The sequence below is a fragment of the Gymnodraco acuticeps genome, unplaced genomic scaffold (assembly GCF_902827175.1).
Source record: "Gymnodraco acuticeps unplaced genomic scaffold, fGymAcu1.1, whole genome shotgun sequence".
In the NCBI taxonomy this organism is placed as follows: Eukaryota; Metazoa; Chordata; class Actinopteri; order Perciformes; family Bathydraconidae; genus Gymnodraco; species Gymnodraco acuticeps.
The window spans coordinates 825,101-1,076,253 of NW_022990559.1; the positions used below are offsets into that span (position 1 = coordinate 825,101).

At 40.0% G+C, this 251,153-nt stretch overlaps 3 protein-coding genes across 9 annotated transcripts; 2 read left to right on the plus strand and 1 right to left on the minus strand.

Annotated features, from left to right (window-relative positions):
- Window positions 1-36,276: 36,276 nt before the first annotated feature.
- On the minus strand, window positions 36,277-81,662 carry pdgfc (platelet derived growth factor c). Of its 2 annotated transcripts, none has more exons than XM_034227635.1 (6): window positions 80,930-81,662; window positions 51,859-52,051; window positions 47,214-47,394; window positions 39,019-39,226; window positions 37,944-38,161; window positions 36,277-37,337 (listed from the first exon to the last, which is right to left on the minus strand). In XM_034227635.1, the coding sequence occupies exons 1-6, from the start codon at window positions 81,105-81,107 to the stop codon at window positions 37,224-37,226; spliced, it is 1,092 nt and encodes a 363-aa protein (XP_034083526.1). In that variant the 5' UTR covers window positions 81,108-81,662; the 3' UTR covers window positions 36,277-37,223. The 2 variants fall into 2 exon arrangements, with proteins under 2 accessions (XP_034083526.1, XP_034083524.1); XM_034227633.1 differs by having other exon boundaries at window positions 37,944-38,164.
- Window positions 81,663-91,249: 9,587 nt separating this feature from the next.
- glrbb (glycine receptor, beta b) lies at window positions 91,250-122,988 on the plus strand. The gene is made up of 11 exons (XM_034227594.1): window positions 91,250-91,378; window positions 91,462-91,582; window positions 94,559-94,697; window positions 97,182-97,288; window positions 99,045-99,112; window positions 105,018-105,244; window positions 107,661-107,743; window positions 108,213-108,353; window positions 110,386-110,538; window positions 113,810-114,102; window positions 121,513-122,988. The coding sequence occupies exons 3-11, from the start codon at window positions 94,576-94,578 to the stop codon at window positions 121,807-121,809; spliced, it is 1,491 nt and encodes a 496-aa protein (XP_034083485.1). The 5' UTR covers window positions 91,250-91,378; window positions 91,462-91,582; window positions 94,559-94,575; the 3' UTR covers window positions 121,810-122,988.
- A 12,763-nt stretch (window positions 122,989-135,751) lies between these two features.
- Window positions 135,752-189,428, plus strand: gria2b (glutamate receptor, ionotropic, AMPA 2b). Of its 6 annotated transcripts, none has more exons than XM_034227606.1 (16): window positions 135,752-136,124; window positions 136,258-136,398; window positions 162,067-162,306; window positions 173,804-174,000; window positions 176,048-176,101; window positions 176,212-176,370; window positions 177,913-178,080; window positions 179,331-179,435; window positions 179,610-179,717; window positions 180,175-180,381; window positions 180,468-180,835; window positions 182,359-182,557; window positions 182,894-183,141; window positions 184,414-184,528; window positions 186,618-186,866; window positions 187,401-189,428. In XM_034227606.1, exons 1-15 carry the CDS (start codon window positions 136,040-136,042, stop codon window positions 186,861-186,863), a joined length of 2,640 nt encoding a protein of 879 aa, XP_034083497.1. In that variant the 5' UTR covers window positions 135,752-136,039; the 3' UTR covers window positions 186,864-186,866; window positions 187,401-189,428. The 6 variants fall into 6 exon arrangements, 4 of the variants coding, with proteins under 4 accessions (XP_034083497.1, XP_034083495.1, XP_034083498.1 ...); XM_034227604.1 differs by having other exon boundaries at window positions 186,618-186,752; XM_034227607.1 differs by lacking the exon at window positions 184,414-184,528 and adding an exon at window positions 185,019-185,133.
- Window positions 189,429-251,153: the final 61,725 nt, after the last annotated feature.

Here is a 251,153-nt window from a genome sequence, read left to right on the forward strand (position 1 = left end):
CATGAGGGCAGTAGTGTATCATTCTTGGGCCTGCAGAATACCAATGCCATCTGTGTGATGTAACCTGAAATGAATAATAAACACAGACAGACAGACAGACAGATAGATAGATGTGAGGAAGTACTGGACCAAAAGTGTGACCTTTTATTTAACACTGCTATGTTCAAGTTCCTGAAAATGGCCTTAGTGCGTGCCCCTAACTCTATCCATTATAACATTATTCCAAGTTGAATTTACCTGCCAGATGACAGCTCATGGCCTTGTCTATATGTTTGTTTAAGGTGTTCCATCTGGCTTAAAAAAATGCAAGGGAATTACAATTTGCATTATTGTCAAAAGATGTTCTGCATGGCTTGCTTTCATAATTGCAGCAACTTGTTTGCTCTGCAGTTTCACCATCCAGAAGGCCTTCTGTTGGCCCAGATAAAAATAGATGTTCTTCAGCCAAGTTAACAGCCATGCCCTCCTTCAAAACAGGCAGCACTCAGCAATATTGTGTATTAACATCTGAAGCTGCTTTCTCACATTGGCTCAAAGGGAAGAGGCACACTTGAAGATGGGTCTCACCCAAGGAATAATAATGTCATTCAATCCAAGTTGCAAAAAAATGCCCTGTTACATTCCTCCCTCCTGCCTCAGGACCAAGAGTGTCCCAGGATAAAAGCAGAAATGTCCGCCTGAATCTCTAATGAGTTATGTTCCCTCCACAGAATGAGAAATATTCAAGATTAAAAAGTGCGAATCATTCCATGTTGTTCGATCCAATTGACTGAAATGATAATGGACAACTCTTTGAATGCATATTTTCCATTTTCATGTCACCTTTCATTAGCACTCAGTGAAGTCCCCCATAGTTGCATTGAAGGACAGATCAAAAGGGGGTCAAAGGGTAAAATACATTTGAGTTCATTTTAACCTTTGACCACCAAGTTCATTTGAAGATTACATTGCAATGCTGAAAAAGAAAAAGCACTCAGAAATGCATTTACGATGAAGAAGTACTTAAGTAAAAATATAGCAGTGTAAAAATACTCTGTTACAAGAAAAAAGTACCAAAAGTAAAAGTACTTATTGCGAGTAATGTCCCATTTTAGAATCTTTTATATTCAATTACTGGATTATAATTATTGATGCATTCATGTGTTTATCACAGCTGGTAAAAGTGTAGGTACTTTTGATTAGCCATTAATCCTAATCTGTAAAGTAACTAGTAACTGACTTGTCAAATAAATGTAGTGGAGAAAAAAGTACACTATTGGCTTCTAAATTGTAGTGGAGTATACAGCATAAAATAAAAGTACCCCAAAATCTTACTACCTGAGTAAATGTACGTCAATACATTACTCCACTGCTATCTAGAAATGTTTCTTTTAATTTTGGGATATTGGCTCCTTTTGAAGTTGTGTCAGCAGATGATGATCATACTGCATTGCCGGCTTAAATCTATTGAATGCACCATATTGTAAAATAGTGATTCTACCTAATTCAAAATCACATTTTCAACATGTTTTCTGAGCGTTAACGGTGCTTGATAGCTAATTTGCACTGATATTTTCACCTTACCGTTTATTGAGTATATCACTCTCCCCTGGCATTTACAGTGTGTTGCTGTTTTCCCTGCTTTGCTTTGTGCAGCATTTTGTGTTGTGAAACTTAAATTGCTGATGTGCCCCCGCAACAACCTCTGTGAAGAAAACTCCTTTTTCATTTTGTTTTGCTGCGAGATCAAGACAGTGACATATGCTTTGACTAAGTACAAGAAAGGGCATACTGCAGGCTCTTAAACATCTTAAAAGGGATTTTCTCTCAGTGAAACCTCTCAGACTAAACTCAACAACACCACAGACTCAATGGAGCGAGCAACACAGGCTTTGCAGTTTGTCAGCTGAACTATAAAAAGTGCAGATTCCAGGATCTAGATAATCATCCAGGCGTGGCCAGCAAACTGATGAGCTCTGGGGGGGAAAGTGTCAAGGTGTGCCAAGATAAATGCACCGTGCAGGTGTGTCAGGAGGAAGCCAAAGTGGATCCTCTGTTACAGTGTGTGCAGGAAGCAGGACCCAAATTCAGATTAAAGTGTCAAAAATATCTCCTTTATTTCAAGGCTATACTAGAAACAAAGACATAACAGAACACTCACCGAAGACCAGGTCATAACACAAGACGAACCGACCAAGACAGACAGAAAAACCAGAACTTAAATACACACAAGACTAATTATACAAACAAGACACAGGTGAGGAGGGAGGAGAAAACACAGGGACACCAGGTGAACACAATCGGGTAATAAGACACACCAGGGAAACTAACGACAGGGAACCACAGACAGATCTAAAGACAAAACACAACGAAACAAACGCAGACAGAAAACCAAAAACAGATCTAGACAAGACAAAACACAACACAGACAGAAACAGGCAAGACAGGAGGTGAAGACCTTTCAAAATAAAACATGAAACAAAAGACAGAAAAAGACAAGACAAAATACAATAAAGACAGATCTTGACATCCTCAGAGTGTTGATATGGACAACTTTACCGGCTGCATGTACAAACAGGGGTGTGTTTGTGGGTGTGGGTGCATTTGTTGGTGTTTCTGTGCATGAGTGCTGACTGCTGAGTGCAGCATTGTACAAACACCTGGAATCATGCTCTTCTGCAACAACTCATTTCAGTTATTTGGCTCAGACTGGGGTTATGAATCACCCAGATACTACTCTAACCTTAATGTACATCAATAATCACAACAGCTTCTGACACCCTGTTGTTTAGTGTGATTGGAAAATGTTACCCTCAATGATTATTGTATATTATTCCTAATGTTGAACCGATATTGGAATTAATCTTACCTGTGGGAAATAGGTATATTCAACCATTTCAGGGACAACAATGAAGCTTATGGTAATAACTATGTCAGGTGTGTATGTAAGTAGAACCTTGAATGTCCAATGACAACATATGTTCACCACAATGTTGGATGTTGTTGCAAAACAAATGTTTATTTTCATTACAGAAATGTATTTGCTCTTTTCGAGTTACATTGCTTTGTTTACCATTGGATGAAATGTATTGTTTTTGGCCATGTTATGCTTTTGATTTGACTTGAAAAAAGGTTAAATGCATCACTTTCTGTAATTGTAAGTACTAATTTACTTTAATGGTTCACGTCCCGATCGGACCAAAATATATGGAGTGTGGACTGGTACTGGAGAGGAGCCAGTCCACCTCCTGGGCCACTGCCGAAGTGCCCTTGAGCAAGGCACCTAACCCCCAACTGCTCACTGGCTGCGGCTAGACTGGCTGCCTCCGCTCTGACCTCTCAACTGCATGTGTGCATATAACCGTGTGTGTATTTGTATATGTGCATGTTGGAAAAAGTGTGTACTGTGTGTACTGTATTACCTGTATAAAAACGCATGTGTGTACGACAGAGTGGAAACTGAATTTCCCCCTCGGGGGATTAATAAAGGTCCTTCTTCTTCTTCTTCTTCTTCTTCTTCTTCTTCTTCTTCTTCTTCTTCTTCTTCTTCTTCTTCTTCTTCTTCTTCTTCTTCTTCTTCTTCTTCTTCTTCTTCTTCTTCTTCTTCTTCTTCTTCTTCTTCTTCTTCTTCTTCTTCTTCTTCTTCTTCTTCTTCTTCTTCTTCTTCTTCTTCTTCTTCTTAATAAGCTTCCCATCTGTGCTCATACTAGAGATGGAAGTAGCTAGTTACACAAAAACACATCTGGCAATCACTCAGTGTGCCCTGGGCAAAAACTCTGTTACTGCTGGTCATTGAGCTCTGAAGTTTAAGAATGATCTGCCAAAAGGAAAATATGCGATAAAGTAGATGTACCTGATGGAAGCTCAGTCACTTGCTTCTGAAAGGCTCGGTCAAAATTGTGATTTTCGACGACAATGTTTACTATTATTTTCTTCCTTTATACCGGATTCTTACAGACTGTTTTCGCTCTCGACTTTCTTCTTCTTTTTTATTTGTGTTATTATTATTTATGTTTTACTTATGATTGTATCTGACTTATTCAGTTATTTTACTATTTGGGGCCAACCATACCTGTGGGTGGGGGGGTTAAAATAAATAAATAGAACCTGTAAACAAGGACTCTCTACGAACCCTGAAGTCAATATGGAGCAATACATCACTTTATTTTTCCTTTGTAATGATCCCCATTGTCTTCATTTGCTATTTGTAACATCTGTACTGTTTTGTATTGATTATTGCTGTTCTTACTTCTTGTCATTTGCTGGATTATGACTTGTTTGCAATACAAATATTTGTAAAAAAAAAAAAAATTGTGATTTTCTGGTAACATCTAACTCTAACTTAATTAACATCTAAGAATATTGGTGTTTCTTTATTCTGAAAAAAATGTGGTGTTTGCAGTGTGTGCAGATTTTACGTGTGTCTTTGTGCATGATGTGGACAAAGACTAGAATATACATAGGGGCGTGTACCTTCTCACGAACATGTATGATTATATAATTCATGTATGTATGTTTATTCATGGGTTGTTTGTACATGTTTATGGGACAGATTTTGAAATACACATACTGGAAATGTGTCTTTGTAGGTCGCTGCTTGATGAACACTTCAATGTGTTTAAAGTGAAAAACTATTTCATTTATTAAACAATAATCTAGAGCCTATTTAACTGCTCGAGCATCAAATGAATTAGCTCGTTATTGACTTGCAGAGCATATTTAACACTTTAAGGAATGTTAACTACGTCATTTTTTATATATTTTTTTCCTTTATTCTGTAGAAATCATTTTCAATTGGGTTTTGTAAGTGAGTGCATATATTTTAAAAGGTAATTATTAATTTGAAAGAACAGCTTTTCTGGTTTATAATACGTTAAACTTATGGCTGTGGCTGCGAGGGAGTGCGTTCGTCTTGCAACCAGAAGGTCGTGGGTTCAACGCCAGCCCGTGCACTCAACATGTCAATGTATCCTTGTGCAAGATACTTATCCCTGAGATGCTCCTGATGGCCAATGATGTATGAATCTGTGTGAACGTTAGCTTCCCAGAGCAAGTGTTACTACTCTGCCTCAATGGGTGTATGAATGGGAGTATGTAAAGTGTTTTGAGGAGTCGTAAAGACCTGATAAAGCGCTATAAGTAAAGTCCATTTCTGATTGACCATTTAAACTAAACTGGCTACAGTATGAAGGTACGGGGAATGTCACAATCATTTTAATAGTGTAGAAAAATAGGCCCATACTCTTCAGACAGACCAGTGTTTATGTTTTTCTGTTGGAAAGTTGTGTGTATGACTGTCTGTAAAGCACACATGACAGTTGTTTCTGTGCTGGAGAGAAGCTTAACTGCAGATGGAGATGCGTTGCTATGCAACTGGGATTTCAAAAGTACTTGCAGCACCAGGGTCACATTTCAACGTCTGTCTCCACCAGCTTGGCAGGAACTGATGACTGCTAACAATGCTATTTTTAAAGCATCTCATTTGAAACCCTCTAAATGTGAATATTCTATAGCATATATAATGTGGTAAGTTTGTGCATTATTCAGGAAAGGTACGGTAACTTCTCTCCTCCCTTGTTCATATCTAGCTCTCCTTCATCTATATTATTAAAGGGATAAGATGTAGAGGCTCATTCATATTGCCATAATGCTACCAGTAATGTTTGGAAGTTAAGGTTAATCAAATGTTGATCCTGTCAGTAGCACAGGATGTTAAAATAAACACATATATGAAAGAATGTGGTGCATAGAAAAGCTAAACAAATCTTCTAACAACTTTCTGTTTCCGAAAGGCATATTATTGACTTACACTGTTATCTTTAAAAATGTTTCCGTCCTTAACAACCCCGTCTGCTACAAAGTACAGCCCATTTTCCCCATCGTCCCCCACACCCCAGCTCCTATATCCATAATCTACACGGTGTATTAAATGCACATCATATAATGTGTTCATTGTGTCGTCTTGCCTGAAGGACTTGTATTATTGTTCCATCTGTATTTTCAATGGTCAACGGTTGTGAATAGTAGCACACATTGAGTAAGGAAAAATCAGCAAGTGACTTTTTACTCCATCACTCCATCCGAAACACACGCACAGCCCCCCCAATACTTCCATAAGAAAGCCCCCCTTGTTTGGCTTTCTCAGATGGAAACATCCTGAAGAAAGCTTTTCATCTATGGCAAGTTCTGAAAAACTTTAAAATGTCTTGTTAAGATGGACATTTTCTTTTCCAGTGAGCTGCTTCCTCAGACTCCCAAAGTCCAGTTCACCACAACAAACCACATCCCAGCACTCAACTCACACACACGGCACCTTTCAGACGTGGAGGGCTGGAGGCTCACCGGGAGACGGAGAGGTCAGTGGAGCAGGGCGGGCGGGGCAGCCTGTGAAGTTGTGTGCTCAGTCCACCATGGAATGACCTGAAAAACTGGAAAACCTTACCCTGTTTCTTTTAATGGGAAGCCAGTCACTGCAACCGAATAAGACACACATCACTGAAACACTTGAAAAGCCTAAAACAACAGCCACCTTGCAGCTCTGTCAATAACATGACAGAAAAGTAAAATTAGTGGCTTTTTGATACAATGGTGATTTATCTTCCAGATCAAAATGGCTGCAGGAAAAAGCCACAGCTGAGTTACATTGTTCCCCTTTAGGTGGCAGTGTTCCCCTCTTCATCACTGCTGCTCTGTTCTGGAAGGAATTAGACAAAACCATTAATTTCCTCCCCCGCAGCTCACACCAGGCTGCACTTGTCACTGGGAGAACTGGTGCAACATCCTGCATCACAATAACAGCACCAGTATACATCCAGACATCCAGCTCATGCAAACACATGCTGTCTTGGGAAAAATGTATTGTCAGTTTACATCATTATTGTAATCTCTATTAACCCCAGTGTGTAGCATACTGTTAGACTAATTTGATAATGGTGTATTTAATAAAATGTATATATTGGCACTTGAGGTAATGGACATGAAGCAATAGCTCAGTGAGGAAATCTCAGTATAATGTGTCATACCAGATCAAGGTTCAAAGCCATAGTTACCCTGCTGAAGGGTCCTCAACAAAAGCTTTTTAACACCAGGCTGAGAAGCAGTGTTGTTTTGCCACTTTCACCACTTGAAGTCGGCAAAAATAAATGGGGGTTATTTAATCACCATTTAAGAAAGACAGCCAGATGTCCTGTTCTGTGTTTGACCCAGAGCTCTGACTTGTGAAGAGGCAAAAATAAAAATAAAATATTAAAAAAGCAGTCAACTTGTAAAGTTTTTGATGTATGGAACGACAACATAATGGTTTACATCCAGAACTGCACAAACAGATGACTGCATTCTTGTGATTTTTGATTATAATGACTTTGTCCTTTGCCTGTATGGATATGGTGAGAATTGTAAGATAATAATCTAAAAGTAGGGTCTGTTAAGCTATTTTTAGAGCTTTTAACCTCATTTTACAATCTACATTCAACAAGTGGAGTTAGCTCAGTCGACATTGTGCGGCCCAGGGCCGAATTCAGCATATACACTGGGGGGGGACATCCCCACTCAAAATGTCCCCCCCCCCCCCCAATATATAGCCTAACTGATATAAAAACAATTAAATAAAATGGCTATTCTATTTAGCTCAATGTACTTCCTGGTCAGTTCGGCAACACAGAAACCACAACAATGGAGCGGTTCATCGATTTTACTTTGAGCTTGGCCTTAAATATAAAGATATAACATCAGTGCTTGGCAATAGGCACGGATTTCACATAAGTGAAAGACACCTCAAGAGAACACTCAGAGCAAGGGGACATGCATGTCGCAAAGCATACTCTGAGCTGAGTTATTGACAGAATCGAATTTCGCGGATCAATAACTCATGAACATAACGTTGTAAAAATACAAACAACATGACTTTACAATCATAGCAAGGTAGACAAGGAGCTACAGAGTCGTTTTTATCAGAACAGTTCGATACGCCCCGTCATCCGAGCTAAACTTCAAGAATTGGTCACAATCTGCAGCTGGAGGAGGGAGAGGAGTGCTTAGGGACAGTCTACTAACTGCAACGAGATCTCGCAAAGGTTTTGCGATATCTCACTTTTTTTTTTTTTTTTAAATAATTGTTTGTATTCTCCATGTCCCCAAGGGGGCTCCGTACTTTTTAATTTTGTATACTTGAAAATCTTTATTTTCTGTTATTGTGAACTTCACCAAAATGATATATTCTTTTCATATGTAAATTGGTTCGGCCTTTGTTTGTTTATGCATACCTTTATTTCGTACCCGGGGGGTCCAGCTTCAGTTAGCGTTGATGCTCCAAGCAGGTCAGACATGTTTTAATTTGCCCTCCATCAGTTCTGGTATCTTTTTCTAGTTAGCCCTAACCTAATCTATATTATTTTATTTCGTAATGGTAATGTTAATGAACCCTCCGGTTTAGCTTCTTTATGTAAATAACTTGTAGTTCTGATGTTAAAACCGAACTTTTCAGGAATAGTAGCTACAGTAGGGGAGTGATTTGTAAAATATGCATAAAAAAGAAAAAGTAAATCTGTTAACAGTTCTGTTTCATATGGGTGTTGAGAGATGTATCCATAGATCTCTTAATTTTGCTCTCAAAGTGCACCAGATTGATGCTTTTAACTTCAACAATTAAAAATCTTGCCAGGGGAGCATGTCCCTGGACCGCCCCCGAGGAGGTTAGGTCCACCACCTGCCCCGTCAGATTGTCCCACCCACATTGAGGATGCTTCCTACGCCCATGTCTGAGACACAGTTTCGTGAATATTGTTGGTTTTTGCCCCCACAGGCGGAGGCATGGGGTTTAACAGGTTTTAAAGTATCCCATGTGTTATATTTTCCTTTAGAATGACAGGAAATTCAAATTTTCATTGAATTTATGGTCCCCCCCAATGTAGACTCCATGGTTACGGCCTTGGTGTGGCCTATGTAAAAATGTAATGTGTCCTTTAAGTAATAACAAGTGGCTTTGTATGGGAGCACCATGACACAGGCAAATACTATATAGTATATATTTACTTATAGACAGGGGCAGAACACCAAAACCTTAAGCCATGACGATATCAGCTTCTTCTTATTTTTCATAATACGGAAGAAGATTCTTCAACATACAATCTCTGATCATCTTTAGATCTGTTTTAAACACAACATATGCAACTAAAACAGGGTTGAACATGAGATCTTAAACAAAATAAGCCTCGTTGTAAAAGTCAAGGTGTGAAATGAACAGATTTCCTGAAAAACATTTAGACTTTTAGCCATTGTTAAGGTTCGTTGCCTAACCATGCAAGCTCTTGAAGTGATCACAAAAGCCTTGAATTGTATTCTGAATTTGATGAAGTGCTATTTCTTTACTGCTCACAATGTTCATTCAATAATTTGCCCGTGGTGTTCCCTATTGTAACACTTTTCCCCCACAGTTCCAAAGGTCAAAAATGAACTACCATGTTCAAATACTACTGTTCAACAAGAAAAGTGGTCCCATTTCCATCTTTCAATTTGTCTACTGACCTTTTGGGGCAATAAGTGAAAGAAAGGTGATGTCTTTATTTTTTAGCACTGTACTGCCAAGTGAAATCCTTGTGTATTTGTCACACTTGGCAATTACAATCTTTGTAATTACCAAGACTTTAAATGGTGAATGTAGCCAAGGATTAGATTGCCCTTGATTAACTTAACTTTTTTCAATCAGCAGAAATGTTTGAAATGGTAACCTATTGAAAATTGTCAAAAGGGAAACGAGGAGATGTATAATTTCTTGCGAGCAGAAACTCTGAACATGCCTCCCTCTTGATTTGAGGGAAAATGCCATTCGTAATTACATCTGGTCTCACAGATAATTGTGCAGCACCCTCTGTTTATTAATTCCAAACAAATCAGCCCCCTGCCAAATGACACTGAATGATTAACTGAACATTTCCTATCAGGCTGTGCAGATAATCTGGGGTTCAATATTACAGGCATGACATTTATAAATAATCTCTGGAAGTATAAAATATAAAAAATTGATGAACAAAGCCATGGGGGCAACAGCTAGCATGTTATAAAATCAACAAAAACCCTTTATCCTGTGATCACACATGTCAAAATCTATATTGTAAATACATATTGCATATTTAGAAAGTCATTCATAACAGCAGCCTTAAGTCAAGTGTGATTTTCCTAAATATATCACATTATCAAGTCATAAGTCAGTCAAACAACTATCCTGTAAGGGCCCCTTTTTTGCTTTTTGGGGGTTTCCTTTTCCTGTACTGTGTTATATAGGTTTTTGTGCGTGTAAATGGTCTGCAAAGGCAAGTATCCCAGAGGGAGTTTCTCTCGCACATTCTACCCCCCTGCCTGAAACGCCACCATTGGACTCTTCCATATCCTAGTGACATCAATATGTAACACTGATGCTTCTATTGGCTAGTGCTCCAACATATTGTACGTGATAGGCTAAGGGGCGGGATATCTCTCAGTGGTTGACCAATCACAAAAGAAGCGGCCAGCTGACCAATCAGAGCAGACTGGACTCTGGTTTCAGACAGAGGGTGAGAAACAGGAAGTATGAGAAAACTAAAGAGCTTTTTCAACATTAAAGCATCGAAACATGTTACAGAGTAGAGGCACAAAATACAAATAGGAGCTGAAATGAGCACAATATGTCCCCTTAAATATATTTTAGCACACATGCAAGGTTACACTGTAGCAGAAAACAATACCTACAATACAAAAGGCTTATTGCAATAAACAGGCTACATGTTTTGTAGTTGGATCGCTATATCTCTCAGATAAATCCTAGTAACTTGACATGACGCTCTCTTGGTTATAATTAATCAAAAATCATACCATCAAAAGCTTCCTGAGATTTCTCAACTATTTCATAAAAAGCACCGTACACTTCGTTTCAAGACACGAACCATCCTTCTTCACATTTGATCGAACCAGTTCTTAAAGAGACTTTGCACTTGATATCGATTTGATGATGATCATATGTGCATAATTTGGTGTTTTTTTTCACAGTTATGAATGTTGCACCGTCCTCTGAATCATCATTTCACAGAGGTTGTAGTGCCCACGTACTCTTTGAAATATTGCTTTTGAAGCAGACACTACAAAAGGAATGTTCCAGGGAATTGAGCGCATATTTCCAGGCACTTTCTCTCAACTCCAGCCCCACTTCACTTTGGCTGACATTTTCAATTAGCAGATGTTTCAATCCTAAACCCTTGATAATTCACAATTCATTACAACACTGCTGCTGTTGTTGTTGTTTAATTTCTAGATTGTTTTCAGGCTCAAGGTGATGTGTTAAGCCTCATGTTCATGTCCTTCTGAGATTTGAATTCACACAGTGGACTTCAGCTGTCATTCAAAACCACATGAGTCACCAGCTGAGAAACGTCCCACACAAAGATATCCTTTTACATTTTCGTGTCATCCCTTGTGTCGGTTTATCAGCAGGATGCAGGATGAGTCAGTGCAGCAGGTGCCTTGGCAAGCCAACTGAAGGCTTGAAACCTGGAGCTCAAAACACTCCCATATGGAGGAAGGGAAAAATCTTAAATATGCATTATTCTGACAAAGTGGAAATGATGAGGGCTCTTTGCCACTGAATTAAGAAAAATATGAAAGCCAGCTTTAAAGCTATAAAATGTATTATACATATTTGCTTTATAAAGCCCCTTTATTAAACAATAACTCAATACTCAGATTGTGATTGTCCTACAGAAAATAATTTATACAGTCATCTGTTTGTCAGTTTTTCTAGATCACCTTTAAAGGGATCTGATACATGTATTCGCCTGTCTGCATTCTTTCCATTTTTCTTTTTTATTCAGATTATTTTCTGCATTGAGTATTTTAAGATATCAAATTAATTGTGATATACAGTATGGTAAGAAATGCAATCCTCTTCATGTATGTTAAGGGTTATCGACGAAAACTTTGATATACATGAATAAAACATCGTAAAAAAACAAGAAAAAGCATCAAGAAGTAATGGTTTTCCTTCAACACTCCTTACACAAACTCCTTCCGCCTAGTTTGGGAATGATAGTCATTTAGTCATGCATATTATTTTAATCCTGTATCTTGTTAAAAAAAGTATATATTATTACAGGCTGACAACGACAAGATAATATCATGAGCTTTCAGTGCAAAAAATCTACTCAGCATTAACCATTTAAATTCCATATGTGTCATTGTCTGTCTGATATACACCAGCACATACACACACGGTCATTCATTTTCCCGACGTTTCCATTTCTACAGCTTTTCCTTTCATCTGATGCCTTTGTTTTTGGGGGAGCTGCCATGTTCTCTGCCAACTCAGACTGCATTTGAGGTCTATTATTTATCGCTGACTGTCACTGGGCCCAGAAGGGAAGGGAAGAAGAGGGAAAACATGTATTTTCTATTATTCTTTGAAACACCTCCTCACACTACACAATAAGAAGCCGGTGCTCTCAGTGACAGTGTGAGTTTGAATTGGTCTGCTTCAGTGAACATCTTAGCTTTGGAGGTATAACATCCCTCTCAGTTGTTTGTTTTAACAATAAATATTAAGTTTTAATTGTGAACTTTGCTTGTCATCTTCAACATGTGTTAGATATATAACTGTTCTCTGTCAAAGAAGTGTATGAAATGGTCAATTTAAAGTGAATATGACAATCACTCTGGGATGAATACAGATAATAACAGATAACTGCCATCATTGTATGGAGGTTTAGGTGATTATTTGCTCATTGTCAAGTTGTATGGAACATACTTTACTTTATTGATTTAGCTGTTTTCAGACAAATAATTCTAAAAAGCCACTCTACTTTACCTGCAAAGCACCATAGACTGTAGACAGACATTAGAGACTAAATGGTGAAAAGTGGAGCATTTAGCAGCTAAAGAGCTCGATGTTATCCTTTAGAATTTCAAAAAAATGAAAAAGACATAATGTTGCCTACTGGATGGTCAAATAAGAACATTTTTTAAATCAATATTACTAAATCAAGATGAGGCTGCACTCATGTTGTCAAATATGGTTATTTAAATACATTTCTTTTTTTGAAGGAGCATTTTTTTGGGGGGGGGGGTCGTTTGCATTTTATTGACAGTATTATTCAAAAGAAAAGGCCAATGCATCCCCAACAGATTGCTTTTGATCAGTTCTTTGAATTCAATCATGAATTGTTGATTTAGCTCCTCATAATTCTGCATGTTAATTAGGTATACAACTTGGATTTACCGTGAAAAATAATAAAAATTGACTTCAAGTTATGTATAGTTTGGACAAGATGTCCTATGGCGCATTTACACTACAGCGCGGAGCGCGGTTTAAGCGTGCCGTGCCGTGCCCAGCCCGTTTTTGGTTGCGTTTCCACTAGGCGTAGTTCCGGCTAGCGGGTACTTTTTCACTGTTTTCTGGCTCTCCAGAATCGAGGTTCTTTCCGGGCCAACAACCGGGCTGAGTATGCAAAACTAGTGAGAGAATCACTGGCAACTACTACAACATGAACATATTTTACCGTGATTTAATTGTAATACACGTTTCAAAATGATGCCGAAGTAACAACATACTGATACGGGTTAGTAAAAACCATGAATTAATGCTTTGACAAGTCTGCAGACAGACAGCAGGCGAAAAACCCTTTTAACATGCGTGTTTTCTGAATGGAGATCGGCTAAGCTAACGCAGTATATGCTCCGACCGTCCACACTCACAACAACGGCCTACAGACATAAATAAACCAGTGACTGTATTCTCCATGACACAGACAGTCTGTGGTTTGTACTTGTTTAACTTTTGTCTAGTTTCTGAACAGATATGAGGAGCTGTGAGCTCTGAGTGCTAACAGCTAACGGCTGATGTTGGTTTTGTGTTTCACATTGAAGATGACATCAAGGCTCCGCCTACACTGCGTTACTATAGTTACTACCCCAGTTCCTAAACTGTTATGGAAACGTAGCATAAAGTGAGCCTGGCCTACCAAGGCCTAACTATACCGTACTAAGCCGTGCGAGGCCCTGCAGTGGAAATGCGCCATAGTGTCCTCTCAGATGTTTAACCACCACCCTGATCACCACACCCAAGACTTTTTTTCCTTTGGCACTGAATATAAACAAACTATAAACATACTGTAACATAATTTCAATGTTGCTGTAGTTCTTCAAAACAAAAACAACAGACTAAATAAGAACGAGCTATGCTTGAGATGAAGAAAAAAGTGTAATTTAGTTCCACAAATGGCCAGTTTTTAGTGCATGCTACAACCCACATGCTTTCAGACATAATTATTCTCCAAAGTCTGCAGTAATAATCACTTGGGTTAAGAGAGTAAACAAGTCCTGTGGCGTGCTGACAAAGACAAATGACACACTCCTTCTCCGACCCTTTACCATACCTTTTCCCTCCGTGCATCCAGCTGGGTCTAAAGCAGGGACGGAACAGATTTCATGTTCCGGCTTTAAAAAATTCTGTTTTCCGAGATAGAGAAGGAGAAGCTGAGGGAAGATGTGGAGAAAAAGAGATGCTCTAATTCTCTAATTGGCCAACTGTGGTGTTCCCTGTGTGGAAATGGTCTTGTAACGGCTCTATAATGGGCTCTTTCTCACACAGGTGCTTTCCCAGCGCCACGCCAGCCCCCAGCACAGATGGAGGAACTTCATCTTAGTCTCTCCCACAGTCATTTGCCTTTTCAAAAGAATCTCCATAATTGCAACAATGAACTATGCTGCCAGTCGTTTTGCATGGTTACACTTCTCTACTTCAATTCTCAAATAATATATTAAAATACTTAACATATCTCAAAGTTTTCATTTTTCCATAATACATTTTATATATTGACAGTCACTTGACAGTTTGTGTAGTGATTTCAAAGTAAAGATACATGTTTTCTTGGTAATGAAGTTTGTGCTTGGAAGGCTACATGCTTTTGGACCTTTAAGGGTAAGCGTTTGATTATTTCTAATTAACATGTTAATACCATTAAAAAATAAACAGAGTGAGCCATGTCTGATTTAATTTGACCTACTTGTGTGCTAGCTATTGTTCACCAAGGAGCATATCATTTGTGGATATTTTGATAGTAAAATCATGATCAGACAACATTACCTAATAGCAAACTTGGCTTGTTGGAAAGTCATTTTTAACATATTTTCTAAAATATTATACTTGCCAGTTTTGTTGCTGAACATTTTGAAAATGTTGACATATTATTACATATCGTTGGTTGGTCACCAAAACTGATACAAATCCCACTTTTGGATGTTAAAACAAGTAAACACACTCAACATTGCTGATACACAAAGGGTATACTTTAATAAAAAGCTCTATATTTATCATTTTATCATCTGGTTTAGTCATTTAGAAACACAGTTAATGAGTGACAATCTAGATGTAAGGCACAAGTGTGACCAGACAGCAGATCTTTAACAAGGCCTTAAATCTCTCTAAGCATTTTAATGGGCAGATTTTCCAGGTCTCAACACTCACCACAGGCACAATATAACACATCAGAGACAAGTGCAGAAAAATAACCCCATATAGTAAACTGAATTTAAACCACAGTCTCATTAACTCTTAGCAACGGGCTCATATCAAACGGAATAGTACAATGATGAATTTAAAATAAATTGTAAGTCAGAGACAGGGAGCTAATTATTTTGGGGTCCTCTATCATTGTAACAACTTCAAAATAAAGTTTTGTTAGACTGATTACGGAGAAACAGTCGTTTAAGGCAGACATATACGCACTGTATGCACCTCTTTCAATCAGTCATTCAAAATATATTTCATTTCCGATGAAGAAACAATTCAAGTTCTGAAATTTAGAAACAAAAATGTGTGATTATCTTAAGACATTTAGTCTTTAGTGTTACGAAGTACATTGTATACTTTGCATTAGGTTGATATCCCAGTGAACCTCTATGAATATGTATTCAGGGTTAGGGTTAGGGTTACAGTACAACACATAATTGCTTTGTGGGATTACATGAGTGTGTGATCTCAAATCTCACCAGGAAAGGACATTTGATTATATTGCTTTCCTCCAGTTTCTCTCCTTTCCTTTATATTGTACATGCATGTAGTGAAGTTATATAATAATTTGTGCCACCATGGGCAAATGTATGTGCACTCTTTCCTTCTTTGCAGCTCCTAAATGTACGTGTTGTTCGTTCTGACTAAATTACACACATCTTACATCTGAGTGCTTTAGTAATTATGACTTTAGTGCATATTGTGTATGAGAAACAGCTGATCTTCCTCTTACTTTGTTTGTGTTAAGAAAATATCTCAAAAATATCTATAAATCAGTTTATTTGCTGTTGAACCTATAGGAATGGTATCACACAAGGGGTTAAATGTGTGTATCTGTGTGTGTGTGTCTTCCTTAATTGCCTTTTTAAAGTTCAGACTGACATCATGTTGGTCTAAGTGTCTGACTTGTGTTTGGAAATCTTCCTCACGCTTTAGCTCTGAAGTCTTACAGGGGCTGGAAGTGTGGTTGCCTGGCAACAGGTTGTATAGTCTGAGAGCAGAGCTGCAGTCTAAAAAATAAAATCCACGCTTTTAAAATTACCAGGCGAGTTTCCTCTCTGCCAAAATGGCATTTAAGTCCTCCTGTTGCTTTATTACATGTGACTTGTGCTGTTTCTTTTCAATTCCTTTCCCCATACTTTCACATCATACTAACAATGTAATGTTAAAGAGCTATTACATAATCTTCCTTTGATTGGTGATCTGACATACAGTATTTCGGCAGATGCTATTGGCACCCAGGTAACTATAGTGAACAGTGCTATTGGCATCTGGGTAAAACAATTGTTAACAACTCCCTCCTGGCTGGTCTACCTGCATGTGCCATCCGACCTCTGCAGCTCATCCAGAATGCAGCGGCTCGTCTGGTCTTCAACCTTCCTAAATTCTCCCACACCACTCCGCTCCTCCGCTCCCTTCACTGGCTTCCGGTAACTGCTAGAATCCACTTCAAGACACTGGTACTTGCTTACCATGCTGCAAATGGATCTGGCCCTTCCTACATCCAGGACATGGTTAAACCGTACACCCCAGCGCGTGCACTACGCTCTGCATCAGCCAAACGACTCGCTGCGCCCTCGCTGCGAGGGGGACCCAAGTTCCCATCGGCGAAAACACGTGGGTTTGCTGTCCTGGCTCCAAGATGGTGGAATGAGCTCCCCATTGACATCAGGACGGCAGATAGCTTGCACATCTTCCGGCGCAAACTGAAAACTCATCTCTTTCGACTCCACTTCGAGCGTTAGAACTATTAACGAAGCACTTTTATACTAATAAAGGACTGGCTTACCTAAAGCCAGTTGAGTAGCACTTGAAATGTTTGGCTCTATGAAACCTGATGTACTTATATGATTCTGTTTTCTTCAAGGTTGTGTCTTCCTGGTCGAATGTACTTATTGTAAGTCGCTTTGGATAAAAGCGTCAGCTAAATGCAATGTAATGTAATGTTAACACTGCTATTTGCACAAATAGACACTCTGACATATTTCACTATAAGTCTTAAGACAGCTAAATGGGCATGTATTATCTTGTTGACTTGTCTCAAGTAATTTATGTATGTAACAAAATAATTATAAGAATGTCCGGAAAAGGTTCATGGTGGCCACTCACAATGAATGCCATAGGCCTTTTTCCCCCATAGACAGAATACAAACATGGGCAATTGTTCCTATATATTAATCATGTCTAGCTAAATTATATTTCCACATTTCCATCATAACCACCTGCTTCTCACTGAGACAAAAACATCAGAAATAAGAGCTGATTGTGTCTGAAATTACCACTTTCTTACATATTTCATAGTCAGCTGTTAATGCAACATGTTCAGGCTTTTACTGTGATTGATGTGCTGTACTGCCTAGATATTTTTAACAATGCATTTTTGTTCCCTGTAATAGCATCTCGTTCAGTGCTTTCTCTGTTGTTGTTTGTGTCTCCTGCTTGTTGCTCTGAATTCAGATTTAAATAAGTAACACTATCCCCTATTTGCAAATGTCCACTTTCTTCACAAAATCTGTAATTTATTATGAGTGTTTGTGTAGGAGAGAAAGATATGGAATACTTTCCTATCCACTGCTGTCGGCTATGTGAACCATTTACTAAAAAACCTTGCAATGTTTAATGGCATTATTTATGACCCCTTTTTTCAACCACAATTCCCGCAGGCATCTCTTTTCTGTGTTGCCTGAGGGAGAGATTTGCATAGAGTAACTCTACTTATAGAGGCAGTTTCTCCTGTGTGCCGGCCAGGATGCTTATTTCCATAGCAACGCTATCTCAAAGAAAGCTGGAGAGGGGCCTCTTCACCGACAAGCAGCATCCCTGTGTGTTACTATAGATACCTGATCAAAGACATCACACATGTTTAAGTCTTATAGTCATTTAATCATAATTTTTGGAAAAGGATAAGATAGTTGCAGACACATTGTGTGCAGATTCAATGGTTAACCGTTCCTGCTTTTATTTTGAAATATGACATAATGGTGTAATCATCCCACAAGTATGTACTATGATGGCAGTTGCTATGCATGAGAAACAAGTGTTTGTAATGCTCACTGGAAGAAATTATTTCCCCAGCCTGTCATTGCTTTAAATATGTCAACAAGCTGCAGTATTTTGTCTACTGAATTTTGAATGGAGTGAGCTAAACAGACACAGAATCTTTGTGCTCATTTTCTCACGATTAACAAGCCTTTCATGTTTTTTTCCCCTCTCAAACCAACACAGATGTGGACACAGAGTGGTCAGAGCTCCAGTGGTCAGGGGTGGGGCCGGCAGCATGGAGGAGTTTGTTTTAATATATCCACTTGGTAAATCCTCGGGGGAAATGTCATGGATTCTGCTGCAGATGTTTCACTGTGTTTGCATGCACGGAATTGGGGTTGGGCCCTTTGATCTAAATGAAAACGCACCGCAGAGGCTTGCAGCACAGGCGAGTTGAAGCTCTAGGAGCAAATCACAAACCGTTCCCACCGCCGGATTTTCCCAGGTTACCCTGCAGAGTCTACCTTCTGTGATCAGAGACATGGGAATACCACGGCCCGTCGCCTTGATCCATCTCTCTCTTGGCACAGCCGTCGTTTGGCATCTCCTGTGGAAACACTCTGAGAGGGTGCCAGCAGTGGCAGACCACCAGTTCCTGCATGCTTCCTCCCACAGAGTTCATTTTTATATCAACTCTGCTCTCTCATCAGCCTGTTGTTTTACCACACACAGGATTTCCTTTTCTATGCAGATCTGTTCAACTATAAACTAAACAACAGTAGATTTACTTCAGGAAAAAGGTGGAGCATTCTCCTGATGTTTGCTATAACAAATCATTTTCTAAAAATCTATAACCACAACTACATCAACACAGATGACTCACAGTCTCTCTTGAAATTGATCTAGGATTAATGAATTGCTAACAATGATGTGTTGCCAAATACAAAACAGAGAGAGTGGGCATTAAGTGCAAACATTATCTTCCCTCTGTCTGTTTAGCATTTACAGTATAAGCAGTATACACATATTTCACAAATGCTTAACACACTATGACGACATCTGTATGTGTTATATCTGTCAACTATTAAAGCTTCTCCTTTTAAGACAAATGAAAAAAACGTCCCTGTTTGTTTTGTCATTGAAAATGTCAATACAACATGATAAACCCTTTATTAAACGGTGCTAGTACATACTCGACAGGGGGACTTAAAGTCAAGTGTTATTGTTTTTCTTTGGCTCTACTCAGAATTGCATGACATACCGAAGTGATGCATTCAAAGGACTGGTCTCTCAGCAGGAGACTGTGACTGTCTGGTATGCCCTTTGGTTTATTTGACTCACACACAGTTCTAATAATAATAATTAATAATAATAATTCCTTACATTTATTATAGCGCTTTTTCAATGACTCAAAGCGCTTTACATATACACACATTACACATATATTATACATGCAATGGTCAGATACTGTGGACAATACCCACAGGAGCAAGTTCAGGTGAAGTGTCTTGCCCAAGGACACAGTTCTGTTTCCACTGGGATAGTCACAAAGAGACTTTTAATGGGTTATCTTAGAAAAACATTACCTGAAACATACTACATTTCCCCTGAAGGCTGAACAATGGTCCCACAATCAAAACATGGAAACATCCTAATCTCAGAAATTGTCAGACAGACAAAGACACATAGTAAGATGAACAAATGCACCACCGTCAACTTAGATAGCAAGGTCCTAGAAAGACATGATACAACATTCGTACCTGATGTTGATGATGATTGTATGGAAGAAACATCTCAGCTCAAACGCAGTAATACAATTTCAATGTAACGTGTATTATGAATATGTCACACACCACTAAACCAACAAATCGTAAATTGCAGGGGATTTAGTATTGATCCTTGAGGGACCCTATATTCCTCATCTCAGGGATTTGAAGTCATCCACAACTTGACCCTGTCCATAAAGTAAAAGTGTCAAAACAGTACACTTAAAACCCATGGAAAGAACTTCCTCTACCAATATGGTGTTATTGGGAGAACCAAAATTGTTGGACAGATTTGCAAACAGTGGAGCACAATGTCGCCCTTAAACCAATATGTTATTGAATAAGGATGTGGTAGTCCCTATTATTTGAATTGCTCCATATGCAGTATTTCTCTACAGCACCGTTCTGAGGGTTGGGAGGGTAGTTATTCTACTTCAGATTTTATGACTACATTATGACATTTAAAATGATTTTCCATCCCCAAACCATATTACTTGACACTGGTTTAGACAGTAGATGATTATACATTAGATTAAAGTACACCACCATGTAAATGAATCCCTGATGGCTTGTATACAAATGTCAAAATGGCATGTTTTTCACGTGAGCCATTTTTTTTAATGGGGGGATTTGGATTCACAACTGAAATGTATAGAACCTATTGAACAAAAATCTCTATTTCCTTGTTTTTTACTCCCTCCGTTCCTAATTTTTCACGTAAAAATTGATCGAATGGTTCCATGTTACACATAACACATTATGTTACACATGTTACACATTCCGTCCTTTTTAAGCACTTTTATAATGGTAAGTAACAGGGTCGGCGTCATGGGGAGTCATTCGCGGGCCATGCCCCCCCAAATGAGTCACTGTTCCCCCCCAACGCAGGGTGGGCAAGCCTTGCCACTTTGCCGTTTTCTTTTGTTTAATCATATAAGTGAAAACGTTTCCACTAAAGGTTTTTTGTGTGAAATACACTGAACAAAAATATAAATGCAACACTTTTGTTTTTGCTCCCATTTTTCATGAGATGAACTCAAAGATCTAAAACATTTTCTATTTACACAAAATAACCATTTCTCTCAAATATTGTTCACAAATCTGAAAAAATCTGTGATCGTGAGCACTTCTCCTTTGCCGAGATAATCCATCCCACCTCACAGGTGTGGCATATCAAGATGCTGATTAGACAGCATGATTATTGCACAGGTGTGCCTTATGCTGGCCACAATAAAAGGCTACTCTGAAACGTGCAGTTTTTGAGAGAAATACCTCACTGAGAGAAATAGTTATTTTGTGTATATAGAAAATGTTTTAGATCTTTGAGTTCATCTCATGAAATATGGGAGCAAAAACAAAAGTGTTGCATTTATATTTTCGTTCAGTGTACATCAGAAATAAAGAATACAAATATAAAACACAGCCTGAGGTGTGCTCACTGCTGCTCTCTGATTGGTGTGTTGCTTGACCAATGACCCCCGACCTTTGATTTGTTATCATTACGTGGCTGTGTGTTTAGATGAAAGCCCAGTGGCGATCTGTTAAACTGATTATACAGTAAAGCCATCGAAAATAATATGATATACAGTACAGTACAAGTAGCCTACTTCTGGGTCTCTGTGTTTCATTCAAGCTCGGCTCTGTGTGTGTGTGGCACGAGCGCATTTTGTGAGTGCGCGAGCGGTAACGTGGAATGTTGTTGTTAGCATCTGGTTAGCTAGCTATGCTCTCCTGTCAGACTGAGAGGATCTTATAACGTCAGCTCAGTGAGGTAAGGACTCTCTCAGTGTTTAGATAGTTAACTTTGGTGTAAGTTATCTCAGTGGGTCTCAAACGGTTTGGTCACCATTTATGTAAACAAGTATTTGCGAGGAACACCTTTATATGATCATTATAGTTATTAAAAAATAAGAGAATAATTGAAAAACGGGTATGAAATACTATAGGACAGTAACACACGAATACAGTTTAAAAGGGGAGTGATTAGTCAAATATCCATAAAGAAAAAGTAAATCTGTGTACAGTTCTGTTTCATATGGATGGTGAGAGATGTAGGCTATCCATAGATCTCTTCATGTTGCTCTCAAAGTGCACCAGATTGATGCATTTAACTTAAATTAAAAAAAGTCTTCCCGGGGGAGCATGCCCCCAGACCCTCCTAGAGGAGGTTAGGTCCACCCCCACCTAAAACATGTTCACATGGATAGGATACTAAATACATTTGCACACTTTTTATATGGTGGCCTATGTCCTTATATGTTTCTGTTTTGGTGATCGTGCCACAACCGTACATGTATGCACAAGTCATAGGTGCGCTATACAATAGCACTACACCCCTGCAATGTGTGTGAAAGACAATAGACTTTACAGCATGTTTTTTTAAATTGAAGTTGCGTTGGTGTTTGTGTGTTGGTTGTTGACGGCAGTGTGTGCCCCCCCCTTGGTAAATGATTTCCCCCCCATTCGATTTGTAGAGCCGACCCTTCTAAGTAGTAGGATCAGTGTAATGGCAATTGTAATGTTCCAATGTCCTATATCCTTTTGCCATTACTTCACAGGAGGGTTTAGAGTGATCCTGACGCAGACACAAACAGATGAATTTCCGGTCTTTTGCTGCAGTTTAGAATGATGTTTATTGCTTTACATACCAAGGTTTAAGTATACAGTGAGGGATTGGGGTATGAGCATCTGCCGGCTGGGCTGGTAGAATCGGTATGCTCTTCCTCCTGTGTCCTCGTCATTTCCTGTCACCTGTGACCTCTTTATACACCCGGTGCAGCTAAACCCCGCCACCAAGTGTTCAAAATAATATTGCACTATACATATAAATAAGGTAAACCAACAACACCCATAAAATGGCTCCTACAATCAGTAAACAAGACGGCTAATCATTTTGTGAGCAGTAAAAGCTTTAAAATGCTATGAGCAGGCTATTGCCTTTATCCCACCTCATCAGACTTCTTCCTAGATAATCCCCATAGATCCAGGCATCATACATTGACAAGGTAAAACATATTTGATTTGATTCTTTGCCTCCGGGCAACGTCACATTATACATTTCTGCAGGGAATTTTCCGATAGGGCTTACTGTTTCCTAAGAATGTGCTGCATGGAAATGCAGCGCTCACATCTTTAACACATTATCAACTGCATGACTTACACTAACCTTAAGTTATTTTCTCATTAAATACAGGCCTACCACGGATGCATTAAGTTGTAAATGAGGTAGCTGAGCCTGGGTCTTCTATAATGAAAATCCCATCACATTTGCCACAGTATTATTCAGTATAAACTATTACGAGAGTTTAGTGGTATGAGCTAGTAGCACCTCGTGCATCATGAAGGGTCATAAAAAACCCAAACACATGGGGAGGTGAGGCTTTTGTCAATTAGATGGAAGGTAAATAATTGTTCCGCGGTTTGAAATAATTACAAAGCAACTCACTCACTAGTGAAGTTGAAAGCAGAGTCAGGACCCCACAAGCTATTTAAGACACTGCGGGCTATGCCTGCTCAAGCTAAACTCTCCGCGAGCCAAGCACTAAGGAGCCAATAAAAACACCCTCATTTAGGCTGCAGTAACTTGGCACACGGTATTCTTCGAATGAAAACAACCTCTACGCCCCGTCAATTCCTTGTATTGCTTTGCATGTACAGTGTGCAAGTTGTTCAAAAATCATAGTTAGATGTAAATTGAAGTCAGTACTTGGTCTTTGAACAGTCGATATAAATTACAGAAGGGCAAGACTCTCTTTAAAAATGATTCGCCAATTCCAAGTGGTCAAGTACTGCTTTTACCACAGTTAATAATTTATTTAATATGCCACTGCAACATGGATAAACAGACTGAAGTTGCTAAAAAAAAAAATGTGCTATGCTTTTATTCATAGGGTTAGGTTTATGAAAATGTCGCAAATATGCTTGTTAAATGTTTCTATGGATTGCAGGTTAGCTGAGATCACAGGAAATGTTCTGCTTCTACAGAAACAAAAGCACTTCTGCTGTTGAACAGATTGCCGGTTGGTTTTTGTGGCAAATATTAACCTCAAGGTCTTCAGACTTGTTTAATAATTTAATAATTACAATGCAATTATTGAACAACTCTGTTTGTGAAAAGTTGACATTGAGATGCATGACTTTTGTCAGACATCACCGGTAGCACAAGTCCTATCATGCTACCATCGTATTTAAGCCAATACCTGAGGGAGTCTGAAGGCTTTGATGCCTTTTCAGACAAAGACAAGGTGGATCAGTTTTTTATAGGTTCTGAATGTAATGATTCTGTTACAGTTTTATATTAAAATGTTTGATCTTATCTGAGTCCGACTTCAAAGACAGTTTTATTAGGAAAACTACTGCAGTTGATACAGCATGAACACTATGCAATGCACACAATGCCAGATAGTCTCATGGGGAAAGATACATGGAAAAGAGAACTGGAAGTCCAAGAAAAACCTTTATATTGAAGGGTTGAGGATTTTTTTCATTCTGACATCAAAGGTTATTTTGATACAAAATGAATTACAATTCTTATTGCAAATCTACGGAGCCCTGGAGGGTTCATAGAAAAATAAATAAAACGTGGCCACGTTTTACTTTATCGTGCGCACACTTTAGTAACTCGTGCGCACGCTTTAGTAACTCGTGCGCACGAGTTACTAAAGCGTGCGCACGAGAAAGTAAAACGTGGCCACGTTTTATTTATTTTTCTCCCTATGAACCCTCCAGGGCTCCGTACAAATCTATTAACAGGTAGTGACACATGTTTTTATAGAAATATGGTGTGTAACCTGCAATACTGGATAACATCACTTTACTGAAATTATCCTCTTTGCTGGATAACAGCTGCACAACATGACAGACAAAAAAAATCAGACTTAATACTTACTTAATACTTACTGATAGTATCAGTAATTGCAAAATGAATTGCACTGAACCCATTTTTTATTTTTGAAAATGTTTCGAGACTTATGACAAAAAGAAATGATCTGCTAATATTTGCTTAGATGCCTACTCTGAGCAGCTTGATAAATACTATTGCACTCTAATATATTTCCTAAATGTCAGTTATAGCATGTTTTACTCTTCAGATTTCTGTAATCAATACAGATATGAATCTAATTTAACCTATTTGCTGTGCTGCCTTAATGTTAACAGCATGTTTAGAGATCTAGGGAGCGATTTGGCCCCGGAACAGGGGATATTTTTAACACCCAGTATCAGGGAGTGTTTCAGACATTACTCAGAACAAAAGCAGACGTCTCAGTTGCATTTGATGGAAACAAATGTTCACTTAAACAATAGCTGTGTCCAGGGACTGGATCTTGCAAAGTTTGCATTTCGAGACTGAGGATAGCATGACGACTCGATAAGGCCAGTCTTACTTAAAGGCTTGTTTCGCTTCAATTTGGAGAATAAAGCCAACTGCATTGACTCTTTTATACCAATTAAAATGTGCAACAGTAAAAGGTCAGTCTTAGACTTTATTCTTAAATCCTCTGTTAGGCACAAGTCAATATTATACAGGATATTAACGTTTGACCGGTTATATTTCCGCACCGCCTGCTTTAACGCAATGGAAAACTGATTGTAAACATACTGAAGTTATAATCATATTAAAATGGTGTGGTTAAGGTAAATCATACACAATTTATAATGAGAAATTATCTACAATTACTTTCATGGAAAAGTTGGTTTCTAGCAACAAATATTGAAAAACAAATGTTTTAATAAAAATCAACGTGATCATTCAGTTTCAGTTGAAATCAGAAAACAACTAATCACGTTTTTCGAATGTTTCAGTTTGAAGGTCAACTCTAAGTGCCTTTAAACTGATCTGACTTTGTTACCATAGATAATCTCCCACACACCTTCTGTAAGGTAACAGAAGGTAAACCAGTACAAAAAGAAAAACAATTTCAACACCAATTTAGATCGTGAAAGACTCAAACATTAATCAATTTGCCAATTAGAGGAACATGAAGTAAGAGTGTGAGTTATGTGTTTACCACACACACTCCTCACTGCCTTCAAATAATCACAGCTGAAGATATGTACCAAACTCATCTCCCCTGACAACTACTTAGAGGAACACAGCTGGTGATCAAAGTCAAGAGCAGCCCTCAGGAACAGACTAAGCATTTGTGGATCAAAATGCCACCCCAACATAAACTGAATTGGCAAAAAATGTAAGCAGGCGAAATAAAGAAATTGGTAGCAGTTCTGAGTTTAAAAATGTGGGGAAAAAAAGAAAAGAGGCTGAGGTACAGTAGTTTAAGGGATTGGCATGAGAGACAAAAACTTGGCAAAAACTTGTTATCTTTGGTCTCGGCTCAAAGTACATGCCCACTATGTTTTAGAAAACATGGTATGTTCAAAAATTGCTCTTTCTTCCTTAGATGGAGAACAGCCAGTCTGTTTACATGGTTATGTGATGGGAGAGTTTATTTTAGCCTCTCTCAGTACCTAATTTGAAACACTCGTCCACATTGTTAACATGGAGGGAAAACACAGAGAGGCCGAGTTATTCAGAGCTCTCTTTTGGTAGTGTGTCTCATTAAATCAAAACAGATATAAAGGCTGCCTGTAATTTCTAGTTTGTGCAACGTGCTCGCCTGATTCAAGTAAAGAATAACATTTGCTTAAGTGCTGATGCTATCAGCTCTGATGTTGGGTGTTCACCGGTACCTCGTATAATTATGAGCGATGCCGTGTTGAGATTTTCCAGAAGCTGAATCACTGGAAAGTCTGCAGGAAAGAAGACGCCACATGTCATCAGCCAACGCTGGTTTCCTAAATGTGTACACCTTTGCAACCGAAAGCGTTTACTGACCCCGTCCGTTGTGCTTTTTTTTTCTCCCAGTGACCACATCAGTCGATCTTAAGAACTGGCCCAGCGGTGCCCTGACATGAATGGGACATTTAGAGGACTGCTGACTGGGACCTGTGTTGTGCCTCACATGTGGTCTGTGACCCTCATTTCAAACAGTGTCGAAAAAAGAAAACAGGATCTGTAAACCGGTTGACTCGGCCCATTTGTGCGTGTGACTCAAAGTGAGGCAATGGGGCAAATCCAGGCGTGGAGGAAAGAAAATATGTCATTCATGGTCAGAGTCTCCTGTGCCCTCTGCGCTTGATCCATGATCTGATGCTCGGCTCTTGAAGTGCAAAGCAAACGTGAAACCATAATCTTACACACTTTCCTGTAGGCTATGTATATTTTCCTCCTACTGTGAAACTAACATTATACAGACAAAGAGGCCCTCAGTGAATTTCACAGATTTAACTAAAGATGTTAGCTTTCTTTCAAAATCACAATTTCACAAAGAGATACCGTGATTAGAAACAGTTCCTCCTTATTTAACTTTGTGAAATGTATGCCGAGGTTGTTACTTTAGGGCATTTTTTCACTTCTGAGAACTTTGTAGATAACAACGACAATTAGTTCCGCATCCATTTAAGAAACTAGCTTCTATAAAAACGTAGAATTTACATGGTATTGTGCATATTTTCTTCATTATTTCTCTCATGTTTTGAGAGGTCTTCCATGCAGTGCAGATTAAAATACTCGTACACATCTGTAAAGTAACACTACCTGAAAGAGTCTTGTACCTTGTCACCTTTTCACCAAGTGGCATTAGAAGCCATCCATCTCTGTCTAGCGTCTGACAGAGGGCCCTTATTGTGGCTAATACTCAGATGTAAAGCTAACATGGTGCGGGCACTTTCCCTCTGAGGAGCATGTCCCGACTAGCTGAGTAAAGGAAGGAGTCAGAGTGGCTACCTCAAGAAGACCTGACATTGTCAAAGTCAAAAGTCAAAGTCAAAGTCGGCTTTATTGTCAAAATTACTACATGTGTTATACATCCAGAAATCTCAAGATACCGTTTTCCGCAGTCCCACAGTGTGACATATAAAACAAAAATAAAAAGGGCCTAGATAAACGGGGTATACAATTTAAAATGTTAATTTAAAATGTTCAAAAGTACAGTTTCAGTGCAGTAGCAGCAGAGATGGTCAGAAAAGTGACTGGTGCTGGATGATGGAAGGTTGTGTGTGTGTGTGTGTGTGTGTGTGTGTGTGTGTGTGTGTGTGTGTGTGTGTGTGTGTGTGTGTGTGTGTGTGTGTGTGTGTGTGTGTGTGTGTGTGTGTGTGTGTGTGTGTGTGTGTGTGTGTGTGTGTGTGTGTGTGTGTGTGGGGGGGGGGGGGGGGTTAAAGTCCAGGACCATTTGGGGCAGGGGGGAAAGGTGGGAGGCAGGGTGGAGAGTTCAGGGGAGAGAGATGTCAGAGAGGGGGGAGAGAGGGAGGGAGGGGCAGAGGTTGTTCATCATAATATCATCATCTTGACATTAAAGTGTCACGTTTTTTTTTTCATTGTAACATGCAAACATTCAAACTGATTAGATTTGCTTCTATAACAAAGGGGTACATATTTAAAACTTTTACAATTTCTGGGTTAAAAAATAAAACTAGAATAAGACAACAGATGGACATGTTGCATTGAAGGCTTCCATACATTTGAATTGTGCAATTTTTCAATGAAAGTTGCAGCATGTAAAGTTGAGAGGCCATCCACTATCAAGTAAGATTAATATAATTCAGTTCTGTTCTCCTGTCAGCAGCTAGCACACCTTGTGACACATATCAACATTAAAACAAGGCAATGATGATGAAGCAAAATGTATGGTCACACTACAAAACATATCATTTAAAGAAAATACAAAACTGTTAATGTGTTTTTTAGAGGATAATAGGACACTAATGATCTATTTGTACACCCTGATGAGTCAGGGAGAGTGTGCTTGGATATCTGTCAGTGTCAGAGGACTGTTTGGATCCAGCTCCCACGGCAAGACCCCTGGGACATCATGTGACCTATACCCCCTCGGGTTTTATTGAGCACACATATGTCACCCATGTGACAACAACATATTAATCACCTATCAAGACACTGTCCATAATTAAAAGAGTAATTGGCAATTAACAGTTTATTTTGCATGCCCTCAATAACACCATTTATTTTAACATTTTACACAATTAATACAACAGTAGTGCTCACAGTTTGTGGCAATGTATAGGCTTTTCTAGAGAAGATGGTTGGACTCATTAGGAAAATAACAGGTCTTCAATCAATACAATCATTTATGCCATTATGCAAATCATTTGGGCCAGACACATCCTAAAAAAAGCCATAATGATGTCCTTCGCTAGACGTTTTCCTATTTTGCTGCAACATTAAAACATATGGTTGCTGTGGCTTGTGTAAAACTGAATTGCCTCGACCAAATTCTCTTGAATTCTCTGAGTGTTGAACCGGAGAATGTGTGTTCATTTTTATAAATCCTGGTTGACTGTTTTGGCTTGAAACTCAAGCATTTTTAGTGAAATACACAAACAAACAACAGCATTCCTTTCATGCCCTAGAATTTCTTATATTCTTGCACTTCAAAATATTACAATATGATGCCAAAAGGAGGCGAGTTGCCTTCCCTTTAGTTTAAATGTATCATTAGGGACCCACATAGTATTCCTCCAGACTTAGCAAAGCAAACTACCAATTAAATGGATGACACAGGAATCTTTGACTTTTGACCTCTCTCTCTGTTAAGGATGCATTTCCCTCATGGCCGTGGGCAGGATGGACGTCTGTGAGTAATAGCATCATCTGTGAGCGGCCTGTCAGAGCTCATCAGTCCCAGACCCTCGATATATCTACTGTACTACCACCATGTTCTGTGTGTGTGTGTGTACAGGAGATATGCTATCCAAGAATGTAGCTCTCACATGGCTGTCACTGGCCCAGATATGCTCAGGGGTAAAGTCACAGTGTGGTGACATTTGCTAAGCGATCTGAGAGGGAATTGATACACTTGAGGCGAGTGAGGTGACACATTTCCGATGCAATGCAATTTACACCTGATGACTTTTGAAAATGGTGCTATAGGATCCAAGGGATGACATTTATATTACTTCCGTTGAGTATATTACTCTTTTTTGCCTATGGTTTAGTTCTCTGAAATTGTTGTGTATACACTTACATGTTTGATTTATAGCAGGATGTTTAATGCATAGTGTATCATAAAGTTCAGAGTAAAAACCTTTCATCTTGGTGTGGCAACGTGGAGCGGTTAAATGCTAGACGTAATGAGGAGAAGAAGGCTGAACTGGGAGACATCTGTCAAATGATTCAACGTACAGTATATTTAACGTGGAGCATTTCTCTGCTGGGCTGCTTTGTAAAGGATTTCCTGACCCATGATTAACTACACTAAAGTCGAGGACCTTACATTCCCAGCAACAACAGCCAGTTCTCTAAAAACCGCTAATGCAGCACCCTATAATTATCAAAACATACCATGCACCATTCAGTTTGGTCTTTCCCTCTGTATACTGTGAATCAATTAGGGATGCTGGAGTTGTCATCTGGTAGAGTCAGTGCTGAAACACCCAGCACTGTTATAACAATCGATTCCCAGACTGCATGTTCAGATTTACAGGCAGTTGCAAGTAGCAGGAGATGGATTGTTGCAAATGTGAGAGCTCTGCAAAGGCTGCAGTGAATCTCCCAAGGTTTCCTCTTGTACTGTGGATACAACGTGTGACTTGGAGGGAAATTGAGTAGCGCTGTTACACATATATTTCTGGACCATTAGTACTTTTTACTGCAACATGATGAAGTTTCACACTGCATATGCCTTGTTTGCAGGGACATTTGGACCTTTTCAATGTTCAACTAGTTGCCTGTTTTTTTCTTCCTTTCTTCTGTCTTGGGAAATAACAGCTTATCTGTGCTTAATTTTTTTCACTTTTATTGTTGTTACATAGTACAGGTACTATGTAACAAAATGGTTTCTCTGCATTTGACCCATCCTAGTGTTAGTAGCAGTGGGCTGCCATTATGAACGGCGCCCGGGGATAATTGTGACTTGGCACATCCATACACAGGTACAGCTGACTAAGTGCTGGCAGCAAGGTGTGACCGATGGTTTTATTAGGAGCATGCTAACAGCACTTGGATGCCACATCAGGGGAAACACTCGAAGAAGAGATACAAAGCACAGAGGTCTCATGGAAAACAATGTGCCTATACAAAAACACTGCTTTGTCAATTTACGTTTTGGGGAAAACACATTTTATACCAGCTTTTTAAAGTATGGCTGATATGTTACATCAAACTGTGTGGAAGTCCACTTCCAGAGGAGCATAGTATATACTTGAGCCGATACATTAATTCCCCCAGAAGTCTTTTTTTTTTTTACCTCGTATGAAACCACATATCTAATTATAATCTGAGTTTAATTCAAGACTTCCATCCATCCATCTTCTCCCGCTTATCCGTGGTCGGGTCGCGGGGGTAGCAGTTCCAGCAGAGAGCCCCAAACGTTCCTTTCCCTGGCGACATCAACCAGCTCTGACTGGGGGATCCCAAGGTGCTCCCAGGCCAGCGAAGAGATATAATCCCTCCACCTGGTCCTAGGTCTACCCCTTGGTCTCTTCCCAGCTGGACGTGCCTGGAACACCTCCCTAGGGAGGCGCCCAGGTGGCATCCTTACTAGGTGCCCGAACCACCTCAACTGGCTCCTTTCGACGCGAAGGAGGAGCGGTTCAACTCCGAGTCCCTCCCGGATGACCGAACTTCTCACCTTATCCCTAAGGGAGACACCAGCCACCCTGCGGAGAAAACCCATCTCGGCCGCTTGTATCCGCGATCTCGTTCTTTCGGTCATGACCCATCCTTCATGACCATAGGTGAGGGTAGGAACGAAAATGGCCCGGTAGACAGAGAGCTTTGCCTTCTGGCTCAGCTCCCTTTTCGTCACAACGGTGCGGTAAAGCGACTGCAGTACCACTCCCGCTGCTCCGATTCTCCGGCCCATCTCACGCTCCACTGTTCCCTCACTCGAGAACAAGACCCTGAGATACTTGAACTCCTTCTCTTGGGGTAAGGACTCATTCCCTACTTGGAGTGGACAGTCCATCGGTTTCCTGCTGAGAACCATGGCCTCAGATTTGGAGGTGCTGATCTGATAATTCAAGACTTGAACTTTGTAATGTTAAAAAACATATTTATTTTAATCTATGATTGTTTTAGCAAACCTTACCAAGTGTTGTTGCCTAATCATTTTTTATTTTTATTATATTTTTTATTATATCATAACTTAATACTTTTTTTTAACATACATTAAGCTATGTGGCTCTTTCCTGCTGTAACGATGCACATTTCCCCTCTGTGGGACTAATAAAGTTATTCTGATTCTGATGTTGTTGTTGTGTTTTGTTTTTGTTTTAATTTACAATCTTAGCCATGTATTTAAAAACTGCAATCGTAATGGGGAGGAAAAGGTGTTTCCCTCGAAATGTAATTGAATGCTGGTTTTATGGGAATGTCATCTTGTGGGAGACAGGGATCATACAAATACAACAACACCTAATTGTCAGAGTCAAATCCAAAGTCAGCTTTCATTAAAGTTACATTAACATTGATATATTTAAAAATAATAGATATGAACTTATAAAAAGTGCTTTCTAGGATTTCTTGTGTTAATGGGAAATGACAAAGATAAGTGGAAACTGCAAGACCACAGTAATGGCTGCCAAAGTGCTGCTGGTTGAGATTTGAGAGAGGACCAGAAGGTTGTTAAGCTCTTGGGAACAGAAACTGTGACAGATGGAGTTTATTACCAATATTGTGCAAAACAAGCAGCAAGGAAGCAAGTGAGCAAACTTGAAAATATAGGGTTGTGGCATTCTCATATACATTTGCCAGTGTCCTATCAGAAATAAAAATGCAATACTAATAACATTACGGGAGGCAATTCAATCCCAGACTATGAAATAATTGTTTGTGTTACATTTCCCTTTTTGCGGCGGCAGTAGGTCAGTCTCACTTGGCCATGGAAAAGAAAGGTTGCGGTTCACGTCCTGATCGTGTGTATAAAGACAGTGGACAATTGAAAACTGTCCCCCCTAGGGGATCAATAAAGGTTTATCTTCTTCTTTTACTTTTAATTCTCTGAGATTATCATATTGCCAGGATCTTGGAAATTCGCCATCAGGGACATATTCATTTTCAACTTTAGTGCATGATTCATTTAAAATAATGTCGATGAGCAGGAGAGGATATAGCAGATAGAATAAAAAAAACAATGCAACCTCCACAATTTCCATTGACAGCAAAATGCCAGGGACAACTCTGACGTCTGTGAAGTACTGTGTTGAGTTTGCATTTCTTATTTTCTCAAATGATTTGAAAAGGTGTAGGAGGCTCTATCTCTGCAGCTATTCAAACGATCAGAGGAAAGGTCAAACCTGGAATATATTAGATGTTAGTTCTGTGATTTTATGAAACAAGTCTTTGTAGGAGGAGATGTTGGAGCTGAGTGTTGTGTGTTGATTGTGGAGATGAGTCATGTGTAGCGGAGGCAGAAAGAAACCACCAATGTGCCTCAATCTTTTGTTAGAGCAAGTAAAACCTTCTAAAGAAATAAAGGACATCAGCCTGATTCTGTGCTTGTTGCTATCTGTGTACCATTTTTGTGTTTGTATGCAATACCTTGTGAAATGTAAAGTGACAACGCTGGTTGGATTTCATGTTTCAAAAGTTGGCGTTTCTATATGCATTGCCCTTTTCTTTGTCTGATCAACCCACAAGTTGAGTAACACTTCTAAGTTGGGTGCAGGTTAAGAGTTTGGTTTTCCTAAGAGACAAAATGAATAAAAATCTAGTTTCTAACGTTAAGTAGAGACACTTTAATTGCACCGTGCTGCTGCGGTCTAGCATGACTGAGGCTACTTTGGTTTCACAGCGAAGGAGCAGTGGGTGAAGGGTGGAAGCGTCATGTGGTGGATTGTAGTTCCACACATCCCCACGCACGCATACACAAACACACTAGAAGAACCAGACCAATGGCCCACGCTGTGTGTCACATCTTGTGCCAGTGCAGTGAGGTTACCTCTGAAAAGAAACACTGCACTGACTTAGGAAGTCAGTCTGTTTAATATTATAAAAACCACACTGGGAACTGGGGGCCGGCAGGCTTATGTAGTAGCATCTGGCGTCACTGTAGATTCCTGCCAGAGCACACATTAGATCAGAATAATTGGCCAGGACAACAGCGGGAGATGGACAAATGAGAACCTCCTCCTGGGTGACCTGATGGCCGAGGGGATGCTTTAACAACGCTGCTCTGTGTCTGATAAGGAGCTTGTGAAATAAAGAAAACATGAATAATGCTTGAGGGTACGTTAATGTAATTTTAAAGTAATATAACAAAAAATTAAGTAACTCACATAGCTGTCAATGCATAATCTCCAATAACTAAAGATCACTCTGAAGGTTACTTTATTTGTTATTTAAATCCGAGTCAATTGATTCAAGAATGTGAACCTGTCCACACTACTTGGACATATCTTTTTCCCCTATGTTGATATTTTAGTAAAAATGTAGGCTCTTAAATGTCCCATTAAAACAGACGTGGATAATGAACTAAGTGCTATGTGCCAACCTACATCCTAAAGAACATCCTACATTTTGTTACATTTCTATGCAGATGATAGCATGCTAAAACTTTACAACAAAACCTACCCCTTTATTGTAGCTCCTCAATGTTTACATCATGATTAAACATGCTGTTGAAATAATGTCCCTTGACTTTGTTATAAAATGTTTTAGATTTTCATTGAAGAACTTGTAATCTGGATTTAGATGAATGCATGAATGCTATGAAGTCAAAATAACGTATTGTTAAAAAATCCTCTGTGTTGTCCTTCTCTTGCGTTACAGTAGGTCATACCCCCCTTCCCATACTATTTTCCGTCAAAATTGACCGGTGTGTTTTGCACAGTGATATCTCTGGAACCCTTTATCCAATTTTGATGGTTGACATCTCATTTGAACAGTCAATGCAAGTAGAATCAAGGGGTGACAGACAGAACGACAACAGGGGGGAATTTCATGTTATAATTTTGCAGTAAGTTCAAAGATAGTGCTTACTGTACAAAATGCTTGCCATGTAGGCTGTGTTTACTGGAGATGGAAATGCGTTAATTGGCGTTGTAGCTGAGATTCTTCCCGTTCCAATGATGTATGGGATGTATTGATTTGATACAAGCAAGTCAGTGTTTCATTGTGTACTTTCAACTAAAGTATATGGTCCGGACCCACCGGTGGGCCCATCAAGTTCAGCCTTCACTGCATTCACTGTGATGAATATAAAATAAGACACTGATACTGTTTTCCTCAATGAACATTTAGAGAGAAATACATATTCTCCCTCAGGGGCCTCTTCCTGGTCTGTTGACTGTTGGTCAGGCTCATAGTCTGGATCGCTGTTGTCTTCCATTTCTGAGACATCGTCCTCTATTTCTGGTTCATTCTCCTCTTCAAAACATTTGTACAGAGCCTCTAATCGGTCGCCTACTCATTGTGTCAATGAGTCAAATCAAATGTGAGCAAGGCACAAATATAACTGCATGAGAGACAGTAATGGAGGGGCATTTATTGCGAGAAAGTGAGAGATGTTTCTTTGTCGAGGGGCACAGAGCTCGCACCTGTGAGAACAGCGCGAGAAAGTGAGAGGAAAGAAAATCAGATTGATGATTCCAGGCATAATTCAAACACAATGAATTTAAACTAACAATGATGTTTCTACTTAGATGAATAATGGACTGGTAATGTTGGTTCTTGTGTCACATTTCTGCAATAGTTTTCGGCTTATTTGAATTATCATCTTTGCTTCAGGTCTTCCTTATCAGCCTTTTATCCACTACTTACCTATACTAGTAGCATTATGAAAACTCCATTAAGAATGATACAAATCTAGTTTATTTCAGTGACGTCCAGCATTGGTAATGTTGCGTTAGGACTACATGCAACCATTGTTTAAAAAAAAGAAAAGATTTATATAATTTCTCTGTTTCTGTTTCACGAATCTCAAGTAATATACCCAAAACTAAAAATGGAAGAATTTATTTTTGACTTTCAATACAATGAAATACACAAACAGTTATCGCAAAGGCAGAGATAAATAACTTTGGCATATAGAAATTGAAAACCATCCATAACACAATGGCAATGTAAGATGAGTAAGAATGAAAACGGGAGGCCTATACTACTTTACAGTGACATATGTAGCAAAAAAGAAAACATTTTGGACCTACATTTCCCTTTAATTAAACAAATAAATATTGAATATGAACAATCTCAAACATAGCAAGAGTTGCCTCACGTTCCTGAAGCAAGCAGATTTGAGATACATGAGAAGGGTCGAAATGTAACGACCAGCTGATTCTACATGTGCAACTATTATTTTTCTCTTTGAGAATCTTTGGCAGAAAAGGCACAACGGTCGAAAGGAAATGTAAGTGAATTATTTACACATTAAACAGTCTGATTAGCAAGACGCTTTAGCAACACTGTGGCTGCAGATTAAATCTGTGGTGATACAAGAGGGGAGCAAAAGAAAACTGCTCATGACGAAGGACCGTTCTTCGCCTCAATGATAATAATAGAGGAGCAGAGGGAGTAAGGCAGCTGGAGCCAGCTCGCTTATAGACATAAAAAAAGTACTCGAACAAAGAAGCTCCCATTTTCCATGACACTATCAGCCCACACTAGCTGAACCTTTAAAGAGACCTCAAGAAGAGGAAAAAGCACCTCAATGTTCATATCTCTGAAAAAGTGTTCAGAGCACAATGGTAATAGTCTAGATCTGCTCCAGTGAATTGTTGTGTCTCTAAAATGCACTCAGAGCACACTATTGGTATTCCACAGCAGTCAAATCCATTCAGCAGACTTATTAGATTCCAGTCTGTTCCGTTTTATCCAATTAGCGAAAGGACAATAGGATGAAGGGACAATCTTGTTAGCTCCCAGTGGAAGTGGATGAGATACAGAATGTTGCAACAGCTGCAGAGGTTCATTTCTAATGACCTGTGCGATTCTGGTGGCAGCTATTACACGAGTGAGGTCAGTCCCAGTCATCTTTACACACACAGGCACACTCCTCATGGTGCTCCAGGAGGACATCAGTCATGGACTTCTGCAGGCCTTTGACACCGCTTCGATGTTTCAACAGTAGAACCTGTCAAAGAGGAAGATGCTTTAGTAAGCGGCTGGACATCAAGCACTTGCACAAAACAATAATTGTCCAAAGAGTTATGACAATGCCAGTGACATCAATTCTGAAATCCCAAACCGTACGTGATATTTCAATTTCATTCATTTAGAAGCCTGAATTATGAAACTAGAGAGGGAGATGGCAAAGCTAACAGCTTTAATAGAGGGAGAATGTCAAATGTTGATGAATCATTGGTGCTACAGTTGACTGCCTGAACCAGCTTGCAGGCTTCGATATATTTCATGGACTCACCACATTTCAGCATGAATGTGCTCAACATTTTTTATTTTGATGAATTAATTACATTATGCTGTAAATTGTGTGCAATATTGGTTAAAGAATGAAAGTTGGAAAGGCCACACATGTTTTTTTATTATATAAAACCATACATAGGCCTATGTAAGCCAGCATACCCAGCCCTGTTCTTTGCTGTCCTCTTGTCATTGTATCATTTAACCTTTACACATGTTTGCTACTGAAATGGAATTCCTTGAACAGCTGAACTTGTAAATGTCTGAAAATGTATAAAAATGTTCTATGTCCCTCGTATTTCATAAAGTTAATATTCACCTCATGGTATTTCTTTGTGACCCTGGCAGGAACACACTGACAGTCGAAGCAGCGGTGAGAGCAGCAGGCACAGTTTCCACCACAGCGCTTCACCAGGAGGCAGCTCGGCCAGAAAATGGCATCTGTCCTCTTCAACTCCTCACGCAAGGAAACAGAGAAGTTTCGTGGGGTGCAGCTGTACAATCGCACTTCCTCCCTCAACAGATTAAGATCAGCTCCTCCTCAAAGACACAGAAAATACATGATCAAAATAATTTCCCTTTGAAATAATCTTTGCAACTTTCTTAAAGGTCACCTATTATGCAAAATCCACTTGTTCATGTCTCTTCTTCATCAACATGTGTCCCCTCTGTGGAAAGAGATTCTGAAAGTTTCAGGAAAAAACATTTGCTCACTTTTTGTCCCTGATCCATTTCTATAAAAACCTGTCTGAAAATGAGCTGATCAGATTTGTGGCCACTTTATGATGTCATAATGATTTGCTGGCTTGTGTAACCATTAGCCAATCACCAACCAAGGTAACCCCCACCCCCCACCACCTTATCACCTGAATCTCGTCCTAGAGCAGGGGTTCCCAAACTTTGCCATGCCAAGAACCCCCATATAGCATTATCGTCGGGCGGCAGCTCGATTCTGATTGGCTTGAAAAAAATATATATATATGAATAAGTAAAACATATTAAAAGGTTGGCATCAAAGGACACATAGATATGCAGTTATTAATTAAATAAAATAAAAATGTAACTTAAAACAACAAAAAAAATCCCCTTTCCCTCAAACTTTGCGTGACACCCCTGGTGCCTCCTGGCGGCCCCCCGGGGGGTCGGGGCCCCCACTTTGAAAAACACTGTCCTAGAGCACAGAGAATTAGCACTTTTGAAACAGGGCTGAAACAGAGGGGATTATGGGATGCTACAATTATCTGTTTGGTGTTTGGAGCCAAACAATTCAAAGACATGTTCTGTATATATCTGAGACCTATAATATATTGATGAAAAACAGTATAATAGGGGACCTTTAAATGTTTTGTCTCATGTAATGTCCATTGTGATGTATGAGTTTGAAAGTGTCCTACCTCTGGCCTTCTTATTGTGGAGGAAGGATTTCCCCAGCACATGCCACGTTGGTTTGTACAGCTCCTCCATATCCAGCTGCCATCGCTCCGGCTCCAGGAACTTCATGACCTCCTCCACGCTGTCCAGCCCTGCCACAGCCTCTGACAGCTCCTCAACCCCCTGCTGGGACGGGGGGATGACTGCGGGGACTTCGGGCTCTGATACACTCTGCAGGAAGGCAGATGAGATGGATAGAGACGGAAAATAAAGGTCATTCATTCAGCTAATACAGTAGGCGATTTATCCTTAAAGTTACACAGGATATAATGCTTCATCAACTTTTGATATATAGTTACTCTAAGAGAGAGACATATAATGCTTGTAGGAAAGACACAAACTGTAGCAAAGCCACGTTCTGCTTCAGGGTACTTACATAGCAGACCGGTTTGTATTACATACAAAAGCTTTAACAGGAAAATTACACAGAAGAAACAACTTTGTCAGCAGTGACAAGATGTCCTTATTTTGACAATGTGAAAAACAGTTGAGATATAAAAAGAAATTCTGCAATGGTTCATTTTAGGTCGTGGTAAAAATGTGTTTCGGCTCATTAAATGCTACAGTGGTTTGGACTTGAGTTGAACAGAAACCATGACCGTCCAGGCCATCTGGGATCCAATTTAAGCTCTGTGTGTTAGACCTGCTAATGTGTGGAAGGGTTGACTAAAGATTACAGACACACTGATGTTATGGAAAGCATCCACACATGCATTGACACTTTGGCAACTGAATCAGACATTTGAGAAAATATAAAACTACAACTTATTTATTGTTCAATTCTTGATGTAAACAACTGTCAACTGCCGGGAGACTGTGGGAAATATGAGTGTGTGCCTGCCTCAGTGAAAAAACATGTCGAGACAAAAAGGTCATCATGCATCTGAACTCCAATAAGGAATATATGATATCCAAAATAGTGTAATGCTTTGAGAGGGAAAATGTGATTTAATGGCATACAAAATTAAGTTGTCAAATGTTATCTCAACTGTCACCTTCTCTGCTTACTGTACTTTGCATTACATCATTTGTCCCTTTAGCTCCCTAAGCAGCAGTATTAGTTTTGGAATCCCAGCCCTCCAGGCTACAGCGTGCAGTCACAGAGAGAACGATACCTGGGGTGTCGGTCTTCCCACGAAAGAAGAGACACATCTGTTAAACCTTTCATCCGGCAATGCTGCGTTTGTCCAACGTGTCAGCTCGACGCTCGCTCTAATCTCATGTGACTGACAGGTAGAAGGCAACAATGTGACAGTTACAAAAATAAAAGAAACGTTCAGACATTGAAAACATCCGCTGCTGGCAGCTGCCTCTTTGAGCTTTTGGGGCATCAGACATGGTAGAAAAAAAGAAATGATACCAAGAATCTGAATCTTATATAATGCTATTTCATGTCACATATTGAAAGGTTATCCATCAAGTGGCTTACACTATTTTATTCCAAAGTGTTTTTCTTAATTAACCACCAGTAGAGCCAAGTATGCCTTTTACGGCCTGCCGAGACACAATTAGCATTGTTGGGATTTTTACATTGAATAAAAGGGGCAAGACATAACAACCAAGCTTTATTGACAGCAGAGGTCCATGCAATACAGACAAACTTAAGTCCCTTTGTCTTAGATTTTAAAATAAGATGCCAGTGGTTTGACATGGCTGCACCACAGGCTACAGAAATACAGCTGTGCCACATATTTCACTCACTCTAATGAGGCTGCCTTCATAACCACTGCACATATTTTGGTTTATTTGGCACCTTCTTAGGTAAACAGACCAAATGTGAAAATAAAACTCATGGAAAACGGACTGATCATATGTCCATCCATCCATATTCTCCCGCTTATCCGTGGTCGGGTCGCGGGGGTAGCAGTTCCAGCAGAGAGCCCCAAACGCTCCTCTCCCTGGCCACATCAACCAGCTCTGACTGGGGGATCCCAAGGCGCTCCCAGGCCAGCGAAGATATATAATCCCTCCACCTGGTCCTAGGTCTACCCCTCGGTCTCTTCCCAGCTGGACGTGCCTGGAACACCTCCCTAGGGAGGCGCCCAGGTGGTCATACAGTATGTAAAACCAGTAAATTAAAAAAAAGTTATTTCTCTGAGCAGAGTTTTTCCAGACAACAGAAAAAAGTTGTGATTCCTATTAGTCGAGTGTTGGCGGTGGCTTACAGCGCGGACTGGAAGCCATTAACAGCTTGTGAATGTTGATGGTGCAACACTCCCCCAATTAGCGGCACAGTGAAAGCTCAGCTCCAGATAAAGAAGCCAAGCTATTCTTCAGAGACACATCAGCATGGTGTTAATACATATATAAGAAGCAGATGAGAGCTCCTGTTTAAGACATTCACAAACAAAGTACTTAAATGGACCACCAACTTGACATGACATGTTTTACACATTAGGAATTGATGAGCACATATGGTATTGGCATAAGCTGAAACAAGTTGGTTTATACATTTAGATAGATGATTTGACACATTTAGATACATATTGAATGTATTCCAAGATGTAAGAGTTTGAGTTATATGGTGAAAACAATCAAAATAGCTTAAAAGCTCTAAATGTGATGCTGTTTTGCATTAATTAGGCAGTGATGACATGATGTTGAGATGACAGATGTATTTTGGAACCGGGTCGGTCCAGGTCCTGTTGCAGGTATTGTCTTACGGACAAGGTGTCCGACAACATGAATTATGAATCTATTAGTCTTCTTCATAAAAAATGGTGCACAATAATGTAACAGTGGCCAACACTGTGTCGGCTATTTTAAGTTCCTTTTGTTTCTAAGAGGTTGATGTTATGTATTTAGTGATGGTAATCCCTATCTCACATGGTAAGCACAAATGCCTGATTGCTGATGTTGACCCTTTATTTTCTAATTCTGCATAGAATGTATTTTAGAGCTCTATTTGTCTTTCTGTCTTGTCTGTGTTTTGTCTGTTGTAACTTCGTTCATGCTGCCCTTCTTGGCCAGGTCACTCTTGGAAAAGAGATTTTAATCTCAATGAGTCTTTTCACCTGTTAAATAAAGGATATATAGAAATAGCTCACATATGTGTTTTTATATCTTTGCTAATGTGATTTAAGAGTTCTTAACTGCATTTAGAAAATGACTTTCCTGTTAGCTGCAGTCTATGTCCAATTGTATAAATAATAGGCAGACATTATTGAATTTATAGTAACATACTGCAATTTAAGCAGATACAAAGGCTGGATTTTGCGCAGGCAGCTTTTCACAAGAGTACAATGTACAACCGTTTTGAAAAGAGGCAACACAGCTTCCAATAGTCAAAAGCCGAATGTTTTTTATTCCGCTTGATGACCTTGGACAGAAGGTGTGAAAGCCTTTAATGGACCTGTTATCGCTGCCAAACTCTCTGAACCCCTCAAGAAATAACCTTATTTTCCAGCTCTGATTACTTCATTTTCAGCTCTCTTTGTTCTGACACAGGACAACCACACGCTCCTATTTCTGGTAACTACAATGACGGGTTCAGCTAACTATGTTGAGATGAGACTTCTGAAATAGCATCTTGGGAGAGCTCTGGAAAACAATATATTCTCCTTCATATGAAGTTGCAAACCACTTCCTTGCACAAGAGTAAGCAACAAGGTCTGTTGTGCGTGAAGAAAGTGTTGTTTACTCTCGCTTGCACTACACTACAATTTAGGTTGGTGTAAAAACAGACCTCAATTTCATAATGCCAACATCAAGCCTCTTGCACGTCTTTGCCATATGCTTTATTGCTACTGTCCTTTTTACCTCAATTCAGGTCGGAGTCTGTAAAACTCACTTCATTCCATTCAAATAAACAAAGCTGGTGGAGCGATCTCCATGCGTAGGTAGCAGCGGGATTTCATTCTGAATTGGGACCTCACAGAGACAATGATGTATGTTTTGTTTGCTCCTTCAAACCAGCACTCAACACCCCTCGTGCTCACTTCAACAGACTCCTTCTCTTCTATGTTTTAACAACCTCTTTGCCTCGCTCTTTTATGCTTCTCTCAAAATCTCTTCCTGTGAATTACAGACCGGGTCTTATTCCCCTCCCCCCTTGCCGTCGATGGAAGTGGTGGGGAGGAATTATTGCTTGTTTAAATATAAACTAAAGTGCCGGCCCCTGCGTGGCACGGGGTTCCAGTAGCTGCCGGTCGACCACAGAGGAAACAGAGTGCTGCTGTTATAGCGTGCTGCTTCTCTGTCAGAGGAAAGTTCAAAGGGAAGGCAGACTGAACGTGCAGAGGCCAAAGCTTCCTCCCCCCCCTCCCCCCTCTCATAGTTTCTACACCTTGGATTAGAAAGACAAACCCGGTCTCTTATTCCAGTAGAACTTTCTTTCTATAGCAGAGTAATGAAATTTGACTTTCAAAATCCAAAACATCCATTGCAGTGTGGGATGTATCATTTTGTATTTTCACATGGTAGGGCTGGGTATCAATGCGTTTATTGGGACCTACCTATTATGTGTTGAGTTTGTATGGAAAACTAGCAAATACAGCTGGATTATTTGATTCAGCCCGAATCTTTAGTGACTTCCTTGTGTACTGTTTGTGGAGTCCTTTACTTCAAACTAGTTCAAATATCTGACATGTATACCTGCAAACTATTGTCAAGCACCCATACGTTACTCAATGTTCAAGTTCAAGGTTCAAGGCTTTTATTGGTCATAGCTACAGTGTAGTAATGACGATGAAAATCTTAGGTCACAAGCTACACAATGTTGTTTTTGATTGATGTTTGCAATTATATTGCCTATGTTTGGCTAATATACTTTATTTCTGTATGGAATCATTTTATCATTATTCTTGGAAGAGAGTCATCAGGGGTTCTTCCTAACATGTTTTAGGGGGATTGTCCTTACCTTAATTGATGAGCAGGGGCGGACTGGGACTAAAAATCAGCACGGGACTCTCGACCGGCCCACTTCGGTACCGCCGGCTGTGCTAGTGACTTATCCGACCGGCCCAATTAGGTACCGCTAGTATATCCCGCTAGTGAATTGTCGACGGGAGGGGGGGGCTGCTAGTGACCTATCCGACTGGCCCATTTCGTCCGAACAGCCCACTTCAGTACTGGCCATCGGGATTCGTTCCGAACATCCCGATGGCCAGTCCACCACTGTTGATGAGGCTGTTGTATGAGTTATAAAGCCCTTTAATTTGTGCCTTGACATTTTGGAATAGTATTTACTTGATTAACTTCAGGGTGCCAAAACTATGGTAATGTATTAGCACTATGATTGAGACATTTCAAACAATGCAAAACATAATAATTAAGGGGGAAAATGTGTATTAAAAAGACAATGCTGAGGAATGTTCCGGCTCAAGACTATGGAGCAGACTGCTGCTTAAATAAAAAGAAAACCAATGAATTGTTCTTTAAATAACACTTTACTCCACTTCAGGGAATTTGAAATCGAACAACTCCTTGTTATAGTGACTTATTGGATTAATCCTTCTCCATTAGATAAAGCAAAGCCTTGCTCATGTATCTTACATCACAGTCTACTGAGCCTGTTGGGGAAAATATATGGTCCAATTCCATGCAATTCAATCATAACATGAAGAATATCCTCAGTGGAGATGAATAGAAGAATAAGTAACAGCTTTGATACCCAGCATGACACTCAGCATGGTAGTTGTGTTGTGTTTTAAGGGTGAAGAAAGCAAGCAACAATAATGTGTATAAAGGATGAGAGAACTAAAAAGCTTTTGAAGCATAAAACAAAGTTACAGACAGAATACAAAGTGCCATCAGTGACCTCAGTTGCCTATTTGTGCTTGTCAGATTTCCCAGTGCTGCAGGCCATTAGGGATTAATGAGGAGTAGAGATGTTTACTTAAAGCAAGTGAACAGAACTAAGACATGACAGGTTAAAACACGGCAGTCGTCTCTTCAGTTTATCTCAAGGCTTTTGTCTGTGAAAGCATCAGGGACGGAGGGATTGTGTCTGTGTGTGTGGTCTGAAGAGCAGGACAGAAACAGCTTGACAGTGAAAAATAATGTGGAATAGGGAGAGGCTGGATCGAGACAAAGATGGCAAGAAATACACAGGCGAAGAAGTCTTTCAGAAAATGTTGTCATGCATTTTTCACAGTAGTTATGCAAGCCTTTGTTGGAGGCACAACTGATCTGTCTCACTGATTAAAATAAAAAGGAAGGAGCCGAATCACTTTCTTTCTGATAAGGTAATCTTGACCTCCTTACGCAAATAGTCGGAGTGTTTTGTAATCCAACCTATGTACTGTAGCTGTACGCAGAAATATGCGCGTGGACATCTTGTATGCAGCTTAAAATGACATAAAGTATGTATGGGATTGATGCAACTGTACAAGAACAAAAACTGAATAAAAGACGATAACCCGGAGAACATTAACTAGATGGCAGGCTGAAAAGTGAAACATGATTTATTTTGATTATCAGGCTAATGTCGAACTGAGGTCAAGTACGAGGGAAGGAACTAAAGGAAGATGCTAATAAGACCATCTTCCTTTAGTGCCAGTCACATTTTGTTCTCTTGTAGGCTACCATAGCTGCAATTGTGACTTGAGCTTCCCACTGGTCTTTGCCAAAGCTTTTGATACACTGGAAAGTTTCAGTTTATGCCAAACATTTAAAGGGGGAATGGAAACAAAGATTCACAAGGGATGAAACTAGCATTTATAATCTACAGTATGTTACAGGAGACAAGAGGACAGGACAGAGCAGAAAGAAGAACAGGTTGTTTTGTGACTAAAATATATATTTAAGTCCTACACAAAGAGTCAAATAACATGGGTATCTTTGTGAAGTAGGGTACTGTTAAAATGCATGAAAGGGGATATTACTTCTGAGTTCTCAGTACTGTATGTGATGATAAAACATGGGGAAAGTGAGACGGACGGACAGCGGCCTGCCAATTTCCGACAAAGAAAGCACTTCTATCTCTTAATTCCTACTTTCATTTCAGAGGATTGAATGAATCCCCCTGAGGGTCAGAGGACCTCTTTGTGAACGTGAAGCCGTTTTATTTTCTCCATCACAAGCAACACAAAAGGTACATAGCAGGTTGTCAGGGTATGTGGTGTTATATAGAACATTAATATACAGTATATAAAGTAATTTAACACCTTATATAAAAGACTGACCCCAGAAAATGAGAAAATTACAGAGATATCGAGACCATTTGAACCTTAAAGATTGTTTTTCACTGTGTTCTGTGTAACGTTGTGGGACTATACCAGGGTCCATTATACACAATTTGAATCCTTAAAGGACAACTCAGACATGATATTAGTGTCTTACTGTAACTGTGCATTTGCAGAGATTGTGGACATTTTCTTTCATCTGCGTTTAAAGGGACCCTATTATGCTCATTTTAAGGTTTGATATTTTGTGTAAGATGGTGCAGGTGCCAGATGGTCTGAAGTGCTCAAACATAATTTATCCTTCAACAATGATTTAAACCTCTTGTACACATAAGCAGAAATGGATGATTGAATGTTAAGTCACCAAGTTATGTAACAACAAGCTAATAATTTTTAATTGTGCTTGCATGGAGGAGCCTTGCTTACTGGCATGGGAACTCCCTGAAGTTGGCAAAGAAGCAGCTAAGCGCTCAACATCTTAAAGGTCCTCTATTATACTGTTTTTCATCAATATATTACAGGTCTCAGATATATACAAACATGTCTCTGAAGTGTTTGGCTCCAAACACCAAACAGATCATTGCAGCATCCCATAATCCCCTCTGTTTCAGCCCTGTTTCCAAAGTGCTAATTCTCTGTCTGTTACTTTAGATGAGAATAAGGAGCCCCTCCCCACGCCCCTCTGAGAGAGATTTGGTTAAAAATAACACAATGGTGCTCTAGGAGGAGATCTAGGTGATAAGGTGGGTGGGGGGGTTACCTTGGTTGGTGATTGGCTAAAGGTTACACAAGCCAAAACATCGTTATGACATCATAAAGTGGTCAAAATCTGATCAGCTCATTTTCAGACAGGTTTTTATATAAATGGATCAGGACAATAAGTGAGTGGATCTTTGTTCCTGAAACTTTCAGAATCTCTTTACACAGAGGGGACACATGTTGATGTATACAAGACATGAAAAAGGGGATTTAGCATAATAGGTGACCTTTAAAATAAAAATTCTTAAACTCCAGACTATTGACACTGTACGTACCACAGGCAGAGGGGAGTAGCGGATGGAGAATCCCGGCTCAGAGGGGAAGTACTCATCAGACATGAAGCGGATCCTGATCTGACTGCCTTTGGAAGTGAGACTAGCTGGAGCCGACTGTGACCCACACCAGCGACCCAGGATGCTCTTCTCGGTCAGGTCCTCTAACTCCACAAAGTCGTACCTGGTGAAGTGAGACACACAAGGTGCAGAAACTGATTAGTTGAGTCTCACCAGACCCTGTTTAAACCTGATATAGACATGCATCATTTGTGGTCTGATCACAGGAGGATTGCTCTAATTACGTCTGTGCACAACTGGCATAAGAATGTGTGGCAACATCTCACTTATATTGTGCTGGAAATGATGAAGAAAAATATTAATTGCTTAAGATGTTTGACACTAAATTACATATCTCTGTGGGCCAGGGTTAGCCAATTGCGTTAATTGGCATCTTAGCAAAGTGCTCAGAGTTAATGTAAGGTCCTTCTGGTTAGCAGTGGTGCATTGTGTATTTGAAAGGTAAGAACAGATTATTACCACACTCTCAAACTGTGTTTCAGCATGTTGCCATCATGTTGTTTTCAGCCCTGCCTTACCCCTCTGAAGGTGAAATTGTTAATATCAGTAAAGCTGCACAGGGAAATAAAGTTTAACCTCATTAAAGAGAAGAAATAAAACAATTTACAATTACAAGTTGCTAGAGAGTTGTTTCTTATTTACTGCCTACATTAAATGAATAGAAATTAGCTGGATATTGCCGGGTGTATTGAGGACAAATCTCAGGTTGGTTGATAGTGCAGAATAAGCAGCTGCTCTACTGTTGAACTGTTGGTGCTGATGCAGCCTTTTGACAGGCCTATTACACTGATGCTACATGTTGTCATTGAAATATCGTTTTTAATTAAACATTGAGCTCATTTTACTGTATGTTGACTGTGTTGGTCTGTCAATCTCTGTACTTTTACTAATATACAAATTATAAGTTGTTTATTTGCTTAATATTCAACATGAACCAATTCTGCAATAATGTACTTTTATCTCAGCCATTTTCTATTTCTATTTCCACTTACAACAACTCAACCTCAATAACCTGACATTACCATATTAAATCATGTGATGAGTTTATATATGTATCTGGATCACAAGCAACCTATTCAATACCTACATAAATAATGATAAATAAAAAAATTCAGTACTGTGAATTGCACTAAACTAAATGCTGATATAAAATAAATTGAGTGAAATATCATCAAAAGCAACATTTAGCTTGAAGTGCGGATCTAACTTTTCGACCCTGCATCAACATGACGGTCTCTCTCTTCACTGGCGGCCCTTCAAACCCATAATCCCAGTATATGGAGTGCAGAAGCATATGGCCTTGCTCCAGACTCCGTTGGCGTGCCAAGGCTAACATCGCCCGACCTCAGCACTTAAGACACGCAGTTCACAAGTTCAGTCTTTATTATGTATACCTGTGTGTGGCTGCACTGCATTCAATACAGCCTTGTTTCAGTGGCTCTTCACAGTCTGGGATTAATCACTTTGCCATTTGTGTCAACAGGCACGCTAGCCTCTCATTGAGTGCTGCCAATTCGGATATTTGGATTTCTAGGACATTGTTTACATTTTGCGCAGGCTTGACAGATTCAGTTCAGGCTGGTTTCGATAAAACAACATGAGGGACATGAGCGGGACTAAAAATGGATTTTCTGTGATGTTAAATAAACTGAAAGGCAGGAGGGTCAATACATTTACTGACTCTGCTGCGTTTGATTTGGAAAGTTATACTGTTGTTAGTAGTCTGTACAAATAAACATAAACCATATATTCAGTTTAAATGTACAAATGTTAGAAAACTGCATGAACTATAAAACATTCCTTTATACAAATGTAAACCAGACTGGCATGAAATGGTTTTGTAAAGCAAAATATCAGCTCAGCTTCTCTTTGCCTTCTAAATGCAGGTCAATGACGAGGGAAGCTTTCCTCTAAAATCAGCGCTGAGACAGATCCAGAGCTCTGACAGATGGCTCATCAATAATGCAGGACGCCCTGATCATTACACGTCGCCATGTGTTCAGAATCACCATGTCGAACAGTGGTTTCTCAGACTTACAAATGCACTGACACACATACCAAACTGTACGTCGTACAGTCACAGTGAACAGGATCAGAACAACAAAGGAGTCGTATACACTGCTGGCAGATAGGATTACCTTCCTTCACACTGCAAGCAAACTGAGTTTAATATTCACAAAGCTTTCCCCTACAGTTTCTCCTTTTGTATTTTATTAATAGACACAATATCTAGCTCTGACATGACGCATATTAGCAACACAAACACTGTTTTTTAGTCCTCTTCTTTTAGAGTAAAGACGGAGAGAATAAATGCCTTTCTGAGAACAGTCCTGTCTGTGAGCCGTCAAGCACGACTCTGCTGCCATGCCAACCGGCAAGACCAATCCCTCTCCAATATGCCTCTCCTCCAGTGGATTTGGTAAGAATGCTTTTCATCGTGCAACAGACAGACAGAATTGCAGATGAGCAACTCGACTACACAGCCTCGCTCTCATCTTAGCGAAGGCTTCTCGCTCCAGGCTTGCTAGTAAAGCCGAACACATCTCCTACTGTTTGTTTTATCTCCTGCCATCGCTTTAAATCACCGGACAAAAGATCAGGGTCTTGTTTTCATGCATTATATTGTGCACCAGGCTAAGAGCAGTGTATCAATAACTTTGAATGTTTTTCTCCGCAACACTGGGGAGATGATGTGAACATTTAAAAATGTTATCACACATGAAAGATATGCAGACTTGGCCAGAGGCTTTTCAATTTGAGTGTGTGTGTGTGTGTGACGGAGAATGTGTATGAGAGAAAAAGAAGGAAAGAGGGTGAGAGAAAAGACAAGTAAGGAGACATGTGAATGTGTGTCTGCCAACCCTGCCAAGAGTGTGTATCTTGGGATCTGATCAAAACCTGTTGGGCCTCAGTGTGGGGAGGGAGGGAGGGAAAAATGTCAAAGCAGGAGCAGGAGACGTGGCCATGACTTGCATGACCCTGGAAAAGGATGTTGTTATTGTCTATCGCCCCTCTCCCTCAGGACGCTGACTAGTGCGGTCTTGTAGAGTCAGAACAGCACACAAGGTGTCAATCAGCACCCACTGTGGAGCTTTCTCTCACGGGGTCTCAACATGAACACTAACCTCATCCGTCAATATACACAGAGCAGGGGGGCTCAAATTACCTGCGCTCACATACTGTTGTCATTACTTCCAGAAACAGGTGTCATATATCCTGGATGGCCCCACAATTAACATCAACAAACAAGTAAATCAAAGTAAAACCCAACTTCAACCAGAATTCAAAGTCAGAATCATAAACACCTCATGTATCATCAATGTTCTTTAATGCACACAAACTGTCATTGGAACAGAAGTATACTGATTCTTCCTGTGATTTTCAACAATCCAACATAAACCTGTGAACTGTCATTCCCCTTGTCATCCATTAGGGGGCTCTCCAGGAATGACTAGCGAGCGAGCACCCTCCCCCAGTTCTTCTCCACCTCGCAGTGATTGGACTCCTCCATGCTAACCAGTCAGATGTGATATATTGACAGAAGGCACTGAGCATAATGCTCTGAGGGTAAATCGATTCAAGGGGCTCGGGATCCCTGTTTAAATTGAATGGCAACAGAGGCAACCCCAGTAATTGAAAGTGGGCTCCTTAATAAAGCAGAGGATGTACAGTATGTGTGAGTTTGGGTTGGGTCACATGTCGTTTAAACAATCACTTAGCAACAAATATCAGCTACATTATGTTAAATACGGCAGATCTGAACCTCATAACGGTTTCCTCTGTGAAACAAATCACTGCTGCTGCTGGGTTTTTCAATATTCACGAGCTGCCACTGCAGACCAGAGGCAATTTCACAAATGGCCACACTCTGGACTCTAAATCGTTGAGAGTGGACGAGCAGAAAGACAGGACACGTCTTTGACTTGGCCCCACATGCATCTGCCATGCCAATCTGGGAAAGACCCCATTAGATGGGAGCTGGGTTAGCAGAGGACACTTTTAATGATAAACACTGTGATAGATAACTCGTGTGACAAAGAACTATTTAATTGAGAGAATATCAAAGTGATTATTTTAAATACATATAGGTTGGCACATTTGTTCAGTGAGAAAGACCCTGCTCACATATCATTGGCCTAGAAAGGTGGGATAAAGGATGCTAGCATCTTACACAATTATATGATTCATTTTAATAATATACCAAATTGTAATGATTGTATGTATTACTTGAATTTTACTTAACAGACTGTACGTGGTTTGTCTTGTTTGTCATGTTTTGCCTTGAAAACGAGATGATGCATCTCAAGGGGTATATCCCAATAAATACAATTTCTATATATATATATATATATATATATATACACACACACCACTTTTAAATAAGTTTACATTGTCGTATTCCTATTGATCAGAAAGTTAGTGAATAGAACACTGATAAGATGAACAACAGGTCACAGTCCTGAAATACAATATATATTCTTGCTTTATATTGTAAGGCAAGATATATATTTTCATATATTATCTTGTATTTAGACACAGTTACAAACATACTACTGCATGGTCTTACTTGCATATGCCATCTTCGGGGTCCTCCAGACCGAACCTCTGATCGAAGGTGAGCTGGATCCTCATGTTATTGGGCGCCACTAGTCTCCAGACCAGTTCAGTGTTCCTGGGGTAACGGTGAGGGAAGTCTGGGCTGTGGACCATCCCCTCTCCAGACACTGTGATGATCTTCTCCTGATGGGAATCTTGCACTCCTTTAACACAAATCAGATTGTGTGTTAAGATTTGCATATATTACAGCAGTTTTATTGGTTCAGATGTAATCAGTTAAAACCCCAATACATAATTTAACAAGGTCTTGGTTTGGATAAGAAACTAAGCTTATTATCTGAAACATAAACACGTTAAGCACCTCGCAAAGAGATATGATGCAGTATGATATCTCAAGGTGTCCAATATCAAAGGTGAGACTTCAGAGAAGTAACACTAGATTGACCGTACCTTAATGTTTTATACAAACTATGGCAGTCTTGCCCAACTTTGACATATCTGTCTCCTACTAAAACTTTTTTTTCATACCTACATGTTACAATAAACACATTAACATACACAAACACTTGCATAAAAAACAACCTTCAACAGCTCTACAGTATATCTGGTATGTAAAGCTTCAACACAAATCTACATACCATATAAAGGTCTTCAATGACATCCACTTAAACACAGACAGTGGCAGAACTTCAGTGTTAGTATTATTAGATCTCAGTGCTGCGTTTGACACTGTTGACCACAGCATATTACTAGACCGACTAGAAAACTGGGTGGGACTTTTTAGGCCCACAATACATTTCTGACCTCCTGCTAAATTATGAACCATCCAGATCTCTCAGGTCTTCAGGGACTGGTCAGCTTTCTGTCCCCAGAGTCAGAACTAAACATGGAGAAGCAGCGTTCAGTTATTATGCTCCAAATATCTGGAACAAACTCCCAGAAACCTGAAGGTCCACTGCAACTCTGACTACTTTTAAATCCAGGCTGAAGACTTTTCTTTTTGCCGCTGCTTTTAATTGAACTATTCACATCTTAAACTGCACTGTAACTTTTATCCATGTATTTTTTCTTTTAATGTTTATTTTATTATCTTTTCTTTTTAATTAATGTCTTTCGTTTTTTGTAAAGCACTTTGAATTGCCTTGTGTTGAAAGGTGCTATATACATAAACTTGCCTTGCCTTGCCTTGCCTTGCCTTGCCTTGCCTTGCCTTGCCTTGCCTTGCCTTGCCTTGCCTTGCCTTGCCTTGCCTTGCCTTGCCTTGCCTTGCCTTGCCTTGCCTTGCCTTGCCTTGCCTTGCCTTGCCTTGCCTTGCCTTGCCTTGCCTTGCCTTGCCTTGCCTTGCCTTGCCTTGCCTTGCCTTGCCTTGCCTTGCCTTGCCTTGCCGTAAATAATTTAAGGGAATTGCAGGTGATTTGTCGTGATTGATTATTTAATCTGGTATTGATTGCATGATTGAAATCAATGAGGAGGCAACAACCTGATACAAAGGAGCCAGGATCTGCAGCGGAGTCACACTCGGGACTAAACCCAAGATGTTAAGGGTTAGATACAATGTGACAGCAAAAATAGCCACAAAGCCCAACATACAAACGCATAAGTGAGTTTTCCAGAAGAAACCATGCTTAACTGAACTTCTCTACTATCATACAATGCTATATCTCTCCTTATTAATGTATATTTCCTGTACAAATTGAAAACATGAGTGCAATGCAGAGATCTTCAAAGGGAACGCTGCCTGATGGATTTCACCAAGCTCCTCTCATTAGGCCATTAAGGCCCATAGGGACCAGTGACTGCAGGATGTAATCACAGTGATGAAGCTATAAGGTCCCCCGGGGCCCCATCAGCAGAAACACTGATACTTCCACCTGAGCCTCAACACCCTGAAGCCGTGCTGTGTTTGTGAGATTAAACATTTAGTTTGTTGTGTTTTACACAATCAAAATCCATACCAAACAGCATCAATATATCATTTATGATCTCATGTCTCTTTCATGTGAATTGCAACACAGTCTTAAATACTATAAATATTCTAAAATGTAACAATCTTACTCAGTCTTTAACAAAGCTTTACGAGAGCACTTGAAGTAGGAGGAAACAGCTAATCTTTGTCATACAAATCAGTAAACATGTATGCATTTCTGCAAGGTATTCCTCACTTCATTTAATTAAATATATTAGGTAACTGTTAGGTAAGTGTTCTATGTAAGATTGCATTTTGGTGGGATGCACGTTTTGTTAATGCAGTCATTTTGACATGTACAGCTTCAACTCTCAAAATATTGTATTGCTGTAGCTACATTTGAGACGGCATATTCATTAGTTTGCCACAAACTTTGTAAAAAGAAATACAAACATAAATGAATTGAAATGCACTACAGAAGACAGTCGTTAAGGCGACAAAACCTTGCAATTATTTTTATAATAAAGTATTCCACATGTTGCATTAGTTATCGCTCTCGTAGACTCGCATAATTGCCACAACAGTATACTCAGCATGTTGTTTTCTGCTTCAGAGATTCCATTTATAAACTGATCCCATCACCATTCTGATATAAATGTGTACAATTTGAACGGTATTTATTTTTATACCACTGATGATCACTCAGTATTCATAAACTGATCCAATATGTCTCGCCGTCAGAAGAGGAACGAGCAGGAGTTGAATGCGCTCCGGAGAGGCAGTGTGACGCTGGGAGTTTGTTAGTGCATTAAACGGATGAGTAACCATTTCCCCAGTGCAACCTGTTGGACACATTTGGACCACATTTTGAGCTTGATTACTCTTTATTCTGCCATACATTTTATTTAAAGATGTGATTCATAACTAGAGGCTGATTCATTCAGAGGGTATTTGCTTGCAATAGAAACAAAAACACAGACAAGTTAAGTTTGTGCCATGTTCTCATGGTCACTGAGTTCCTCAAAAACGCTCCAGGGACAACAAGCCGGTCTGAAGGAGTGGTCACTGAGAGCAAGTGAACAACTGTGGTAGGGTACTGTCTGTATTCACCATATTTTAAAATCAGTTACATTAAGAATTGTAAGCTGCCCCCTGCTGCTACACCTACATGTTTTCCATGTACACATTAAGTGTGATGTATAGGTCATTCTTAAAACAATGGCCTTCATTCAGCTGTTATCTCTTAAATCTATATAACATGTCACCCTAATTTTTTATTAACAGATGTTTTATTATAAGCTTACTATAAGTAAAGGCTCCATCGACACTTTATAAGGGTAGGTGTTTTCATTTCTCCAAAATAAGAGATAAGAAATAGTACATTCATTGTAGATTTTTGCTTTATTGTTTTATATTTTCAAACACTATGTTTTTACTTGTAATGTTACAGGAACAGAGCCTTTTAGAGCTTTCCAGAGTGTTACATACATGGCTGGTTCAAAACAGAACATTGCTGCAGGATTTGGAAAGGCAATTAAAAAAAGATACAGCCCTCCAATTTCATTAAAAGCTGGATATAACTACAGCCCCAATACTTCAACATTCAATTACAAAGCTGGACAGGCCTGCTGTGTGCCTTGACGTTGGCTGAGCTGTTATAGGGATGGGCTTAGACAATTAATATCCACACTGAACAAAAATATAAACGCAACACTTTTGTTTTTGCTCCCATTTTTCATGAGATGCTCTCAAAGATCTAAAACATTTTCTATATACACAAAATAACCATTTCTCTCAAATATTGTTCACAAATCTGAAAAAATCTGTGATAGTGAGCATTTCTCCTTTGCCGAGATAATCCATCCCACCTCACAGGTGTGTGAGGGTTAGGGTTAGGGTTAGGGTTAGGGTAATGTTGTGAATCGAGTGGCCCATGGTGGTGGTGGGGTTATGGTATGGGCAGGCGTATGTTATGGACGACGAACACAGGCCACTCGATTCACAACATTACCCTAACCCTAACCCTACCACTCACACCAGATACTGACTGGTTTTCGGACCCTCCCAGACCCCCCCAATAAAGCAAAAACTGCACGTTTCAGAGTGGCCTTTTATTGTGGCCAGCCTAAGGCACACCTGTGCAATAATCATGCTGTCTAATCAGCATCTTGATATGCCACACCTGTGAGGTGGGATGGATTATCTCGGCAAAGGAGAAGTGCTCACTATCACAGATTTGTTCAGGTTTGTGAACAATATTTGAGATAAATAGTTATTTTGTGTATATAGAACATGTTTTAGATCTTTGAGTTCATCTCATGAAAAATGGGAGCAAAAACAAATGTGTTGCGTTTATATTTTTGTTCAGTGTACATAATAGTGGTAAAAATGTGCTTTTCAGAACGCAATAATACTTTTCATAACATAAAACCAAAATGTATGACATCAGTCACTTTTGTTTAGGATTCCCTTTTAATGATGTGTTTTCTTAATGACATAAAAGACTCAAACCCATTTCTGATCTCATAAAAAACACAATTTTTATCAAGATGTAACTTGATAGAGGCTTTCTGTCCTGGCTAAGCAGATGAAACAACAATGACACTTTTTTTTTTTTCTGAAAACAATTAAATCAGATTGCAGATATCCCTTTGAAGTTTTCATTTGGCTTTGGTGGTGTGCCAGGTGGGAACAGATTGAATGACAGTGTGCCAGATGCAAAGAAAAACAAAGCGCAGGCACGGCTCCTCAATGAACGGGCTCTTTCATAACTGTGAGAAGAGTTTGCCCTCAAGTACAAACTGCCTCGCCAAATATGGGCCACCTTCTTCAGGACAAAATATTTTGATAATACAAACACACTGTCAGCTTTTATATATCTAGACTGAATACAATGCCACCTTAAGCTATTTCTTCATGGGGTTGTATTCAACATGATCAAACTCTGATATCATTTCATTTTCGCCCCTGCAGTCATTAATATTTGATTTATTTGCATAAACTACTGAAAATATTGAGGATTATCACCTTTGGTGCAAGTAGCTGCAACACAGTAGGTGTGATTGACTGTTCTTATATCCAGGCTCAGGAGGAAACAAGCCGATAGCGTTCATGCTATTTAAGCTTGGTCCTCCATCACTATGATATGTTTTTAATTACTTCTCCATTAAAGCTCCAATATATAGACTCATAAAGTGCATAATGAATCATTTGAAATAAAGGTGATTTTTGTTATGCACAAGTCCAGATGTACTGTAGTGCTTGTTTGATAGTAGGTGTACATATGGTTTTAATACAACTGGCCAAAAAAACAAAACACAAATCTATTTGCACAATCATGTCAGCTTTTAAAGGCTTTTAACCCTCCTGTTGTCTTCGGGTCAAATCTGACCGATTTACTACTTTCATCAATCATAACTTTCTTGTTTTACATTCGATTGCATTAAGGCTTTATGATATCCTTCACAGTAGACATTTGAACATACAAAATGGCTGATCACCACTTTCATTGCATTTTTGATGATTTAGTCAACTTTGTAACACCCATGGTGTTCCAGGTCAAACATGACTGCCATAAAGAAAAGGAATTAGTAACCATCCGGATCAGATCAGAACACACACACACACACACACACACACACACACGATGTGTTCCCCCCCCATTATGTGCCCAATCCCTCCATGTGAAACACACACACACACACATCACTTCAGGGGACATTGACTCACATGCATTTCCTGGAGACTTATCCTAACCTTAACCATAACCAACACATGCCTAACCCTTACCCTAATCCTAAACCTAACCAAGTCTTCACCCTAAAATTAATGATTCCCCTTATGGGGACCTCCAATTTGTCCCCATAAGGGAGGCGAGTCCCCACACGTGACTGTGTAAACAGATTTAGGTCCCCACAAGTATAGTAATGCTAGGCCACACACACACAACCACACACACACACACACACACACACACACACACACACACCCACACACACACACACACACACACACACACACACCCCGCTCTTATGTACCCATCCCCCCACATGGATCACACCTGGCACACGCAATACATGTTCAGTGTCTATTCTTTGTATATGTACTGCAGTTTTTCATATGTACAGTTTGAAAGGGTGTTAAATTAAATTTGGTGATGAATAATGTTTTTTGTGTTAATGTAATAGCAGTTAAAATAGGAACGGTCAAATTTGAACGCAAACACCAAAGTAAGGGGGGAAAACGAAGACAATAGGAGGGTTAATACTTTTTCTGTTAAATGATGACTGGAATGCAAACTTGATTAAGACTGTAATTAAGAGGAGAATGTGAAAAGAAAATCTGAGCTTGCTGTTGAAGAGAAAGGGGGACAAGCAGGAAAAAAGTACCTGGACATTTAAAGCATTATGTCCTGAAAAGGTAACCTGGAGAACCGCATGGATGAAGGGCCTAATCCAGAAAGTCTGCAAATATCCTGCCTAATCCTTACACAGTCATCACAGGTAATAGCAGTAGGTGGGGGAACAATGTTTCTGCATTCCTCTTCGGTTCAGGTCTTTGTGCATGAAGCTCAAGAATGAAATATCCCTTCTTATTCTTCGCTTTCGATCTTTTGTCCGCTTGCATCAAAGCAGAAACTCCTTCAGAGAGTGCTCTCTCAGAGTACATCGGCTACAGTACAAACCAACAATTCATCCAGATCTACAAGGTCACAAACCAACCTCCTTTCTTTTTTCCTGAAGCCTTTATCTTTGTTATAAACAATACTGTCTTTTATCCGTCGCTCTGTTCAACCTTCCTCTTGATATCCTCCCTGTCTGATTTACCTTTTGAGCACTGTAAAATGTGGACTTGGGTGTAACATTGACTTGAAAATGACCTCACTTTCAGGGTTAACCAATGTCACCTAATGATCAGAGTAGCGGTCCCCCAGAGTGAATTACCTCAAACATGACTTTTCCTTGACCTACTTCTTTCCTCTGTGAGGAAAGTAGAACCGACTATTAAGGGAGGAAGTGACTCTGAATAAATAGGAGCCTATACAGTGCAGCCATTGTGCTTTGTTCACACGTTAGTGGGTGAACCCGTTCATGCTGTTAAACATTAACCTTTCCCCTGCCAGAACAAAACTGGAGCGCATATGCAGAGAACCGTGGAGACGTGAACACCGCTGCATTAGAGCACACCAGCACTGAGACTATATTAATACCACTGCTAGTGATGATAATATAAATACAAGAGGTCAACGTAGTAATAAACTAATGAATATACAGTAAGGCTGCACATTGATTGTACAGTATACTGTATATGTTTACTCCTGTGCTATGCTTTTATAACTTTCTGCTGCTCTATCACAATCATTTCACAATTTGGCATCAATATATCCACTTTCATATCCATATTTTAGTACAGTGGCTACAGTAAAGACACTTAACCAAACCCTTACCCCCTCACACACACTCAGAAAGGTACAAACACACACATATAGACACACGTGCAGGCATACCCAGAGGCATTAATACATGTTAGAAGCCTTCAAGCAACGATTAATTAATGAGAGCTGCCCCCTTTGTCCAGACTGCTGCATGTTTCTCATAAAAATGGAGAGGTAGGAATGAGAAACATTCATTCTGGCTTCTGTTAGGCTCACTAAATTCATCTTTCCTCACAGGATATCATTACAGTGTCTCACTACATCGGCCTCCTTAGCTTTGGAGTTTATGTGGTGGTCATACTGCATGATATATAACTATGCCTTTCTTCTTAAAAATCTTCTGGCAGTGGCTTACCACTATTCAGCCTTGAGAAAGCAATAAATATCTCTGCCTCCTTCAAATATGAGGTCAGACAAGATACGTTTAAAGAAGTACGGCCTTTATTTTCAGCTTCAATTGGTTCTGAAAAAAATGTAATTCTTAAAAAATGTGTTAAACTTCTCAGGGCCAAATCAAATTTGAATGGAATGCACTTCCATGGGGGTTATATATTCTCAGCAATATGGCAAAATGTTATTTTCACACATTATGGGCTAAAGATTGATCCAGTTCTACTCTGTGTTTTCCCAGCAGCATCAGGGATAACCGTTCACGACAGCTATTTCCTGTCAATTTATCGACAGCCGAGGTACTGTGACACTAAATCCAGGTTGTTTTTAATTACAGGACTGATACCTTCACATCAAAATGAATGTGAGGCCCTGAGCAATGGAGTTGAAGCAGATTTGGTGAGGTGATGAAACTGCACCTAACCTTTTTTTTTTTTTAAATGCTCGATGCAATCACTCCGACATCTGTTGCTTATTAGGACGGTGCAGTGGTTACTACAGGTGCAGTAAATTCCCTTCCCTGCTTAGGATATTTATTGCTTTTTGGTTTACAGTCGGCCGGGCAAAAAAGGGTCTGTAACACGCCATGGGAATCTTTCATACCATTAAGAAATAATTTGGCTGCGTGGGACCCTTCTGTAGAGATTTAATCTGCCAGGCACATGCTTTGTGAGTTGTGCGGAAGAGGAAGAAGGCGGGAAGTTTGACATCCAAATTCCCTGCACAGGTCGGTGAAACAAAGGCAGAAAGAGAGCAGAAAAACCTGAGGACTCTTGTCTCAGCCATCTTATTAGTGTCGATCACGGGTATGTTTAATATACCAGATAATACCAGAATGATATTACAATTCGCAAACATTTGCCCTTGCCTTTTGATCCAAACATCAGCTGTCTATAAATAAATACAGTTTGATTGACAGCAAGATTATTACTCAGTCTTTTGTATTCCCACATATGACTGGCCCAGTGATTAGATGCCATCTCAAGGCAAAATACCACGAGATCCCTGTGTCCACCTGAAACTGCAAATAATGAAAAATATAATTTGTCTCCACTAAGGAAATAAATAACGATGCTAATGATGCTAATGTATAATTAACAGTCAGGATTGGCTCGCTTGGAGTGAAGCATCACTGTTATCAGCCAAGTTACATTTTGAGTTTATCAGTTGTTGGGAGTAGATGTTCAGGGTCTATACTCAGTATTATTTTCTCTTCAGGTAATCTTTAATCAGAAACTTTATTTAATTTTTTTGCTGGTGTTCAAGGCATGCCAAATGTGTCTTGACATATCCAGCAGAGCTTTCAGACATGCAGTGACAAGGATTGAGTGTGCAAGTGTAGTTTGGCCCAAAACCTCTAGGGGGCTCCACCAATCCTAACTGTGTATCACCCACAACTGATCCAATGAACATATTGCAATATTGTTCAGCATTCAAGGTTTAGGGAATTAAACAAAGAACCCTTTCTTTGCTTCACCTCAAGAGAGAAAGGTAGGTTTGCGTGCCGGAGGAGATGACTCTTTGTCTGTGTGTTGAGACCAATGACAAGCATGTTAAGAGATAAGATCATGACAGAAATACTTGTGAAGATATTTTAAGACAAACAGTAGCTGCTCTTGGGCAAGCTGTTTCTTCTGTAAGTTTTTACACTGAAAAAACGAGGACAAATGTAAATCTTGCCTTTTCTGACCACAGTACAGCGCCATCTTCTGTCACTTTTGTAACCTCTTAAACATGAAGTCCTGTCCTCAACAGGTGGAGCAATATGACCCGTGAAAGCCCTTTAAGTGTGAGGGTCAAAGGTCACAAGACATGTAATCAGTCCCAGCACCGAGAACACTGAGCCTCTTGCTTTCACTGTGTGGTAATATAATAATGTGATACTTTATTGATCCCTGCAGTGAAATGCTCCATTTGCATGCCTCTCTACCTACAGGGAGGCCAGCCCAGAGACCCACCGGGGGGGGGGGGGGGGGGCAGCTGGTAGTGACCTGCATGCTCAGAAACACTTTAGCAGGGCAGATAATTTCCAGCAGGGGTGCTGCGCTAAGATCTGACTTAAGGGTGGTCTTTCTTTAAGGCTGAGGTCAACCTGAGCGAGTGGGCAGGAGCGAAATCAGTTGACACCTGCTGCAGAGGCAAAGCAACACATCTGCACGTCATATCGGATAACCTAACCTGATACTACCACAAGTATGCGTGTGTGTGTGTGTGTGTGTACTGTCATTTTCTCTCTACAGCTGTCACACAGAAAATCCATGGGTATACGTTTCCATTGGACATATTATTGAGGAATATTAAACATGGATCTCTAAGGTATGTTATTTCATAGAATATAAATCAACTGCAGGAATTACTATTCAAAAGTGTACAACACGTGAATCACTTTTATGTTAACTGCTATAAACAAATATATTGTAATGTATCTCATAAGTGTGATTGTGAGATAAAGTAATTGTCCACCTTCAGCAGGATACATCACATTTGGATGTGCTGGAATAATCTAGGTAAAAAAACATTTAACGAATCCCAACTCAACTAAAACATGTCTGATTTGTATTGTGTGACTCATATAACAGCCCTAAACCTGAAAAACTATTCAACACTCACCAACATCCGGTTAATTCATCCATTAAAAATAGCCGGTGTTGAGCAACATGAGAAGCCCTCGAGCCTCGACGGATTAAACTTCCATAACTGCTATGAAATGTATCCTCGATGCAATGTGCAAAGTTTTATCTGAGAAATGATTACAAATTGTGATAAGGTTTTTAAAGCCTCAGCTGCAGGCTCTTAATGGCACTGAATGCACAGTAGTGTGTGTTGTGTGGAAAGCAGACACACCAAAGCTGAAGTCTTTCAGCGCCTCAGGCTTTGGCCGTTCAGCAGAGAGTAAAACTCGTCTCCACACAACAGATTCTGCTCAGGTTACAATGGTCCCCCGCCCCTCAATGATTTCTTGGAGCCTCTAATTAGTGCCCACACTTGTGTTTGGCATCCAGCAAAAGGAAGATTGAGTGTCAGTCTTTTCACTACAGCAGTCTATTTGTGTGTTGACCCCGTAGTATTCTGCATCCAGACCTCAGAGGCTGGATTTAGACATAACATCAGCACCAAATCAGACATACAAATTCATAATAAACTCAGACAACCTTAGTGTTCTCCTTCTATTTTTACAAAATAAAGTACATCATGCTAATTTAATCTTTATTATTAAGGTACAATCCTCATTTGTTTTAGCAATTACCTCTTTTGTTATGAACAGTTGTTTAATTAAAGGAGCTGCATGTTATAAAGCATCCACATTTAATCAATTTTGAATAAAATAAAACAAATAAATACGTGCCAGGAAGCTCTTGCTATCACAGAAGAAGTGTGCAACTAATTAACATTTCAAGGACGAAAACATAACAATACCACTAACAATTATAGGAGATAATGTGGAAAATAAACTACAGTGATAACCAAGGAGAACATGAAAAGTGTTACACAAGGATCCAAAAGCAGTTGCTAGAGCTTTCAATGAGCCAGCACTAATCTTATATTCACATGAGTTTTTAATTTGTGTTCGACATGTATGGGTCCACACAAGTTACAACAGTATAGGCCTGTAAGCCTCTATATTCTCTCTTTATATTACAATCAAAGCCTGCCCCTATTACTGCAGGGTGCTCCATATCAAACTTAATTTCCCCATCAGATGTCAAACTCATAATCGTTTTCAAAGTTAATTATTGTCAAGTGAAAGGAATGATAAAAGTAAAAAGGCGGCAAAATGTGTTCTCTCAAACACTGCGATACGGGTCTATAACCTCCCCTTCTGGCAGGGAGCCAAGCGCTGACAGATGAACCACATATTTTTTAAACTTCTCCCCACAGCTGTGGACGGGAGCTCCAGGCTGCTTTGTAGTCACATCTGTGAGCTGGACAGCTGGATGTTTGGAGAAAATCACAGTTTGATCTGCGGCGAGCCAGATTGGAAGACAGTTTTGCCATTCCAGATCCAGACTCTGCGATTAAGACTGATCAAAAATGTGGCTTTTGCAAAGAATGCAGCTGAGAGGATTTATGGCTGATCACAACCTACTTCGTAGCATCCTGGCTCCAATACAGAAACACTCTGCAATGAGCTGTTTGGAAGAGAAGTCAATAGGGTTTCCACTAATGATTACATAAGTGATCTTGGACCACACATAACTGCACTTGAATCTCAGTAAAACCAACGTTGCATCTTGGATTATGGCCAAGTTCACACACTGAGTAAATCTGTCTTCACACATCTTCCTCCCCTTATCTAATTACTTTAATCTTGTCTTAAATCATGAAGTAAAATGGACCTCCCATTGCTCATATTAATTTGTTGGCTCTTAAACAATTCAGAGCATTGACGCCACAAAATAATATCCGTCTAATCGCAGCAGCTGTCTAGAATTCCCCCCCCAAAAGAGGAAAATCAAACAATTGATACAGAAAACATAACCTGTGAACAACCCTTTAAGAGGCTTGGAGCAAAGCAAGCAAATCTGGGTAAAGCCCTTAAAGGTCTGATGAGATTTTCAGCTGTGGCAAATTGAATGATTAATCCAAAGCTGTAGACAAAGAGACAAGGAAAAGAACATTTTAATTGTGACGGTTTAAGAATAAAACTCTGGCTCTGCTTCAAGATACAAATCGATTTCTTTAAGCGGGCTGCCCTGGATCTCTCATTCCGGCCATCCCAACAAGCCTTCCTAACCTTTTGGCCCAGCTGTCTGGAGAAGAGTGCAGAGCTCAGGGTAATGCAAGTATACTCCTTGCAACCTCTATTTACCAAGGGAGAGTTTGCTGTGCCTAACTGCTCTTTTCCTATAACATCCTGCTCTTACACACAGATACAGGCCTGTTGCTAGACACTACAGCCACACTTTCTTGCTTTGCTTAGCACTGTGACGGCTGTTGGTGAAAGAAGTAGTGAGGAGTGTTTTTAATTCAGTGCACAGGAGTCAAACTGACTAACCCTGCTGAAAAAACGTCCTTTGCTCATAATTCAGTCACCACTCTGTCTGCTGCTTTCCATCATCAATGCCAAAACCAAAAACATGCCCTCTAAACTCCCGGGAACAATGTCTGTGCATACATCCCAGAATAACAACTTGCCAAAGGGCTGACTTTGCTAAACCAAGCAAGTTTGTACCTGGATCCTCAGAGTTGACATGAGTAGCAATTTGAGGATTAGAAAATGGGAAAATTGATGTTTCTGAGGGGAGACGTCTGTAGGCGAGGGCAGTGACTTAGTGTCTGCAGGTTAATTCCCATAAGAGGGGAATACAATTATTGTATACTTGCAATGATGCTTATAGAGCAGCTCTCTATGGATCTATTCATCCAAGGGTTTCCAAAGGGTTGGTATTAAAAACAATATAGCAGCACTGTTTTAAGAAACACATTTGAGTGCATCCAAGTTTTAAAAGCAAAGTTACGAGCCTGAAACTTAGAATTGATGAATTGCCTCGTCTAAATCTCTGTCTGCCTCTTTATTCTTACAGATCTGTTCATCAAATGCACTTTTAACAACAAATAAAAGCAACAGCAGTTTTTTGGTTGGTTGCTTTGATTTTTGTTTAACAGGCAATTAAACTTGTTGCACCCTTTTAAGTAATTCTTGATAAAAGCCACATATGTGTGACATCTGTAACAGCTTCGAATTAGATACCTTCAGAGAATATCACACACTATAAAAGGGAAAATAGTTCATAATGTCAGTAGCATGAATGTCAAACTAAATTCCCGGTTCCAGAACTTTGAAGAGGACATATAGTTAACGCACATTTTTCTACTTTCATTACGTTTTACTGTGACATGTTTACATGCTTTCATTTTCAAAGAGGTCTTCATTTTCCTCATGCTGCAGCACCTCTTTTCACCCTCTGTCTGAAACCAGAGCTCAGTCTACGATGATTGGTTAGTTGGCCAGCTCTGTTGTGATTGGTCAACCGCTTAGAGACGTCCTGCCCTTTAGTCCACGTACGTACATGCACAACAAACTTTAGAACACAATATAGGAAAAGGCAAACCCCAACAAGCATATAAGGGCCCCTTTAAAGTGTGTTAATCTGCAATTGATGGGTATTTCCTCCAAATAAAAGACCAATCAGAGAGTAATAGCAGATTACATGTGGATTCAATAGGCACATTCACACCGCAGTACTTTTCCCACAAAGGTTCATCAGAACTTAGTTCATGAGAACTCTTTAGTTCTCATGAGTTCAGATCGCGTTCACACCGGAATACGTCCCTGGGGGAGGATTGGGCAAATGAAGCCGCTGACGTCACTTCTTCTTCTTCAGTTCTGGGTTTACTGGTAGGCCGCAAACAACTTCACAGCGTATACTGCCACCCAAAGTCCCCGGCCGGAAGTCGGTTGGGGACTGGCTTCAGTAGAAGCTGCTGGGACTCCAACAGGATGGACAGAACGCCGACACCTCCTCATCTCCACCGCTTCCATGTTTTCTTTTGTGTTGCCATAAGTTAGTCTCTCTGTGTTTGTGCACTGGGCTAATGCTAATGCTAATAATGCGAGAATAATAAAATGGCGGCTTCACAAAACGTTTTTGGAGTTTTACGGGGCGTGGTTTGCATTCCGCCCAGTAAATCAGAAATAAGAACCTTTTTCTCCCACGAAAGTCCCTGCTTTCGTGGGGTAAAGGGTTCTCATGAACTAATTTTAGTTCCGGATTTTTTTGGTGTGAACGCAACATTTCGGAACTATATCGGAACTAAAGTGGGAAAAGTACTGCGGTGTGAACGCGCCTAATGACCTTCTGTGCTTCACCTTAATTAAAAACCTTAAGCAGTTATTCAAATAAGTGATTATGATGTACTCACACCTAAGCCCAGTGTATGTTATGTTATCTAATCAATTACTCTCAACATGTGATTGAAACTCATCAAACCATTAGTCTCTTGTTCAAACAGGGGGCTTTAATTAAGTCTCTTGAGCACCTGAACTGCAAGTAACCCCTTCGACCACACCCACACATCACCATGAGTCATATTATCTACTGAAGACTGATGAGATGTCATCATACTTAGTGGGGTTCATTTTTACGTGCCTGTTTTGGAAATTGTTTTGAAAAATGACAATTAAATTGATATGCTAAGCACTTAGATCCCTGTCGGCCTTTTAATAGTCTACACAGGTCATTAAGCCGTTGACTGTCCACCGCTTGACAAAAGACCTCCAGCCCTCCTCTCTGACTGCTTATAAAAAAAGGCTTTCCATCATCTGTTTCCATTTGCCTCTAGGCATCACCCCGTTGTTTGGTGCAATTGTTATTAGAAAAACCTAAACAAAACATTGAAGAACACAAACAGCCAATTAAAGCCTTATGTTATCGCCGGAAACAATGAATATTCATGCAGCTGCACTTCAGGAAATAAAGCCATATAATTACCTCCGGAGATAAGTGGTTCGAAAACACATGCCTTCCTCTGCAGTGCTCGTACAATGCAGATGTAGACATCTGAGTAAATACTTTCCTACTTAAACTTTAAAATTCTTGAACTAAACATTTCTGAACTGTGGCTAAGCAACCAGGAATTAGCATGTATATGAGGAACTGCAGAGATAGCTTCCAATAAATCAAAAATGCAATACTAATGGACAGATTGTCGGGAGAATGATCAGGAAAAGTTGCTTTGTGTTGGACCACCAAGACTAAGTATTTACCATCATTCACATATATGAGTATTCTGGCCGAAAGAAGCTCTAATCAATATTTTGATATTAACATTTGATCAAACACTATGCATATTGTTAAGGTGTCACTTGTAGTAAAAAAAAACTCACAACTCAACCAAACAGCGACCAAACACCGTTAGCAACTTGATGCTGAATCTCACAGTTTTAGCAGTTTGTCACAAGTTGGTGGAGACAAAGCTGAGAATAGTTAAGTTAATATTGGATGCAAATTTGCTAGATAGTTAAAAACACAAATTCTAATAAATGACAGGTAAATATTGCTCTGTATCAACTGGATTATTATATCGATTAAAAGGCAGCTACACGTTCACCGCATCAACTTCAACAGTGGCTCCATTCCATTAAGTATCCTAGCGAGCGCTGTCAACCACAATAACAGAGCTCTGTTTCATCTACGTGTTTTGAAGGATGTTTTGCTTTCTTGTTCCGAGGTCTGTAACGTGATAGCTTGGCAAAATAACTTACGGTGTTGAAAGACGGCTTGTAGGTTACTCCAAAGTTGTCTAACGCTATGGATGTTGTACACATTAAGGAATCACCTGGCTTTGACAAGTCACAGCAGGGAAAGCACAGGTGAAATCCATTTCATTAATGATGGCAGTTGGTTTCAATCAATGACACCTGTGCTCTTCCTGCCATAAGCCATAATGTCTGCTGTGAAAATGTTCTCTTATTATTGCAATACACTTTATTAATAGCTAATTAGGACAGCTATTGTAACATGTTGCAATAACTGACCTGAGGGTATTGGGACATTTCATGGTTGTCAATGGTAGGTGTCTACATTTATAATGACAATGTTTCGATGATGTAAGACCACATTATTGTGAATTCAAGGTGAAGTATGGTGTCATTACTATGGTTTTGTTGACATCTGTATGAATTAAAAAAGACTTTGTAAGACTAGTGTGATGAATTTACTTTTTTAAACCATAATAGACATACTGGCAGCAATAGGGTTGGGGAAATATGCTTGATGTCCACAGCATACATGCCAACATGTCAATGATCTGCCTGAGAAAATCCATCAGCAGAAGCATCCAATGCTGCAAAGTATGGCAATACAAGCCAACTCAGTGACCCGCTTTAATTCTCATCTCAGCTAAGTCCTGTCAACAGGTGTGAAGGCAGACAAAGTGTTGAACAAACTTGGCTGTCAAGGCACAAACTGAAAGATAGATTTTGACAAACGGAGCTGGCATGAAAGACCGGCCTTGTCAATGAGTCTCATTAGTTATTAGTTGTGTAGCGTGGTTCCGGGGCCATTTTCATGTGCCGTCTGTAAAAGCCCTAATTAGAGGCAGCTGAACAGATGTAAGATATGGAGGGAAAAGGAAAAAGGAGGGGGGTAAAGGGGGCTTAACACCTTTTCTACTAACCGTTCGGTAACCTGTCTTCTACTCTTCAGGATTACTCATTCAGAACATGTCCTTTCAAGCTGTTATCCCACAATGCAGAGGAAGTGAATGGATAGAAAAATGTCTTGAAATGTACGTAGGGAGAAAGTAAAATATTTAACATTCTGGTCCGTTCATTTATAGCTCAGAAGTATAAATATTTGTTTAATCTGAGCAGTTATTGCATATTTGTACTGCACTTCTCATGGACCAATTGTTAAGCAAACATGAATGAACCAACACTTTTTTCCTATATTTTTTGTTTTACGTTTGGATGTTGGATGTTTATTTGTACTTAGGCGCACAAAATGGTTTGTGTGCACAACTGGAAAAAAAACTAGCAGTTGTTTAATGTGTACACTGATGCATTGGTAGGCTACAGCCCCAAATGTTTATTGTGCGATTTAGGCTTGACTGTGGCCGATAAATCAGAAAACAACTGTGGGCATAGCAACCGTGTGTGTAGCCCATTCAACAAATGAGAAAAAGCAATGAAAACATATAACAAATGTTGCTCATTACAGACTTGAGTGGCCACTTGCCCACTTTGTTATCACCTGGATGGAAACACAAACGTACCCTCCAGACCAAGACCAATATCTTTAAGTAATTTCAAGATAAACGGCCGTGAACTTACGCAACATCATTTTTGAAAATGTAAGACTTTTTTTTTTAACGAATGCCAGACACTTGTTTGTCTCTAGCTGAGTCATTATGTTGCGTCACCAACACAACTCAATCACTTCACTAGTTAGTTGAAAGTCTGATTTATAACATTGGGTAAGACTGCACTGTTTAGTTATCACAGTCACCACCAATATTGCTATGAGTTTCCCCTTTGCTTTTCCTGCCAAGACAAGTCAACATTTCTGCTTGGAGAAATTCCTATTAGCTAGCCAAACCCCTCTAGGATTAAGATGATTCATTAATTAATATTTCTTATGAACAGTTTTGTCAAACATGCATCCTTCCTTCCAGTATTCCCAGTACTATATATTCACGTTGGCTGATGTAATGCTTTGTAATTGGCTTCCATCGACCAAGTGCCATGTGTATAATATAAGTCCCAGTTCAAAGCTACATTTGTCATCCTTTAATTGCACAACCTAGTCTGTTTGATTCAAGATCCTATTTGAACTTGCCTGTGTTTTCATCACTTGACTGCATTTGTCATATGTTGTAATCCTCAACTCATACTGAGCCAAGCAACATCTGGGCATGAGGACCTTTGTTCTTTACACGTCAGCACCAACGTGAATCAGATTTCACCTAATCATCAGGTAGGATATATTGACAAGCATTTAGCAAGGCATCGTGTCCAGACGTATGCTGATTGTACGCACTGGCACATTGCATGGACTTGTAGAAATGGTATTGCGATTTTAATTCAATAGTCAACTAGATGTCCAAATGACAAGAAAAACACATGCGAGGAGTAACTTGGCATGTCTAACCGACTTACTGGAAGCGTCTATGTGTTTCAGCACTGGGCTGTTCAATGGATAAAGTTTATTCTTCCAGTAAATCAGTCAGTGTTGCCAAGTTATTTCTTACGTTGTACGGTGCAAGGACAGCATCTCCTCATGCTGCAACTAAATTACAGATGGCATATTGTATCATATTCGCCACACCAGTTTCCTCAATCAACACTTAGGAGTTGAAAGGAAAAGGAATTGCAAATTGTGAGGATATTATGTATACCCCTGGCTTTAAAAATGATTTGGAAAAAACATTAAATGGTATTGAGGTATGTTCTCTATTATCCTTCGTGTCAGCTGACCGGTTTAAGTAAGTGTTACGGTAGAGTGCAATTCCAGATAACCAGCAGTAGAAGCTAAAGCTGTAGCTCCAAGACAAAACATTTTTCAGTACCACAAACAATCCTGCCCAAATAACCGAGGAGCCGTCGGGAGTAAGAGGTCATTTCACTCTTATTTTATACAGATGGAGATTGCTGCAGTTCCTGTTCAATGTGCAGACATCGACACACAAACATGCACAAATCATTCCTGCCAGTCAAAACGACCTAATAGCTTGTGTGCATTTTCATTCATTTTGGGCCATAGAAATTGATACCCCCCCCATGGGGATCCGAGTGTAAGCACGGCTTGGCAGAGCGTATCCAGTCTGCACCGAAAACCTATTTGTGCTTTGGGAAAAGCCATACATTCTCAAAATAGTATGTGTGATTGGGTTACCGTCCCTGTATGCCAATGGCGTAGCGTCGTATATCACATCTCACCATGTGCTAGGTGACAGAATCCAGCGCTATGTCGATGATGTCGGGACAGGTGTGTGTTTTATTTCCCCTCTAAATGCATTGGAGCTGGGATATGAGTTTCTGGTTAGTTTCTCAGTCTCCTCGGATGGCGTATTGAGTAGATACAGTGGTGGTTTGATTTCCATGGGCATGCATGACTTATGAGTTATTATTGTAAGTAGTGAAGGTAATAGGATGTGAGCGCAATAATCATTTTCCAATATAAACATCGAAGGGATAATTATTTGAGCGATGATGCACAATAGGGGAACTACAGTACATGAGTAATACATGAAGAAAACATGTGTAAAGTTTTTACGTGTATGCTTAAATTAGCTCTATCAAACCAAACAAGCAAGATAAGTTGTTATTTGTTGACATCAGTCTTCTCTAAATAACTTTTTTTCTTCTCAGAGGGCACACTATATTAGTAACAAAGTACTGAGGTAAAAATACAAATACGATAAACCAGCTGTAGAGAATCAGGAACGTATTGGTTGAAGGTTTAAAAATGATTATACTGGAAAGATGAGTGTGCTGGTGAGCTTACAAGTTACTATTATTGATATTTACTAGCAGGGTTTCTATAACAACCTGTCATGTAACAAGTGTCAAATCACACATAAGGTGTGCAATTCCAAAACAGTATGTAATTACATAGTTTAAAACAATGTGTGATAATATATAACATTTCATCTGACAAGTCACTATCCGTGCCACATTGTAAATTCTGACAGTGTTAAAATGGGATTAAGCACAACACCTGAGCTGCAGTGCACTCCTAGTCAAGACCAGTAAACAAGATGGCGTTACAAATATATTTTGGCATTCATCGTCTTATTGATTAGGCTATTTACACTAAACTGAGCCCATTCCAAGAGCAATAAATACACCTAATGCATCCTGTGAGTATCAGCACAGACTTTTTATTTGTACAGTAGTGTTTTGAAGTCGTTAAAAAGCTGTAACCACAGTAACATCTTCATTTTATTCCACTTTAAGCTGCTCTAACTGCACATCATATCTGCAATGAGGTGTCTAGAGTGTATTCGAAACTGTGTGAGGCTTCTCAAGCATCAGTAAATCTCATTGCTGCTTTCTAAAATTAGCTAGGTGCTTGATAACCGTGAAATGTCTCTGCTGCATCGGATAATTCTAGTAGCTCAGTTCGACACATGAGACTCCCTTCAAATGATAAGAAGGGAGACAAAGTTAGGTTTGTTTCAATTGGTTGCATATATGACATTTGAGACAGTGCAGTGTATTTCTATCAAGCAATGTCTCGGTGTTTCCGGGGAGAAATGCAACAAAAACACATTATCTTGTTTAAAAAATGGTCCTCCTTTTTTATGGTTGCAGTAATAATTATGGATATATAATGTTTTCTTTGCATGATGTTTTGTCACAACGCAGTTTGTAAATGAATGTCTGAACCCATATAAGGGAATCTATTTATATCATAATTAAGCTGTTATATTACTGGAGGTGTCATCATAAATAATTGGTGTATTGCAAGTTACAACAGAGCTATTTTTCACAAATAGAACCAAACACAAACAGTGACTAATAATAAGGACTTAATGGTTGTGTGTTTATTACACTTCATTTAACACCTGATAAAAAACGTATTGGGAATGATTCATTAGGAAAGTGGCCAGTGTGAAAGTCATTAGCAACTGGTTCATTAACAAAGTGTCTAGCAGTCTTTCTTAATTAACTTATTTAGTGATTGATTTAGGAACTCCACCTCATTGTAAAGTATTCTCATCATATCAGAAAAGACACAGCTGTTGTATTCTTTAGCACTTGATCTGTGTCAAGCTCCCTGTCAATCAGCTGCAAGGTAACGGCTATGCAGCAAAGACAATTGTAGAGTGGAGTCATTACAGGATCCTTTGAAATACCTCTGATAGGAGGTGTTGACATCTGCCAAGCTATGCAGACACGCCCTCCAGAGACGATCACCAAGGTCAACTCATCTCGCTGCCAAGACTTTGTAGCCCAGTAGAATTCCAGTTGTAATAGGACAACCGATCCTCGCAGGACTACTGATGTCTGAGTAACAACAGGATGGCAAAGCTCAAACCCTAACAGCCTCTAGTTGATCCAAATGCATTTGAAATTGAAGCCTCTATTTTAGAGGTGAATCGGTTTTTTTAACAACAAGAATGAAAGTGATTGCCAAGAGTAAATCAAACAATCTTTCCTCTGTTTTCATATGCCATAGCTTTTTATATTACATACCTTAAAGACACATACATTTGCCTGTCTTGACATGCTCGTTTTGCAATGCAAAATGCAAATGAATAAGCAGTGTGTTATTCAAGATCTAATGCTTCCCTTAATGTTGAGTGATTAAGTATATGAACCTATTAAAATGACCAGAATAGGTGTTTGATGGATACATTGGCTGGGTTAGGATGAGTCAACTGTAAAATGTTGTTTTTATTTTATTTGAAATGGCAAGTCTGATCTGATTTTTTATGATGCTAAAGTCCTTTATAGCAGCTAGAAGTGAACACACCTTATTTTGTACTGTACTGTATATGTTATTAGCCCTCAACGGCTAACATTCGGCCAGTTCGACATTCAGCCTATAGTAAAACAACAACTAAGGGAGAAAACAATGCTAACGTGCATTGAATGACAGGTCTTTGCGCTGACAAGTAATCCTGACTTTAGGCAGACATACGCCACTCGTCATGTTTAGACTGCAGCAGGCAGACACATCCCTCTGCCAGGCAGAATCAATGTTTGCATTGGGACTATTTAGAGTACTGTGTTTAGAAGTCCACATTTAAAAACTCTATATTTATCTGCTCTGGGAGCTCTCAGAGGCATACACTTGACTAAGAATTGCTCATTTTTCTTTTTGGCTTTGTTTAATTCAGTCTGCTTTATGTGGAAAAGCTTTGCTCAGTGCCAGCTGGTCAGACTGTAGCTACTTGAGTCATTGTGCAGAAACAGCTGATAACATTGACCAAGCCCTTCTGTTAAAGAAGCTAAATTGCTTTTCCATTGAAGTTATTTCATCACGTAGATAAGGGAAGAATGGGATAGAAGTGCAATCTGTATTCATTTTGCAAAAGGAAGAAATAATATACAATCTTTACAACTACCAATGAAATGGTGGCTTTTTATGAGATACATTTGCAATGAAACATTGACAAAGCCAAACATTTGAAATTATATTGCCAAGCTCATGGTGTAACTAGTTGACCATCTTGCAATCCTGCAACCTAGTAATATTTCACATATTGCGTTTCTTATTGGAGGGCAGTCGATGGAGGCAGGACAATGAGACCACTACAGAGCTGAACCGATAAGAAATTGAAAGAGGAAAAACTGTGCGCCACATCAAAGACATTATTTAAACACATTATTTATCCAGGCAATGTTTGCTGAACATGGAACATGAATGTGTTTCCTCACCAACACCCAGATTTCTATTCAGACAGTTGCAGACACACCTGGGAGCTGCAAAGGGAATGCACTTTTGATACCGGCCACTCAAAACAATTAGGATTATATTCTTTCCACAGCAGTTGTTTCAAGTGGACATTTTGTTGCCAGTAGCAACCCTCATTGACTAGCTTCAACAGCAGCAACTTTATTGACATTGTAACATCCACCATTTTGTTGGATCTGCGTCCAAGCAAATATTGACAGTACATGTTATCTACTGTTTAAATATCCTCTTGGATAATTGTGTGTGGTACTGTTTAATCAGTTTCTTTGTGATTTTTTTATTTGATCAGTTTACTGCCAACCAAAGTAGCCATTATGCTAGCTGTTTGAGGCTAACATTTTGCTAGTGTCAATGTTGTCTAACTGAAGATGTGCTAATATTTGTTTTACTTCTTATATGTCTACTACAGTAGATTAAATACTGTGTGGTACTTCCTGTGGGGACTGTGTGGTGATATTTCAATGGTGGATGTTGGAGCCCATCCAACAGTTTCTTCTGGCATGAGGATCAATGTAGGAAATTGGACAATCTAGTCTATGCATTTGTAAATACAGTTTTTGTTACTGCGCTAATTCATATTTGAAACTCTCTTTCTTGTTCATGGTATCGTATCTTGTCTAGACCAACTGTTGACTTCTATTTTTCTTAAACGGCAAGTGTATTTCCAATTACATACAAAGTTAACAAGGGACAAAAAAATATTGTGCTCATTTTGTGGTCAGAAATGCAAAATAAATGTAAACAAGGCTGCAATGTTTCCTTACAATTTAACTGTATCATCTCAAGAAGGCAATGATATATCACTTTTAGGATAACAGCTTGGTGCTCTGCCCCCAAGTGACAAATACATCTATCAATGCAGATTCTGACCATCATGCTCATCCACTTTATGTTTATGTTTATTAAGGATCCCCATTAGCTTTTGCTCTTGACAAAAGCTACTCTTCCTGGGGTCCGACACTTAAAACAATACAACAATAATACAACAACATTCAAGACATAATTCCTGACATCATTAACAACATCACCAATATCATCAACAATTTCTAACATCATCAACAATCTCATCCACTTTCAATATCAATCTCAGCCAAGGATGAGTGCACTAGACACCCACCAGTACAAAGCATGAGATCAAATTAAATTAGGGTTCACAGCTCACAAGGGTACAACATGGTCATTAGTAGATGGCCCTTCAATCTCTTCTTGAAAGAGGCTCTGGACTCTATTTCAGCAAGGTAGTTTGGCAATGAGTTCCATTCCTTTATAGCTCTATAAGACACAGAAGATTTCAGAAGATGTGTCCTGGGTTTTGGTGCCAGTAGATGGCCTGATGTAGCTTGTCTAGTCTTATGGTCATGCTCATCTCTTTTGTAAACTATTTGATCATAAAAATACAGTGGTCTTTTGCTAAATTGGACGTTTTTTAGAAAAGTGATAACATGAGATTGCAGACGTTTCTCAACCGGAAGCCATGATAGGTTTATATGCATAACTCCAATATGAGTGCGCTTCGAACAGTGGAGAGCTAGTCTGGCAGCCTTGTTTTGAGCTATTTGTAATTTCTGTATGTGTTTTTGCTGCTGATGACCATATGACCGGACAGTACTCAAGATGTGACAAAACCAGAGACTGAATGACTTGTTTCAAAGTGGTTGGTGTTACATACTTTGTACATTTTCTCGTCACAGCTATGCTCCTTCCCATTTTAGTTACGATACTGTCTATTTGCTTTGTCCACTGTAAACCAGAATCAAGAACAATGCCAAGCAACTTATTCTCGTTTTCCTGTTCCACTGGCTGACCAGCCAGCGTCAGGCTTAATTGAGGATTGCTGCTTAACATATGTCTGGATCCGAACACCATTGCTTTTGTTTTTGCAATGTTGAGTACCAGTCACTTCGACCAAGATATACAGTAACTACATATGTATTCATCAGTCTATTACTGGCATTGACTCCCAAGCAAACTTCACTGACACTGATTCAGGGTCCAGACCTGTTGTCTGTGGAGAGCTTTTATTCTCCAGGAGAGCTTAGACCTGTGACCCGGATCCCCAGAAAACTCCCTTGGCTGATGAAATGACAAACAGCAGGCAGGCGGTGGCATGCTTTGCTTGCCAAATACAGCACTCTACGTTCAAATAGTGCTGACAGGGAAAACATAGACATTGTTATCCAAGGTCGCTCACTTGGGAGTGAGATGTTGAGGCTAAATCTCCTCCCGGCAGTGTGTTCAATGTGTTTCTACTTCTGTAACTGTGGGAAAATAGCACACATGCAGATAATGCGATTGTAGTTTTTCTTACTTCCAATGATCTACGTAGGAGCTTGTGTGTTTAGGGACTAAAGCAAAGGATTGTCTTTAAATCCACAAAAGTACATTGTTTATATTAAACTAAATACATTTGCTCCATTCAGAAAACAGGAAACAATCCTGACAACCATCTTTTTTATTTGGTTTTCATCTGACATTGGTGACTCAGTGTAATTGTTTCCCTCTTTGCTTCTCCCTAAATTCATTGAAGTGGACCCGTCTATTTCCTCTGATGGTTTTAATTCAGCCAAGCATACCGGCTGCTACTGCACTGCCCGCTGCAATGATAAACTGCAGAGTGTGGCATTCATTCATTCAAGCATATCCATCAAAGTACAACCTTTTCTAACTAGAAACAAGCTTTCCCAGAGAGGCAGGCTCAGGAAACATCTGACCTGTATTAAAGAGAGCATGGAGATTCCAAGACCGGCTAGTTTTGTTTCACTGGTTTAAGAGGCGTATCGTAATTTCACATTAAAACATAAAGTTAAGCACTATGGAAACCACTTAAAACAACATAGTGGAAACGTGTATGCCAGCTGGCGACACTTGTAGCTGCAAGTAGAAGAGAAGAGACGTGCACCTACAGTATATAAATCACTGTGTTTGCTCTATTCAGGACAGATGTGGTAACACTGGCTGAGAAGGAGAGAAAAACATATAGGATTTGAGGCTCCATAATGATACCTGACTTGTGAAAAAAGTAACTTTATAGCTTCACGTTTCAAACTAAAGTAGTGGGAGGACCTGCCTTATTGTAAGCACTTAAAACGTCTCATTTCATAGTTCTGTTTAATTATATCAATCTTTATTTCCTCCATGAAAACGATATGGTAGTCTCCTGAGTAATTCAATGATATTTTATGTTTTGGCCATTTACTTTTTGACAGTTTTTAGTGGAAGATGGCTCTGGATATAATAATACTTGTGAACTTCAGGGAAAGAAATTCAGTCTGAAGTTTTGCCATACAGTGCAGTGTTGTACTGTACCTTTGACATTTGATGAAAGAAGCAGGTATGTTCTAATGCAGTTGCTAACCTTTAAGAAAATAAGTGTTGTGCCGACAACTACTCTCAGCCATTAATGAATGAATGGCTGATCTTGACTTCACAGTTCACCTAAAGGGCCACCCACCCTTTTTCCTGTTTTTAAGTCCCCATAAACGACTTGTTTGTGAGTGGAATAGTCTAATGAATGCACCCCTATATCTTCTACCTAATATGTATGTAGAAGTGTAAAACTGCACATTGTCCCCTTGGGCCTGAGACCCTTATGACCCCAGTTCTCCCCCTAATCTCTTAATCTTCAGCGGAACAGCAGCCTCTGTGATCATTGGCAGGTAGAGCACGTTGCATACCTTCCTCCAGTGGCGCTTAAGGGGGGGATATGTGAGAATATCTGCAGGTAATCCAAATCTCCTACTAATATTTGCAGCCGGACTGTGGCCTGTGCTTACGGGTGGGCTCAGTGGAGGTAAACACATGGCCTTCTGCTAGAAAGTGAAGCCAGATTATGTAACCAAGGGCAGACATATGAAAAGGCGCATCCTGAGATGACCTGTAAGAAGAGCTGAGGTGCATCTTCAGCTGGATGCGCTGCTGTGTTATAAAACTGTCGCCTCTGTCAGTAAATCACAGCCTAATGGAATAAGGCATTGTAAACACTGTAGAATGAACAAAGGCCATCTCAGTGAAATGAAACAAGCATATATGGCGTTAGTTAATAAGCCTGAAGACAAGGTGCTGCTACAGCTTTATTGTTATGTGCCTCTGTTTATTTGCAATGACTGGAGTACAGAAATGATGGAACTATCTCTAATATGCCACTCTTTTAAATACACATACTTTTAATTCTATAACAAATCACACCTACTTATACAAAAAACATTTATGTAGTGCTATTTTTCTTCATCAAATGCCTCTTGGACGTAATCTAATGATGTGGTTTATGTTGTGTGTCACATGTTGTCAGGCAAGAAAAAGGTTAGACAAGGATTGTAGTTTTGGTCCAAAATGGATCACCATTGTATCCCTGACATTGAATGCATTAGCTTTCTACAAGTTATAAGAAATACAATGGTTCTTATCCTCAAATGGAAATAACATCATCTGTAAAACAGTTAACTTGTAGAGGTGTTTGGGTTGGATGGGTACAAGCATTTGCTTTCAACTCCACTATATTTCTGAAACCGTAAAAAGCATTTGTCTAGTCAAACTGCAGATGCCTTTTTTAGCAAAGCTTTTCCTTAATAACCATGAAACCTTATACCCATGTGGCAAACAGATGAAAATGAAACGTGCAATGCATGTTATTGTAATATAAGCCTTTAGTGGTGGAGGAAGGAAGTGTTCTCATAAATTATGACCACAACACACAACATTTACATTCCAGAGTTCATGCCCATACTGTTGGACTTTTTGAGACTTTTGTCCAAATCATTTATTGTGACAGATGGTTACTTCACTCAGCACTGGCCCCCTCTGATATCTTATGGAGTCATCAGCAGCCAGTTGTCAAGTGTAATGCGACTGGGGACCATAACTCTCCCAGCAACTACCACTAAACATGCCAGACAGGTCTGGCTCCCTCCCCTCCCTCAGATCGATATCAAATGTTCTCACAGAGCATCAGCAATCAAGCACGGCAGCATGGTGAGCGCTCAGACTTCAGTCAAAGGTTACAGACGGCCGGCCAGCTTCGCCTGGCCTCAGCCAATGTGTGACCGCTGATTGAAAGAGTTCTTTGACAGTTTAACATTTCTCCACCCCACACTTCCCCCACCACCTCCTCCATCGCTCTCCTCCCCTCTCTCCTCACGGTTGTTTTCCTTTCTCAACCGTGCTGATTAAACCTGGAGTTCCCGACGGGAGGCTCTGATTTCCCAGCCTTGACTGTTACTGTAGTGAAGTCAGCGCTGCATGTCCTCACACAAGGCCAGTCAAACCCACTGGCTACAGAAGGCTGAGTAATGCATGGAGTTTGACTAGTGCAACATCTCCAGGCGTGTTGTACCCCATGAGGTTCTGTTGTCATATTAATCTCTGTCAATAATTCAGCCCAATACAAATGTTTGACTCTTTATTGCACTTGGTTACTTAATACATGCTTTACTCATTATTTCTAGATGACTTATAAGACCTTTACAAGAACAGCTTCTATGAAATCCTTTTGCACAGCTTTTGCTTTGTCTTTTTTGTCTGACGGATTGTACTCCCAGTAAAGAGTTGTATCACAACCGGGCCAAAATCCATTCCTCAACACCTTATGAAAATGAACTTGAGTTCAAACAGCCAACGCGTTTCCCTTATGAATTCAAGAGTGTTGAAGACAAAGCAAGTGTCTGAAGGATAATAGCACACAATAAGGTGTTATCTGAAATGAGTATTATATAGGTAATAGGTACTTGATTGGTAACCATTGATAGAGTATAATAACATATTAAAGTGAGTTTATTGTGGCCAAAAACAATTATAAAGATTTGACCAGTATGGAAAACAATCTGATTAAGTCAGTGCATCAAACAACTCTAAAAAGTTGTTTCATTCAAGTTTTAAAAGATGGCCCTATTCTTCGCACTAAACATGCTTGTGCCCCACACCCACACCGGCACACCCACAAACTCTAGTTTAATTAAATCACAAAATGTGGTTTCCAAATGTCAATTGATTGCAAGAAAATGTTGGAGGGGTCATTTGACTTAATGCAGCTCAAGGTAGATACACCATCAACTCCAGCCTAACATGGAGGTAACATTAGACATTGACAGAACTGGATTTCTGAATTTGATAGTGCAGCTTAGTGCAGTTCTGAGGGTAAGCAAATTACATCGCCTGGAGCTACTGCTGAATGAATGGAGCCTTTTTCATGATCACAGGGAAAACTTCCCCCGGGGGACATGGAATTTCAGAGGGTTTTCCCCCTTAAACATACACTGGTACACTTTAAAGGTAAAAGGTAATTTTGCACTTCCTATCCTGGATAATGCTGTTTGAACTGAATGAAACACTCCCATTCATTGCAGCCCAAACTCAAGCAAGATGTGCATGTTTTAAGAATGGCTTCATGCCCAGTTAGAATAAGGATTTCGTTATATGTATGCAAAAAAAAACATCTCAGTTCATGTTCAATTCAAAAACTTGAATGTTACAAACAACAATGGGGACTCACCGTTTTGCTCCTTTACACTTGGAGTGTGAAATTTGCTGACATGACTTGATTCAGCTTCCGAGCCATATTGTTGGAGAAGCGATGCAAGAAGGAATAATAATGGAAGGATCATTTGGATGAGTGGTGGTTGGCGATCACAGAGCTCTGTTGAAGTGATGGTTTGTATCACCACACACATGCGTCGTTTACAGGACACCAGTGCTGTTTTGGACACATTTGGAGAGGATAAAGGCAGAGTAGAATCCACATAATCTTAATCATCAGTCCTTCAGGTGAAAAAGTAAAATGAATATCTCCCTAAATCAAGAAAAATCCTCATCCAAATCTCGCAGACCTTGCAGCTTCTGCGTAATGCAAGTGCGCACCTGTTGGTTCACAGAAAAGTTGGAGACTGAGTTGAGGAAAGCTCGTCGTGCCGTAATTATAATCCCGGAATTAGTTGTGAAAACGTCCGTATGCATGCATATCATCTATGGTCATTAGAAAAGCAACGAGGCATTTTGGCTAAAGCGCGCGTCCACGTTGCGTTCTTGACTCAGTCTGAATAAATCCCCGCAGATCTTCACGCATTACAGCAAGAGCTCCCACACAGAGACAGCGAGAGAGAGAGCAGCAACATGATACAGTGTGTACTCAGAAACCACTCGCAACACCGAGACGAGTTCCGTTGTCTGGCGAGGTCTAGAGTCATGACTTGGTGGAGACTGAGATAAAATATCGCTGCGCGGCCGGGGTTGGGTTTTTGCAGACTGCCAACTGACGGCACAACAGGTGCTATACATAAAGTACAACTTCCCAGCCAAGGCAACTCCCCGACATGTTAACCATTCCGCTGCTGCTGGTCCAATGAGGTGTTTTATCCACTTTCAGCTACACATACTGTATTGCCAAATTCAGTTTCAGTTCCAGGAGTTTAACTTTCCAGGCAGGCAATGTGTCATCTTCTCCAGAGAACTAAGAATAAAGCAGCTCAGCACATTCTGTCATGAAGAAGATACAAGGTAAACTATGCAGACTGTTTCCTCCACAATGTAGAAATAACTTCAATACACAAAATACCAGAATACATGACTTCAAATTGACCTTTTTGTAGTTGTTTTTCTTATTCTATTATTTTAGAATAACCTGGAATCAATCAAATAAGAACATCAATTATCAGTGAGTAAATTATCATTAATCACATTAAATGAATTATTAAGAAAAACATTGTTTTAAGTCTAAAGATGACAAGATGTGTATATTATTCCATGTAGAATAATCTTTACAAAATGTCTAAACAAATACAGAACATTATAATATATAAAATACATAGTTTTCCAGATAGTTGTGTCTTATGTCAATAAAAAGGAAGCTAAATTGTAACATTATGGTGGAGGTTGGCAAAGACAGACATGTATGATATCTCATTTTCTCTTTCTGTGTTAAAACTCAAAACTATATTTTTCCTACACTTTCAAACATCATTTTGGCCCACTTACATTTTCCAGTGCATCACGGTTCATCAAACTCATAACGTGTACATGGTTAAACAATAAAGTCCACAGATCATATTCACATATGGAGCTTCTTCATCATTCAAGAGGAAACTTTCCATGAGGAAATATGACTAAGCATGCTTGTTGTAACCGTGGCGTGATTGTTTAAATCCTTGATTCATTTTCCCAACAGAGAGATGAAAGACGCATGTGTTCCCTCACTGCACTGTTCAACACGCCGTTGTGCATTCTGCTTAACTGTTTCTGTGGAAGGAAATGTTTAAGAGCTTCTCAATTTGTCATATCAAAGCAGAGACACCGCTTGGAACAATACTCCCTCCTGTTCCCAATTTCCTTTCTCCCCGGCACAATGTTGTACCTCATCAACTGTGTTTCATGTGGTTCCTCCCATTTATTATTGGCAAGGACCCACCAGAGTATCCCCCACAGTAAGTCTGCTGCAGCACAGACACAACAATCAAAGGAGAGCTGAACACATATTGAACCCATTGAGCCAGACACATGATGTAATGCTGCAGCAATTTACCCCCTCACATAGCTCAGAAACTACCACCTCAAAGAGAGCGCGGAGCAGCCATCTCCCCCGCATCAAGGTATGAAGGGAGGTTTTGTGGTTTTAATCAGAGTTAATGGCTGGGAAAGTAAGGCATGGGGCATGGATACAGTCATTTCGTACGTGTGGTGCCCCCGTGGAGAGGGGCAGATAGAGGTCTTCTTGTGCCTGCTGCAAGGGCCAAGGCCCTTTGTGTAAAGGAGGGTATCACATTCCAGCCCTGCAAGGGCCTGCAGCAGATGTCAGCACTTCACATTGTGGAATCCCTCTCTCTTTCGCACACACACCCATACACACTCATTCACCCCTTGAGGTTTTGTCTGTGAAAGCTGGGTATTTTGTCTCGTTTGTCTACATGTGATTGCCACTTCCTTGGTGGTCTTGGGTAATGGAGAGTCTTCGATACAAAGACATATAATAAACAGAGACAATTAGAAACAAGGCAGACCTTTGGGGTCATGACTAACATACAGAAACATGCCAGCCAGGAGGGCTGTGTCCACCGGGCATACTGGAGATGGAAATGTATACAGCAGAGAACTCACAGTCGGCGGCTCCCAGATAAATCCCTTTAGACTTGCTTGCCTTTTTGGGACACATACTGTCAAACAAACAAACGCCCGCTCCCAATCAGTCCCTGTTACACAACACATCTGTCCCTGTGTCTGCGAAACACAAGCTTTGTTCCAGGTGAAATGAAGTAATACACAAAGGAGCGGACGTGTTTGCTATATCCAGATCTCAGCTCATTACATTTGGAAGAAAAAGGCTTTTGAGATCACTTCATTTATATGGTAAAACCTCCTGAAGCAGCAGCAGGAGCTTTTTGCTGTGTGGTCCTGCGAGCCGTGGGAAATGTGCCAGCAGACGAATTTAGAAAGTAATGACTCACATTCTCTGGAACTTTAACAAATTGAAGTCTTCTAAATCCATTGTTATGCCTGCTCAATCGTATCATTGAATCACAGTATCAAGGTTGTGCTAATAGTCTAACGTGGTGCCATGTCCTTCATATTCTGGACACAGCTTTAAATCAATGGGTACTTAAGTTTTATAAATATGAATGTCTTGTGCTTCAGTTTGTCATGTAAAAAGTGTGGCATCAGGGTGATTTATTGCCCCTGGCTGCACTTGGCTTGGAAACCAGAGCCCCCTGGTGGTGCCCCTCAGCCCTACGCTCAGTATTTACCTCTCAGTAGTATATACGGGCCCCAATGAGCCAGTACCAAAATCCAATACGTCAGTGTTGTGCTCTAACCATTAATTACACTGAAACATGGATATTCTTGCCTGCTACATTTATCCATTACATTTGTCTGCATCCAGCTTTTCACAGCGGAAACCTGAAGTGAATTCAATTGAGACTCACTTGTTAGTTTTGGATGCTGTTCTCTATTTGTTATTGCTCCTGGATGCACTGAGAACGAGACAGGAGTAAGCCTACAGTGTGATTAGCTGGGCTTAAAGTAAGTTACCCCATATTAATGTATGGGTTCTGTTGTGTGTGGGATAATATTAATATTAAAGAAAGCAACACTTATCCTATAAGTGTCGTTTTTTTATATTTCAGGAAATTAACTGTGGTGTTACTTTATAAGCTAACCACTCTTTTCTTATATAAATGCCAAATGTTCATTCAATGCAACATTAAAAAACATATTTGGCATCTCATGTTGGAAGGATCCTCTTGCTCCTTGAGGAATTCCCTCTTTACCTTTGAGTACAGTCCAACAATACTGGGAAGAAGCGCTTCGGTTTCTGGCTTCCTGCCTTCATCATAATCTTGGGTCGTTTCGCAATTACTGAATATGTGCTGACGAGGAACATTGAGTTTCCATTATGGCAACCAGCATATACAATGTTCCCGGGGACAAATCTATACTGCAACACTTTATCAATACAGTATTGTTCTGGAGCCCTGCACTGTGTGATGTTTACTCTTATTTACAACCATTTGTAGTTTCAATAGTATGCAACGGTAGTGGTGTTACAGATATGTCTTATATTAAGTTGTTTAAATTGTAGCATGTATAATACGGCTGCATAGATGTTTTGTTTAAAGGGGGAAAGCCCCATTCAGAGGGGAAACACCCTGATCAATAACTGAAGCGAGACTCATCTACTACTGCAGGGAGATGCCAAGAATATGTCACTGCTCTGCGAAACTGACTTGTTACTGTACCGCTGTAATGAGGGTATCGATCCAGAGGACTCTGAGAAGCACAATTTATTATTTTCAAGTTTATTTTTGTATTTCACATTAGAAAAAGAAAAGAAAAATATCACAGCAGAATCATAATTAACACTAAGCCTGATATAGTATGGGGTATTAGTTTATATTTGGGATGGCATCCAGTTGAATCCTCACTAAGCTTTAACAACATATACGTTCAATAATATGAAAGCACAAAGTCTGAACATTCCATCACTGTCAAGCCTTGTAGACCCTATTTCCATTGGAACAACAGCTGGTTAATGTGAAACAGGATATCAAACAAAGGAAAATAATACTTGGAAAATGGTATGAAATGTATTTCAGAATGACCTGTTAATGTTTTTGTAGTATAATTTTCCAAAAGTTCCATTCAACCCTTAGAGGCACGAGTGACTGGACCCTACACTCTTCCATGGGTCAACAAGGACCCGTATTAGAATAATATGTGTTTTTATGCCATTTTTGTCATTTTGGTTAAGAAAAATCACTTGTATAATATTTAGGTTCACAATAGAAATATTTTATATTCAATTCTTCACTATTTAGAATCTTTGAATTTATTTTTACATTTTGAAAAAAAAATGCATGCGGGTCATTTTTGACCCACTTATGAAAGCTTGGGGTAGTAATACGAAAACTACAATTTCTTAAAATGTAAATTTAAAAATAGAATGGCATGATATCCAAAACATATTTTTTGAGGAATAGCTGGAATATGAAATGATAAAAAAATGTGATTACAAAGATATGTCAAGAAAACCACCTCACCGGGTCAAAAAAGACCCACTTATGCACCTATTAAGACGAGACCAGGATCAGGACTGAACACAAACAAATGAAAAAGCATTAAGACAACTTTACTATTGGTATGGGATACCTGTCAATAGGATAACAAAAGGATAACCTTTATATTGTTAGAAACATTATAAAAGGAAAAGCTATTTATTGTATAACCCCCCTTAACCTTAAGTATTTTTACATCAGGATTTACAAAAAACAACCATAATCCTCCCCTTATTTGTATTTCTTTCCCATCTGTTACCATCTGTTACCATCATCAACATGACTATAAATTCAACATCAAATTCACTTTGCACACACACACAATTCAAAAATCCCATTCTATGGCTTTTTTGTTTTATCTTCATGAGTTACATTAAAGTCTTATACACTTTGACAGCAGATCTACTTCTTCTTCTTCCAAGAGATGTATCCTGTCACTGATATGAAGTCATGTCCATTAATCTTCCCTGACTTCAGCTAAAGAACTGCACATCACTTCGGGATTGAAAACAGTTTACTGAGCAGTGAAAAAAGATGCTTAGCAGTAGTGGGAGAAATGTGCTCTGAATGCCAGGTATAATACCACAATAGATTGGTTCAATCCAGCCTGACAGATTTCTGGAACCGCACAAAGTTGTCCATCAGACACATGGCTCGCAGCCAGCCACTGAACATTTTTTAGACAACACAAAAGGATCTTTGTGCTCCACTGCAAGACGCTTTTATCGTAACACTTGAACCAAGCCCTGGGACACAAATCATTAATCTCTGTGCATATGGTGCTGATCAATTTGTGTATGCAAATGAAATGCCTTGTCAGTCAAAATTAAACGACAGGGATCAAGGCCTCCCAAGATGTTTGACATGAAGCGGTGAACGATATATGGATCAAGAATTGTGGGAAAAATCCGCTCAGATGTGTTTTATGCGATGGATTTTATTTTCACTGAGGGAACAACATCAAGCTACTTGTTCAGCTCTGTCAATGTGTTTCATAAACTCATCAAATGAATGAAAGGTGACACAAAGAGCTCTGATATAGACGTTATTCATATAAAAAAGTTATAACTTTGAAAAAAAGGTTGATGATATTCGCTCTTCTTTTTCTGACTCACCTTTACTCACCGCTGGGTCACCAGACCCTCCTTTCACCCACACACTGACCTCCTTTTCCCCTCTCTCTCCAAGTGAGGTTCTTACCCTCATTACCTCTGCCCGCCCTACCACCTGTCCTCTGGACCCTATCCCTTCAAACCTCCTTCAGACTATCGCTCCTGATATTCTACCGTTTCTCACCCATTTCATCAACACTTCTCTAACTTCTGGTCACTTTCCAAACAATCTCAAGGAGGCAAGAGTAAACCCTCTCCTAAAGAAACCCACTCTCAACCCGTCTGATGTTATAAACTACAGGCCTGTCTCTCTCCTCCCGTTCCTGTCTAAAACACTTGAACGCGCTGTCTTTAAACAACTCTCCTGTTATCTCAATCAGAACAACCTTCTGGATCCGCACCAGTCTGGTTTCAAGGCAGGTCACTCCACAGAAACTGCCCTCCTTGCTGTCACTGAGGAACTGCACACTGCTAAAGCAGCCTCCCTCTCCTCTGTCATCATCCTATTGGACCTGTCTGCTGCATTCGACACGGTGAATCATCAGATCCTCCTTCGCACTCTCCAAGAACTTGGAGTTTCAGGCTCTGCACTTTCCCTCCTCACCTCATACCTCAAAGACCGTACCTACAGGGTTACTTGGAGAGGGTCGGAGTCCGACCCTTGTCAATTAACTACAGGTGTCCCTCAGGGCTCTGTTCTTGGTCCCCTCCTCTTCTCCCTGTACACAAACTCGCTCGGATCAGTCATTAGCCCGCATGGTTGTTCATACCACTGCTATGCTGATGACACCCAATTAATTCTGTCCTTTCCCCGCTCAGAGACCCAGGTCGTCGCACGCATCTCTGCTTGTCTAGCTGACATCTCTCAGTGGATGTCTGCTCATCACCTCAAGCTCAACCTTGACAAGACTGAACTGCTTTTCCTTCCGGGAAAATATTGTCCCACTCTTGACCTAACAATCAACATCGGCACCTCTGTTGTTTCCCCGACTCAGACTGCAAGGAATCTGGGTGTGACCCTAGATAACAACCTGTCCTTCACTGCAAACATCGCTGCTACAACCCGCTGCTGCAGATACACGCTTTACAACATCAGGAGGATACGTCCCCAGCTGACCCAGAAAGCCACGCAGGTTCTGGTCCAGGCTCTCGTCATCTCACGCCTAGACTACTGCAACTTCCTCCTGGCTGGTCTACCTGCATGTGCCATCCGACCTCTGCAGCTCATCCAGAATGCAGCGGCTCGTCTGGTCTTCAACCTTCCTAAATTCTCCCACACCACTCCGCTCCTCCGCTCCCTCCACTGGCTTCCGGTAACTGCTAGAATCCACTTCAAGACAATGGTAGGCTACTTGCGTACCATGCTGCGAATGGATCTGGCCCTTCCTACATCCAGGACATGGTTCAACCGTACACCCCAGCACGTGCACTCCGCTCTGCATCAGCCAAACGACTCGCTGCACCCTCGCTGCGAAGGGGACCCAAGTTCCCATCAGCAAAAACACGTGGGTTTGCTGTCCTGGCTCCAAAATGGTGGAATGAGCTCCCCATTGACATCAGGACAGCAGATAGCTTACACACCTTCCGGCGCAGACTGAAAACTCATCTCTTTCGACTCCACTTCGAGCGATAGAACTATTAACAAAGCACTTATATACTATAAAGGACTGGCTTATCTAAAGCCAGTTGAGTAGCACTTGAAATGTTTTTGCTCTATGAAGCCTGATGTACTTATATGATTCTGTTTTCTTCAAGTTTGTATTTTGTTGGTCGAACGCACTTATTGTACGTCGCTTTGGATAAAAGCGTCAGCTAAATGCAATGCAATGTAATGTAATGTAATAAACACAACCAAATCCAGACACAATTCAAAGTTGAATCTATCCTACACCAATGTACAAACTGTACTACGTAACAGAACTCGATTTGTGACACTTTTCATCATGATTTTACACCCTTATATTTTATCATTACAAGCCCTTTTCTGAGAATTAAATTCGTCTTGGTGAGTTAGCGGGCAGGATAATCCACCGAAATGAGTTTGTAATGATTTATTTAATTTTATTACATGGAAAGGCTGTGGCTTAGGGTGTAGTGTGCTGGACTTCGAATCAGGGGATAGCAAGTTCGAGTCCCACTGCAGTCAGCATGTCGTTGTGTCCCTGGGCAAGAGACTTCACCCCAAATAGTTTGTAAGTCACTTTGGATAAAAGCGTCTAACAAATGACATGTAATGTAATTTAACCCTTGTATGGTATTCGGGTCTGTGGGAACCGTTTTCATTATTTAGCTAAAGAAAAATGATATGATGAATTATTTTTTCAAACCCACTCTCAATGGCCTTGGCTCATTTTCTGTGAAGAGCATATATCAGAACACATTTTCAACGACCACCCACTGTACACCCCTCCTACTACACATTTACATTACATACAGGGTGACCCGGGGCTAATAAAAGTGTGAAAATTGCAGGTGTGCACCTGTCTTGGCCTTCTCTCTGTGTGTGTCTGTGTGTGTCTGTGTGTGTCTGTGTGTGTCTGTGTCTGTGTGTGTGTGTGTGTGTGTGTGTGTGTGTGTGTGTGTATATGTGAGAATTTTGTGTTTCTGCCACCTACCAATCTTTATTTTTTTTCACACTCTATCCAAGCTGGAAATTTGGGGCGAGACACAATAAATAAAGCTTCGCCAGTTTGGGTCCTTATCACAACTGATCAAGATGGCCAAAAGATTCTCTGCTCAGAGGGCCTTGCACATGATTCTGGAAGAGAGAGAACCATTTGATGATTATGGAGGAAGAGGAAGAGGTTTCAGAATGTGAGGATCACATTTCTGAGAAGTCTGAGTCTGACTTTGAAGAAGAGGATGAGATTGAGCATGGCTGAGTAACACAAATATGAACACCACACAAGGGTTAATCTGCAGTGTGTGGCTGTTCTCAGGAAATAAACTCCATTTTATTATTAGTTGTCAACATAATATTAAGCTTATCATACTGATACACGCACACTCCTGACAAGCATGAGTAGTACTCTACCATTTGGTTGGTGGAGCTTCTCAGACTGAAATTCCTCGGGCTGTTGAGATTTTACTCGCCACCAGCCGCACTCTCAGCTCGCTACTCTGTACTGAAGTGGAACATCAATCTAACAATGCATAAAAGTCCCATACATGCTTCATAAAACCCCTTTAACTCATTATATATAAAAATCAATGATAAAACTATATCAAGTGATAATATTTGGTGAGCCCGTAACTGTTTGGCCGTCTGCCAAAAATATTTAAAGCTTTACTTTAGGACATCCGTTCATTTATCATTGACAGTCATCGAGGTAGAAAACACATCGACCCAAATTGAGGGATGTGTATTTTAACAGACAGGCTCACACTCTGGCTAAAAGCTCAAAGTGAGTTACTGACATTTGAAACAGCAATTTATCATATGGGCAATTTAATAGCTGTTATTATATATAACCACAGATGCAGTTTGTCACTGTTAGGACTGATTCTCTTATGGTGTTTTCTCCAATGCATTTGTAATCGCTATGTTCGCTATATGTCTTATAAACATGGAATATATATTTATTTATAATGGCTTTTTTTTAATGTTTTTTTGTCTTTTTCTTGCTCATTTTTTACAAGTTGATTTTTCATATGCACCATTATACACCAAAGCAATTTCCTTGACAATACAATTAAAAAGTCACTGGACAAAGATATATATTGGGTCTTCCTCAGTCATTATTGCATGCTCTTTCACATGTAAATAATCTATTTGACATTACATTTCAAAATCACATAAACATGAGTCTTTACAGAGCAACCCTACTCTTGGAATACCAGTCAATTCATAATAATAAATACCAATGCTGATTACATCGCCTCGACCTGAAGTAAATTGCATCTACAGATTGCAGTCTCTCTCTCTCTCTCTATCTCTCTGCTTTATGGTCTATTTAGCCTCCAGTGTTCACGTCCATCTGCCTCTAAATACCACACAGCCACTGCCATAAATAGTGAAGCGTTTGCGTCCATCACGTGAATGAGAGCATTTCTCTTTTCCCTGCCTCCACGTCACGTTTGAGCGTTTAGCAGCGTGTGTGGAGGCGGAGAGCGGCTGTCCGTGGTGCTGATGACGGGAGGACTGATGATGCTCTCCGGCTCTGAGCAGCCGCTTCTGCGCATGTTGCATGACAGGTACCACGCAAGCCTCCATCTTGGGCTTCCCGTGCTGAGGCGAAAGGGCAGCAGCCATATACACACTGATTCCAAAATAACAACAAACCGGGCGAGGTGAGCGATTAATTTAAAAAAATTGGCAATTTGCCGAGATGTAACTTTCCCAACAAATCATTTCTACACATTTGCCTAAGCAGAACAACAGAATGGGAAAGAAAGAGAGCGACTGGTCTGGAAGGCTCTGTTAACGACTGTTTGCTACTGTCAGCTTCACTTGCTCCAGTTTACCAAGGAATTGACAGGTGACAGAGCCAAACGGTGAGTGCGACTTTTGTGTTATTTTTTTGTCCGTAAACTGCGCTAATGTGATGTGTTATCGCATGCTCGCGTGCATGTACTGGCGTATTCTTCCTGCATCCCCCCCACCCCCCCAGTCATGGTGGTCGCAGCTTGCTGTGTTTTCCTCGCGTGCCTCTGCTCTCCTGATGCTCAGGCTGTGGGCTCGTCTCGTTCTGTGTTACTTTCTTTCCTGTTGTTCCGAAGAGATCCAAAGCGACGAGCAGCCACAGGTTGTGAGAGCCCAGCTCGAATGATAATGGGTGTGTAATATTGGTTGCATTTCAGTGTTTAGATATGCATGGCACATACCTTTCCAGTGTCAAAGCATTTTAGAGATAGATGAGAACAGAATTCCCCCTTTAAAATGTACACAAATATGTTATTTTAAAAACGACTTACACCACATATGGCTTTATTGTAAAAGCGTATGTATTATTCATAATCAGGCACTCATTAACCTAAATATACACATTGTTCTACATTATTTATTTTTATAGAATGACACTTATGATGCATAGTCTGTGAATAATATACAGAGCAGTTTTGCTTCTTGACCTTGGACCCGAGGGGCAGACCATGTAAGGCTGCTTGAGTCACTGTCAGCCGCTTTATGACAAAGCCTCAGCAGTTTCAACATTGCCCGTAGAAAGCGAGGGTGTAATGTTTCTCAGTGGTGGCACAGTTGAGTCAGGTATTCCCAAGGTCAATATATTGACCCTGTGCCTGCTGAACTCACATCTGAACTGGGCACCGTTTAGCATGAGTGTGTGTTGGTCACAACTACAGAAAACTGCCTCTGACAACACTAAGATTAAGGCCAACGTTTGGGTAAAAGGAATAGTGTTTTCGAGAGGATTTGTGCTTCTTTATTACAATTGCAACAAATGTATCTTTCACTATTGTTTGTATAAAAACACATAAGATATCATAACCGATTGAAGCAAAGTAAAATGCAGTGCTTCTACCACCCAACAAAACGAGACACAATATAAGGTGGGAGAAAAAGCAACAAAATGATCATGTTAGTTTTCCTGCCTCTTTTCATCTGGGAGACAACTTACTTATGAAGGGTCACAGCAGGACACCATTTTAGGTGATTTGTTGTGACAAAATTCACAAAAAAAGGAAAATATGCTAATTCTGTTTTTTACTAGTTGAATACACAGAGTTTTAAGAAAACAATTACAATATAGAAGAGTGTGAACAAGGAATGCCATTTGGTTCATCAGAACTTGCTTAAAAGAGGTAAGCTCTGTGATTAAAGGGTTACAAGCCAAACGGGTTGGGAAATATTACATCACATTACATGTCACTTGTTAGACGCTTTTATCCAAAGCGACTTCCATACTCAATACTGTGGGCAATCCCCGCAGGAGCAATTTGGGGTGAAGTGTCCCAGGGACACAACGACATGCTGACTGCAGTGGGGTTCGAACCTGTGACCCCCTGATCCCAACACCAAGGCTCTATCCACTGCGCCACACGCCTCCCTAAATATTATATTCTGTATCTTCATGGTCATTACATTGCATTTAGCTGACGCTTTTATCCAAAGCGACTTACAATAAGTGCGTTCGACCAACAAAATACAAACTTGAAGAAAACAGAATCATATAAGTACATCAGGCTTCATAGAGCAAAAACATTTCAAGTGCTACTCAACTGGCTTTAGATAAGCCAGACCTTTATTAGTATATATATATATATATATATATATATATATATATATATATATACACATATATATATATATATATACATATACATATTTAGTTTGTGTCAGGGAGGCTGGAGTAAATGCTCTGGGATGGGACTTGTCGAGAGATATTACACAGAAGACGGGACATACTGTAGAAATCGAGGTCACATAAGAAATGGTTTCTTAGAAATTAGTTGGTTGCTGTCATCTGATATGTCTGGGGCAGAGTTGATATATGTTAGACTCTTTTACTCAGGAATATACTTGGAAAAAGTGCTGAACAGAGCAGTGGAAACGAATATTCACTGGAGAAGAGGATGATCGATCTGCAGTCGAGGAACAGTCAGGCTGTTACAGGGCCAAGGCAGTGACGGAGAGTTTATCTAGACAATAAACTGCTATCGGTTAATACACAGTCTTGCTGGCAGTGTGGGGATGAGGCATGTAGCTGCTGGTCTTTGTGTCCCAATGCAGTGAAAGGGCACTGGTTCCCTAATGGGGAATGAAACGCACAGGTACTATGGCTGCCTGGTGATTAATGGCCCCTATCAAGAATCGTAAAAGTGTACTGCCTCTGCGTTTATGTGAGCATTTAGACATGTACAGTATATAGTACTGTTAGACCTGTCTATGGGTTTCCTAATAAACAGATATATGGCAAACACACAGGACAGCATTAGCTGCTACATTTCTGTTTGTGTTGTATAAGAAAGGATTGAAGTATTACACCACTGCTTTTATAGATCAAACCAAATGATAATGTCCAAGAGTGTGATTAACAACTCTGGCACAGACAGCATTCAGGAGTTTTTATCTGCAGATTCTAGACTAAAGTAGAGGATATTTCAGGGTCGCATTCACCTTACGAGACCAGAATGACCATCGTTATTCAAGTACATTCCTCCAGTGATTAGATTCATGTTTAAACTTGCACAACTTGATGTGGGGTTGACACATTTACATTTCAGACACCTACCGTATGTGCCGTGAATCCTGAGGAAATGGGAACACATCATGTCAGGAATGCAAGGAGAAAATCACAGAAGATAGACAAAGCAAACCGAAGCTTTGTACTTCCGCAGAGGGCAAAGCTTAAGCAGCCACCTACAGTAGTGTTCTGCCACATTTGCAAATGAGATTTGTTGAATGTGACAGGCTTAATGCTGTGCAAATTAATAACCACCAGTGAATTGTCTTTCTGGGTAATTTTGAGTGCTAGGCCTTCCTCTCAAACAGGTTTGTTTTTTCCTCCACAGGCTCATCTATCATCAGTATGGGCATCAAGAAGCTCGCCATCTTCCTCCTGGTGCTGTGTCTTTGTCTAGAGGGAGGATATGCCAAAGAAAAAGGAACAAAGAAGGGAAAGAAAAAAGGGAAGCAAGTTTTTTGTCCATCGTAAGTACCAGGGGTTGTCCAATGACAACATTACGTTCATCATGTTGCCAAAGCATTGGAAAACTGTTGTCATTTGATGTTGTGCACGCCCAGACTAAAGTGTCAAATATGAGGAGTTCCCTTTTAGTGACTTTTTGAGGTGCCCATTTTGCATTGAGTTAAAGCATACTTCCACTTTGTTTATACTTGATAGATCTTCCACTCCAGTCTTTCCCCTCAGTCATGATTGATAAGAGCTTGTCAGCTACTTCACTGCAGAGCTATTCAAGTGTTATATGAAAATGTAAGAGTCAACAACAAATGATGGGCATCCAAGAAAGCAACACCAAATCCTCTAAAAGCATGTTTTGTCAGGATTACATTACATGTCACTTGTTAGACGCTTTTATCCAAAGCGACTTCCATACATTCAGTACTTTGGACAATCCCCACAGGAGTAATGTGGGGTGAAGTGTCTTGCCCAGGGACACAACGACATGCTGACTGCAGTGGGGTTTGAACCTGTGACGACCTGATCCGAACACCAACACTCAACCCACTGCACCACATGCCTCCAGGATACTTATAATACTAGAGTACAACATTGACCCTGTTTAAACCTTATATCAAATATGTCCTGACTATGTTAAGATGTGATTTCACCTGATAAAATGTACACCTGGTTTTCATTTGTGTTCCATTTTGGATCTGATGGAGGTCCGATAGCAATACGAATGAGATTAGATCGGCCGTAGTTCCGGCCATGTAGTTGTTGTATGTCATCGATAAAGCCATTGCGTTTACTTGTGTTTAATGTGGTCACAATGCCTACCACCTTTTTTCTGATCACATCACAATATGTCTTCAATGTGTTTTCGGTGCATTTACAAATGTCCAAACACTATCCAATTACTATTCTATTACCCAAAATGCATTTAATGCAAAGGGGTAAAGGGGGTAAAGGATGCTACCTTGAATACTTGCTAAGCTCTTCCTTATTCATTCCCTCCTGACCGTCTACAGCTGACTCGTAGCATACCAACTGTTGAGAAAGTGATAAATGAAAAGGAACATTTTCAGGTCATGGATTCAATAAAAGGCTAAATGATCTTTGTCTAACAACAGAATGAACTTGGACATGTTCTAACATGCCTTTTTGCCTTTTGGATTGTCCATCACTTCTATGCTGGGGAGAGCTGCGCCCCTTACTCCCTTAAATGGTAACAAATGGCTCCACAATGAAAGTTTTGAAATGAGGGAGAAACTGTTTGATGTAATCCCAGTATTGGCAAGTGTAAGCTGTATGACATATTTTAGAGTTTAGTGCTCTGGATGCCTTTGTGGATCAAGGGAACCACTTGGTTCCAGTTTAGCTGTTGTGCTCGAGGTTGTCAGAAGGGTCTGTTAAAAAGGAGAAAAAAGAGGTTTAGTGGATAGGAATGATGTGTTTCACTTTGATCAGAGGAAGCGCATAACATACACACGCTGCACGACATTCCTGTGGAGCACTTTAACTCATCCTCTGTGCATGATAAGGTTTACATAATGATATGTAAAGTGCTTTGAGAAGGGGAAATTCTTTGGCTTGAGAATCATTGCCACCCACAAGGACGCTTTATTTTTCTCCTTTCTCTCATGCCAGATCCTGTTCTCCCCTTTCCCTTCCTCTCCTATTGTTTTTTCATCAGTCAACCTCAGACAACAAATGATGTTTGACTGAACGTCTTTGAAAGTTACCCCTTTATGGTGATAATTATAAGTAGACAGCTGTTTTTGGTATTCTGCAAAACGGTTCAAAGGGAAACTTTCATTTTTGGATTCAATAAAAAGTGAAAATACACAGAAACGATATGTTGTTTGTCTTGACAAGTTATGTATACTTCCTGCCACCCACATGGCATGATCAACGAAAACTAGACCGATGTGTAGAATGTTGGGGGATCGATAAGCATAAGTGGAAAATTATATGAATAACCATGTTTCCATTTGTGTATAATCCCCTGAACCTCACCTTAGCATGCGCTCTTAATACCTACATAGGGATGGGTTTTGCTAGATTGCAAGGTTGGACCCCAAGGTTTCTTCAATAGCTGAGATCAGACAACAACAAAAAAACTCTGGCTCTTGACATGTATTTTTTAGTTTGTAGGTTACCTGAAGGCCACCGTAGTTCTCCAAAATGCTGTGGTAACTCCAGACCTCACCTGAATATCTTTGGAATTGAAAATATGTAACGATGGTCCTTCAAGATATACAGTGTCACTACAGTTTTGCAGATGCTATCAAGGCTGCATGCTCTTAGTTTTGTTTGAGCTGGACATTCCCAGTCAACATTGTCTTCATGGTCCAAAAGGGCATATTTGTGCTGGTACTGGTACAATTCTCATGTTAATAGCATGCAGAGCAGACGTGGGTGTGCTGTGCATCTGCATTGTTCATCTGCCAAGAATTTGACCTGCTAATGTAATCGTGTCTGCAGATCCCTCTCTTCTTTTTTGTATGCAGAGAGCTGTCAGCTGATGATCTGGCACGAGTTCCTGAAAATACAACCAGTAACATCTTGAATAGGTTACTGTTAACCTATGATCCCAGAATAAGGCCCAACTTCAAAGGCAAGTCTCCTTTCCTCTCAATCTGTCTCTGTCCATTCCTAATTTACATTTTTGCTGCAGTGCTTTCATGCTAATTAAAGAGACCACTTTACTAGAAATATGTATCTCCAGATTCCTTTCATGAACTTGGAGCAGGGACAGGTATCGGCATGAAGCGTGCATTAGACATTCATTCAATGTAATTTCCTGTCACACGTACACTTGCATACACTTGCATCCTAAAGTCAGTTTATTATTGTGTTGATTTACAGTCACAGGCTGTTATGAGGAAAAATAACATTTCAAATGGGGCCCTATTATGCTTTTCGGGGTTTTCCCTTTCCTGTGTTAAATAGGTCAATAGGTAAATGGTCTGCAAAGGCTAACATCCCAAAATTCCCTCCAGAGGTAGTTTGTTTCCCACACACTGCCTGAAACACCTTGTTGAAACTCCTTTGTTTACTTGTGGAACATAGTGACATCACTATGTAACACTCGCACTTCTTGGCTAATGCTCCAACACATTGTACGTGATAGGCTAAGGGGCGGGACATCTCTAAGCGGTTGATCAATCACAACAGAGCCGGCAAGCTAACCAATCAGCAGACTGGGCTCTGGTTTCAGACAGAGGGTGAAAAGAGGTGTTGCAGCACAGGCAGTGTGAGAAAAATAAAGAGCTTTTTGAATATTAGAGCATGGAAACATGTCAAGGTAGAGACACTACATACACATATGAACCTGAAATAGTAACATTATAATAGGGCCCTTTTAAGATGTTACTCAATTGACCAAAAAACAAAGTACAGTGTGTAGTTTGTTTGTTCTCATGTCTTCTCTAGGATCTGCCTCTGTTATTTTGTTCTTTACCGTCCAACAAGTGTCCATCTTTACAGTGTGTGTACAGTGTATTGTAAATGTCACAATGTACCAGGCTGCAGCCTCACAGACAGAGCCATAAAAATAACAAAGAAGTGATTGACGACCTCTGCGTCTGACTGATGGTCTTACCAGCCTTCAGGTAGTTTCCATCCTCTGGCACTTGGCAGCAGAAGCGGTATCTGGGACTAAATGTCTGATGTGTTGTGAACAGAATCAGCTCCCTCTCTGAATGCCTGGGACCGCTTCAGCAGCCAAACATCTGCTCTTGATTTCAGGGTGGGCTAAAAAGCTCTCCGTCCATTAACATCCATGTCATAATCTCTGAAATTACATCCTTAACTGTGCCTTGTGAATAACTTTCAAATGCTGAGCTGATTTCACAGTCCCTATAGACTTTGAACTTACAACAGAAATGTTAGTTAAATATTTGTTGGTTAATGCATGGAAGTTGTGAGCTCAATGACCCCTGCATAGTATGCACATTAATATTGTGAATTGCTTGATATCATTTATCATATAAAACGGCTAAGCTTCCAGGAAACACCTCAAAGGAAATAATGTATTCAAAGCAGTGTGAGCAGCACTGCATTCACTTAGGGTTTTATTAGTTTTTGCTAAAGGTGGAGAGAGATGTAAGTAACAGCATAAGTGTAGCAGAGAGGATTTAAGGTTTTGTTATTACTTTTTAATGGCAATGAAGTCTTGCACAAATCTAGATCAATAACACAATCATCTGAAGTGTTATATATAGAATGAAAGACCTTACGGGTTTTACAAAGCATTCTGACACTTACTGTAAGCTACAAGCCACAGAGGTATCTTACTCTCATCACAAAGCAGCTATAAAACACAACAGACCTATTACTAAAATATATGTTTTCCTTTTTTCTAAATCCAGGAATTCCAGTGGAAGACAGAGTGAACATCTTCATCAACAGTTTTGGCTCCATCCAAGAAACAACAATGGTAAGAGTTCACTTCAATATAGTGTGCAGTGAGGATGCACTTTTGTAGGCGACCCTCAACCAAAAGCTGAGATGTTTCCATTGGATTTCAGTCTATTGCAGAAACAAAGCTTTGTGGCCAACACACGTTTATGATACTGTTCTTAATCCCCACATATAAACACCACTTTGTGATTTTCGTAAATGCAATCGTCAGAAACTAAACGCTAACTTAATGCTATAAGCAAACTACATCACGGTCGCATGGCTGTGCATCACCACCGCTGAGCTAAAGATGGACCTGTGTCATGAGATGACGTTAAGAAGTTTATTGATTCACTTGCCATTTTTATGACACAGAAGCTTCACAGGAGGATTTACGGAATGTTTTATGTTGTTCAATAAAACGTGAACATCTCGTAAGCTTGTGTTAACCACAGACGTTATTTAGGGCTTTTAACCACAAACACGATTAACAAACTATTGGCTTCGAGACGAGGGAACCGGAAGTGGTTAAATGCTAAGTCTTTTCTGGACTCATTAATGAACCACTCTATTCCACTTCAGCTTAGCAGTATTGATAATCAATACTTCTGCCGATTAGATGCAGTGAATCAGAGCTTACAAACTGCTTCTTCCTACAAGTTTTAAAACTGATGCATGAGCATGTTTTCTAGACAGTATCAGACCATTTAGCAGCAAGTCATTATCCAGGCTGGGGTTTTCATGCCCCATTTATCTGATGGCTTAATTGCTGATAAAGAAGTGCAGTATGAATGCCAGTGAGCGGATTAAGCTCAAGGACGGCACTGGGTCGAATCTTGATAATTTAGGAAACAATAAAAGGGAACATTCCTGAAGGTTTTCTAATGAGCCCAGCTTGCTGGTGTGTTTTCATTTTAAGTGGCTGGGAGGAGCCAATAACCATAAAGTGTATCTATCTCAGCAAATATGTTGAATCATGTGTCACGGTAATTGAAATTAATGCAGTGTGGTGTGACAAAATCCAATGTTTGACTTAATTCTGTCTCATGAAACCCTTTATACAGGGCAGATTTACAGGCTGTGATTTAGAGAGTTTTGTTCCATAACAGAATATTTCAAAGCAGTAATTAAGCAATAAAACAAGCCTGTTTCTTGCACAACTAATTCAGGCCCATTTAACCCCGATTAATACCAAGAAAGGCCATGAATAAAAAATCTGAGCCTAAAATGTTGATTTTTATTTACAGTGCATTTTTTTGGGGGGAAATTGGAATACTACCAAAACCAAGCCATTTGGACACTATATGTCCCCACAAAATGTAAACTGAACAACTTACAATTGAAATGAAAAGATAACTAGATGTGTTTGCAAAAGCTATCAAACTGCTGTCAGATGTGGTGTTGGAATGGTGGGAAAACACTAGTGGCATGCTCCTCAAACAAAACAGTGTAGCGCATACGTCATAAAGACTAACAATACATGTCACCCAACCTTATTGGCTCATTTAGCAGGCAGACCTGTGGACTGTGAAGCAGCTCATGAACACATGTTGCCAACCTCAGGCTTCCCGGGAGCAGGTTACTACATATTAGACCTTTGTTCTAAGAGTCCTGTAGCAGATCTAGACTATGTCTCAATCCAAAGCAATGATCGGTGTTTTCCAACTTCATTTAATGAAGAGTGACACTCTGAGAAAAAGCCTTAGATCGTATATAGGCCTACTGAAACTGAGCTGTATGGACATTTACTCTGGAATTATTGCTTTTGGCTGGTGATCAGTGCAGTGTGTCCGCTTGTACAATATTTCAGTGGATGGTTTTACACTGGGACTAATAACAGAACTATGCAGACAATGGAAAAACATATATATAATAGTTGGGGTCCAAGGATATTTAAAGAAGAGTCAACATAGGTGGAAACAATGAAGAGGGAAATGGAATAGGACTACGATGGGAATGAAGAACAGGAATGAGTAGGAAGAAATGGGAAGAATGTGGAAAAGAGCTGAGAAAGAAAACACAAATGTAGACAGAAAGTGAAAGACAGTGACAGATATCAGATAGAAAGGCAAAAAGGAAATAACAATTGGGCAGAAGACAAATGTAAAGGCAAGAGGAACAGAGACGAAAACAAGACAATAGATAGTAGGAGACCAGGGCCGGTGTTGTGCCGTATATTGAAGCCGTGTTCGCGGGGACGTGCAGGGCACAATTATTGGACGTTTCGTCTAGTTTTCTAAGTGCAAGAACGAAATAAATGATTTACTTTCTATAGTTTTGTGTGCACAGACTACAGGTGAACAGCAAACACCAGTGTGATTTTGGTGACAGTACGACTATCTTGGGCAGAGTTAGAGTGGGGGTGCCAAATCCGGCAGCACCAACACCTGGTCTGCCACATGTGGAAGCCCCTCTTTAGTTTTTCACCTGTTGAGCCCAGAGTAAAATGCTTTTGTGTGCACAAACTAGAGGGGGACAGCACACACCAATGTGATTTTGGTGACAGTACGACAAAGTTATAGTGGGGGTTACAGAGTAAATCATTTATTTCATTCTTCTGCTTAGAAAACTAGACGAAACGCCCAATCATTGAAATGACGTCAGCCTCGCGCGTCCCAGCGAACACGGCTTCAATTCACGGCAAGCCTTCAATCTACGGTGGGGATCAAAGATGATAAGAAAGAAAAATAACAGAGGATTGCGAATAAGTATGGAAAAAGCAGAGAAAAGTAAAGGCTGCTGGAGGGGGAGGAATCTAAGGAAAATAACCCATGAGAAGGAAAGAGAAGGGATCGAGATGAACAAAAAAGACCTGAAACTGAGACAGAAAAGAGAGATTAGGGACTCCCAGAGGTCAAATCTGTCTTCCCTCTTTCCACTACAGGCCCATCAAAAGACAGAAAGAAAGTGAGCAAAGTTCAAAATGAATCCTGGAGGAGAGGGAAGTGACAGCTGGTCACCTCTCCCCCTCATTGTGTCACTCTGTGGGGTATCTGATCTCAAGAAACCCTCTCTCGTCATGTACACCTCTGGAGGCCAAAGACCACTGTAGTTAACACATCTATTCTCACTTCTTGATGGTAATCGCCAGGAGAGGATGACTAATGTGAAGCTGTGAAATAAATTGTAGCTCTGTGTTTTCAAACTGCTTCTCCATTTGAGTTATCCTTGTTGATTACACCGAGTGGTTATGTTAAACCTCTCTGAAACTCAATGCAGAACAGGCACCTTGATAGTGAGCCAGGGGAAGATATATTTCCTTGTCTGGTTTTCAGGAAGGCGAATGTTTGGGAATTGGCCTGGGTCTCTATCGGAGCCGGCAGTAGCTATTTGTGCAGTCCCTTGAGGACTAGTTGGACATTAGATTGTGAAATTGGGTTGTATAGAATCACAGTTGGCTTTACACAATGAGATATCAACAATGTGACCACTGCTCCTTCTCTTACAAATGTTTACTGGCAGGAAGATAAAAGCACATTCTGGGTGAGGGCTGAATGTGTAAACCATCATATGATAGCTGTGTATGTGATGGCGTTCGCAGAGTTTTTCAAATAGTTCCTGACTATTTATAATGTGTATACCACAGAGGAAGAAACCCTTTCATTTGATTTCTTGTCTCAAGCTTCGTGCATCAGCATGTACCACAACAAATGACATATTGATTTCAATTTTGTTGTAGCATTTTTGCCAGGAAAATGAATCATAGATCACTGTATTATGGAATACACAGAATGACATTCAGTTTAAGGATAATAACATGCTCAACATGTTCATGTTGCTGGGTCTAATTTATTTTTAAGAGCTATTGTATTTATATTTTCAAATGGCACGATTAAATGTAGAAACATAAATTGTTTTGGTCCAAAAGAACAGGTTTTATTGTGAAAAGTTATCGTAAAAAAAAGCAAGTTGTGAGTTAGTTCAGTCCAGTATTTATGAAGATACTAAACTAGAGATAAAGCTCCCATAATGCTGATAAACATCATAAGAATGTCCTTTCTTCAAGAACAGATGACCAATAAAAGCAAATGTATGTCTGCTTGCTGTTTCTCACTGTCAAATCTCGCTGTTACTGAAATTGTTTCCAGTTGGAATATGTTTTGCCAGGAAAAATGTGAACATCGCATTTACAAAAAAGCAAGGGAAAACTTCGAAAACACATCTGGCTTGACTGAACTATTTGGCAGCAAGCACATTACACATATTTATCAGAAATACTAGCCTGTGCAATCCCAAAATAAGAGCAGAAAAAGGAGAATCACTTTAGCTACTGGGCAACGTGTTGTAATCGAGACAGGTGTCTCCCAGAGGAGGCAAATGAAAACATGGAAGAACACCTGAGAGCAATACATGACATGTTGCAGAGCTGCAGCCAAGATAAGCTTCATTTAGGGGTGAGGGGCAAAATGTTGACAGAGATAGGATCAAACAAAGGGGGCTTATTGGGGCCTTATTTTCCACAGGGGGCCAACACTTGAAGTAAGTGAGTAAAAGGATCACTGAGTTTGAAGCATCCCCCAGAGAGGGTTTTCTGTCATGGTGGCCAGAGACAGAACTGCAGGGCATGTGATCCAAACACATTAAAACCAACAGGATCAGACCTTCTAAAATCACTAATTACAAACTACGAACAATTTGAACCATAAAGTCCATTGTTTGCTTTTTTAAAGACCACCGACAGCTTTATTGATGTATTGTTTTGGTGTCATTCACCTAGGCCAGCAGTTGGTCAGACTCCACAAGATATAGAAACGGGCTAATCAGGGAATAAGGTCAGCAGATGTCACTGGTATCATGCATTTTTAAACACATTTGGGTTTCAAAGGGATGCATTTCTTGGCTCTGATTGCCTTGAATTTGACTTTATAATGATGCAATGTTTTAACATAGATTGCCTGATTTTCTCTTTATTTGGTTCGTCAAACATGAATGTCATAATGGTCCATTATGCGCTCTGCTGAGGATTTAATGAACGTCAACAATGTTCTTTGTTCTCATTATGTGAGAAAAATTATAATTTTTTTAAAACACCTGAGTGCCGACAATAAATGTTGGATTTTAGCGGACTCTAGGCTGCTGCATACAAAAAGGTAAACAATATTAAAAACAAAAAATTGGAAGAATGGAAGGTAGAAGCACATTTGTTACCCAAGCACACCCACACACCTATACAGCTGGTTTATTTGACATGTCATCCATCTTCACACTCAGGATTATGGTCCTCCCTAACACCTGGTCCCAGAACAGCTTGAAGCACGCCATCAAAGCAGGAACGAAAAAAACCTCCCAAAACCTCACTCAGTGATACTTTCCCACCAACATGAATGTGGACGTTTCCCTAATAAGCTTTATAATGAGGCACTTTCTGCAACACATGCTGTTGTATTGATAACATTTGACCCTTGGACTGTGTTTTCTGTGTGTTCACTGCTTTAAAGGCAGACGCCATGAGTGTTTTCACTGCAGCTGTAAAATGTCCCTCTGCATGATAAAGTATTATGTTGAGATGATTGCTGTGAAAAAAAAAGTACTTGTTAATGACTTAATAGAAGTAGAACATATAACGTGTCAAAAAGGTGGAACTGCTGTATCCTGAGAAAGTGAACGTTTCTCAAAGGCAGTGTAGACATTTTTTAATAATGTGTACTTTTTTAAACTGCAAACCAAACCATTATTCATCAAATACATGTTTTTAATTTAGACTTTATAATAAATGCCTTGCAGTATTTTGGAAAGGGAACTCAATCGTCATAAAAATAAAATAAGTGGCTGTTTTGTGTTCAATCTGGGAATTCTCCTTTTAACATGGACATTATTATATATTAAAAAAAGCATCTAGATTCCATTATAAAAAGGTCAATAAGTCCTTTAAACGCACCCACATTGTGTCCAAGAGTAGCCTACTAACCGTGTACATTGCTCTGTTGTGTTACACCCAACAGGATTACAGAGTGAACATCTTCCTGCGGCAGCGCTGGAACGACCCCAGACTGAAGCTACCTGCGGACTACAAGTCTGATTCCCTCACCGTTGATCCCACGATGTTCAAATGTCTCTGGAAACCTGACCTGTTCTTCGCCAACGAGAAGAGCGCCAACTTTCACGACGTTACTCAGGAGAACCTCCTCCTCTTCATTTTCCGTAACGGAGACGTCCTCATCAGTATGAGGTAATGGATTTTGATTAGACTTTTTCCTTGTCTTTACTGTTGAATGGGATGTCAATTGAAGGCAATACTTAAGGGACATGCCATCCAAAGACAACAGGAGTCCCCTCTCAGCTCATTATGTAATGTTTTGAATGTTTAATACTAAATATACTCCAATTTGTGTTGGAGGAAAATGTCACATCACCTATAGATCTTTAAATATCTTGCACACAGTACCTTTATCTGTCATTGAATTAGAAAACGTAACAATCACTTATTTTCTCCACCCTAGGAAAATAATGACAGAACATGTCATTCTCTTGGTTCATTTAAGTGTGCATGTTCACTGGCTTCCTCTTAAAATCACTTTGAATTGAACTTCCACTTTTTCACATTTGCAGTCATAGCGTTTCCAGTATTACATTACATTGCATTTAGCTGACGCTTTTATCCAAAGCGACTTACAATAAGTGCGTTCGACCAAGAAGATACAAATTTGAAGAAAACTGAATCATATAAGTACATCAGGTACATCAGGTTTCATAAAGCTAAAACATTTCAAGTGCTACTCAACTGGCTTTAGATAAGCCAGTCCTTTATTAGTATATAAGTGCTTCGTTAATAGTTCTATCGCTCGAAGTGGAGTCGAAAGAGATGAGTTTTCAGTCTGCGCCGGAAGGTGTGTAAGCTATCAGCTGTCCTGATGTCAATGGGGAGCTCATTCCACCATTTTGGAGCCAGGATAGCAAACCCACGTGTTTTTGCTGATGGGAACTTGGGTCCCCTTCGCAGCGAGGGTGCAGCGAGTCGTTTGGCTGATGCAGAGCGTAGTGCACGTGCTGGGTGTACGGTTTAACCATGTCCTGGATGTAGGAAGAGCCAGATCCATTCGCAGCATGGTACGCAAGTACCAGTGTCTTGAAGTGGATTCTAGCAGTTACCGGAAGCCAGTGAAGGGAGCGGAGGAGCGGCGTGGTGTGGGAACATTTAGGAAGGTTGAAGACCAGGCGAGCCGCTGCATTCTGGATGAGCTGCAGAGGTCGGATGGCACATGCAGGTAGACCAGCCAGGAGGGAGTTGCAGTATCTTTTTTTGCAACTCACATCTCAGATGTTTGAATTATGTCTGGTATGTTCTATGGCCTGGTTATGTGGCCATTGATGAGCCATTTCCTAAGAACCAATCGACTAAATCAGCTTAAGTGGTGGGATCAAGAATGTCCTACATAGCTATGAAAATGTTAAAAATGTGGATGAGATAAACACCGTCATAACAGCAGTGAAAGTCCACTTAGAGAAATAACAAGAATGGATGTGTCACTCAAGACTTATTGCTTTGGGCAAAACTAAATAATACCCCACTCGAGGCAAAAACAATTAGCCATAAACACGATGTCAAGCTAAATGAATGCGCACTATGACTAAATGGCAATATGATGCTATAATCAAACTCAGTGAAAAGCATGCCAAACGCTTTAAATGCTGTATGTGTTCGCTAGACTTACCTTGAGACTTTAATGTGGTGATTTAAATCGATCATTTGATTCCTTAATGCCCTGCAAATGAACACTGATTATTTTAGTGTTGTATGCATCTGAATCAGTTAGGGAAGGTTTGTTTAGCATATTTGCTTGGATTCACCGTGTTGTTTTTTTTGTTTTCCTTCTGGGTAAATAATCATTGAGGCTTTGGGCTCGAAGAGTGAAATTATAAAAAGATAATGAGAGTGTTGAATATATTAGGTGGAAAAGCATTTTATATTCTGAAGAGCTAAATGCTAACTAGTTCGGTAAACAGCCATTTTTCTGTGTTTCAATCCTCAGATGATCCTTGTGAAGTTGTCGATACTTTTGAGCGTAACACATGTTGTTTAAGCAAATGCCATATGAGGGTGAACTTTTAAATCCTAGTAAACTTTAAGGTCATACTAGTGTCATGCAAAAAAAGGCTTGTTTGAGTGTAAGAGGATCAAACAGAGCAACAAAAGCACAGCATAATGAAAATCATTATTACTGTAAGGGAAACTTCTGTAGCAATGGAGAGTCAGGACTCAGAGAGACACGAGGAGAGTTGGAGCTTTGATGTCAAACACTGATGGTTTATTTGGAGCTTCGGCCGGAGAATTCACATCACAAATCCAAGAGCCAGAGGTTCTCACTTCACGGTAGAGTTGCCACGTCAAATCTGAAGAACTCTACCCCAGACCCATGTATTTAGCTAGTTCAGAGAGAATAATCAACATTGAGCATAACAAGATAGAATCATACCACCTCTATCAGCTGACGCCAGCAGGCAGGAACAGGGAGACAAAACACTGAGAGCACAGCAGCCAAGGTTACAGGTGCGTGTGCTCAGTCAGGACAGTTTGAACTGATAAACTGGGTCAAAGTCATGGACCTTGGAAAATATTTCCCCAACAATTACCTTTCTCTTTTCAGGTTGTCCGTCACCCTCTCCTGTCCGCTGGATCTGACTTTGTTCCCTATGGACACCCAGAGGTGTAAGATGCAACTTGAAAGCTGTGAGTTTTACTGAAATAGCAGCAACTTAAATCATTGATCCCAAACCCCATATGTGCTCTGTAAATATGATTGCTGCTTGTTGATTTTTGGAAAATGCAGTATTAATGAGTTGGGAATATATTTGTTTTGGGGTACATGAAAGCTTTTTGCTTGTGTTTAGAAGCCATGGCGAACACTGTGAGAAGTAGAATAAATCATCATATTTTAAGGCTGCTGTGAACGTCTCGCAGTTAATTGAGCTTGACTGTGGTTATAGCATCTTGTTTACAAAGCAGTTTAGACTTGAATGAGCAAAATAACTTAAAGCGATTCCCCTCTAATGGCTAACCCGCCTGCTGAGACAGTCTGTGCATTCAGTTTTTGTACTCTATTGTATATAACTGTTATCAGATATTGTGGTCATATAGAGCACTGTATATGTGATGCATGTGTGTAACCAATGTGTGCCTTTGTGTATCTTCTATCCAGTTGGCTACACCACAGACGACCTGCAGTTTATGTGGCAGACAGGAGACCCGGTGCAAATGGACCAAATCGCTCTGCCACAGTTTGATATGTCACAAGAAGACATTGACTATGGGAACTGCACTAAATTCTACACAGGAACAGGTACTGCCCTACGGTTTTCTTACACATGTTTTAACAGGATGCTGCAAACATTGCTTATCAGTCAGAGAAGTGGGAGGGAGGCTGTGGCTCAGTATGATGGACTTCGAATCAGGGGGTAGCATGTTCAAGTCCCACTGCAGTCAGCATGTCGTTGTGTCCCTGGACAAGACACTTCACCCCAAATTGCTCCTGTGGGGATTGTCCACAGTACTGAATGTATGCAAGTCACTTTGGATAAAAGCGTCTAACAAAATGACATGTAATGTAAAAAAGTAGATTCAATCATTCAAAATACCACTAGAGCTGAACAAAAGTAGCTACAGTAGGTCTCTTTTAACATAACTGATTAAAATAACAGCAACGTCAAATATTTAGAACCAGTAGGGTAAACTACAGCATTAGTTCAGTTTACCTTTCGACAATCATACCATTATTTCTCCCAATATAATGCTTTAAACCTCTTAAAACTGATATAGATTTTAGGATTTGACACCTGGGGACATACTGTACGTTTTCCTTTAAACAGACAAAAGCTAGTTTTACATTCAGCGGTACTACCGGAAATGCACTGTGTGTATCCTTGAGGATTTACAAATATGATAACTACATTTATTTTCTCATACAACAAAAACATTGTCTTTGGTTACTACCACAACTTAGTCAAATGGATTTACCTGTCCGTCTCAACAGTGACTTCTGTACTATGTCTTGGATTGGCAGTATGCACAAGCAGTCTCAAACTACACTAAATGTTATGTACATTGATATTTCCAAGATGTTTGATGTAGCTACAATGAACATACCCAGACTACTACAACATTTAACTCCTTTTTCCCAGGATGCTGGCAGGGCAAGTATTCATATAATAACATAGAAGAAAAACGACATAAAGGGTCCTGGTACTGTGCCACATTCAGACCGTTGTCAGTAAAAAAAACGACATTTGCGATGAAATGGAAAATCTCTATCAGCCAACAGAGCGGGTATGACCTCAGTGCTCTTGCACTTGTGAGGCATGCTGCTGGCAATGATTCAGCCTTTTAACGTGTTTCCATAGCAACGTGGCTAGACACAAAGATCTCCTCTGTGTACGAGTGGTTTGAGCCTGCTCTGCAACACAGGCAGCCCTTATATGCTTTATAAGGCTCACACAGAGATCCCTGGGCTAGTTAAATATTACTCCAGCCCATCCACTCTATCGTCCCATTGGACCCACCGACCAGCCTCAAAGAGCAGAACACAACGCTGCCGTAGGAGGACTGAAGTGCACTGACGCTTATTCCATACTGCATTAACCCTGACTAATGACAACCACATTTCCAGAAGAGATGGATCGGTTAGAATTGATATTTTATGAATGCAGTGCTTTTAATCGCTATCCTCTTAAATTAAGGGACCATGTTTCTACCCACTAAAATATGAACTGGCTGAGGACAAATCTCCTACATAATAGACATTCTATGAATTGGAACAGTGTTTTTTTGTCATGGGTGCTGCCCTGAGTACTCAAACAGGTCTTAGCTTTAACACAGTTAGCTGAAATGATGTTAAAGTCCTTATGCCCATTGACCTTTTTCTTTCAATTCTCTTTGGTTTCCTCTATTACTAATGGTGCACGCAGCTGTGCTTTGGTTTCTGCTGGGAGAAAATGAGTCAAATAAGATAAAGGTCTTAACCTGGCTGCTACCTTTCCTCTAAATGCCTAATACAGGTTTAATAGACCAAGTCAGAATAGAGCCATTTCTCTCACCTGCTTCCCTCCTTCAATACAGGAGCAAAGAGTTCCCGTTTCTAGCTCAAAATGAGCCATTAAAGCCATCAAAAGAGATATTGAGAATTACAAAACAGCTAAATGCAAAATCCAAACAGTTAAACTAATAAAACGATTCCAGATTTTATTTTATAAAGGAGCTTTAGGCTGAATGTTTGTGTCATTTTCTAACCCATTCCCTATTGTGCCTGTGTCCTATCTGCTTATTTTTACCTGAAGTTACCTAAATCATTTTTGGCCATTATCTACTTCCTCATGCAGGGTACTACACTTGTGTGGAGGTTATCTTCACCCTAAGGCGACAGGTTGGCTTCTACCTGATGGGTGTTTACGCCCCAACGCTGCTCATCGTAGTCCTCTCCTGGCTGTCCTTCTGGATCAACCCTGATGCGAGTGCTGCCAGGGTGCCTTTGGGTACGGATTATTTGATCAATTCCACCACCTTCCACTGACATTTACCAATACACACGATGTGTAAATATTCCTTGTGCTGCTCAACCAGGGCTGAGTGCACGTCGGATATTAGATCCAAAGAGGGGAGGGTATTATTCAGGTAAATAAAGCGTGAAAACCCCTTTTGTAAAAATCCATAGATAAAAATGAACCCTCTGTAGAATATAAATGTTTAAGGGATCATTGACATTACGGCCTCAATCTTCTCCATTGTGACATCATCAATCACTTTGACACCATGATGGACTTTATCCATCAAGCATGGTGACACTGGCCAGTGTTGTTCGTTATGTCATAAATCACTGAATGTAAGTTTAATTGACAGATAGGACCCACCGCAAGCTTAGTTGTTATTGGCAGTGCAAGTCTAAATACATGGGAATTCGAGCCTGCAATAACTGCACATTTTTACTGGTTTGTCGAGGTGAAAAAGTTCTTAGTTTTTAGTCATGGAAAAGAACCCAAGGTTGATCGGTTTGATTACCAGATCTAAGTGGTCACATCAGATTCCCTAAATGCATTCAATCTGAAATATCAACAGACTGGATTACATTTTCTATCCAGCCACTTTGCCAGTTAAATTCAAACACAGACCTACACTGCCAATATGAAATAGCATTTAGTCAATTGTGGCCACTCTATTTAACTCAAGCTTAAAATATGCAGGCACATGACTTTGAGAAGAGAACAAGTACAAGGACATGTGTGTTCCTGATAAAGCATTATATTAATCAGTAACAAGAGTTCTTCAGGAGAGAGAGAACCAGGAACCGCTCAGATGGCCAATGAGCCACACCTGATCCCTATTAACCCAAAATTAATGAAGGGTGTGTGTGTTGAAGCTCAGGAGGACAAGCGCCAAATCTTCCCAGCCTGAAGAAGGTGCAGCTAGACCGTTAGCCTGAGACCCGAGAGGATACGGGAATGTTTTGGCACCGCTAGTGCTTGTTTATGCACAGAATAAATCAAGAGCTCGAAACAGATCAGCTGTCTCTGGTATCCCTCTTGCTTAATGTGTTGTTGGCACAGCCATGGGGCAAGTCTTAGCTGCCACCTGCATGATGGGAAACTCTCAAACTAGGTTTAAACACTTTGTTTGGTCAGAATGGTCGACGGATATTAAATAAACCCTATTACGATTGTTAGGGCATTCCCTATATTGTGTTACATAGGTTTTTGTTCATGTAAATACAAAGGCTGACATCTCAGTTCACCACAGAACCTGAAACGCCTTAATCGGACTCCTTTGTTTACTTCTGTAATATAATGACATCATAAAGTAAGACTCACACTTCCATTGGCTAGCGCTTCAACACATTGTAAGTGATTTTTGTGATTTTGATATACTTTATTAATCCCCGTGGGGAAATTGTTTCTCTGCATTTGACCCATCCTAGTGTTAGGAGCAGTGTGCTGCCATTTTGAACGGCGCCCGGGGAGCAGTGTAGGGAACGGTGCTTTGCTCAGGGACACCTCGGTAGCACTTGGTCTTGCCGGGACTTGAACTGGTGACCTTCTAGTTGCCAAGCCAAGTCCCTATCGACTTCGCCACCACCGCCCCGTGATAGGCTAAGGGGCGAGACATCTCTCAGCGGTTGACCAATCACAACAGAGACAGCCAGCTAAAATAAAGAGCTTTTTGAACATTAAAGCATGGAGGCATGTCACAGTAGAGGCACACAATACAAATATGAACCTGAAAGTTTGCATACTAGGGTATTGGGTAAAGGGTCAAATGGTAGAATTTAAAATAACATCATCATACAGACAAAGCTTCAGTTTGTTGAAAAATGTCCATTCCATTTCATGCTACTCCCTTTCATTTCACATGTGCCTAATATGTCAGTGTCACCAACAAACCGCATCACACGGGCACCTCTGTGTGTGCAGCGCTGCAAGGAAAAGATAATCATTGTTATCCCACTCCACTCCTCCATTTCTCCACCCTCCCTCCAGTTTTATATCACCACTCTCATCCCATCATCACCCCAGCTCCTCCTGGAAGCCTCCTCTGACTTCTCTCTAAATGGGATCAGACCAGGTCAGTCAACATTAAGGTGTGGGACTGCACTCATGCATTGCTCTTTTCTGTGTGTGTTAGCCTTTTTTGTGTTTCCTTTTGGATGTCTACTATATGTTCATTTAACTGAGTGTTTTTTACATTTTCATGTTTAGAGCGTGTTTTCTTTCGACAAAGGTTGTCTTTCCATTGCATCAAAAATATGTTTTTCTGTCTGATACAAAATGCAGGTTAATTTTGTACAGGCTGTGTATCATAGGGATATAAGACAAACAAAGCTATTTTAGTATCGCCACCTTTCATGTTCCCTCTTCATAGATAATAGGTGGGCTACCGGGATGACAACACTCTCTTTAACAGTTGCAGTGAGGATAGAGCAGTTTTATTATAAACCTTGAACCCTGTATGAACCCGCTCTTGATGAGTGACCATAATGAAGCCTGCAGGCAAAACCAATCGGCCCTTCTATTGTATTTATCATTTGTCTATAGCTTCACTACAGGAACAGTGATTGCAGTCGTTGGTGGTTATAATACCATCCGAGGAGAGTGGTTGTAATTATTTCTGATGTTGCTGCCGTGCAGCGGGGATGTCTAACCTGTAATCCTGTTAGCTATCAGAGATAAAAACAATTTCGAATTACTGCTATTAGGGGCTGTCTGAGCTCCTGCAGATGTCCTAATAAAGGAGGAAAATAACGGTCATGGATTTCTAATTACACTTATGTTTACAGAAACCCTGGGTGGGTGTGAACATTTGATGACAGCTTGTTTGCATATTGGGAGATTAAATTGTTCAGTACTTAGTGCTTTGATAAGGAAATGAATCTGTTTCTTTCTCCCAGTAGTAAGTAGATTCAATGCTTGTGCTCAATGATACACAATAATAAAAACAGCTAGAGGACACATTCAGGACTGTCCTATGTCGCTGTTGTATGTTGACAATCATGGTTACACCCAGTCATGATTAACAAGAGCTAGGAATTGATCCCAAATATAATTTGGGAAAATATATCAGGAACCAAACCAGAATTTGACATCGACTACCTAGTTATATTATTGTCTTGTTTACTTAATTGTATCCGATCAGTAGATATGTAAAGTGCAGAAACGAGATGTATTACTAATAGAAAAGTTAGATTTCCACTTCACATCAAACTTCCTTTGACTTTGCTGACTGACAAGGTTAATTTCCTTCTTCTTCTTCATTAAGGCATCCTCTCGGTGCTCTCTCTGTCCTCCGAGTGCACCTCCCTGGCTCAGGAGCTGCCCAAAGTGTCCTACGTCAAGGCCATCGACATCTGGCTCATCGCTTGCCTGCTGTTTGGTTTTGCCTCGCTGGTGGAGTACGCCGTGGTTCAAGTGATGCTTAACAGCCCGAAGCGCATCGAAGAGGAGAAGGCCAAGATGGCGGTGAAGGAGAAGGCACTGGGAAACATCCCCGATGCCAAGAACAACACGGTCAACGGGACCGGAGGGACACCGCTGCATGTCAGCACCTTGCACGTCAGTACAACTGGTTTGATAACTTGAGTGTGTGTGTAGATGTTTGTACATGTGTGTGTGTGTGTATGTTTCACTCTTACAAAATACTGTGCACATGTAGTCAGCAGAATCAGCTTTCTCCATTCAAAACACTATTTCCTAATATTCATTAGGAGTAAAAGGCCAGTTGATATTTGACCACAAGTTGGAATTGTTCAATGGTTTTATGTTTGTCTATTGATGGGCAGGCTTACTTTATTATTGCAACAATCCCTGGTTATATTTTGGGTGGCAACCTATGTAGTTGTCTTACCCCTTTCTCACTTCCCCTTGTTTCCTGATGATATCTACACTGTCACTCACTTACAATTAGGGGAAAAGGACACATAAATCATCTTAGCAAGTAAGTATTTTACCACTTTATCGAAAGTCATCTTTCTCAGTTGTTATCAACAGCTAATCCCCTGACTCCATTATATCTCATGTGAACAGCATTCATTGTACGATGATGCTGTGTCTTCCAAACTATATACTAAATATCCCAAATAAAATAGTTTTACTGCTCATTATCGATATTTGTTGACACTATTAAGACAAACATTCTACCCACATGGTAATTGTAATATTGACATTATCTTAGCATTTATATACAGTTCTTTACTTTATGTTGAATCTTACACACCAAGAAAACAACAAAACAAACTATTCAAAATTATGTATGACTGAAGCCAAAGGAAATATCAAATGATGCCTTTAGGTTTCCTACAGTACTTGCAATTCTGACTTTCACTTTATGTATAACGTTCAAATCCATAGGCATACAAGATTTTCCCTTAGACATTGATGTTGTAGTTCAATCACCCCACATTTCAATATATATGTTTTGTTGCTTTGTGAAAGTGTGCAATGCGTATTTTCTTAGTCTGTGTTTAACCTTCAACCTATGCTATAGTACAATAGTAAATAGCATATTTCCGATCAAACAGCCTCAGGCTTGTAACAGTGAAGCATAGAGATGTCATCTAAATGCAAAACATGGAATTCCACTCCTTAATAATTGGCATTGTCTCTATCACACACAGCTCAGTCACGACTCAAGTCTGACACTCACATGCACATCAGGCGTGCAGCATGTTGTATGGGTCTTCCAATTGTACGCCTAATTGAAATTAATTTACCTCCGAGTCTACGGACCGCATTCGGTTTGAGAGGATTACATTACTCCATTGAGGTTTAATGGATTTTCTTGTCAAAACCAAATCAAAATAATGAAGCTCTAATGAGCTTAATGACTTCAGTGAGTTAGCATCCATACTCTGATTAGATCGCGTTCACCCCGCAGGCCTTCTGGGAAGTTGATAAAGGATTTTTGTTGGACGACATTAAACTGCATCCTTTTGCTGTTCGTTTTTTCCTTGTTGTCCGCTCTGATAGCACATAGAGGGAGTAGAGGAGTTACAAGGCTCAAGATGAGAAAGCAACCATATTAGGCAGCATTGTAAAACATAAAGTACATCTAATTGTGGCTCCAAACATATTTCCTCCCTCTTAAAATAACAGTTCATTTATCAGATTTGAGTCCAAGCTTCAGGATCAAACAGCTACTTTACTGGGTTTTCAAAGTCTGTTTTCAATCAAGTCAAATAATCATAAACAGCCTCATTTTAATGTTCCTCACAGTTTAGATTAATCATATCTGCTGAGTGGGTGTGATGTCCCAGATACATCACACATTCACACAACTTTTTTTTTTGGTTTTAGAAAGGGCCCTTTTATGCTTTTTGTGGTTTTCCCTTTCCTTTAGTGTGTTATAGGTTTTTGTGCATGCAAATCAGGGGTGGGGAACCTTTTTCCTCTCAAGGGCCATTTCAATTTTTTCAACATCCTCCGAGGGCCGTACAAATTATTGACCTCTGCTTAAAAATACTAAAATCACAGCCCATTCATTTGGCCTTTCTTTCATGCCGTGCAAAGAAAAAGCAACCTTTTAATCCAGATATCTTACCATGACTCGCGTATGCATGCACGTGCACGGTTGTGGCATGACCACCCAAACAGAAGGATATGGACACAAGATGTGTGCAAATGTATTTAGTTTCCTATCCATGTGTTCATGATTTAAGTTGGGGTGGACCTAACCTCCTCTAGGGGGGTCCGGGGGCATGCTATTTTTTTTTTAATGTTGAAGTTAAACGCATCAATCTGGTGCACTTTGAGAGCAACATTAAGAGATCTATGGATACATCTCTCAACACCCATATCCTCCTGGCACCCGAGGAAAAAAAGTGTCTTCCAATTTCCTTTTTTTTGTGATTTCCTACCTATTTAGGGTTAAAAAAACATCTTGCAATTTAGACTTTTTTTATTTTATTTTAAAATGTTACAGTATGTCCACTGTAGAGGACGTCGGAACCATATTAGTTTGAAAAGACAGCCACAATTAACAGATGGACTATGTAACGTATTATGGTTATAGAGTGATATTAATACAATAATACATTCACCTTTATTTAAAACATGAATAAGTAATTGATCTGAACATTGCTGTTTATTTGGTCAATACAAAACTAGCTTGTTTTTTGGTGAATCTTTCCAGATCTTCAAAGACTTTGTAGTCAATGTAGTGGGAAAGTACCTCATTGACTCCAGTCGGCACGGGCTGTAGGGTCATCTTGACTAGTTTTATGGATGTGGTCTCCATTTGACCTGCTCATAGAAACAACGCTTGCATTCCTGAGGCAATTCTCATTTTTGATGGCTCCACTTAAAATAAAAACAACAATAAGACATACGTGCTACTCTTGGCTCACAGGGGGCCATGTCTTTCCAGCTCGTCCCTGTCTCTATGTATCTGTGCGCTCATGGAGCCTCCTGCATCTTTCCCCCCCTTCTTCTTGACCCTCTTCTATCCCAGGTGTGAAAGCCTCATCTCTCTCATCATCTGAGAGCTCAAAATCGGAATCTCCCTGAACTATCTGGTACAGAAAATGTCTGCTTCAGTTCCGTCTCCTGCAACAATATTGAGTCATAAAGTCCATGAAGACGGTCCTGACGTCCACTAGAATGGACATTTATAAAAGAGCTGTTATTTGAAAACTTGAATTATTTAATTACTTTCAGAACTAATTATACAGTTCCTGACATATTAATAAACAAGAACATATATGATTTTCATGGTAAAAATGACAATTATTCAACAATATTTGACTTCTCCTACTTCTTCTATAACATGTTGTTTTTGGTATGCCAGCCACTTTGGATGAAAAGAAAGAGGAACTTCCCAGCATGCAATTTTAACCAATGACATCTCACTGGAAAGACCAGGATGTCCTCTGTGCAGTACATCAGGGATTGATAGAGTAGCTCAAAAGAGTAAAAGGAGATGCATGTTAACAAAATGTCCACTACAGTGGACATTTTCAATGGGCTGGGTCCCAGGAGGATATGAAACAGAACTGTAAGCAGATGTTCTTTTTCTTTATGGATATTTTACAAATCACTCCCCTTTTAAACTGTAGGCCTATTCTTGTTTATTAATAACAACTTTTTTTTACTGTCATATAGTATTGTATACCTGTTTACTTTATTCTCTTATTTTTCTATAACTATAATGATCATATACTATAGAGATGTGCCTTTACCTCACTGGTTGTAGACAAAGCTTCTTATATTCGTTAGCATAGCTAGCTAACCAGATGCTAATAACAACAAAGTTATTGACTGTATGCTCAGTATGACAGATGAACAGATCGCCACTGGGCTTTCAACTAAAGCAGGGGTGGGGAACCTCCGGCCTCCGGGCCGTATACGGCCCGCGAGACAATTTGGTACGGCCCAAATAAATATTACGGAGGTAATTTATAAAATCACGCAAAAAAGAAAAAAATTTAAGAAATCTAGACCGAAAAAAAATTAAACAAGCGAGTGCCTGTTTTTCCTGGCCAAGGTCAGGGTCCTTGAACACAACACGAGTTTAACGTGTCATCACGTGGTATATGTCTCGACTATAGATGAGAGTAACACCTACGTCACTTCCGGGCAAAAATGACGGCCCCGCCCACTTTTGGGGGAAAACAACGCTGTCATTTGAATGGCGGTCAATACAAATTCTGGAGTTTTTGCCAATCCGATCAATTTTTTTTTGAAAACCGTCGATTTTTGGATCTTCTAAGAGCCCGATTACGATGGCCAGACAGGCCATCGTAATCAATTACATTTGATCATTGGTAATCGACAATCGGTCTTGATATATGGTTAAATTAAAATCAGTAGGCGAGGCTGTAATTTCTCCAGCTGTTACTCTCATGAGCGAGGCGGAACAAAATAGTTTATCATGCCAACAAGCTGCCGTGTCGTTTATTGCACCTCAAACATTAAAAATAATCCAGAGTTCAGTGTTTCTGTACTTCCTCTAAGAAGAAAGGACAGTAAAAGAAGAGCTCTGTGGCTTCAGGCTCGATCGCCGTTCAAATGACAGCGTTGTTTCCCCCAAAAGTGGGCGGGGCCGTAAAGTGACGTCGATGTTACTCTCATCTATGAAAATCGATCGCCTACTGCTATATTTAACCATATATCGAGCCCGATCGTCGATTTCTAATGGCTTAATGCAATTGTTTGCCTGTCTAGCCATTGAAATCGGGCTCTTTGATGATCCAAAAATCTCCGGTTTTCTTACATTTCTGATCGGATTGGCAAAAACTTCAGAATTTGTATTGACCGCCGTTCAACTGACAGCGTTGTTTTCCCCCAAAAGTGGGCGGAGACGTTATTTTTGCCCGGAAGTGACGCATTTGTTACTCTCATCTATGGGCATAAATATGTCTCATAATTATTTGTGTGAACATAAAAATAATTTGTGTGTAAATATGTGATTTGTAAATGTAAAACACCATCCACAAATGTGTTTAAAAGATTTGCAAACTCACAAATAAATGTGCAAGTGTAAAACGGATCTGCAAATACGCTAAATATTTTCACAAATAAAAAAAAGATCTGTGAATATCTCTTTAACATTTACAACTTTCGATCAGGCATTTGTGAATCCATTTTGTATTTGTCGACCAAAAATGCGCTTGCGGATCTGAAATCTCTGCTCGTGGATCTCACATTCTGCTTGAGACATATCTATGCCCATACTCGACTGACAGGGATGCAGTTCTGACGGAGAGCACCAGAACGCCGCTCCAGCACTTCAGAAATTGCAGTAGCCATAAGGAGCCGTACACATGCCGCAGTTTTTGCGTGGCTGTGTCTTTAGTTGTAAGCCCAGTGGCGATCTGTTCATCCGTCATACTGATCATACAGTCAATAACCTTGTTGTTATTAGCATCTGGTTAGCTAGCTATGCTAACGAATATAAGAAGCTTTTTCTACAACCAGTGAGGTAAAGGCACATCTTTATATGATCATTATAGTTATAAAAAAATAAGAGAATAAAGTAAACAGGTACAAAATACTATATGACAGTCAAAAAAAGTTGTTATTAATAAAGAAGAATACAGTTTAAAAGGAGAGTGATTTGTAAAATATTCATAAAGAAAAGTAAATTTGCTTCCAGTTCTGTTTCATCTGGGTGTTGAGAGATGTTTCCATAGATCTCTTCATGTTGCTCTCAAAGTGCACCAGATTGATGCTTTTAACTTCAACATTTAAAAAAAATCTTTCCGGGGGAGCATGCCCCCCAGACCCCCCTAGAGGAGGTTAGGCCCCCCCCCCCACTTAAATCATGTTCACATGGATAGGAAACTAAATACATTTGCACACATCTTGTGTCAATATCTTTCTGTTTTGGTGGTGACGCCACAACCGTGCACGTGCATGCATACGCGAGTCATGGTGAGATATCTGGATTGTGATCTGTGATGTGCTGCAACCCATTTTCCCCTTGGGGACTAATAAACGAATACTACTATCTGGATTAAGAGGTCGCTTTTTCTTTGCACAGAATGAAATGAATGGGCTGTGATTTTAGTTATTTTAAGCAGAGGTCAATAATTTGTACGGCCCTCTGATGATATTGTAAAAATTGAAATGGCCCTTGAGAGGAAAAAGGTTCCCCACCCCTGAACTAAAGACACAGCCACGCAAAAACTGCGGCATGTGTGCGGCTCCTTATCTGAAGTGCCGGAGCCGTGTTCTGGTGCTCTCCGTCAGAACTGCACCCCTGTCAGACGAGACATATACCACGTGATGACATGTTAGGCTCGTGTTGTGTTCAAGGACCCTGACTGTGGTCAGGAAAAACAGGCAACTCGCTTGTTTAATTCTTTTGCGGTCTAGATTTCTTTATTTTTTTATTTTTTGCGTGTGTTTATAAATTACCTCGAGGGCCGTACCAAATGGTCTCGCGGTCCGTATGCGGCCCGGAGGTCGGAGGTTCCCCACCCCTGATGTAAATGGTCTACAAAGGCTAGAATCCCAAAGTTTCCTCCAGAGGGAGTTTCTCTCCCTCACACTGATATAGTCCTGTCTATCTTTTCAAATAAACTAATTAATAGTGTTGTTCACAAGGTCGTTTGTGGGTGGTTTTACAGTACATTTTAAGTAAGAATGTTGCCAACCCTCAAACACATTTTTTCTTCACACAGAAAGATTGAAGATTGACAAAAAAATAAGCAGATAGACATTTGGCTCTGGCTCCAAAAGATCTCAGTCAGCAGTAACTGTCCATGCCATCTGTTGGGGTGGTATGTGTACATATTTACATATATATACATATCTCTCCATCCAGTGCACATTATAAGGATACACATATCTGGTGGGGAGAGACAGGAAAAAAGAGAGGAAACAATTAAATCGATGAGGAGGACATTTCAGAAAAACCCTGCCAACATTGCTATTCCATTCTTAGATGCAGGGCTGGTGTTGTTTTACTAGTGAATAGAACTTCAGATGGTTTAAAGATTATTTTTCTCATTAAATATTTGAATACTAAAAGAATAATTTAGGATGCATGGATTGAAAGACATTTGCAAATCATAATGAAGCCACCTGGTTAATGCGTTTGATTAAATGTTGATGGTGTTAGACTCAAAGTCAGACGGATGAGGTGAATTCAAAAAGACATTTAGGCGTCAGGTTTTGCGGCAAACATAAGGCAAGGAGGAAGATGATGGAATGAGGGGCAAGTGGGTAAATAAGTAACATTGGAGTAACAGTTGCAATACAATACAAATAAAAGACTATGTATAAGAATAAACAGAATTGTAGGAAACACAAGTCAGAGTGCACGGCTCCATATGCAGTAATCTCAGTCTACTGCTCCCTCGGTCAGTAGTAAACCACTTTAGTCTGGTTCCACTGCCTCAGGGGCCGCCAGCAGCGCCCTGAGATTATTACTTTAATCTTATCTTGGTTTATATATTTTAGATGAAATGCTGCAGAATGTAATAATCATTTCGTTTTTTCCTCGTGTTGTTCTCCTGCACCCAGGTGGCAGAGACTCGCTGTAAGAAGGTGTGCACGTCCAAATCAGACCTGCGGACCAATGACTTCAGCATCGTGGGCTCGCTCCCGCGGGACTTTGAGCTGTCAAACTTCGACTGCTACGGGAAGTCCATCGATATCGCCGCTGCTCTCACCAAAAGCCAGGCTAAATCAAAGAAAAGACCTCCTCCCCCGAAACCAGTCATCCCCTCTGCTGCCAAGAGGGTGGACCTGTACGCCCGAGCCCTCTTCCCTTTCTCCTTCCTCTTCTTTAACGTGGTCTACTGGTCCGTATACTTGTGAATATTTTAAATCTATCTTGTATTATCCACCCCCACTTCACTCGAACACATTCAAAGAGTTTTATTCCAAAGTGAACATTGAGTGCGTTTACATGCGCACATTACCCGAGTTTTCAGTTTTTTTCTATTGTATTGAGGATATGCTATTTACAAGGACCCTGAACAACCTGCCTATTCGTATCCCTGTGTACATCGTTACAGTATCCAGGTTTTGATCCTCTGCCAGCAGGTGTTCTCACCTTACCCACTATGGTCTGTGTTGTCAAACAATCTTTTGCAACGTGGATACAGTGTTAAAAAGCTTAGGTATATTCGGTTTCTATTTGAGTAATCCAGCTAGCATATCCAGGTTTCTGAAACCGGGATATGACGTTTACATGCTCAACAGATAACAGGGAAACTCCGCATCACAGCCAGGATGCGCATGATGTAAACGCACTCATAGACAAAATGTGAATCTTAACCATACAAAATATCTATCGTCAAAAAAAGAAACTTTTCTGTATTATTAGTACATTTATATTTACATAAAAATAGATGACTATAATTGTTTGTGTATAAAAAAAAAATCTTATTAATGAATCTTTCTCTACCTAAAATGATTATGTAGCATATTGTACTGGAAACTTTATTTATTGATGATGGTACTTGAAGGCTAATACAGGATTGTAGATATAACTGATGTGAAATCCAAAAGATTGATTGCTTAACAACTAGGCAGAAAATGCGCGGATCTATAAAAGAGCATTTGTAAATAAATACATTTTTGATTTTTTTTCACCTTTGCCAAGCGGGAGTCGGCCCCGCACGTTTATTAAGTTACTAGATTTTATTCAAACTTCAATTCAAAGTGTTACTCTGTAATTACATTGCATGTTTAAAAGAAATGCATGTATATGAAGAGAGAATCTAAATATATAGATAAAGTATTTATTTAATTGTATTATTCCTGTTATGATTTGCTCTTGAGAAGATAAATGGATATGTAAAACACCGTTCCTGTTCAGATGGTTATGTGACACTGCCACTTTTCCAACAAATGTAATATTTGACACCTCCACCTGTAGCGTTTGTAAATGGGTCACCAGGGAACTGTGACCATGTGTTTTGTGAAATTTACTACAAAGAAATAATAAGTTATCAAATGAATTTTCACCATTAAAAATGAACACAAATGTAATCCTCGTTGTGACTGTTATTACTCAAAGTGATTTATTTCTGGGGATTAAGAAAATGGTCCTACTCCTGAATGGTATACAATAGCTGGGGTTTGTATCTCCAGCATCTTTCCTTTGTTTTGCCGACTTCTATCCTGCACAGCAACACAGATGTTACTTCTACCGAGGCTTGACCTCTCCTAATTAACCATCACCAGACATCTATTATTCATGCAAACCTGCTCAGAAAATGCCCCCCTGACTATCATTGCGAGACTTCTCAAATGAAGTCTGTCTGCGGTTTAATTAAGCAAGATGGATGCTGACCTCATGTCATGACAACAGGGTCATATTAATCGAGTTTGAGGCAAATTGGACCAGGATTGCTCATGTTAAGGAAAGATACATTCATCATTCATATGGGTTCTTGTTTTTTTGCGAGTACAGAATCTGAACACACACACTTTTTTTTTGTTCTCTCTCTGGCTGCCATGGTTACAGACATAGGAAAGGATTTTTGTCTGTCATTACTAAAATCCGGCTACAGAAAGGGAGTCAGACTGCAACTGCAACTCCGCTCAAGTATCTACAATCACAGACGCAACATGAATCATCAAGAGACACACATGCTTTCACAGATTAGTGTAATTGTCTCCTCGTCTGAAGACTGATTTATATCTAACTGAATCTCAGATGAGAAAGATTCTGCGTTGCACTGCCCTCCGATGGCCACATCAATATCTCCTCAATGAAATAAGGAGATAGAATGCACTTCTGGTAGAAAAGCAGATATAGTGACAGCTGTGTGTGAAGCGGATTTCTATTTCAATCTGAAATACAGAAAGTGTGTATATGCACTGAAATGCTCTCAGTTTGCTTCATAAACCATAATTAAATAATATTTTCAGAGGTAAAACAGCTTTAAATTATCAAACATCAGAATCCTTTAGAAGAGGTAAAGTGTTGTAAAGCGTGTTAGCAGTTCCTTTTTCTTTAAACTGCCTGCATTTAAAAGGTCCCATGTCACGGCCATTTCTACTGATCATAATTGCATTGTTGAGGTCTACTAGAATAGATTTATATTGTGCAATTTTTCAAACTCACATTGGTTTCTCATACAGCATCTCTGTAAAGTATGTGTATTCACTCTCTGTCCTAAACGGCTTGTTGGAGCTCCTGCCCCCCCCCCCCCCTCCCTGTGAGCCCACTGTGATTGGTCAGCTCGTCCACTCTGTTCTGATGAGTCCACCACCGTTACAGCGGAACATCAGTGATTATGTGTTACAATGGCGTTAGCAACCAGAAATGACACCAGTAAGGACAAACAGATGAGAATGCTGCGTGGGGTCTGGGTGCCGTGTTGGCCGGACGTTGCGCGGCTCGCTGCTGCGAGGAGCGGACAGTGTGAGCTGGATTACTGGTGTGGTTTCCTGGTTGCTCCGAGACAGCGAGACATTGCGAATGGCCGTGGGAAGGGGGGTGGTGATGAGGGGGCTGCAGCACCCCCATCTGCAAGGCTCCACTAGCAATATCTGAGGCTGTTACCTGCAACAAGCATTACAATATGATCCAGCTAATCTAGCTAGACCTCCATTGGTGAATATTATTTATTTATTTGTTTATTCCACACATGGCAGTTATTTTAAAACAAAACATGTACACTTTACAAAACATGTACACTTATACTGGTTGTTTTTTTTATTTATGTTTTTTATAGTGCATGGTGGAAAGGAGCAGGGAGAAGAACATCTTATTTTCCTGCCCCTTCTTTAAAAAAATAACAACGACATTATACAGTGTAACGATTAAATCCAGTAGATGTATCAACTCCTTTCGCTGGAGTGGTGTGACTCATCCATGTCTTTGTGTGTGAGTGTGTGTGAGTGTGTGTGAACGCTCAACCCCCGCACCCAGCACCCAGCACCCTGCTAGCAGCACAGTGCAGTAACCTATATCACACAGGGTGCTTTCTAATCCAACATGACCTCTCACCGCGACGCCACCCGGGCCACCGAAAAAAGCACCGTGACAGTCAGGCGATGATTGGAGGAGCGGTGTGGGGGGGGGGGGGGGGCTATTGGAAGCTCATTTACTGTGAACAAGGCTTTCACACATCATGGTGGTGCTTTTACAACCTTATCCTAACAACACAAATACAAGGGGAGCATTTGAATTTCCTCTCAAAAGAAATGCATAAACAACACAAAACATTATATTATCATATGTTATGAAACAAAGGTCATTTAGTGAGTGACATTTATTTCTACAGTGTCATGAGTGAATTTGTAATGGTTTCCTCTGGAACTTGAGACACAATCGGCTGTTTTCCGAATGCCACGGTAAATTTCATTTTAGCCACAATTCTCCCTCACAGGCAGAGTTTTGTCAGAGCTGGAAATGTGGACGTCAAGACGGTGAGGAGGATGCCATTTCCTTTAGATGTCAAAGTGGCGAGGAGCTCATAGCCAATCTGTAAGAAAGCCATGACTCTGGGTCCCGATATCACAGTTAGTTCTGCCCAAGCTGCAGAGAAGACAGATTGCGCGACACAGGGTGATGAAGGTAAGAGTACACCAGGTCTGAATGATAGTGGAGGAGATACGATGGCTAAACAATGCATTTCTTTCAACAATGTATACTTTATTTATGCATCTATCACTGTTTGTAAACATGTATTTGAAAAATGACATAAAATAAGAGCTGGGAACATGAAAACAATCAAAGAGCAAGGGCATCAGGAGAATGCATCATTAGCATAAGACTGAGTAAAGTAAAAAAGCTTTAAAGATTTAAGATGAAATATGCGATGGAAAATACTCAAAATGCATGACAGATAAATATCAGCACACACATTTGCACTATCACATGTTTTCATTTCAAGGAGTCCAGTCTGTTTTAAAATATAATGCAAGAGAGAGTTTCAAAATTGCATCTCAATTTTCACAATAACAGTTCTGCCGTGTTTCTACTCTGTGCACATGAATATTTCCCCTTAAGAACATACTTTTAAGTTTTTGCTTTGATAATATGTATGTAAGGATTGACTGTGTTGCATGTTGTTAGAAGATAGATATCGAAGTGACTGTTATTTTGTATATATTGATTGTTGTGCTTTGATTTAGGTCTTAATGTGTGCATATGTATAAATGGGTCTTTTGATTGTGTATATATATATATATATATATATATATATTCATATTTGCATATATATTTTTATATATAGTTTTTGTATTCGGGATTGTGGGAAACGGTATTTCGATCTCTCCGTCTGTACACACAAACTGAAAGATTGACGATAAAGTTGACTTTGAACTTGAATTAGTTTTGAACCTGTCATATGATCCGAGGCGGAATCAGTGTTTTAGAGGTCAAATTATTAAAAAGAGTAGGCGGCGCTCGTGCAGAATTGGTACAGATTGAATGCTATTGACGCTGATGCAGTCAGTGTCCAGTCTCGGCACTCTTTGCGACCTTGGGAGCGACCCCTGCAGCCGGTCTTACTCCCCAGAACGGTTCTAATGGCAGTAAATGCTTGGCTTAGCAACTTCTGCGTGTCCAAAGACCTTGTTATGTATTCACATCACCGCCTAACTTTGCTCTGAGGCACTGTCACGTCAGCCGGGACTGTACTATAAGTCAGAAAGCCACTTTTCAATGTTTCTGATCAATTGACACAACATAGAGAAGAACCAAAGCCTTGTCAAACTTACTTTTCTTCCTCTGGAATTTCAGTAACGGAATCCAGTCGCAGTTCCTGTGATAATCTACAAATGATAATCAATCTATAAATGTCTACACAGAAAATAATGATTGACACAATACATGAGTTAAACATACTAATTTAAACATACTATACAAACTTTCCTCAATATGTTGTGTTTCTACTGATGTTTGGTTTAAGCTGTTTAATGCATGTCATCAGTGGTTTACCTGTACGGTGGCCGACATGTACCATTTTAAAAACAATGCAAATATAAAAACACAAATATGCGAATACACATGCGAATTAAGGAACCTCTTCGCCAACTTGACAACACATGTTCAGGGTTTACACAAAGGCTGCGTAAGCAAACTGCAAATACAAAGTGCCGCAAATAAAAAACGCTGCAAGAAGCTCAAAACACAAGCTTCTTGCAGCGTCATGTGCATTATGAAACATTTCCTGCAAGATCCTTCATTTAATTTCCAATTTAGTTAGCAGAGACTTGAATTGTGGAACTTATTACCACTAAACGATGCGGATCAAAAATAATGTTTCCTTTGACTTGTGCGAGTCTAAAAGGGCAGCCTGGAACTAGAACTGTCGCCTCATGATTTAATTTCCACGGTATGCAGTTCAGTAGGATGGGAAACATTAATATTTATGTACCCGAGTGCCCTTATAGCGGTGTGTGCACAGAAGTGTTTAAGTGCAGTCAGTCCCTTTTTTTTTACTCAGGTCAGACCAGGACAGGCTCCAGCCTTGTGAGACTTCCAGACAATAATGAAGGAGGTAAAGAAAATTGAAGACGCAGCTAGATTTTCTTTATAATGTCGGATACATTGACGAGACAAAACCTGCAAATTCATACTTTACCCTGGAAAGTCTACTGTCCTTGCCTTCATTTGAATTCATTTTGAAATCAATAAAGCATTTTTGAAGGTCAGTCAAAACATAATTCAATACAACAATGTTGGGTAAAAGAAAGTCATTTGGGTAAAAGAAAGTCACTTCCTTTTAGAAGTCTGCTTCTAAGAGGAAGCAGACTTCCTTTTAGAGTCCTAATGGACTTCTAGAGAATACTTGCAGAAACATGTATCCTTTGTTTCTCTGTACTGCCGCTAATGACGGTGAGGGAATCATTACATGGTGTTATGAAAAGGTCATGTAATCAATCCCAACAACGACAGCCAGTGTTGGCCATCACAACCCAAGTGTGTTGTGGCAGAAACTCTCGAGTACACATGATTCCTATTGTAAGTAAATGCCATGTAAATGCTCTCGAGGAGGCACTTTCACAGGATTTCTGGGACATAGAAAACTGGTTAAACCTTTCCCAAAATGTCAGTGACTTAGTTTGAGCAGAACATGCTGGACTCTCCATTTGCATGTGAACACTCCCTTTCACTCTTCAGGTTTATTAGCAGAAATGGACTCAAAGGTAAACATTCCCACACAGCCGGCAGGTTCATGATTTGATTATGAGTTACTCTCATTTCACTCCTAAAAACTCATTAAAATGCTCTTCGGCGCGTCAACACGTTAAATGATCTCCCGGGATTCAAATTCAGTAAATGGCAGAATGTGCTGTAAGATAATCAAAGTGAAATTACATTTCAATCTAGCAGCAGCAGCAGAGTGAATCCATGCATGACAGAAGCTCCAGACAAGGTCACTCGGAATATTTGAGTGTGGGAAAAACACAAGCAGCTGAGCATGCTATCAAAGATGTAAAATGAGAAAGGGAACAGAAAGCAAATGTTTGGGCGAGCAGTTAATGTGACATTCAACAGGTAGAGGATGGCACTTGTCCTAAGGAAGTCTGGAGTTAGAAGGCTGTCCTACTCTCATACAACTTGAGTCTCATGTTTGTACTTTTGTCCAAAGTCGCTTTAACAAAAAATGATATTGGACCTCTTGTTGGATTCAGAGAACATACAGTAGTGACCTTTCTCAAACAAAGCATGACAGTATGAAATACGAGCCCCAAGAACAATTCAAAACAGATGACAACAAGTTCAGGTATTTAAACATTGGCAGCACTGGATTTGACATTTCTATCATTTCTAAATAAGTTCAATTGATTTCCAACACATTTCCTGGAAATGACTTTGCCATAGCACACACCCTCACAAACAGTTCAAAAAGCTTTTTCTGTTTGCAAAGGTATTTTTTCAGTTATCTTTTGTTAATTTACGGTTGAAAACATAATTTAACAAAGGCAGATTTATATACTAAGCATGTAAATGAAGTTAAGTTCTTTAACATATGAAAAAGACACGCTGTCATGAAAGGCATTACCTGAGATTGAGTCCTTTGCAGAGGCCATCTTGTGCCTGTGTTCAAAGGGGGCACGCCTCCTCAGGACTCCTTACATGCGGTTTTGGAGTGGGCGTGTTCTAAGATGTGATTGGATAAATTATGTGTGGTGTAATGTACGGTGGCCCTGAAGTGCAAGACACTACAGCATTTCAGAAAACACCACAGCATTTCACAAAACACTACAGCATTTCACAAAACACTACAGCATTTCACAAAACACTACAGCATTTCACAAAACACTACAGCATTTCAGAAAACACAACAGCATTTCACAAAACACTACAGCATTTCACAAAACACTACAGCATTTCACAAAACACTACAGCATTTCACAAAACACTACAGCATTTCACAAAACACTACAGCATTTCACAAAACACTACAGCATTTCACAAAACACTACAGCATTTCACAAAACACTACAGCATTTCACAAAACACCACAGCATTTCACAAAACACTACAGCATTTCACAAAACACTACAGCATTTCACAAAACACCACAGCATTTCACAAAACACCACAGCATTTCACAAAACACTACAGCATTTCACAAAACACTACAGCATTTCACAAAACACTACAGCATTTCACAAAACACTACAGCATTTCACAAAACACCACAGCATTTCACAAAACACCACAGCATTTCACAAAACACTACAGCATTTCACAAAACACCACAGCATTTCACAAAACACTACAGCATTTCACAAACACTACAGCATTCACAAACACTACAGCATTTCACAAAACACTACAGCATTTCACAAAACACTACAGCATTTCACAAAACACTACAGCATTTCACAAAACACTACAGCATTTCACAAACACCACAGCATTTCACAAAACACTACAGCATTTCAGAAAACACAACAGCATTTCACAAAACACAACAGCATTTCAGAAAACACAACAGCATTTCACAAAACACAACAGCATTTCACAAAACGCTACAGCATTTCACAAAACACCACAGCATTTCACAAAACACTACAGCATTTCACAAAACACTACAGCATTTCACAAAACACTACAGCATTTCACAAAACACCACAGCATTTCACAAAACACTACAGCATTTCACAAAACACTACAGCATTTCACAAAACACAACAGCATTTCAGAAAACACAACAGCATTTCAGAAAACACAACAGCATTTCAGAAAACACAACAGCATTTCACAAAACACAACAGCATTTCACAAAACACTACAGCATTTCACAAAACACAACAGCATTTCACAAAACACAACAGCATTTCAGAAAACACAACAGCATTTCAGAAAACACAACAGCATTTCACATTTGACGGAAAGGTTATTCCTTTAGGGCAGGGGTGCCCACACTTTTTGGGCTGGTGAGCTACTTTTGAAATGACCAGCTCACCGAGGTCTACCAACCAAAAATAAAATCCCAAATTGCAAGGGTTGCTGAATAACACGTTTTATTTATACATGGGATAATAGGGCTGCAACAAACGACTAATTTGATAATCGATTAATCTATCGATTAATGAAACGACTAATCGACTATTCGGACTATTACGTATGCCTTGCAAAATTTCTCAAACGCTCTTATTTAGCCATCAACTTTTAGATTTAGCTTGAGGTTGTTTTAGGCATGTGGAAACTAACAATGAAGACAATAAAGATGAATACTTGATTCAAAAATACATATATTATTAAATTAACAAATTGTTTACAAAATTAACATTGCTTTTTATTTAAATAAAATAAATAATATTTCGCATCAAAAGAAACAACAATGTTTTAACAAATCGTATTAAATAAACTGATGACAGAACTGTAAACAGAATAGCTGAAACTTTAACAAAATAAAGAGTAACTCAGTTACCTCTAATCATTACCCCATGTTTGTATAATGGAGTTAACTCCGTGTGTTGCTGCTAGCATACATAACACCTGACGTGGAAATGTTACTCGTGGATGGGGGGGGGCTACAGGGCTACTAGAAAGACAGTCGAGCCCGGTGCATTCCTCCGTCTGAATGTGGTGCACTTTTGATAAATGTTTAGATAAATTGCTCGTGTTAACGCCCTCACATGCTGAACTCTCTTGGCAAGGAGCATTGTCCACCTCAAGACGGGTAACATATAACCACACCTTGGAGCGCTTCTCTCCGCCATCCCCTCCGTGTGTTGCTGCTTGTAGCAGCTGTGTGTGTGTAAACTGCCCCGCCCCCTCGCGCACAGACGGGGGAGAGAGAGATCTCGTCTCGATTGGAAAGATCAAAAATACACCGACCATAGACGCATTTGTTTGTCTTTTTGCATGTTAGAAACGAGTTGGCGACACTAAGACTGCGAGATAATGTTTGTGTAGCAATAATACAGACCTTTCTCTTTCTCAACTCGCTACTCGGAGGGAAGTCGCTGTCATATGCCTTGTGAACACTCCGATAATGCCTCTCCACGTTACCTTTCTTTGGCAGAGCGACGCTTGCTTTACAAATAAGGCAAATAACCTTTGAATGTGACATCACAACAAAAATATTCTTCCTCCCATTCTGGGTGGAAGTGGTTTGTCTTTAGCTTCTTGCTCGGTCCCGCACTCATTTTGTTGTTTGTCTCTTTAACTTAATTTGAGTTTTCCCGGCACTTGACTGATTTTGTATCGCTTTGCATTCTGGGTTAACAGACTGAAAAGCGATAGGTCGCTTTTTCTGTCAATCAAGTAAACTCCTGAATTAAGTGGCAGGGAGGCCAAGGGAGGAGGGATCAAAACCTGTTTTGTCTATTTTAACGGAACTGGATTTTTTTTTATGAATGACTCGCGATCTACCAGCATTGCCCTTGCGGTCGACCGGTCGCCCGCGGTCGACGTACTGGGCACCTCTGCTTTAGGGAGAACACTTCTTGTTTGTGATTGGACAGAGCCAGCCAGAGAAGCACTGCTGTGATTGGTTGTTTTTGCTGCCAGTCAAGAAATGACGCTTCGTGATTGGTCAACACCCGACAGCGAAATATGTCCCAAGTCAACATGGTCCCAACACATCAGCCGTTAGCACACACTCAGAGCTCACAGCTCCTCATATCTGTTCAGAAACTGGACACAAGTTAAACATGTACAAACCACAGACTGCCTGTGTCATGGCGAATACAGTCGCTGCTTTATTTATGTCTGTATGACGTTGTTGTGAGTGTGGACGGAGCAGCTACAGGTTAGTTTAGCCTGATGGATCCGATTCCATTCAGAAAAGACGCATTTTAAAAGCTTTTCGCCTGCTGTCTTATCTGCAGACTTGTCAAAGCGTTAATGTATGGTGTTTACTAACCGTTATCAGTATGTAGTTACTTCGGCATCACTTTGAAACGTGTATTACAATTAAATCACGGTCAAATATGTTCATTTTGTTGTAGTTGGTATCTCCCATAGGATTTACATGGAGATACGTCCCGCCCCCTCTCAGCGCCTCTTGTTTGAATGACAGGAGCAAACACAGCTGACAGCCGCGGTGAAACTCGAGCGATTAGAGCGATGCGAATATTGGGTGGTCTACCATAGTATTTACATGGAGATAAGCCCCTTAAAAACCATGAATTAATAAAGCATTAATTATGTGTTTACTCCTGTCATTCAAACAAGACGCTGGAGAGGGGGCGGGCCGTATCTCCATGTAAATCCTATCGGAATCGGATCGATCAGGCTAAACTAACCTGTAGCTGCTCCGTCCACACTCACAACAACGTCATACAGACATAAATAAAGCAGCGACTGTATTCACCATGACATAGACAGTCTGTGTTTTTTACATGTTGAACTTTTGTCCAGTTTCTGAACAGATATGAGGAGCTGTGAGCTCTGAGTGTGTGCTAACAGCTAACGGCTGATGTGTTGGGCCAATCACGAAGCGTAATTTCTTGACTGGCAGCAAAAACAACCAATCACAGCAGTGCTTCTATGGCTGGCTCTGTCCAATCACAAACAAGAAGTGTTCTCCCTAAGGAATACCCTTTCCGTCCAATGTGAAATGCTGTGGTGTTTTCTGAAATGCTGTGGTGTTTTCTGAAATGCTGTTGTGTTTTGTGAAATGCTGTGGTGTTTTCTGAAATGCTGTGGCGTTTTGTGAAATGCTGTGGTGTTTTCTGAAATGCTGTTGTGTTTTGTGAAATGCTGTGGTGTTTTGTGAAATGCTGTGGTGTTTTGTGAAATGCTGTGGTGTTTTCTGAAATGCTGTTGTGTTTTGTGAAATGCTGTGGTGTTTTGTGAAATGCTGTGGTGTCTTGCACTTCAGGGCCACCGTAGTAATGGCAGCTAATAATTAAGACAAATACTTAAAGATGTACAATTATTTTTGTTTATTTTGAGGTTGCAGTATTCATGTTAATATGTTTAAGAATGACTTGAGTCCTTTTTGTTAATGTAGAGTTGTTAATAACCAGATATATTTGACTCATTTAGAGAGAAGTGACCTGATTGGCCAGGTCAAACTTGGAAGGCGGGCACTTATGCTATTAATGTTTGTTGGAAGAAGGGAAATGCTTTTTTCTTTTTGCACCAGTACTGCTGTGAGACGGCAGAAGAACGGTTTGTTCCTCTGATTTATGTTTTGTTTGAAGGCAGAAAATAAAACAGCCTATTTTTCATGAGAACCTCCCTGTTTAACCAAACTACACTTCCCTGGCCTCGTCTTACTGCTCTGAGAAAAGAGTCAGCAATCAGTTGCCACACTTTCAGGTAATTCACCCCAATTTGACCCAAACCTTGAGAGTCTTTTAGTCTGTTGAAAGCATTTGATTGATATTTGTCTCAAGACAAGCATACAATTCAACATAAAAAAGTATGTTTCCATACCTATGTCTAAAAAGTGAATATCTATTTTGGTTTAAAGTGTTCTCCATATAAGTGAAGAAGACCAGCGAAACACATTATTCACTGCCCAAATTAGCACACAGTTTACTGTTGTTTTCTGGGTTTTTCTGGTTTTTCTCAAATCAAAGTCAGTCAAATTCAAAGTCAACTTTATTTTCAATCTTCCAGTTTGTGTGTACAGATGTACAAATACTTTCGATTTCGTTTCCCACAATCCCGAATATAAATAAAGTAGTTTAAAGATAATCTAACAAACCTGTTGACATGTTTGCAACCATAACATGACTGACTGCTTGTTTCTTATATCCAATACAAAAAACGCTATCCGGAACTGAGAAAGTAAGACTCAATTTCAAATATCCCTTAGGTCTTAGCCCGGAGTGTGTGCTACATGTGATGTGCTGTCCGTGGTGCTGAAATCTGACACACACTGTTGCTCTAACTTCCTCCACCATGAGCTCCGACTCTCTCCCCGCCTCATTAGTTTGCTCCCATACTGCTATCTCACCCTGTCCAATGATTAATATACATCTGTCCGTGCAGCCTGAGATATGCGTATCATAAAACAAGCGGACAGGAGTGCCATTTATTTCCTGTTAGCTGTGAGGCAGCTCTCCTCCATTTAACCCAGTTACACTCAGTCCTATAGATTTGCATTGGATTTGTATGCAGAGGGTGGAAATAAGCACTAGATCAAAGTTAAGCAGGAGATTCATCTGGTGGGTTCTCCTTGTGGGAATGAGCTGATGCTCTTGATTAGTTTTCCCAGCAGGATATGTTGGCCTTTCACGTAGACTTTGAAGTGACCGAAACAACATTTGAAGGTCTCAATTCTAATTATATGATCAGCATATATATTGATGCTGCCTTTTCTGAAATTGAACACAACTTGTTTTAAGGTGGCTGCTCTTCAGTTATATTCCATTGCGAATTCACCAACAATAAGGGTAAAGGGTTGCATCATCCAGATATGCAAAGGGAAAAGGCATTCAGCCCACTGAGTCATGTAAGCACATGCAGTATCAATGTAACTGTGGAAATGATATGTTCAAGGCCATCGTTTTGATTCCTGCAATAAAGTCATCTTAAGTCAGCTCATGCATTACAATTGAAATCTGCAACTCTGAATAGATGCATTGATTGGCAGAGAATATTTGTGATTATCTTCTTATTGTTTTTTCCATTCTGAAGCAAAAGTGCTAAGACCTTTTCAAATCTCAGTTCTCATATTTTATTCAAGATTGAAGATATCCTAAGCAACCCAGTTAACTCATTGTGAACAACTAGGAATTGATTGGTTGAAGAAAAGAAAAAAATATACCTTCACTCGATTCTTCTTTTAAATCCAACCTGCTGAAAATTAAGATCTGGTTTAATTGTTTTACTTGCTGATTTCATCATCTTTATCATCCCAACCTTAAAAAACAAACAATCTTTGAGTCACATTAAAGGTATATTGTTAACAGACATATAATATGTGCTACTGTGCTTTAGTGTTAATATAAATGCATTATACTACACATGCGTTTAACTCTAAATGGGATAGGAATGTTAAAAACCAGTTTGGTGGGGGAAATGCCAAGACAATGATGAAATAAAAGCAGAATCACCTGCTGAAAATGTGTAATAAAGGAATGTGTACATGTCCTTTATGTACTTTATTAAGTCTACCAACTGATAGTGTGTTGTGAATCAACAATTATGTTGCATGTTTTCATGCCTTAATGCTGCTCAAGAATCCAATTATCCATAAACCAGAATATAGGTTTAATTCCAGCTCGATGCTTTCTTATCACTAAGTGGTCGATGCTTTCTTATCACTAAGTGGTCGATGCTTTATTATCACTAAGTGGTTGCCACTCGGCTATTTCCGTTTCTGTTCGTCTTCTCATTAAAATTCCTCACTTGTGGGTGTGATGCTGAAAGGATCTCCGGCGCGCCGAGCGGAGACGCGCAGTGTCCCTGTGCGTTCAGAGGAGGTATCAGCTACGGGAAGAAGAGACAGCAGACCTAAATTGCAGGCGACCATTCCTTCACTGCTGGTGTCTTTTCTCAGCCACCTGCAGAAATAAAAAAGAAGTCGGTAATTTGCTGCACATTTGAAGTGTTTCTCCCCAGGGCTAAAGCTCTCCAATGTGTGTCGGATCTAACACCTCCGGAGAAATCGAGGAATATCAGACTCCCGTGGTGGATGTGGACATCTAAACTGTGGACATGGAAAAGATAGTGAATTTATCCCTTTCTGTTCTGCTGGTTTTATGGGGATGTGCGCTTGGAGGCTCGCCCAGTGTTCAAATCGGTAGGTATCCATTAGTTTAAACGTAAAAACCACTTGGATTGTGTGCATAAAATGCTGGGAAAATGTGCCTTGGAGATGTCTCTTACCAGAGATCTTTGTGCAAATGTGGCTGATATTTGCATTTCGGTTACAGGGGGACTCTTTCCAAGGGGCGCGGATCAAGAGTACAGCGCATTTCGGATAGGAATGGTTCAGTTTGGCACCTCGGAATTCAGATTGACGCCCCACATTGACAATCTGGAAGTGGCTAATAGTTTTGCTGTGACCAACTGCTGTAAGTAGAAATATATTTCTCCTCTTTCAAAAAAAGTGCCCATGTCGTACATACATTTGTTTGTATTCCATGGTACGTAATAATGAGATGAGCTTGGATAAATGTGAACAATTGGTTGCTCTTTCGATATTCTGCCGTAAAACATGTCGATACTTAGTAGCCTATTAGGGGGTGGACGAACATCGTGTAGGCAGGGAAAAGTTGGTTTCCACAGGAACAGTCAGTCACATCCATCCCATTTGAATTCCTTCAGATTCTGCGCTGCAAAAATATCAATCCTCCTCATTTATTTCACCCAACAGCCTTTTAGACCAAATACCTTTGAGTGAGTGAAGAAACGACTGCGAGTGTTCTTGATTTCAATCAACATCAACCTGTTTGTATCTAAGGAAAGAGATCAGACGTGTTTTTCTCCATGAAAACAGAAAATCAGCACCTGAAATAAATACATTTAATCTATTTCGACTTGCTGATGTGGAATTTTTTTTTCTATTGTTGCCTCCTATAAGTAAGCCCCCACACAGATTTGCATTAGGATGCGATGAATTAACCCAACTGAGCCGAGGCTAAATAACGATTGGCAGATCTCTGAAAAACAGGATATAACAAACCAAGCCTAATCACGACTCTTAATAAAACAATCTCAAATCCAACTCCACTACTCCGTATACGCCGTTTTTCTATCAAAGTGCGGAGAGTTTTCAGTCAAAATCAGTTTGAATCATGCCTTTCTTTCATCAAAGAATCAAAATGCTCGCTGTTTTCTTTGAACTCGCGGATACAAAAGGCTGTAAATGGGTTCTGTTGTCGCTTTTTTTAATAGCCATAGCTCATACATTTCATTAGGCAGGCGGTTGCCAAGCGACTAGTCCTCTCAACAGTCCCTTAAACATAAATCAAACGCTTCTGATTGGTGCGCGCATTGGTCCAATCGATTTCATTACCATATAAAAGCTTCCTGCTTGGAGAGCCTCATTGCATCGAGAGACAAGTCGATGTTCAAGAAACAAATCATTTCAACCAGATTGAAGACGTGAACAATTTAAATGGAGGAGACTTTATAACTTGTTGGGGGATTTGGGGAAATAGTTGTCTTGTAAATGTACTGTTAACAGGAAGCTACAACAATGTGTTTCCAACATTTATCTAAAAGCATTTTTTTCTCTTGAAAAACTGACTTTTTATAAGATGTAACTCACATATTGAAAGGTTTATATAACACATGAATAGACTTGTAGTTTTCCCAAATGTGTTTCCTTCTATTACAAGTGTGGTGTTACATAAACACCATTCTGAATCAGTAACAGTTCCATATGAACATTTAACATGCTGATCCTATTCAATGATTTTCAAAGTTAGGGTAATCCTACATTTAGACCAATTTAGACCACTTGGGGTTTTAAGTCAGTTTTTAAAATGACCGTGGCATGTCATTCATTCGCACAATATGAATTCTCTGCACATGCTTGAAAAAGATCATGGAGTGAACATGACGCTACATTATTTTTTAAAGTTAATAAGCAAATTACAGCATATGTTCAGAAACATATAAACTTTTGTTTTTCTCCTATTCTCAAATAATGGCACAAATGATGATGTTTTACCATCCCAGTGAATTTGTTAAGGTAGTATTTTGGTATTGAGAATATTTACTCTGCACCCTGCACAACTGAAGCTCCTGCGTGATGTGTTTTGCTAATCAGCCAACAATTGTGTTTCATACTGGTGTGGATCACGTTCACTGCAACCAAAAAAAGCTTCATACAGTGACCCTGAGGAGAAATGAGGGGTTAAGGAAAAATAAACAAAGGAATCGCTGGGATTTGTGATCTAAAACTGTGTGAATGGCTAATAAATACCGAAAGGCTGAGACTGTGTGCATACTTTTAGCCGTGGTTGCATGAACTCCTACCTCCTAAGATCTACTTAAGGGTAGCTGGTGTGGGGGGGGGGGGGGGGGCTGTGATTTATAAACCGGTAGATGGCAGTCTGCCTCACAATCCACCTCCATGTTTAATTACAGAGCATTACCACTACCACTTTTCCTTTTGTCAAAAAGTACTCTGCGATGCACCCCACAGTGGAGAATAAAAGGATACATAATGAAGCTGGCATGGCATATTAAAAGCTAAAAGATCGTAACTGCAGCTTCATACAAAGCTTTCTGTTCGGCTCCAGGACTCACACACTCCCTCACAAAAGAGCTACTGTGGCAGGTGTGATATTTCATTATGGATCTAACAAAAGCACGTGTCTTTGGTGAGTCAGGGACATTTGAAACACAATTAAATTGTCCTGAAGTGGACACAACTGAGTAGTACATTTGCACTCATTGCTTCCTGCGACATGTAGCGAAAGACCTGACCCTTAATATTGTATAGTCCCGACCAAACTTTCAAATCAAATCAAGTTTTATTTATATAGCACATTTATAAACGATTTTTGGTCGAGCCAAAGTGCTGTCCATATAATAAAAATAGCCTACAGTAGAGACACTTTACAGCTAATACAACAGCACAGCAGTTTGTTCAGAATATCAGTCTGAGAAAAAAAAAACTTTAGTTGTCTGATGAAGAATTGTTGTCTGCTATCGTCTTGCCAGTCCAATATAATATGGTAAATACATAATTTAAGATTTTTTAATTAGTGTCGGAACATATGGCCCTGCAGCCTTCAGACATATCACACTCTGGTTGTTCTTGGCCTGCAGCAGCACACTTCATCAGGGTAGTGTCAGAGACAGTGGGAGGGAGGATGATGCATCCCTCCATCAATAACAGTTCATCTGGACAGGCCTGCATCTGCTGCCAAGATCAGGGGAGTCATTGGGACTGCGTGTGTGTGCATGTGTGTTTGTGTGTGTGTGTGTGTGTGTGTGTGTGTGTGTGTGTGTGTGTGTGTGTGTGTGTGTGTGTGTTTGTGCAGTTTTATTGCTGTGTGCTTTCCACCAAGAGCAATGAAATAAAAAGATCTTGTTCGAACTTCCCAGAATAGAATCACCTCTGAGACTCAATGGGGATAAGTGACTAATGCACCCTCAAAGACTACACTGCAGTAAAAGAAAACTGAATATTTGTGTTATGGATGTTGAATTTATTGGGCCATGTTACTGTTTGGTGTTGCATTTTCCAACTTTGAAATAGAGTATGCTTTGGGGTTTATCAACCCTAAGAGATAGTGTATCAATGCTAGGAACATCAGAAGCAATCTATCAATAGGGACTTCCTATCCTAGGGTTGCTGGATTTTGATCTGATTTTGATCAAGAAATGATGTTCTCTTTAGAGTTATGTTTCCCACTGATAAATGCACCAATGTCCATGTCAAACAAGCATGTACTTTTAATCTGCCTTGCTGCCTTTTAACAAAGCACGATACCATTTTGTTTGGCATAGCTGGAATAAATGAAATAAAAGATGGTAGGGGCTCTCACTAAAGACTACCTTTTGCATGAATGTCCAATTATCAATCTCTAGAATCTGCACAGCCACAGCTTGCACTCTGATCCACCGGCTGTGCAAAACGACACATTTTTTGACAACGTTTGTGTTACTTGAATGAATGATGGACCCATCACAGAATCACACTTTTTGCTAATTCGACCAACCACATTAAAAGGCAAACTGGGTAACATCGTACAATTCTTTACAACAAAATGGGTATCATTGATTATTAAGTGGAATCATAAGCTTTGTCTACAGCAGGGGTGTCAAACTCAAGGCCCGGGGGCCAAATCCGGCCCGCGACTTCATGTTATGTGGCCCCGCAAGAGCTTCCAAGGAATATAATAAGTTTATTATACGGTTACATGCCGATTTACAGAAGCACGTTGCCCATAAACTACATGTCCCACAATGCATCTAGTTTTGTGACATGTGCACTGAAGAGACTTGCCATTATTTGCCCTAGACTTCTGCTTTCAGACGTAGTTAATTATTAATTCAGAGGCAATAATGTCATATAATACATTATTTTATATATATTATATATTTATATTTGTATATTTATATAGTCTTAAAAGTTACAACCGGCCCTTTGAGTGCAACCATAATGCTAATGTGGCCCGCGATGAAATTGAGTTTGACACCCCTGGTCTACAGTCATATTTACATTTTCGTTTAAGGCAGTGAACACCATTCATATTATAATGTGCATCTGCCTGTTTGAACTGCGTTTGATGAGACTTAATTGTGCTAGTATGCTCCCATGCTTTTTGTTTGACTCCCACCTATTTTCAAAGCAAACCTCTTTTCCTCCTCTGAGAGCAGAGACCAGTATGAGGTCTCTGACAGCTGGCTGCCGATTTAACACTTCAAAGTTCTAGTTTGTCATGGTTGAATCACGTCATACTGTAATTTCATGCATTTACATGCACAGAGCATCTCAGATATGCATGCATTCACGGACCTTGCTGAATGATCAAAAGCTTAAAACGACCATATATGCACAGCAGAGCATTGGTTATAGCCAATTTATTGTTCACACTGAATTAAGTGCATTCTCCTCCATTTCAGAGGGCGCTTTGAAATATTAAATAGGCCTGGGAGCTGGATGGTCAGAAAATGAGGCTAAAGAACCCTCTGCGGATCTGTTTCTGCCCTGAATACAGCCCTCAATCGAGCCCTTATCACTCTGTCCTCAAGAAACACAAGACTGAGATAGCATCAGTTACAACATGATTCAAAGGCGGGAAGTCGCCTCCTGTCTCATATCCAATGGCTTACTTTGCTCCGAGGAAGGTGGCTCAAAAGCGTTTTTCGCTCTGAGCTATAGGCAGGAAGAAAACCTGTTTGTCCTCCAGCGACAGTGACTTTCTCAAAGTACACTAGACAGATAAGCTACGTGTTTAAGCCAGAATAGAAACTTTACATTGTGAGTTAATTAGTAGATGAACAGAAACAAAGCTTCACAGTATCTTGATTTCCTTCTCAACCCAGCGTTGTGAAAGACACCAGGGTTTGATAGATAACATTAAAAAGGCAGAAATGCACCTAACTCACCGAAACCTTCAAAAACCCAATCCAAGAGATAACTATCCAGATTTGATTGAACATAAGGATATACATGAAAAATAAATAGCGTATTTTTCTTTTGAATTAATACTCTTCAATCAATGTCCACTAACTTGCTGTTTTCCAGAGCTTTCACCGGCATCAACCGATTTTCATCTGTTGTCGTCAAATATCTTTAGTATGGAACTTAAAGTGATGGAAATGAGGACCGTGAACTGCTTTTGAAAGCTCTTAGAAAAAGTGATCGATGGTCCTTGACTTAAAATCATTTAAAGAAAGCAATTTCACGATTAATTTCACAAATGTTTCTCTCTTGTTTGCATTTAGCATACATGCACATAATGATCCAGTTAGTATGCATCCCTTGCCTGAAGACTCGCAATGGAACACAGCCAATTGATCATAAACATGATTTAACAGCAGCTGATTCAAATTCAGTACATGACGCAGAAAGTGATGCAATATGCTGTCACCTAATAGGCTTTCATTGCCAGATGGAGGGTCCCATCCTTCAGCTGAGCAAGCATGGTCACAGACTTCAGTCACTAGAATCCGGTGTCAATCATTCATTAAAGGTTTTGCAGTACTTGTGTAGGCACACAGACTGTGTCTCTGCACCAGTGGTGCCACAACTTTGAATGTCTTAGGTTGGCGAATAGAGATCCAGAGATAGTCTCCTCAGAAAACAGATCATTATCCTAAAAAAGATGTAACCGAGGCTTTGTACTTGGGGCTCTATCTAGATGTCCCCTCCCAAAGCTTTCAGTTTCAAGGGACTTGTTCAGACTCCTGCAGCCTTTTATCAAGCTCTAAACGCTTGTGGAGTGACAGGAGCATCAGGGACAACAACCATTTACTCGTACTGTTCCACATTGTGAATAAGTCAGGTTACAGGGTGTGTGCTGTCAGGCGCTGTGTCATGGAGGCAGGGCAGCCAGAACGATATAGATCCGCTGTCATCTAGAACTCATGATTGATATGATGGAGGGCATCGTTTCACAACAGCATCCGTAGAGCTTGTGGTTGAATGGAGATTATGTAGCAGCTTTAAAAAAGACATATAAAGAAAAGCAGATGGTCATACTTACAACATTGCAATATTTTTGGCTTTAACAATTCAAGAACAAACCAAGGTTATTTGACAAAATCGTACGTGAATACGATTTCAATTATACAATGAATTAGTCATTTTATTTCCTCGCCATCATTTCTTGACAGGAAACAAATACAATGATTTTGATTTAATTGCTAAAATGCAAAAAAATAAATGATAATGTTACGTTATGGGTCAGATTTGGCAAACAGTACTTGAACAAGGACCATTTATTGTACATTTCCAAAAGGTTTTTGTTGTATCATATGGCCATCATCAGCAGTTTCATTCAATATTGTTTTTAAGACTTGTAAAATGTTGGTGAACTAAATGAATGTTGATCATAAATATTAAATAGGTATATGTATAAAATAATAGATGTTTTGGCGTGTTAACAGTTTACATAAGGGATGGCTTTTTACAAGTGCTATTTAACAATGCATTCATGCAGGTTTTTAAATATATACCTAACAAAAATATGTTTTCATGTTAAATTAATAATGTAACCTTTTCTTCCCAACCTTTTGGTGATTAAGATTCGATCCTGGTCCGTTGTCTTGTGTTTCAGGGTGTTCTTGATCACTCTTTAGGACTATAATGTGTGTGTGTGTGTGTGTGTGTGTGTGTGTGTGTGTGTGTGTGTGTGTGTGTGTGTGTGTGTGTGTGTGTGTGTGTGTGTGTGTGTGTGTGTGTGTGTGTGTGTGTGTGTGTGTGTGTGTGTGTGTGTGTGTGTTGAGAAAGAAGGAGTCATGTATGGAAACCGATGAGTAAGATAGAGAGAGAGAAAGAGCCAGAGCACCTTAACAGTGTGCTAAGCGGAGCGGTCCCTGTGCTCTCTGTTGTTTCTCATGTTATGTCTCAGTGAGTAAATGTATTGTACAGTACATGCGCAAAAACAACTGTCTCTAGGCTGGCTGTGTCCTTTAAAAAGGGCACGATGGCTCAAGCTAATGATCAAGGGAAACATCTGCGACTGCCTGACTAAAACCATGTGTTTCTCCCCTGCTTAACATTCTGGTAAATAATACGTATCCGTTAGACCTTCAGTGTAGTTCCTCCAAGAAGAACATAAATCATCATGCAGGGCTGATGAATACGTTTCCTTGACGGTCTGCTCTCTTTTTTCAGACCTGTCTTTTAACTTTGTCGACTTAATTTATAGCTTTTATCCACTTAAAACATTCCTTTACACTGTCAGCAGTGCTACTAAGCAAAGTCTGTTTTGCAGACATTGCTATTATTGTGCTGTTGTAAGGATTTGTCCCCTGATAGTCTGCCGGCTTAAGGTTTCGTCTGGACTCCAGCCAACACGTCTCAGCAGCTGTTGGCTTGTCAGTAGCTTTTTATTCAATCGTATAGAAGTATTATTTTTATTTCACTTAATAATCTTTCTGCATTGTTTAGACCTTTGTGGAAGAAATGATGGCAATTCCTAAAAATAAACAAAAATGTTGACAGGAAAAATAAAAATGAACATGTCTCATATCTGCTTTGTATTCTGGTTTATTCCTTTTGCAATTGGAGTATTTATTTATAACAAATGCTGCTTCAAATAAATCGTACTCTTGCATGTTAAAGGTGGGGTAGGTAATTAATAATAATACTAATAATAATAATTCATTTATTTTATATAGGCGCCTATATAATTCACTTCAGAAACACTTGTTGTTATATTCCATGGAATGCTCTTAACATCCCGATAGCAATAAATACATTAAATGCTTTGACATGTCATTTGTTAGGCGCTTTTATCCAAAGCGACTTACATACATTCAATACAGTGGACAATCCCCACAGGAGCCATTTGGGGTGAAGTGTCTTGCCCAGGGACACAACGACATGCTGACTGCAGTGGGACTCGAACTTGCTATCCCCTGATTTGAAGTCCAGCACACTATCCACTGAGCCACAGCCTCCCACTTCTCCCCTTTGGCTAAAATAACTGGATGGCCTACCTGCCTGTCAGCCTTCCATCTCGTGCACAAACTTATCTCGTGCCCTCATTTGTCATGTGCACGTTCGTGTGTGTTGGAGGAGGGGCTCTGTAAGGAAGTCTGAAGGAAGGGGCAGATTTTTTTCGGCTGCGTACTTTCAAATTCTAGCGCACTCGAGCTGGTTTCTCCATTCTTACCTATCCTACCTTTAAGGGCCCCCTTCCAAATGTGTATCATGTTTATCGACTTATCTCTGTTACAAACATGGTAGATCTTCACACCCTCACAGGGAGAGTTGACTTGGTTTGCAGCCATGTCTCCGTCCTGCTCTGCTACTGCCTGGCTCTGAGATAATGTTTGTCCCCATTAAAGGGACCTTGGGTGTTTCACCATGTGAAGGCCCCTAAGGCTGCAGTCTGTGGGGGTTTCTTCCTCCCCCTCCCACGTCTTATGGGTCAGCCAAGGATGAATTCAGTGGGATGTGCAGGGAATTCATGGATTGTAAGCAGGACAGTTTTCTGTGTCTCGGGGTGAATATGCTGCAGTTTGTATTGTGCTTTTGTGTCAGGAAGGTTTGTGCGTGGGTGTTTTAATGTTCTTAGGATTTTATTTCTGTAAGGTTTTGCTCTATTACCCTGCTGCTCTCAGAGATAAAAATAAAAGAGAACAATCAGTCCCCGATTTGCAAGGTTATTGTTAATCCTTTCAAAGTCAGACAAAGTGAGCAATAATAGGAAGAAGTCCAAAAGATTTTGAAAGGATACGATTTAAACAGCTGCAAATATATGCTCTAAAATGCACAACATGTTCTATAATGCACATCTGTTTTGGTTTGTAGCCTGTATACATATTTATTCATATTATTGATTTGATATTGGTAAATCTTCTTGGTGCATTAGCCAGAATAACTGAATCTGAATAACATTGATTCTCCTTCAGTAGACAGAGGACTTTTCTCCACAAGCAGTAGCGACACCATCCAATTATGGATTGACGGCGACAGTGAGACCAGCCTGAGTAAAACAAGGGACTTATTTGTTTTCTAAAATGGACAATGAATTGATCACAAATATAGTGGTTTGTGTAAAAATGAACCGACATGTTAATATAACACATTTGCATTTATTGAAAACCATTATGTCAAAGTGAATGTCCTCTTCAGTGTCACCCTCACATGAACAAATAAGGTCAAATTCCCAATAATTCAAAGATAGATCAACCACAAGGACAAGCAAGTGTGTTAATAGGTGTTGGGACAAATCCATTATATTGACAATGACACGGACAGTCAAAACAAATATGAGTGAAATGTGGCGACTCTGGCCAGTGGCTGGTCCACAAAAGCTAGGTCAGCCCCGTGTCCACTGAGATCACTGTGGGAAACAAGAGTGTGCAAACAAACAGACGCACTCTCAGAGACGATACGTCCAGCTCCGTACACACTGAGGCAGAAGACTGGCAGACAGTGTTGTGTTGCAGCTGGCAAGAGGCAACTCTGGACTCTTCCAAACTGTCATCTACTATTTTATCAGACTGACACTAAAGTTAGTCAAGAGACTGATGGTCCAGAGATAAAATACCCCCTTTCATTTCTTAGCAGCTCCACATCCACCCCCTGCTGTGATAAAACAGCGGGAGAAACGCTGTGAAAGGGGGTAGCTGCATACATTATCTGACATTTTCTTATTTCACCATTTGCTGGCCAAGAAGAAAACAGATATAATATGTAATAGCTTTCCATTCAGTAAAATATATTTATATTCTGACCTTTTATCCTCTCTTAGCAATGCCTATAGGATTTCAGATGAGAGACACAGGGAATTTCAGATCTGGATGATATTATTTATGCTGGTTGATTGTATGTTGCTTCTACAAATGCAGTTTCTGATAATTGTAGGGAAGAGAAAATGATTCATATACATGTTTGGCAACCTCAATGTAGTGCAAGAGGGAACATTCAGGAGATCACACACGATTAGCTTTTGGGTAATTCTGGCATATTTAAAGCAATGTTGATGAACGTGCACTTTCCCTGTTAAATTAACTTATGAGGAAAGTCATTAAGATTTACCATCTGCAAAATATCAATGTCTGATCACAATGTAACATGTTGCAATAAGTGAAATCTCAAACCATCCACCTGCTGGAGGTGATAGAGGAAAAACCAGATGATCACCAAAGCCAATGGGATTCATCCTTTGGGGACCATGACAGATTTAGCACAGTTTTATGAAAATCGATTCAATAGTTGTAGACATACTTCAGTCCCGAACAAAAGTGGGGAATGGTCTGAACAAGAATATGTTCCCATGTCTGATGACCAAATAGGTAAACCAAAAAAACAACACAGTTCTAAAATAAATAAATGTTACACTTATCTAAGCAGTCGACATAGCTAAGCTCATCATCAACTCAACAATAAAATGCTGCACTTGCTCAATCAAGCAAACTTTGACTGAAGAGTTTGAAATATATATATATATTAAATTATTATATTGCTTTACTCTACATGCTATTTACTGTTCGTCCATGCAAAAATGATGACTGTTAAGAAAACATCAGTTTGTCATTGTTGTTCTCTTGACAAAAACAAGTTGTTTTGAGTAGTGTTCACAGAAAGCAGCCTTCTGTACAGCAGCGTTGTTCATCAAAAACACTTGATTTCAAAGAAATTCCGTCACACTGTGAAAGACATCAAATCCCATGAAAGGGTTTGCAGCTGCAACCAATATGACTTTTGAATGCTCACTTTATTGTGAACACTGAGGCCTCGGAAAGGTCACATTCCAGTTAGCTTCTTTTTCAAGTTGCAGTTTAATGTAATCTCCATCTTTTTTAAAGGACTTTCACTGGCACTTATTCAAAGCTTTGACACCACACACAATGTCAACAGTGTTTTAAGCATTACAGGGCAGCAGTGTATATTCAAAATCAAGTCATTTTTAGAGGTGGCTGTCGTTCTCGAGGATGTTTCATCCTCTTTTGCATTTTGACGTTCAGAAATGCTAAATTATGTTGTATACTCTGTAACCCGAGATAGTGTAGTACAGTATTATACCATACATTATATTTTATCTACCTGTAGTGCTGTCTTTGAAACCTGTCTAACGGACACGTCTCTAGCATACTATATGTTTTCTGATTTGTTTCCATATGAGTTTGCAGTTGATACTTGCTGTTAATGCATACTTTTTAAATTGAAAAAGTACAAATGATTGGTGTTAATTAAAGCACTAATCTGTAAAAGGAGAAACTCAGTGATGAATTTGATACCACTATTTCTTACCCCTTTATTTTATTATTTTTTACAGTGCACATTAATCAACATTTCTGTAAAAGTGCCAGAGTTAGCCAAGAGGCTATTTTCCATCTGCGGTCCCTGGACAGATTTTGTAAGTCAACCTAAAGACACATTTCATTTGAAACGAGTAAATACAATCAAATAAAAACATGCAACATACAGTACTGGAATTTGATTGGGCTTGCCACTTCCCTGGCTGGTATTCATTCATAACTAACCAGCATGTGAGAATGGTAGCAGAGCCTAATAGGATCTGAATCAATATGTGATCGTCAATGCTTTATTTCTTACATGTGAAAACAGAAGAAGGACCAGTGCTAATTTCACTACACCACGTCACTTCCTATTAATTCAAGTATTGGAATGAGTGGATGATGGATAGATGGTTGTGTGGCAACCCAGTCTCACGGCATTTCATGTTCACCAACACGATTTTTAATCTATTGATTCGTGTTCACCAACATGATTTGCCCCTTTTTTCGTGTTGCACAGCACGTTTTTAAAAGCAATGTATTTCTACTGCCTGCAGCACGTATTTTTCTCCGGTCGGGTCGGGGAAGACCGGAAGCTGTGTGGTTCATAAAGACATGTTCTTACTCAATATCAAGCCATAGTTATTGCTTTTATTTTAAATCGTATAATTTCGGACTTTTGTTGCCGTCTGTGAGGAAAATAAATGGGGCTCAGAGCCTCAGAATAGTGAAATCTGTATTTTTTAAATCTTTTTTTCCTTCTAATTTGTTATTCTTTTCCAAATAACACACTGTTATTTACTCACCAATAACACACAATTATCCTTGCTTTTATTTATTGGTTTAATTCCATAATCTCGGGCTTTTTTGGCGTCCGTCAGGAACTGAATTTCAAAATAAAAATAACCGGAAACAGACGTAGGCATTTCGAGCGATTACCCAAGATCCTCAGCTATGGTTTTAAGCTCGTTTATTGGATGTTTTAGCCGCAATGCATGCTGGGATTTGGTGTTTAAATGATATGAAATCTGGAAAACATTTTTAAAAGAATAAAATAATACTTAATTCTGAGCGCTCTTGCTTTTCTCTTTGAAAGTCATCACATAACGGCATTGTAATACACGGTTCGGCTGCATTGTATATTACAGATCTGCCGTAGTTCTTTATTTATATTATAGAGCCCTGATGAGAAGACCTTTGGAAAAACTGAGAAAATGCCGCCGAAACTGAATACTTGACGTGGATCATAAATATATTCAACAATTAAACAACATCTTCAATTTCTCTTCACACAATACGTCTCCTTGCAAGTATCAACACTAATTCGGATGACTTTTACATTTGATCTAATTCACAGATAGGTTATATTTACACCATAACGGTGCACAGCTGATATAAAAGGACTGTAGTTTTTAAAGATATTACTGATTTTCTTTGAATGTAAGAATGTAAATACTGAGTCTGAAATAGTATAGCAATATGCTGTAAAATTATGTGAAAGCATGAATAAAACTACACATTTTCAGAAAACACAAGTGTCCTACACTAATAATACAAAGTTATTATGGCTGTGTGTACCTTGTGTGTACCGCCTAGTGGTTAAAGCACGTTATTGAATTATTGTGTTTTATTTGTTAAAAATATTAAGAGTACATACTTTCATAGGAGGAAAGTATAAATATAGAATATAAAAAATCAAGAAGATACTATAAGTGATCTCTACAATAAAACAGTTTAGTGCAGAATGTACAAAGATATTAATAGGAGGAGGTGCAAAACAGAAAAACGAATTAACCTTTATTTAAACATTAAATAACAGATTAAGGTCTTCTTTTAAATAAGAAAAAAACGTTGGGGGTATCTATCTACAGATAAATATTAAGCCTGACTAATATATTGCTTTCCTGCAATGTTAACTATGTTGAAGCACTTATTTTAACTGATATTATACATATGAATTATACTCTTATGTATGTAGATAGAATAAGAAATGTGCAGAATATGACAGTTTAATGGTGGAGCTACACACATATTGATAGATGTCTTGTAATGCACTGTTGAGGAACCTGTGACCCAAGTGTTTCATTCATTGCATAACTACACCGTAGTTGTGTATATGATATGTCAATACACCTTTGAAAATCTTGAAAGGGATGTGCAAAATAGCCATAATATACAGTCTTTAATGAACTATTAGTAGAGAATAACGAGTAATGAATATACTTTATTACTCGTTTCCATTCATGTCAATTGCAGATAAATGTTTAGTCTTCTCAAGCACCAACTATCAAATATCTCTCCTGATTGTTGGCACTTGACAATCACCTTACCTGAATTTTACTCAGGTGTAACTAAAGTCTGATTTAAGGGTTGTTTATATTTCACATAATTAATCAGAATCTGCAAAGTAACTCAAATAAATGCAGTGGAGTAAAAATACCAGGTTAACCTCTGAATTGTAGTGGAGTAGAATTACAAAGTAACAATGAGCTGTCATGTGGGTATTAATGCTGCGCATTATGGACACAAGCGATTTTCACCCATTTATTAATTATATGTTTTACATTTGATAACACCAATGTGTTTAATACTGGCAACTTCTAATTGTGGGAAAAACGAAAACGTTCAGTAGAGACGTCCCATAGAACATTTTGCGAAACACAATAGCCAGCATGTGTAGTTCTGGGGGGGCGTTCGATTCCAGTTTTGGATAGTCTGGCGTGGTTTCGTTCCATTTCACACAGCTGTTTGACGCTCTGCGTAACCTTACGGGGACTGTAGTCCTAAACGATAGCTGGGGATTATGGGTAGTGTAGTGTCTTCGGCCATCCTAAACTAAGAAATGTTGACAATCGCAATGATGCTCGAAATGTCCCTTATAGGCCTACGTCTGTTTTCGGTTATTTTTATTTTGAAATTCAGTTCCTGACGGACGCCAAAAAAGCCCGAGGTTATGGAATTAAACCAATAAATAAAAGCAAGGATAATTGTGTGTTATTGGTGAGTAAATAACAGTGTGTTATTTTGAAAACAATATCGAATTAGAAGGAAAAAAATATTTAAAAGTACAGATTTCAGTATCCTGAGGCTCTGAGCCCCATTTATTTTCCTCACAGACGGCAACAAAAGTCCGAAATTATACGATTTCAAATAAAAGCAATAACTGTGGCTTGACATTGAGTAAGAACATGTTTTTATGAACCACACAGCTTCCGGTCTTCCTCGACCCGACTGGAGAAAAAGACGTGCTGCAGGCAGTAGAAATACATTGCTTTTAAAATCGTGCTGTGCAACACGAAAAAAAGGGGCAAATCGTGTTGGTGAACACGAATCAATAGATTAAAAATCGTGTTGGTGAACACGAAATGCCGTGAGACTGGGTTGTGTGTGGAGGTCAGGGAGAGAAGGAGGGGCCCAGAGAAGAGGAGGAGGGGAGGAGGCTGTGGTCAAATGGAGATGTTGTGCTGATGAGTGAGCCTGAGGTCATTTTAAACGACCCAGGGATGTTTATGGGAAGTCTCATTTCTTCCCGCCTGCAGCCCCTCATAGATCCTCTAACAAGACATTAGAGGGTAGAAGGAAAAATGGGTTCCTATAAAATATTAAGATTCAGCTTCCTGTCGGTATACACAGGAGCCATTAAAGACAGGATCGTGTGTATTGTCTCTTTGCTTTGCTTCGCCTCTCTGACTCGGTCCTTATTCATCTCAAGCGAACACTCGTTGTCTGGTTGCCATGGAAGCTGCTCTCGCTCAGATACTGGATGAAGCTGTTTTTCTTTATAGATGTAACTAATTCTGCTCGGGCAAGTTTCAAGAGCATTAGAACAGCGGATCTGAAGCCCGCTTTGGTATTTGCGCTAAAGGTCAGTGGACGTACGATGCGTTTTATTACAGGAGGCAGAGGGAATGCGAACATAGATGTGTGTAATATAAGGGCCGAGTTTTCAGAATCAATATGGCTGCATAGTTCTCTATTGTGTTCAGTGGGATGGATTTGTGTACCGAGCAACACATAATAAGACTCCTTATTAAGATCTAAGATGTGGAACTGAGAATAAGTGAGTGTTTTTAAGGAATAATAATCGGAAACAAATCTATTCAAACCACTACAACATCATTTTGGATATGTTCCAAATTATCCTTTAACGGCCGCTACTAGGGATTTTCATCAATCAGAATAGCTGTACTTTTTAACTCATATCATACCAAAAATGATACCGCAGGTAAGTTAAAATAAACCTATGTTTCACATCTAACAACAGTAAATCGTTCAGAAGATGCTTTCTTCACTTTTATCAAGCTTCAAAATCCTAAAACCAATTTAATGGCATATTTATGTTCGCTGTAGGAAGTTGTAGGAGGATTATTTACAAGCTCAGCTAACCCTGGTGACAATAGGCCTACTTGGGCTTGTTTCCTTAAAGAAGACATACAATTGTACACACTTTGTACATTCTGCTTTAACTTACCTCAATAGCTCCTTATCATGGCTAATAAACTGACTTATTGTACAACATCAGTGGGGCTGTTTGGAAGTTGTTCAAAGTATTGATTTAAAAAGCACAGGAGTAATGCTGGCACGTAGGCTACAATACACTCCTAGTTAGTGCTTAATGATGCATATACTCTAGTCAGCAGTCGAAATTACGTCAATAATTGGCGTATCAGCTATTCTGGAAGCTTCCATTTCTCCACACACCGCTGACCCCACCCTTTGAGCTACTGGGAGAACATTGCCTGGATAACAAAAGGCAGATCTGAAAGGGCGATTGGGACATTGGGGCCGCTTTACAAGAATCGCTAGTGGGCCATTAGACTGGGTTCTTGTGAAACCTACATCCTGCATCCACAGCCGTCAGAAAGCCTTCAGGAAACAGGTCAGCGAACAAAGCCAGAGAGGGAGAAAGAAGGAAGGAGATGGGAGGAGGGGGAGTCAGAAGTTGATAAACTGTACTGTTCTTCTAGATAGGCTACCAGCTGCTGCTCAATGGACGACACAAACACCTCCCGGTGAGCCTCGCTGCTCCACTCTGACGCCTCCCAGAAGGCTTCCTGTCGGCCGCTAAGGAGACTGACTGAGAGCTGTCACCCAGGCAACAGTGCTGCAATGCATCTCCTTGTATCTTACCGAGAAAATAATTTCATAATGATGAGTTTTTCAGAAGAAAGTTTTGTCATGTAGAAAGTTTTTAAATCCCTCCCACATGTTTTATTTATGGTAATTTAGAAAACTGTCTTCAAACAAGTGGAGCTGTAGAGTAGGAATCTAATCCATGAGGCTCATTTCTTAAGTTGCTTTCAGTGGGGAAACATGACATTTAAAGCATCATCATCACTTTTAGGATTTAGGATTTTATTAGGATCCCCATACTTATACTTCCTAGGTTCCACATTAAATGCAAACAAACACAAAAGTATAATACATCACACGTTTATATAAAAATACATCATTATACATAAACATACATCTTGTATTGTAGAAAATGTGTTGACAGTCAAAAAGGCTGGAGTTGTGCATGCTCTACATGAAATGACATGCCGAGCTGAATATTACCTGCAGTGTAGAAAGAGCTGAAATATGTTACCCTGGCAACAGTCAGAGGGAATGAAACCACATCATGTTGTTATGGGCTGCAGACAAAGCTCTCAGAAGTTATGAAACACTGCCTACACTCCATACATTAACAGGTTATATTGAATATTACGTATTTCGCTTTCCTTAAGTGTTGCAGATTCCAGCCTTGTGAATCACATCCGGTATTTCATAATACTTTTCACCTAAAGAGATCCAGTGGGATTGGTGTGAATAGGAATTTAGCTGAGGGTTAAACGGTGTATTAATTGAGACCAGAATAGAAGACAAAACATTATTATAATTATTAATTAAGTTTCGAGTCAGAGGATCAAATTAGAGCCATCTCTGTTTTGGGTGAAAGCAGATATTACATAAAGAAAGAGTCAGATATTACAGGAGAACAATTATCTTTGATTTAATAGTTATGTTGCCCTTGCTTCAGGACAGAGGACTTTGAAAGGTCCACAATGGTTTGTTGTAATGCTTCGAAGGTGTCTGCTGTCTAGGATTAGGAACAAACAAATACATTTATTTTATATGGAATATCTGCACTCACAGAAATTAATCATGGTAGAGTTTATTTTAAGCATTTACATCTATTTGATTTTATTTAAATACTCATATTTTTAAAATGTATGTATTGAAATTAATTATAATCTGTATAATTCCTGTCAATTCTAAAATATATTGAATGTAATTACTTAGAGGTTAAACAATAGCAGGATCCACAATAGATTTGATTAAACAGGAAGTTCTCATGCATTTACGTCAGTTTAGGAGGTTCCGAAGAGGTAGGCTGATTTTATTTTATTTGGAGCCAGACTTGATGCTAAGCTAAGCTATCAAGCTAATGGCAGCAGCCAACATACTTGGTATACAGAGATGAGAGTTGTTGTTGTATTTTGATCAGGCCTAAAAATAACTGTCCTTACCATTAGAGTCACAGGATTTTCATTTTACGACAAAACATGTCATATATGCTAATGTAGCATCAAAGACAGAAGAATTATGGCAATGTTATTCTGCAAAAGCATTACAGTATGAAGAAGGCTGTGTTGTGTAATGAAAGTGTAATAAATTGACACTTGAGACGTTGATTCTCATAATCTCAAACACTCGTCAAATTGTTTTCTTGAATGCTAGAAGACATGATTTGTTCCTATAACCTTAACCAAGCAGTTTTAGTTGCATTAATTGTAGCTTAAACATCCAGTGGTCAGCAATAGATCAGTCATATGGCTCATTTCAGAAGGCACTCAAAAACCCCACACTGTGTCCGGTTCATTTGGAGTTATACAAGGTCAAAATCAGACCATGCAACTAAATCAGCGACATATGTGCTCACGTAGCTCTGACAGAAGAGGTGGTTGCTTCAAGCCGCCTCGCCAACTGGTGACAAATCAGTTTTACATAAAAAGCCCAGAGGCATCTTTCTCTTTGGTGAGAACAGGAGTGTTGGAGAGGGTGAGATATCTAACAGTCACTTCTGTTAGCTGTGACTGAACTGCTGATGATCATCACCACAGTGACGCTGTGTGTGCGTGCGTGCGTGCGTGTGTGTGTGTGTGTGTTTAACCGATTCATCTTTTTGGTAATGCACAGGTTCTTTGTTGGTCTTCAATTCAATATCAGATAGTGTTGTCCACTCTTAATAATTCCTTACATTTATTATAGCACTTTTCCAGATGCTCAAAGCACTTTACAAATACACATTACACATTACACACATGTAACGGTCATGTGGACAATGCCCACAGGAGCAAATTCAGGTGAAGTGTCTTGACCAAGGACACAACGGCTTTACAGACGCAGCGGCAGTGGGGGCGGGTTTCGAACTGGTGTTCCCCAACGCCCCCTTGATCTGATGATCAACGCACAGCCCACTGCGCCAATCCGCCCATCTTCAATCCTCGAAGTTATCAATGCGCTTTACAAGTATACATTACACACATATCATATATGTAACGGTCATGTACTGTGGACAGTACCCACAGGAGCAAATTTGGGGGAAGTGTCTTGCCCAAGGACACAACGGCCTGACATAGTGGGGGCGGCACAGCCCACTGCGCCAATCCGCCCATCTTCAATCCTCGAAGTTATCAATGCGCTTTACAAGTACACATTACACACATATCATATATGTAACGGTCATGTACTGTGGACAGTACCCACAGGAGCACATTTGGGGGAAGTGTCTTGCCCAAGGACACAACGGCCTGACATAGTGGGGGTGGGGGCGGGTTTCGAACTGGAGTTCCCCAACGCCACCCTTGATCTGATGATCAACGCACAGCCCACTGCGCCACTCCGTCAACAAACTTGAAACACATATCTCTCTAACCATAACTAAAAAATAAAATATCCTATTTGTCTTGACTTTATAATGGTTATTTTTAAAACAAGATCTTAATTAAATAGCTAATGTGTGACATCTTTAGATCTTCAGGCTTATTTGATGTCAGCTAAATGTGGATGTCTTATTAGCAGATAATGTATTCACATTGTATCTTTGATCAGTGACAGAGCAGCAATGTAAACAGTGTTGGAGATGCCTTCAGTGCCACGGTGGTGAAAATGAGGTCAGTTAATTGGGACGTCTAAATATATATTACAGGGTGCCCTTTCTCCTCGGAAGGTGAAACACTGAACCAGAGTTACTGCTGCGACACATTTAATACACTGTGGTGATAACGAGGTGATCAGGACCACATGGTGCCTGGCAAGTGCTTATACATCTGTGGAACAAAACATTTACATAAGCTATAGGGACTAAATGAAAAGAAAAAATACTTCTATTACTGCAAACATTTTACATTTGTGGATAAAGGATGTGTTAACTGTCATGCACTGAGCATAACGTATATACCTTTATTTAGTTCAGTATAGACAATAACTAAATAAAACAAATATTGCAGTGTTACTTTGTTCTAGGCTATCTTTGCTTAATTACTCTTTTCAACATGATGACTTGATTAAACATTGATTTAACTCAATTAATAAATAAACCAGGCTCATACATAAATAATCTGAAAAAAGTAATGAACCAATTACTTTACATAAGTAAATTGCACAATCATGAGAGACTTGAGAGATACATTTATTCTTCTAGTCTGATCATTCCATCTGGGCTTTAAACATATCTGTGAGAAATGTTGACTTGTGTGTAAAAAGTACCTTTGTGCACATCTTCTGACACAGTTTAAGTTAGATTTTGAAAGTGAAATGCTTGCCTTTTAAAGCTGCCCCTAATCACACAATCAAATAGAGATAGAAATATATTTTTGAAAACCAAACAATCTGAAAGTCCCAAAACTTTACAATGGCAACTTAATAGATTTCCTTTCAATCAGACAAACAGTTTAACCTCAGACAATTCCTTCCATGTGGGCGCATCTGCCTCCATTGGACTCCACATAAACCTATACAACACATAAAAGGAAAGGATTGTTTGTTCAAACATATATAATTAAACATTTTCAAGGGAACATTTTAGACCAATGAGCTTACACACCAACAACCAAACATGCAAGCGTACGTGCGTATATTGTGGGCAATGCCCGATTTTCTGTAACTACAATGTCAGGATTGCAAGTCCCCGAGTAGACAGTGTGTTTATCTTACGTTCCCAGATAAGTGAGAACTGAATTCCTTTTTTATATTATCATTTTGAAAGAGGGAAAACTGGGTTTGTACAGAAACAGCAGTGGGCAATAATAGGATTTGTTTTAACATGTTGGTCATGGTGAGAAATGAAGGTGACCTTATCAACAATAGAAAGAAAAAAGGTGTACTCAGTCAGTGTCATTTATTCTGTGTTTGCAGTTTTTATTTTTTGCGTATGTTCCCTGTTTTATTGAAACGCGGTCAAATGGGACGGAGGCATAATGGCTTTTTCCACTATAGTCTCTGTTTCTATACGTTGCTGTTTATGGCATGTCTTCCTTAATTAAACATTCATACATTCTCTATTTTACAGGCCCACATATGTCTTGCCAATTACAAAAAAAAGACTTTCTTATCCCGTCACATTGCAGATTCAGCAAAGTCCCCTCTTAACGGCCACTGCATGGAGAAACGAGCGGTGCTTCTGGATGTGAATTAGCATATTTGGTAATAAAGTACCATGTTGTCAAACTGTTCGCTTTGGCATAAGCTGCTGCACAGTCATGGGGAAATCCAGTCTCTAAGCATGAGCTCAGAGAGTTTTAATCCCGGGCAAACTCAGCAAGCGCACCAGCGAGAGACAGCCCAGCTAAGGAAGCTTTAGAAACATGACAATGGACGGATGTGACACATGGACAGGAGGAAACTTTACAGCTCTGTTAGCTTCAGGGGGCTGCAGTGAGGTGTGCTGGAATATATTACTTCTGTTCTGTGATGTCAAGACAAGAAAGGATGAATACCTTTGTAACGATGGGAGCTTCGCACGGCATACAAGTCCCATCACTGTCATGTAGTGCAACACAGAATATGACATGAACTCACGTGAACTCCTGTTCCATCTGTAGGTAATGCTGGAGAACACAAGAGGATTTCAAGTCTATTGTGAAATAAAGAATGTGCATATCAAATATTCCATTGGAGTGAACAGACTTTATACGTAGTCCATCAGCTTTGTGTAGACAGAGACACTTTTCATCGTCTGCAAATCAATGAAAGCAAACTGATTTGAACCGGGGAAAATCACTAATTGAAAATGGCTTCTTACAGTCAGTGGGGGAAGGAGTGTTCAAATATTTCTCTTGAATTAATATTGTCCAATGAACATGGCAAAATAACGTAAATGGAAATTACAGTATTATCAGCATATGTACCAAACCACAGTAAGGGCACCTCTTTGTGTTATTAAATGTTTTTGGTTGATGATACATTCACATGTAAGCAGTATGTTATTGTTGTAGTTGGTTGAGTTCTAACTAAAAGCTAATTCTAACTAGTTTATACACTGGTTAGTCGTTTGAACTTCAACAATATATCATTTTTAAAGTTATTGGTGTTTAATAGCTAACTGACAGATGAAGCTGTAGGATCATTTCTGTAGTCATAGAATACATATCTAGCTGTTTGTTTGATTATACATATGTGTGTATAGTTGCATATTATACATTTGCATACTAAGAATGACCCTATGGATGAGCATGGAAGCCTAAGGAATAACTATCATCAATTAATTGTAAAGATATCTTCTTATCTCTCCAAAGCATACTGTGCAAAAGACAAACAAGTGTTTTGGTTGGTTGAAGTTACAAAATAAAAAAAATAATGAAGATTGAATTGGGGTTAATGTAATATGTAATTCCTATTACTGTAGGTTGGCAGTATTCCAAGGAAAATCTTTCCTAAAAACTACTGAAAAATGTATTTATGAAACTAAATTAAAGACAAAAAATGTCATTGTGCCCAGACTTGTTCTACATGTATCCTCTGAGGAATGTTTCCTCCTCCTCACTGATCTGAACAAAATCATTTTCCAGTTAGATTGGGACGGTTAAACGAACGAAACGCTTTGTGTTCTATTAGCTCCCGGTTAGACAAAAGTGAAATTAGATTAGTGAGCTCTGATCTCTCCGTGGTCTCATCCCCAGCCACGGTCTGCTGCTAAAAAGATTAGGAACGGTGCCACAGACTGATGGAGGTTATCGGACTGCCGTTAACGGTTTGTCCCGGACTGCTGTGATGAACATTTAATTGCTTGAGTTGATGGAACGGTAAAGATTTTGGCAGCACAATGATACTGGCAGTGGATGAAAGCTGCCCCCATATATTATGACCAATTATAAATGAGCTCTGCATTTGTTTTGGACTCCGGGGGATGAAAGACAGCAAGAGTTGAAGTATACTCAAGGATAGAGAAGCTGCTTGTTGACAATGGGCTCAATGGCTTGAATACCAAGTCTATAAGAACAAAATCTGATTTTGACGTGAATAAATAATGCTATCAATGTATCACAAAATAGTTATTTGTGCACAAACAGCATACAACGAATACTCATTTGTATTTTGGCTCACTTGCCAATAATTGGTACATTTAGTATGGCTGCCAAGTACACATTAACAAGCAATAGTTAATACATGTTTCATTATAACATTAAACTTAATTTATTTCATTACAATTGATTAGTCCTGTTTCTCGCTTGAGGCCAGGAAAAGGCTAGTCACTGTGACCTTTTTACCTGTGCTGGACTATGGTGATTTGTTATATATGAATGCACCTGCCAATTACCTGAGCAAGTTAGATGCTGCGTATCACAGTGCACTGAGATTTTTGACAAATTGTAAAGCACTTACGCATCACTGTGCCCTGTATACCAAGGCGGTTATGCCATCACTTACTGTACGGAGGCTCAGTCACTGGTACTTTTTCATTTACAAAGCCATGTTGGATAAACTACCACCTTATATCTGCTCCCGGATCTCTCTGCGAATTGAAAGTACTTATTACCTGAGATCGCATGCTGTGGTTTTATTAAATGTGCCAAGTGCTAGGACTGTCTTAGGGAAGAAAGCTTTTAGATGTGCAGCTCCACTAACATGGAACAGTCTGCAAAAAGAATGGAAAATTACCAAGCTAGTACCACTACATGTTTTTAAAGCTCGGTTGGATGCTACAAAATCAGATGCTGTTGGTACCTGTACATGTGGTTAGATATGTAAATTGTAATCCCTGTACATTTTGCTGTATGATGTCCTTTTGTTGTTCTGTTGTTTATGTTTGTATGTCTTCTTGTGGAACCTACTGCTGCAGGTCTCCCTTGAAATTATTGATCTCAATGGGATTTTAGCTGGATAAATAAAGGTTTTGAATTGAATTGATTGGTCAATATCATGTTTAAGCTGACATCTTGAGGTTCAATTTCTCCAATTCCAGTACCTCGGATGGGCAAATAGCTTCAAATACTACAATACCCATAAGCCTTAGCCCCCGTTGCGAAGGAGATGTGGTGAAATAAAAATACCTCGACATGGTGCTGCTAACAAAATGAATCTAAAATGTAACCATTTATGTAACTAATCTGAAAGTCAATTGATTTATAGTGCAGATATATTTGTTTTATTCTTTAGTATTTATTTGTTGTATTATACTTCTTATTAAGTAACCAGATAGTTGTAATCAGTTGCTTGTCTTTTGTATCAAAGCCATTGACATGCACTGTCTGTCAGTCACTGTCATACATTTCACTTTACTTAAGGAACCATGTTTGTCTGAAATAAATCCTCCAACTTCACCCCTCTATTGGAGACAGATGGAATTGGTGGTTTGAGTTTGATTTAAGTTCTTCATGGTCCAAGTGAGTCTGTCTTGTTTAGCAGGAACACAGTTGGTTAAAAGACTAAGACAAAATACTGCAGAGTCCTGGGTACATTTGTCAGAGATGCATTTTAATAAGCTGCTGTCCATGTTGCCCAAAACTTCACTAACGAAGCAGATCGGTGCTTAACAGGACGGAAAAATGGCTGTTAAGAGTATTCACTGTGTACACAACTGAAGTCCTTTTCAAAACCTATCATTTTAAAATAGAAATCTGTAGAGTAAAGCTTCCATGTGAATCTGTTGTTCACATTCTCTCATTTCCATGTTGCTAAGACCACAGCATTCCCTCTGTATACCCAGCATGTTCGATTGATCAATGATAGCTGCCATGGTCATAACAGAAGAGGCAGAGGGCCTACAGTACTTACGCCAAGCTAGCTAATATATGATATATGGACTCCAGTTCCCTTTGTCAGCAAGTCATCCCAGTTATATTGGGCAAAAGGAAATGACTCATTAGATTAATTACATTGGAGGACACATATGTCCAAGTCAATAACCCTGATTAGCTCACATTTCATCAATACACATTTACAAGCAACATGCCAATCTGCTGACCCTGGTGCAATGCAACCTCAGGATTACTGAGACGTTCAGTATTCATGTTTATCTTGAGTGCACAGAGCCCTTTTCTGCCCTGTGCATAATGAATGTTTGAGGCCAGCAAATGTATTGAACTCTATGTACCTGAGAAGGGGTCATACATTATTGAACAAAGGTGATTGTGCAGAGTCAACAAGATGTGGATGTAATGCAAAAGGTCTGATGCAAACACAAAGCGCCAACATAAATGCATACCTTAAAAGGATCCTAACAAAAGTGATCACTTACGTCTAATGGCTTCCAAAGAATGTGTATTAAATATGATATATGAGCTGCCCTTGCCTATAGGTGATGGTGCAGCTGCGCACTGTATCTTTCCTGTCATTTATTTCCATAGGAGAGGCCTAAAATGTGTTTTGCCTGAGAAGCAATCAAACATAAGACAGCGCCATTACAGCGTCCATAACAGCGTCCATAACAGCGTCCATAACAGCGTATCATGGTCCAGCATAGATGGATATCCCATATAAAGAATTGATGTGCGGTTTAGGTGAATGCTTGACATACTCTACCTCGCTTATTCCCACTGTATCAAAAAGGTCATAGGGCAACTCATAAAGGTTCCACAGAGTGACAAGCGTACAGAGGAGCTTTTACCGTTGAATACAAGCACTCCCTTGGCAGAGCTAATGGAAAGCTATCTGTTAATCAGCCTGAAAAGAGTGGCGACCCTTAACAGTTGTTTGCGGCGCTAATGTGCTATAAAGGTTTGTCATAAGTGTCTTTGATGAATGCTTTATTGCAGAAAAGCTGTAAAAGCTTCACAAATAAATGTAGCAAGAGTTTGTTTCAGAATGGAAAATGGTGATAGTTCTGACTAAATCTCAAGCAACCCACCTTAACAATCCTGTTTCCTCTGCTTCAGTCTGTTCACAGTTCTCAAGAGGAGTGTACGCCATCTTCGGATTCTACGACAAGAAGTCTGTCAACACCATCACGTCATTTTGTGGGACGCTCCATGTGTCCTTCATTACGCCCAGCTTCCCTCTGGATGGGAATCAGCAGTTTATCATCCAGATGAGACCCGATATCAAAGGGCCCCTCCTCAGCCTTATCGAGTACTACAAGTGGGACAAGTTCGCCTACCTGTACGACAGCGATCGAGGTAAGTCAAGGACACCATTGTTTATCTTTTGAAAGCATCTTTCCATCTGAATACAATGTTAGCGCTATGCGTCATGGCACCACCATTCTTTATAGTAGAGCTGTTTTGATGTGTTTCCTTTGGAAGTTAGAGTGGGGACGAATGACAGCGTGTAATGTAATACAGGGGTTATAGCTCCTGATTATTTCTACGTTGATTGAACATTGCATGTTTCTCGTATGAACATGAGTAATACAATTACGTCCCATTCAAACGGATGCAACCATTTGACTATAAGCAATCCAGAAATTGTGTTCAAACTGCTTCTGTTATAGTTAACCACTAGTTTTGTGTGACACCCTCTACGCATGCAACACAGGTAAAATCCAGGTTAAGGGCATTTTGGTTCCCGAAAAAGAGCTTGTCAGATAGAATCAACTTTAACACCTCCCGTGTTTAAAGAGTCTGTCTTACCTAATATCAAGGAGAGGTGAGAGAGTCATCTTTGACGTACAGTAAAGGCCCTGCAGATATGAACTTCCACCCTCGTATCTACATTCAGGTGTGGTTTGTTCGCACTCTTAGCACTACAAATAATCCACATGGCTGTGTTCCTATTACAGTGGTTGATTAAAGTAAATCTACTTTTCTATTTGAAAATGTAAAGACAATTGGATGTTGCATATGAGGCAGGTATTCCAAATTATTCACTTACACTTGATATTTTTTTTCCCAAGAGCCATCATTGCTCTTAACACCTGAAAGTCATACCTCTTAATCATCCTGCATGTGAAATAAATGTGACTCTGTACCTATATATCACTATTATTAAATACATACTATTAATATTAATTACATTATAGATTTTATTTTTATACTCCTGGAAATAATTACTGCACTTTATTCCTTATTCCTAAGTATGTATGCTGCGTGTATTTGTTGTCTTATGTTGTGATGTTTATTTTGTTTTGATGGCACCCTTGAAAGGGAGAAGCATTTATTTATCTCATTGCACATGTATAATGACATTAAACGATTCTATTCTATTCTAAATCAGCTGGATGGCTTCTGATTGAGAAAGCTTCAGCAAACAGTGTTTTACGAAATCATTTCAATTATGCACATAAACAGGGATCTCTGAGTTGTTTTCACTCAACCACAACAAAACAACACAAAAAAAATAACTTTAGATGTGGGAAACAGTATATGAAATATTGGAAAAGTGATAAATAACAAATGAGATTTGTGGTTGTGTTAACATGTTCCCAATTTAAATATTAAAGGTGTATTAATCACCGCTGTACAGATTTGTTTCTATAGATTTGGTTTCTCTTTCCTTGAGTGTTTTGCTCATTCTTTAGCTCTGCAAGGCTCCACATTTACTCGGTAAACACTGAGTCACAGCTGGGAGTTACCCTTCTCTTGTACTTTGGGCCTCAGGGTTAATGACGCTTTTGAGTGAGGAGACATATCCCTAACATGCACACACATACCCAGCTGGTTGCCTCAATCTCAAGAATCATCGTCTATCCATTTGCTAGTATCATTATCACACAAATTAGTCATCATTCTTCACATTTAATTAAATAAAAATCATTAATTGGGCACTTTAAAAGTCTGTGCTTAGCCTCTGCACCAGGTATAGCCATAATGGATAAGATCATGGACTGATTTTATGCAAGATGAAAAATGATTCACTTCCAAACTGTAATATCCAGACTTACTTCATATTCAAATCTTTCCCGTCTGCATTCTTTGATGCCTTTCATCAGTTATGTTTTTCAATTGAACCCTGATACAAAGTCTGGAGATTTTAATTTGGGAAACTTTTTTCTTTGCTGTCTGAATGGTTCTTCAGAGGCTTTATCTGCCTTAAGACTTGCACATTTCTTTCCACTGTCATCTATTGTCTGAATTCTACACACTATAAAAAGTTGTGTTAAGACACTCACGGCAAAAAGTTTAAAGAACACACTTTTATCTCTTGTGGGTTATCTGTCTTTGCACCAGCTAATTGTGATTATGTGACTTGTACCCTAGAGAACAACTCATCCTCGTGCAGCACAGAGGAACCGTCCTTGAAAATGAAAAATAAATCTCTTCCAAAGATAGAGTTTCATTCTATTTAAATACTGTAGCTGCATTGGAAGAACATCAATAAGACCTCAATAATATCCAGTATCAGGAATACTATTATCAAGTCTTTATTTTTTGTCTTTTGCATTTTCTCTTTGTTAAATGAAAATAATTCATGATTATTATTTCAAGCACACTAAAAGAAGGAGTTTTAGGTCCAAAATAACTTACTTTGAAAATGTTGAATTCCTAAAAATGGCTTACCAGGACATTTATGTTACATTGAGTGGCTTAAAGTAAGGAAGTGGATTCACTACTTCCTGTTGAATACAGTGAAGTGTGGCTCAACGGGGATTTAGTGCATGTCTGCTCTGCTTTACCTTAAACCTCACATCCAATTGCATACACTCTTGCACATTTTTTCCCTCCATATTCTCTTGATCTTTCTACAGTGTCTCCTTCATGCCATACCCTCCCTCTCATCTCTTTCCACTCGCTTTCCTCCCAGAATCCATTGCTAATCTTCCCAGTGAGCCTCTCTGTGACTGACGGTTGAACCAAACATCTTCCCTCTCCCATATCAGAGGACCGGTTCCAACCCGCTGTTTTAGGTTGTCCTCATGCTAATGCTAGCTCTGACCTGCTGTCCCTACTGTATGGCACTAAATGGCCTGTTATGCATATTTCATCATTGCATGGCTTTCTAATTAGGTCAGTGTGATCCACTCATTCCCATGGCAACTGCTATGTAGAGAGAGAGAGAGAGAGAGAGAGAGAGAGAGAGAGAGGAGAGAGAGAGAGAGAGAGAGAGAGAGAGAGAGAGAGAGAGATAGAGAGAGAGATAGAGAGAGAGAGAGAGAGAGATAGAGAGAGATAGAGAGAGACACGAGGCAGTAGAGTTGCCACTGGTTATGATGAATTATATTAACACATTGAGACTAATAGATGTACCAACACCTTTGTCAGCAAGTCAGTTTAGATAATGACTATCTGTTTATATGTGGGCGGAAAGGCACTATGAGTGTTTTTGTATTCTGTTGGCTGAATGCAAACTATTTGAAACACATTTTCCGACTATATTTTTCACATTTTAGTATTGGACTAATAGGAAATGAACAAAGAAGAATATTATTATTACAGGTTTTTACAACCACCTTTCATCATCATTGCTATAAAAGAAGCCCATTATTCCTTGGAACTGTGTTCGATTCTGCATCTCAGAATTTACGTCCAGTGTCAATGTTTAATGGCAATAGTAATGGGTAGTGTGCCCTTTTATTATAGAGCAGGACTCCTCACCTAGCTACAATTAAAACATATTTAATGTGACTATAGCCTAGATCTTATACCTTAACCTTAACTTAGATTGTAGTTGTTCAATCCTTATTCCAGCTCTCATCTTAAACCTGCAATAATCAGTGTTATTTGTGTTAAACTCAGTGAAAGAGTAGTGTAGTTGTAACTCTTCTCCTCAATACATTACATTACATTGCATTTAGCTGACGCTTTTATCCAAAGCGACTTACAATAAGTACATTCGACCAGGAAGACACAACCTTGAAGAAAACAGAATCATATAAGTACATCAGGTTTCATAGAGCCAAACATTTCAAGTGCTACTCCACTGGCTTTAGGTAAGCCAGTCCTTTATTAGTATAAAAGTGCTTCGTTAATAGTTCTAACGCTCGAAGTGGAGTCGAAAGAGATGAGTTTTCAGTTTGCGCCGGAAGATGTGCAAGCTATCTGCCGTCCTGATGTCAATGGGGAGCTCATTCCACCATCTTGGAGCCAGGACAGCAAACCCACGTGTTTTCGCCGATGGGAATTTGGGTCCCCCTCGCAGCGAGGGCGCAACGAGTCGTTTGGCTGATGCAGAGCGTAGTGCACGCGCTGGGGTGTACGGTTTAACCATGTCCTGGATGTAGGAAGGGCCAGATCCATTCGCAGCATGGTAAGCAAGTACCAGTGTCTTGAAGTGGATTCTAGCAGTTACCGGAAGCCAGTGAAGGGAGCGGAGGAGCGGAGTGGTGTGGGAGAATTTAGGAAGGTTGAAGACCAGACGAGCCGCTGCATTCTGGATGAGCTGCAGAGGTCGGATGGCACATGCAGGTAGACCAGCCAGGAGGGAGTTGCAGTAGTCTAGGCGTGAGATGACGAGAGCCTGGACCAGAACCTGAGTCGCTTTCTGAGTCAGCTGGGGACGTATCTCAATACTACGCAGCTTTGTTATTAAAGTAAAGATCATGGGTAGAGTGGTACGGCTTTTTCTGTTTCTATTGCCATTGCAATGTGGCTGTGGCTTTAGTTATTGCTGTCCCAGCTTAGTTTAGTTTCAACGTGTAACCTATGACTATCCCAAGAAACACGGTACAGCAGGGGTGTCAAACTCAAGGCCCGGGGGCCAAATCCGGCCCATGACTTCATTTTCTGTGGCACCACAAGAGCTTGCAAAGAATATTATATGTTAATTATACGGTTACATGATGATTTACAGAAGTTCGTTGCCAATAAACTACATGTCCCACAATGCATCTCAAATTTGACTTTTTTCTCCGAATTTGACTTTTTTTATTCAAAATATCCCTTTTTTTTCAGAATTTGCCCTTTTCTCAGAATTTAACTTTTTTTTCAAAATGTTACTTTTTTTTCAAAATCTTACTTTCTTTTTAAATGTCACTTATTTTCCAGAATGTGGCTTTTCTTTTTAAATCATTTTGTGACATTCTCACTGAAGAGACTTATAATTATTTGCCCTAGACTTCTACTTTCAGACTTAGTTAATTATGAAGTTATTACCCTATCGGATAATAATCCAATGCAGAGGCAATACTGTAATATAATACATTATTTTATATATATATTTATATATGTATTTGTATATAGTCTTACAGTTACAACCGGCCCTTTGAGAGCAGCCATAATGCTGATGTGGCCCGTGATGAAATTGAGTTTTTGACACCCCTGCGGTACAGCCAGCATCTTGTCCTGCGTTCGCAGTCGATAGATTTGGCTATAATTAGGCGCATAACTTGTGAATACATTAAAGCATTTAGTAGCTAAATGGCAAGTATGAGAGTTAGCGGACAGTAAATTAAAAGATTATGGTACATTAATCAGGTGGTCAGAATTACAACTCCAGATACAAGCTGATGGTGCTCTATCTGTTTGACGAGTCAATAAGAAATGACTTGCTAAAATGTAAAAAGCTAAAATATTTTACTGTTCATTACTGTTTTTGAATTGTTTAGTTGCCAAACGTTGTCAAAAGAAACACTTCACCTTATCTGTTGTTTTACCAAGGTTTTGGATAGAAACATGCAATGATACATTGTCATTAACTTGTTGTTGAGGTCATAAGAAGGATATCATATGTGTGGCTGTCCATGAGATGATGCATATTCTTCTCCTTCTTCCTAAGGAAATAATCACGTACCAACTGATTTAAGTGATGCTTTGATTGGCGTATTGCAGAGAGTGGAGATCCATACCTGGGAAAGCATCCTGCATGGAGCCTGAATGAGGAAACAATAGCTCGAAGCAAAGAGATTATATCTAACGTGAGGCTGCAATTGTTGGTATTAAACTGCTTTCCCTTATGCATTATTTATGAGCCATTTCTTGCCTCATTTAAATAGTTTTTCATCATATTATGCATATGATCATACAATCACATACATCAACTCATTAAGATGTTGTTGATGAATAAGCATGAAGTTAAGCTATTACGCATCCACTGTGCGTTCACTCGCAGAGCAGAAATAATCTCTTCACTGGGAAAAGAGATGTCATGGTATTGCTGAATAACAAAATCTCACTTTGTACGCTGGCTCGTGTCTCCTAGTCTTTCCTGACCTTTTAAATCCAGGGCAACTTAATTGTATGCAAGGTCACGTAATATCGTAACTCTCCAGAGCATTGAAGGCTCTGTACCAATTTGAATGGATGGCATAATGTTGGCTCCAAGCCAAGACATAACATATGTCTCATTCTAAAGAGAAGTGATAAGGATAATAAGCATCACACTGCAGGCGTTCAACCGCAGAGGAAATCAGCGAAGCCAAGTCTCTGCTTGCGTTAGAGGAACAACAAATGTTTTTGATTATACCAGTGTTCCTTGTAAAAATATATAGATAATAGGGTAGATGGATGTGAAGCAGATTGGGGAAAAAATGCTTAATCGAGTGTTGTATAAGCACTGTGCTTTAACACAGTCATAAAGAAACCTACCAAACTGTTTCTGGATACTAGACTGGGTTGGAGTTTCAGTCAACGGTGGACAGCAATGCATTAATAATAGTTTCACCTAATCCCAATTGATACTTCAATATGTTAATAAGGCTCTCTTGATATTGGCTTACAAAATGGTCTTATTTGTATGACATGTGTGTCCGAGCTGGCTAGCTAGCTACTAGTAAAATGACATTCATAATATACTGTACCAGCGTTGGAGTATGCGTAAGCCAAGAAAATATTTCTGGAAAACTGTGTGGTTATGGTGGCTAAGCTAACGATGGCTTGTGGTGGTCAGTGAATGCCTCCCAGTTTTTTTTGGCTGCAAATTAAACAAAAATGCCTCATCATATGTCTTGGAAAGTCAAATACAGCAAATATGAGTGTGGGTCTTTATAGTTTTCATTTGATGGAGCTGGACTGAGTCATGGAATTTAATGTTAAAAACACTGTCGCCCATCTAATCAATTTTTGCCAATGAGTGATAAATTGCTTTTTTAGTGAGTTCTACAAAAGATAATATTATTATTTTTTTTGACAGAAGGTTTCTCCATCCATCCATCCATCTTCTCCCGCTTATCCGTGATCGGGTCGCGGGGGTAGCAGTTCCAGCAGAGAGCCCCAAACTTTCTTTTCCCTGGCGACATCAACCAGCTCTGACTGGGGGATCCCAAGGCGCTCCCAGGCCAGCGAAGAGATATAATCCCTCCACCTGGTCCTAGGTCTACCCCTTGGTCTCTTCCCAGCTGGACGTGCCTGGAACACCTCCCTAGGGAGGCGCCCAGGTGGCATCCTAACTAGGTGCCCGAACCACCTCAACTGGCTCCTTTCGACGCGAAGGAGGAGCGGCTCAACTCCGAGTCCCTCCCTGATGACCGAACTTCTCACCTTATCCCTAAGGGAGACACCAGCCACCCTGCGGAGAAAACCCATCTCGGCCGCCCGTATCCGCGATCTCGTTCTTTCGGTCAGAAGGTTTCTCACCACAGTAAAATGTCTTACTCTGTTCAAATCTTCATCTATTTGTTACCGTTAGCTTGGGGCTGTTTTTTTACTCGTGGTTAGGTCCATTTCACCAGTGGGGTTTTACTGAAGAGGAAAAAGTGTTGTGTTGCTACGGTTACCTTGTGCTTTAATTCAGAATCCTGGTTAAACATTTAACAACGTTTTTAAAATGTCAAGTCATCCAGTTTTAATGAAAACCTGCCAGGCTAACGGAAATTAACCTTTCTTTGACTATCCTATAAGTGCAAAAATGGAGCTCTGGGAATCGTTGCCTCTGCGTACTCCTTTTAAATATTGTGTGAACATTTTTTATTTAGTAGATGATGTCGTGAAGATTAGTAAGAAAGATACATAAAACCATGTGTTTAAATTAAAACAGCTATGCTACATGCGATCCCAATCTATATATGTGCAATATACCAAACAAGCTGCGACAAAATATAACTATCACCCAGAAAATAAGACATTTACAAACATATTTCTACTTACTGACCATTTAGAGCCACATTATGCAGTGGCATATGCATTATTCAAAAGCACCAACACTTTCAAAGACATTTATAATCTAGGATTTTCATTTAACTTTAATGCGGAATCAACTTTTATGCTAACATTTTGCTTTTGTCCTTGCTTTATCTTCCCTTTAAATCATTACAAGTTCTAATTATCTCATTTAATAAACATTGATGAAACAGACACATTTAGCCACAGCATAATGACCTTATTATAATAATGATATATAGTTGATTCTGATAAAACTGCAAGCCTCCATTTTCCTCCCCATCATCATAAAACCTGGCCGTGTCACATGAAATTGATTACATCTGTAATTCACCTCGCTGTAGCAAGGCGGAATGAAACACTCCACCTTTTTATCCGAACCTCTGCCCACTGCAGAACAGGGATCAATATCAGCAGAGATTCAGCTGCGAAACTCGATAGAGAAAGTGATAGGAATGTGAGTTGAAATGGAGACTGTATTCTTTAAGTGCCTTTAAAAGTCTAAGCTTCAGATTGATGGAGAGGCGTGACATGTCATTGAATTACTCACATATGGCAGCATGTGTCTGTTCTTGACTGTACTATATAATGCAGTTTAATGTTTTGGGAGTTTATTGGTTTTTGGGTAGAACAAATATATTCCTGTTAGCTATTCTGTTTCCAAAATGGTGAAATTGAGCTGTTTTAGCTTATTTGAAACTATTGCACCAACACTTACAAAGGTTTGGCGCAAATTTAAGCAAATGTACCTGCATGGATAAAAGCCTTAGCTAAATGAAATGTCAACAATAACAGGTGAGCCCACACATTGATTTGTATGTAAAGATTATTAATTTCTATAGAGAACAGGGGTAAGTTGCGCTTCTTCTAGACATTCATATTTTCTTGGTGGGAAGCCATTGAGGGATGAGTTATCGCCGACTTCCCTAAAGGCCAAGGGAAGGGGGGTCAAAGGGAATCGTCTCTGACTAAACTGAGGGTTCAGTCTTACTTTTGGAAACAATTATGTTTACTCACTTGTTCAAAAGCTTTCAGTCAGCATACCATCCGCTTTATAGTTGTCAATGAAGTGCACATTTTCAAACTTTCCGTTATTTCTTTTAGTATTTCTCCTCCATGTCTGACTATATCAATCAATCAATGTTTATTTATATAGCCCAATATCACAAATGTTACATTTGTCTCAGTGGACTTTACAGTTTGTACAAAATATCAGTATGACAATACGACACCCTCTGTCCTTAGACCCTCACATCGTACAAGGAAAAACTTCCGAAGAAAACCCACAGTTTAAAGGGAAAAATGGGAGAAACCTCAGGGAGAGCAACAGAGGAGGGATCCCTCTCCCAGGACGGACAGACGTGCAATAGATGCCGTGTGTAAATTGAAAAGATAATACATTTGCAACATAGGTAGTCCAAATGTTTGGAAATGCATGTGTGTATAATAGGAAGATGAATTCACGAGGATATCCATCCAGGACCTATGATCCAGGACCACAGCCACGACTCAAGATCCAGGACAGAGGAGCGCAGGATCATCCATGACTCCGGATCCCGGCGTATACAGACACCAAAAAGAAAGACATTTGGGGAAGCTGGGTTAATCGGAACATGAGAGTACACAAGTATAGACAGAGAGAAGGAAGAAGTAAGATGTCCCCCGACAAACTAAGCCTATATCAGCAAAACTAGGGGCTGAATCTAATCAGCCCTAACTATAAGCTTTATCAAAAGGAAGGTCTTAAGCGCACTCTTAAAAACGGATAGGGTGTCTGCCGCCCGAACACAAACTGGAAGCTGATTCCACAAATGTGGAGCTTGATAAGAAAAGGCTCTGGCTCCCATTGTACTTTTAGAGACTCTAGGAACAACCAACAACCCTGCATTCTTGGAACGCAATGCCCTAGTAGGACAGTAGGGTATAATGAGTTATTTAAGGTAAGATGGCGCCTGCCCATTAAGGGCTTTGTAGGCGAGAAGAAGAATTTTAAATTATATCCTGTGTTCTATAGGGAGCCAGTGTAAGGCAGCCAGAACAGGAGTAATGTGGTCCCTTTTCCTAACTCTGGTTAGTACACGAGCTGCAGCATTTTGAATCAGCTGAAGCGACTTGACTGACTTCTTGGTACACCCTGATAATAAAGAGTTACAATAATCCAGCCTTGAAGTAACAAATGCATGGACTAGTTTCTCTGCATCGTTTTGAGGCAAGATATGCCTGATTTTTGCAATGTTACGTAGATGGAAGTAGGCGGTCCTTGAAATTGATTTTATGTGGGCGTTAAAGGATAAATCCTGATCAAATATAACACCAAGATTCCTTACAGTCTCACTGGAGGCCAAATTAATGCCATCCATAGTTAATATATCCTTAGATAATTTGTTTCGTAGATTCTTCGGGCCAAGTACAATAACTTCAGTTTTGGTCGTGTTTAACATCAAAAAGTTTAAGGTCATCCACGTTTTTAAGTCCTTAAGGCAGTCTTGAATTTTATTTAGATGATTCATTTCATCAGGCTTGATTGATAAATATAGTTGAGTATCATCCGCATAACAATGAAAGTTTACAGAATGATTCCTTATAATATTGCCTAACGGAAGCATATATAATGTGAACAAAATAGGTCCGAGCACTGAGCCCTGTGGCACTCCATGGCTAACTTTGGTTTGCGTGGAAGATTCATCATTGACACGTACAAACTGAGAGCGTTCAGATAGATAGGACCTAAACCAGCCTAAAGCAGTTCCCTGTATGCCAACTAAGTGCTCTAGTCTTTGCAATAGGATATCATGGTCGATAGTATCAAATGCAGCACTGAGATCGAGCAAACAAGAATAGAGACACGTCCCTTGTCAGAGGCTATTAGAATGTCATATATATTGAGCTTGAGATCTCATCCTTGACTTTGCGCACAGAAAACATTCTCACAATAACAATACATGGTAGAAATACTGGAAGGTTTGTATAAATCCATGGCAACTGCAAGAAAACTGAGAGAAATTGAAGGCTGTGTGACGGTGAACAGTGACCTTGAGTACAGTTTGTTTTCTCACAAACTAAACTGTTTCAAAAGTTGAGAGGAAAAACACAAAAAAAACAGTTTTCCAACCTAAAACAGTCATTTAAAACTTTCGCTATTCATGCTGTCAAGTGTATTATTACAGCCACTTCCCTCCCACACGCTGGTCCGGTTCATTCCACAATACCTGTGACTCATCTAGTTGAGCGCTTTGGATCAAATGAGTGTCTGTAAAGCCTCCACAGGATTTGAATGAGCAGACAGTCTGTAATGAAAGTTTATTTTCATATTATTGTGCTTCCAGCTTTGGTGTTTTTGTTCTGTTATCATGACTTCCCTGCTTTGTGTTCTTTACATTCTGTATGTGGCTGTGATTTTAAAGTATGCCCACCAAAAATGAAATACAAACAAACAATATAGGAGAGCTGGTTTCAGGGAAATCAGGAATTCAATGCATAACTTGAGCAGAAAAGGTAACAACTGTGCAGAAACACAAAGCATGATATCTACTTCTCCCTATTCCCAAGGTATTTTTCCCCAACATTTGTAGTCTTTTTCTCAACAAGATATATCTAAAAACTTGAATGTTCTCCAAAATGTTTCAGGACCAAAGAATAATAACGAAGAATCAGTCAGACAGAGAGTATGAATAATGTTTAAATCCTACTTCATTTCTACCCTCAGGACTTACGACGCTGCAGGTTGTTCTAGACACAGCGGCAGAGAGGAAGTGGCATGTGACAGCGATCAACGTGGGGAACCTGAAAGACGAGAGGAAGGATGAGGCCTACCGCTCTCTGTTCCAAGACTTGGAGAACAAAAAGGAGAGGAGGGTGATCCTGGACTGTGAACAGGACAAAGTCAAAGACATCATGGAGCAGGTAGTGTGTAGAGTCTTTTAACGGTACAAGGCAATATACTGTATGTAGGCAGTATACTGCAACAAAGAAGAAATCCGTAACATCTTCTAAAAACATTGAGGACCTACAGTATACTGTTATCTTGACATGATTTGGAAAGGTTTGCCACACTGTAAGCACAGAGTTTCTGGTATTGGTGTATTGTCTTTCTTTGATCTGTCATTTGTGACTTTCAAGCGGGTTAGGTGCTGAGCTGGGATTCAGGTAGAGGAATGAGGGATGCTGCTGCCATGTTTTCAGTTGTTGGAACACATAATGCACTTATGGGGGTGTACTGCTGTCAGCAGTCAGACCTCTGTGGTTTGTTCAAGTCCAGTTTTTCCTTTTTTGACTCTTCCATATCAAAGCCTGTAATTGTACAGCATCTCAAGGAAGCTAGTATCCAAGGAAGCAAGTGTTTTATCTTTTCTTATGATTCTCTCTTTACTATCAACCATCAATGAGAGTTATACATATATTGAACAATAAGAGAATAGTTTATATATCTGCTTATTAAAGCATCAAGATCTTCCTATAGCTTGCCCAATAAATGGTTAAGACAACACTTTTCATTTTGTTGTATCCATATTGTAGGTACTTACAATGCGTACACAACACTGCTATATTAGATATAAGAATGTTAGTGTGTGTGATATGAGTTTCGCAACTTTTTTTGTATTTCCATCATATTAATTTTGTGATTTGCTATGTTCAATTACCAGACTAATTCTGGGCAACACAGTTAATTGTTAAATTAAATTAGACTATGTAACTAATACAGATTGAAATTGGCCAATGTGACTTGATTTAAATTCACAGGATGGTAGAAAACAGCAGGGAAGAGTCATAAAAACACCAAAATGACTCATCATTTACACAGCAATGTACCCACAGTTTGCTAACAGAAGCTCTCATAAGCTGCTGGCCATACCAGACAAGGAACACTTAATACATCACAATTCAGTCAAGCCAAAAATGCAATCCACAAACAAGACACTTTTACTAACGACAGTCTACTACAGTCCAACTGAACTGAAAATGTAGCTTGCCTTTTAACAATTCAAGGACATAATTGCTACCTTCCTTTCTGTTTCACGATATTTAATTGGAAAACGGCCAAGAAGAAGGGCAAATATGAATATCTTATTGTGTGGGAATACAATTGGGAAGTGTAAATAACAATTACCGGCAGGGATTGCAGGCAATGCTAACAACCTCATAGTCCTTGAATTACTACTGTAGGACGAAAGTGATATTCAGCCAAAATGGGTTCATTTGATACGGCACTTAGAAAAACAACATTGACACAAGGACCCAGCAGCCCAGCAGATGTAGAAAGGCACCATAACAATTATACTAATTGTTCATTTACAGTATGCGGTAAACAAAACTGCAATTAAAGGAAAAACAGATGCACATAAACAGGTTATATTTACTCCACCCTTTACCCCGGAGAGAGGCTTATCGATTAGCATTTAAAGCATGCCAACTTCTGTTTAAATGAATGCTGAATTAAATCAATGCCTGCAGCCTCACTGCCTGTTTATCTGGGAAAAACAGAATCCGTTCAGGTGGAAGTTTCTTGCTTCATGTCAAAGACATTTACGTGCGAGATAAACAATGTTATTATTCAAATTCTTCAAGCCGCGGCAGCCCTGACAAACGGAGGTGCCACTCAGGCAACAGGATTAGTTTCAGGTGTCTCATTTATGTGAGGTACTGAAACGGTACATAACAGAGATATTCATGCTATTTTCTGCGTTTCTGCTCTCCAGATAAGGGTAATTTATTTGGAATTGGATCTCTCTGCCCAGCAGTATTTGACTGTACAGTAAACAGCATAGTCTTTTCCTTTGTGATAAGGGTTAGGAATGTCCGCCATGTTTGGGTTGGAAGTGACAAATTATAATGTCGGAATATCATTTCAAATTTGTACAGTTTTGATAGGTATTTGTTTTGCCATCTTGTTTACCCGAGACTTGCCACTCTTCATCCTATTTGAGCTTATTTTGTATGTTTCTAATTACAGATCATCACAATTGGCAGACATGTTAAAGGCTACCACTACATTATAGCCAATCTGGTAAGTTAACACATGTTCTACATTTGTCCAAGATTTTGGTACCACTTTAAATGTTTCTAAAATACCTCAGATTGAGAGATTACATCTAGGCCTAATCTTTGTGTTATCAGGGTTTCATTGATGGGGACCTAACCAAAATCCAGTATGGCGGTGCCAACGTGTCGGGCTTTCAGATTGTTGACTTCGAGGATCCTTTGGTGTCCAAGTTTGACCAGAGATGGGAAGCCCTAGAAGAAAAGGAGTATCCTGGTGCTGACAGTAAAATAAAGGTGAGTTTAAACATTCACACACGTTGCTTTTTCTTTATTTGCGAGACAGGTTTGTTGGTGAAAGTGTCTTTGTAAGCACTTTAATGTGCCTCAGTTGCTCTAATGTAAGTAAACAATGCTGTCACCACAACCGATGTTATGACCACATTGCACTGTGTGTGCATTATTAAACACCTCTCTGAGTAAAGATCATTCTGCTCTGTAACCCAACGATACATACATGTTCCCATGAGTGCTAGCATGTCTTATACAAATGATATTATTTAATATGCACGCAATGTCAATTGAATAAGGATTTTATGATATTAAATCAAGACGTTTTTTTTTTTCCTATACCAGCCATTCGATGTTACTAATATAGTATAATCTCTCAGAATTGAACTCGCCTCCCACTCTGTGTCTTCAAGAGACACTGTAAACTACTCGCATTTGACATATCAGCCTCCGCCAAAAAACTTCCAGCACCTTCTGTCTGAACAATTGTGAAAGTTCAGGATCTTTTTTATTACCTCACAGCCAGGCTGCCGAAAGTGGTTCAAGTCCGGGTGAAAAATCACTCTGACATTTACAACGCTGAACAAACTATCGCAGCACAGACCAAAAATACATCTGAAAAATTAAAAAGACTATCAAAATAAAATATGCACTCTAATTAAGACGTGCCTTAATACTGAGCAGGACGTGTGGTTTGTGAGTGTTCAATGTTCAACATTATAATTTGTTTTAACATGAAAGTGAGGTTAGACCTTAGAGTTAACCTCTTTTGTCATCTAATTATTCTGTAAAACATTGTTGAGGCGAAGTTGTGTTCAAGATCCATAGTTTGACTTGAGGCAAAGACCTGACATTATCTATGTAGTTTGCTTCAAGTCATAAATCCATCTGCATTGGAGCAAATCATGTTATTGTAGCAAAATGTGACTCCAGAGGTCTGCTCTTTTTCCAAATGAATTTAGTGTTTGGAAATAACTTCTTCATTTATTCTCTCAGCAGTGATGTTCTCTGTTATAGAGCAATCTTTGACCAGCTGTGCTGGTAAACCAAGAGCGTGCTGTGCCTGTGTGTCTGCAGTTTAATGACACCACATTCAGTGATTTCTTGGTCTTATTTACCTTTCTCACTGCTATTCCAAGAAAGACAAAGCGTAAACCTAAAGGATACGGGTGAAAACACCGTGGAGCTTTGTTATCGTCAAAAGACCAGAGCCAATAACACATGTTAGCCAAAGTAGTCAATCAGGAGTACATTTTGTGTTTTTGTTATGGACTTCTTTTATTTGAGGATTTTGAGCTTTGTGAGAATGTATGGTAGATTCAAACTAACTTTAAAAACATTTTTTTTTATCAGTATTGCTGATTAATTGCTTTTAACGTTCTTGACCAACAACTAAAATCAATCACCAAGGATTAATCAATATCAGCATATGGCGAGAGTAAACATTATGGTTGGAGCAAGGGTTAAGCTGATACCTATATATTGATAGATATTTGTACCTCTCTGTCAACCCCAATCTCCATATCTGTTGTCTTTGTCCTGCTCTAGTACACATCAGCGTTGACCTACGACGCCGTGCAGGTGATGACGGAGGCCTTCCGCTACCTGCACAAGCAACGCATCGACTTCACCAGGAGGGCCAACACTGGGGACTGCCTGGCCAACCCCGCTGTCCCCTGGGCTCAGGGAGGGGAGATAGAGCGAGCACTAAAACAGGTAACACATCTTACTTATACTCATCCTTTGATATGGGGAAGATCTCTCTTGAGAAATGCAGCAAATGTCCACACTGTTTTGACCATGTGGGAACATGCAGCTATATGGACAGCTGTTCTTCAGAAGAGAAACAGAGCTGAGCTTTGAATCAAGACAGATTAGCATCACTGAGAAATGGAGCCTTACAGCAAACACTATTTTTTCTATAGCTACAGGTTCTGTAGTTGGAATACTAATCAAATTGTTAAGAACAAAAGATAAGAACAATCGATATTAACAGAGAATCTTGACTTAAGGTAATCATATTCAGACAACGCATACCTATTCTGAAACAACATCATGGGTAAAACGTACATCTGAGCAGATACAAATAAAGAAAAAGTACGTGAAACACATTTTATGAAGAGAAATGCTTATGATGTTACAACAAGAGGTTGGGTTTATCATCCATGCTGAGATGTTTGTGACCGTTTGAGCATTGGTAAGGAATGTCGACATAAGCTTTTCCAGAATTGATAAGCACTTTGATGCCCTCGTCTTGTACACAGGAAGTCTGGATATGCATATTCAAGATGGGGAATAGTTGCTTTAAACCAGCCCATCGGGACAAGACAGGGAGCTAGTAGGTTGTGATCGAACATGTCAGATGATGAGCTTATGTTTTATGCACACGTTTTATAAAAAGAAAAATGCATTCAACATGTTGTTTTTCACCCGAAAATACAAACACTGTGTTTTGTTTCGAAGCAACACATAATAATGTTTGCAGGATAACTCCACAGGATGCCATTAAGCCTCCTTCTGGTCCTTTTAGCCGTGGCACTTTTGTTATTTAAGTTGGCTACCACAAAGAAGAAGAGATGGAAATTAATTTCCAAGTTTCTCATCACAGGCTGCCGTCTCCTCTCAAATCTAAAGAGTGTCCTCATGTCTTTTCCTCGCTTTGAAGTGCAGCATGAAACCTCATTTCAATCAATGTAGGATCACAGCACTTACTTAGTACTGTAAAAAAGGAGGAGAATACCAGGCAGGACACCACTCTCAACTGTTCCTCATGGATAATAAGAGACTTCTTCCAAGCTGTAATGTCTTCCTCCAGATTAGCTACGTCTTTTTAGCATTAGCATTTCTTTGAATGCAGTATGATGAATAATACAACATACATCAAAAAGCTGTTTGCATGTGACAGAGCAGTCATAATGTCACTCTGCAGATGCATTTTTCTAACAGTTTGATTTCATGTCTCTAAGGTGCGTGTGGAAGGCCTGACAGGAAACATCCAGTTTGATCAACATGGCAAGAGAGTCAACTACTCAGTGAACATAATGGAGTTAAAGACTAACGGCCCTGTAAAGGTAAGCGTCCATTCCACTCCTCTAGAAATGAAGGGATTTACAAATGTTATTGGATATTTCTTTATCATATGGATGGTTTCAATTTGAGGATCAGATTATGTAAAATAGCACTTTTACAGTAGTACTCAATTACATACACATGTTTCATGATATTTTTGGTTTTCTTCCCAACAGATTGGCTACTGGAATGAAGTTGACAAAATGGCCGTCACCAAATCTGATGTCTTTGCAAATGAATCGACAGGAATGGAAAACAAAACAGTGATTGTCACCACAATCTTGGTAAATATTAAAATATATGATTGCTTGTATAAACGGCTTTCATTGTCTTTCAGGGTCTCCCTTTCTGGTGTCGAGTAGCTTGGGATACAGCTCTTACTGTCGCACATTTTTCAATGCCTTGGACAAAACAAAAGATACATTTAAACGTTGTTTACATTCATTGAGAGTGAATTTGCCTAGCCAACATGATTTAGGTATTTTCAATCTCACATTTTCCATTATGGAGAGGTTTCTTCTGTTTTGTTGTAGCACATCATTTCTGTATAAATTATGTTATCAGATTGACAACCAGTTTACCACCAGGCCACTTATTTACAACTATGCTTTGTTTTAGACCCTCGCTTTCTTCTAGTCACAATGAACTGTCAGCCTGAAGTGAATCATTTGTTTTTAAAGCTGCTTTTACCATTGTTATTTGTGCTGAGCAGTGTTTTCTGTTTTCGTCTTTGTCCTTCAGGAAGCTCCATATGTAATGCTGAAAAAGAACTCTGAACAGTTTACTGACAATGAGCGCTACGAGGGTTACTGTGTAGATCTGGCTGCGGAGATAGCGAAGCACTGCGGCTTCAAATATCAACTGAAAATAGTGAGTGATGGGAAATACGGAGCCAGAGATGCGGAGACCAAAATCTGGAACGGGATGGTTGGAGAGCTGGTGTACGGGGTGAGTGGTCTTTAACAAAAGGTAACATGAGTCATTGATCAACACCACATTGCACCTATTCTAAATATTCCGTTTTGGTTTTATAGAAAGCTGACATTGCAGTGGCTCCTCTGACCATCACTTTGGTACGAGAGGAAGTGATTGACTTCTCCAAACCCTTCATGTCTCTGGGAATCTCCATCATGATAAAAAAGCCTCAGAAATCCAAACCTGGTGTCTTTTCTTTCCTGGACCCGCTGGCCTACGAGATCTGGATGTGTATCGTGTTTGCCTACATAGGCGTAAGCGTGGTGCTGTTCCTTGTCAGCCGCTTCAGCCCGTACGAGTGGCACACTGAGGAGTATGAGGACGGGCAGATCCAGACCAATGAGTCGACGAATGAGTTTGGCATATTCAACAGCCTGTGGTTCTCCCTTGGAGCCTTCATGCGCCAAGGCTGTGACATCTCACCTAGGTAGGTCAGACAATACAACAGCTGCAGTGTTTTCTCAGTTTAATCAACCACAAATAACTTGTCACTTGAATGTAAGTGTGCTTTATTGCATTTCTTACAGAGGTTGTTGACAGCTGTGATTTTGCAAATGTGACTTAACCCTTATGTTGTGTTCGGGTCTCCCGTGACCCGTTTCAAGTTAGAATTATATAATAACTACGCTCTAGTTTTTTTTATCGGAACAAGGCTTCATGATGTCCTCCACAACAGCTATATAGACACTACAAAACTGATTTTGACCATTTTAGCCAAGTCTGAAGGTCACTTAAAAAAAAGTGTATAATTTGGTGTTCGGGTCTGGGGAGACCCAGCAGAATTGTTTTGGGTCACTCTGGGTCAAATTTGGCCCAATCAAGATTGATCTTTGACTTTAGACACCCCTCCTCCTCCTCCTCCTCCTCCTCCTCCTCCTCCTCCTTCATCCACTGTAACAATAATTTTTCGCAACATGCACCTGGTCAATTGATGGACTAGAATCAAAGCAAAAGAAGGATGATTAACTTCGGAATGCCTTTCTACACATTTTCATTACATTACACTTAATTTACCTTTGGTCCAAAGCAACTGACAATATAACAGTAGAATAAACCATGAAGATAGCTTTCAATAAGACCAATTATAGTGCTACTGGATTGGCATCAAATAAGCCAAACTTTTCCATGAGCTAGCCGCAGAAATAAGTCGTTTTTTGTTTTGCTTTCAGCCTACCCCTAACATGTTGCTTCTCAGGGTTACTTTGCCACTTGAAATCAAACAAACGATCTAGTTTAGCTAAGAATTTTTCCTGCCAGGAATCTTCCAAACTACAATAAAACATCTAGTTTTTCGGTAGTGAGGTTAACCTCGAGGTCCACAAGAAGGACTGTTCATATCTCAATGTATGCTTGCCAGAGGCATTCCTGCTGTCCTATACTTTATTCAAACATGCCTAAAAGGTGACTCTGTGATTGCTCATGCTTTCATTTTGTACGTTCAAGATACAAGTTATGTATGTCCTGCAGTGCTAAATAATGGAGTTAAGTAAATGGTTCTTCTTCATTAATTTAGTGTCAGATACACTTTTGCGTATAAAGATTTAATATCTTGTGAGAGCAGGCACTTGTAAGTAATGTAAGAGTCTTGTTTTCCCCGGAGATGATTCAACATGTCATCTACATCTCATCCCGGTGATGTGAGGAGTGTCAACATGCCTCCCGATCAGGAGACTGTGTTGTTTATTATTATATAATGCAAGGTTATTTCTCCAACTGAAGCAAGACGTTTCTACCTAGTAATTCAAAGGCTATCACTTGAATTTCTTATCAAAATCCATTAAGAAATCCTGTTAACAAAAATAAAACTTTAATGAAATCTCGTCCATCCACTCACTACAGTTGCAGAATCTTTCGTTGATACTGAATAATATTTGAAATACCGTTACATGTAATGTACTATGGAATCATAACAAACACAAATCAAAATATATTGATTTGTTTTTCCAATAGATCTCTGTCTGGGCGCATTGTTGGGGGCGTTTGGTGGTTCTTCACTTTAATCATCATCTCCTCCTATACCGCCAACCTGGCTGCTTTCCTGACTGTCGAGAGGATGGTCTCGCCCATTGAAAGTGCAGAGGATCTTGCCAAACAGAGTGAGATAGCCTATGGGACTCTGGACTCTGGCTCTACCAAAGAGTTTTTTAGGGTAAGAGATACTCTCTTATTCTATTACTGTAGAAACAAGGCTTTAGGTTTAAGACTTAAAACTTTAACACAGCATACTTTACTTCTTGCTGAACCTTGTTTTTCGCTGAAAATACTTCCTTGTGCTGGAAATGAAATCTTAGGGGTATCATGAATTTCCTGTACGCAGTAAGGTTTTACCCCAAAATATATAGTCAATTGATGCCTTACTCAACCTAAAGTAACATCAGCATACCATTCAATTTAGTTTGGAGCAAATCCTAATGTGTCTAAAAGCTGATATAACTTGACTTTATTAAGAAAAGGTGTCTTTTCCTTTTTCTTTTTTTCAAAACAGCGCTCAAAAATTGCCCTCTTTGACAAAATGTGGACATACATGCGCAGTGCGGAGCCCTCTGTGTTTGTGAAAACCACAGCCGAGGGCGTTGTGAGAGTCCGCAAGTCTAAGGGGAAGTACGCCTACCTGCTGGAGTCCACCATGAACGAGTACATCGAGCAGCGGAAACCCTGCGACACCATGAAGGTTGGAGGAAACCTCGACTCCAAAGGATACGGGATCGCTACGCCGAAAGGATCCTCATTAAGGTGGGTGGAATAGTATAACAATGTGTCCAATGTTGTTATAGTATCCCACCTACCCTGATGTAGCTTTGCTTATTTGTCTCTGGTTTGTATAAGGAGATGAGGTAAAGCCAATTCCCCTTCAAATTCTTTAAAACCCATTGCAATTTATTGTAAGTCGATAAATTGCAAAAAAATGTTTAGTCATTTTTTTTGATATTTGATTATTGACAAATTTGCTGCAATATTTTCCCAAATTATTACTATTAACAAATTACAGAGTATATTGAGACTCATTCCTCTAATCCAGGCTGGTTTTCAGCTGGGTTTTTGAGATTTATCATATTTTATTACTCCTATATACTCTTATTAATCCGGATTTGAACCTTTTATAATGCTCCCATCATCTAAATTTAGATTGCTCTCCTATAGTCTTTATGTCTAGTACTGTCCTAGCTTGTCTTTTTATATGTTTCTATATGCTTAACAATTTGCCTTACTGTTCTGCTCTTTCTCTCATTTGAATAATGTTGAATTGTTGCATAGTTTGTATATATGATAAGATATTTTAGGAATGTATAGATAAATGTCTATTTTCTTACTGTGATTTGCTAAACCCTTGCAGTACACTCATTTTATTTAATGACATAATGACTTTTTCCTTTGTGGAAAACAATTGGACGAAACTCAAAATATATACCGCCTTTTATTTGTGGCACTGCTTGGGTTTCAATATGTATTATGTATGCATTGTTGAATTCTGATTATTGAAGCCATTTAGATATCTATTATAGCTTTGTTCTCAGTGTGCCCCTCAATTGGATCAGCTGCACCAAAAACTCCCTCACCAAACTATTATTTAATGGGTAGTTGGGTTAGATGGTAATTTATTTGGGAAATGTTGCATGTTTCTGACATATTTCCGTGAGGTCTAACCATGTTTCCCCCATTACTGCTGTTTTGCTGTCTCTCTTTTAGTGGAGTCACTTGCCAGACACTGTTATATGTATGTTGTGGATGTGAGTACGTTGCTGTAGCCACTAGTCCCCCTAGTCTTAGCACTCTGTCCTCTCTGTTGTGTTACAGCTATGCTCTGCCACCTTTGACAAACATTCATGTTACACGTGATCTTGATTATAGGATAGCTATTTTGTGATAGAACTACCCAAATACTATGAGAGGGGAGGGGGGATAATATACATAAATCTACTAATTTATCTCTAAAATGAGGGAGTGATAGACAGACGATTGATAAGTGGCTCACCCTGTCTTACAAGTATGTTTTATCGTTTCAAGAAATGCGGTTAACCTCGCAGTACTAAAACTGAATGAGCAAGGCCTGTTGGACAAATTGAAAAACAAATGGTGGTACGACAAAGGAGAGTGCGGCAGCGGGGGAGGTGATTCCAAGGTCAGCCCCAGTGAGCAAAGTGATGGGTAACTCATTGCAACTCCCAAAAGTAAGCAGCAAACCAGCACAGATCCCGATCCACACTGACAGCAGGCCAGTCACCTGCTGACTCAGCGCCACAGAAAGCAACCCTCAGCACCGTGAATCGTCAGCACGTGCTGACAATCAGGTCTCCAAAGAAAGTACAAGACATCTACCTTGAACTCATTAGCTCAGCCTCTTCCCATTGGCCCACTGAACTTGGATATACGGTATATCTGTTGCCTTTGCTGCTTACTTCAGGCGATACGTTAATGCACATTTGGCTCTGCAAAACTCGTATTTGCTTAGGCCAAATGGCGCATCAACGTTTATCGCCACTGCAACGGAAAGAAGAGAAAGAAATGTAAGAAAGAGAATCAAAGACAGAAAAAAAAGTTTAATCAGTGTTAATGTAATAATAACATAAAATAACATTGATAATGTTATTTATGTTATTTTCCACGTGAAGAACGCCAGTAAACCTTGCGGTATTGAAACTCAGTGAGCAAGGAGTCTTAGACAAGCTGAAAAACAAATGGTGGTACGATAAGGGTGAATGTGGAGCCAAGGACTCTGGAAGTAAGGTTAGTCACTGCAGGTTCTATGTGATTCAAGCACACTCATAATTATTAGTGGGAATGACCCCATTTAAAGTAATGATAAATCATTTCAAGCAAATGCACAAACAAAGCATGAGATGCCTTGGTAAGATGTAATTTACTAATGCCTGCAGACTTACTAATGATTAATACCATTTATATTATTTTATAATACAGTAATGCATGCAATGTCATTCTTGAAATGTGCACTTTTTATCAAAATGACCCGTTAAATCCTCTTTTTCCAGCTCCCCAATATTCAAAGACAAATGAAATGGAAAGCTTTTTTCTTACAAAAAAGCATTCATGAGATATTAATCAATTAAAACATTTGGACACAGCTACACAAAGGAAACGCTCACAGCAATACTGAATACTGAAATCTGACAGTGATTGGCTAATCTCTGGACCATCTATAAAGGGTGTCCAATGGTGTTAACTGTCCTCTGTTGTATTCGTACCACTGTCTTTCACTGTGTAGTACCGTGTGTGAGTCTTGTTTTTGTTTATTTATGTTTGCGTGGCCTCGTGTTGATCTAAGTGTGTTATTAATGGAGTTCACACTGATTTCACAGTTACCTCTCACTCTTATCACTTAAAATATATCACAAATTATGAAAAAACCCACCATAAAAACAAACAACTAGCAAACCGCTCCTTCACCTACCTTTTTTCCCAATGTTAAGCTTCATGAAATCAATTATTAATGAAACGATCCGTGTGAAAAAATGAAGTACTTAGTTCTGAGTGATTCTCTTTCCTCAGTTGGCACTTGTTTCTTTTCCTTGATAATTGATACTCACCTCTGTCTTGTCACTAGTCCCAATTTTTAAACCGTGTAATTGTAACTGTGTTGTCTATGGCTGTTCTGTTGTCACTTTTCCAAACACACATATATTGTGCACCACTTTGAAAAGGTAGAGCCCTATGTATCCATTTGGCATCCACCTTAAATGAATACATGGGTGTTTAACGCGCTAAAAGAACTCACTGTACTGTATGTGTCAGACCCCAATTGGTTTATTACTAAGCTGTCTTCCTCCTTGTCTCTGTCTATAAGTAAAGGTCTTTGAGCACGTTTGTAACAGCTTAGCCCTTTGTTATGGGCAACCCATGTAAATGGTCCTTGTACAGTACAAATTTCGGATGTAGATCCACAACACATAGACTGTATATGCACTGCATACAAACTGTTGCTGCATTTCATTATGATTACAGTACTAACCAACCTACACTGCTTTAAATTGACCCCAAATGAAAAAGCACCTGTGTGTTATGTCTTGTTAATTTCTGTGCTTTTTAGATATTATTGGCTGTCAAACAAATGTATTATCATTATTAGATGTAGTGGTGCATTTTTGTGCATTTATAGTATTTGTTGTGATTGTTTTATTCATGTGCATTTAAAAACATTTTTCAACTTTCACTTTTGCCCTTCCGCTAACCTCTGTCTCGTATGCATTTCACAGGAGAAGACCAGCGCTCTCAGCCTGAGCAACGTGGCTGGGGTGTTCTACATTCTGGTCGGAGGACTCGGCTTGGCCATGCTGGTGGCCTTGATTGAGTTCTGTTACAAGTCCCGAGCCGAGGCCAAGCGAATGAAGGTGGCAAAGAATGCACAGAATATTAACCCACCTTCCTCGCAGAATTCCCAGAATTTTGCAACTTATAAGGAAGGTTACAACGTATATGGGATCGAAAGTGTAAAAATTTAGGGGGTAGGGAACGAGGTTTTCATAAATTTCCCCAAATGCACGCTTTTTTGGCTCCATCCGTTCCATCCTTCAGTGTTAGTGAATGAAGAGGTTGGCCACAGGATCGTATGTACTGGTGACTTATGATTTAATGAGAGAGAGAGAGAAAGCTATTACCTTTTTTAAAGACTAAAACTGTGTTCGTGCATTTAAGTTTCCTTACTATTTTGAACCATTTTCATGTATGACTGTTGATGGCCATGCTTGTTAATACCTCTGTCCTAGTAACGCATTTCAACAATAATGCTTGTAATGACCATGCATAAGCATTTACATGATCATTTTAATCTTGCATTGTGTTACCCATCGAGATCATATTTGGTTCTCATCTACATTGTCAAGTTTTCAACATTTTATAATCTTTTAAGCTTACATATGTTGAGATACCCTAACCTAACATGTTGCCTCCTTGTTTGTTTATGGATCCTTGTGGGTGTGAATGTGTTAATGTTTGTGCTGGATTGTGTGTGCGCGTACATGTGACATTTGTGTATTTAGATGACCTTTGGGGACGCCATGAGGAACAAAGCAAGACTTTCCGTCACTGGGAGTAACGGGGAGAATGGTCGGGTGATGACTCCAGAGTTTCCTAAATCTGTCCACGCTGTCCCGTACGCGAGACCTGACATGGGACTAAACGTCAGCCTGACAGATCTGTCCTGATCAATGAGAAACTTCTGAGTGCCTTACAATGGTTTCAATAGAGTGTTTTTTTTTCTTTTCCGTCCTGCCCTCCCTCCTTCTGTTCTGCGGCTTTTTCTGTCTGTCTGGTGAAAAAGGAAAAAGATGGAGGCTTCATTTTGTGGCTCACAAAGACTTGTATTGTTGCTCTCTGTCTCTATTTCTCACCGTATAAAACCCCTCTTTCTCTCTGGGTGGAATTACATCTCGGAATATAAAAGGGAGGCTCTTTTTTTCTAAACTGATGACACCACGCTTTCCTATCTTACTGTCTGGACTGGACTGAAACAGAGACGAGGGCTTGATTGACGGCAACGGCTGCTTCTGGGAGTCCGAGTTTCAGTCATCTCAACTGTGTGTGTGTGTGCGTGTGCGTGTGTGTGTGTGTGAAGAGCTCGGGTGTGTGTCAGAGGAAGATTTCATCAAAATCACACTGTTTCTGTAGCCCCCACCGCCGAACAGGATTTTCAAACACACTTGATATCATCTGCATTAAGATGTGAAAATGTCCTTTTTTTTCTAAGAAAATCTAAAAAAAAGTTTATTGAAAAAAAGTATTTTTATGTATTTTCACAAAATAGCTTTTAAATAAACTTGCTTACATACTGGTTGGATATAACATCTTAATGTGTGAGTATTCAAAAGGAATAAAATACTAAACAGCTTATAGTTCCATATTTTTAAAGCCAAACACATTGCATATGGGGCTGAGATGTTGAAATCATGTAATTAATTCTTACTCTAAACTTTTCCTGTATATTTTATTCTTTAACATTTGGTGTTGATATGAAATATATGTCAATGCTTGACATTTGGAATCAATCCTTCTACGTTTTACTTGTTAGAGTTGGTACAGCAATTTTGCTTTATACTTTTGTCTTTTTGTTTTGCTTCCGCGCTTTTGTTGTTTGTATTTTTTCTGCCGAGAACCAGGGTTGTTCTACTTTGAAAAAGGAAATTGAACTGTTTACATGCCATCAATGCAAAACAAAAAAATAGTACAGTATTATCGCATCACATTTTAAAGTGACATCAAAAAGAGGCATCGACATCTACACAGTGGTTTTAAATGCCAAATAAGTGACAGTGCCAAAATCTAGTGCCAGTAGATATGAATATAGTCCTAATATAATCAATCACTGTCATCTCAGTGAATGTAAATTATACATTCTGTAATTTTTTGTAACTAGATGTACAGTTGGTGGCAATGACAGTGCTAATACAATAGCCTTTACGCTTTGTTTCTCCATGTATTTTGCATTGATCTGACAATAAAGTAGCACCAGTTGCATGTTGTTGCAGAAAATATTACATACGTTTATTTCATTACTGCCAAACATGCATTTTCATTTAAATGTTGAAGTTGTGAGGTTAATTGTTTGAAATTGGAAATATAATGTTAGACATATATACAATATATACATATATACATATATTTTATACAAAAAGTTTGAATATGAAAAATGATAGCCCCTTTTCATCAAAGCGACTCTGCTTCCTTTAAATACTAAATTTGGTTACTTATTAAACTAATGTTTTTTTTTAGCTATTTAGTCCCAACATAAGTTATTTAGAAAACTTATGCAGACAAGCACTTTTAATTATAAGACACACTTTGTTTTATTTTTTCTAAAATTGACTTATGACGAGTCTTCAACTGCAACACACAAGTTAAACTGTATTAATATTATTACTGTTGTTTTTTAAACAATATAAACATGTAGTTGCTTATCAAATTCCATCGCATATTCAGGCTATTCTCACTGACATTTTGTATATGGAATGTGTGCTGACTTGTTTATTTTTTGGGACTCTTTCTAAATAAAAGTGGCTGATCTCTTGTTATCTCAAAGTGTTTGTCATTTATTTTTGCTTGAGCAGCCCTTATCCTGAAGAAAGCATCGCTGAACAAGTTTTTTTTTTTAATTAAAACTACTTTATTACATGTAATAAAGTAAAGGAGCCCTTTTTATGCTTTGGGGGGTTTTCCTCTCATGTAGTGTTTGCATGTAAATGGTCTGCACATGCTAAAATACCAGAGTTCACGTCAGAGGGAGATTAGTCTTCTGCTCAGGTTGAGCCTGGGTGTAGCTGTGCTGGAGTTTGTGATGCCCCTGAACTTGTTGACCAGGTCAGGACACAGACTTAGTGATGTAGTCTAGTGACTACTGGTCTGTGAACTGCTTAATACAAGATCCAAAACGCCTACATCATTGCACAGAGGAAAGTTTGCTTGTGTATTGAAAGTGTATTAAAATGAAACAGGTCAGAAAAGGTGCAGTTTAACATAACACAGCCTTGAGTCCCCAGCAATACAGCTGCTGAGTAAATTAGATCAAATGAACGGTTCTTGAGATGTGCAAAGTACACACACACACACATGCACACGCACACATACAAACACACACACACACACATTAAACACATCAACAGAGACTTTTTAGATATAATCTATTTTCGGTCACATCTTCAAATGTATCATTTCTGCTTTTCAGGTAAAGCAGCATTACCTGCTAGTGTTGTCACACACAGGAGGAAACATGTTTTTTCAGTGAAATATAAAGGAAGCCATGCGGTCCTATGATTCCAGAGGGACTTCTCTTTGGGAACATGAATAGTTCACTGTCACTATTTTAGTCTCATCTCAGATCTCTAAACCTGTGTTGTTACCTCCATGCATTACACTGTAGAATGTACATGATGTGTAAAACTCATGGGATGGATGGTGGTACCTTGAAGTGACAGGGAACACTTCCTTAAAAAAAAGCTCTTTGCTCAAGGCAAAAATCCCACTCTGCTCCCGTCGTACTCCACCTACACTCCACCCACACACACTGGTCCAAACAGTATCATAGAGGAGAGGGGTGGCTCACCATCTGCTGTAAAGGTGCATCAGATGGCTCATGGTTAGTTGACACATCTGTTCTTCGTGAAAAGCCAGTTGGACCACTCTTAGAGTTCATGTCTCACCTCCAGCAGTCCTTGTGTGTTTGCTACTGTTGATATATATCTGTGATCATTTCTATTTTGGTTTGAAAAAGTCTTCGGCATGATGGCAACCAAAGAATAAAGATACGAAAGGCCTTCCTAACAAGATTACTCTTGGGGGGGGGAGACTATTATTCTTTGTCTCACATGCATGCATGCATGCGTGTATGATTAATGGACAGTTTACAGCTTGGGTTATGATATGCAACAGTATTTACTGTAAGTGCACATTGCCAGCAGTCATCATATTTTACAACATGTGAGATACAGATACATACATATTGTAACTCTGCATTTGTCGAGATTAAAGCTATGTCCACAGATTGATCTTGAAGCTATTTAAAGAGCAACATTTCCTCAGAATGATTAGATTGAATATGAAACTATCTAATAGGATGAAATTAAATGAGAAAAGCAGTTACAATTCCTGGAATTTTGGAGATAGGAGTGTGTGAGTTACTGTCCCTCTACAGCTTAAAGGTGTTCACAAATTAAGCCATCTTATGTTACGTCTCCTTCATCCTCTTTCCTTTAATGACAGAAGGATTTAGTTATTAAATTAGATATCCACAATTTGAAAGTGAGATATTCTGATACAAATATTATTTTGCCTATGAAACAGAATAATGCATGCACTTTTAGGCATTGCTCGTTGAAATCAAATATAAATACATTTCCCTATTTCAGTTTTACATATATTTCCCTGTATATCTGCGGAATAATTTACACGTTTCTTTCATATAACAGCACCCTTTTGCTGTTTGACTTTCACCCACAATAAAAAGATTTTCATAACCTTAATGAGTCCCCCTTTTTGTAGTTTTACCCTTTAATTTGAGACCAATGACTTATTAAAGGTTAGGATTATCCCATGGCTACATGGCAAACCTTTCACTTGTGAAGCTGCAGCCTGAGGTTGGTTTCCATTTATTGCTTTTGAACTTTTTATACCTTGATATAAGAGTATTATTAATACGTGTGTAACTAGGTTGAAAAAATACGAAACATGTATTTAGGCCCCGGCCACACGAGGACGAAAACGGTCGTTTGCGTTACTGTTTAGTGTCATATAGACCGTTCGGCCACACGAGGACGACCGAATACGGCACTAAACGACTGCGGAAACGATAACGGGCCCCAAGGTGGATAGAACGGCATACGCAACGCTCTGGGGGGTCCAACGGCTCCGTGTGTGCGTCCTATACGATCATTTTTCTGATAATGATGAGGCAATAGCCCCGCCTCTCCCCACCTCTGCTGCTCACCCCCGTGTCAAAGTAAACTGCACACTGAATTCAGATTATTTATCTTTCTCTCGATATGGACATAAACGCGAGTGAAGTCTAATCTGACAGGACGGAGACACCTCTCAAACTACCTAAACTAGTTATAAATATGTTTATTTTTACTGTCGGCCAGGTCACTCATTACTGGATCAGCTGCTGCATGAAACAGACACTGGCGCTGTCCGAAGAGAGGGAGGAAAAATAGAGGCTCCGTGTATTTTATTATTATATTATATAGATTCGTTATTTATTTGTTTTAAAGCTCAATAAATAACAATGAAGACCTTTGACCGGCACTTTAATCATTTTGTCGGAAGATTTAAACACGTTGACTGGCGAAAAACTCTGCCCGGTTCCCTCGGCCCCCACCGCGGATAATAAACAGAAGGGCAACCATGAGAACCATGCTTCTTCGCTGCTTTTGTGGAGGAAGTTACAGCGACACGTACAGGCTCCTGCATATGTACTGCAGCTTCTCCAGCGGTTGGAGCTAAACGGAGCTGTCTCGTGTGGACAGACACTATCCGGTGAATATTGCGTGTGGACGGAAGCTTTTTTGCGATTGCGTTTGCGTTAATCCTATGCGTTTAGCCGTTTTCGTCCTCGTGTGGCCGGGGCCTTCGATTCTGACTTTAGAAAGCAACCCACCTTTGATTTTGATGTGTGGAAATTACTTATTGAAGTAACATTCCCCAGAAGCTATTCCGTATTTCCACCAATCAGTCTCACCACCGTTGTGTAATCAAGTGTGCTTATGGGCCATTAGTTCAGCCTATCACGCCAAGAAGGGATGGTTAACCAAAATGAATTTTCACCCATGTGAGCAATCAGCCTGAGAGGTGCAATCTCTCTCTCTCTCTCTCTCTCTCTCTCTCTCTCTCTCTCTCTCTCTCTCTCTCTCCAGCATTTCATATTGCCGGGTGTCATAGGACGTTTGGAGAGGATCCTCCATTGGCTGAAGCTAGCGATGACAGAAGGGACACTGAAAACGGCCTGAATCTGTCGCCTCATATGGTACACCCTGGGCAATGCTTCATCTTCAGATGTATTAACTAAGGCCTTACCTTTCGTTCATTAAAATGCAGCAATGATAAAGAAATGCTCACACAGAAATGGTTGTGCATATTTGAAATACAAGAGCCTTATGCAACCAAGTGTCACAAACTTCCATCAACTTATTGCCGTAGTCATATTTTTATTAGGCACTGAAACACTGCTTTCATCTTACTGTTAAACCTTCAGTCAAACAATGTAATATTTTGTTTCTATCTCGTTCACATTAGAGAATCAAATATCAGTAATAGATTTGGTGACATTTAGTTTCTTATTGATCAATTTTATCTCTACTTTTACACAGCTCAATTTGTTTTGTGACATTTGTAGTTTGCCTAGCTTAGTCAGTCTGCCAGCTAAAGTTAATGGAGGTGACGCCAAACTTAAATGTCACCAGACTGCAATCAAGGAGACAATTTATGTCAGAATTGTTATTGACTTATTTACCCATTTAAGAGACCTATGGAACATACAGTATTATGACATGTTTTGCAAGGTATTTCCAGACATCTGCTAATAAAATAATAATAATCATGACATCTAAAACAGCAGCTCAGTTTCCTGTCAGTCCAGACAAAGGGCAGAGGATGGCAATGTACAGTCCTTTTAGTAAGACAGCGATGCAAACACAGGATCAGATGAATTTACATCACAGTGATTCAGATGGCCATGGACAGGGATTAGTTTGTGCCTCTCAAACCCCTTCAGCAAAGAGATGTTTACTACAACAGAGCAAGATTACACCATGTAATGCACAATGTTTCCGTTGGCGAAACACTTTTGATAAAATAGGTCACACATAATTGTTTAACCTAATTAATTGCAGTCTCTTAGGGATGAATAGAATTCATTTGATCTCATAAAAAAAAGCCTGGAGATGTGGAACTATTCCTTTTTATCTCAAATTAAGAACTGTTTTCATTGTCATGGCATTAAATAACATGACCTGGGGCATTCGACCAATCACAAACATGGAGAAGCGCACTGACAGCGCAGCGTCATACTTCCTGAATGAAAAGTGAACTTTAATACTAGTCAAAAATGAAGAAGTTAAACTTTAAACATCCATGACTTAAACACTTTATCCAGGATAAAAGGCACATAGTTGCACCTGCAAGGTGAATACAGCTGGCAAAAGAAAAAGTGTTTGAATGCGTACATTAACAGGTTTATGATATCACTGCCCCGTCTAAAACACGATTTGACTTTAATTACATTTGTCTCGAGTGTTTCGTCAACTTAATGTGTTGTTTAAAATAATACTTCTGCATACAGTAGGCCTATGTGACACTGTGAGTGTTGCAAGGCCAGATAGGGCTCAGCTGACTCAGATAAGAAAATATATGATACATTATGAAGTGATATGCCGCGGACTGTACTTAATGTTACTCTGATCCGGTTACTTATGTTGTGGCAGATATTTAAGCAGTAGCGTGGCGTGGGGAAAAATGTAGGGGAAGCCCATTTTTTGGGTCGGGGGGCGGTCAATAACGTAACCAGATGAGTGATTACAGCGCCCGGTATCATTTTACACACATTTGTATCACACAGATGCAGGACTTGCACACGCCTGTTATCTAACCGACAGGTCCGCACGCACTCTCCAGCTGAAACTCTCTTCTTATTAATTTAAGCATTTTACTTATTAATGTATGCAGACAATCACACAATCTATGTGATTTTTGGATTTACCGTGCCTCTCAATTGCCCGTGACAGGTTGGCAAGGTCGATGAATCCTGAAGTTGCCCAAGGATTGTTCAGGGAGCACGAATCCTTGTCAAAAAGAAGACATGGCCAGCCAAATAGACGCTGAAGTTTAGCGCTTCCAGTTAGCCACTCCGTGCGGACATAATTGTCCTCATTGAACGTCCGATTATCTCCCTTTTTCCTCTGTGTACACACAGCTCGAGTGCGGGCATTGGCCTGTCATCTGATTTAATTTTTAGTTGCTGCTGTAGCGGAAGTTTAGTAAAGTTATGTTTGATTAAGTACGCCAAATCTCCACCCTCCATAATGCTTCATTTGCTTGATAATTTCTAACGGCGGTGATGACAGTTACAGTATTAAAACTGATGTTGATGTGATTTGATTGGATGGCAGTGTCCAATCAAATCGCCAGCCGCCAGCCGCCCCTGAAGGGAAGCTAGAGGCGGCTGGCTTCCCTTGGCATGGCCCTGACCAATCACAGGTTGGCAGGGGCATCACGTGGGCCTCATCTGATTGGTCAATCCCTCCATTTTTTTTCACCAAAGGAAGCCAGATTCGGCTGGCCTCCTCTCGCAACAGTGAGTGCAATCTACTGTTTCACCATAACATCTAGAGGGGCGCTGTTTGTTTCACTCTTTGTAAAATACTCAATGAGAATGGGGGAGAGACGGGCCGGCAGCAACACACAGCAAAGGAGAATTATCGAAACAAAACAAAGTGTTTTTATTTATTTATTTAAATTATAACTACAATCCGAAAAAACAGAGGAAGCCTGGCTTCCCTTGGCCTCCGGGAGAAAACGCCACTGTATTTAAGTAAGCTTTCTTAACGCTAATGTTATAATAGTCAGATTGCTCTGAAGATGGGAGGTGATATTCTATTAATGTTCACTTTCACACAGTCGGTGATTTTTGCCGGCCGTCTTTCCTGCGACGGCAGCTTTTCTGTATTTCCTTTCTCCTGTAATATGACTTGATCGCTTTAAACTCCGCACACTGAGCTCTGATTGGTCAGCAGGCAGTGCTTTCACTGAGTTGAGCTCTTAGCCTGCAACCTAACCTGGTCCCGACCAGGTTAGCCGCTAAGCATAAGTTACCATGGAGATCTAGCCTGCTAAAAAGAGAACCAGCTTCGTAGGACCGGAAAGCCGGAGTTTTCCCTGAATTTAGCCGGCTAAGTGAAAATCCTGCTTCGTAGTATACCCCCCAGTTGTCTTTGAATCAGGAACAAGCATGAGTATTGTTGCTGCTGCATTCTACGGGTGCATTACTCAAAAACAATTCACAACTGGGATGTTATATGCTGTGAATTTATTTAGATGAGTACATAACACTGGTTGAGATAAATGATAATTGATTAGCATGTGGATTCAATTAACCCAAAATGGCTCCGGGTAGCCAATAAATGTTGTTGTTGGGAGCAGGGCCGCCCCTGGCCAACTTGGGGCCCCAAGCAACATTGTGAGATGAGGCCCCCCCCCCAACCGACAGGAGTGAAAACATTTTTTTTGAAAACAAAGCAGGCTACTTTGCAAATATAATTCCTGTTTATTATTATTATCAACAGTTACTTTTTTATACAGTGAGGTAAATGGTAAATGTCCATGTATGTCGTTCACTATGCGTTTACAGGTGAATTTACGTCTGCATTTCCTGCCAAATACTAGCCTCAAAAAGATTAAAATATAATTAATGCAAATAAACTGCTTCTACTAATAATCATAATCAATTCAATAATATAAATACTACATTATTTTATTATAATATAGTTCAGCCTCTCTCCTAACAGTCATCATCATGTCAACCACAACACAGATAAATACTGATAGAAATGTGTGTGTAGTTGTTGATACATTGCTGACAGAGGGAACTACATTTGAATACAGATTTAAGAAATATCAGGTTTTGAGCATGTCATAAGCATGTTTTGTCTTGACTAGCATCACCATGAAATGTGCAAATTGACATAAAAATGAATAAAAGGGGAAAAATGCTCCATGTTTTTTAGGCTGTAAACTTTAACTGTTATGTAAGCCAACTGGACAGACAGTTTATCACTCTTCCTCCTGTACATTAGCAGATCAAAGGCATAACATACTTGAATAAATGGTAAATACATCTCCATTAGCCTATATGCTATGCCTTCTCCATGTCATGAATTGCAGCTGATGTTTTAATATGGCAATTGGCAATTTGACTTATACAACATTCGCAAGTTGTACATTTGACTCATACAATAATAACCCACCTTCGAGTGATGCTCTAGTTTCTTCATGTTTTGTTTTTTTCCCCTCTTGCTTGCTCCGGACTGAAACTGTCTTTTCACCGACATCTCTTCACCTGCACTAGTGGCCGTATCAAAGCCGTGATTGGTCAGATATCGATTCATTGCAACGATGTCGGGTTACAGACGTGCTCCCCTTGTCACCTCTCACTCTCGCGTGTCAGCGGGGGGTGCGCGGAGAACTTCGCGGAGGACTGCGCACAGCAGCTGAGGCCCTCTGGGCGGGGCCCCCTGCACAAGGCGGGGCCCCATGCAGCCTGCGTGATTGGCCTGTAGGGAGGGGCGGCCCTGGTTGGGAGAAATGTCAACACTCATTAGTGTTGTAACATAAAAAATGACGTTGTAAAGACCATGTTATCTAGTTAAATATTTAGGGGAAAAAACGATTTGAATTTCATTTATGCCGTACATAATATTTATACCATTTTGACTTAATCAAAAAAACAAAAAAGGGAGAATTTATTAAGAATAAAAGATTTATAAAATGTTGCAAAGGCATAATATGAACTATAAAAGCAAGTAACACTACTGACACCTTTAGACCCCCCAAAAGAAGCATGAGGAGGTAACTTGGGGGGCTCTTCACTTCTTTGAAACCAAATGTTGCGTGTCTTGTGAAGAAGGGTATAGACTTATCGTGGGGTACACATCTTAAAGGCAACGACATTTCTAATGCAGATGTGACATTTCTGAATAATGTATGCTTGTATTATGCACAGCCCCTAATATTGAATTGATTTATTTTATTTAAAAAAAACAATGAACAGTGTACATTAATCAGCATATTAAAAACATGTAAAAGTACTCGAATTAGCCAAATGGCTAGTAGAATAGAATGGTTCATAAGTGTTTACTCCTCTCATTAGTCCATACCTCTAATTGGGGAGGGGGGGATGAGATTACTCTCTTACTGGAGGTAATCTAATCACCACAGAGCGATTAGAAACCTAGAGTGCCTACATCTCAGCACTGCCACGCAGAGCAAGGATGAGCAACATATTTCTGAAGCAGCCAAGGTGGGTGGGTGGTGTTGTGCGCTGTAAAACAGTTATCCTCTGGCTGGGTTGTCATGGCAACTGTGTTTGCTGGGTTTCTCATGTTCCAGTACAGCATGTCATCCCTGTACTGTTGCACGTTGGCGCGCAAATAGGTTGGGGGGGGGATGGGTTTGCTCCTTCATGCATACCTCCATTTTAAGTGAACCATGAAAATAAAACAAACAGCTGTTGTGATGTATCTGTGGAGAAGGTATATAATCATGTGTGTGCTGGATAGATTGACAGTGAGGAGGGGGATTCAAGATGAACTGAGAGCTTTTCTCTTGAACGATGTTGAATACATTTCCATGGTAACAGACCATGGCAAGCTGTTGTTCTGTGTTTTTTTTTCCATATCGCTTCAAGCACATCGAAAGGTGTGTGAGCAGCTTTGAGGTGGCATTTCTTCGGCAAATGTCACGGATGCAACTCAGCACATGCAGCAGCTGTGTTTAATAGCAGTGACATTCAAAATAAAGCAATGCTAAGATTTGCACTTTGATCACAATTTATCTTTATTCATGACTTCCCTCAGCGGTGTGACAGGTTAAGTAATATATGTGCTGCAATCAATCAAACATCTGAGTGTGTTTCCAGAGATCCATCTTCATTTTTCCTAGAGTGAGAGTAATTTCTAACGTTCAAGCAAGCAACACGAAAAGAAAAAACTGCCCTCACGAACAAACAATTCTATAATTTCCTCCATATTATCGGCAGAGAATGTTTCCCTGTCCCCTTTCAATGTTTTGCATTGTTCACGCTTACTTGCTTCCAATGCTGGCTGAGCAATAAACTAATGTACTGTCTCCTAGTATTGTGGGATATATGACTGTGTACAGAGGGAGGCCATTGTTAGATGCTGCTGTGAGCTCTCAAGAAAATGGATCCTTACAACAGATACAATTCTAAGAGAAATGTACATCACGATTATGCACCACCGTGGATCTACCATTTCTTCCCATTTTACACAACCCCGGAGACGACCTTATATGAATCAATAAATGATTTATAATGTTAGCAGCAAGCATGAGCTTCTAATACAAATAATTGCACGAGTCAAAAGCAGTTCCTAATTCAGTTGAATGCCACCATGAATGAATGCACATTTAATGATATTTGAAAGAAGATTCAAAATAATGATGACTCTGATAAAGAATTGGTAAACAACATTGCAGCTCATCTGATGACAGAATATGCAGCAGCTGTTTGGGGTGTGTCACAGTCAGGTGCCATCTGTGCAAAGAAGCTGTAAAAGTCAGATCCTTGCTATTTCCAGTCTACTTTTATACAAAAACATGAATTTCTTCTGATTATGCAATTTGAACATTTGTTTATCAAACTTAATCCAAACTGTTAATGTCAAGGTTTCACCTAACAATGTTTAAAAGTATAGGTTAGAAATAAATGTAAATGCTATCAAGAGATCAAGGGTTTAGAAATTGGATTCATTTGGTTTTCAAAGGAGTGTGAGCCGATGGCATTGTCAGGGGTGTTGGGGGAAATGGACAACTCATCTGTGAAGACGGATCCTTCATGTCCACGAAGACCTCCAGATTAAATCTTTCATCACACTGTCCTGCCCTGATTTATGTCGCCTATGTAGATTGCAAAGCTATTCACATGAGCAAACTGCCTTTCAGCTATGCATGAGCAGAGGCTCACTGCTGCTGATCAGCAACTGTAAGTGTGTGTGTGTGTGTGTGTGTGTGTGTGTGTGTGTGTGTGTGTGTGTGTGTGTGTACGTGTGTGTGTGTGTGTGTTTGTGTGTATGTGTGTGTGTGTGTGTGTGTGTGTGTGTGTGTGTGTGTGTGTGTGTGTGTGTGCGTGTGTGCGTGAGAGTAAGAATTATTGGTAGGGATTGGGTTTATCTGTACTTGTATCTTTGTGAAAACCATTTGGACTTTTACACCTTAAGATCTAGGATGTGTTTGGAGAGCAACTGTGTGGATCTGCAGTACTTCCTCCTTCTTTTCCCCCTTCTGTGTTTGTTTTGTCTGTTTGTCTGTCTTCCTGGCTGGGCGTGGCTGACCTACATTCTGATTCCCGCCAACTCACCTCCTTCATCAACTTCATCTCACTGAGTGCCACTACTCACCTGCACCTGCTTAAAACCCTGGTTCCCATCCTCAGACTTTGCCAGTTCTTCGTTTATTCTTCAGTGGTAAACTATCGTCCAGGCCTACTAGTATTTTTCCTAGTGATTTTTTGATGCTCCTAGTGAAAGGAAATTATTTCCTAATCCGGCTTGTTTTTTCCTGTTCCAGATCCACATACTCCAGCCGCTCTGCCTGCCACGTCCAGCCCTCCCTCCTGGTCAGCCCAGCTCCACGTCTCCCCTCTATGTGCTCATCGTCAACTCCTTGTCAGTGTCGTGGACAAAATAAAGCCCTTTTTTGACACTTCACCACGGTCTCAGTTTTAGTGCTTGCATAGCGGGCTCTCAGCTCCAGTCACTTCTCGGGAAGCCTAACAGCAACTTTCTCCATCAGTGACTACCTCAAAAGGCTGTTTCCAGGTCAAGGTCTCGTTATTACATGTATGTTTATATCACTTTCAAGATAAGGTCCAAGCATGGTGGTGGAGGTAAGAGTTATGACTATGTGGCACAGGGATGTAGGGATTCTAAAACTAAGCCGGGGACTTTGAGATGGAGAGGCCTTTTTAATGCGTTTCCCCGAAGGCCAGTAATTTACACACTAATACCTTTTTGTAGTATTAAGAAAATCTGATAATGCCGAAGACCTTTAAGACACGTTACGATGCATGCTGACACCTGCCTCAGTTTGGATAAACATGTCAGCACTGAAGGCAAGCCTACAGAAGATGAGCCGGGACACATTCTAACAGTAAACTGAAGAGATCAGATTTAAACAAAAAATGTATATGATTGTAAATTGGAAGTGGGATATACTGCTTAAATATTAAAACTTTTAAGATTAGAGGGTGTGTTCTGCGTCAAATGCCATACATTAACTACAGACATCAGAAATGAAAAATATACGGTAAGAATAAACATAACTTCAATAAAAAAACACGACAAATATCCATGCATTTTTTGTGGAGCAGTTTATATAGTGGTGCAGTGACGCGTCCTAAAACCCTTTTATAATTTTCAAATCATAAATCTATCGATTCGATTTATGATTCGAAAATTATAAAAGTAGGGTAGACATCAATCAATCAATCAATCAATGTTTATTTATATAGCCCAATATCACAAATGGAACAGTAGGGTATAATGAGTTCTTTAAGGTAAGATGGCGCCTGCCCTTCTGTGGATATTATCCGTGTATACGTGTATTTATCTTCGTTTTCCACAGATCTTATTTCGAGCTATTTTCCAAAATCCTATGGAGAAATCCCATTGCTTTTTTCTCGAGGGAACCCATGCATGCGCAGCTTACGTCCGGGTTTTAGGACGCATCACTGGCTGCACCACTCTATACTAACAGAGGAAGGTTACATAAAAGGTGTGTACAGTACAAGACATCTTAATAGGTAGCACTAGCTTCTACCACTTTTCTTTACATTCTGGCTCTCTGGCCCCCAAAAACCATCACTTTGAAGTCATCTTGCATTGGTCAACAGATACAATTTGAATGTCAAAGATCACCAATTTAACCAAAGTACAATTCATACACTCAAGTTCAGCCGTTTCCTGTAGTTTTTACTTCATTTTTTCCTATTTCTGTGAGCCCAGGTGGTCCACCGCGTTTCGTGGACCCAGGAGAGCTGCTGACATATGGGCCGGTTGGGCTATAAGAGCCAAGATAGAACAGAAGGCCAACACTTGGCAGGGGAGGTGCGGGTGGATTGACACTGTTTCCATGGATGGATGACCAGTTATACAGTACAGTCTCCTCACCAGAATACCATCTCTGTGTTCACCCCCATAAACACTTCCTCGGAGGAGGCATATTGATTTTCCTTCAGGGGGATCTAATTCATTCCAGGGGTAAGCCCACATGCAACACTACATTATTTGCAGCGAATTCCACCGTTTAGATCATCTCTGATGAGGTGGTGTGATATAATTCCTTTTTTCTTTTTTTGCTCTGTTAAGCCACTGGGAAGACTTCTTTACAGCACTTGTATTGTACTTGTTCAATAAATGAGCCCATAGGATTCAAGAAGAACATTTTAAAGACACCCTGGGAATTAGGTATAACATTTAACAAAGCATTCTTGCAAAACATTTTTTTATTTAGTATTGATTTACATTATTTTCCAATAGGAATATGTGTTGATCTGAATATTATGACGCTTTAAACCCTAATTTCACTGCTTTAACTATATATAAAGTGAAGCAGAAATGAAAATAAAAACGGTGCCACAGATAAGAAACAAATACAAATTAAATCAATATAAAAAAAAGAAAAGAAAAAAGATTGAAACAGATCCACCCATTACATCACAGATCCATCCTAAGCTTTGACACCAACCACAATCCCTTAAGACCACCAGCTGGCTACAAGATAGGAGACAGGGAAAACAGCATACATTAAAAGACTGAGGATGGGTTTTCAAAGACCTGAAGAATAGAAACTCGTAAATTGCTTGTCATAGGATGAGAAACAGCCTCTCTGGGGCTGCCCCTCCAGCAACATCATGGCACTAACCACCTGAAGGTTCCCAGCTGGATTAACGGTTCCTACTGTACCAGAACTCAGCAGGACATCTGTGTAACATGGTATTCAAGATTCAAAGGTATTCATGATGGATGAAAAACTTAGATTGGAGGTTCCCAACAATGCAATTTACAAGACATAACAACAAAATAATAAAGTAGCATTGGTGCTAGCATTCAGTGTGGGGTAAAATGTGGGCTTGATGAGAAAGAAAATGGAAAAGATGATGCACAACAGTTAAATTCAACATTGTTTGCTAAGGACACAAAGAGATTTCTGAAAATGTGTTTTGATTGTCCAAATGAATTACAGGACTAAGCGTTATTTACTTGTTAAAACATGTCAAAACACTGTGAATCAGACACCTCAGGGGATTTGTTGGATAGTGTAATTGCTGGAAAAGATGTTTAATTACATCTTGACCTTGTTTGGACTTTTTATTTTCTCCAGATATCGATTTGGACTGCAAACATAATGTAGATTTAAGGCATTAAGCAACTTGGTAATTTGTATAAGTTCAGTTTTCAGTTCCTACATTATTTGGTCAGAGCAAGTTACAATGAATTCACCTGCTTGTTGTTGGGCAGTGGGAACCCTTCCTTCTCACCTGTCAGCATGGATTTGTGAAGGTTGTGTTGCAGGGCGATACTCATGTTATCCCCAAAACCACAGGAAGTGAAAAGGACATGCTCTCTGGGTTGGGTGGAAAATGCCATCGGGACAGGATGTGGTCTGTCCAGTTCAACAGAATGAGTCCAATCCGCAAGGGACAAGTCATACCACCATGGTTTTTGGCTTGGCTTCACCCACTCCTTTCCCAGTTTATTTGGCCATGAGAGTTACTGCTGAAGACAAAGTCTGGCCCATTCTCTCCTAGTACATGACATGACAACAGGCACTCTGAATGGTTATGATGTAGATTGACAGTTTTCGTTTCTTTCAATGGAGGACAAACTTTTCCAACCTTAACATTTACTTTGATGCTAGGTGTTATCTTGTTGAAGCTATTTTTCTCCGCACATATTGGACAAGGTGCCACCCGACAGCTGAGGATGCTGCGAGGTCTGTCAGCAGCACCAGTGTTTTGGCACCATCACTGATGGGAAGCCAGGGGGAATATCCTGCTAAGGTGTTATATTGTTTTATTGTCTCTGTCAGCAGGGAGTGGCTGTGACCTACTAGCTTATGCCATTTTTGTGACCACCAACAGTTAAACTACAGAAAAGTATAGACACACATACATATACACAGTTAGCATTTATTTGTCCCTAAAGGACAAGACACGTGGTAGAGGTAGATATAATGTCTCACTTTCCTGATTGAAATCACTTTGTTCTGTTAGGTTTAAAGATGTGCAGCCTCATGTTTAGTCACAATGAATAGATTTATAGAGCATAATAAGTATAGTAATTGGCATTGTTGGCAGAGCCTGGGACATTTCATTGCCAAAATTAAGCTGTAGCTATTGTGCATTTGACCTTTGACTCCATTGAATCTTTTAGTTTTGTATACGCAAGTAATTGTTGGCATCAGACGTATAGTGCTTTCACATCTGATTTGTTTTGGTTCTAATAAAATAAACTCTGGTGGTTTTGCTCCATTTAACCTCTTAAGCCCCAAGCCTGTTTTTCAGGTTTCAGGCTCGAAAATGACATGCCCAAAACAAAGGACTATAACTTAACTTCTAAAAGGGTTATATGAATAATTTATTTTATCAAAGCAAGGTCACATCTGTGAGTTGGATGTAGAAGTGTCAGAATCAATAAAGATGTTTCAGTGTCAGAGTAAATCCAGATGGAACATCTGGAGTCAAAAAGTGTACATTTTTGTCTCCGCCCAAATAAAACCCATTACTTATAGTGAAAACCACCCTTGAATGACGGGTTAGTAGCCTAAAAGCTTTAGGAATCCAAAGTATAACATATAATAAGTACCCTGTATCAAGATTGAGGCAAAACAAGTGAGACTTTTTAGAGAGATTTAGCAAAAAAAAGTCCAAGCGGACTAAGCTTTGGGCACATTTGGGTACATTTGGTTCCATCAGTGCCATTTAACCTTTTTCAGGTACCAGACTGTAAAAATCATTGTACAACATTTAATTATCACTATAGGTATTCATTCCATAAAAAAATAAAAAAATAATTGTTAAAAAAATAAATAAAAATTAAGTGGGTGTGTGTGTGTGGAGTGTGTGGTGTGTGTGGGAAGTTCCCTCTTTGCATGAGATGCATGTTACTTGCACAATAAAAATGAGGAAACTTAGGAAACATTTGACTCCAACTGGAGCAGATTTATTAAAAAAAATTAGCAACACACTATACAACAAGCATTTTTTGGGTAAAAAAAAAACTTTATACAAACCCTGAATGTTACAGTATTACTCCAGTAAGTCATGCCCTGTAAAAGTTATTTTTGGTAGTGAAGCACAGAGGGACCTGACACTTCCTGCAGTACACAGGTGTCTTCACCCTTCAGTTGCCAGCATCAGAGCACCTCCTGCAGTATCTCCTGACCTTGGTGGCATCTTCCCCATAATACTCGGGCATCCAGAAGCCATATCCTCATCGCCTTCCTCACTGTGAAAACAAATGTGGAAAAAAACAAATAGATTAATTCTCTGGCTTGTACTTTCAAAAATGTAACTCAAATCAGAAATAATTTCTCTACAACAACAGCAGAACATCTATTTTGAGTGTGTGAAATAACATTATATCACTCAAAATGTATACCGTGTAAATTATGTGAGACGGGGTTCATATAATCTGTTCAATATTTAATATTAATATTCTGTCTGTCATATATATGTGTGTGTATATATATATGTATATATATGTATGTATGTATGTATATATATATATATATATGTGTATGTATATATATATATATGTATATATATGTATGTATGTATATATATATATGTGTATGTATATATGTGTATGTATATATATGTATGTATGTATGTATATGTATGTATATATATATGTATGTATATATATATATGTATATATATATGTGTGTATGTATATATATATATATATATGTGTGTATGTATATATATATGTATATATATGTGTGCATGTATATATATATATATATATATATGTGTATGTATATATATATATACGTGTGTATGTATATATATATATGCGTGTGTGTATATATATATATATATATAGTTGTAAGTCACTTTGGATAAAAGCGTCAGCTAAATGAAATGTAATACCGTGTTAAATTCAACATGTATATGTCTTGTTTATTTCAACAACAAGAACAAGAAACGGCATCCATCTTCTTTGTTGTTGTTGAGTGTGTGAAAGAACATTATATCACAAGATGGATGCCGTCGTGTTATTGTCACGTGTGTGAAATTACTATAGATGAATACACTCTTACACCAAATAAATAACAAAAAGATAAAAACAGATGAATACTCTTACACCAAATAAATAAGTAATAGATACAGAGAGAATCCATACCTTTCCGGTGACGGAGGTTCATAATCAGAGTCATTACTGTCCCCTTTGTGCGTGACGAGATCACTATCTTCCGACGGAGAGTCCTGAAATACGATGTCCAATGCCTCCTCGACGGACAAAAAAGTCTTCTTTCTGGCTGCCATTGTTACAATGAAGACAAAGAAAACAAATCCTGCTGTTTCGCTGATCGATCTGCCGTTCTCTGCTCTCCTGTCGCCGCGGGACATGCTATGCTACGCTATAGCGTAGTATGCAGCGTACAAAGACTGGGTCGTGCGTAAATCAGCTGATACAGCCTTTATTTATCCTTACGCAAACTCCTATCTCTGGAACCCATTGGTCGATTTGGGTGATTGACACCTTTTTTGAATCGTTAGAGCCAATCGAATCGAGTAGCAGTTTCAAATTACGTAAATACGTCATGCCTGGGGAGGGGGAGCTATGCGTAAAAAGCAGCTCCCGCAGCTGAATCCACGGACTGTTAATCGTTGGACCTATTCTTCTGCCGTGAATGAAAGGATTGATTCTCAGTAATCATTTTAAAGTGACAAGAGACATTGGATTAACCCTGAGCAGCGTTTTTATTCCTTTGAACACAACTTTTGATCACAAAACAGCCAAGGTAAGACCTAATTATTGTCAGGGATTTGAAAACTGATATTGTTTACTTGCTATGTTGTGGCTGCCAGCTCGGTTAATGTTGTGCCTGTAGTGATGGGGTGTACACCCATGGAATCTGTGGAATCTCAGCTTTCAGAAAATGTGTTGTTTGTGCGGAAAGGATGAATTATAAATTATCGTTTTTGTGAGTTATGAGCAGACATAGCAATTGCCCGTTTTTGACATGGGGTCATTTAGAGGCTTCTTGTGAGACTTCTTTTTCGAATTTTTTTTTTTTTTTCGTATAGTCAGTAAGCCAAGTTTCCTCCGGTCAGATGGGTATGAAATATTAATAGTTTCATGAATGACACTTCAGATATAGCACTGTTGCTACATATATAGCATTTTCGGACCCGAGCTCGGGTCCGTGGGGCTTAAGAGGTTAAGGCTGTCCAGTTAACTGTGGTGGCACCTAAACAACCACTAACGAAAAGAGTTTCAGGGGTGCTTAATTTGTGGTGTATTATGCATAATAATTTGAGACTGTAAAGCGCTCTTATTGATATGAGATCTACTGATCTGATGCGAGCTCTATAGGTAATCTAAATAATTATTCACGATCATTTGGTAACCATAGAAACACATACGCGCATCAGCAAGTAGGTACAGGGATCTGGTCACATAAGACAGTGAAAAGGGGTATTAACAAAAGCGTGTTGCATGAGTGCTTTGGTCTTGCTCTGTGTGCTTTGCTAATTAGCTATTGGCCATATTACAACTGTACAAGATACCTCTTTTTATTCTATTTCTAAATGTGTGTTGTTTTTCATGACATAGGAGGTATAGCTGTAATGTCAGCTAAAAAGGCGTATTCAAAATCAGTATTTCTTTTTACATTTTCACTTCTTTTTACTTTTAAAAAATAAAGGCAAAACACATTTTGGTTCAATGTCTGATGCATAATTCAACCGTCTCAATATGGGTTGTTTCTGTGAAAAATAAAAAAGTGCTAGGGTGAAAGTAACTGAATTATTGATTGTTTACTTATTATAGTAAGATGTATAACAAGGTTATATTCACTGAGCTTGATGTAAAAATACTGTTAAATGTTTGCACATAATTTCCCCTGCTCATTTGCCACATCGATCCTACTTGAGTCAATATAGATAGCCTTTAAATACCGATGAGCTGCATCTCTAAGGGTTCACCTTTGAAAAATATTGGTGATAGACGTACAAACGCCCACATTGCATATTAAAGGCAGTCCAGCAGGAAAATGGTCTCACCTTGTGTGAAACCTAGAACTTAGTAGATTTCCGTTTGCCAGTGATGTCCCCCTCAAACACCACCCTCTCTAAATCTACAAACACACACATGCACACAGTTCCCCGGAGGGTGATGGATCTCAGCCGCTACTCTCCTCTGTCAGCCTGTAATAAGGCTTTCCATGCCTGCAGCCTTCATCTATTTGGCTCCTGATCTATCAAGCCCATGCCAAGGTGTCACAACCTATTAACCAGGAGAGCCAGAGGCCACGCCCATCAACATTATGCTTACGCTCATTGCTCCAGATAAACGTCCTCCATCAACATTTCTCATAGACAATGCGGAAGACACACATGCACAGGAAAACACATGTTTTAGAAAAAAAAGACAGATGGATAACCAAGCCTGTCCTTGAAAGCCACAGTAAATGTCCTTTGCTGGAGTGTCACTGATTATTAAGACAAAGTGAGACATAGGCAAAACCATGCTGTGCTATACGAAAAAATACTATATATGGGTGCTTCAGAGAGAAAGATAAAAAGCAATATCTTGTGTTTTTGTCGGAACAAAACACAGTTGTTATGAGACAATGATAAACAGAGATACAGAGCAACATCAGACTTTAAATAAGGATTCAACAACCTATGATTTGAAGCAGCCTCTGTCTGTGCAGACACACAGAGATACACTGTGGAGGTGGACAGATTGTGACGACAGGTGCTCCTCAGCAGTTATCTGTTTCTAAATGGAAACCCATGCCAACCCCCACCCACAGCTTTATTCCCTGCTTTAGCCCAGCACATCTATTTATCTCAGCATTACACTTCTCTTTCCTCGCTGTCTCCATCCATATCTCTATATACTCTGCAACCAAACCAACATGCAGACTAGGGCTGCACGATATATGGTGTCGTGACGATAATCGCGTTATGCGCATGCGCGATATTGACATGGCGAGACGTGCGATTATTTTATTTTTAATTTTTTAGGACGTGTGATATTAAGTAGGCAAATTAACTCAAATACGTCATGTTACAATTATTTTGCTGCTTGCTACAAAAGGAAAACTCGCGCGGCTAGAAATGGTAGAAACCTGCCGCTCACTGAATCCTTAGAACTGTTACAAGGTGTGTATTTTGTAAATTGTGTAACTTGCTGCTGTTAAATACCAACCACCTATGTGTAATATGTGCTACTGTAGATGTGCAATATATATAGATGCCGTTAATAACTGTGTAATATATACCTGGCTGCTATATTATCAGAACTGTATTTTTTTAAATTATATAACTTTTTTTTTTTTATTATATCATAACTTAGTCATTTTTTTTAATGCATGTCACATATTTAACATATGTAACATTAAGCTGTCTGTGGCTCTTTTTCCTGCTGTAACTATGCAAATGTCCCCTCCGTGGGACTAATGAAGGTATTCTGATTCTGATTCTGAACTACAGCCAACAAAACCAATGTTTAGCAAGTTGCAGTAACCATAACCTGTAGTAGCATCTATAACAACTAACACATTCATCTCAAGCAGTCTAATGTCTGATGTGTGGCAGCAAAAAACTCTGGCCTGTGGGAAAGTTAAGACATTTGCATCATTACATCATGACATCATTGCATCATTGAATTACTGTGTTATTTTTGCATATATGTCGTAGATCACTGCAAGTCATTGCAATCACTTCTGTCATTATACAGTTGAATGAACAAAGATTGCCCACAGCTTTTTGGAAAAAAGACGCCCTCACATAGAACTGCAAGTGAAACCCTCAGTGTGGTTCAGAGAAAAAAGAGAGACAGAGATATACACATCAGTGATTTCAAGTCCAGGACATGCCCTCCTCACACTTAAGATGGGAATCACTTTAATGCATTATTTAACCGGTGCAATTTAAAAAGGGCAAGAAAGGTTTTTCCTTCTATTTGTGGCTATGTAGCAGAGAGAATATCACAAGGTATCAACAGAAACTGTGTTGGGGAAATTATTTCTCTTCTGTTGAATTAATTAGTAAAATAACAAAGTAAAATCTTCAGAAACATTTAATTACACACAAATGAATTGTGCTTTCATAATTAAATAATTACAATTCTTATTTATCAATTCCAACTCACATCCTCCCTAGGATAATTAGCTCTGTCACTGACATCAAAGAATACATTTTTGCAAATGGCAGAGAACATTTTAACATCTTTGAGGACAAAATACTTCCATCTTTTCACACTTTCTGCAGTATGCCATGCTTAGGCATAGTGATGTAAGAATCCAGATGCATACTCATAACAACCTTTGTCACCCTCACAGCACAGAGGGAGTAGCTGTGTTGGCAGATGTGCTTAATGCTGCAATGTTTCCGTTGTCCATTAATGGTCCAGTTTAGGGGATGATGGGCAGGTCTGGTTAACTGTATTAATATTGTAAACTGTGGGCACCACTAAAAATACCCATTGTACTTGCTTGTTAATAATTTAGCCAAAGAGAACAGAACCATTCCCCCCGCAGCAAATATGCTTTGCACAATGTTGGCAATAAAAAGTCCCTTGCAATATGTGTACTTAAAGGTACAGGTTCAGAAACACTTTTTGTTATATTCCATGGAATGCTCTTAACATCCCGATAGCAATGAATACATTAAATGCTTTGACAATAAATACATACACAATTTCATCTGTGGAAGCCGTAGTACTGTAAAAAGCACGACCAATCATTTTAGTCGGCCCGGCTAAAATAACTGGATGGCCTACCTGCCTGTCAGCCTTCCATCGGGGCACACACTTATCTCGTGCCCTCATTGGTCATGTGCGCATGCGTGTGTGTTGGAGGAGGGGCTCTGTAAGGAAGTGGCAGATTTGTTCCGGTTGTGTATTTTCAAATTCTAGCGCACTCGAGTTGGTTTCTCCAAAATTACCTACCCCACCTTTAAGTGTCTCAAAATGCTGACTTGATGATGCTCAAATAGTAAGCTGTTAAACAAACATTTGGTCAAGCTGCACACATGATTTGATTTGAATAATGTTAATACTGCCTCGGAACTCATAAAGGCTTGAGCTAAAATACCCCGATCAATAATTTAAAGAAAATGTCATGTAAGAAAAACAGCTGAGATAGAGCTTCCTGTTTGTTTTGTGCAATTTGCAATATATTATAGCATTATTTATTCATTCAACATCATAGTTCATCATAGAGCACATCTTATGTGCAATTTCCATTAGGCAGCGTAAGGTCCTTTAGGGCATGTGTACTTGTTTTTTAATTTTGTATCCCCTGTTTTAATTGGTTATTTACCTCTACTCTCTTTTCCAGGTCACCACTTCCTGCCAATTAATGTTCCCCATCATTGTACAATTACTCCCTTTCCCTTAGTAATTCCTCCTGTGCCCAATCACTCTCCCCTGCCCTTATGTATGTAGTCAGTGTCCTCCAGTGTGTGTGTGTGTGTGTGTGTGTGTGTGTGTGTGTGTGTGTGTGTGTGTGTGTGTGTGTGTGTGTGCGTGCGTGTGTGTGGTGTTTTTTTATCATAATTTAATATAATAACGAGTGTATCCATCACACACGGATATGAATTGTGTCACTAAGAAATGCAATAACACAAATGTGTATGTATAAATACAGTATAATTTGTACATATAAGATGTACTACATTACAAGGGAAATAAAAGAAAAGATTAATAACTCATTGTAATCTATATTTTCCATTTAGATCGACAGCAAATGAACACATGAAAATGTTTTAATGGACAGAAATGTAATCAAATAAGAAAGTTATTGCTACTAAGCTTTTCCATATTTGCTTTCAGAGCACATGCCAATATGAGCAACACACATTTTTTTATATACCATTTTGTTTCCTTGTACGACATCAATCTCGGCAAGTAGCAGCCTCTATCGGGGCAATTTGAATAATTGCATTCATATTGCATCATCTGATGATTATTCCAGAGGGGAACTTCCCAACCGTCCTTGATATGTCTGTGCATGTGCTCTCAAATAAATGCCTCTTGACTTATGCCCCATATTACTGTTATAATAAGAAAAGGTATATCGTCAGTGACCTTGGTATCGTTTTTGATTAGTGAGAGTCAATTATAGATAATTCTCGTTTTCACAGTGTTTTGTTACAGAATAAAGAATGAATTACAATATTACCTGTTCTTAGTATCATTGAGAGTGCTGTGTAGGCTCCTGTATCATTCTGCAATCATATGAATACATTTTAAGATGATCTCAGAGGCAGAGTTGAATATTTAATTGTATTCTCAAGCCGTGCTTCAATGGTCTCCTTTGTCAATCTGTCAATTGCACATTTTTTCATTTCCCTTGGGAAGGCATCAGAGCCCCTTCGGTGGGGGAAGCTAGTCTCGACACCTCTAATTTAGTAATACGTTTCTTGTTAATGGCCCTTATGAAACTCTTACCTCCATCCTTAAGAGCGGAAATATAATGAAAATGTGTTAGGAGACAGTGACTCCAGGTGCCAATCAAAGCCAGACTTAAATGAGGCATGAGTCCCGTGTGATGCTAAAAACAGAAAAGTGTAGATGAAGAAAAAGTGTGTTTACTCAATTACATTTGAACGAATACAATGGGAGTGCTTTTTCAAGTTCAGCAATCAACGATGTACTTTTAGAGAAAGAGAGAGAAGCAACCTTCTCCTTCTGCGCAACTCATATACATTTATGGATGTGGGAATTTCTTTGTGTTTTCTCCTTCATACCTTATAGGAGCGACAGTATGTCCCCCGCTGGACTCAAAGCCTGGATGATGACATTACTCAAAATGTGCATCTTAAACCCCGAGGCCACCGAGATACTCCTGAGCTTTGTAGCTGATGTAATGTGATGTAATCTGCAAGAGACTATGCAGTATGTGTGCAGCTTCCACTATTCAATGCAGTCGTAACATGTGACAAAAGAATGACCAAAAGCAGAAACTGTCACGCTTCATCAAAAAGAAGTATGTTTCTCTTCTAGTTATATATGTATGTGGCATCCAGTTGTTATTCTTTGCATGAACAAAGCCACATATCACAAGATCAGAATTATTTATTTAACCCGAGGGAAATTGGGTTTTTCACAATTGCTCCATTTTAAAATGAAAAATGAGTCCTAGTGCCAGTCTATTGTCTCAGAGTGCCTGATGCTATAAGTTAAACACATATGTTAACTATAGTGCTATTATTGGAAAATGTAAATGGCTATCAATTATTATAAAGGAACAGGTGACACTTTCCTTTTCAATTTTTCAAATATTTACGATGAATCAAAGCCCCAGCTGACTTGTCCTTCCCCTTCAGAGTTATAGGCCAGTATACAGTCCCAGTTCCCTCCCTCCCTCCCTCTGGACGGACAGAGAGGTGAAGTCATTAAAAAAGCATGAGCAACGAAACACCCACAGGGGCCACAATATGGAACTGAATCACTCTGATTTCCAGCCGGCGGATTAAAAATAAATTGTGTCTAAAATATTCAGAGGGACGTTATTAGTGCAGCTTTGCAGTTTCCTTCCTCCGTCGAAGCAGCTCCACGGTAGAGCTGCTTTGCCTGCCCGGGGTTTCAGGTTCATTCAGGCATCCATAAACTCTTCAGAGAGAAGCTCGGGCCAAACAGGATAATGCAAAAAAGTAACAAGCAGAGAGAAAGAAGAATACAGAGGGACTGAGTGGCGAAAAGAGAAATAGTTGAGAGAATTGAAAGTGACTTTGAGGACATAGCATGTGGCTAAAAGAAAATTTACAGATTACTCACATTTACTTATATTGATAATTCATGAGTGAGATGTGAGATGGTGAAGAGGCAGACAAAGACAAAAAGGCAACACAGAAAGTCTTAGGGGAACGAGAAGGAAACATATGTCTCTGTTGTTAGCAATTATTGTGCTGTTAGCTCTGATATGCTTCAAAACATGAAAGTATGTTTAGAGACGCTTCCAGCTGTCTGGGATTCCTTCGCCTACTGTACTCTACATGTCACGGTGCATAAAGTTATTCAGCTAATTGGACAAAAGTAAGTACGAGGGGTTAATCTTTAGCAAGCCAATTGCATTGTTACAACAGCACTTTTTTGTGGGTCAGCATGGCATTGTCCATTCTGAGAAATAATGTTTTATAAAAGTCTACCCAATCCTGATAGAGAATGCCCAAGGGCACTACAAGTTATATAATACCTTTGACAATGTGTGGGGTAAAAAAAACAAAACCTAATATAGTAACATTATCGTTACTACAGGCTTGATTGAAGTGTTCTTGAATGACCAGAGTACTTTATTAAGAAGAGTGTTAAAGAGGCCCTATTATGCTTTTTGGAGTTTTCCATTTTCTTATTGTTTTTTTAGGTCTGAAAACCCCAAAGGTTGTTCTCCCACAATCCTATAAGGAAACTGCATCAAGGGAACAACTGTATTAAACAAACCTGGATTAGTTGTTCCAGTTTCTTTCTTGGTCTTTATGCAGTAAGCATTTAGGCATTGTGAAATGTCTGATAAGTAAATCTGAAGATTACTACATTATAAACAGCTGCAGGTAGTAAACATATGACACACAGCTATACAACACACACACACACACACACACACACACACACACACACACACACACTAAATGCAAGGCTATGATGCTAAGATGTATATTTTATCATCTACTGTATCTCTCCACTCAGCATTAATGCATTGCTTTAGTAAAGCTGCGCACCTGCTCCTGTAGCAGTGAAGTTGAACGTCTGCGCTTCCTGCGACAGACCCCTTCTTCACCATCCCACCCACTCCTACGCTTCACAATAAATCACTCTCCACCCACTCTCCACCAGCGGCCCCATTCAGTCACTTAACTCTTCGGCCACGAAGGAGCCTCATTGTGTAGCATATGTTTCGGCATTAAGTGTCCACTCGAACAATACTTCTGTATAAGTGTGTGTGTGCAGTGTCTCTATTGTTGTGGACCACCCACCAGCTGTAGTGCTCTGACAACCCCGCATTATTCAGTTTTCTATCAGAATAAGAAATCCTTTAATCGTCCCACAGCAGGTACATTTACATTGTTACAGTAATTAAATCAAGTACATATTCATATACACAACATATACTGTGGGTGAGGTAGCATCCTGTCATTACAATAATAAACTCTAGTGTTTATTGCACATGAGCAGTGGTCTTGCACCACAGTTGTTTATAGATATATTATATGAGTGTGTTGTTCTCATTCATAACACTCCGTTCGATGTCTCACTATGGGATGCGCCTCATCGCGGAGCAAACAGAAGCATCAATCTCATTACGCCAATCCTGATTGGCTGGAGATCTTGACGTCAGCGTCAGGGAAATCACCCCCTATAAGTAGCTTGCGCCACAACGCATGCGCCATTCAAACACCTCTTCTCGCTTCAGAGCACATCTCTATGGTAGCCGGACAAGCTTCACGGTCCACAGACTGAACCCAAATATCCATTTCGGTCGACGGGCGCTTGCCGGCTACTCCTTCTGCTTCGCAGGAAAACGGTAATTACTAACGCTAGTTATTGTTGAAATCGACCTCGCCGCTCTCTTTCCCCGGAAAGTAAGCTAGGTCTGACTTTTTCAAGCTAGCGTTAGCTTGCTCCCTCACTACCGACACCACGGTAGCGAGGAAGTATTTTCTTTTCTCTTCCCCACGGAGGAGGAAAGGATTAAAAGGAGCATACTGCCACACCAGTCAGTATTCTCCGGGAATAAAAGACCCACACCGTCCTTTTCTCCGGATTAAGGACAGGGTGGTTACCTCTTTTTCTCCCAACCTACCTGTTGAGAGCGGGTCCTCTCCACGCCACGAGGCGAACAAAATGGACGCCCCTCTCCCTCACACCAGAGGAGTCAGGGACTCGGTGGCTCGACTCTGCGGCTGCGGGTTGAAGATCTCGGGCACAGACACACACCAGGTCTGCTCGTCCTGCCTCGGGCTGGAACACGCCCGAGGCGCTATCGACAACCCCGGCTCGTGCGGACATTGTGTCCGCTTCACCGTAAAGAGCCTCCGTCGACGGCTAGCACGCCAAGCTAGCCTGTCGGAGCAGGAAGCCCCCATGTCCTCTGACCTGCCGGCCGGCAGTCAAGACGCGGGGGCATCTGCCACAGAGAGTGAACCCCTCTCCATGTCGGTCTGGGGCTCAGTATCTGCGATGGCCGCAGAACCGGATTCCCGCGCCCTGGCAGGCCGGGACCCGGTGGCGGCAAGACACGCGGGAACGGGACCCCACGCTTTACCGAGCTGGGGCTCCCAGTTAGACCTCACCATGGTCTCACCCGCGGAGGATGTCCTCGAGCTGAATTACGACGAGGACGAAGAGGACGCCTCGGTGTTCCTCCTGTCCGAGTCGGATGAACATGAAGAGGACATCTTCATGTCATCGGCGAGGGCTGCAAAGCCTGGAGCGAGGGCTGCTCTCCCAGACGATAGCATACCAGCTTCGCCCTGTCTGAGTATGGACCTGCAGGCCGTGTGCAAACGCGCTGCGGCCAGACTCGACATCCCGTGGCCTGAAATGGCCAAGGAGACCTCCAGGTCCCGCTACGAAGGGAAACATTTTCCCCAAGCAGCGCGGACAAAGAGACAACTCCTTCCGGTCTTCCCGGAGATGTTGGATGAGGTGTCGGTGGAGAGACCGGCCCTTCAGCAACAAGGTCCCAATCCAGGGTGCCTCCTCCCTAGACTGTGACGGAATGGAGAAGCTCGGCCTGCTCCGCATACCGCCCATGGAACCGCTGGTAGCAGCCCACCTCCTACCGAGGATGGGCCCGTCACCAAGCAGGAACCCCACGCTGCCGGCAAAGTCGGACCGATTTCAGTCGACAATGACTGAACGGTCCTACAAAGCCGCAGCGTTGTCCGCCAGGGCCCTGAATGTGGCCTCGCTGCTAACCGCTTACCAAGCGGAGCTCTGAGAGGACCTGTCGGGTAACCCGGGTGCAGCCATTCTGGACGAGATGGCGGCGGTCACAGACATCTGTCTCCGTGTCCAACGCTGCGCCGTCCAGGCCACGGGTAAGGCAATGGGGATCATGGTGGTGCAGGAAAGAGCGAGATGGCTCAACCTCACCAACCTCCCAGACCGGGAAAAGGAGGATGTGCTGGATATGCCCATCGTTCCCGAGGGAATTTTCGGCTCCGCTCTTGCTTCCATGCAAAGGAGGTGTGAGTCGAAAAAGAGGGAGGACGAGGCACTCCACCTCTGCCTCCCTCGAAGGGTCCAGCCGCTGCCTTCGCAGCAGCAGTCCTTCGCCCAAGCTGCCTTGAACCCTGCTCGGTTTAAAACACCGAAAACGCAGAGGTCGCAGCCCGCCCCGAGTCCCCAGCCCAGGCTGGAGACGAGGGCGAGCTGGCCCAGAAAATCTCCGGTTCCGGCTGCAGCTCAGGCGCAGCCAACCCAGAATTTCGGCCAGCAGGCGAGGAAGAAGAAGCGAGCGGCGTGACAGCCCCTCCTTCCCCCCTCCGTGACAGAGCTGGAAGTCCACGGTTCCCCAGCTCTAAATGTGTTCCTGCCGCCTAAAGAGATGCCTCAACACCATCCTCAAGTCCACAAAAACACATGTCACAAATCTGTTTGTTCCTCTGTCATTAAACATTTGCCGCTGACGCATCCAGGCTTCAGGCCGAGGGCGCAGCTCAAAAAAAAATGATAAGAAAAACAATAAAACCAATAAACAGCCCGCCAACTGTTCCCCTTCTGAGAGCAGCTTCGGCATCTCTCAAAAGGCGGATTACAGGCGGGTCTGTGAAGGCACCACCGCCACGCGCATGCGCAGTGCCGGCTGGGGTTTTAAAAGCACCACCGCCACGCGCATGCGCAGTGCCGGCTGGGGTTGTGAAGGCACCACCGTCATGCGCATGCGCAGTGTCGGTGGGGATTGTCGAAAGGGGGCACCACTGTGTTCAGACACTAGAGGGCCCCATAACACAACAAATAGAGACTCAGAGGGGAAGAGATTTGACATCTCCACTGGCTCTAAGGAGCATGCAGTGGAAGATGCTCACATCATCTGCTTGGGTTTTCAAGACAGTAACACGGGGCTACAGACTCCAATTTGCTGTCACCCCCCCTCGCTTCTCGGGCATTCTGCATTCGCAGGCCCGAGGAGAGTCAGCCCATATTCTGGAGAAAGAGATTCTTTCTCTCCTAGAAAAGAGGGCTATATCTATTATACCCGCCGAGCAGAGTCAGGGCGGCTTCTATTCCAAGTACTTCCTCGTTCCCAAACGGGGAGGGAACGGAATTCGGCCAATACTTGATTTGAGGGCTCTGAACAAATATCTAAGAAGATATAAGTTCAGAATGCTCACTCACACATCTCTGCTGCGGCTCGTGCGACAAGACGACTGGTTCACACCAGTCGACCTGAAAGATGCGTATTTTCACATCCCAGTATATTACCCACACAGGAAATATCTGAGATTCGCATTTCAGGGGATCTGTTATGAATACAGAGTACTCCCCTTCGGTCTGTCTCTCAGTCCAAGGGTGTTTGTACGATGTACGGAAGCCGCGATAGCCCCGTTAAGACAACAGGGTATTCGCCTGGCGACCTACCTGGACGACTGGCTGCTTCTCGCACAGTCGGAGCAGGAGGCTGTTACGCAGACAAATGTCCTCGTAAAGCACCTGCTCAACCTGGGTTTCATAATAAACACAGAGAAGAGCATGTTGTGCCCCGCGCAGACTATACTCTTCCTGGGTTTACACCTGAACTCGGTGCCCTTTTCAGCTCGCTTGTCAGCGGATAGAGTGAAAGCTTTCAGAGCTTGTCTCGCTCTTTTCCAGCTGCGCAAACATGTTCTCTTCAGATCATGCCTGCGATTGCTGGGGCTCATGGCGTCAGCCATCCTGGTCGTACGACTGGGACGCTTACACATGAGGGAGTTTCAGCGCTGGGTGGCCGCCCTAAAACTAAACCCTGCGCGCCATGGCGCGCGGAAAGTGATGGTTACTGTGAAATGCGTAATGGCACTGCGCCACTGGCTGCACCCGACTTTTCTAGTACGAGGTGTGCCTATGGGTGCTGTCCTTTCACGGAAAGTGGTCACCACGGACGCATGTCTGACAGGTTGGGGAGGTATTTATGAAGGTCGCCCGGTGAGGGGTCTCTGGAGCAGAGACCTCCAGCGGGCGCACATAAATTACCTGGAGCTTTTAGCGGTGTTTCTCACCCTAAAACGCTTTCTGCCTTTCCTCAGGGGACATCACGTCCTCGTGAGGACAGACAATACGACCACAATATCGTATATTAACCGCCAAGGAGGTTTGCGTTCTCTCCAGTTACACACACTGGCGCGCAAACTTATCCTATGGAGCGGTAGGCGTCTCCTCTCTCTGAGAGCGACGCACGTACCGGGAGTGAGGAACCTCGGGGCAGATCTACTGTCCAGAGGTATACCACTTTATGCAGACTGGACTCTACATCCAAGGATTGTGAGCCAGCTGTGGGTGCGTTACGGCAGAGCCGCGGTGGATCTGTTTGCATCGAAGGACAACGCTCAGTGTCAGCTGTTCTTTTCGATGCGCGATCTAAATGCACTGTTAGGCGTGGATGCACTCGCGCACAATTGGCCCCCGGGCCTTCTGTACGCGTTCCCACCCCTGGCTCTGATACCCCAAACTCTGGCCAGAGTGAGAGAGCAACGCCACACACTTATCCTGATAGCTCCGCACTGGCCAGCTATGTACTGGCTAGCGGAGATATATCAGCTGCTGTGCGGGCAGCCATGGCAGCTCCCACTACGCAGGGACATACTGTCCCAAGCGGGGGGGGCGATCTTTCACCCACACCCAGAGCGCTTGGCTCTATGGGCCTGGCCCGTGAGTGGTACAATCTAAATACAGTGTGACATGACGCTGACCCTGGCAGCTGCCAAACGAGCCAGTGGCACTCATGCACTATCTGTACAGTTTTCATGCACTCAGTTTGCCCCAGGGCAAACAGAGTGTGGTTGAAGCCTGACCCTGCCTTTATCTTAAGGCGGTCGGTTCGGTACCACATTTGACATTAAGGCATCCCCCCCGCCACTGTATTCCTCCGGGGAACAGCGGCCGGATTTGCCGTGTCCAGCCCGTGCTTCACGCACGAACAGGGACAGATCAAGGGTGCTTTGTCATAATGACCAACCCCTTGTGTCCTGGGCTAACCCTTATAAGGGCAAGCCTGTTACTAAGCAACGGCTCTCCCACTGGTCTGTGGAAGCAATTGCTTTGGGGCTCATACGAGTCAGAGTTCGCAGGCACCCTCGGGTCCGCGAGCTCTTTCGACTCAGAGTCTGGCTGCATTCTGGACTCTGTCCAGGATGTCTCCCATCAAAGACATTGGTGCAGCGGTGAGCTGGTCCTCGCCGCTCACTTTTGTCTGCCTCCTAACAGGCTGGATGTTCTGCTCCCAGTGTGACTCAAGCAGTGCTGGGCACCTGGTTGAGTCAGAGCTCTACCTGTTAAGTTCTGGTTGGTTTGGTGATGTTCGAGATAAGCTCGTCTGGCAATACGGGAGCTACAATTTCCCATAGTGAGACATCGAACGGAGTGTTATGAATGAGAACTATAGGTTACTTACGTAACCCCAGTTCTCAGAGTAACATGAAGTGAGATGTCTCACCAGACGGCCCTCCTTGCTATGGTGAAGCGAGAAGAGGTGCTTATTTTGAATGGCGCATGCGTTGTGGCGCAAGCTACTTATAGGGGGTGATTTCCCTGACGCTGACGTCAAGATCTCCAGCCAATCAGGATTGGCGTAATGAGATTGATGCTTCTGTTTGCTCCGCGATGAGGCGCATCCCATAGTGAGACATCTCACTTCATGTTACTCTGAGAACTGGGGTTACGCAAGTAACCTATAGTTTTATTTTTGATTCAACTAAAGTCCGTGACATGATATTATGTTCTGGTAAATGTACACGTTGTGTCAATATTAAAATATGTCCAAGGCAACCGTGAGTGTAAATGTCGACAAGCTTTTAGTTTGTAGTGCTTGATTTGACAGAGGATATGTAAGGCAAGGCAAGTTTATTTATATAGCACCTTTCAATACAAGGCAATTCAAAGTGCAATTCAAATGTAGGTATCAACAAACATTTATTTTCCTATTAGGGTCATTGGTCAAAGAGATTTAAGTCTAGAAGGCACTCCCATTTTGAGTTTGGTTGTAAACATGTTATTTATTTTGCTTCTACAAAGTTTATCTAGTCAGGGCAACAATCTGTAGATGTCATTATTACAGTACTTCAACAGGGGCTTATTTTTTGAATACCTCTTGGCTGTAAATATGCAAAAATTGCGAATTTCCAAATAACCCTCGAGCACCAGATTTAGCGATAGATAAGACAAGTATTAAACTACAGCTGTTGACATGTTTTTCTTGCATTAGTTTTTCAGATCAAGACCATCAAATAAAGTCAGGTCATTTCAGTTTTTTTTAGAAAGTTGTGTATCATTTGTTTGTTAATTTATTCACATCTATGTAAAGATTTTGACTATAATGCAACTAAGTTGGCAGCCAACATCCACAAACAGGAAGTGATCTTGATGTTGTATCCCATTAAAATCATAGCTGCAGAGCTGACAAGCCTCTATGATGCACCTTTGCTTGGTCATCACCTGACTGCAACACTCACACAGACTAATCCACCCTTCTCTAAAGTTTCCTGTATTGCAAAGGTTGCATTTTCCATTGTCCTTGAACTGTTGTGCTAAGCCTCACCTCTAATGGAACAGGACGGCCAAGCTAAGCCACATCAAACCTAATCAGGCATTCAAAATGGCCTCATCCCCCTGCGTAACGTGCGGCCTAACACTGTGTACTGATTAATCTCACTCGGCAACACCATTTGTCCAGTTCACCATCCGCCAGCTCCATCTCAGCTGACTTCCACCCCTTTATAAGAGGAAAACACACAAGTGGCCCTGTGTGCATTAGTTACGTCCATCAGCACCCATGTCTCTGTGTAGGTGTGTGTGTGTGAGTGTATACACGCCATCTGCTCTAACATTAGCAGTGGATATTACAGGGTGAGATGAGTGGTCTTGGAGCAGATGTGCCAAAGGAGGGGGTTGACATTGACTTAAATAGGAGCAGAGGTAAAGTACCCAGGGGACTTCACCTGCATTTCACTGAACACGTAATAACAAGCATCATTTGTATAACTTAACATTGTCTCTTATCCCTTAAATATAACAACACATCCAAAATGATGGTTTGACCCCCAGCCTTAGGTTGTAAACAACACATGTGGGATGGCATTAGCTCTGGTGAAGTGCACGCTAGAAAACCCTAACCCTAACTGAACCCAAACTTTGTGTTGTGCTTTGGAAAAGTAGCTGTGTGCTAGATTGTATCATGTTCTGGTAAAGGATTAATCCATTGAAGTTGTAAGGCATTATTCCATTCTTTGCTAACCCTCATTGTATAGTTGAACCCATTCAAACCCATTCATACAGAGGCAGAGTTTTCCATACAAGGTCCCACCTGCTTACCACTCACACACACTCACACATCATTGGCCATACCATAGGAGCAATTGAGGTTAAGGACCTTACCCAAGAACACACATGTTGGCAGCACACGCTACGGATCCAACCACAGACCTTAAGGGATGCTCATCTATCCCCTGATGCATTATTATTCTGACATTTCCAATGATATTACCAGTTTTCTTTAACAAATCTCTATTCAAGGGCATTCATTTGTATATCAATGTTTGGATCTTTCCTTCTCCATATCTCCATGACAACTGTGCAAACTCCATGCACTTAGAAAGACCTTTGAATGTGAAGAAAAAGCTAGTTAGTGGACCTTGCACATAAATCATTATTCAGAGGTTTTTCTTTGAGAAACTACAGGAATGTTTCCAATGTTGAGAATGTATTGTTCCTTCGAAGAAGTAACACAGTGTAGCTCAGAGTCTTGGTAAAAGACCCTGAGCAGAAAAATACATGAGTAGGGTGGATTTGGTTGGTTCACAGTCTTGTGTGCACAACATTTAAATGATAATCCTACAGATTTCAGTCCTGGTGGATATATTGACATTGTAGGCTGTATATATGACACCCGTGGTTTCCAGTGGGTTTAACGTGAGGTTTAACGTTGAAGCAAACATTACTCTGTCACACAGAGCGGAGCAAGGCAACACAACTTAAGACGAGAAGCAGCATTTTACGGCGCGCTATGCATGGGGCCGCCTTGAGGGGGTTTCCCGGCATGTCGTTGCAGTAAATTAAAGGGTGTTTCATGTTGTCGTTGCTGTGGACCTTCTTAATCTACCTTCTTTGGGGGCCCCCTCTGGTCCGGGCCCCAAGCAGTTGCCTGCCTTGCCTGTTCGCAAGGAGCGCCCCTGCTGTTTATAATACAGCCAAGAACGTTTTTTTCAACACAGCAGCAGGGTAAAATAAGTTTGTATCTTATTGAGAAGTTGGATGTGTGCAGGCTTCAGACCTTTCAGAGCTCACTGAGACTCTGTAACCCTATATCATTTAAATATGATTAAAATGACAGTTGTCTCACAATGTAGATGCTGTTTGAGGACCTTGGTGATTGGGTTGAATCCTTTAAATGGGCAGATGTTGGTTTTGCATAACAGCTGAGAATAAACAGTCAACAGTGAGGCTGAGATTAATGAGATCACATTTAAAAACAGGACAGCAACGTTACATGCATGGTTCATTACATGCAAATCACTTATGCTTGTGAAGGCAATTTGAATGCAGTGCTGGAATAGTGCCAGTAACATCAACCGTTGGGAGAGGTAACATGGGGTTACATTTGTAGTATAAGTTTTGAACCTGTGAAAAAAAGGCTTCAAATTAATATTTATGACTAAGTAAGAGGTAAAAGTTTGGAGAACAAAAACCCATTTTAAGTTAAAACTCAAAAGAACACACTCCGCTTGATCAAGGTGGTTTGACAGTTGCAGTTTTGAGCAAACAATCCCACTAATGTCTTCATATTTGGACTTCAATTTTGCTCAGCTGTGGTTGCATGGAAATGTATGATACACATTTATTTTCCTCACACATCAAACCAGTGATTAAGGCCCGAAAAGAACGAGCATACAGAAATATCTCATTTGAAGTAAGAACATCTCCTGGAATTGTTTTGCAGCCCACTGCTCAGAGTTAATCTGAATAAGAATAACATTTCATAGCCTCAAAGATATTTTAGATACTTTAGGTATGCATATCGGTCTTACTGACCTCTCAAACAGAAGAGATCACCTGCTGGAATAACTAACGTGTCATACAAGCCAATACTGGTGGATAAATGAGGAGGCTAAGGGTCACAATGTGCATCAACATACAGACCAGCATTGTTGTAGTCCAATCAGCATTCACAACACATTCACCATCACCTGCACCTCAGTGTGAAACACAGCCTTAATCCTACAAATGCCAATACTATTAGAAAAATCTGCTGTTAGGGTTATTTGACAAGTTCATTATTGTTTTTTCTAAAAAGAAGCCCTATAATTATGGCATCATGAGAGAAAACCAATATATTTTTCTAAATATTTTCTAAGAATACCAAGGTAGGCAGATCATGGGAGCTCTTCAGAGTTATTTTAGCATTAGGCATCTTTATTGCTTTGTATTGCTTAGCCCCCATAGTCAAATTACTGCCTGCTTCTAAAAACACTTTTGCACAGATAGTAATGGTATATTTTGTTGGTGTAGTCAGAGAGGAGAAGGTTCTTCAGCAGGAAGGACACAGGTTCAAATCTTTAACCCCCTTTCTGTCTCATTAAAACGTGTGAAGAACCTCTGAAGGGAAAGCTTTCACACCCTATAAAGACTTGTCCTCCGAGGACTCGAACAAAGCAACACATCATAATCTTGATCACTTCATCATTTCTCTCATCAGGAAATAAAAGTGGAAATGCAAGCAGAAAAAGACAGTGACCTTCAATCTCCAGTATATTACTCTCTGAAACACCGCTATGGAAGGAGCTAAGGTGAAACTTCAATTACCCTCCGTCGGCTGAGAGGAGTGACTCCTTTTTTTTTAGGGGAAGAGGGCTGAGCTGCAGGTGAGAATGTTTAATCAGCTTTGGCACTCACTAGGAGATAAAGTCTTTGTCGAGCACGGCCGACTCCGTGGCTGCTAATACAAATCAATGCAGTCTTTCTGTTGGAGCCGAAAGTGAAGCTTTTCTGCAGGACGGCGTTAAGCCTCATCTAACTCATTGTGGAGTTTTGGCAGCAACTGCACAACTGGAGTCTCCTTCCCCTAATCGTATGTGATATTGTTATGATATACTGATATGCTTCTGTCATGACAATTATTGTATTAAACTGTGCATTTGTTACATTCATTTGCATCTTGAATTCAACAAAGCAAAACCCATATTTATTTAAAAAAACCTCCTTTGGATCATCTACTGCAGTTTAACAGATGATGAGAAGGGCGTATTTTACAATATTTAGGAAAACAAAATGGATAAAATGCCCCTTAAAAACAAAAAAAGATGCAGCTGTCTAATCAAACAATGCAGAACTATTCTAAAGAAAAATATGATATTTGTATTTCTTTAAATGTACTGAAATTGAGGCTTATTCTCTTTTTTAGTCTTGTGCAGCTGTTTTAATAATTGATTGCTCTTCAGGCAGAAAACAGAGTTTTTACTAACAAGATGTAATGCATTTTATAACAAAAAACACGCCATCAGTTACGTACAGTACCTAGATGCAAGTAGACCATATGTGTGCAGTGATATGTCAACTCTCAGATCATCACACCCATATGGATTGTGTCTTTATGTTCATCTTTTGAGAAACTGGGCGCCTTTTGAAGAGAAAACGTCTGGCAAAGATTCAGCAGATGAACCCATTTGTAGAAAAAGTTAAATATAGGCAGATGTCCCAGTTACTGAACAAATATAGTGAGGCATCAAGACCAAATGATAAAAGCCTGTTAGTATCGAACATTTGACAATTACAGCATTACATAAATACGACGGTTGTTACGCAGACATAATGATGAATCACCAGCAGAACATTTTTCTTTCTGCCATCTAAATTGGCTCAGTTAGACTGAGAAACAGATGCCTGCTTCAAGCTAAACCACAACATCCAGCTGCCACCTGTGGTGCCTGGAATACAGAGGAAACTGGAAAAACATGATTTTAAAAAAAAAACACGATTTCATCATAATTGTACTCCTTATTAGGACTGATGTGTCCTCATCACGACACCGCCTGCTGCTGCTGTGACTTTCCTAACAGTATACCTTTATTCCATTATATGTGAATTTCACATTCACATTGCTCGTGTTTTGTATTCATTTTTATTATAAGCTTATTTATCCTTCATGTGTGAAGTTCTTAATATGTTTGAAACCGTTAACACAATGCACTGTAGTTTTTGTTTTGTATAAATGTAATACCTAATATATTTTTGAGTTGAGCCCCGCTACTTACAAAAAAGACAATTATTTTTGTACTTCTTTAGGAGGCTCTTATTTTTCTGAGACTATTTAAGGTGGCCAACAGGAGCAAACGGCCCAACACATTTCCATTAGGAGAACACACTGCAGTTTCAAAACACATGCAAATTGTTAGGATCTGTCTGTGTTGTAGTTTTGTATGTCTGGTTATGGGTATTTTCATCCTTGTTTCTTGTCTGGTCCTTCTCCCTGTGTTTTTCCTCCCGTCGTTAGTTTCCCTGGTGTGTCTAGTTGTCTGATTGTGTTCACCTGTGGCCCTTGTGTTTCTCCTCCCCTGCCCGGCTGTGTCTCGTCTTGTGATTACCCCTTCCTGTATTTAGTCTTGTCTCTTCCTGTGTTCAGTGTCGGTTCGTCTTGTGTTTTGAGTAATTCTGCGGTGAGTGTTCTGTTCTGTGTCTGAATATTGTAGCCTTGAAATAAAGGAATTCTTGTTGTCACTTAAGTCTGCATTTGGGTCCTGTTTCCCACACAAACCGTAACACAAATAAAGAAACATCTTCACCAACTTAACACTCTTTGAGCATGTTTTTCTCTCACTGATTGTGCTGTTATGTTAAATGTTTGTGTTTCATGTATTTGTGTATGCATATTTGTCTGTTGATGTTGGACATGGAGCTGCTGTGACGCAAGTCAAATTTCAGACTTGATCTGACAATAAAGTAATATCGTATCGTATCGTAACACACGTGCAGCATTTACAAAACATTTACCGACTTGACGAAACATGTGCAGCGTTTACTAAAAGCAAGAAGCTCAAAACACAAAGGAAATGGGAACACTAACACGCAATTACATGATTGAGACATGGTGATGTCCCGTTTGATCTATGTTTACTCAAGAACAGATGTACTGCCATGGTTGTTGATTTGAATGAATTCGTTTGTTTCGAGACCAAAATCTTAAGGAATAGAGATCAAAAACCCTTATTTCATATCTGAGCAAGAAATAGCATTTTCTCTTAATGTTTAAACCTTTCTAGGTTTTATATTATTTAAAATACCTTTGAGAATATTAAGCTGACATTATGCTTCCATGCATTACTTTTCATGTTCATCTTAAACTCATCACGAATCTGAATAAGTGTTCCTAAATGTGTATGGCTGAATACATTCAGAATGTAGATATTAAGACAGACTGCTTCTTCATTTCAAGGAGGTGTCAAACTGTTTCACTCGTGAATAATTTCCCTGCTTACATCCAGCTTAAATCTTCCTTACCCTACGCCTCTTTTAATAAGCACCAATAACTTCCTGGCCCCACATGACATCAGGCTGTGAACAATCTGTGGGGCATAATTCCTCCTCAATAGCAGTGAGGTGTTGGATTCACCTGTGCTGCACCAGGAAGGGTTATGGTTAATGGAGTTGTCCAATACAGAGGCAGAATTAGCCCTTGCTGTTCTTTCTGTGGTTTCAGCTCAGGTTTATTGTGTGCTTGTGTTGGAAGCAATATAAAATAAATTAGATTTAGGAAAGAGGGAGGATTTTTCTCGCCTGGTACCTGAAGGAAATGACTGTTTTATGTTTTAGCTATTTGTGCTAACAGTGTTTGTCTAGATTGTGATGTGTGCAGAAAGAAACTCAATTTGAGAGCATTTTTTATTCTAATAGATTAATCATGTACCGGTTCAAAGCTGTTTAGGTGTCTCTAAGGTCCAATGTATAAGAATAAGAGGAAAATAAAACAGTTGTAATTAGCTGCCAATCCAACAGAAATAAGTTACTTGTTTGAAATGTTTTTATCTTTAAAGTTCTCCATATTGAAAAGGCTACATCAATATTCAGTGTGTCATATCTTTTGATCTTTATATTTTCAGATTTCGGATTCTCACAGAAGGCAAGCGATGTTTGTTGTTGTTGTTGTTGTTGTTGCTGTTGTCATTCCCTTGAACTTGCCCTGACAGCCTCTACCTATCAGATGGTTTATAGTTGGTTAAGGTTAATACTGTTGTTGAGGTTAAAGTCTGTCGATTCACAGCCGGAGGATTGGTGGACAGCCTGACACGAAGGTCTGCCTTTGATGCCCGGGGCAATAACATCTCCTAAGCACTAAATGCACACAAGACTACATCATAATCCTGAGTGGACACGGACAGTGGGCTCTGTCTTCTCCTAGGGAAAGATGCATGTATGAATATGTCAGTAAACACAATGGTGAATTGGAAAAAATGTAGAAAAGACATTTAGGGTCAGGGTTAGGGTTAGCCACTATTATCAAATGGTAATGGCCGTACAAACACTTTGTCACTGCTTCTAAACAGTAGTTTGCATTTCCTTTCTTAGGATTTCTCATTTATTTATATCTGTGTGTCCATATGCACATCAGCATTTCCTTAAAACGACCAAGCTTAATAACAATGACACTCGTTAGTCCATTAACATTAAACTGATGCATTTTTACATTAAATATTTTCTTGTGAAGATTTACAAAATCGGTCATGTAATCACTAAGTTCCACAATTGGTTCTGCAAGTAGGCTATGTTGTTTTTTTCCCTGACAGTTATGTGGTTTTCTGTTAACCTCAATGTCACCCCGACGAAGTAACCAACATGAAAACTCTTGTTTGATTATTTTAGAGAGAAACAACAAGCTATATAATTTGTCACTGAAAGGCTATGTTCTCCCTTTTTACTTGAGGCTATACTTCTTACATAAAAATGTTTTGTCTATGTGCATGCATGTGTGTGTGTGTGTGTGTGTGGTGTGTGTGTGTGTGTGTGTGTGTGTGTGTGTGTGTGTGTGTGTGTGTGTGTGTGTGTGTGTGTGTGTGTGTGTGTGTGTGTTTTAAAGCATTGTTTTTAGAAAAGTGTTCCAGTAATTGTGGTCATTTATCAGTCTAGCTTTACAAACATTGAAATGATCTCACTTGTTATGTGGTTTTATTTGTGTTATGGTCTGTTTAAATAGGTCAGTCTCACCTGTGATGTATGATGTTGTTTGTAATGTAGGTGTGTATCATCAGCTCAATCAGTGATATTGAAACCAGGTATGCATCATTAGTTCCTCTAAGTTGTAAATGATGGGGTGCTGTCAAGTTGTGGAAGGATGGATACAATTGTTCTGCAGTAAATGTAATTATGCATGCCGGCCCAAAGGAACATTGTGATTGGATTCCAGCAGAGACATTTTGAACATATTTTTTTTTGTTATTCTGTATTTTTACTGGCATTACTTTTCCTTAGGTGAACCTGATGGAGCTCGTGTTTTTGGCTCTGACTTTTATTAGAGGTGATACATATCATATTCATCACTGTACTATGGAAAAGAAAGCCGGTCCTCACTAGCAACAAGAGGACAACGACATTTAGAAAGGTCTCGTGCAAATACTACCTCAGTATATCAATGTGTGATCACAAAACCAAATCCCAGGCCTGTTTAGCTCTATTCACCCCATTTCTCTGCTTTGCACCTTATATAAAAACAACTGAGGAATTTAAATGTGTAATGACTCGTTCCTCTGCACGATTTTAAACGTTCAACTTCACTTTTCTCTTGGTTTGCTTTTTCTTATTTCTGCTCTGCTCAGGTTTCTCTTTGAAAAAAGTCAATCTTATTGTCTTTGAGGTTACCTGATTAAAAGCAGGTTTTAGATGCGAGGTGGAAGCTTAATGTGCTGCTGCAGGTTTTATCCGTGGTCTTGCCTTCAGTTTGAAGCGTTTTTACTCAAAAGATCCTCGCTAACATCAAAAAACGATCTGAACATATGATCTAATAGACACTGTCAACGCCCTTGATGATACAATTTTAATGTATTTTAACAGCTGGCTTAGAAATACAAATGATGTAACATTTAGTGAAGGAGAAGGTGTTTTACGAAAGGAAGTGATGATCCCAAAACAATCTGATCTACAAAATATAATCTGATCACTTTATTAGCTGTCCTTTTTTGAGGCAAATCTTTGGTTGGTCAGAACACAACATCAGTATTTTTGTATACAACACATTGACCTGCGCTGTGTCTTGTTGCCATTCAACAAAAGGGCATCAAGGTGCTGATCCAAACTGACATTTAAAATGGTCTCATCGGGGCAAAATATGCAGCCATGCGTTCACTCATAAATCTGTCACTTCAGGAACATCAAAATCTTTGTGAAAAGGAAATACTCCCAGGAACAGTTAACTGTCAGCAGCAGTGTGTAACTTCGTCGACAACTGGCTTTTGTTCAAGAGCTACCCTAAGAGCCTTGATGATCTCTTAGAGAGCGTGTTTTTCCTTCATCACAGCAGATGGTGAATTTCAGAAGCCATTTACTCTGCATAAACAAACTTGAAATGCATAACTTAATATTCAAACTTAGACATAGAGAATTACCCTGTTTGTGTGGGTGTGTTTGAGTGCGTGCGTGCGTGCGTGTGTGTGTGTGTGTGTGTGTGTGTGTGTGTGTGGCCTAGCATTACTATACTTGTGGGGACCTAAATCTGTTTACACAGTCACGTGTGGGGACTCGCCTCCCTTATGGGGACAAAATGGAGGTCCCCATGAGGGGAATCATTCATTTTAGGGTGAAGACTTGGTTAGGTTTAGGATTAGGGTTAGGGTAAGGGTAAGGGTAAGGTTAAGGTTAAGGGTAAGGGTTAGGGTTAGGCATGTGTTGGTTATGGTTAAGGTTAGGATAAGTCTCCAGGAAATGCATGTAAGTCAATGTAATGTCCCCTGAAGTGATGTATACATGGTGTGTGTGTGTGTGTGTGTGTGTGTGTGTGTGTGTGTGTGTGTGTGTGTGTGTGTGTGTGTGTCTGTGTGTGTGTGTGTGTGTGTGTGTGTGTGTGTGTGTGTGTGTGTGTGTGTGGCTGATACATGACAAGTACTCATCTGTCTTGTACACCTGCTAGGAGGTCCTCAGTGGGCGATATTTGGCTTTAAATTGAATCTCATTCTCTCTTGGAAGTGTCGGGGGGCCGTGGAAATCTGATCTGTGACTTGGCGTCACTCCATAGCAGGTGGGATGCAACGGGACCCTTGGCACACCAGCTGTCATAAAGTTAAGACTTTAATATGTTGGCTTTTAGCTTATCCTAAAACCCCCGCCATGATTAATATAAATGTTTTACTCATTTATCGGGTGTCTGTTCTCTCCAATGAAGAGTCTGCTACTGAAAACTTTCCAACGACAACTTAGTAGAAAATGAAAGGGAGGCATAAACATGGGGAGTATGAATAAGAAATATTGAATCAACAGCCTTTTCAAACCTCCTGTTTTTAAAGTTGTTACACACAACAAATTAGAGACATGTGGTTTCAAGGCCCCAGGAATCTAAAGGAAAGCATAAGAAGTGAGGATACAGTGTGAAAGCTGTCGGACAGAAAACATATTTTCTGAAGGATGATGACACCGTGGCTCACAAAAGAGAAGCGAGGACATTCAGTATTTACAATGTGCAGAGTGGGTGGTGGAGCCTAATGGCAATGCATTAAAGACCTCCTGTAAAAAGGGCCTTGTACTGGCTCACTTTTAACTATAGAGGATTCACTCAGAAAGCCTTGGCAGAGCTCTCGCATCTCTACCACTGAGATAAGAAAAGGATCTCCACAAAGCCACAGTTGGAATCTGTTGCTGTCGACTGCTTTTCACATTATTTTGGTTGCCAAAGAGAAAATACATCAGAAGCAAGGCTTTTTCATAGCCCCATAAGTTCAAATCCATTCTGGTAGAAATGACACACCAATGATTGAACCTCTTATACAGTGCAATGGAAGATTGTACGATCAAGACAGAAACCCACAGATGGATATTTTACTTTGAAACTGGAGAAAATACTGGTGAAAAATAGTGTTGCTCGCCATTTTGATCTCATTTCCCGGCTGCAAAAGAGTTTCTCCCTGCTGCTGCTGTCAGAACAGAGTGGGCTGGGAGACAGAAATCCCAGCATATAATTAGAAATGTAACTGATTTTGCTGGCACCCACTCCATAGAGCATTTGAATAATGTTCATAGCAGACAATGAATCATGTATTCATGTATTTAGCTTTCTTTAAGCAAATAGTCGCCCCAGAAACTGGCCTAGGTTATGAAAGTCGAAGCAAGCTGCTCTTACATAACTGTGATGGGATCATTTGTAATGCTTTGGTGCGATGTGGCATGGATTCACAGGGTAATCCCAGTAAAAACAATCATGTTGGGTTATCACATACATTTTACCCTCAAAATAGCTGAGTTGTTGGCCGAAAAAGAAAACAATAAGCTGAAAGGCACTTTTGAGATAAGAAAGCTGAAGGGATCTACAGAGTGGATTGATAACTCTCTCATAGGTTCATCACTACAGGTGACACCTTTTAATAAAGTATCTGATCCACTAATATTGAAGGATTTATTAAAGGCTGCTTTAAAGGGGACCTATCATGCAAAATGCACTTTTGTACGTCTTTTATACATGAATATGTCCCCGGTGTGTCAGGGAACTCACCAAGTGTCAGAAAACACAACCCTCTTTCCTCCATACCCAAATCTCTAGAAACGGGGCTTTAACGGATCTGATACAGATTTGAAAATAGTCTGACGTCAGTGACGAGGAGCTCTGCCTATATGGCCAACTCTCCACCAATCAGGGGAATGAGAGGTTGCCGTGGCATGGTAACAGCATGGTAACAGCATGGTAACATGACGCTTGTAACTCGGCCCCCTCCTTTGCAGGGGGGCGTGGTCAGCTGCAGCGCATGCAAAGACAGGGTGGAGGAGAGGAAAATAGAGCAAAATGAGGCATGGCTAAAATGCATGATCTGTTTGGTATTTTGAAAAAAACAACGTATAAATATACCTTATATAGGTATGGCCCTAAAATATATTATTCAAATATAGCATGATAGATCTCCTTTAAGTAATAGGTCCCCTTATATACAGAATATAAAGATATTTAATTTAAATACAAATTTGACTTGTTGTGTACAACATGTCACGTTATATAATTTAATTTAATCAATTAATCAATTTTACAGTTTTCTAACCCTGGCATATTACACAGATATCTTCTTTACATTACAAGATAATATGAAAGTAAAGTATCATTTAAAAAACATTCATTGTTATATGTGTTATCTATGTTTATAAATTGCCATAAATGTCCTACATTTTCTTGCATGCTTTCTAAAATTGAAAACAAACATTTAGCGGGGGAAACATCTATATCTAAAAGACTCTCGAGTGTGACACTCAGGATAATATTTTATAGGAAGATAGCCCATTTTTTTCCATATAATAATATTTCTGATTGCATATTGTCAAGTCCTCCAATTGCATTGTGTGCAAATTGTCCGCCTTTGTCATATAAAATGAATGATAGTCTTCCAGTGTTAACAAGTTTCCCAGCAGAGTTACTTTATGAGTCATGTGTACAGTATCATAATTGGACCAGGAAGTATTCATTGGAGAAAACATACTCATTCTGCCTGCCTGCATCACTAATGGCGCTTTTCCACTGCAGCACGTACCCTTTTTTTGCTTTCCACTAGGGGTAGTTCTGGCTCAGGGCTACTTTTTCACCTTTTTTCTGGCTCTCCAAAATCGAGGTTCTTACCGGGCCAACAACCGGGCTGAATATGCTAAAACTAGTGACGTAAACACTCGACTGCTGAATGGTCAGAGAGAATTGCTGGCAACTTCAACAAAATGAACATATTTTACCGTGATTTAATTGTAATACACGTTTCAAAATGATGCCGAAGTAACTACATACTGATACCGGTTAGTAAAAACAATGAATTAATGCTTTGACAAGTCTGCAGACAGACGGCAGGCGAAAAACCTTTTAAAATGCGTGTTTTCTGAATGGAGATCGGATCGAACAGCTAACGTTGTATGCTCCGCCCACACTCACAACAACGGCCTACAGACATAAATAACCAGCGACTGTATTCGCCATGACACAGACAGTCTGTGGTTTGTACTTGTTTAACTTTTGTCTAGTTTCTGAACAGATATGAGGAGCTGTGAGCTCTGAGTGCTAACAGCTAACGGCTGATGTTTTGGTTTTATGGTTCGCATTGAAGATGACGTCATGGCAGTTCTACGCAGCGTCGCTCCGCCCGCCTAACAGCCAATCGCCCCGCCTACACTGCGTTACTATAGTTACTACCCCAGGTACTAAACTGTAATGGAAACACAGCATAAAGTGAGCCTGGCCTACCAAGGCCTAACCATACCGTACTAAGCCGTGCTAGGTCCTGCAGTGGAAAAGCGCCATAAGTATGTCTGCAGAACAAAACTGTCGCATCACTTGCAATTAAAACTTTAATTCATCAAGCACAGACTGTGATTTCGTTATAATGAATGACGAGAAAACTGTCTTCCAAACAGCAGCGATCAGAACATCCTATCCACCGAAGGATCATCTAAATCTTTTTTCATCCCTCAGGCATCCCTTGTGAACATGAGCGACCAATGACTGATGTTGGTATTTCTAAATAATGTAGACACGATTTCCAGAGCTGCCAGCTGCCACTATATTAACTTTCGATATTTTGTGGCATCTGTAATTAAACCACTTAAGGAGCAGATTTTGTTTTGCTGGTCCCTCAAACTGTCAAATTACTCTGTTCTGATTGGTTGGCTTAACTGACCGTCTATAACTGGCCGTGTCTGATGAAGCTTCAGCTGAAGAGAGTGTGTCTGAGTAGCTCAAAACCGCTTCTACTTAAAATGATTAAGCTTTTCTCTGTCTCTCTTGTCACTTACTGTACCACATTTCCGCCTCACCCTCTCTCTGGTCTAATTCCCTCTCCAGTGGGAGTGACATGTCTTGTGGGAGGGAGTGTGTAACAGTAGGAGTTAATTTAATCAACATCACGCTTGGGTAAGGCAACCGTCCACTCAAAGGTTGTGTGTGTGCGTGTGTGTGTGTGTGTGTGTGTGTGTGTGTGTGTGGTGTGGTGTGTGTGTGTGTGTGTGTGTGTGTGTGTGTGTGTGTGTGTGTGTGTGTGTGTGTGTGTGTGTGTGTGTGGTGTGTGTGTGTGTGTGTGTGTGTGTGTGTGTGTGTGTGTGTGTGTGTGTGTGTGTGTGTGTGTGTGTGGGGGCAGAGGTTTGACAGGAGGAGTCCATTGTATCAGCTCACTCTCCCAGGAGATCACAACTCTGTACTCTACACCTCCTGTGTCTTCAGTCGGAGCTGTTGTAGGTGGGGGGTTATGGATCTGAAAGTATCTGGGGATATATTATGGGATGGCAGCAGGAATAGCTGTCAAAGTCCAGGAGGACAGATTGTGTTCTGTGTGTGTGTGTGTGTGTGTGTGTGTGTGTGTGTGTGTGTGTGTGTGTGTGTGTGTGTGTGTGTGTGTGCATCAGAGGGGGCTCAGCTTGGGGGGGGGGAGTTGCAAGCGGCCTCTCCACCTCTCTGTGAGTCTGCAGGTAGCCAACCAGTTAACGTTGGACGTGCAGCACATCTGGGGTTTGTTTTACCCTTAAATTGACTTTTCAATAGTTTGCACAGCATGAAATGAAATGTAGAGCATGAAGCATTATAATCAGCGGTAGGTGGTAGCACAGCATGACATAGTATAAATTAAGGATGCACAGTATGGTATTTTAAAAGCATAATTTATCTGGTTATTTCAGCTAGACTTTAAATTGTTGAATCCATGCAATATACTTTTTGTTTTTGTATGGACTTCAGTTACGAAGTGGTTAGGTTATGGCAATAACAACACAATAGGTAATAGTAATGATTTACAATTCACAGAAATGTCCATGTGACAGCATTTTGTTTTAAACAAATACATTCCTTAAGTGTTACATATACCCTTTATACATGCATAAGGGGTGAACAAAAAATGCATTTATGCTTTGCTTTTGTTTCCTAAAACAAAAGCAATATTTTCATGATCAGTTTTGTGATTAGGGTTATGATGCAGATCTCCTTTATAGACACATCTTTCAACCTCGTCTCGTCTACTAATTTCCTACGTCTCCCACAATGCTCTTCCACCGCCCCCAGAGAACACACTAGACGTGTATTCAGCTGCTGCAGAAACCATGTGTAGGCGGAGAGAGCAGGAATAAGAGTGAGAATTGAATTTGAGAGCAAGGTGATAGGCGGCTGACGGTGGAGAAATATTGTTCTCTCTTCAAATGATTCATTTGGATTGAAGCTTTTTTAAATTAGTTTCTCAGGGAGAGATACCAAAATCCTCAGCATTACTTATAACTAAATAGGTGGAAATACATCCACTGTATTCATCCACTTGTTTATTGTGATGTCTGTCTATGACCAGAGGTATGAGAAATACAAAAATAAAACACTAACTATAAAAATGGACACATTAATGCATCCCAAAAAGCATTACCTCTACACATTATTACACCATTAACAGATGGTATTCTACACTTTTTAAGCCTATACCGTTTTCATTAGCATTCTGTAAATTCAGCAAGAAGCACTACTTATGTTCATAATGCATGTATGTTTGCAAGTGCAGAAGTAAAAGGAAACAGAGATTGTTGACAAGGAAAGATAGTATTAAGTAGCTTGGAATCATCATGGGCTTTAGAGTACAAAGGACATTTATGTATTTTAAAATTCAATGATTCCTTTTTGGTTCTTTAATAATGGATGATAAATACACTGTAATAGACTCTGGACTGCTGTAAGTTAAGTTAAAGTCTTTTATTGTCATTATGGCGAGATTCAGAGTGCCACTCTGTCCCGGTGTGCAAAAAATACAAACAAGTACATAACACTAAAAAACACGGCAATAGGACAGACAACATACAATCCTACGGGGGAATAAATAGTTAAAAATATTGATATAAAAATAGTATATAAAGTGCATTAAAAGTGTGTGTATGTGTGAGAATGGTTACAGTTATTGCATTATGTGTGGTGGTTGAGCAGCCTGACGGCCCAGGGGTAGAAACTGTTTTTGAGTCTGTTTGTCCGTGACTGGAAGCTCCTGTATCTCCTCCCAGAAGGCAGGAGAGAGAACAGTCTGTGACCCGGGTGAGAGATGTCCTTTATGATTTGTGTTAGCTCTGCTGAGGCAGCGGGAGGTGGAGATGTGTTCCAGAGAGGGCAGGGGTAGCCGATGGTTTTCTCTGCCATCCTGATCACTCTCTGCAGGGCTTTCTTGTCCGCAGCTGAGCATCCTGCATACCACCCCGAGATGGAGTATGACAGCACGCTCTCGATGGTCGCCCGGTAGAAGGACACCAGCAGCTTCTTGTTCAGTCGGTTTCTCCGAAGCACCCTCAGGAAGTGTAGTCGCTGCTGGGCCTTCTTAACTGCTGCAGTGGTGTGTGCTGTCCAGCTGAGGTGAACTCCCAGGAACTTAAAGGTGGAGACCCTCTCCACTCTCTCTCCATTGAGGTGAAGGGGGGCGGGTTCTGGACGGTGCTTTCTGAAGTCTATGATGATTTATTTTGTTTTGCTTGTGTTCAGATACAGATTGTTTGCTGAACACCACGCAGACAGCTTCAGGATCTCGTCTCTGTATGCCGACTCGTTGTCTCCCTTATATATTTGGCCGACCACAGTGGTGTCATCTGCAAATTTGATAATGGAGTTGGAGGGGTGAATGGGAGAGTAGTCGTGTGTGTAGAGAGCAGTGTTGTAGTCAAGTCACCAATTCACGAGTCCAAGTCACTCTCGAGTCCCCACTCTTCGAGTCCGAGTCCAAGTCCGAGTCACCTAGGGAGAGTCGTAGTCGAGTCCGAGTCCGAGTCCGAGTCCAAGTCCAAGTCCGAGTCCAAGTCCGAGTCACCTAGGGAGAGTCGTAGTCGAGTCCGAGTCCGAGTCTCCCAAGGAGTGTCCGAGTCCGAGTCGAGTCCGAGTCACCATTCTTCATGTATTAATCTTAGTGGATATATGTGTTGACATGTAGCTGTAGCTCCTCTACATTGCTTTTAATAATATCACAATGTCCAACAACCAATAAGTGAACGTTTAAATTATATCAATAAAGATTAAGCCCCAGAAAGCACATTGCTACTTAGCATGCACAATGACGACATTCTGCATGTTAAGTAGCCATGTGCTTTCATGTTATCGGCTGAATCTTTACTTATTGATTTGATCACATTACTCTGATGATAGTGTTCAATACAGCCTACCTATATATATATATATATATATATGAACTCCATCCTTAGAGTAATGTGTTATGGAGCCTCCGTGACGGAGATCATTTTCAGTCTCTAATTTTCACGTTCATTGTAGGATAGGGCTAGGCTACTCATCATCTGCAGTATCACCAAGGACATGTATAGCTTTTTAACAGTATCTATCTAGACAATAAAACTGCACTTGGTCCCTAGGATGTGATATCAACCCCTACCTCCATCTAACCCGACATCTTAAAACCTTTGTGGAGTCAATTTAGTGGCTAATGTTAACGTGGGTTAGCAAGCTAACAATAGCATTTCTACTTACTTTTCTGGGTGCCGCCGTGAAAGGTGTCGATTGAAATTCGACGTTGTCCCAGTCTTCTCTTCTATCTTCTGTCCACATAATGTGCATTTTGCGCTGCTCTTTCCCAATATGGAAACGAAATCTTTAAAAGCATACAGCACGAGGCGGAGTGTGTCTCTGGACATCTTTAGACTGGTATAGCAGCGGGGGCGCGCCCAGTACGTGAACTCGCCTCGCAGGTGCACACGCCAGGACACAGAGGACATCAGACTCCAGAGAAAACTTGCTCGAGTCCAAGTCCGAGTCATCCAAGGAGTGTCCGAGCCGAGTCCGAGTACGAGTCATCATTACCTGTGTTCGAGTCCGAGTCCAAGTCCAAGTCATCGTGCGTGAGAATTCACGAGTCCGAGTCCGAGTCGCGTCAATCAGTGCGCGAGTCCGAGTCAAGTCACGAGTCCCGAAAATCGGCACTCGAGTCCGAGTCCAGGACTCCATCTCTGGTAGAGAGTGTAGAGTAGTGGGCTCAGCACGCAGCCCTGCGGGGAGCCAGTGCTGAGGGCGGGTGGAGGAGCAATAGGGGCCTATTTTCACTGTCTGAGGACGGTCTGTAAGGAAATTATTAATCCAGGCGCATAAAATGGAGGGGAAACCTAGGCTTGACAGTTTTTACACTAGTATGTCAGGTATGATGGTGTTAAAAGCTGAGCTAAAATCAACAAACAGCATCCTTATATAGTTGCCTGGGCCTTCTAGGTGGCTCACAGCTGTGTGAAGGACCGTGGCGATGGCATCATCCGTGGATCTGTTGGCTCTATAGGCGAACTGATGAGGGTCGAGGGAGGGTGGGAGGCTGGCTTTGATGTAGTCGGCTATCAGTCTTTCGAAACATTTCATCACCGCCGATGTTAGGCCATGGGCCTGTAGTCGTTGAGCTCTCTGACTGGTGTCTTTTTGGGGACAGGAATGATGGTAGCCGTTTTCAGACAGGATGGAATGCAAGCTTGTGACAGGGACAGGTTGAATATCCTGGTCAGGGCCGCTGAAAGCTGGTCAGCACAAGCTTTGAGTACTTTTCCGAGTACTCCATCGGGTCCTGCGGCTTTTCCAGGTTTCACAGACTTCAGCATCTGCTTCACCTGATGTTCTTTGAGAGTGGGAGGTGGTATGGAGCTGGTAGTTTGCAGGGACAGAGGCAGAATAGAAAAGTGGGGGGGTCTGCTAGCCTCAAAGCGGGCAAAGAAGTGGTTTAGTTCCTCTGCAAGGTGGGCATCAGCTCTAGTAGTGCCAGATGTTTTGCCCTTATAGTTGGTTAGCTGGTGAAGGCCCTGCCAAACGCAATCGTGTGTTGTTATGAGCGAGATTCTCCTCCACTTTTCCCTTGTAGTTCTCCTTTGCAGCCTTGATGCCTCTCCTCAGATTTGCCCTTGCCAAGCTGTACTGGGCTGCGTCCCCCGACCTGAAGGCTGTGTCACAGGAGAGTCCGCACCGCTCTTGTCATCCATGGTTTTTGGTTTGGGTAGACCCGAATGCGTTTTTCCACAGTTACAGTGTCTGTGCAGAACTTGATGTAGGATAAAACAGCCTCTGTGTGTTCCTCCAAGTCTGTCTGTTCAAATATGTCCAATGCTGTGTGTTCGAAGCAGTCTTGCAGTTGTGAGAGTGCCCCCTCGGGCCAGGTTCTGATATATTTAACCACCGGCTTGGTGTTACTTCTGAGGGGGGTGTAAGCTGGGATGAGAAGCAGTGAGAGGTGGTCCGATAGTCCTAAATGGGGGAGTGGGGCCGCTCTGTAAGCATGCTTCAGGTTAGAATACACCCGGTCCAGTGTGTTCTTTCCTCTGGTGGTACATCGTACATATTGTACAAGACTGTAGACAAATAGACAGTTAGTTTTGACCTAACAAAGTTCCCGTTTGGGGAGTGCCAGTAGTTTTCTTCTGTGTTATCAATTATTAATCTGGGGAAGCTTGTCAAATCAGGTTTGTTGTTATGTTAGGCAAATTAAACTTTTATGAAATCCACAGTTTTAAGCAGTTGAAGCATACTTTTTTTTATATTTTCTGAAAGTAGTTTATGCTTTTAATCATGTTGCAAATCTGTTTCACCCAGTCCAGGTTGACTGTCATTTTAGGACAACTGAATGTAATTATAGTGCTATCGTAAATCAACCCAATGCAATCAGTCTTTTGTATATTCTCCTTCATGCATTCAGTGCTTTGTCAGCATTTGTTCATGCTAATTTATTGTCTGTGTGACCTGTTGATTCAGATCTATTGCCACCTTCGGCTGGGTGCTGTCTGCTTTTAATTGCAACCGTGCCCTGTAACCTCCCGTCTTACATGTATTTTTTCAGATTCACTGCCTGTGTAAATCTTTAGAAAATTGCTGTGTGTACTCTCCCTCTCCTCCTCCTCCTCCTCCTCCTCCTCCTCCTCCTCCTCCTCCTCCTCCTCCTCCTCCTCCTCCTCCTCCTCCTCCTCCTCCTCCTCCTCCTCCTCCTCCTCCTCCTCCTCCTCCTCACATAAGGTCAAGGCATTTTGTTGCTGACTGGGATTGAAGTGCAACAGCACAACCTGCTGGACTGAAGTGTATCATCTCAAAGAGGGTGAGGGTAGCTAATTATTCTGGTATCCTGTCCTCTTTATCCTTTTGTTTTCTGTATCCCAACGTCGTGCTTGCTTTATCTTTGACATTATCTATTTTTTCCATTCCAGATTTGTCTGTAACTCTTAAATGCGCTGTTTTTTCTCCATCCAGATTGCTGTCTATCTTTCCTCCTATCTTCTGTCCCATTGTGCTTCCACACACTTCTTTAATCCATTAGCACCTAGAGCTTGATTCAGTGTGCTTCACGCAGTACACACTGTTCCTCAGCCGTACATATCTGTCAGATGACTCATTATATCTGGATCCAGATTAGTTTTTTTCCTCTAACAGCTAACTGATGATGTGACGCAGTAATAGAGCATCAATACAAAATTGCAGCGGAAAAAACAATAAAGCGTGGGAGGGTAATGCTTTGACGTTTTTGACATGATCACAGGAGCAAAATAGATACAGTAATAAATGTATTTGTCTGAGTTATAAAACATTGCCTGCCATCCAATGATCTGTCAGTTAAATTGTATTTATTTAAAGCAGTGAGGTATGTGAGCGTAGATCACCCTATACATTTGGATTTATGTGTGACGTTTGTTTGATGAATCCTTATTTGGTTTTTGTGTAAAAATAAATGATAATAAAAACAGAAAATAAAAACGGTAATTGTGCATGGAAAAGCAAGAGTATAATTTATAGCAAAAATATCACCATACGGTGCATTTGAGACTTCCCCATTTCCAAAAGAAGTTGAGATTTTCCATTAAACTTCATATTCATTGTATTAAGTATGTTATTCTGTTAGAAATGGATGTTAGTCAAGCTCCCACACTTTTTATAAATGCAGGCAGACAAAGTACATGCAGGGGGCGACTGTGGCTGCGAGGGAGTGTGGTCGTCTTTCAACCAGAAGGTTGTGGGTTCGATCCCAGCCCGTGCAGCCAACATGTCGATGTATCCTCGGGCAAGATACTTAACCCTGAGTTGCTCCCGATGGCATGGCCAACGGCGTGTGAATGTTAGTTCCTAGAGCAAGTGGTACTGCTCTGTATGAATGGGTGAATGACATGTAAAGCACTTTGAGGGGTCGTAAAGACTGGATAAAGCGCTATATAAGTACAGTCCATTTACATACAAACAGCGACATGTATCCACCCTGTAATGGACAAATTCAAAGTATAGTGATTATAAAATGTACATTTTCAGAAAGCTATTTTGTCCCTTTCTCAACAGTATATTTCAGTTAATGGAAAAAGTATTTGGATAATAATGAAATTATGGCAAACTATTTGTACCATGTCCACCCTGTCATGGAAGGCTTGCTGACATGGTGGACATTTCATGAGCACATGGTGGACCTTCAGTTAGCAACATGATTCAGTTAGCAAGGTGACTGTGTACTGTTTAACAAATATATTTCGAATTTCTGAAAGGTTTTTATATTAATTGACATTTCACTATGACAGAGTGGACATGTTAAGCTTGAAAACATCCAACTACACACATAATATGATTAAAATTACGAGAAATAAGTTGAAATACTTACTCTGCAACTAGCCGATACTAGCGAAAGACAAAATGGTGGTAGTGATGTCACTGACAACATCAGATGTTTTTTTATAGGGGCAGTTACCCCATACTGACAGGGTGGACAGCAATGTCAGGGACACATGCAAAATGTTCAATATTATTATGAAAATAGAATATACATGATCAAAATGACTCGTTTTATCAAATAACTCGTTGTGGACAATAAAACCATATCATTATTTTAAAAATGTAGTATCATTGAATCACTTATTACACACACTGTAGTTAGCAGAGCAGTGTGTGGGACATGCCAACATCACGGTACATCCAATGAAAAAATACGGTATAAAATGAAGGAAACACATTTCAAGAGACTTATCATTGTACTGATATGTGTGTAAATGTTTGGCCATTTTTAATAAGACCTCAGAGTTTCATTATTCTGCTACATTTTCATGATGACTGAGTGATTCTGATGGGGACACCAAAGTTACTTTATAGTGATATTGACTCTATTGCATATCAATTTTGTTTCAATAAAACACTAACATTTTGAAAAATACATGAATAAACCTTGCTTGACTTCTGTATCTCAGCTTGAATACTGGATACAGAGCACAATAGATCACCTTTAAAGATCCTACTTAGATATGTATATCTCATTTGTAAGAACAAATAAAAGAGACATTTTTTTAACAATTCATCCATTTCTTTCAGCTAAATCTTTAAGTTTGAATCACAACCTGTAGGCTTACTGTCTGTTTACTGTACACCTATATATGTATTCAAATATGTCAATCATGTTCCAAATGTTAAGTTACATAATAGTCCTATTGTGAGAGAGACATTAGGTAACCTGTGTATGTGTTTCCTTGCTGCGTTGCATGACAGAGGACGTGTAGCATGTAAATGAAACATGATATGTTTGCTGCTGCAGGTAGGACGATGCAATCTCTTTCTGACTGGTACATGATGGATGTTCCTCCCACAGACGCAAGGATTCAGCCCTGCCCTGTGTCAAGAACAATCCCGAAGCCATGACATCTTCTTCTCCCCACGCTGCTCCCCCCACCTTCTTGCTATGTGAATGTCTTCATACAGTATGTCCTTAGTATCTCTTGCTTACCCTATTTTCCCAAGACTATGGCTGGGTTTCTTGTCACCGTTTCTGTAGTGTGCCTTTTATTTATTCTCTGTTAATTCATATGTGTACATTATGTCTATATGAATAGTGGGTGAAGATCTCTCGCAGTTTTAACCCCTTAAAGTTGATTATTTTAGGGTTTTTTGCTTTCCTGTAGCGCGTGATATATAAGTGTTTGTGCATATACAGTAAATGGTCTGCAAAGTAAGTATATGACGTTATGTATATAAAATAATATACTATAGTCTGATGTAATTTATAATGTATAAGCTTGTTGAGGTTTTTTATTGAACACATGTTACGGGTTAGGCTACACCGAGTAAAACCTACTAGATCATGTATTTTATAGACGCACTGTTGAGCCATGTGGTTCTCCAAGTTTCTGTACAAAGCTGGTGTGAATGCACATGAAGTGTCCTTAATAACATGTTCAACTATTCCTTTTAAATCTGTCATTGTAAATGTTTTTGTTCTGCTTCCTTTCCTCTTAATATTACTCTTGCATATTGTATCCCTGTGCCCACGCCCACCTTTCTTTCTCTTTGGCTTCCTTCCACTGAGCATAGTATTGCTGTTCTTACTTCTCCTTTCTGTCTTGCTTTCTCTCTCTTTCTTACTATCTCCACTTCTGTTATTATTCATCCCCAATCCCCAGAGGATGAGAGAGGAGAGGGGAGGCCCTGCTGCCGACTTTGTACTGTCCAAATGTTATTTAATCTCATTCATCAGTGCTAGCTTCTACCCTCAGTGGAGAGGCATGATGCTGGTGAGAAGGAGGTGATGAAAGCCCTTTGATAGACAAGCTACATTACCATCAGTCCCAATTCCCCTTGGACCTTTTTCTCTCGGAAACCGTGAAATCCGTTGTGCCCTAATTTCAGTGTTAATTAAGTTTTCTCGTTATGTCACTTGACATATAGCAGCGCAGACTAAAGAATAAATCACATTTAACAACAAGGACTGTGTTAAACGGACAGTGACTCCCTGAAGAAAGTGAAAAAGGCTCTAACTATAAATGAGGCTATATGCATTTACTGTTACGGTGTGTGCAGGAAGCAGGACCCAAATGCAGATAATATACATACATAACATACATAATACATAACACAAGACGAACCGACAAAGACAGACAGAAAAACTAGAACTTAAATATACACAAGACTAATTATACAAACAAGACACAGGTGAGGAGGGAGGAGAAAACACAGGGACACCAGGTGCACACAATCGGGTAATAAGACACACCAGGGAAACTAACGACAGAAAACCAAAGACAGATCTAGATAAGACAAAACACAACACAGACAGAAACAGGCAAGACAGGAGGTGAAGACCTTTCAAAATAAAACATGAAAGAAAAGACAGAAAAAGACAAGACAAAATACAACACAAACAAATCTTGACATTTACACTGCCAGCTGTTCATGAAATCTGATCTAATTCAACGACTTCTAATTTTTATTCAGACATGAAACACACATGGATTACATACTGCCAGTAATGTCAAAAACACACGAGCTGACACAGTCATATTGCCTCTAGTGCTTTCCAAATGCGCCTTTGAGACTCAATGAATTATACACATTGCATTTATGTCAGCTTTCCTTTTTATATTGTATTGGTGTAACGCTAAAGAGAACATATTATGCTAATGTTCTGGTTCATATGTGTATTTTGTTGCTCTACTGTGACTTGTTTCCATGCTTTAATGTTTAAAAAGGTCTTTATTTCTCATACTGCACAGGGATTTTAGCCTTTTGCAGACAATTTACATGCCCATAAAACAATGTAACACACTGCAGGAAAGGGAGAAAAAAGCACAATCGGGCTATTTTAATGTCTTCGAAAGCAACAATGGCTCAGCCCAATTGATGTGCCACCAAATCTAACATTCTCAAGTGAATGACACACGATTGATGTACTGTCATGACAACTCTGATGAATGTGGCACACAAAGACAAGCTACATGTCAAATGTATGCCTCTAGGTCAGATATTTACATGGATATATACAAAATAATGCTTTTCCAGCCGCAACTTTTCAAAGCCAAGAGTTGTACCCAGAGATAAAGAAAAACACTCTCAATTTAGCTAAAGTTGGAAGTACTTGAATTATCCTGTCCTCAAGTGTTTGCACAATGAGAAAGTATCCTTGTCATACACAAAAACATGCACGGTTTGAATCCTCAAGCAGGTCACTTTGACATATCTCAAGCCCAAAACAGAGCAATTAATTTATAAAGATCAAACCCGCTATCCAACGGTGCATATTTAAAATGTTCCAGCGGTGTCTGGAATGAGGCATTTATGTCAAACCATCTGTGTAAAGCGGTGACAGCAGCCAGCCAACTGGCGTCCTGTCTCATTATCTCACACCTATTCTGAACTCCTGCTGCTAAAAGAAAAGTACCTGACATCCCCAAAGTCACATGAAGGGACGTTACTTTCGGATATTTTATAGGCAACTTGAAAAAAATGTACATGGTTAAAAAAGTCCAAAAAGAAGCACAAGGAGGGAGACATGAAAGGTTTTGACAAGGCACACACACACAGCAAATATTAATGAACACAGACAAGAAAATACTGTATACTTTCTAGGTTTCCTCTACAACAGATTGGCAAAATCTTACAATAAAACTTAAATAAAACTATTCTGATGACGAACACTTCTGTAAAATGTTAATACTTGCATGTTCTTCAATTAATATCGACTTCATTACACATAGAGAGTCTAGAGCAGGGATGTACAACTTGGATGGTGGTGGGGGCCACATAATGTATGTACTGGCCACCAGGGGGCGGCAGATTCACATGGAACACACACACAACAATTCCATGTATTGTATGTAATTATTAATAAATATACTAAATCTGCCATCTTCATTGACATTTTACAATCTTTTAGGGAACATCCTCTAATAAGCTCACTAAACAAATATCAGTTTACAGAAATGTTATTTAATTTTTACAAGTGGCTTGTTTGTATTGAACAGGTTATTTAACAGTGGAATAAAACTATTTTAAACTATTGGAAAGCACGGAAAATGTGTGTGTATTGAGATTAACCATTAAGATGACATAAACATGAAGTCATGAACACTAACCCAGACATTAGTTGTCTAACTTGAACCAAGCTACACTTGTAGCCTGTCTCTGCTGACGCACAATAAGGGGAATGTCAACACAGACACCTGTCAACCCGCACTCTGCTGTTACTCAGCGCCGCTCTCCCTCCCTCCCGCTGAAATTATGAATGAAATTAATCTGAGGGCCGCAAAAAGAGTAGGTGGGGGCCGCATACTTTTAAATCCAGACTAACTATTCACATCTTAAACTGCACTGTAACTTTTATCCATGTATTTTATCTTTTAATGTTTCTTTTATTATCTTTTCTTTTTAATGCCTTGCCTTGCCTTGCCTTGCCTTGCCTTGCCTTGCCTTGCCTTGCCTTGCCTTGCCTTGCCTTGCCTTGCCTTGCCTTGCCTTGCCTTGCCTTGCCTTGCCTTGCCTTGCCTTGCCTTGCCTTGCCTTGCCTTGCCTTGCCTTGCCTTGCCTTGCCTTGCCTTGCCTTGCCTTGCCTTGCCTTGCCTTGCCTTGCCTTGCCTTGCCTTGCCTTGCCTGTGGCCCCCACCTACTTCATTGTAGCATTATAGCCATTAGCCACCGAGGCTAATGGCTATAATGAGATATAATAATCTTAAATATTCAATGAATTTAGATTTTGACCTGATGATGGTACTAGAGGAAAAGTGAATGGCCCTGTATACCCAAACATGTGGATGATGATTTGCGATCTAAAAAATTGCGTCAAAGCTTCGTCCGACCTTCAACCTGAGTTCTAGTCGGCCAGAAAGGGTGAAAAACACCTTTGTCATCGGTACAAATTGTTGCCATATTTCAACATAACCTGAGGAAACTGACTAACATTGCCATTGTCAGGAAAAAAGAAAAATGTTGCAGTTATCCCCTCAGCATCTCATGAGGCAACTGACATCTTTATCCTGGAAAATCAAGCACATAAATCAACTGTAGCTTCAATTGTAGTTGTTGTTTAGTTGGATATCTGGGGAGCCTAAGAACTGTGTCCTTGAGCAACATTGTCCTGCACCTGTGAAATATTGTATATTAACCCATAAATCTTCATGTAAAAAGTCCTTGGAGGGATAAAAGTTATTTTTCTCAGTCAAACTCGTTCCTCTCTCTTCGGCTCAACGGAGAATAATACAAAATAAGAAGAATTTTCAGTGAAGTGAAGCATTCAGCCATTGTCAGTTTGTCAGCCGGGTCACCGGAGAGCTCTGCCCTGCGAGGCGGGAGAGGTTTGACACAAGGAGGTTGAGGTATTTCTAGTTTCTCATCTCCCAAAGGAGAAGGCTTCATGTCAGAAACCCGCATGAGAGAGACAAGAGAGAAGAAACTATGTGGGTGTAAATGATGCATTTTACATCACACAGTTTTCTTGGTGGCCCTGTTTCGGTGTGTAGGAGTAAAGCACTGCAGGAATGTGAAACTGAGTGCATGCTACAATTATGTACAATCATTACGAGAATTTTTGATAAACACATTCACCACCTGTGAGATTCAAGCTTTTGCAGCCTAATTGTAGAAATGTTCCTTTATATATCTTGATATGTTTTGATAAAGTTACCTGAATGTAAGCATTATATGAGTAGATTGCATGCTAATGATGCAAAACAATATTATTATACAACAGTATTTCACCTTCAAACATTACATTACATTACATGTCACTTGTTCTTTTATCCAAAGCGACTAACTTACTCAATACTGTGGACAATCACCACAGGAGCAATTTGGGGTGAAGTGTCTCAGGGACACAACGACATGCTGACTGCAGTGGGGTTTGAACCTGTGACCCCCTGATCCGAATGCCAACACACAACCCACTGCGCCACACGCCTCCAAACCATTACAGCTAAACTGCTGTGTCTTTCCTATCTTTGCATAGCTTTTTATAAACACTCTCAGGATATTAAAACACAAACCTAGTGTATTTGTAATAAACCAATGTGTGATTGGGTTGGTTTTATAATAATGGCAGCTGAAAATACATGTGGATGTATTTAACATGACAATATGCTATCTTTTTCTATATTTTAGTCTGATTTGTTCATTGTGAGTGTTACAATGCAAATTGTTTGTATTTGGTAGGATATTGAAAAACAAGCAGAATAATTAAATACCATTTACATGTGCAGATATGTCTTCACTCTTGTTATTTTTACACAGCTGAGTCATACATCCACACAGGAGACAGAACTCAAGGATACTGTTCACATTTTAACACTTTGTATGAAGTGTGAGCGTGATAGGGGGAAGGGGGGGGGGGGGTGAGTGTTGTGCGCATGTGCATGGAGCTCTGAGACACAACTTCCCACATATAGGTGGTTGCCATGGATTCGATCCCAGAAGTGCAATAAACCCACCATCACAAAGTGATTTGCTTCAGATAGAGAGTGCTGATGAAACGCACACAGCTGTTATTTCTAGTCTTACATGTCACACTCAGGAAGCAACAGTTCATCAGTTCAGACGAGAGGTATATTTAGGAGCCTGTGGGAAATAAAATGTTTTGCAAGAAGTGATGCAACATGCAGCACAGTCACACAATCTGACAAAGACTACTCTGATATCATCCCAGATGGATTAAGATATGTTCTACACATTTGATAAATTATTAAAAATTGCAAGTTATTCCCCTGCTTTATAGATTTGCACTTTTGAACTACATAAATTGTACAAGACTTCATAGCTAATACATAGGGTACACTTAAAGGTGGGGTAGGTCATTTTGGAGAAACCAGCTCGAGTGCGCTAGAATTTGAAAATAATCTGCCACTTCCTCACAGAGCCCCTCCTCCAAAACACACGAACGCGCACATGACCAATGAGGGCACGAGATAAGTTTGTGCACAGATGGAAGGCTGACAGGCAGGTAGGCCATCCAGTTATTTTAGCCGGGCCGGCTCAGATGATTGGTTGTGCTTTTTACAGCGCTACGGCTTCCACAGATGACATTTGTGTATGCATTTATTATCAAAGCATTTAATATATGAATTGCTATTGGGATGTAAAGAGCATTCCATGGAATAAAACAAAAAGTGTTTCTGAAATAATTTACTACTACTTTACCACCTTTAAGGAGCTGCGTTTTGTTGACATTTACGACATACACATAACATACAAAGACAATGGGTATTGTTTTAAAGCATTGCATTTGGTGATGTTAAATACCTGTTATCAATCTTCCTAGAAGACGAAATAAATGGCCTTAAACAAAGAATCGTATAACTTTTGAATAATATTTTCTGGTCACTTTTAAGATTTATTTTTTATTTAGGGCAAACAAATAAAAATAACTTGCAGTGTATGGTCATGGTTAATAAAAAACATGACTGAAGCAGGGTATACTTACCACAGTCCCGAGTGTCAAAAGAGTTTCTCATCAATCGTACAGAAACTAGTTTTAAAAGAGTTTTTTCGTGCTGATTGTTCCTTTGCTTTGAAAGATGATTATTAAGAGGTCAAGACCATGTAGAAAAATATTAGGTAATTGAACACTTAACCAAAGACAGGAATCCTCTGGTGAAGGCGTTCTCAAAAACATTAGCAAGACACTCAGCATTTAGTATCTAATGGACCCCTGAAGACCTGTGCAAATGAATAAAAGATCATTATTTTTCACATCATATCACAAGTGCTACACTAATTTTCAAGACATTCATTTTCTTTATATTCTCACATTCATCTGCCCTCATAAAAACTGTATTAATTTAACTGGCTTAATATTGCCTCAAGGAATAATGAAGTCTGCTTGATCTTGTGACTTGTGACCTTTTAAAATCGGTGTTCCTTCATGGTGCTGCTATAGAAAAGCCACTAGAGGGCAGCAGAGTAGCTCTTTTGAAATAACACCATTTCTGAAAAAAATCCAGCATTGCCACCGTAATGACCTCATGAATAAACCTATGCTACTTTTGAAGTTAGTTCAGCTACAGAGAATCTCTTTCCTCTTCCAATGAGCTCATTTTCTCTTAACTATCTTTGGGTTGCAACATTGGAGACACCTGTTGATCTATTTAACTGGCAGGAGGATATTTCAAACTCTACAGCGACTGACAGTTTCAGCTGTAAATACAACGAATAAAGCACCAAAAAACTGGTCCGAAGATGAAACCATT

Excerpts from the sequence above, each read along its gene's own strand:
- pdgfc (XM_034227633.1), bottom strand. The coding sequence starts at position 81,107 with ATGTGTGTGGTGATACAAACCATCACTTCAACAGAGCTCTGTGATCGC. Across the intron at positions 38,165-39,018 it reads CCACAATAAGAAGGCCAGAG|GAGGAGCTGATCTTAATCTG; the intron begins GTAGGACACTTT and ends TGTGTCTTTGAG. Across the intron at positions 37,338-37,943 it reads TCACAAAGAAATACCATGAG|GTTCTACTGTTGAAACATCG; the intron begins GTGAATATTAAC and ends CCTCTTTGACAG.
- gria2b (XM_034227604.1), top strand. The coding sequence starts at position 136,040 with ATGGAAAAGATAGTGAATTTATCCCTTTCTGTTCTGCTGGTTTTATGG. Across the intron at positions 176,371-177,912 it reads GTGCTGACAGTAAAATAAAG|TACACATCAGCGTTGACCTA; the intron begins GTGAGTTTAAAC and ends GTCCTGCTCTAG. Across the intron at positions 178,081-179,330 it reads TAGAGCGAGCACTAAAACAG|GTGCGTGTGGAAGGCCTGAC; the intron begins GTAACACATCTT and ends CATGTCTCTAAG.
- glrbb (XM_034227594.1), top strand. The coding sequence starts at position 94,576 with ATGGGCATCAAGAAGCTCGCCATCTTCCTCCTGGTGCTGTGTCTTTGT. Across the intron at positions 108,354-110,385 it reads TAAATTCTACACAGGAACAG|GGTACTACACTTGTGTGGAG; the intron begins GTACTGCCCTAC and ends TTCCTCATGCAG. Across the intron at positions 110,539-113,809 it reads TGCTGCCAGGGTGCCTTTGG|GCATCCTCTCGGTGCTCTCT; the intron begins GTACGGATTATT and ends TTCTTCATTAAG.